The sequence below is a fragment of the Trichosurus vulpecula genome, chromosome 9 (assembly GCF_011100635.1).
Source record: "Trichosurus vulpecula isolate mTriVul1 chromosome 9, mTriVul1.pri, whole genome shotgun sequence".
NCBI lineage: Eukaryota > Metazoa > Chordata > Mammalia > Diprotodontia > Phalangeridae > Trichosurus > Trichosurus vulpecula.
The window spans coordinates 96,713,026-97,001,383 of record NC_050581.1 but is presented as its reverse complement, the minus strand read 5'-3'; the positions used below and the strand labels follow the sequence as shown (position 1 = coordinate 97,001,383).

The 288,358-nt window shown below is 38.9% G+C and overlaps 2 protein-coding genes and 1 pseudogene across 2 annotated transcripts; all 3 read left to right on the top strand.

Annotated features, from left to right (window-relative positions):
• Positions 1 to 100,784: 100,784 nt before the first annotated feature.
• On the top strand, positions 100,785 to 246,264 carry TTC39B (tetratricopeptide repeat domain 39B). The gene is made up of 19 exons (XM_036738064.1): positions 100,785 to 100,910; positions 151,694 to 151,728; positions 193,388 to 193,492; positions 196,538 to 196,669; positions 197,558 to 197,634; positions 201,762 to 201,829; positions 204,864 to 204,928; positions 207,151 to 207,256; positions 208,099 to 208,164; positions 209,146 to 209,254; positions 210,000 to 210,067; positions 210,160 to 210,219; positions 211,272 to 211,433; positions 211,982 to 212,073; positions 215,722 to 215,845; positions 222,952 to 223,063; positions 232,422 to 232,539; positions 239,190 to 239,306; positions 241,959 to 246,264. The coding sequence occupies exons 1-19, from the start codon at positions 100,869 to 100,871 to the stop codon at positions 242,053 to 242,055; spliced, it is 1,755 nt and encodes a 584-aa protein (XP_036593959.1). The 5' UTR covers positions 100,785 to 100,868; the 3' UTR covers positions 242,056 to 246,264.
• Positions 128,265 to 129,100, top strand: LOC118830942 (annotated as a pseudogene).
• Positions 246,265 to 263,735: 17,471 nt separating the features above from the next.
• LOC118831461 (myosin regulatory light polypeptide 9-like) lies at positions 263,736 to 264,263 on the top strand. Its single transcript, XM_036738820.1, has one exon. The coding sequence runs from the start codon at positions 263,745 to 263,747 to the stop codon at positions 264,261 to 264,263; it is 519 nt and encodes a 172-aa protein (XP_036594715.1). The 5' UTR covers positions 263,736 to 263,744.
• The last annotated feature ends 24,095 nt before the right edge of the window (positions 264,264 to 288,358 follow it).

Genomic DNA, 288,358 nt, shown 5'->3' with positions numbered 1-288,358 from the left:
CTAGGTGGCATAGGGGATAGACTGCCAGGCCTAGAGTCAGGAAGACTTTATTCACTGTATCACTAAGATGTTGGCAAACAAGTAGGGAGATTTTTGAAGGAGCAAAGATCAAATTTATACCTTCTTGGATGAAAATAACCTTTTGAGACAGCTAGATGGAATAGCGATGGAGTGCTGAACATGAAGTCAGAAAGACTTAAGTTCAAATCCTGCCTCACGGGGGGGCGGAGCCAAGATGGCAGCTGGAAAGCAGGGACCAGCTTGAGCTCCCTGCCAAGCCCCTCCAAAAACCTATAAAAAATGGTTCTGAAGCAATTCTAGAATGGCAGAACCCACAGAACAGCAGAGGGAAGCAGGGCTCCAGCCCAGGACAGCCTGGATGGTCTCTTGGTGAGGTCTATCCCACACGGAGCTCAGAGCTGGGAGCTGGGAACGGAGTGGAGCAGAGCCCAGCCTGAACGGTGTGGACCATCCAGACCAGAACCCGGGTGGAGGGGGCCCTAGCGCCCTGACTCAGTGAGCTGCGGCAGTTACGAGACTTCTCAACCCACAAACACCAAAGACTGCGGAGAAGGTTAGTGGGAAAAGCTGCGAGAGTGGAAGGAGTTTGCGGTTGGGCTTCCAGCCCCGGGGGCAGCTACAGCTGTTGTTACTTCCGGCTCCAGGCCCACCTGGTGGGAGGAATTAAGTGGCAGATCAGAGCAGGGGTGCACAGCCTGCTGAAGATCTAAGCCCAGTTCGGGTTGGGGGTTGGGGAAGGAGCAGTGCTGGTGTGGCAGAGCTGGCACCTCCCCCCCAAACATGGAACATAGAACTCGTTAGTCTACAAGCAGTCATACCCCACTGAAAAACTCAAGGGTCAAGTTAGTTGGTTGGGAATATGGCCAGGCAGCGAAAGCACACCCAGATTCAGTCTGAGACTTTGGATTCTTTCTTTGGTGACAAAGACCAAAACATACAGCCTAAAGAAGACAACAAAGTCATAGAGCCTACAACAAAAGCCTCCAAGAAAAACATGAACTGGTCCCAGGCCATGGAAGAGCTCAAAAAGGATTTGAAAAGCAAGTTAGAGAAGTAGAGGAAAAACTGGGAAGAGAAATGAGAAGGATGCAAGAAAACCATGAAAAACAAGTCAATGACTTGCTAAAGGAGACCCAAAAAAATACGGAAAAATACACTGAAGAAAACAACACCTTAAAAAATAGACTAACTCAAATGGCAAAAGAGCTCCAAAAAGCCAATGAGGAGAAGAATGCCTTGAAAGGCAGAATTAGCCAAATGGAAAAGGAGGTCCAAAAGACCACTGAAGAAAATACTACTTTAAAAATTAGATTGGAGCAAGTGGAAGCTAGTGACTTTATGAGAAATCAGGATATTATAAAACAGAACCAAAGGAATGAAAAAATGGAAGACAATGTAAAATATCTCCTTGGAAAAACCACTGACCTGGAAAATAGATCCAGGAGAGATAATTTAAAAATTATTGGACTACCTGAAAGCCATGACCATAAAAAGAGCCTAGATACCATCTTTCAAGAAATTATCAAGGAGAACTGCCCTGATATTCTAGAGCCACAGGGCAAAATAGAAATTGAAAGAATCCATCGATCGCCTCCTCAAATAGATCCCAAAAAGAAATCTCCTAGGAATATTGTCGCCAAATTCCAGAGCTCCCAGATCAAGGAGAAAATACTGCAAGCAGCCAGAAAGAAACAATTTGAGTATTGTGGAAACCCAATCAGAATAACCCAGGATCTGGCAGCTTCTACATTAAGAGATCGAAGGGCTTGGAATGCGATATTCCGGAGGTCAATGGAGCTAGCATTAAAACCTAGAATCACCTACCCAGCAAAACTGAGTATCATGCTCCAAGGCAAAATATGGATTTTCAATAAAATAGAGGACTTTCAAGCTTTCTCAGTGAAAAGACCAGAACTGAATAGAAAATTCGACTTTCAAACACAAGAATCAAGAGAAGCATGAAAAGGTAATCAAGAAACAGAAATTGCAAGGGACTTACTAAAGTTGAACTGTTTTGTTTACATTCCTACATGGAAAGATGATGTGTATGATTCATGAGACCTCAGTATTAGGGTAGCTGAAGGGAATATGCATATATATATATATATATATGTTTATGTATATATATAAGTGAATGTGTGTGTATGTATATATCTATGTGTATATATATGTGTGACACAGGGTGAGCTGAAGATGAAGGGAAGATATCTAAAAGAAATAAAATGAAATTAAGGGATGAGAGAGCAACATACTGAGAGAGGGAGATAGGGAGAGATAGAATGGGGTGGATTATCTCACATAAAGGTGGCAAGAGGAAGCAGTTCTGTGGGAGGAGGGGAAAGGGCAGGTGAGGGGGGAATGAGTGATCCTTGCGCTCATCAGATTTGGCCTGAGGAGGGAATACCATACATACTCAGTTGGGTATCTTACCCCACAGGAAAGAAGAGGGAGGAAGATAAAAAAAAAATTAAAGGCAGGGGGATGATGGAGGGGAGGGCAGATGGTGTTGGAGGTAATCAAAAACAAACACTTTGGAAAGGGGACAGGGTCAAGGGAGAAAATTCAATAAAGTGGGATGGGTTGGGAAGGAGCAAAATGTAGTTAGCCTTTCACAACATGAGTTGTGTGGAAGGGTTGTACATAATGATACACATGTGGCCTAGGTTGAATTGCTCGACTTCTTAGGGAGGGTGGGTGGGAAGGGAAGAGGGGAGAGAATTTGGAACTCAAAGTTTTAAAATCAGATGTTCAAAAACAAAAAAAAAAGTTTTTGCATGCAACTAAAAAATAAGATACACAGGCAATGGGGCGTAGAAATTTATCTTGCCCTATAAGAAAGGAAGGGAAAAGGGGATGAGAGGGGAGGAGGGTGATAGAGGGGAGGGCTGACTTGGGAACAGGGCAACCAGAATATATGCCATCTTGGAGTGGGGGGGAGGGTAGAAATGGGGAGAAAATTTGTAATTCAAACTATTGTGAAAATCAATGCTGAAAACTAAATATGTTAAATAAATAAATTTAAATTAAAAACAGAAAAAAAAATTAAAAAAAAAATCCTGCCTCACACACACTAGATATGTGACCCTGGGCAAGTCACTCGCAACTTCAGATTCCTCATCTGTAAAAAGGGGATAACAACACCACTTACCTCACAGGGTTGTTATGAGCCTCAAATAAGAAAACAAGGGAATTGTGCAAACTTGAAAATTCATATGAATGCTAGCTATTTAAATTATACCTTTTTTTGGGTAACTAGAATCAGAGTGTCAGAAGTAATGGTCAATAGTTTATTCCCCTCAAGAAAATCACTTACCTCTCAGGATTATTGTGAGTATCAAATGAAATAATTATTGTTAAGTGCTTAGCACAGTGCAGGCTTAGCACAGTAAGTGCTATAAAAATGTTAGCTACTACTATTACCGCTAATACTACTACCACTACCACCACTACTACTGCTACTACCACCACCACCACTACTACTACTATTATCACTACTGTAACTACTACTACCAGTACCACCACTACCACCACCACCACCACTACCACCACCACCTCCACCACTACCACTGCCAATACTACTACTACTAGTACTAAGAAAACCTGTTCTGAGAGGGAAGAAGAATGAAGGCAGGTCAGGCTGCTAAAGGCCTTTTCTTTAGAGATGCTAGAATAGAAGCACTTAGATATATTCTTTATTTATTTTGCATTTTCTTACCTACTTACGTATTGTTTCCCCCAAGACTGTAAGCTCTTTGAGGACCAGACCTGTTTTACTTTTGTCATTGGGTCCCTAGTGCCTAACACAGAGCCTGGCACATAGTAGGTGCTCAATGCTCAATAGTATCTGGTCTTCACTAGCTTCTTGTACAGAAGTTCTTAATCTAGGATACCCGGATAGATTTCAGGGGGCCGATGAACTTGGATGAATGAAGAAAAAAAATTAAACCTTTACTTTTAGTAACCTATAAGTAAACTTTAGCATTTCCTTCAGTTACAAATTTAAAAAAACAACACCACCATTGTTCTGAGAAGGCTTCAACAGAGGGCAAATGGGGTCTATGACACCAAAAAGTTAAGAACCCTTATTCTTATAGTGCCTGTCAGGAATAAGTAAGAGCAGCTCCATTGGGGCTGTGTATCAGAGATGAGCATCAGGGGTGACACTCATGTCCAGTGGGACAGGAATGAGTATTTCATCCAAACTAGCACTGGCTTTAGTGCTGCAGTACTCTGGTCAGACCTGCCTCGCTCCTGTGTGTACACTTGAAAGAGAGAACAAGAGAGGCTCTGAGAAGTCTGTGGCAGTTCTACTGTGGTGGTCTGTGGTTTTCCTTCCTGTCTTCCTTGGTGTTCTTGTGGGTGGCCTTAGTGGTTGTGCCTTCAGGGAAAGCAGTAAGTCTTAAGCTTATGTGTTGTGTCTGTGTTTACCCAGGTGTGTTGAGCTGTGAATGGTCAAGTGCTGTGCTGCTTGGGAGCCTAATAGTTCAAGAGGTGATCTGAGTGGTACAGACCCTGTATATTCCACCTTAGAAATGCATAGAACTGAGTTCAGTTCAGGGCAAGATTGTCTGGAAGTGGACCTCTTTTTTTTTTTAATTAAAATTTATTTGACTAGTACTGATGAGGGCATAGTCTCTGGGAATCCCCTTGAATCTGGAATACAGTCTCTGGGAGTCCCCTTGAACTCTCCTTGAATCTTCTAACTAGATCTGGCCTTCCCCTAAGGCCATAAGCCTTACATTATCATTAGGCCCAAATCTCTACCTAACCTTGCCCTTTATTGTACAGCTACTTCCCACCCTTGATACTATCAATATCCAGGCCTTCAGCTAATTCCCACCCTTTTTTTTAATGCTGGGTTTCTTTTTTTATTTAATATATTTAGTTTTCAGCATTGATTTTCACAAGAGTTTGAATTACAAATTTTCTCCCCATTTCTACCCTGCCCCCCACTCCAAGATGGCGTATATTCTGGTTGCCTGTTCCCCAGTCAGCCCTCCCTTCTGTCACCCCACTCCCCTTCCATCCCCTTTTCCCTTCCTTTCTTGTAGGGCAAGATAAATTTCTATGCCCCATTGCCTGTGTATCTTATTTTCTAGATGCATGCAAAAGCTTCTTTTTTTTTTTGTTTTGAACATCTGTTTTTAAAACTTTGAGTTCCAAATTCTCTCCCCTCTTCCCTTCCCACCCACCCTCCCTAAGAAGTCAAGCAATTCAACATAGGTCACATGTGTATCATTATGTATAACCCTTCCACAACACTCATGTTGTGAAAGACTAACTATATTTTGATCCTTCCTAACCTATCCCCCTTTATTGAATTTTCTCCCTTGACCCTGTCCCCTTTTGAAAGTGTTTGTTTTTGATTACCTCCACCCCCATCTGTCCTCTCTTCTATCATGCCCCCTTTTTTATCTTCTTCCTCCTTCTTTCCTGTGGGGTAAGATACCCAATAGAGTATGTATGATATTCCCTCCTCAGGTCAAATCTGATGAGAGCAAGATTCACTCATTCCCCGTCACCTGCCTTCTCTTCTCTTCCTACAGAACTGCTTTTTCTTGCCACTTTAATGTGAGATACTTTACCCCATTCTATCTCTCCCTATCTCCCTCTCTCAATATATTCCTCTCTCATCCCTTAATCTGATTTTATTTCTTTTAGATATCTTCCCTTCATCTTCAACTCATCCTGTGCCTGTTCTCTCTCTCTCTCTCTCTATATATATATACACATACATATATACATACATACACACTCACATATACATATATATGCATAAACATATATATATATATATATATATGCATATTCCCTTTAGCTACCCTAATATTGAGGTCTCACGAATCATACACATCATCTTTCCATGTAGGAATGTAAACAAAACAGTTCACCTTTAGTAAGTCCCTTGCAATTTCTTTTTCTTGTTCTTTTTCTTGATTACCTTTTCATGCTTCTCTTGATTCTTGTGTTTGAAAGTCAAATTTTCTATTCAGCTCTGGTCTTTTCACTGAGAAAGCTTGAAAGTCCTCTATTTTATTGAAAGTCCATATTTTGCCTTTGGGAGGTGGACCTCTTTAATGGGCTATGATAGTACTTCAGGATTTCTCTGCTTTAATACAAAGGTGCTAACAGATGTTCTCCCAGGTCTTCCTCCCTCCCTCTTCCTTGGCTGAGTACAGGTCAGGGGCTACTCCATGCTCCTAGCCCTTCTCAAACCCCAACTCACTAACCCAAACTTTGCCTTTCCTTTTTTCTGCTTATGGAATCCAGAATACATGTTTTATGTTTTCTTTTGAAATGCTTGAATGCTCCTCAATGCTTACTCTGTGTTCCAGTTAATTCCTCTTCTTCAAGGACTCCCTCCTCTGCATTTTTGTTCACAGCTTTACAACCTTCCTGATCCCCTTTCTAGTTCTAGGACCATAATCAAACCAATACTTCCATGGCTACTGAAAAGGGGATGATGATGATGTTGTTCCTCCTTCATTTTCAAAGAGGATTGAAAAGGGTGTGTCAGTCTGTTCCTTTACTGTTCCATTCACTTTCCAGTAACTAATCAAGCCAAAACACCCTTCTCTGGCCCCCACCGTGTTTTCTTCTGTAAGAATTTACAAACCTTGAGGACAGAGACTGTCTTTGCTTTTCTCTTTGTATACCTAGCACTTAGCAGAATGTTTGACAGACAGTAACGATTAAAGAATACTTATTCATTCATTGATCCATGGGTGTATGGGATGTTCAGGGAAGATTAGCACCTCTGCTGTGAGGGCTGCTGAGCCATTTTCAGGGCTGCTCAACTACCTTTGTTCCACCTGCCATCCAGCTCTCACTTGTGGCTCCAAGAATCTGTAGCATGTGCAGCAGCCACATCCCGGCAAAACATTTTCTGTATATAGGTGAAACCAGGTTGAGGGTAATCAATAGGACTCAGACCTGTTGGTGAGTTAGGAGGGTGTCTAACCCATGCATGTGAAGACATCCCCCAGGGAATGAGCGGATGAGAATGATTTGTTCCAATGGCTGTGAATTCACTTTTAACTAAAGCAGTGGCCCCAAAGTATGATGACTATCTAAAGACTTGACCTCAGTAGGTTAGAACGCTTCTCCCTGTGTGTTACTAATTTGGAGGGAAAGCTGAGCCAACACACCGTTGGTAACAGTGGAGCAGAAAAAAAGTGGGAAGCTTTCAGAGATTTGGTGTATAGCACCACATTTACTCATCTGGGCCAGACTACTTGCAAACCAATCAGGATTGGTTTGATGAAAATGACGGGGAAATTCAGAAGCCCCTAAGTGAAAAACAAGAACTCTATAGCACCTACCAGCAGGATAATTCATCCATCTCTAAGAAGGTAGCATTTATTTTCATCAAAAGTGAAGTGTAAGCAAAGCATAGAGAGATACCAAGATTCTTGATTCATAAGAAAGCAGATGAAATTCGGTTTTATGCTGGTAGTAACAATCCAAAGTGTTTTTATGGTACCTTGAAGGCTATTTATGGACCAAAGACCTTTAGTGCATCTCAACAATTCAGCATTAATGGAGCCATACTGATCAGTGATAAGTACATGATCCTGAGAAATGGGCTGAAAAATTCCATATTGTTACAAGGGCCCATGGAAGATTATGGTGAAATTTGGTTGCCCAGAGAAGGTCATCAGTATTGTATTTCATGATGGCATGCTTGCATGGGTTCTGGGTAATGGATAATGCTTTCGTGTTTTTCCAGTCACCAGGGAATGAAGCAGTGTGCTTACTCTCACGCTTTTTAGCATGGTATTTTCAGGAATGTTTTCAAATGCCTTCAACAAGGATGAAAACAGCATCAAGGTTAACTACCACACTGATGCCAAATTATTTAACTTGAAAAGGCTACAAGCCAAGACTAAAGTGGAGGGAAAGTTGGTGTGCAACTTTTTGTTTACAGATGATTGTGCACTCAGTGCTGTCTCTGAGGCTGAGAGACAATAAAGTATGGATCAGTTCTCCCCTCTTGTGCTAATTTAAACCAAGAAAACAGAGGTCCTCCTCCAGCCAGCACTGCACTATCCATATGTAGAACCATCAGTTACAGCAAATGGAGAAATTTTGAATGCTATGGATAAGTTCACTGTCTACATAGTTGACGAGGTTGAGGCACACATTTCCAGAGCTTGCTCGTGTTTGGGAAACTCCAAAATAATGTGTGGGAGAGAAGTGGTATTAGGTTGCCTACCAGACTGAAGGTCTACAGAGCAGTTGTGCTGACCTCATTGTTATACACCTGTGAAACCTGGAGAGTTTACCAGTGTCATGGTAGAAAATTTAATTGCTTCCATTTGAATTGTCTTGGAAAGATTCTGAAGACCACCTGGCAAGATAAAGTACGGAACACTGAGGTCTTTTCTCAAGCTGGACTGCTAAGCATTCCAACTCTGCCACAGAGAGTACAACTCTGATGGGCCAGCCATGCTGTTTGAATGCCAAACATACATTTTCCTGAAACACTATTTTATAGAGAACTCATACAAGATAGATGCTCATATGGTAGTCAGAAGAAGTGATACAAGGACACTTTTAAGGTCACTCTGAAGAACTTTGGTATTGATTGTGAGACACGAAAGTGTAACAACAATGTTGCTAGCAGCTGCTGTGGAGGTGAAAGACCAACAAGAGCACACAGAAGGGCTGCTAGCACAGGTCCTTTGATTGGTTTTTCTAAGGAAAGCAACTTTAAGGGGTTAACAATCTTACTTTAATTAAACATACATATACCATTCACTTCTTCAGGGGGAAAAGCCAACACCTTGAACTTCAAAGCAAATTGTGTTGGTAAGCAAAATGGGCTCTTAGCACTTAGTTGGCTTTTGTTTCCTTTGAGTAATTCAGTGTATTTCATTGAGCCTTGCTAGCTGCTAAGCCCCAGGCCCAAACCCTTATTAGGTGAAAAACCTATGTGGGTGTGGATTGGTAACTAAGGTGGGGCCCAAGGTGGGGCTAACTCAGGGGAGGGCCTAGTTTACACATGAGTTTGAGTGATAGGTTTGGGACATCAGAGGCTCTTAGACCACGTGGGTTTAAGTCGCCCCTTTGTGACCATTTTAGGTCACGTGGGTGAGTCGCATGTGTGACTCACCCCTCATGCTGAAAAAAGATATAAAACCAGGGGTTGGCCTTCTCTTCTTTGGAGCTCTTATCCACAGCAGTGGTGGCTCGAGTGACTCTGGGCCAGCCCACATTATGAGCTCCCGGGCTGAACCTAGATGTTGGTAACAATGAATCTGTGTTTGGTCTGTCTGTCGATGTTTGTAATTTGTTTAGGGCTCTCACTCTTGGTGGCATTTGGAGACTCCTGGGCAACTGTAGCTAAGAAGCCCTCCAGCTCGTAAACCTGGATGTTGGGACTTTGTTAAACTCTGGTAACTATGTATTGGGATTTGAATCAGACGAGGTCTGTCTGTTGACTTGTCTTTTCCCCTGAACTAAGTAAGTGATATTTGTATGCTGAATTAAAGTAAGCTTGTCAACCCCTTAAACGTTGCTTTCCTTACTAAAGCAGATCAAAAGAACCTGTGCTTTTGCAGTGTGCTGGTATAGTGTTCTTGTTGTTGGGCTTATGTTGATCTTTCACCCCCACAACAGCTGCTAGCCAGATTGTTGAAACACAAATACAAACAGAAATTTATATAAACAGCAAAATAACACAAATCAGCAGACATGCTTCTATCTGTCTGTCCAAGCAGCACATAAACAGTTACCAGGGAGAGAAGCACCAACATCTAGGTTCTCAAAGCCAGGGGGAGGGGGCTCTTTCAGCAGCTACCCCAAGTCTTCTCACCAACACTCTTTCAATGAGTGTGGCCCCAAAACAAAATGCCAACCTCAGATCTTAAATACACAACTCAGAGCCCTGGGGCACTTGATTACCTCAGTGCTGAGAAGCAGTCAAACAAAAAACAGCAAAAAGTCCCATTTTGCTTGCCATTACATTTGAAAGGCAAAACTCATCAAAGGTACTTGATTATCTCAGTGCTGAGAATCACTCCAAAACAAAAGATTAAAGGGTCCCCTTTTTACCTGCCCCATTCAAACAAAGGCAAGACTCACTAAAGGCACTTGATGGCCTTAGCATTCCAAAGGAGAATAGCAAAAAAGTCCCACCTTAGTTACCATAACAGCAAGATGCTGGCACAGGATCTTCCAGCAAGTTATGTTCTCATCAAAGAAGGTTCTGTACTCTATGAGCAAAGCAGAATTGTGGAAGCCTAAAAGAAATGTGACATGCAAAAGTTTAGAGACATCTCTGTCCCAAATGGTAATAGAGTATTTGTGCCTCACCTATGGTAGAGCCTTCTAAGCTCGTATTGGTCTGATCAGCCACAACTGGACACATTGTACAAAGGATAAACAACAACATTCATCCATTCATTCATTCTTCTCCCAATTTAGAACGCCTTCCTTACTGTTCTTGTCTATTGAAGTTCTATATCCCAGCTCATGTCCCATCTCCAGTACTAAGCCTTCCACTCTGGGCACTCTGGCCACTCTGGGACACACAGATCTTGCCTTCCTTTGAATTCTTCTTATACAGGGTGTCCCAAAAGACTTGGCGTAGTTTAAGCTATTAAAGTTTAAAACTAAGACTTTACATAAGAGACAATGTGGTATAATAAAAACTGTTGGATTTGGATTTAAGAGACCTGAGTTTGAATCCCTATTCTAATATTGACTAGTTCTATCACCATGGGCAAGCCACTTTTCCTATCTGTGATTCAATTTCCTTGCCTCTGAAATGGGTATAATACATCACTGAACTTTCAGGGTTAATATACTAAAAACACTTTCTAAACTTTAATGCCCTGTAGAAATGTCAGTTACAATTAATTATCATCTTGTTCAATTAATATCATCTTGTTCTTAACTTTTTTGATGAGACTGATAAAATGGTCCCAGGAAAAGTCATCATCCCGTTACTGTTTTTCTGCATTTTTAGTATTTTAAGGGCAGTTGAATAGGTAGATAAAATTACTGCACTGAGGACACAAAGACAACAATTAAGCAGCCTCTGTACCACATACGAAGACAAATAATTGTAAGATCATTTGAAGAGAAAGACAGTTCTAACAACTCAGGGGTTGGGGAAAGCCTCGTAGAAGAAGGCTCTTGAGCTGAACTTTCAAGAGAGATAAGTATTCTAAAATGCAGAGATAAGGATGAAGTAATTTTCAGGCACAGAGAGAAAACCTGAATAAATGTGTGGAGGCAAGAGACATGATGTTGAGTTCAGAGAACAGCTAGTGGTCTGATTTGGCTGGAATGTAATGTAAATTCAAATGCTTTTCCCACGCATAAGGTCATCTGACATCAAAACATACAGCACCATACGTTGTATATGAAATGTAATGTAAAAATGGGCTTTGGGCTTTACTGCTAAAGAGGGGATCTCATTTTTTATTATATTAATTGTACTCTGTATTTTATCTTTTAGCTTTAAGATGAACCAATATATCTCTCTAGGACAGTTGTCATGGCCTAGATGTATATAAAAAGTCTTTGAGGTTTACAGATGAATCAACTGAGTCTCCGAGGGACAAAGAAGGGGGGACCCACCTAATATTACCTGGTTTTTCATTGGCAGCTAGTTGGCACAGTAGATAGAATGTTGACTTGGAATCAGTAAGACAAGTTCAAACATTGCTTCATACCCTAATTAGCAGGGCTCTCAGTCTCTCAGTCTCAATTTCCACATCTGTAAAATAGGGATAATAACAACACCTACCTCCTAGGACTGTTGTGAGAATCAAAAGAAATTATATAGGTAAAGTGCTTTGCAAACCTCAAAGCACTTTTCTTTTTTGTTTTTTTTTGGCAGGGCAATTGGGGTTAAGTGACTTGCTCAAGATCACACAGCTAGTAAGTGTGTCAAGTGTCTGAGGCTGGATTTGAACTCAGGTCCTCCTGACTCCAGGGCTGGTGCTCTACTCACTGTGCCACCTAGCTGTCCCCTAAAAGCACTTTTAATAAAAGCTAGCTATTATTATTGTTGGTAGAGTTAATCCAGATGAAGTGTCAGACTACCATGAGAATTTGATGCTCTGTCTTTTATTCTCCCTGCACTCTGAAATTCCAAGTTTGGAAAGGTTGTTTTTGGAAGAATAGACAGGAACAAGGTGACTTTAGGGTATGTAGTTTTTGTTTGCTTTGGATCTTTTTTGGTAAAGAACCTTTAATTCATATTTAGTCAAAGATGCCAAGACAGGAGGAAGGTTATATTAACTGACTGATTATACTCACCATGGGGTGGGGCGGGTGGTGGTGATGGTGGTAGAATTTTGTCTACAAATTTCCCTGACAACGTCCGTCTTCCCCATCACAGACTGATCTCCTTCCACACAAGCCTGTTTATGAATGGACCAACCTCTTCTCATGATATAACAGTAATACAACTTTATTGCCAATGGCAAGAACTGACACAAAACTCTCTTCCCATATTCACCTGGTGATCTCATCAGCTCCTGTGGGTTTAATGATAATTTCTACGCAGATGATTTTCAGATCTATACAGCTAGCCTTAGTTTCTCTCCTGAATTCTATTCCCACACTGCCAATGACCTTTTAGACATCTCAAACTGGATGTTTGGTAGGCATCTCAAATTCAATATGTCCAAAGCAGAATTTTATCTTTTTCCCTTATATCCTTCCTTCTTCCAGACTTCCCTATTACTGTCCAGGGAACCACCATCTCCCCAGTCTTCCAGGCTCTCAAACTTGGTTTCATCCTAGATTCCTTACTTGTACTCGTTCTATATTGTAAAATCTTGTCATTTCTACCTCCATAATATCTCTTTATATGTCCCCTTCTTTCCACTCACATAGCTACCATACTACCATGTGCATAGAGTATGGCATTAGCCTTTCAGTCTCTTCTCCACTCAGATGCCAAGGTGATTTTCCTAAAGTGTAGGTCTGATCATGTTACTCCCCTATACAATAAACTCCAGGGGCTCTATATTACCTCCACCATAAAATATAAAGTCCTTTGTTTATCATTTAAAGCACTTCAAAACCTGTTCCTTCCTGCTTTTTTTGTCTTCTTACACTTTCTTCACCTCCTCACATTCTTGGAGCCAGCTATATTGGCTTACTTGCTGTTCCTAGAACATGGCACAACATCTCTTGATTCTGTGCCTTGATGCTCTTCCTCATACCTGGAATGCTCTCCCCCTCTCATCTCTACCTCTTAGCTTCACTGGCTTCCTTAAAGATTCAGATAAAATATTCTCTTCTGTAGGAACTCCTTCCCAGTTACTCATGATACTCAGGTTTTCCCTCCGAGGGTTTTTGTTGTTGTTGTTGTGTTTGTCCTCCATTGTCAAAGAGGACCATGACATCAGGCAAATGATGACATGACTTGCAGTTGACTTTGATGTGAGTGAGGGAGGGCTATGCAAGGCCAGCAACCTCACTTTCTCCTCTAGAGCCATCTGGGTCCAGTGGCCTGATATTCACCAGGATGACTGGAAATGGCCCAGGATACATTAGGAGACCATGGCCCTTCCAGGCTAAAGTCTTTTCAGGTTCTCACTTTGAGTGAAGTAACGCCCATTCAGTGAATAGGCCTCTCTAAGTTAATCAAGGAATGGCCCCTTTAATCAAAATATCAAAAAAAATCAAAGAGGGAGGGGAAGATTCTCAGAGTTCCTGCCCAAAAGAAACAGTTACTATTGAGCATTTACATTCAGTCTGTGCTAGGAGGGCAAGGACCTATTGTCCAAATTATGAGCTCCCTCTAAGGGTATTTTCTTTCTGTATATATGTTGTATGTACCTAGCTATTTATATGTTGTTTTTCCGTTAGAAGGTGAGTTCTTTGGAGCAGGAATAATGCTTTTGACTTTCTACCTGTGTTTACTGATTCATGAATTGGTGTTTTGAGCATAGTGTGCTGTTTAAAAAGTTGGGAAGATATAATTTCTGGCTAATTAGTCATTTTATTAATAATACTAGCATTTAATAAAAAAAGGTCAGTGGCACTCTCAAAGACCCTGGGGGCAGGGGCAGAACTCAAGGCTTATATTACCTTGGAAAAGTGCGTGTTCCAGAGGGTGGCAATCAACTCTGATCACTTAACAAGTCATGAGAGGGAATGAATATTACAATAAGGGGTTAGACCTATTCCAATGAACTTTGATCATGTAATTTATTTTTAAATTACCCCCAGCCTTGGGCAATCCAATCAAAGAATTCATCCCCACCCAAACCTGTGTAGAACACAAGGGCCTTCTCCACCTTAAGAGTAAATTCCTTGTATGGTTGCATGGGGTATGATTAATTGAAGAGAGTTAATTCAATCTCACCATCAGTAATGGCCTTCAACACATTAAACTTCGAAATGAGGATCATAGAAAAAGGGGGAACTCTGGATCTCTCCAAATCATTTGTTATTAATAATCATTTCTCTCAATAGTAAGTACTTAGCAAACACTTCTTGATTAACGGACTACAGGTATGCTGGTGTTATAGCTTCCTAATCTTCTTTCATACTTCACACCAGCAGGAGGAGAGCAATGAAAAATTGTTATTTAGTTTTGGTCTTTTGACATATCAAAATTGAGAGTTTTCCCAGCTCTTTCTAATCTATTATGGGAAGTGGGGAAAATGGAAGCTTGGGATGTGGGGATGCCATACAAGGTGACCCAGGGCATGCATTATAGTGGAATGACATTTTTGTGACACTTGGTATTCTAAGTGCCAAGCATAATGTGAATAATATTAATTTAATATACATTTTAATTGGGTTGCCAAATTCTTCTTCCTCTTCCTCCTCCTTCTTCCTCTCCTTTTTCCTTGTCCTCTTTTTCCTCCTCCTCCTTTTTTCTTCTTCTTCTTTCTTTTTCTTCTTCCTTACTATGGAACAAATGGTCCATTGTTTCTTTGCTGGGTACTGACAACATGGCATTGCATACTATATTGAGCTGTTGTCTTTTAGTCTTAAAAAAATGTTAGTTGTTGCTGGTTTGCCACCTTTGGCCTATTCGGTCACACAGTGTGGGCACTGTTAGTCCCGTTCACACAGAATCCTTCTGAACTCTGTTTTCTGATGAGCCCAAAACAGTTTGCTGCACTATTTCTTAGGGTCACAGGCAATCCAAAGTCTCTGCTCAAAAAGGCCATCTCTACTCTCTCCAGCTGAACCCCTGGCAGCTGCTTTAGCTACCCTCATTCTCAGCCATCCACCAGTTAAGTTGCATTGTTTGAAGCTGCATTTCAGGCAATCCTTGAAGGTATCTTCTGCCCTCTCTGATCACAATGGAGCCACTTGATCTCACTCTACAAAAGGAGCTTCTGTATTCTGCTGTTCACCCTTCTTTGCACATAGATGGCCCAGCGTGGTTGGGCTCTGACAAGCACCACTGGTAGCCTGGCTTCATTGCTGATCTTGCTCTGCCACTTGACTCATTCAAGTGGGCTTTTAATTGACTTTGCAGAAACTGCTTTGTGACATCTGTTATAGAATCTATGGAGCCATGCAGGAAGTTAACAGGCATGGACATTTAATCTGTCTGGAGATATGGGCCGTGTTGGTGCCACACTGAGAGTCTTGCAGGAACATAGGTTATAAAGTGGGAAGGTACACCTGTAAGGAGGAGGACAATGTCAAGAGTGGTAAAATCACTTGTCCAAGGTCTAACTGTTAATGAGTAACAAAATGAGGATTAGAACCTAAGTCCTCTGACTCTAAGATCAATGCTCTTTCTGCTACATTATGCTGTTAGTATCAAAAATATGTGAATCTATACAAAATCAGAATGTCCTTCATTATTCTGCTCCCTTTCCGCCTACCCCAAATCCCACCCCTTACCTCCATCCTACACTATTGTACCCATGGTGGCTGTCTACTTTGCTTAATCCTAATCCTAGCTCATGGAAAATGTATTTTCTCAGTATCATGTTATAAGTATCAGGGCTCTCCTGAGGACCTATCCCTCAGCTGCAACCATCAGTATCTGAAGAAGGTAGCAAGAAGAATATGCCCTGGAGAGAACTTTTGATCATGGATCTCATAGGGACCCTGTAGTCAGTACAAATCATCATTTCACAGATAAAGAAACTTAGGGCTGGGAAAGTGGGAGGGTGATAATGCAAAAGGATAGGGCTAAAAGTCAAAAGAAGGTTGTGTTATAGACAAAACGGCTGTCTGCCGATGGACCGCGGGCGGCTTGTGGTAGGTGTCAGATGTGGGATCAGAGGTGGAAACAGGAGTTTTCAGAGAGAGTTGGAAGTGGATTGGACTTAGAGATGTATCTAGGAACCTTAGTGATAACATAGGTTTTGTATAATTGAAATTGGGTTGTGAAGAGGCGAGAGGAGGGGAAATATTCCCATATCTAGATCATTCTCTACCAGAGCCTCCATCATTGTGATGGACTCCTTGAGAGCAAAAGCTAGCTTGCCTTTTTTTTTTTTTGGCATCCCTGTTGCTTAGTACGATGCCTGGTGAATTTATTGTTGTTGTTTTCAGTTGTGTCTGACTGTGTGACCCCATTTGGGTTTTCTTGGCCAAGATACTGGAGTGGTTTGCCATTTCCTTCTCCAGCTCATTTTACAGATGAGGAAACTAAGGCAAACAGGGCTAAGTGACTTGCCCAGGGTCACACTAGACTAGACCAGATTTGAACTCAAGAAGAGTCTTCCTGACTCAAGGCCTGATACTCTATTCACTGTGCCACTCAGCTGCCTGGAACACAGTAGATGCTTAATAAATGCTAGTTGACTGACTAGGCAGGTGACCCTGAGTTCTCAAAGCCTATGCCTGCAAAGCATTAGCTCTTGCAGATCCTATGATTCTGGAAAAGTTTTGAGAATGGAACAGGTAACAAGCTGTATGTGTCTGTTGTCTAAGAACTAGCGTAGCTACAGCTGCAGAGGTTCATCACCAGAAAGTTCTCCACAGAGGGTAAAATTTTTGGTTGCAGCAACTCATGAAGATTTTCTAATAATGTCTTAAGGAATTGTAATTTCCATTAGATAAAAGGGGCACTGGTAATCTAGTGGATGCTTGGAAAACTGAAGTAGGATCTTAGATTTAGAGCTGGAAGGGACCTTAGAAATCATCTAAGTCCAATGTCCTCATGTTATGAATGAAGAAACTGAGGCCCAGAGAGGGGAAATGATTTGGTCAAGGTCAACACAGGTAGTCACTGGCAGAGTGGAGCCTTCTGACTCCAAATTCCACATTTTGCCCACTCTACAACACTGCTCTGATATGACCTGGAAGGAGATAAAAATAGCTGGTCGTGTTTTTGTCTATTTTCCCCACAGGAGACAAACCTCAAGAAATACAATAGGTAAGAAGAGATGCTATTCACATCTGTATACAGCAGACTTCCAACAGGCTCCATCCTGAGCTGACTCACACTAAGTAAGAAAAAGTATGTGAAGAAGCTCTTTTTAAAAGGTCTGATTGAGTTTTGTTTATTGTTTTATTTCTTCAAAAGTATGACACTGGCAGAATTGAATTATGAATTATATGTATGGTAGAACTCATTCAAGTGAGGATCTCTATTAATATAGACTAAAAATAATTGGAATAAAATAAAGAATAATTACTGGATTGGTGGGAAAGAAAGGGACCTTAAAGACTTAGAATAAGTTGGCTAGTTCTGGATACTTTAGGAATCTATGCAGAATATTTCACAGGACCTCATGTTAAGGTCATGCTCACTGAATTCTCTTATGGTGTGTTCTTTGGTTAACAAATGGCGCAGCCAGAGATAATGCTATTCTGCCACACTTCAGTGGGCTAAGGACACAGAGGAACTGCTAGATAGTATCTCCCTCCAGTATTCCTTCTCTTATCCTTGCCCTTCTCATCATCTCAGCAGCATATGATAGAACTGTGTGCTCTTCTGAATTTCTGAGCCAAATGACCCAGGGTATAATCATAATTATTTGCATTTTCACGCATTATTTCACTTGATCCTCACAACATCCCTCTGTAGTAGGTGTGACAAATATTGCTGAATTCCTAGTAGGCACTTAATGGATACTTGTTGATTGATTGATCTGACCTGGGTGCCATGGTATAGTAGAAGTGCTGAATCTGGATTTGAGAGAGACTTGAATTCAAAACCAACTTCTCACACCTATGAGTTATGCGAACCTAGGCAAATCAGTTAACTTCTTTGAGCCTGTTTCCTAATGTCTAAAATGATAACGATAATTCCTAGGGTGTCTCTCTCCCAGGGCTGTTGTGAGGATCAAAAAAGAAAGTATATAAAATACTACTTAAGTGTCATTTATTGTTAGTATTATATTATCTGTGTGACCCAAGGAAAATCATCTGACTACCAAAGCTCAGTTTCCCTCAAGCCAAAAAATGATGATAATAATAATATTTTCATCATTTATTTCCATGTGAAGGAGGCTTTGGATGCTACAAACAGATGAGAAAACTGAGACATGGAGAAGTTAAATAACTTTCCAGAGGTTATTGGTGTTGGAACTTTAGAGCAAAGTTGCTCATCCAATTATCCTTCTTCTATATCATATTGCTGCTCTTGGCCCACTATTGTGTACATAGCCTTTAGCTACCCTGGCTTTACAAATGTGGAACCTGGGAAAGTTCCAAAGCCATGTAGGCTAAAGGCTGGTACCATCCCCAGAAGAGTATGCGTCAATCTGGAGTTACACCAGAAGATCTAAATCAGTCCTTGGATGGCCATTTAGATCTCTAAAAGCTAGGTTATCTCCTGCCTCTTTTCTACTATTGTGTTGCATCACTGTGAGGGCCTGATTAGTGTTAGTAATTAGAGATAATTAATAGAGCCAGAGGGAAAAAATACTCTGTGGGAGCCTAAGTCCAGAGAGTAGCCTGGAGGCTGTGTTGGATCAAACCAGAATTCACAGGTAACCAAATTCTGGGGGCTAGGAAGCATGTAGCTCTAACAGGTGGTCCAAAGCCCATTTGCATCAATGACATAAGACTCTTCTCATTGGTAGAGATTGATTATTCAATGCTCCATGCTTGCATGAGGGGTGGAATTGGTAAGAGTTAGAAGTGAGATCCTATTTTTGTTTTTGTTTGACATTTTAAAATTTCATTTCATTTTGATTTTTAAAATTAATGTTTTGTATTTATATCATAGTAATTTCCTGATCTGCTCACCCACTCCACCCTGTATCCTTCATTCCCAAGCAGACACTGAAATACTCAATTATTACAGAGCACTGGGCCTGGTTTTGGCCCTCTTGTTTGATTAAGAGCAAATAAACTTTGAATGGATCTCTGACTGACACTCAAATTATAATTATATTAATTAAAAGAAATCTCTGCTGTAAAATGTTGCTAGTACTTTCTTTTGTGTGCATGTGATCTTCCTTTTTTTAAGTAATATTTTATTTTTCCCAATTATGTATAAAAACAATTTTTAACTTCATTTAAAAAATTTTTGAGTTCCAAATTCTCTCCCTCCATCTCTCCCTCTCTTTACCCCTTCCTGACACCATAAGCAATTTGATATAGATTTGTAACAATCATGTAACAACATGTGCAGTCATGTTGTGAAAGAAGACAAAGACCAAGAAAACCAACCCCACCAAAAAAATAAAGAAAATGAAAATATTGTGCTTTGATCTGCATTCAGACTCCATCAGTTCTTTTTCTGTAGGGGGATAGCATTTTCATCATGAATTCTCTTGCATCATTGTATTGCTGAGAATAGCTAAGTCATTCACAGTTAATCACTGTACAATATTGCTTTTACTTTGTACAGTGTTCTTCTGGTTCTGCTCACTTCACTTTGCATCAGTTTATATGTCTTCCCAAGTTTTTCTGAAATCATCTTGCTCATCATTTCTTATAGCATAATAATATCCCACTATAATCATATACCACAACTTGTTCAACCATTCCCCAATTGATGAACATTCCCTCAATTTCCAATTCTTTGCCACCACAGAAAGAGCTGCTATAAATACCCTTGTACAAATAGGTCCTCCCCCCACTTTTTTTTAACCTCTTTGGGATACAGACCTAGTAGTGGTATTGCTAGATCAAAGTATATTCAGTTTTATAGCCCTTTAGGGATAGTTCCAAATTGCTCCCCAGAATGGTTGGATCAGCTCACAACTCCACTCACAGTGCATTAGTGTCCCACTTTTCTCACATCCCTTTCAACATTGATAATTTTCCTTTTCTGTCATATTAGCCAATCTGATAGGTGTGAGGTGGTACCTCAAAGTTCTTTCAACTTGCATTTCTCTAATCAATAGTGATTTAGAGGGGCAGCTAGGTGGCACAGTGAGTAGAGCACTGGCCCTGGAATCAGGAGGACCTGAGTTCAAATCCAGCATCAGACACTTGACACACTTACTAGCTGTGTGACCTTGGGCAAGTCACTTAACTCCAATTGCTGTGCCTTCCCCCCTGCAAAAAAAAATAAATTATTTAAAAAAATAGTGATTTAGAGCATTTTTTCATATTATCTATTGATAGCTTTGATTTCCTTGTCTAAAAACTGCCTATTCATATCCTTTGCTCATTTATCAATTGAGGAATGACTTCTATTCTTAAAAATTTGACTCAGTTCTCTATATATTTGAGAAATGAGGCCTTTATCAGAGATACTTGCTGTAAAAATTGTTTCCCAGCTTTCTGCTTTCCTTCTGATTTTGGTTGCATTGGTTTTGTTTATGCAAACTTTTTAGTTTAATATAATCAAAATCATCCATTTCATATTTTGTAATGCTTTGTTAGGTCATAAATTCTTCCCTTCCCTATAGATCCTACAGGTAAACTATTCCTTGCTCTCCTAATTTGTTTATGGTATCACCCTCTATGTCTATGGACCCATATTGACCTTATCTTGGTACACGGTGTAAGATGTTGGTCTATAACAATTTTCCCTCACTGGCCAGTTCCAGTTGGGCCACGCAGCTCCTTCCTTCCTCCCTCCCTTCTTCCTTTCCTTCCTTCCTTCCTTCCTTCTTTTCCCTTCCTTTCCTTTCTTTTCCTTTCCTTTCCTCCTTTCTCTTCTTCTGTCCACATAGGGTATCATATCCTTACCTGCAAGTGCTTTGCCCAACGCAATATAAATTTTGATCACTGAAACCTCAAAAGATATCTTGGGGTTTATAGGTTAGATATCTTTTTTAAGGATCATACCTTAAATCCAAATCACTCTGGCTGTCATTGATTGGCCAACAATAGGTCCCAGCCCAAGCTCCTGGGGTCATGGTTTGGACTCTGATTGCTCAGAGTGAATGTAAATAGCAGTTGTTTCTGTTTTGTTCAGAAACCCTAGGGGCTTCCCCACCCAGTTTGATGTACACGCGCTCGCGCGCACACACACACCCACACGCATGCACACACACACACATATACATACACACACACACACACACACACATATAATTTTATTTTTTAACTTGGTAGAAGAGGCCATTCTTAGCCTCATTTCTTACCTAGCCTTAATCACTGAATGGGCTTTGCCCCAGTCAGATTGAGACCTTAGCTTAAAAAGTGCATGGTCTCCCACCGCATTCAGGGCCATCTCCAGTCATCCTGATCTATAACTTGCCACTGGACCCAGACGGCTCCAGAGGAGAAAGTGAGGCTGGTGACTTTGCACAGCCATCCCTCACTTAAATCCAATTGTCTTGCAAGTCACAGCATCACCTTCCTGATGTCATGGTCCTCTTCAACTACAAAGAACAAATAATAATCTCCCATCCTGTTTTTTTAGTTTTCCCAGCAGCAGTTTTTGTCAAATAGTGAGTTCTTGTTGCCAAAACTTGAGTCTTTGGGTTTATCAAACAGTAGATTACTATGGTCATTTACTGCTGAATCTTACATATCTTAACTATTCCACTGATCCACCACTATTTCTTAGCCAGCATCAGATTGTTTTGATGATTGCAGCTTTATACTACAGTTTAAGGGGATCCTGTTTTTTGGCTTCTAGCTTCAGGATAGAAGTTACATGGTTCCAGATTCTCTTCAGGTCCTGGAAGGGATAGAAAGATTCTGGGAAGAAGCTGACATGCAGAGAAACTAGCAACTTCAATCATGTCCCTACCCCAGCTTACTACGTTAGAGACTTTGGGGAATTTTCCCTTGGGTGAGATCAAAGATTCTTTCTCAGTTGAGCTGAGTTATTTCTCTCCCAAAGGGAGAACTCATCCATTTTGTGTGTCAGTATATGTTTTCCTCTGTATACTTCCTCTCATTTCTGTTTGCTATCCGTTTGGCTGAATGGGTTTATTTGTTGTTTACCCTACGAGTTCATTATAGAACTGGCATTTGGTGAGAAGGGACTCAAGTCTTGGTTATATAGCTTGGGGCAATCCTTCTTCATTATGAGATAGTGATTAGGAACACAGCTTGAACCTAAAAATTATTTCCCCTAGACTAGTGCTTCTTAAACTGTGGGTTGGGACCCCATTTGGGGTCACGTAACTGAATGTGAGGGTCGCAAAAAATATGGCAATAGTAAAAGGTTTCTGAATGCATAACAACCAAAAAATCAAATGTGTAATGAATCCGAGGTGTGTCTGGCAGTGCTTGGCCATGTTGCACTGTGCAACTTCACTGTAGCCTTGGTTCTGAACATATAACATCCACACTTTGATCAACTCTGAAAAATGCTGAAGATGCTCTACGTCCCACAGTATCAAATATTTCACGAAGATTTAATTCTTTATGTAAAAATAAATAAACACATTTATCTCATTAGTGTGGCAATTTGCTTTCATCTTTATAAATGGTAAAATTATATTATATCAAAGAATTGTTAATAAATTTATGATTTATTATCAGTAAATGTTTGATTTGTATACCTATTTTATATACCTGTATACCTGGGGTCAAGTAAAAATTTCTTGGGAGAAAAGGGGTCACAAGTGGAAAAAGTTTAAGAAGCCCTGTCCTATACTAACAATATTTAAGGGAGTAGATAGATAAAATTCTAGCCAGCATCCCCTCTCTGTGAGAAGAGTAGAGTGGCTAGCCTCTGACCCCCAACTTCTGCTTTTCCTCCTGGCAGAGATTAAAATCTCCCTTGAAGAAGGTGAGGGGGCAGAAGCTCTAGACATACCTATTCTATACCTATTCCTGCCCCTTGCTTTTCTGTAAGCCACATATAACCTACATGTGAGACATATGTAACCTACATGGGCAAAACTGTAGGTTTGTGCGCATACACACACACACACAGACACACAGATAAACACATAAATACCCTATGAGGGAAAAAAGGCCAGGGAGAACACTAGGAGACCAGTAGGCACTGGCAGATAGTACTATCTTTTTCATAGCTACTTTGCCTGAAATGGGATTCTTTCATGTTGTAGAGTGGTGTCCCTCTGTCTTCCTTACTTTGTTATAGTAAGTTGCTGTAGACCGTGGACGTTGTGGTCCGGATTCAGCAGAGGGGAAAGATGTAGGATCCTAGTCCCACAACTATCCTAGCCTAGTATAGGCCCCCCCATTATCACCACCACCCCCATAGTGTTAGAATAGCTACATCACAGGTCTTCTGGTCTCCACTTTCTTCTCCCTCTTATACATCCTTTAAACCACAGCCAGAATAATCTTTTATGCACAAATCTGACCACATCACTCCTCTATTCAAAAATACTTAGTGGCTTCCCATTACCTCTCAAATAAAATCAAATTGCGTTTAAGGTCTCTCACAATCTGGCTTTTCTTTTCTAATTTTATGTCATATTACTACCCACTATGTAGCAAGCATATGCTTCAGCCAAACTAGGCTATGTTCTGCCCCCAAGCACGCTCAGTGCTTCCTTGCCTCTCTTGCCTTTGCTCATTTTGTTCCCTCAGTCTTGGACTGTTTAATTTCTACCCTTTTATAAAAGCCCATCTTGAATGCTTTCTCCTTCATGAAGCCTTTTCCGATTTCTTTCACCTTGCCTTAGTAATAATGACTTTTCTCCTAGAACCTCACCTACCACTTTGTTTCACAACTTCTCTAATGCATATATCATGCAATGTTGTGTAATATAGTATAATCTAGTAATATAGTTCTCTGGGTTTGTCCTGTCCTCACATACCAGATTTTATTCCACTCTCTTCCAGCCCCACTGCTGGAAGAGAGCATAGTATACTGTATAACCAATAGGTGCTTAACCAATGTTTGGATGAATGAATGAATTCTAGGCCTACTTCAGACCTAGGCAGTGTAGGCTATGGGACAAGCCAAACAAAACAATGTTTTGTTTCAGAATTTTCCAGAATGAATATTGCCCAACCATTTCTAAGTCCTTTGGGAGATGCCAAGGCAGAGTCACAACACACCAATGAACCTTTGCTCTCCTGGGAGAGCCAGAAGGACAGCTGGTCCCACAAGAGGCTCCAAATTAAACATCTGATGCTCTAACAGCATGAAACACCAATTAAAGCATACATAAGGGAATAGTTTTTGTTCAGTTCTTTGATGTAAAGCAAATCTCCAAAGCTCTCAGGAATAAAGCACAGAGGCTTGCAACTTCTAAATTATACTTACTTCCAACTGACCTGGGTCTGTGGCAGGCTACTTATAAGTAAAGAGACAAAGAATAGCTGAAAGTCTTGCCCTCCCAACATTGGAAGAGAAAATAGCTTCAGCTGTAGGAAAGAGAAAGAGAGAGAAAAAGAGAGAGAGAGAGAGAGAGAGAGAGAGAGAGAGAGTTACACCTCCCTACTTCCCAGGTTACCATGGAGATCCCCAGACATCCTGTGTATCTCCTCAGTTACTAGCTTCTTTCCTTAGTTTGCTAACCTAGGATTACATGCACGGCAGTTGTTTGGCTTATTTCCCATACTATGCCTATGTGTCTTTTACTAGGACGATCCCCGCCAACAAAGCACAGATCATGACACAGTGGAAAAAGCCCTGGCCTTGAAATCAGAAGGCCAAAATTTGAGTTCTTAGCCCCTGATTTGGGGCAAATTGCTTCAGTTTTCTCATCCATAAAGTGGAGATAATACTTGCATTACCTCCCTCACATGGATGAAGTCATAGCTTCAGCTCCCCCTTCCCCAAATTATCTACTTCAAAACCCAGAATTGCTATAAAGTTATGAGTCATCATTACTGTCTGCAGTTACAATGCTTCCATTCTTTCGCAGGTACCCCTTACTCCCCTTTAGGCATTCTCTATTCTAGGCAAACTAGTCTCCTAGCTGTTCCCTTTACACTGTATTCCAACTCCTCTCTTGATGTCTTTGCACAAACTGACCCCCATACCCAGAATGCTCTCCCTCCTCACTTCCTCTCAGAATCCTTGGCTTTCTTCGAAGCCCAACTCAGGTGCTGCCTCCTATAGAGACCTTTCCTGATTTCCCCCCTTCTCCTCCAGTAATTAGTGTTGTCTTCCCCTGGAAATTACTTTGTGTTAATAACGACAATATTGTAAAGACAAACAACCTAGGAACTTGGATCAACAAGATGACCAAACAGAATTCCAGAGAACTCATGATGAAAATATATTATTCATCTCCACATAGAAAGGTGATAGACTCAAAGTGCAGATTGAGGATGATGATGATGGACATGGCCCATTTGTAAATTTATGTAAATTTAATTAAAATTAAAGTTAACAAATTTAATAAAATGTAAATTTTAAAAATTGACCATATAGTTTGTAATGGGTTTTGTTTTTCTTGCTTTCTCAGTGAGGGTTGTGAAGATAAAGGAGGGAGGAAGGAGAGAATTTGGACCTGAAAATAAAATACAATTTAAAAAAAGAAAAATTTTAAAAACTACTTTGTATTTTCTTATCCGTGTTATTGTGGTGTCCCTCCAATATAAGGTAAACATTTTGAGGGTAGGGAGTGTTTTCCTTCCTTTTTTTTTTTTTTTTTTGGTGTTTCTATCCCCAGAGACCTTGCACAGAACCTTGCATATAAGTAGCCATTTTAATGTGTTCATTGAGTTTAATTGAAATTAATTACAAACTACTGCAATAATTAATTCTGTTATTTTAATTTAGTAATTGCTCTTGACACTCTATTTGAATTGGTTCTCTTAAATGAAGGGACTGAGAAAATAAGTCTTGTGCCTTACCTGGAACTACACTTATAAGTAAGAGTTACTCACCAGATTGGAGTCCTCAGGGTCTTAGAATCTTAGGGATTAGAGGTGGAAGGGACCTGAAAGGCCATTCAGGTTCTGTGAGTCTCATGAATCTGGGAGTTGGAAAGGACCTCACAGGCTATTTACTACAGTGCTTTGTTGGCCAATTAGCTTTAACCAGTTTGAGGGTAGCTAACAGCTCTCAACCCCATCAATGAGGGTGAGTTAAGGGGATGTGTACTCTAACCAAGTGTGTGAAGACTTTCCTTAGCGGAATGGGCAGATGAGAATAATTTGTTCACTAGCCATGAAGGTGGCTGAAGCAATCACTGTGGAGTGCTTAGAACTTGGTCAGGCATCGAAGACACTAAGGTCATCTACTGTATCCCGGGCCCTTGCCAGTCATCTTCACTTTCATCTTGCCACTGGACTTTGATGACTCTGGAAGAGAGGGAGGCTGATGACTTTGTGTAGTTCTGCCTCACTCAAATCCAATCAATGTTTGAGTCAAGAAATCACCCCAGGATGTGATTAATCATCTTTGAAAACAAAAGGTGAACAACAACAACAAGAAGTCTTAATTTGGGGTCTCCAAATTAAGAGAACACTAGGTTTGGAGTTAGAGGGCCTGTGTTTGAATTCTGGCTCTGTCATGTCTGTGATCTTGGACAAGTTATTTACTTGTAAAATGAGTACATTGGTCTATATGATTTCTAAAGTCCCCTTCCCCATCCCAGTTAATTCAATTCAATAGAAATTTTAAAACACATGTACCGTATGCCTTGTGTGTATATATATATAAAGACAAAAATACAACAGTCCTTGCCCTCAAGGAGATTTAACTCCTGTATTCCTGTGCATTTTCACTTAATAAATATCTACTTCCTCCCACATTTTCATATTCATCTCTTTATTTTAACTTGTATCTCTCATCTCCTGGTCCCTACACTTGAGCTTGTTGGCGTTTCTATGGCAAGGTCTACCTTAGGGCAACTAGGTGGTGCGCTGGAGTGAGCACAGGACATGGCACCAGGAAGACTCATCTTCCTGAGTTCAAATCTACACTCAGACGCTTACTAGCTGGGCAAGTTATTTTGTCTCAGTTTCCTCATTTGTAAAAATGAGCTGGAGGAGGAAATGGCAAACCACTTCAATATCTCTGCTAAGAAAACCCCAAATGGGGTCAGGAAGAGTCAGAGAAGACTGAACAATAGCAAACCTCATCTTGAACTTGACCTTGCTTCTTAGCCTAGCTATTTTTCCGTTTCTCTCCTTTTCGCTAATTTCTAAAATAAGCATTTCACAGCTGTTAACTCTACTTCATCACCATTTATTTGTTCACTTATCTTATGCTATCAAGCTTCTCACCAATATACTGCAACTGAATCGTTAAAGGTTACCAACAATCTCCAAGTCCTGGTTCCAATGACTTTTTTTTAGTCTACATTTTCCCTGACCTGTCCTCAGTATGGTCCACTGTGAACCACCTCCTCCTTTGTGAAGCTCTTTTCTTCTGTGGCCCTCAGGACACTAGAAATGCACATTGTGCAATTAGAAGACTTGAGTATGACCTTGGGCAAGTTACTTAACCTCTGTGGGACCCAGTTTCCTTATCCTTAAAATGGGGGTGGTGCACATAGATGATTTCTCTTCCAACTCTAAATCTATGCCAGTACTTCAATGTTTCTGACTGTTTCTCTGTCCTTTAACCTGACACTCTCTAGGCTCACACCTATCCACTCTTAAGGCTGAACTCAAGTGCTATTTATCCATGGAAGTCAATAATTCTCTAAGAGTTTCTACCAAACTATTTTCTTCCTCTTCTGAAATTCTTGTACCACTTACTTTCACACTAGACATATAGCTTTATTGTGGGTTATCTTGTATTATTATGTCTTAGTTTAGATTGTAAACGTTTAGAATAGAGGGACTATGCAATTTTTTCACCTCTATTCAAAGCACCTAGCACAGAGATTTTTCACATTTTTGGATGGGACTTGTAATTTCATTGCTGTAGGGAATTTAAGTTAAGGAAACTTTCTCACAAATGCAGATTGCCGATCAACAACTCTTCTGCTACTTACAGCGTTAAACCGTGGTCTGTTTAAGAAGTTAAATGATTCTGAGAGATTTGACAGGTTGAATGATTTGCCCAGGACCACAAATACCATGCACCTGCTCTATCTACTACAGGTTGTTGCCTTACATAAAAGGCTCTTAATAAAAGTTAATTGAATTTATTTTTTATGTGTTTGTCCTGTTTTACCAAGATGAGAAGCCCCATGGATCTAGGAGAGCAGAAATACATTTAAATACCACTGCTACAAAGAAAGGGGGCTGTTCTCTGGTATCAAAACTTTTCGGGCCTTGAAGAGTATCAGGACAGATGCTGTATTGCTGAAACCTTGCTCCCAACTCCAACCAAGTACAGACGTTGGTATGGTTATCTTGCATTTCCTTTTTCCCCTTAGGGTCTGTTAAGAAGGCCCTCCTCTAATATGAGATAGGAGCAGATTGAGTGGTTGAGCATTTGTTTCATAGTTACATGTGTTTCATGTTCTGAACACAGGCTTTGATAAAGCAAGATCAATAAGGGTCTAATATTAAATTCCTCTCTCTCTGCTTACTTCTGCCATCACCCTTAGAAACTTTTTTTAAAAAATTAGATCATGAGAGAAAATGATGAATGAAATTACTGTCCCTGATCAACCCAATCAATGCTTGAGTTCAAATTAAGAGGTGCAATAAGTAACCATAGGACAGACGATTATAGAATGCAGTAAGATTTAGTGGAAGGACACAAAGGAGAGGGTATCATTAAGTAGTCCCTTTTGCTAATGGATATGGTCACTACAAATATTGAATTGGCAGCCCCAATCAGCTGTGTGTGACCCCATCCAGATGATTGGGAATATAGTGGATTCACTAGGTAAACAATAAATAAATGCCCAGGAAGCAGTTGGTATACCCACTCTATATGCTGAATAACTCAGGGCTCTCTTACCCCAAAAGAAGATTGGATGGAAAAAATACAGGTCTCGTCAATCAATTAATCAATACACATTTATCAAGCACTTACAGTGTGTCAGGCACATAGTGTTCTAGGCAATCCCTTCTCTTAAGGAACATAACAACCTAATGAGGTACATAACTTGCAAATGAATATATACAAAGCAAGCTACACATGAGATAAATAGGAAATAATTAACCGAAGGAAGGCACCGGAATTAAGAGGAGCTGAGGAAGGCTTCTTATAGAAGGTAGGATTTTAGTTGGTACTTAAAGCCAGAGAAGTCAGTAGTTGGGATGGGAGAGGGAGAATGTTCTGGGCATGGAGGACAGCCAGAGAGAATGCCTAGAACTAAGAGATGGAGTGTCTCATTCATGGAATAACCAGGAGACCAGTGTCACTGAATTGAAGTGCATGTGTTGGGGAGTATGGTATAAGAAGACTAGAAAGGTAGGAGGGGACTAGGTTATGAAGAGTTTTTAAAATAGATCATTTCGTATTTGACTCTCAGGGCAATAGGAAGCCACTGGAGTTTATTGAATTGGCGGGTGACAGATCTGCATTTTAGGAAAATCACTTTGGTGGCTGAATGGCGGATGAATTGGAATGCAGAGACTTAAGGCAGGTAGACCTGCCAGCAAGCTAATCCAGGTGTGAGGTCGTGAGAGCCAGCACTAGAGTGGTGGCAGTGTCAGAGGGGGTGTATTGGAGAGATGTTGTAAACTCAACAGGCCTTGACAACAGCTTGGAAAGGAAGGGTGAGGGAGAGTGAGGAGTCCAGGATGACTTCTAGGTTGCAAGCTTGAGGGACTGGGAGGATGCTTTGCTTTCTACAGTAATAGGGAAGGTAGGATAAGGAAGGAGTTTAGAGGGAAAGATAATGAGTTCTGTTTTGGACATGTTGAGTTTAAGATGTCTATTGGACATCCAATCTGAGATGTCTGAAAGGCAGTTGGAGTTTTGAGGTTGGAAGTTAGCAGGGAGATTGGGGCAGGATAGTTAGATTTAAAAATTGTCAGAATAAAGATGGTAATTAAATCCTTGAGAGCTGATGTGAAGAGAAGACAAAAGAAGAGGGGCCACAACAGAATCCTGGGGGACACTTAAGGGATCTGGAGGAGGATCCTGCAAAGAAGACAGAGAAGAAATGGTCAGCAAGGTAGGAGAAGAATCAGGAGAGAGTGGTGTCCCAGAAACCTAGAGAGAAGAGAGTGTCAAGGAGGAGAGAGTAATCAACAGTGTCAAAGGCTTCTGAAAAGTCAAGATATCTGAAGAGGAGACAGGCAGCAAGGAAGAACTTACAATCGGAGGAACATAATTTATCTTATCTTTGGAACTGGCTGACTGAGTGAAGGGAAACTAATCCTTGGTAACCTAAGTTGGAAAGTGAAAAGTCAGAACATGGGTACAACCATCATAAAGATTAGCCATGGAGTTAACCCAATAACATAACATAACTGCTATCCTCCACAACCAAAATCCACCTACCTATCTGTCTTTCTTTCTATCTATCTGTCTGTCTGTCTGTCTATGTGTATATATACACACATAGTATAGACAATAGTATATTACTTATATATAGTATTTTACACATATCACTACATACATGGTATATCATATATACTATAATAACCACATAACATGGGATGTCATGGAATCCTACTTGACTCAGGATCTCATTGCTACCCTGTATTTACTGTGAGGTATTTAGAGTAATGATGAATGAGCAAACAAAGCTCAAGCTTCATCCAGTGCATCCTTTCCCAAAAGACCAGGCAGTCGTCATAAATCAAATTGCAAAGCATTTAATTAAGACAGAATAGCAAAGTAACAGCATCTTCTCAAGGCCCCCTCTTCCCTCCTCATGTATAAAGGGGTGCAATCTCCTGAAGACCCCTACATTAGTGGGAAAGGAAAGCTCTCTAGAAAATTCATACAGAAGACAGGGTATGTTGTGATTGGACCCCTTCTCATAGCTGTTCTCAGGCAGCTGGCTATGTCCCACCAATTTTCCTCTCTACTTCTAGTATATCCCTTGGTGTGGTCCTAGAGCTAGCTCCTCTTGCTGTTGCTGTTTCACTTTACCTCCAAGGCTTCTGGCCATTGCTTCTCAGCTGACTTGCTTCTACCACCATCTATTGAAGCTGTCATAGGTTATCCTCAGAGAGGAGCATATACTGTTAACATTCTTAGGAAAGACTGCCCTGTGGTAGACAACACATTTTCAGCTCTTTTGTCAGAAAGTCATATATGTATACATAGTTAAACAGGTCAGTCACTTTTTTTATTCATTTATTTATTTTTAAATTTATGGAATAAAATGAGCATTTCTATAACATAGTATAACAAAAAAAGATGATTGTGCATGAAGCTGCAAATCTATTATGTACAACTTGCTATTCCTTTTAAATATATAATAAAGTTATCATGTAAATTTTTTTCTTTTTCTTCTTTCCTCCCTTTTTTTCTTCCTTCCCTTCCCCCCTCCCTAGAGATGGCTACCACTAAACACAAATAAGGGTGTGTATGTGTGTGTGTGTGTGTGTGTGTGCATGTGTGTGTGTGTAAAATTATTCTATACATACTTCTATTTACCAGTTCTTTCTCTGGGTGCAGATAACATCTGTCTTCATATGTCCGTTACAGTTAATTTGGGAATTTATAATAGTCAAAATGACTTATTCACTCAAAGTCATTCTTAAAAATAATATTTCTGTTACTGTATACAATGTTCTCTTGGTTCTGCTCATCTCGCTCTTCATTATTGATAAATGGGCAAAGGATATGAACAGGCAGTTTTCCAATGAAGAAATCAAACAATTTATAGTCATATGAAGAAATGTTCTAAATCGTTATTAGTTAGAGAAATGTAAATTAAAACAAGCATGTCTTAAGAGCTTAGCATGTGCCAGGGCCTGCAATAAGCCTGTTCCCTAAGCTCTCATTTCTAGATGGGTCACAAACAGTAAATTCCTTTGACCTCTTCTCTATACTGACCATGTGTCCTCCATCTTGATCTACCACTCTGCTGAAACAATCATTTGTCTCTTTAACTCCCAAGTGCCCCCTGGTAGTTATCTCTGAGGTCATCCAAATTTCTTATGAAATTTCAGTAGCCTCAAACAGATGATTTGTAACACTGGCCAAGGAGGAGCACACCTCATAAACTAATCGCTTGTATTTTGGCATAACAACAACAACAAAAAAATCTCTCTAGTGCCTTGAGCTTTACAAAGTACTTTCCTCAAAACAATGGGGTGACTACAGAGTGTGTAAATATTTCAATTTCATTATATCAAAATTTATGTAAATATTACCCATTAATGTAAGTAAATTGAAACCTGTCCACACTTCACTCTATGCAACCCTTATCCGTGTTTGCCATAAATCTTCCTCAGGGAGGAAGCGTGCCATGCCAATAGACTTAAGACTTTCCCAGTCTTAGTAGGCAGGCAGTGTGGCTTTCTTCCAACCCATAAAGTCAACACCTTCCACCTAGTTTCTCCAAGGGTGTGGGTGAATGCTCCACCCCTTTCCCTTTGTCCTTTTAACTCCTTTCTTGTCCAGACTTTTCCCTTCGTAAGTAAGCAGCTATCCTCCCTTTTACATACTCCACCTCTGCTCTGGTAGCCAATATGGCCATGAAAATGATCATTATAGAGGCCCAAATAAGCTTCCAGAAACACTGCAAAGATAAGAATAGGAGGGAAGAGGGGAGCGGAGGCTCTGTTTCTGTAGCCACAACAAAAGTCCCCTTTATATACCACGTGTTATGTCTAGTTCACAGAAAATAAATGATATAAATTTGGTCCATATTTACACTTTAAGAAACAGATCTTGAAAGTAAGCCTCACTGGACTCATCTAATTCATCCCGTAGCTCTTTGGAAATGAGAGTGGAGAGGAAGAAAGCTAGCATTTAGGTTGGATCCAGGAAATTTGGGTACAAAATATAAACTTATACAATTAGAGAAAGCTATAGCATAAAATCAAGAACCAAATCTTAGCAAAAGTGAGTTTCTATTATTCATTAGACTAAATGGTGTCAAACTCTATAACTTTTCTTCATATAACTATGTTTTATTTATTTTATCATCTTCTTTTTAACCTTTCTGAACTCTACTTCCATATTTCCATTTTCTTTTCTAATGTGTGTTCAGCCCATGCTATACATAATACCCTAAAAAGGGTCTGAAAAGTTCATCCACATGAAGATGCCTCTCTAGCTCTTACATGGCATATTTTTTTCTAATATGTCCCAGGATAATGTTGTTTTTGTTCTAACATGGTCCAGGATCATTTTTTTTTTCCCAGCACTACATTTTTGACTCATATGCATTTTTTAAATGAAATATTTAATTGGTTGAATTCATGTTGGCTAAGGACCAAACCAAATAACTAATAATTAAAACAAGATTCACAGTGTCCCAGTCCTGATAGCTTGTCTAATATTAGTACTAAAATGGACCTTACAGATTGATTTCTGTACATTTTATGCAAGTCACAAAAATAATAAGGTTGTGACTTGACACTGGTCACAGAACTAGTAAGTGTCAGAGGTAGGATTTGAACCAGATCTTAAGTCCAGCATGTGTAACCACAAAGCCACCTTGCCTTTCCTCTAGCTTAGTTCTTGTGACTAAATTCCTTTCACCTCTACAGTGAGCGAGGAGTTGCAGTGGCTAGGCAGAGGATATTCATCATGGTCATAGTCATAGGTCTAGTGGTGGAGAGGGTATCAGAAGTCATCAATTTCAACATCCTTATTTTACCAATGAGGAAACTAAGGCCCAAGAAGGCTAAGTGACTTGTCCAAAGTCATTCCAGTGGTAAATATCAGTGGCAGGATTTGAACCCCAGGATCTTCCAACCCCAAGTGCAAGTATGTGGCAGAGGAAGCCATAGAGAGACCTACCTAGGAGAAGAAGGAGAAGTTGCTGGACTTCTGGGAAAGGGGCATCATGGTAATGGGACCCTGGTTGACAGGGTGTGGGTGTACCTTCTTACCTTTCCAGCTTTCCTGTTCTTTACTCTCCAATAAATACCATATAGCTTACTTGCTTTTCCTTGACACTTGATGGCAGCCCCTATTCCTGGAATGCTCCCTCTCCTCCACTCATCTCCTGGCTTCCCTGGCTTCCTTTGAGACTCAGCTCAGATCCCACTTGCAGGAAGACTTTTCCAGTATACTTTGCTGCTAGTGCCTTCCTTCTGGGATGTTGTTCCAGCTATGTATACCTAGGTATTGAGATGTTGTCTTCTCTCTTACGCTGTGAGCTCCTTAAATGTAGGGACAGTTATCTTTGCTGTCTTTGGTATCTCCAGTGCTTAGCACTTTAACAGATAACTCCCTCTGTCATCCCTGCCCCATCACTTATTCTTAATCTCTCCCTCTCTACTGGCTCCTTTCCTACTGTCTACAAATAGGCCTGTGTCTCCCTCAATCTTGAAAAAACCCTCACTTGATCTCTGTGTCATCTTATGTCTCTCCTGTCCCTTGAGCTTAAACTCAAAAAAAGATCACCTACAATAGGTACCTCCACTTTCTCTCCCTCTTTTTTATTTTGAGGCAATTGGGGTTAAGTGACTTGCCAGGGTCACACAGCTAATAAGCGTCTGAGGCCAGATTTGACTCGAGGTCCTCCTAACTCCAGGGCTGGTGTTCTATCCACTGTGCCACCTAGCTTCCCCCTACCAGACTGTCATAGCCTACTGTGACTTTTTCTTAGATTCCCCAATCAAGACTCAGTTTGGTGCATTTTCTAGAGTAGACCTTTATGGAGAAGTTATCTTGACTCAGCTTCTCCATATATATATATTTTTAAAGCCCATTTTTACTGATATCTTTTGTTTTTACATTACCTACATTTTCCACTATCCAGCCATCATGCCCTCCTCCAGATAACAGGAGATCATTTAAATGAGGGGCAGAAAGAAAGCCTTTCCCTTCCTTGATATTATGTTGGCAGAGGCTAGCACTTCGTAGTTGGAGCGGGGACTCAGCTGGACTTATAGCAAGGTTATTGATTTGTCTTTGCCTCTCTCATGAGTTTCCTTACTTTAGTGTCAACATTATGAACATACAAAGGTTTGGAGAGATTGTAGCAGTGGCAGCTGGCATCTCCTTCCCTGGCACATGAGCATGGTAGGGGTGGAGAGTGCCTAGACAGTGGTGGGAAGAGGTGGTTCTGAGGAAACTTCATGAAACTTTTAAATTTTGAAGTAAGTAAGGGTCCATTGACCATTAGAGCTGCCAGGAAGCTTAAGGATTATCTAGTCTGATCCCCAAATTTTACTGGGAAGGAAACTGAAGCCTGAAGAGGTTGATTGACTTGCCCAAGATCATACACCTAGCAAGTGATGGAGTCAACTAAAAAATATACATCTTCAAAATCCAAATCCAGCACTCCTTCTACAACATAGCTATTAAAGTAATTAGAGAAGAAAAGGTGTGTGTGTGTGTGGGGGGGTGGAATCACTCAATTTTGCTATTATTTTGATCTTCGTTGAGGTATTAGATGATGAAGTTGGCCTAGTTTGCATGAGGAAGTTGCAATGATTTTAACAGTTATGAGTTTCATTTATTTATTTTTTCCCCAATTCTTAAACATTTTTATTTAAAGTTTTGAGTTCCAAATTCTATCCCTTCCTCCTTCCCCTCCCACACAGATGTTAAGCAATCAGATATAGGTTATACATGTGCAATTATGTAAAACATTTCCGTATTAGTCATTTTGTACAAGAAGACTCAAATAGAAGAAAAAAAGTGAAAGAAAGTGAAAAATAGCATGCTTCAGTCTGTCTCAGTTCTTTCTGGGAAGGCAGACAGTATGTTTTATCACTAGTCCTTTGGGGTTATCTTGGATCATTGTATTGCTGAGAAGAATTCACAATTCTTTATCCAACAATATTGCTGGTACTGTATACAACATTCTCTTGGTTCTGTTCACTTCACTATGCATCAGTTCTTGTAAGTCTTTCCAAGTTTTTCTGAAATCATTGTGAATTTCATTTATTCCTCCTATCCTCATTCCATTTGCCTTTGGCAATCAAGAATTGTATAACTATTGCAGACCCACACAACTTGGCAGTAGGTAGGGGCCAAAATTAAAATAGACTTAAGTTTTTGGGGGCCACAGATAGATTTTTAGTGGCTCACTTTCCGAGTAAGGGCATAATTAATGATTAAACTATTTCTCAAAAACATTTTTTTTAATGAGTACATAATCCAGAAACTGCCATCAGCAAACACTTCTTTATGAAGTCATCTTCAGTAAAAGACTTCCCAGCAGCAGCAATTTCTTTAGAAATTTGAAAACTAACTTCAGTAGCCACCTCATTTTCTGAGTTTACTTTCTTGAAAAACTGTTGCTCCCCACTGAGATTTTTCAATAATTTGGATGCTTTAATTTGTTTTTCATTGGTGTCCAATTTGCTTAAGTCAGAATTCAAAATGGCAGTGAATATTGCATTCCTTCGGAATGACTATTACTTCTTGGAAAACAAGGCACAATATTTTCTCTCGAGTAAGTAAACAAGCATCTATTTGTCCACTCCAGATTAAACACTCTGTGTTCTGATTTGGTCTTCCATTTCTTTTTATCACCCATTTTATAGTCACCCCCCAAAACTTTAATGTTAGAAACCAAACCTCCACAGCAACTGCTCACAAAGAAATACTGAATCAAGTATCTGACCTTGGAGAAAGCTCCAGACACTCATGTAACTTGGAGGGCAGCCACACAGCGAGGGAGGGGAAGAAGCCCTCATGTGGTTGCTGCTCATAGTGGGCATCAGCTGTATTGGCTCCTGGCTGCACTCGCATTGTCCCTGTTCAATGCTGGTAACCACCAAAAACATAGCAATAGGATTCTTGCTCCTCTCAGACTAGAGATAGACTGAAGATGGTTGGTTGCTGCGGGTCACATGACAAATAGGAGAGAGTGTGCAGTGGCAACCCACCTGCCAAATTACGTGACAGGCACAATAGTTTATATATATATATATATATATATATATATATATATATATATATACACACACATAATAACAATAGTTATATATATATATATATAAATAGCAGGTTAAGCAGGGCATAGACAAAGCACTCGTTACATCCTCACCCTCTTTTACATCCTCTACATTTTTCAAGGGCTGCCTGAAATCCTTTGTCAGACCACAAATGGCCGGCTATACGTAGTGCAGGCCTGAATTGTCGTGTTGTTCAGTTGCTGTTTCAAGGGAAACAGTCTCACACTGCTCTGTGGTGGTGGGTGGCCTCACTGTAGGCTACTGGCACAGCTCATGGTCACCAGCCTCAGAGCGCTGTTTTGGCCAGAATCAGCCTCTCTCTCTAACTTAAACATGATCCTTTAAAGGATATTCAAAATATTTTTAGCCTATAGAAGGATTGATTTATGGGCTGGGAAACACTAGTGGGCAGCTTCTTAAAGGAACTGACTATGAGAATATTCTTCAGTTCCATGGGGGACAGAGTGGGGAAGTGCTGAATCTAGAATTAGAGGATCTGGGTTCAAATTCTTCTTGCTTCCTGTGTGACCTTGGGCCAATCCCTTAACTTCCCTGAACTTCAGTGTCTTTATCAGTAAATTGAGGGAGTTGGACTAGATCAGAGGTCCTGATTCTTCTTTGTGTAATGGACCGCTTTGGCGATCTAATGAAGCCTATGGACCTACTCTCAGAATAACATTTTTAAGTGCATAAACTAAAATACACAGAACTTCAAAGGAAATAAATTACATTGAAACAAAGGTATTAAAAATTGGGGAAAAAAGTTCATAGACCCCAGGTTAAGAACCCCTAGACTAGACAATCTCTAGCTTAAAGTCCTATGAACACTTAAAATGTCTAATGTACACAGTGCATTGTATTTAGCAGCAAGGATACGTAGACTTAACATGATATAAACCTTGATTTTAAAGAGTTTAAAATTTATAGGGGGGACAGATGTGTACACAAGTACCTATGATACATGATTAGTTGAGTACAAAAGAGAGACACAGGCAAAGGACTATGAGAAATTTGGGGAGAAGAAAATTGTTGGGGGTGGGCAGCAAGGATTGGCCAAAAAGAATTCATCTTGTAGTGACCAAGTTCCTGGTGATGAGCCTTTTTGAGCTTAACTTGACTGGACAGACTCAGAATTACACACCAGAGTGCACAGTCTGCAGCTTGGTCAGGACCTTCCACAACTTGTGTTCCACTGGTATAGAGTATTCAAAGGCTTCCAGGGGCAGTGGGGAATGTCCACTCTTCAGTGAGGCATCAGAGGGCATTTACCTTGAAGTGTACAGAAGCAACCTTTAAAAGAAGGATAGACCAAAAAAAAGAAAGGTAGACAGAAAATGACAGTCAAAGGTCAAAAGCCAAAGTCACCTTGGTTAATGGTCCTAACCAATTAAGAGCTCACTCTAGGATGCACAGAAGATTCTCCATTTCACTTGCAATCCAGAAATGATTGATAAATCACTTAAATATATTCATGAGATGGTTTCACAAAAATATACTTTGCTCTAGGCCAGGGGTGAGGAACCTGTGGCCTCAAGGCCACATATGGCCTTCTAAGGTCCTTGGTTATAGCCTTTTGACTGAATCCAAGTTTTACAGAACAAATCCTTTTATTAAGGGAATTTGTTCTGTGAAGTTTGGATTCAGTCAGAGGGCCACACCTGAGGGCCTAGAGGGCTACATGTGGCCTTGAGGCCACAGTTTCTCCACCCCTGCAGGCTGTCACCTGTTGGTTTAACTTTTGGGCTATTATATAAGAGGCATCTTTTCAGGTTCAAGGTATAGTGGAAAGAACCAGAATATTTGGGTCCGAATCTCCAAATTTTATGAGTTAACTGGTGCTCAGAGAGATTTGCATGAGATTATATACAATTTTGCCACTTACTACTCAGGTTTCCTCACCTGTAACATGTGGATGATAGTACTGGTACTACTGACGCCACAAAGGTGTTTGTGAGGATCAGATGGAACAATGTTTCAAAGTGCTTTTTAGTATGTAAAGTTATATGTAATTATGTAACTATTACTTTTATATTGGTAGATTCCACTTAATCTGTTCCTATTACTCTTTTCTTAATTTTCCAATTGTGACAAACGATAATGGTTTATGTTCACATCTTCTGAGAAGTATGATTCCAAAGGATACAAAATGCAAAACAACCCTAAATTTCTTTGCCCAAGGAGCTTATGACTTAATATTTTTATTACCTGCACTAATACATGGGAATTCCTTATATAATTATTTTTTTCTCTTGACTTTGGGGCAAGTTTCAACCACCCAGGTTTAGCGTACCCGAAAGGTATTCTTCCCTTCCATGTCTGCCACTAAAATTAGAGGGAGAGAAGGTAAAAGAAGTCCAATAAATGTGGCCCAAGTCAAGGCTATCCCAGGAAGCAATTCAGAAAAGTCATGTTCCCTTGGTTGTGTGTTTACTGAAGAGGAAAGATCAGCTGGAAACTGCTTGTGCTCAGTGTGGCTGCTGCTCAAAACCGAGGGAGGAAGGTAAATTAACTTGAAAGCCTTGTTAATGCTTGTCCACCCTCAATCTGCTATAAATTCCTAACGATACAAAGAACAGTGTGAACTCCTGGCTTGCTGTGTAGGAAGCTCCCAACAGGTTCTTGGAGTCCAGGCAGAGATAATAAACCCTCCTACCAGAGTTAACAAATGAACTGGCAAAACTTGTCCAGTGTGAAACCCATCTGATCTTTGTGCAATTTAACCATCGGCTAACTAGGGGAGGGATTCTGGGATCTGGAATGTGAAAGTCATTATCATTTGAATATTATTTGGAGGACATCTTGATAGAATGAAGAGCCACTGGCCTTGGAGTCAGGATGGACTCACATTTGAATCCTGCCTAGGATACTTTTTGGTTGTGTTGTTGGGGATGGGATCTGGACCCCTAAAAGCCCCTGAATTTTCCCATATATTTCAGCAGCCCAGATCTCTGGTGTTCACTGGAGGCATCCAGCCCATCCCAGTCAATAATCCTTTTAACTGACCTTTCACTGTGGCTCTCTGGCCACTTAACATCTGGGCTACCACAGGCTACTCGCCACTCCTTAAGCCCATCCAGATCTTCCCACAGTCTTTCTGTATGAAAATATCAATCTTACCCACATTAAATCACACAGGTTCTTAGAATCTGGCCCATTTATAGTGGCATCACAAATACCTCAGATTTCTAACTGGTGTTATAATAAAACCTCGCTACTCTGACTGAAAGAAGGCTTGAGGAGCTGAATTCTTTCAAGGCAGACCTGCCCTGGGCCCTAGCATTTCTGGGTTCCCAGAACAAACCGCACCAGCGTGACCATGAATGAATCACTTAACCCCACTAACCTCACTAACCTTTCCACCCCTGCAAAATGAGCGCAATGACCTCCACACTATCTATCTCACAGGGTATTCATGAGGATTAATGATAGAATGGCAGTAAAATCATATGCAAACCTTAAATCTTCCTCTATTATTATTTTTATTGAGATACAATTACATTTTATTTTTATGATGGGTCTAATGACTCTCTTGCTGGCATATCATTTCTTTTAAAAAAGAGTAAAACAAGGAGGAAACGCCTACAATGATATATTATGAATCATAAAGACTCTCAGTTTTGCAGTCCTTGACAAAGCATTTTCCTTACAATAATTCTGGAAGGTGAACAGGCTTCAAGAGACAGGAAAAACACGCTTTCTGATAGGAAAATTGTGATCGCAGCTCTAGAGCTAGATGGGATCTCAGAGGCCACAAAGTCTGTTCATATACCCTCATTTTACAGATAGGGAAACTGAGTCCAGAAAGACTAGATGAAAGTCATATATGTAGTAAGCACCAGAGGTAAGATTTAAACCCAAGTCCTCTGAGGCTATAAAGATTGCGTACATATTTTAGTCATCATAAGAGTCAACTGCTAAAAAGTTGTTCAGATTTGTCATCAAAGAGAACAAGAACTACATTGACTCTTACCCTGGATTTTATTGCAGCAATCTAATTATGTTGGCCATGAACCTGTCCATCTGATTACTAGGTACTGAATGACTTGCAAATAGCTAGTCTGGCCTGCTATAAAGAACTGGTTAGGATGACTGGGACAACAATATGGGATGCTGTATAATTTGTCCCTTTTAACTGGAAAAAAAAATTTCCCCTATTTTTGCCCTAAAAAGAGCCGGTTTTTATCTCAGGTTTAAAGAGATAACCTTATCAATTCTAGGTCCCTAGATTAAAAAAAAAATGCTTGCTTTCCCTGTAATCAGTCAGTAACATCAAAATGACAAAATTTTACTGGAAATTTTTACAAAGAAATCATTCTGAGTATATTGCTTACTGTCTGCTTCATTTGCTTTTCATTTGCTTTGATTTTGGCTAGACGCCTGCTGCATTGGAAGGAGTAGATGGGAGATAATCTTGAGGTTGAAATTTTCATTCATTCATTCAAAAATGTTTAATGAGCACCTTCTGTTTACAAGAATAAGTATTCAATTTCAAATTTAGAAATTGAAGTTAGCTTGCATACTTACTAGGTGTGTTACCCTAGGGAATCTAAATGAGGAATCTTAATATACAGATTTTCTAGTATTATACCTGCCATGTCTTTGTACTTGCGACATGAATTAAATGTGCAAGACTTTTGGGAAACAAATGAAGCAATAAGACAGTCAACAAACAAATATTAAGTGCTTACTATGTTCTGTGAAGTAAATTAAATACTGGAGATATGAAGAAAGTGGAAAATCTGTCCCTGCCCTCAAGCTTCAATCATGTGCTAACCAATGATGGTTTGCAAGTCTCCATGGGAATCTCTTATCTTAAGAAACCTCAGTTGTGTTCTTTTGCCTCTCCTATAAAAATATAGACTCTAGTCAGGCATTCAAAGCCTGTCACAATCTGGCTCCAGGCTATTCCTTTCAAGATTGATCGCGCTTTATTTTCCTTCATACGCTCTGAATTCTAGCCAAAACAACCTATTTTCTGTTCCCCAATGATCCTGGTGCATGTTTAACAACTGACTCTCCCCCCGGAAAAATATACATGACATACTTGCAAGTTTAATTTGCATTATTAACATTTCTCAATCACTTTCTTAGGTCTAGGCCATCAACAAAACAATAAAGCAGGCCCTGGTTTTTAGTATTGGCTGATTTCATAGGCATAAATGTTCATACTGAACATTTAGTGATCGGCTCTCTTGAGTTGGCACTAGCCAGCTCTAGCACACTACTGCCCATATATGATATTCTACCTCTTGACTTTTCAGTTCTCCTACCAGGCCTGGAACGCACCCTCTCCTTGACACTTCTTTTCAGAAATTCGAGTTTCCTTCAAAGCTCGGCTTAAAAGCCACCAGTTCCAGTAGGCTTTTCCTGGCCTCCCCCTCTCCTCTCAATTGTCAGTGCCCAAATTACTTTGTCTTAACTCTAGATTTTGTATATACTCATCTATGTTCAGACTGTTCTCCCCTGGGAGAATATAAGCTCCCTGAAGGCAAGTAAAATTTCACTTTTGTCTCCATATCCTCAACACCTCCTATACTGCTTGACACGTAGAACACACCGAAGAAACACTGTTGAATGAATTGAATTGAATTTTAAGTGAGAAGTGACATAAAAGACATCATCAAGCAAAATGCTTGACCAGAGAAGGAGTGGAGGACGGTAGACTGCCTGGGTGCCGTACTCATTATCTGTGAAATATTAGAAGAACCAGGCAAAGATATTAGATATTAGAAGAACCAGCATGAGGCGTGGAAGCCCTCGGATGCATCTGGGGAAAAACATGGATAAGTGCTTGAAAAGACACACGCTGACTGTGATCTAGACCGGTGAAGGGAGTACCCACACGAGGAAGTCAAAGAGGAGGAGGAGGAGGATCGTTAACTTTTAGTTAGCACTTTAAAGTTTGCAAAGTGATTAGCACAGATTAGCTCATTTAATCCTCACAACAATCCTGGGAGGTAAGTTTTATCATTATTTTATAGATCATCATTTTATAGGTGAGGAAACAGAAGAAAAGGCTGAGTGACTCCCTTAAAGTTACACGAGTAGTGTCAGAGGTGGTGTTCAGATGTGGGTTTTCCTGACTCCAACCTTGCACTCTACCTATCACCTTACCCAGTACGCTCTAAGGCAGGGTTCAGCAAACCTCTCTCACCCTCAGTGTCAACAGAAGGGATTTAGGCGCCTTTGGCAGGCCTAAAGGACAGGCCAGGGAGAAAGAAGAAATAGATAGAAAAGCACAGAAAAAATGAATGAGAAAGCAGGAGAAATGGAAAGAGAGGGGAAGTGTTATTATAGGAAATGTTAGGGGACATTCAGGGGCTTGAGCATCATAGGTTGCCTCACTCAATTGTAGTATTTAATACAAATATTTATAGATAGAGCAGAAAGAGAGCAGGACTTAGGGTGAGGAGTACGGTGATTAGAATGCTGGGCCTGGAGTCAGGAAGACCTGAGTTCAAATTTAGCCTCTGATACTAGGTATGTGATCCTGGGTAAGTCATTTAACCTTCATTTGCCTCAGTTTCCTCATCTGTAAAATTGGTATAACATATACCTCCCAGGGTGGTTGTGAAAGTCAAATGAGATAAAATGCAAAGTGCTTAGTCCAGTGCTTGGCACATAGTAGGCACTATATACATTTTAGCTATTATTATTATTATTATTAATTATCCAGGGTCTACTATTCATTAGCTGGATAACCCCAAGTAAATTTACCTTTCTCCCCAAGAAGCTTTTTTCCATCCCTCTAACCGTTAGTTCTTCCTGCTCTGAGATCATCTCTACGTGCATCATTTTTTTTTTGTACATTTGGTTGTTGGCATGTTGTCTCCTTGAGAATGGGGACTATTTTTTGCCTTTCTTTCTTTCTTTCTTTCTTCCCCCCAGCACTTAAGACACTGCCTGACAGTAGATGCTTAATAAATGCTCGTTAACTTGACTTTTGAGACTTACTCGCCTTTTCTGTAAAGTGGGAATGATGATACACTGCCTCTCTTACGGAATAAGCATTGCTATGTGAATGAAAGACGCCAGAGAGTTGTTATTTCTCTGGGGAGGAGGGAGTGCTTTTCTTATAAACTAGCTACTCATCCATTCCATGTGAGTTCTCAGGGCCCTGAGTAGTTTCTTTCTCAGGCTGATAAAAAGGAAAGCAGGGTTAGAAATGCATGGTAGTAGCCTATACCTATCTCTGTCATGTGTGAGCTCCATGACCTCTATGCCTCTGATTCCCAGTACTTTCTGACATCGATGTTCTCCTTATCAAGATCTTCCTGGGTATTTGTTTTTCAGCTACAGACAGAGATGCTGGGCTGCTCTTCAGCCCCAGGCAGGGGAGAGATGCTGTTACCATGGTAATGAGGGCAGTGACTGTAAACAGAACAAGTGTTGGCTCTCTCTTGCCTCCACCTCCTCAGCTGGGTACAGACCTTATTTAGAAGGGAAGCCAAGTGGAGTGGGGGTGGGGAGAAATGATACTGAGGAGTCATGAAAGGGCAAAAAGGAGTTGCTATTTATTGTCTTACCTTTTCTGAGACATTTCTGTCCTGAATAGCTTTAAAAACAACTGTTCTATCATCAAGTTTGAGAGTAGAGACTACCTGGGAAAATCTCTGGAGCATTTGTTCTTTTGTTATCATTATGGTGACCACATATTAAGAGATTTTTCTTTTCATGTCAGGGGTGAAAACAACTTAGGGGTACAGAGTGGAGTTGGTGATGAGTGACACTAACTCAGAGGACATGTTGGAGAGAGAACAATCTTGTCTTTCTCTTCACTGCACTGGGAGGATGATGACCTTTCAGATGAAGGACCTTGAGGGTAAAGGGAGAAGATAGTGGTTGCCATGGGGAAGCAGGCTCTTCTAAAGAGCTCCCCTTTGGATATCAGTGTCCTGGGCCAGAGCCCTGTTCACCCCACTGTAGTTATATTCTGCATGTATATCTTTTTTTGTTTTGATTTCATGAATCCTGTTTTACTGGAACTAAGACATAGGACATTTCTCAGAGAGAGAGATTATACCAAGGTTGATGAGGGCACAATCTCTGGGAACCCCCTTGAACCTGGAATACAGTCTCTGGGAGCCCCCTTGAACTCTCCTTGAGTCTTCCAACTGGATCTGGACTTCCCCTAAGGCCATGGGCTTTGCGTTATCATTGGGCCCAAGTCTCTGCCTAGCCTAGCCCTCTATTGTCCAGCTGTTCCCACACTTAATCCTGAACAAAATATCTATACCCTAGCTCTGTTACCCTAGCCCTCGGTTGTCTGTATGCCTCCATGTAGCTTTCAGCTATTTCCCACCCTGGAGTCTGACCTCATCTCAGTCCCATCAGTCCTCCTTAGACACCTCCTCAGACTCCTCCTCAAGTCCCTCCCTAAACCCCTCCTCTAGTCATCCCAGACCACCCCTCAATCCCTCCCACAACCTTTGAGTATATAATCTCCATCTTGCCTCCATGAAGGCACTCAGATTCAATCTAATTCAGTAGGTTGAATCTGGCCCGCTTGTGGAAACAGGTGTCACAAAGGGTGGGATTTACTGGGGCAGACCAATATGGCTAACCCTTAATAAACTTTGTCTTTTCCCTTGGCTGAGAAGGCTTGAGTTGAATTCTTTCGGCCGGACCCGGTGTGTCGGTACTTTGGGGTGTCGAGCACCTCTCAACCCCAAACCTCTTCAAGGTGAAGCTAGAGAAATTTATCCCAGGGATGCTAGAAGATATTCTAGGAGAAATGCAGTTTGAATCACTTGACTTAACACTGGAGCTCTAAGGATTGATAATCATATCTTAAAAATAATTGTAGCCACAATCTAGCTGGCAGCTACTGTGGCTGTGTAAAACCAACAACAATCAGAACACAGAAGGCCGCTAACACAGGTTCTTTTGATCTGTTTTACTAAGAAAAGCAACGTTAAGGGGTTAACAATCTCACTTTAATCAAACATACAAATATCATGCACTTAGTTCAGAGGGAAAAGGCAGCACTCTGAACTTCAGAGCAAATACAAACATTGCGAACATCAATAGGCAGACCTTGTCTCATTCAAATTACAATTTATAGTTACTAGAGAATTGCCAACATCTATCTGGGTTACCAAGCCCCAGAGTCTCTCAACACTCCTTCCATGAGTGTGCCCCAAAAGTCAAATGCCAACCTTGGATCTTATATACCTGTCTCAGGGCCCTGTGGCACTTGATTGCCTCAGTGCTGAGAAGCACTCAAACAAACACAGGGAAAAATCCTATTTTGGTGGTCACTGCATTTGAAAGGCAAGACTCATCAAAGGTACTTAAGGGAAGAACAGCAAAAAGATGCTGTCCTGATTACCATTACAATAATCTAGTCCAATCTATTCATATTATAGATAAAGAAACTGAGGCCAAGAGAAACATATGACTTGCTTAAGGCCAAAGGATGAGTTAGTTGCATAGCTAGGATTTGAATCCACATATGCTGACTCCTAAGCTTCTCTTTGCTCTACCCCTTGGCTTCTCCTATCCATCTCTGGGAGTGTCTATTTTAGGCAGCTACGTAGGGCAATGGAAGTCAGGATAAGCCTGAGTTCAAATTTGACCTCAGATACTTTGTGAGAAACTGGGTAAGTCATTTAACCTCTGTTTGTCTCAGTCTCTCCATCTAAAAAAAGAGGATTATAATAGCTTCTACCTCCAGGGTTGCTGTGAAAACAAAATGAGATAATATTTGTAAAGTGCATAGCACAGTGCCTGGCACACAGTAGGTGCTATATAAATGCTAGCTGCTATTATTACCACTAGGAGAGGATTCATTTTTTTTTTCCTAAAAAAGTTAGAACATTATTTCTTCTAGCCTATTCAAGCCCTATTCAATCTTCAAAGCTCACTTTGAGTTGTCCCTTCTAAGTGAAGTTCCCTGTGACTTTTTTGGCTTAGCCAGACTCCGATACCAAGAGGGACTTCAGATTTAGTCTCCTCTCTAGCCCAGATTCGTTCCTATCCAATATCCCCCTCTCCCAGGAGTTCCCAGATAGTCCCAATTCTCTCTTCACTACCTAGATAAGAAACTATTGTTTGGAGGGAATGTGGGTGTATGTGTTTGGGTGTGTGAGACAGTTCACCAAGGGCCCCCTGGAAATTTTATGGTAACCAGGTGGCGAGCCAGTAGGAGCTAGGATGGAAATGGAAAAACTGGTTAGGGTCCTGTCCTTTGTCAAGCCTCTGTATCAGAGTCCCTTGACTTTTAATCACCAAGGTCCCAGGATCTTTGACAGACCTATCCTGGAGAATAGAGAAGGACCCAGAAAGAGTCATTGATCAGTTATAGGAATAAGGAAGGTAGTAGTGTTTCTGCGCTCCATCCTAGTTAAATCTTATCTGGAGTGCTGTGTCCAGCTCCAGGCACTGTATTTTAGAAAGGATATGAATATGCTAGAGAAGGGCAACCAGTATGGTAAAGGCCATCACCTTCATGTCAGTTGAAAGAATTGGGTTGGTTCAGGTTCAGTTTGGAGGAGTTTCAGGAAGGCATGTGATAACTGTCCTTCAAGTATTTGGAAGACTGATAATGGGAGAGAATGGATTTGTTTGGTTTGACCCCTGTTAGGGTGGACCTGACACTAGTACCTTATTAGTTCAATTTTAATTTTGGGGCAAAATGAGACATTTAAAAGTCATTGAACAGCAAAAGAAGGTTTACGTTGCCCTAATTAGGACATGCTACAAAGATCCAGTGGTTCTTAGGTTCTATTGGATAGAGCTCCACTAGAGTCCATGGGAAAGGCTCCGGGTCAGCAGGGCAGGGTATGGTGACTCAAGAATCTTCAGACATCCACCAGGGGCCCCTCACTCCCTGTGGATGGGACTTTTTATGATCTTAAGAGACCAGCTAGCTACATCAAGGGAGGCAGGGGCCAATCAATTTCCAGGGACTCTTTTGTTTCCTTCCAGGGAAAAGTAATCACTGTTTTTGGGAAAGGGTGTGTGTGGTGTGTGTGTGCCTCACCTGACAGAACCAAGAGCAACAGGAGGAAAATAATTATAGCTTCCCCAGAGTGGAATGGCCTCCTTCTAGAGATGTTGGATTTCCCCTCATTGGAGACCTTTAAGCAGAAGCTGGATGATTCTTTTTTGGGTATCTGTTGGAATGGATGGCTGCTGAGGTCTCTTCTAACTCTGAAATTCTGTGATTCTATTGAAGAATGAATCCCCTCTACAATTTACCCAGTTACCAGGCAGTATGTCTAGTGACACCGTACCTACCTAGGTAGGACATTCTGGTTTTTGCACAAGTGTGAGTATCAGGAATTTCTTAAATTCACAGGAGGACAGCTAGGTGGTTCAGTGGTTAGAACACTGGGCCTGGAATCAGAAAGACCCATCCTCATGAGTTCGAATCCTGCCTTAGACACTTGTGAGCTGTGTGACCCTGGGCAAGTCCCTTAACCCTGTTCCTCAACTATAAAATGAACTGGAGAAGGAAATGGCAAACCACTCCAGTATCTTTGCCAAGAAAACCCCAAATGGGGTTGTGTGGGGGATGAAAGACCCTTACCAATTGAAAGTTAATTTGTAATAAGGAGACATCTCAGGGTAGGAACAGAAATAAATTTTATTCCATTCTCGAGAATAGGGTGTCCTCCGCTAGCACAGAGCAGAACCAGCAAAGGAGACAAAATACAAGTGGCAAAGCACCAATAATTATACCTAATACAAGAGAATTCCTGCCCACCTCTGACCCTTCTCACCATTGGCTGGGAGGCGGGCTTACAATCTGAGCACAAAAGCTAGACAAAGAACTGGGAAATTGAGGCACAGAAACTCCAATTCCTATTCCCTTAGTTAATGATTACAACTGAGGTGACATCTATAAATCTAAAGAAGGAGAATAGGCTAATGGGAGGGGGAGACCCTCTCCATTCTTCTACAATACTTTTACAGTAAAGGAAAGCAGGTCACAGTGACCCTATTCTTACTGAGCAAATCTTTAAATCAGAACCATAAGAAAGAACAAAATTTTCAGGGTAAACTTTCCCAGAGGCTGAGCCATCAGACTCTCACGGCCTCAGAATTTTCCCACTCCCCTATTTATTTCTTGATTTTTAAACATTTCTTAGTATAGATACAGATATATATTTATGCATATCTTCCCTGTGAAGTCTTCACATTTTATTTACCTTGCGCAGGGTCATGAAGAGTAGGACGCACTTGAAACGATTTTACAACAACAAATATTAACAGGAGATCTGCCCCCAACAATTTCTGCCCAATAGTGGACAGTTTTGTGCTCTGGGGCCAAGCAAAACATATCTAATTTTGCTTTCATACGATGACTAACATGTGCTTCCTAAGAACTCTCCTCTCAGACTTCTGGCACCAAGATGATGTCTGAAGCCATCCCAAATTCCCTTCCAAGTAACTAGAAAACTGCCTCAGGATGGATCTACGAGCAGGGAAACAGTTTACCAGCGCAACAGGAAAGGTCTATCTCACTGGGGTGGGAGGGAGAGAGATCCAAGAGCAGCAGCAGCCAGCCTCACAGCACGGGGTCTGCAGCAAGGGTCCAAGTCTGGAGCAATCCACCAGTGAGGCCCTGCCCTCCTGCAAGCCTGCACCCCGGTGGGCAAAGGAGCATGCAGCACAGCAAGGCCCCACCTCAGCGACCCCACCCCCAGCACAAGCCACCCCATTGCTAACCAGTAGTGAAGCCTAGCTCTGGGACTGGCCACCAGCAAGACCCTGCCCTGGGGCCTGCCAACCCGAGAGACCCTGTTTCCATGGCAACCCAGCATTAGGGCAGACCAGCAACAAGATTATTCCTCCAGGGCTTGCTAGCAGAGAGGCCCTGTTTCCATAGCAACCCAGCAACAGGGTTCCACCTCTGAGGCAGAGGCCAGCTACCAGAAAGACTCTGTTACCATATCAACCCAGCAGAAAGGCCTTCAGCCTGGGGCAGACCAGCAGCTAAACCCCACACCCAGGGGAGGTGAACAGGGAGGCCCCACCTCCTAGTACAAACCAGTGAAAGCAAGCAGATAAATAAGCCCTGAAGCTGGGTTAAAGCCATCAGTGAGACCCTGAGACCCAGTATGAAAGGCTTGGGACAGTGAAGGACCAATGCCCAACTCTCACATAAAAATAACAAGTCATAAAAAGGCAGAAAAAATGAGCAAAAAACAAACCAAAAAAAAAGAAGAGAGAGAGAGAACTTGACTATAGAAAGTTACTATGGTGACAGGGAAGATCAAGGCATAAACTTAGAAGGGGACAATAGTGTCAAAAAGGCTACATGTGGAACCTCAAAGAAAAATATAATTTAGTCTCAGGCCCAAGAAGAATTCCTGGAAGAGCTAGGATTTTAAAAAACAAATTAAAGAAGTAGAAAACAAATTGGGAAAAGACAAGAGAAATACAAGAAAATCATGAAAAAAAGAGCCAATAGCATGGGAAAAGATACAAAAATTTACTGAGGAAAAAACTCTAAAAAATAGAATTGACCAAATGGAAAAGGAAATACAAAAGCTCACTGAAGAAAATATTTCCTTAAAAATTAAACTTGAGCAAGTGGAAGCTAATGACTCTATGAGACATCAAGATATGATAAAACAAAACAAAAAAAGTTTTAAAAAATGAAGAAAATGTGAAATTTCTCATTGGAAAAACAATTGACCTAGAAAATAGGTCCAGGACAGATAATATAAGAATTATTGGACTACCTAAAAGCCATGGTTAAAAAAAAAATCCTGGACAGCATCTTTCAAGAAATTATCAAAGAAAACTGCCCTGATATATTAGAACCAGAGGGCAAAATAGAAATTGAAAGAATCCACCAATTACCACCTAAAAGAGATCCCCAAGTGAAAATTCCCAGGAACATCATAGCCAAATTCTAGAGCCCACAGATCAAGGAGAAAGCACTGCAAGAAGCAGCCAAAAAGAAACAATTCAAATACTGTAGAGCCAGAGTCAGGATTATACGGGATTTGGCAGCTTCCAAATTAAATAACCGGAGGGCTTGGAATATGATATACTGGAAGGCAAAGGAGTTTGGATTACAACCAAGAATCATTTACCCAGCAAAACTGAATATAATCTTTCAGGGAAAAAAAAAATAAACATTTAACAAAATAGAGGACTTTCTAGTATTCCTAATTAGAAGACCAGAGTTGAATAAAAAATTTGACCTCCAAATTGTTGTTGTTGTGTTTGTCCTTCATTTTCGAAGAGGACCATGACATCAGGGAAATGATGATTTGCAGTTGACCTGGATTTGAGGGAGGAAAGGCTGTGCAAGGTCACCAGCCCCACTTTCTCCTCCAGAGTCATCTGGGTCCAGGGGCCAGGTATTCATCAGGACCATTGGAGATGGCTCAGGATGCAATGGGAGACCCTGGCCTTTTTAGGCTAAGGTCTTTTCGGGTTCTCACTTTGAGTGAGGTGAGGCCCATTCAGTGAATAGGCCTCTTTAAGAAGTGAGTCAAGGGATAGCCCCTTGAATTAAAAAAAAAAAATCAAACTGGGAGGGGAAGACCCTTAGGGTTGCTGGCCAAAAGAGAAACAGCTGCTATTTACCTCCAAATAGAAGACTCAAGGGAAGCATAAAAAGGTTAAAAAGAAACAGAAGGAGAAAATATAGGAAATTCAGTAAGGCTAAAATTGTTTATATTTCTATATGACAAGATAATATCTGTAATTCTTTAGAACTTTGTTACTATAAGAGCAATTAGAAGAAATATATATATAGACAGACAGAGGGTGTGAAGAGAAGGTGACTTTGATGGGATAATACCCCAAAAAACAAAATAAAGGGGTGAGAAAGAAAACTGCACTGGAAGAAGAAGGAGGGGGGAGATTGAAGGAGGTAAGTTATCCCACATAAAAGAGGCATGAAAAAACTATTATACTGGAGGGGAAGATGAGGGTTGGGTGTAGCGGGCAAAGTGTAAGCCTTACTCTCATCAAAATTGGCTCAAAGATGGAATAACACATACACTCAGTTGGATACAGAAATCTATCTTACCCTATAAGGAAGTAAAAAGGGACAGGGATAATAGAAGGGGGAAAGGGACTCATAAAAGGGAGGATAGATTTGGGAAGGTGGAGATGAGAAATAAAACACTTGTGAGGAGGGAAAGGATGGGGAAGGGGTAAGAGACAGGGGGATAAACAAGGGAAAAATAGCATGGAGGGAAATACACAATTATCATAACTATAAGTGTGAAAAATAAAATGGAAGTGGGTAGCAGAATGAATTAAAAACCAGAATCCTATGACATGTTGTTTACAAGAAACACATGTGAAGTAGAGAGATACACACAGGATAAAGATAAAGGGCTGGAGCAGAAAGTTGGAGTAGTAATCATGATCTCAGACAAAGCAAAAGCAAAAGTAGATCTGATTAAAAGAGATAAGAAAGAAAACTATATCTTCCTGAAGGATACCATAGATAATAAAGTTGTATCAGCACTAAATATATATGCACCAAATGGTATAGCATCTAAATTTTTGAAGAAGTTGAATGAGTTATAGGAGGAAGTAGATAATAAAACTATACTAGTGGGGAAACCTCAACTTTCCCCTTTCAGAACTAGATAAATCTAACCAAAAAATAAACAAGAAAGAAGTTAAGAAGGCAAATAAACTTCTGGAAAAGTTAGATATGATAGCTCTCTGGAGAAAATTAAATGAGAATAGAAAGGAATATATTTTTTTCTCAGCAGTTCATAGTAGCTATGCAAAAATTGACCATATATTAGGATATAAAAATCTCACAACCAAATGCAGAAAAGCAGAAATAGTAAATGCATCCTTTTCAGATCATAATGCAATAAAAATTATATTCAAAAATGGAAAAAGGAGTGAGAGATTAAAAATTAACTGGAAGTTAAATAATTGAATCCTAAAAGACAAGTGGGTCAAAGAACAAATTATACAAACAATTGATAATTTCATTAAAGAAAATGACAACAATGAGACAACATACCAAAATTTATGGGATTTCAGCCAAAGCAGCACTTAGAGGAAAATTTATGTCTTTAATTGCTTACATCAATAAAATAGAGAAAAAGCAAACCAATATATTGGACATGCAACTAAAAAAGAACAAATTAAAAATCCCCAATTAGGCAACACTTTCACTTTCATTCTTTTTCTTTTGTTTCTTTTTGTATAAAATGACTAATACAGAAATATTTTGCATAATTGCACATGTGTAACCTATATGTGATTGCTTGCTGTCTTAGGGGGAGGGAGGGAAGGAGAAAGGGAAGGAAAGAATTTGGAACTCAAAACTTAAAATATTAAAAAAAATAAAATAAAATGAGGATAATTAAAAAAAAAAAGAATTCTCCTCTCCTGCTTCTGGGGTGTTCCTAATTCAATTATCTTTGTTCATACCTTTCTCCATGAATAGAATGTCTTTCTCTTTCTCCTCCAGGTCTTCATGTTAACATTTTACTCATTTTTCAAGACCTCAAAATGCCACCAACCTCATGAAGCCTTTCCTTATTCTCCTGCCATAAATGAGCTCTTTCTTCTACCCCTGGTCTTAAGCAACACTTCAGTGGTTGTATGATCCACAGATTTGGGTACCACCTTCAAATGGGCAGATTACAACCTATTCATCTCCTATCATTCTGTGCTACTCTTTTCCAAGCTTTTTCATAGGTCCTTCATGGTGGACTCTCTGTGCTGGCTTCCTTCCTCTGCATCAAGAATTCTTGACCTTTTTTGTGTCATGGACTTCTTTGGGAGACTCTTAAAAGATTAAGGACCTATAATGTTTTTAAATGCAAAAAATCTCTGTAAGATTACAAAAGAAAATCAATTATGTTGAAATATAGTTATCAAAATATATTTTTAAAAACAAGTCCCTAGGCCCTAGGTTAAAACCCTTGGTCTAGGCCTTTAACATTGCTAGTGTGACTTGTGGGTTGTCTGACTCTGTCTCACTCTGACTATGTGACTGGCTCACCTCCTTTTTTGGTCATTTATTTCTTTGATGATCTATTACATTACTAACTATGCTAAATTCATCATTGGCAATATGCCTATTTATGTCCACCTTCCCTATGTTTACTTGGTTTACTTGAAATACTCTAGGTTTTCCAGTTTTCATATTCTTTAGTACCATTTCTGGGCAGCTAGATGAAGTAGAGCACTGGCCCTGGATTCAAGATGATCTGAGTTCAGATCTGGCCTCAGACACTTACTAATTGTGTCACCCTGGGAAAGTCATTTAACCCTAGCGACTTAACCAAGTCACTTAATGCCTCAGTTCCTCATCTGTAAAATAAGCTGGAGAAGGAAATGGCTAACCATTCTGGTATCTTTGCCAAGAAAACCCCAAATGGGGTCACAGAGAGTTGGACATAACTGAAACATCTCAACAAAAGTACTATTTTCTACCTCATGCAGCACACTGGGGATTGGGATTCTAGTGTGCATGACCCTACTGCCATTGGTGGAGAAAAGAGCATGTTAGTAATCTTGACAGATCTTTTTCCATTTCTCATCTGTTGACTGTTCTAGTTTCATCTTTGAATACTCTTAGAATAATCTGGCTTAATTGGTTCTTCCTCAAGCATTTTGTAAATTTCATTTTTCCCTTTTATGGTTTCTTGGTGTTTTATGAGGCAATACTACTTATAATCATTCACCATCCTCTGTAAAATTTTGTAGATGGCTGGTTTCTTCTCTCTTTTGACCTATTCATTATAGTAATTATTTTATTATTATATGTCATTTTTATAGACCTGATTCTTAACAAAGTGCACTGCACAGAGTAGGTGTTTAATAAGCGCTTCCCCTTCCTTCCTTCCTTTCATCCTACCTTTCATCCTTCCTTCCTTCCTTCTTTCTTTCCTTTCTTCCTAAGAAACTCTCATAGAAACTCCACCAGTGACAATCAGCAACTGCTCTACAACCTCCATAGTCATACATAGTTGCATAGAGGGGTTATGGGGCTTGCAGGATCACACAGCCAGTAAATGTCAAAGGAAGAATTTGAACTCAGATTTTCTTGACTCTGTGGCCTGTTTTGTATCCACTAGAAATGCCACATTGCCTTTCCAAAACTTTTGTGTTCTTCAAGCAAATTTTTTTTTATTGAAGAAATATTAATCACATATAAGTGTGTGGCCTCTGTAGAGCCTTTGGCCTTTGCTGTTTCTTGATTCTGAGCCATAATTTCCGGGGTTTGTTTGGGGTTTTTTTGGCTGTTTTACCTTACATTCACCTTTTCATTGAAGTCACCAAGTACATGTTGATTTAATGATATTAGCAGGATATTTGTAGAATTTCTTTACCTCCTCATCCTCTCCCTCCTCTACTCAAAAGACTCCAGTGGCTCCATATTATCTTGAGGATAAAAATGTCTATTTGCCATTTAAAGCCTTTTACAGTTTGTCTCCAGTTTACCTTGCCAGGCTTATTACAGTTTATTCTTCTTTACTCATTCTGTGGTCCTCACATTTGGCACTCCATCTTCCAACTCCATGCCCCTGCTCCTATACCCAGAATGCCATTCTACCCGACCTGTTCTCCTAAGAATTCCTAGGTCCCTTCGAATTTCAGTTCAAGCACCATTTGCTATATGAAGCCTTTCCCGCACTTCCCAGTTGCTAGTCCCCATTCCACCAAATTTACCTTGTATTTACTTTCTAAATATGTTGCATTTACTTATGTGTATAAGTGTAAGTGTCTTGATGGTAGGCATTGTTTCATTTTAATCTTTTTGTTCCCACCACCTAGCACATTGCCCAGCACATAGTAGGCATTTAATAAATGTTTATTGGTTGATTGATGGATAGTGGCGTGTAAACTTCATGATGGTCTTTTTTGCCACCATCACTGCAGAAGAGGAAGGAGGCTGCACAGGATGAAAGTTATTTTGTATTTTTCTGTTTCATGAGTTGGCATCATCAAATAATTCATCATGTAAAGTGGTTGTCTACTGGTGATGAGCCTCTCCATATTTAACCAATCGACCAGAATTTATTGGGCATTTATTGTGTGCTATGTGTTGGAGATACAAAGACAAAAATACAACAGCTCTTGCCCTCAGTGATCTTACATTGTAAGGGGAGAAACAACATATGCATATATAAATACACACAAAATTGTTATACAAGATAAACACAAGGTCATTTTTGGAGGGAAGTACTAGCCACTGAGGTGATCAGGAAAGGCCTCATGCAGAAAGCAAGCTAGGGATTCTGAGAGGCAGAGGTGAGAATGAGTGAATTCCAGGCATGGGGAATAGCCTCTGAAAAGTCACTGAGGTGGGACATAGAGAGTCATGTATCCGGAACAGCTAGAAAGCTAGTTTGGCTGAGCTGAAGAGTTCATGAGGACTACTGTAAAATAAGATGGTAGGTTGTAGCCACTTTATGCAAGGATTTAAATGTTGAGCAGAGAAGTTTATATTTGATTTTAGAAGCAATATGGCACCACTGGAATTTATTGACATGTCCATTGACATGTGCTTTAGGAATATCTTTTTGGAAGCTATATGGAGGATGATTTAGAGAAAGGAGAAACTGGAGAGACAGAGATCCTCAATAAGAAAGTTATTGTGGTCATCTGGGTGAGAGATCATGCATGAGGGACTGTACTCGGGTATTGATTGTGTGTGTGAAGAGAAGCTGATTAGTGCTCAAGAAATGTTAGAAGGATAGAATCAACATTTCAAAATATCTGGGGGCAGCAGAAATGGCTCAGACAGTTCTGTAATAATGATTATGATGATGATAGTAATAGCTAGCATTTATGTAGTACTTTAAGGACTGCAAAACAGTCCACAAATATTATTTCATTTTATCTTCGCAATGACCCTGTGGGCAATAACAGCTATAATTAAATCCATTTTACAGATGAGGATACCAAGACAGACAGAGGTTAACTGACTTGCCTAGGGTCACACAGCTATCCGAGGCCAGATTGGAACCTAGGTCTTCCTGACTCCAAATCCAACCCTCTATCCACCTAGCTGCCTAGCACAAAGATGATGGTTTCAACAAACTGTCTTCAAGGAAGCTAAGCTGGGCTTCAGAGAGAAAATATAATCTGTTCCTGGAACTGGACTCAACGGTCCATCATGGTGTTACCTGTCAGTGACTGTGCTCCTCCGGCACTCCAGGCCACCTTCATATTTTATTGAGAAGTGGACAGATACAGAGCGATTATCTAACTGTTTAATTCGACAATCACTGACTAAGGAACCAGTGGGAAAAGTGATGCCAATGATTCTAAATGCAACAGGAAGTGATCTCCACCCTTTAATAATAATTTAGCCTGAAGAAATTCCTAGGCAAGGTTCCAGAGATTTGATTAGGGTAATTCTCTGTCATTATCAAGACTGAAGATAGATGTTGCCTTAGTCAGACAGATATAGAACCTAATGATGGAATAGGTGGAGTGACTTATTATTAATTTGGTTTATGCAGAATGTGCAACTAAAGTATTAGAATTGTACAGAGAGAGGAGGTGCAAATGAGGGCAGGGTTTCTGTTTGACATCACAAAGGAAAATCACATGCTCAGTATCGATTGCTCACCCTCACAAATCTCACAGAATTCAGACTTGACCGGGCCTTCAGAAGCCATCTATTCTAACCCAGAGCTGAGTGAGAATCCCACCTATCATGCTGCTATCAACTGGTCATTCTACTTTCACTTAAAAATCGATAGCGATGTACTGAGACAGACTATTCCATTTTTGGATTGCTGTAATTGTTTGTCGAGTAAAGTCAACAAGGTTTTATTAAGTGCTCACTATTTGCCAGGTATTATAATAAGCACCAGTCTCTGTGCACAAGGAGCTTACATTCAAATGGAAGAAATGACTCATAAAGAGCTAAGAACACACAAAATATATACTGTGTAAATTGGAGGAAATCTCAGAGGGAAAACACTTTTACAGAGAGGAACTGGGAAAGGATCCTGGCACAAGTTGAAGCTTGAAGGAATGGTGGTCCTGGAGGTCTTGTCCCTATCATGGGAATGATGAATTTTGATAAATATGTTGATATATTGAGAAGAAATGTTCCAGTGTTGTAGAAATTCCCATTACAGAAATGGAGATGGAATATTCCAGCACAACCTTGCAACATGCTGCATGTCCAAGATAAGGGGATAAATAGGCTTTAGAAGCCTGGATATTCACTTGATTTGAACCTCATTGAAAACACAGCTGATAATGAAAATTAGGCTTAGAAAAGAAGGACTGGTCATTAAAGGCACGCAATATCCAATGTGATAAAAGTGTGTTTTCTGGAAGAAAAGTTGAAGAATATGTATCAAAATCTAAGATTTTTTTGATGTCAATGCCAAACTGTGTAAAACAAGTGACTGTAGCAAAAAGAGGAAATGTATTGCACATTAAAAGTTTTTAAAAGATGGAAAAATTATGAGGTCTGTTGTTTAGGTATAAAGACTATGATTTTATAAGACCCATGATTTTATTGTTACAGGGAAACACCTGAATAAGAAAACTCCCACTACTAGTCCAGGTGGGCACCTTCTCTTCAATTTGTAGTCTTGGAGAATCTCCTGGAGTACTAAGAGGTTAAGTGACTTACCCAAAGTCACACAGCCAATATGTATATGAGATGAGTTCATTGTATGAGTCAATACATTTATTTTACTTTGTCTCTTTTAATTTGTATGCCACTTTTCATATTAACAAATAAGTAAATACAAAAGAAAAAAATTAAAACATAGAAGAAAATGAAAAGAAATGTAAACAAATGTAAAGAGAAATGTCATATTTTCTGTGACCGTCTTGATCGCCTATTTCCCTATCACATGATGACACAAGGGCACTTCTTAACTAATTTTTCTCTAGGATTCACTTTATGAACTCTCATCATTGACTTTTACTTTTTGTCATTACCAAGTTTTCTACCACTCAGGTGTAGACAGGTTTCTACATATCAATCAGGAAACCACCAGCCTCGTTGTTATCCTTTATTATCTTTAAATATCCTTGGAGAAATTTCAATGGAATCCACCACTTGTCTTCCTTCAATGGTTCCCCATAGTAGAGGCAACATTTCAGGCAAACATTACCTGTGCCATTCATGGCACCATCTACCCTCTCTTCTCCCAGCCCTGCAGTGCTCTAATCACTTAACTACATATAGATAAGACTAGTGGAACTCCCCAGAGGTCCACTCTCCTCAGGAAATATACAAACACTGGACTTATCTCTGGAGGTACCATCTATTCTCACTGGCTGAAACCTTAGAGTTAGCAAGTCATACAGAATAATTAAAAGCCACTAGAAACTCTGCCACAGTATGAGCTACATTAGCACACCAGACCCTAGACTACACCCAGCCTCCATGATTATAGAGTATAACCATGTTTACTTAGATCATATTTCCCAAGAACTCTGGTTGCCAGTCTTGCATCACCAAGAATGTTAGATTGATAGTACTCATAATTTGTTTGTTGTGTTTATTTACCATAAAAACCTCCCAATACCTCATCATGCCATAAAAAGTGGCCCTGAGTTCCCAAAGGCTGTGAAAGTCAGATATAAACTCTGGCAATTTCTCCTATGTTGGAGTGCTTTTAAGTAGACTTTATATTAGATTTCTGAGGGCTAGCACAAAAGATGGAGCAGCTCAATGTCAGAGGGTTGACTACCAAGTGATGACTTTTATTTTGGTCACTTAACTCTCAAAGAACCATGTACTAAATTATTAAGCAGTTATAGCCTGCAGTTATAGTCTCGGTTGGTGGAGGTAGTACCTGTACCAGTGAAATCATAGATCATGGAACACAGGATTCAGAGCTACCAAGGGACGCAAGAGATCATGTAGTCCTATTTTTAGATGAAGAAACTAAGGCCCAAACAGGCTAGTGGCAGATTATTGAAGGTCACATAAAAGTCAGCAAAAACAAGATATGAACCCAGGTTTTTTTTATTTGTTTGTAACACTAACTGCAATACATTTTTCCACTACACTATGTAAGATCAGTTGAGGAAATGGTGGATTTTCAAGAATGAAATTCTGAAAACACAAAAGGAGACAATTTCAATGAAGAGGAAAACTGAGATTTGTTTGAAGGGATTGATGTGTATTGCATGAAAATAGAGGTAGAAAAAGAAATGTATGGAAGATAGAAGTGAGTGGCATAATCCTATAAAAATATTGGTAGTGTTAGAGCCTGGCATGAGCTAACGCTGTCTAGAGAAACTAAGTACAACAAAAAATTGTGTTTTTTTTTTTAAGATATATTGGGAGAAAAAAAGAGCATTACATAAAGAACAGTACCTTTCCTTGGGTGGATGGGATGATGATTTGTACAGCAGAGCTGCTCAAGTCTTATTTTGATTCTATTGTCTCTGTCAAGGAGAATGACCTTTGCACTAGAAATGACAGAATAAAAATGGCCAACAGGAAGCATGTACTCAAGATAAGTGAGAACACCTAGCCGCCCTTGATGAATTAAAGTTACTCAGTTTGGAAGAACTGCATTCTGGAGACTTTAAAGAATGGGCATCTGTGATTGCTGAGACATTGCCAGACATTTGGTAACTCATGGAAAATAGGAAAATGGACGGTGTGATTCGAGAAAGGCAAATTTCCTGATTATTTTTAATGGGCAATAACAGATTCTTCAAACATGAGTGTGACTTCAATTCTTGGCAGAATTCTAGAATGTATTAAGGAAGCAATGAACATCCAGAAAGGGAATTTAAAAAGAGTCAGTATGACCTCATCAAAAACAGATCATGCCAGAGTAACCTCATTTCCTTTTTTGACAGGGTTACTGAAATGATACCTCATAAGAATGTTGTAGATATAGTTTACCTAGATTTTAGCAAAGCATTTGATTAAGTCTCCATGAAATAATTGTGGAGAAGATGAAGAAATATGGATTAGATAACTGGATAGTTAGATGAATTTGGATCTGGTTGGATGGTTGGACCAATTAAGGATTGAATATAAACTTGGCAGGAGGTCTTAGGGGGAATGTCCCAAGGATCTGTGTTTGGTTTCAAACTGTTTACTATTTACCAGTAATGTGGTTAAAGGGATAAATACCATCCTTATCGAATTTACAGTTGACAAAAGGATGGGAGTGATAGTTAACAAAATATATGATGGCCTCTGAAAAAGATTCAGATAGGCTAGGGCGTTAGGCCAAATCTAATAAGATAGAAGTTGCTAGAATTATTATAAAGTTGGGCTCAAGACACTAAATTCATAAGTATAAGATGGGAGAGGTGTGATTAGACTTTGGCTTATCTTCACAAGACCTAGGAGCTTGGGTAGACTGAAAGCTCAGTGGGAGTTAACAGCTTGATGTGAAAGCCAAAAAAGCTAAAGACAATCTTGGGACTTTTTTTGGGGGAGGGGGAAAGACAGGGCAATTGGGGTTAAGTGACTTGCCCAAGGTCCCCCGGCTAGTAAGTACGTCAAGTATCTGAGGCTGGATTTGAACTCAGCTCCTCCTGACTCCAGGGCTGGTGCTCTACTCACTATGCCACCTAGCTGCCCCAACTTTGGGACTTTTTAAGAAAAGCCTAGCTTCCAAGAACAGAGAGATGACAGTTCCACTGTTTTCTGACCTCGTTTGATCACATCTGGAGCACTCAGTCTCGGCATCACATTTTAGAAAGGGCATTAATAAGCTGATGATCATCTGGAGGAAGAACAACTAAAAATGTATAAGGCCTCAGTTCCATGCCATATGAGGATTAGTTGATGGAAAAGAAGGTGACTACTTGCCTTAGAGGGAGGTAGGTGGTACAGTAGATAGAGATCTAGGCTTGGAGTCAGGATAGACCTGAGTTCAAATCTAGACTCACATAATTCTTAGCTACCTGATCTTGTACAAGACACTTACCCTCTGTCTCAGTTTCCTCATCAATAAAATAAAAATAATTAATAATAAAAGCATCAACCTCCCAGAGTTTTTGTGAGGATCAAATGATATATCTGTAAAACTCTTTGTACCGTGCCTAGCACACAGCAAGCGCTTTAATAAATGCTTGTCACCTTCCCCTTCCCTTGAAGTTGAAATCAAAACAATTTATAGTCACATAAAAATGCTCTCAAATCATTATTGATTAGAGAAATGTAGATTTAAAACAACTTTGAGATATCATTTTACACCTGCCAGATTGGCTAAAACGATGGAAGGGGAAAGTGACAAATGTTGAAGATCTTGTGGAAAAGTTGGGACACTCATTCATTGTTTGCGGAATTGTAAAATGATCCAACCATTTTGGAAAGCAATCAGCAATTATACCCAAAGAATTATTAAACTACCTATGCCCTTTGACTCAGCCATACCACTACTCAATCTGTTTCCAAAGATGATTAGGGAAAAAGGAAAAGAACACATATGTTCTAAAAATGTTTATAGCAGTTCTTTTTGTGGTGGAGAAGAGAGGGCTCAGGGGACAAGTATTTGGAAGGCAATCACACGGAGGATGTGTTAAGCTTATTTTACTTGGCCCCAGAGAACAGAACCAGGGAGTAATATTTAGGCTTGATGTAAGGGAAAACTTTAATAATTAGAACAATCCCAAAGTTGTGGTTTCCCCTAACTGGAAGTCTTCAAGCAAAGAATGGATGACCTATTTATACATATTTGTGTCTAATGGTAGCTATCTCTAGGGCAGGGGGAGGGAGGGAGGAAGGAAGGAAGGAAGAAAAAAAAAAGGAAAAAACCTTACTGATAACTTTATTATATATTTAAAAGGAATAGCAAGATGTACATAATAGATTTGCAGGTTCATGTGCAATCATCTTTTTTTGAAAAAAATTCATACTATGTTATAGAAATGTTTGTTTTATTCCATAAATTAAAAATTAAATAAATAAAAATTAAAAAAAAAAGAATGGATGATCACTTGTTGAGTATGTTGTAGTAGAGATTTCTTGGAAAATATAGGTATAACCACATGACTACTGAGGTGCTCACCAACTCCAACATTTTGTGGTTTTGTGAATAAAGAGATTCTCCTAGGCAGGTATGGTGGCCCATGCTTTCAATCCCAGGTCCTAAGGGGAGCCACGGTTGGTTGGACCTCTTGAACTTGGGAATTCTGAGTTCCAGTGAGCTAAGCCAATCAGGTGTCTGCACTAAGTCCTATACCAACATGGTGAGCTCCCAGGAGTGGGCAGCCACCAGGCTACCTAAGGAGGGGTAAACTAGTCCAGGCTGGAAATACAGCAGGTTGAAGCTCCCATGAAGATGCCTAGTGGCATCAGGTTTGTACGTGTCTCCTATGCTTCCAGCCTGGGCAAAAGAGGGAGATCCAATCTTTTAAAGAAAAGAAAAAGAGGTCCCCCACATTCTGTTTGTTCTGCCTTTATTCTATGTCTTTTCTAAATATTGTCTCTCCATCCGCAGCCAAAGCACACATGAAAGGAATAGTTATAGGTAGTTTTTCCTTTTTCCTTACTATAACTTGATTATGAGCTCTTGAAGTCAGGGACTTCTTTCTACATCCCATAATACCTTGCATGGTGATTCCCACATAGTAGGTCTTCAATCAGAACTTGGTTACTGATGGATTATTGCTCTTTCTCAATTGACAACAAATTTGTTTTTCCGCTTCAGGGGAAATATCCCACCTCTCAGTTGTTTGAAGTAAGCAGCTCTTTGGCCATTGGAGATGTCTAAAATTGTGTCGGCTGCCAAACTCCCACTCCTACTTAGAAATAATTGGATTCTTTCCCCCAAAGGGGTTTACTCAAAGCAATATTTGTTTCACAACCATTCCAAGTACCGCCCACCAACCAGGATGGAAATCTTGCAACAACAAATGGTATGTGTGACATTTTCTCTCTATTTCTTAATTTAGAGATTGTCAGTATACAGAGCACTAATAAAAGACAAAGTTCTTAATTCTGAAGCTCACAAAAAAAGGTAAAAATCAGAGGTGGAACAAGCTAATGATTTTATACATAATATTTTGGATTGACATTTCCTTGTTTCTTAGGACCTGAGAATGATCCAGGGCAGTCAATGTAAGTGAGAGCTGTGGGCATCAGATTGACTATGCACCTTTGGGGGAAAACGGTCTTTCTTGATTTGTATCACAGGTATACTAGGTTTTCTCTTGGTTCTCTTTCTACATGTCTTGACCAATCCTCTGTCTTCTTTGCTAGTTCATCATCCATATCACACAGGCAAGAGTAAGCATTCTTCAAAAACTGGTCCTGATCCTTCTTTCTTTTTCTTCTCTTTCTCATTGTTCTCATCAGCTCAAATGGGTTCAGTTATCATTTCTATGCAGGTGACTCAGTGATCCAGCCTCTGCCTTTCCCAGAGTTTCGGTCCTGAATCACCCACTGCCTATTGTACAATTCAAAGTAGATACTCCAGACACTTCTTGAAGTCAAGGGATCCTTTATCTTTTCCCCCTCAGTCTCTCCCCTCTATTGATTTCCCTTTGTCTGTCAAGGACATCATTATTCTTCCCATCACCTAGATTTGTAACCTGATGTTACCATTAACTTCTCACAGTCTCTTATCTTACATATTCAATCAGTTGCCAAATCTTGCTGTTTCTACTTGCATGACTTCTCTTACATCTGATTCATTCTCTCTAGTCACCCAGCCACCACTTTAATCTAGACCCTTATCTCCTCTCACCTGGGCTGCTTTGATGTCTTCCTAACTGGCCTTCCTGCTGTAAATCTCTCCCCATTCCAAGCTATCTTCTACATGGCCCCTAAGTGATTTTTTTTAAGAGCAAGTGTGACCATGTCCCTTCCCTTTTCAATAGACTCTAGTGGTTGCCTATTGCATCCGGGCTTTAGCTGTTAAAGCTTTTCATAACCTTAACCTAACCCATCTTTTCAGCTCCTTGAAATTAGGGATTGTTTCATTCTTTGACCAGAATAGTATCTGGCACATAGAAGGTACTTGAGAAATGCTTGTCAATTTATTGATTGAATGTAACTTTATTTAGTCCTCTAATTTATTTTAATTAATTTAATTCTTTTTAATTTATATTAAAATTATTTAATTATTTACTAAATAATGATTTCTTATCCTACTAATACCTAATACTAATACCTAATACTAACCATTTCCATATATTTGTTTCTATTTGGTAGATTCTGTTTTATTGATGTTTTTCTTTACTTTTTTTTGTAATACTTTCCTTAGTGGTTCTCAAAGGCTATATCCTGGTCCACTGAGTTGTAGGCAGGGGTGTTCTGGTAAATGTTTAACAACTGGATCCCTGGAAACAATGTACATAGGACCCACTTTTAAGTTCAATCTAAGTTAACATTTTATCCATGACTTTCTTAAGTCTAAATAATCAAACAATAACTAAAAAACCCTCATTTGTAACATTTACCAATTTCTGAGGTATAAATGTTCATACTGAAAGTTCAACAAGTGACTCTTGAGAGTCAGTTAAGAGTTGACTTTAGCACACTTGTTAGTCATGCCTCCTTTCAGCCCTCTGAACTCAAATTCTGTAAAATGGGATGATATAACCTTATCTCCTATATCACTGAGTCATTGTAAATGAAGCATTTTGCAAGAGTTCTGAAGTACAATACTAGGAAAAGAATTGTCATCATTTTAAAATGGATCTCCAGATTTAGGACCCCAGGAGTTTGAAGCATCTATTTTTAGTTTTACTCTGGGAATGATTGTTTAGGTATGTAAACAGGAAATTATGCTTCACTGCTGGGTAAGTATCCTGTTAGTACCCACTGATTAGTTTTTAAAAAGGAAATGAAGAAAAATATACTTTATGTGTTGTATTTATTTTTACTGGTTTAAACAGAAAATCAAATTGTTTACAATCAAAGATGTGAATACTTTTAAAAATGTTTTATTCATTTTAAATTTAAATACAAAACAAGAAAAAAAAAGAACATTTCCACGTACACAGCAGAACATAAAGAGAAGATTCAATATAAAACAAGAGATGATATGAATACTTAATGAGATGTTACCCATGAGCAGGATAGTGAGCCTCTCCTACAAAGGAGCTCCGGCTCTGGGCTCAGGCTGAATAGGTCAACTCTTGAGGGAGCTTGACCCTAAAGAGGAGATTCAGCTTCTTTTTCTTGTTCTCTCTGGTTCATTGTGCACCCATCCCAAAGTACTAGGAGGAAAAATTCTTAATTAAATTAATTAAAAATTAAGTTTAGCTCATCTCCAAAAGAGATGTTTGAAGTCTTTCTAGAAAAATTACCCAACATACAAAGTAGTGGACATCAGGTATAAGGCAGCTTTTACTTCCTCCTGCACAAAAGTATTTAAGCAGAAAAGCTTCATTCAAACACGAAACAGTAAATCCATCATTCCTTTTATAGTTCTCTAAGAGGGAAGTATGACAGTTGGGAGACCAGTGGGACTAATGAATAGAGTTCATTTTCCTGTCATTCTGCACTGTCTGAGCAGCAGCTCAAGGTCCAGAACTGGTAGACAGTGAGGGCATGAATTATCTTCCTGCTGGTAGTCATTGTATTCACAGAGAAGCACTGTGGTTACAGGACTTATCTGCCACTGCCAGTAAGTACACAGGAACTTGGACCTCTCAGCAATAACCGTGTGGTTATTGCCAGGGCCAGAAATGTCCACCACTCAGAGTTGCTCTTTGGTCACCAGAGCTTAGGGAAGAGAAACAGAGTAAAAGAGGAAGTCAGTAATAGAGGAATAGCCCAGGGCTTATCCAAGGAAGCACATGTACTTGTAGCTGCCAATAGCTCTCCAGAAGGAAGAGAAATTCTCTCCCCTCCATCAGGAAGTCGAAGTAACAGCAGGCATTGGTTGTTTTCCAAAAGAGAGAATATCTTGAAAGAGATCAAAAGCTATCTTTCCTCTCTTCTTATGGCCCACAGAGTAGGCAACTCTTCCTGGATTCATTGTTAAACCTCTATGGCACAATCACCAGTGGCAGATGCCAAAGGACCAACCAAGAGCCTCTAGTATGCTTGTTCTTTAACAAGGGCTCAGCTGATATGCGTCATGCCCCATGGAAGACAAAGCATTCATGGCTCAACTCCATGGAAATCACTCCAGTCCAGCTACCCACTACAAAGAAAAATGGGCTGATTGTTTCTACATCAAAGTTCTATTCAAAGGCTAACAGACAACAGACACCTCACATTTCCTGTTCAACTAAGATAAGTCTATTGTTTTCATATGTTAGTTCATCAGTGGGCATACCAGTCCATCAGTCTACAAAGGCAGGTCATTGAAAAAGCTAACAGTACTTACAGCTTCTTCTGCTGTTGTTGGTTGTGCCATTTTTACAAATGTCCAAACTTTAATAGTGATAGTTTGCTATATTTCAGTTGTAGCAGTCCTTCCAAGTGAAGTTCTGTGAGTTCTTATTTCTCCATAGTCAAATGGGTTGTGGTTGCATCGTCTGAGTGGCCTGACCTTCTCTCTTCCCTCCCATCCCCTACTAAGGTTTACTCCTTGGCAAGGGGGTGGCTAGGTGATGCAGTTGGTCCTAGAGTCAGGAAGACTCATCTTCCTGAGTTCAAATCTGGCCTCATGCATTTATTAGCTCTGTGACCCTGGGCAAGTCACTTAACCCTGTTTGCTGTAGTTTCTTCAACTTTAAAATGAATTGGAGAAGAAAATGGCAAACCACTCCAGTATGTTTGCCAAGAAAACTCCACATGGGGTCACGATGGAACCACAACAACAATGAGCTCTGACACTTTCTAATTGTTTATCTTTAGTCATCCGTTTCTTCTTCTGCAAAATGGGGATAATGACAGTACTTCCTCTGATACTGGGCATGTGAAGGAAACTAAAAACTCTATGGAGAGATGAGCTGCAACTACAGTATTTATACCTTACACTGATAAAGGATTTAGAGCTGGAGAGATCTTAGAGATGATCTAGTTCAGGGGTGGGGAACATGTGGCCTCGAGGCCACATGTGGCCCTCTAGGCCACCTAGAGGGTCACATATGGCAAGAGGGTCACATGTGGCTTCGAGGCCACGGGTTCACCACCCCTGGACTAGTCCAACCTCTTATTTTTACAGATGAGGAAACTAAGGCAAAGAGAAGTTAAGGTCACACTTTCTATTACCTTAAACAACTCCCTAAGGTTGTGAGTTGCAGAGAAGGTGCCAGTCTTCACTGGCAGAGGAAGTTGCTCAACATGAGAAGCAAAGAGTGTTGCGCCATGAGGAACAAGAAGCAAGGCTTTACTCAGTACTTCAGTAGATCTATAATCTCATCAGTGGGCATACATAGGGAATCATCCATGCCTTCTCATTCTGCCCAATTCTTGTCCCTGTCTTCCAAATGGAGGTGCAGGTACTGGAGATCTTTCTCTGGTTTTCTTAATATTTCACAGATACCAGTGTGTCTGCTAGCCCTCATTCTCCCACACACCCCCTCAATTATTTTTATTTTTTGTTATTATGAAACTGACAAACACCAATAAACATTAACATAGACATGCATATATACATACATATGTACTGATATGTATATGTAAAGAATAGAAAAGGAGAATTTTATATGAAACCAAGGATCACTAAAAAAAATCAGTAAGCAATAAAACACACAATAAATTCAACATATTAGTTTCAAAGCTGTCTTGCTTGTCTGGGTCTCCCTTGAACTCCCTTCTCTTCTCTTTGGTGAATTTTTTATGAAATGCTTCAATGACCCTCTTTTTCTTTTTGGCATCGGTATCACGAACCCTGCACTTCCTCTGTCTCCTCTCCTAATATTTTTTCTAAACTCTACCATGTAACAAACAAGCCTTGCTAAGTAAAACAAACCCACATATTTGCCAAGTCCACAAATGTATGTCTCATTCTGAACTTCAAGCTTGTTGTCTCTGTCAGGAAATGGGAAGCATGTTTTGTTAGTGCATTGATCAGAGTTCTTAATTCTTTCAAAATTGTTTTTATTTAGACTGTTTTAATAATTGTTCCAATTCCCCCCATTCTTGTTGGCCTACTTCGTTTGCCAAATCATACCTGTCTTTGATGATATCTATTATCGTCTGCTAGATGGATTGGCTCGGTGGGTAGAGCATTGGGTCTGGAGTCAGGATAGACTTGACTTCAGATTCAATCTTAGATACTTACTAGCTATGTGACCCTGGGCAAATCACTTAACTTCTGTTTGCCTTAATCCATGGGAGAAAGAAATGGTGAACCACTCCAAGTATTGTTGCCAAGAAAACCTCATGGACAGCATGGTCCACAGGGTCACAGAGTCGGATACTATTGAACAATAACATCATTATTATCGACGTCATCATTAGAGGCAGGTGGTAGCGCAGTGAATAGAGTACCTAACCCAGAGTCAAGAATTCCTGAGTTCAAAATCTGCCTCAGACACTTCTTAGCTGGGCAAGTCATTTAACCTCTCTCGGTCTCAGTTTCCTCTTCTGTAAAGTGGGGATAATAACAGCAATTCCTTCCAGGGTTGTTGTGAGATTAATATGAGATAATATTTCTTACATGTTTTGCAAACCTTAAGGAGCTATATCAATGCTAACTTGCATCATCATGTTACTGTCAGCCTGAATTTTAATGAAAACAGTCAATACAATAACAATGGAGGTCTTTAATGGGGCAAGTGAGTTGCAGCTCAGGGTGCCATACAACAGGTTCAAGGCGGGGGTGGGGGGTGGGGGTGGGGGGGGCTGGGAATAGCATTTATATAGGGTACCAAGGTAGAGGGAACTGCCCAGCTGCAGGTGGGAGGGGTTAGGTGGAGGGAATGGCCAGATTGCAGAGGGGAGGGGTTAGGCATCTCTCAGTTTCACAAGGTAAGTTGTTTTACACAACAAGCAAAAATCCACAAAGAAAGTTTGGAAATCTTGGGAGGGTAGAGTTTGGGAAATCTACAAAATAATCCAAAGGCTGGAACTGCCTATGCCTGGTCAGCCCCAGGCAATTCACTGGCCTGGGGATAGAGACCACGGCAGCTTCAGTCAGCTCTTTGTCAACTGAGTTTGTCACTAGCATATCTACACCCACCTCTGTCCTTTGCATCATTGATGATTTTGGATTTTCTGACATGCTCCATGATTCACAGCTATTCATACTAAGGAATTTCTAAAAATAGTCACTCCATAATAAATGTTAAAGTTTATCATGAAAAGTTCACTGCCTTTTTCAACTTCTCTTTTTTCAGAGTGCCTACTTCTCTTTCCCTATAAGTTTTGCTCTTATGTAATTCAACTCATTGGGGCTTTTATTAGTTTTACATCAAATTGATAGTTTGGGGGAATACTGACATTTTTTTGCTATTCAGTATTCTCGATAATTTCCCACAAGTTGCTCAGATCTTTCCTTATTTCTATCAACAGAATTTTGTTGTTTTCTTTGTAAATTTGTTTTTTTGCATTGCCTGGATAGGTTAATAACCAAGAAATGTTTTTGTCATGATCATAAATGGAATCCCATTTCAGAGTATTTATATTGATATGTAAGAATCTGAATGATTTTTATGGGTTTATCTGCTATACTGAGATTTAACTTTTTTAATTTTTCCTTTGGTTATTAGGTATGTAATTGTCATTTACAAATAGTAATTTTTAACCTTTTAATTTCCAATGTTTATTTCTTCAATATCTTTTTTCATGTCATTGTTTTAAGAGGAAGTGTCTTTTGAGACTTCAGAGACATTGATAGAGACACTGAAATATAAAGGAAAACCTTTCAGATGAAAAATAAACATTCCAAGTCTTGGAAAGGGTCTGAGGCTTGAATAGCTCATTCCATATGAATAGGTTAAAAAAAAGGCAGTGAACTCTGGGTTCCATGGACCCCTAAGGTCTTGTACATGAATTTGAGGGAGTGAATTCTAGGCTTGCTTACTAATTCCATTGTAGGCAAGACCATGTGTTCCTAGTCATGTTTATTTTTGCTAAGATCTAGGCCTGTTTCTCAGCTCCTCCCTTTTGGGGGTTTGGAGCCAATGTCATACATTTTGGATTCCAAATTCTATGCCATCTCTGAAGTTCAGTGTTCCCTTTTGAATGAATGGATGAAAAAAGCATTTATTAAGTGCTTGCTATATGCAAAGCACTGGGCTGAATTCTGGAGATAGAAATAGAAAAGTATGACAATCTCCACTCTCTCCTTTGCATGAGATGAATCAGTTTTGGATTAACTTAGGGCTTCCCCTATTAACAAAAAGTCACTTCTTCATTCTACTTGCATGACTCTTTGGAGATGACTTTCTGTCAGCAGTGGTCAGTAAGGAGTAGGGCAGGTTATTAGGTACCACCACTCCCATTTGAAATAGAAGGTAACTCTGTGTCAGTTAAGAATTATCATATGTCAGGAATAGATAAGTCAGAAACTCCTAACATGAAGCAGGCTTGCTCATTCCATTTTTAGATAGTTCTAATTATTAGTAAGTTTTTCTTTGTATCAAACTAGAATCTACCTCTCTACTCCTTCCACCTAGTTCCTCCTTCTGGGCACAGGGAGAATAAATCTAATGGCTCTTCTATAAGATGGCCCTTCAAATACTATATGACTGCTTTCATGTATCCCTTAAGTCTTCTCTCCAGGTTAAATATCAGTTCCTTTAATTGGTCTTCATATAGCATAATCTCAAGACCTTTTCCACATTGTCAATATTGTTCCTAAAACATGGCACCCACAACTCAACATAATACTTGGGCACAAAAAATACCTGTTGAATTAAATTAAAAAAGGAACATGAACATGAAAAATGAAACAAAAATTAATATTATAAGTGGCTGTATATGTGTCTATAAATGTCTGTTATTTACTGTTAAATCTACATCATAGGACTGGACCAAAAACAGTATACCAAAGTTACATATTAAATTAGTATCAATAGCCTTCTTCATTTTTTAACCTTCTATGGATTTGTTGCTGTTGTTTGCCACCTTTAACTACTTAGCTATAGTCAATGTCTATATTGTTATTTTGGTTTTACTTTTTTGACTTTGTTCCCCTCTCTGCATCTTCTCATATTTCTTTGAATTCTACAAACTCATAATTTCTTACTTCAATGAACACATTACCTTATCAGCGTTGGTACTCCCTCCAATGTTGCAGAATACAACCAATCCATACTTTCTCATCATGTGCCTTTTATTCATGACTTCCCATAAATCATCCATGGCCTGGGTGTACAAGCTATTCATCTTCATCTTGCTACATGATGCACCGACCTACTTTTCTAATCATATGTCATTTTAATTCCGGTTATGTAACTTCATAATACACTTCATCTCTAATAAGTTTCAACCTGATTTCATCTACTGTGAGTCAACGAATGAAAAAGCATTTATTTCAGAGTACTTATAGTATGTCAAGCACTTTGCTAAATCCTAGGGGATACAAATACAAAAGCAAAGTCAGTCCTTGCACCCAAAGCAAAATACACCGCACGTAGTGTTTAACAAATGCTTGTGGAGTGATCATGGTTTTCTGTGTTGTCTTGTCCTCCTCCTAGACTATAAACTCCAGAACCATAACCAGGTATTTTTGGCCCATCGACACGATACAGGTTCTCAGCTTAGAAGTGGACACTGAGATACTAGTAACAAGGTAACTGCTGGAGAGATCACTGCATTCAGGGATCATGATGGCCTTCTTCAAGTGTTTCAAATGCTGTCATGTGGAAGAGAGATTAAATTCTTTTTTTGTTTGCACTCAGAGAGAAGGACCAGAAACAATGGGCTTCTTCACATTTTAATGGAGGCGGCAAAACATATAGGATCATGGTGGTCAGAGAAGAGTATTTCAGTCAGGAAAGTTTCAGAGACACTTTAATTCTTGATTAGAGGCCAGGAAGAGAAAGAGCCATGAAGCTGGCTATACTGTTCTCTTAGACAAATGGGTACTGGACTAGAATTACATATGTCTTCCCTCCTCAAAATTGTCAGTCTGAGGAAATGATTTTTTCCTTGGTTTTAAGCCTCTTTCTCAGGTTTTCTTGACTCCAAGTGTAAGGTTCCTAACTACCGTGACACTTTAGCTTCTTCTCTTCTCTCCTATAAAAGGTTTACAAGATTTTTTTTTATCACATAAAGTATTTAAATAGCAGCTAGATGGCCAAGAAGATAGAGCCCTAAACCTTGAGTCAGGAAGACTTGAGTCCAAATTTGGTCTCAGACATTTACTATCTGCATGACCCTGGACAAGTCATTTAAAGGCTCTCTGCATCAGTTTCTTCATCTGTAAAATGGGGATAACAGCGACACCTTCCAGGGTTGTTGTGAGGATCAAAGCTAAAAATATTTGTAAAGTGCCTTGCAAACTTTAAGGTATTATATACATGCTAGCTACTATTATTATGATAAAAAGCAAGGCCAGAGAAAATCTATGATTTAATCTATGATTGAAAATTTTTTTGATCTCATAAAGAAGAGCAACTCTTTGAAAGATGATGAATGAAAGCCATTTTATTAGAAGGTAGAACTTTGAAGGTTTGTTGATGATCCATCGATCTCATCCCTGTAGGCATTACCTTCATTGGTACAGATAAAAATCATTCATTTCTTCTCTTCCTATGTAATTCTTGTCCCTATCTGCAGCTCTTCCTTAGAGGATCCGCTCAGGGTGTGGGAGGGCTTCTTCTGTTTCGTTTTGTTCTTTAATATTGCTTGATGCCCTTGGGTCATCTATCTGTTATTTCTCCCAGGACTAACCTATGTCTTTTCCATTTTTACATGCCATTGGTTATGGCTTTGGCACTGCTTCTTGCAAAGAGGTTATCACTAATAATAAGCCATATCTTAGTCATACCTACCTTATGTCTTCCCACAACCTGTACGTTGTGATTCTTCTCATATCCTAATGTTTCTTGGCTCATAACTGTATAGCACTCCTAGGGGAATGTTTTGTGGCAAGGGGCAGCTTGGGATCATTGAAAGTGCTACACATTTTTATTTTCAATTTATTTGTTGATTATGAAATATTGATTTTAAAAATCAACTTTTTTATTATAATCGCTGATCAGAATGTGATAACACATACACAGACAACCCAAGGAATAGTGATTTTATATATGTGCAAACTTTTACAACCTGCTTATCGTACTCATAACATATTCTTAGAAAGTTACCTGAGTTCCCAGTGGATGTTTTCAAAAGAAATCTAAGCTATCAGCAATCATATGAAAAAATGTTCTAAGTCACTGATAATTAAAGGAATGCAAATTAAAACAACTAGGAGATTGTACCTTATATTCACTGAATTGGCAAGGATGACAAAAGAAGAAAAAGGCAAATGTTGGAGAGACTGTGGGAAAACAGATGGACTAATACATCATTGGTGGAGCTGTGAATTGGTTCAACCATTCTGGGAAGAAATTTGGAACCATACCCCAAAAGCTATCAATCTGTGCATACCCTTAGACCCAACTATATCACTACAAAGCCTATACCAGAAAGAGATCAAAGAAAGAAGAAAAGCTCATATATCTATATCTATCTATCTATCTATCTATCTATCTATCTATATATATATATATATATATACACACAGACATACATATATACACACATATATATTTAGAGCAGCTCTTTTTGTGACAGTCACAAATTGGAAACTAAAGAAGTATCTTCCCACTGAGGAATGTCTAAACAACTTATCGTATCTAAATATAATATAATATTATTGTGCCATAAGAAATGATGAAACAGGCAATTTCAGAGGAAACTGGAGAGATCTTTATGAACTAGTGGTGAGTGAAGTGAGCAGACCCAGAATAATCCATATAATGGTATCATTACAGAGAAAAACAACTTGGAAAAACTTTAGAACACTGGTCAACTCAGTGGTAAACTTTGAATCCAAAAAAATGAAGATGAAACACCCACTTCCTGACAGATAGATGATAGACTTAAAAAATAGAATGAAGCATTCATAGTTAAACATGGCCAATGTAGGAATTTGTTTTGCTGGGTCACTAGTTCTGAGGGTTTTGTTTTATATCTTTTTTGATCGTTATATTGTGGAGGAGATAGTAAGAGGGAAGAATAATACAAGAAAAATTTTTTAAAAGAAATATGTAAAAACACTACACAAATTTAAGATGGTATAATGAAATCAAATGAGATCATATATGTAAAATGGTTTTTAAAAAGCAAGAGGAATGAATGAGTAAACAACAAAATACATGCATAAATAGAGAATTGGAGTGACTGAAAATGTGTTCTGATATTTTATGCATACAAATTCATGCATTTAAATGCAAATAATTGTCAAACAAGCTTAACTGGTCGTACTAATGTTTAATATTTAGAAAAATATCATTTAGGAAAAAAAAGTTACCTGAGGCTCAAAAGTGACTTGCCCATGGTCAGAAGCTACTAAATATCAAAAGTGGCAACTGAACCAGAGTCTTCCTTACTCCAACAACAATATTAATTTGGACGTAGGACCATTTAGGACTATTTGCTGATTTTCTTTTACATTGGACCTGTGGTTTCATCATTTTAGAGAGCTTTCAGGGAGGAACTTCCTCCAACAAAACAGGCTGGCATCTTCTCTGCAATTTCTCATATTAGAGAGTTCTCAGACGTGATGAGAGATTACATGACTTGCTGGGGGATTGGGGGATACAACCAGTATCAGACATGGGACTTTAACCCTATCCTTCCTGACTTCTAGGCTATCTTCTCTATCTGTTACACCAAACTACTTCTCAGCAGTAAAGCAGGCTGGTTTTTTTAGTGGACAAATTCACAAAAAATTTTTTTTCACAAGATAAAATAATTTAGAATGTGTAATATGACAGGAAATAGGATGTCAGTTCAAAGCTGATGCAGATGAAGATCAAAGAAAAGCCATGTGTTTGCTAAATAATAGCTCTGGCACCAGGAATCCATTAAAAAAAGTGGAACACATCTGACAGAGAGCTTCAAGCCTCTGTCTCCATGACAACGAGAGTTCCGGCTGAATGTCCATGTTGACAGAAAACAGTGTTTGAAAGGCAAAGTTCTATTTAGGACACACTCTAATTACAGGGATGAAAGGCAGATCCATTAATAGTATCTCTTAAAAGTCATATTAGATTTGATTAAGCCTGGAGATTTTCACATTAATAAACCCTGGCTTTGGGTTGCTTAGATTTTCTTGAAAGCTAAGGTAATAGACACCCAGCCTGTTTATTCAAAAGGAAAACAAAATGACATGGGTTCCACTCTTCATGGAGAGAGCCAAGGATGGGAAGTCACAAGTCCTGACTTTGCTCTTTATTAGCTGCATGATCTTGGAGGAGTTGCCTCTCTGGACCTCCATGTCCTCCTTTGTAACATGAGCAGATGGGACAAAATAATCTGCGTTCCCTTTTAGTTCTTTTTTTTTTTCATTTAATATTTTAGTTTTCGACATTGATTTCCACAAGATTTTGAGTTACAATTTTTTTTCCCATTTCTACCCTCCCCCCCATTCCAAGACGGCATATATTCTGATTGCTTCGTTCCCCAGTCAGCCCTCCCCTCTTTCACCTCACTCCCCCCCCATCCCCTTTCCCCTTACTTTATTGTAGGGCAGGATAGATTTCTATGCCCCATTCCCTATACATCTTGTTTCCCAGCTGCATGCAAAAAACATCTTTTTAAAAATTTTTTTAAGCATCTGTTTTTAAAACTTTGAGTCCCAAATTCTCTCCCCTCTTCCCTTCCCACCCACCCTCCCTAGGAAGGCAAGCAATTCAACAGAAATCACATGTGTATCATTATGTAAAATGATTCCACAATGCTCATGTTGTGAAAGGCTAACTATATTTCCTTCCATCCTATCCTGTCCCCCTTTATTCAATTTTCTCCCTTGACCCTGTCCTTTTTCAAAGGTGTTTGCTTTTGACTACCTCCACCCCCATCTGCCCTCCCTTCTATCATCCCCCCTTTTTTATCCCCTTCCCCTTACTTTCCTGGGGAGTAAGATACCCAATTGAGTGTGTATGTTATTCCCTCCTCAAGTTGAATCCAATGACAGTAAGATTCACTCATTCCCCCTCACCTGCCTCCTCTTCCCTTCCAACAGAACTCTTTTTTCTTGCCACTTTTATGTGAGATAATTTACTCCATTTTATCTCTCCCTTTCTCCCTCTCTCAATATATTCCTCTCTCACACCTTAAATTTATTTCATTTTTTTTAGATATCATCCTTTCATATTCTATACTCCCTTCAACTCCCCTAATACTGAGAAAGGTCTCATGAATTACACACATCATCTTTCCATATAAGAATGTAAACATAACAGTTCAACTTTAGTAAGTCCCTTATGAATTCTCTTTCTTGTTTGCCTTTTCATGCTTCTCTTGATTCTTGTATTTGAAAGTCAAATTTTCTATTTAGTTCTGGTCTTTTCATTGAGAAAGCTTGAAAGTTCTCTATTTTATTGAAATCCATATCTTGCCTTGGAGCATAATACTCAGTTTTGCTGGGTAGGTGATTCTTGGTTTTAATCCTAGCTCCATTGACCTCCAGAATATCATATTCCATGCCCTTTGATCCCTTAATGTAGAAGCTGCTATATCTTGTATTATCCTGATTGTGTTTCCACAATACTCAAATTGTTTCTTTCTGGCTGCTTGCAGTATTTTCTCCTTGACTTCAGAACTCTGGAATTTGGCGACGATATTCCTAGGAGTTTTTTTTTTTTTTGAGATCTTTTTCAAGAGCTGATCAGTGGATTCTTTCAATTTCTATTTTACCCTCTGGCTCTAGAAAATCAGGACAGTTCTCCTTGATAATTTCTTGAAAGATGATGTCTAGGCTCTCTTTTTGGTCATGGCTTTCAGGTAGTCCAATAATTTTTAAGTTATCTCTCCTGGATCTATTGTCCAGGTCAGTGGTTTTTCTACTGAGATATTTCCCATTGTCTTCCATTTTTTCATTCCTTTGGTTCTCTTTTATAATATCTTGATTTCTCATAAAGTCACTAGCTTCCACTTGCTCCAATCTAATTTTTAAGGTAGTATTTTCTTCAGAGGTCTTTTGGACATCCTTTTCAATTTAGCTAATTCTGCCTTTCAAGGCATTCTTCTCCTCATTGGCTTTTTAGAGCTCTTTTGCCATTTGAGTTAGTCTATTTTTTAAGGTGTTATTTTCTTCAGTATTTTTTGGGTCTCCTTTAGCAAGTCATTGACTTGTTTTTCATGGTTTTCTTGCATCACTCTCATTTCTCTTCCCAATTTTTCCTCTACTTCTCTTACTTGCCTTTCTAAATCCTTTTTGAGCTCTTCCATGGCCTGAGACCAATTCATATTTTTCTTGGAGGCTTTTGATGTAGGCTCTTTGACTTTGTTGACTTCTTCTGGCTGTGTGTTTTGATCTTCTTTGTCACCAGAAAAAGAATCTAGAGTTTGAGTTTGAGTCTGCATTTGAGTCTGAGACCATTTTCACTGCCTGTTCATGTTCCCAGACAATTACTTGACCCTTGAGCTTTTTGTCAGGACATGACTGCTTGTAGAGTGGAGGGTACTTTGTCCCAAGCTTTAGGGTCCAAGGACTGCTGTTTTCAGAGCCACTTCTACTCCACGGTCACCTCAGGCTCTGTTCCAGCAGTGCTCCTCTTCCCCCAAGAACTGCCAACCAGGACCTCAATACAGATCCAAGCAAGGCACAGCAAGAGAATCTGCCTCTGTGCCCACAAAGTGCTCCTTGCACTCCTTGGGAGGCAGCTGACACTGGAGTTCTGGAAGTAGCCTCAGGAGCTTCGTGCTGCTGCTAGCACCACCACTGCACCACCTCCTCCACTCCCAGAGCTGGTGGCCAGACCACTCTGAACTAAATCCCGCAGTTTCCCCCTAACCAGCTCTTTGGCATTTGTGGGTTGAGAAGTCTGGTAACTGCCACAGCTCACTGTTTCATGTCCCCAAGGCCTGTTCTGGCTGGCTGATTCTGGGTCTGGTCTGTCCCGGCCTGGCCCATGCTGGGCTGCCCTCTGCTCTCAGCACTGTGCGATAGACCTTTCCCAGCGACCATCTAGGCTCTTCTGGGCTGGAGATCTGTTTCCCTCTGCTATTTCGTGGGTTCTGCGGCTCTAAAATTTGTTCAGAGCCATTTTTACAGGTGTTTGGAGGGATTTGGGGGAGAGCTTAAGCAAGTCCCTGCTTTCTAGCTGACAGCTTGGCTCCGCCCCCCTTCTCCTTTTAGTTCTAATGCTCCAGCAATCATTATGTTTGAAAGGAAAGACTGTTAGGCTCCTGTACCCAGCAGGGAAAATTTATATTAATGATCCTGGAGGAAGAGATCAGAATGGGGGTGAGGGTGGGGCATGGAGAGGGTGTGGTTCATGCTATGACTCCAATTTATGAACTGAACATTGAACCAGGCTCAAGATACAGAAGTCACCGGCATAAAGAAATATAGAAATTCGAGCAGCCCAGCGGCTTGTGCAAAGCCCTGGGGGAGGGCAGCGCAGTAGATCACATAGCACTGTGCAGGAAAACAGCTGAGTGAATGAGACAATGAGTACTTCTCACTTGCCCGTTCTGCCCTGGTTCGCCAGGGTGGTCTGCTCCTCATGCCTTTGCCTTCTTTATTCAACCATGTCTGCTCAACCATGAGAAAACTGAGAAGACCTTTGTGAACTGACGCAGAGTGAAGTGAGCAGAACCTGAATAATGCCTATAATGGTAACATCACAGAGGAAAAACAACTTTGAAAAACTTTCAAAGGCTGATCAATACAACAGAAAACCAGTGATCCAAAAGAATGAAGATGAAACATGCTACTCACCTCCTGACAGAGAAGTGACAGAATTAAAATACAGATGGAAACATGCATATTTGAGTAGGTGGGCAAATTCAAGGGGAAAGAAAAAAATGTAGATAGTGTTTTAGAATAGTTAGGTTGTCAGTAACTCCTTTGTTCTCAGCTGTATAGTATTGTGATTCCAATTCCTTTCTACTGGGAACAGAACAGCGTTGGAGTGGGTGCTCACCAATGTGAAACAATTGGAATAATAGGAGGAGGGAAGAGACCAGTGATTTCATTGGTGGAGTTCCTCTATCAACACAAGTCATGATATTCTCTGCAATTTTATAGTCTTAGTGAATTGTCAGGAAGAAAGTATTCATAGATTAAGTGACTTGCCCAGGGTCACAAAACCAGTATGTGTCAGAGGAGGGATTTGAACCCAGGTTTTCTGGGCTAGCTTTCTAGTCCCTATGCAAAGCTGCCTCATGGGAATTAGGCTGCAAAAAAAAAAAAATTCTCCCCTCTGGTCTTTCCCAGTGTTGCTACAACTTTCCCAGGATACTTGAAATTCTACTGATTAATACCTTTGGGTTAACACACTGAAGAACACTTTTACAATGCAAACACACAGTAATGTTGACATTTTAATACAGTAGCACGAATTCATTTATCCTTTAGTTTCCTGTAAGAGAGTATTTTTTGGTGGAATGGGATTTAGAACAGAAATATTTTGAAGGGAGAAAAAGATGTAGTGGCAAGTCAGTTAGTCAAGAAGCATTTATTAAGCCCTTAGTATGTGCCAGGCACTGTGCAAAACTGTGCAAAACTGCAATACTAAGAAAATCAAAAACACAGTCCTTGCCTTTGAGGAGCTCACAATCTAATGAATGCTATTTGCCTAGGTGTATGACCTTGGGTAAATCACTTAACCACTTGAGATATCATTTCCTTCATCTTTCAAATAGGAAGGTTGAAATAGCTGATAATTAATTTATCCTACAATTATAAAGTCAGTGATCAGGGTGTGGGCTGCTTCAAGGAAGCACTGGGTAGGTAGGAGGGCTTTCTAGGGACTAAGAACTAGCTGTTAGGACCTGTGAGAGGGGAAGTATCCCAGCTTCCTAGGGCTTTATTAGAAGTTCCATATGGTAAGTCAATCAACAAGCATTTGTTAATGTGTTTACTCTGTGTCAGGCACTATGCTCAACGCTGAGTATATAAAGACAGGCAAAAACAGTCCCTGCTCTAAAGTAGCTCATATTCTAATGGAAGAGGCAACATGCAAAAAACTACATACATACAAGATATTTACAGGACAAATTGGAGGTCATCTCAGAAGGAAAGCACTAGCTTTGAGGGGGACTGGGGAAAGGAGATTTGAGTTGAGATGTGAAGGAATCCAAGAAAGCTGGAAGGCAGAGATGAGGAGTGAGAGCACTCTGGGGATGAGGAAGAGTCAGTGAAAATGCATTGAATTTGGAGGAGTTGGATTTGTTTGCTTGTTTGTTTTTTGAGGAAGAGCAAGGAGGGCAGAGGAATAAGGTGTAAAAACACTGGAAATAAAGGAAAGGTCCAAGTTATGAAGAGCTTTAAAAGACAAACAGAGGATTCGATATTTCATCTTGGAGGTACCAAGGAACAGCTGGAGTTTTTAAAATAGGAGTGACAAGATTAGATCTGACCCTTAGGAAGATCTCTTTGATAGCCCAATGGAGGATGAATTGGAACGAAGACTTCAGGCAAGGAGACCAAGCAGTGGATTTGCAATAGTCCTGGTAATCCCAGAGTGGTGGCGGTATCAGAGGAAAGAGGGAGGCATAGAGGAGAGATGTTGCAAAAGTACAGACAACAAGAACAGAAAACAAAACAAAACAAAACAAAAATCGACAACAGATCAGATATGTGGAGTGACTATAAGTGAAGAGTCCAGGATGACACCTACACTGTGAGCCTGAGTGACTGGAAGGGCATTGGTGCCCTTGGGAGTAATAGGAAAGTTTGCAAGGGGTTTTTAGGGGAAAGATAATGGGTTCAGTTTTGGATATACTGAGTTTAAGGATCTTCTCCATTGGTCTGGATGGAACACTCTTGAATAGAGCATACACTCCTAGCATGACAATCCAAGCAAATCTAACATCTTTCCTCTTAACATAATGTTGCATCACCACAAAGCTATGAATCCTTAAATCTGTAGCTCAAAAAATTTAAATCCTAAAAACTGAGTCCAAAGGGAAATATAAAGAAAAAGATTTGCCCCCCCTAGATCCACGATAAGACATAGGACATAAAAAAGTAAAGTAAAGCTGGGTCTCAAAAACTGAGAATGAAAAAAAAAGTGTTTATTTTCCAGTGTGGATGTAGAAAACAACAGTGACCTTGAATTCTAATGATTTACATTTTATTAATTTTTTTCAACTTTGCTGCATTTCAGCTGGTTCTTTTAGTTCAAATTTGCCTTTAGGGTGTCATAGAAATGATGCCTAGGTGCCACAGGGGATAGAGAACTGGACCTAGAGTCAGGAAGACCCAAGTTCAAATTCTACAAATGCTTGATAGATGCTAGCATTTTTGGTTCAAGTTATCCCTCCAAAAAAAAGCACACATCTTAGGAAAATATGAAAGACCAAGTTTAGTACCATGTGCCAACTTTTAAGGCAAATCCTAATAAAACCGCGAGGATGATATATGCAAATATACATATCATTGAATATTAACATTGATTATTAACAAGCCTATGAAATGAGTTCATAGAAGGGGCATATGCAATAGGATCTAACCAATTTGCTGACTGGGCATATAATTCAGATCCTGTCAATTGTGTTATGGGGACAAGGAGATGGGACATTCTTATCTCTCCTCCTTTGCCATCTTCTTCCTAGTCCTGGTTCTTATGAATGTTTTGGAGGATCCATGTCTCCCTCCCCATGAGCCCAAGTGCTCAATTATCTTTCTCTTTTGGGTAAAACAAGGAGATGCTTTTCTGGGTTCTGTGGAACAAGGGACAACTCTTCACCCAGAATTAGGAGAGAGGTTAGCTTCACTTCTGCTCATCTTGAGGGCTTGTAAGCACATGCCTACTACCCCTACTGAATAATCTGACACTGGCAGCTGGGAAGAAAAGGAAAGGGAGCTCCATGAATACCCTGGGGCACCTGTGTGAGATTGGATGGTAAAAAAAAAAAAAAAAAAGAGAACAGCTAATAAAAGAGAAAAGTGAAGAAAGTAAGCATAGGAAATGTTTGTTTTCCAGTCTCAATCATTCAATCATATTCTCTTGTCTTTGAAGTCTTCCTGCCCTAATGGTCTACTTTAGTTCGCTTTGTACCTGCCCGGAACAGATACCAATAGAGACATGGTCCTGATTCTCTGGACTTCCTCTATTATGCCAGGAAGCTTCCACTTGGAAGTTCATTTCACACTTGGACTTCACATATTGGAAGTATCTTCTGCCCCTTCAGCCTCTCCCTCTGATTGGCTGGTTCCTTCAAGAACCTCCATTTTCAGGACACTCATGCCGGTCATGTCTTCCTTCCTGACCAGGCTGCGCTCCCGACTATTTACCATATCCTTTCTGTAGGTACCTTCATCATCTTTTGTTGTCCCTTTTAAATTTTTTTTTAATGTATTGTCTTACCTCATTGGAATGTAAGTTCCTTGAGAGTAGGGGCTGTTTTTCTGCTTTAATTTGTATTCCTAGTGTGCAACACAGTGCCTGGTACAAAGCAAGTGCTTAATAAATGCTTGTGGACTGCCTATCCCTCATAGCTTCCCAAAGTGGGCTTCTACCACCCCCTGGAGGGCACTAGAATGATGGGGGGTACAGTAGTGACCTCGACTGCAATTGGGGAGCATCAAATAAAAATAAGGGGGCAGTGGAAGCATAAGGAAAGAAGAGAAGATAAGAAAAATTTGAAAAACCCTTTGTACATGTTCTATCTGTTGTGTAACAGAGTTAAAGTCATAGTGATTACATTATTTTCCAAATAAACACACAAAATGCAAATTATAACCAATCAGTGGTCAAGTCAGGTCTTAACAAGCAAGTGTTAGCTGGCTGCACACTGTCGGGAAGTCCAGCATGCATCAGCAGAAATATGTGCGTGTAATGACTCACTTACAATACAGATACTATATGGCTTTATGATGCAATATTGTGTCATCAAAATTTCAATGGAATAGAAAGAAGAAATTTAAGATGCATCATTTAAAAAATGCATATTTTTTTTAAATGACACACATCAAAAAAACCTAAAAACATCAAAGGTTAAAGAAAGAAAGGGGGGTGCTGAGTAAATTTTTTTTAAAGGGAGAGTTAGGCCAAATAAGTTTGGGAACCTCTGGACTAGATAGATAGACAGGTAGATAGATAGATTGATAGATAGATAGATGAATGGATGGATAGACAGATAAACTAAGTGCTTGTATATATATATATATATATGTATCCTAGGCACTGTGCTAAGCACTGGGATTAAAAATACAAGCCAGCGAGACCGACTGTGCTATCAAAGAGCCTACATTCCAATGTCACCTCTAGGACAACTGGAAAGTTGATGTGGAGTTTTCAACCAATGACACGGCCGGACCATTCAGAAAAGTAGGCCTGGGCCCTAGCAAGATAAGGCAAATGATAAAGATTTTCTCAGTCATTGCATTTCCCCCCTCAACATTTCTTAGCATAAGCCACAAAAGAAGTTATTAATGCTCTCTCTGTGAGTTCCTGCTGCCAATTCTGTGAAAAGCTATATTAGAAATAATGAGATTATAGTCAAGTCCCATATACCAATTTATACACTCTCTCTGAAGATCAGGTCAGGTACCTCTTCATTAAGAGAGTTCCATTTGATGAAGTCTAGCCTATGGTGTCTCTTTAAGGAAGTCTTTAAAGTGTCTTCTTTAAGGAAGCAAAGGTGAAGATAAGGCATATCTGACACTAGAACAGATTTCTCCAGCCGGAAAAGTATTGTCTCTGCTGTATAGAGTTCAAAGATTAATTGGCAATTCTCTAGACTCTGCTTTCTGCTGTGCTAGCTTGGTTTTTGCTGCTGTAATTGAGTATCGTGTCCCTGTCTATAATTTAGCTTTTTTTTTAGAAGATGAAATGAGAAATCCCAAGAAATGTGAGTTTGGGCTAATTGGAGGTTAAACTCATTTTAGTTCTAGGCACACAAGCTGAAAGCCAAAATCTTGCCAAAGAAAACAGCACAGAAATAGAATTAAAAGAAAACAAAAATCTTTGTGTTGCATTCTAGAGTGTTACAGCAATTTATCATGGTTTATAGCCCATTAGAAACTATGAGAAGGCACAGGTCCTGAGGAAAGTTATCCTTTCTTTACACTGGGAAGTTCTCTGTTAGTTTGAGGTCTCATTAGTCGAAAATATTAATGCTCCAATGGGAATGTTATTCTCTTTCTATTAAGTCTGTGAAAGAGAGTTGCATGGAGAGGCATGGCAGTGTGACATTTGCTAAGAGTTCTGGTCTTGGAGTCAGAAGTTTGAATCTTAGTTCTGACACTGGCAGTGAGATTCTAGGCAGGCCACTTAATGACTAAGTATTAATCTGTAGAATAGGGGAAATCATACTTGTATTACCAGCTCACATGGTTCTTAGAATCATAGGATTTAGAGCTAGAATATAACTTACAGGTCAGTCTATTTGCATTTATTAAGCATTTACTATGTGTCAAACACATAGCTAAAAGCTGAGAATACAAATTCCCCCCCTCAAAAAAACCCAGACACACAACCCCCCCCCCAACCCTGTCCCTGTCCTTGAAGAGTTCACAATGTAATGGGAGAGACAACATGCAGACAAATATACAGACAAGCTATATACAAGATAAATTGAGTATAATCTCCAAGAGAAGGACAAATTGGGTATAATATCCAAGAGAAGGATAAATAGGGTATAATCTTTGAGAGAAGGCATTAAAATTAACAAGGACAAGGAAAGGCTTCCTGCAGAAGGTGGGACTTCTTCCCTACCCATATGGTGGGGAACTTGGTAGATAGCCTCTTATCCCAACTTCTGATATAGTGGTCAGAAAACTGGTCTGAATAAAACCAAAAATTAACACTAAGCTACTGGACCAATATCTTAGCATTACTTAATTATTACTATCCTTAATTTGGTCCAAATATACCTTTCTAGTTTTGTCTTTCGTTCTTTCCCAATACAGACTTTGCCCACTGAACCAACAAGCCTATTTACTATTCCCGGAAGATGTCTTGTGCTTTACCATTCCCAGGATTTTGCTCATATGGTTTTCCCCACCTGACATGTCTATCCTGGTCTTCTTTTCATACACAAAAATTCCACTCTTCCTTGATGGCTCAGATCAATCTTTTCTCCTGCATGAAGTCTTTTAATACCACTTCAACCCGTAGTAATTTATACCTTCTCTGAACCCATAGCATTTATTTGCTATATTATTTACTTAGAAATTAATCATCTACTGTTGTAAAATACACAGGCCAAATCACTTCATCTCTCTGTGTCTCATTTTGTTCATGTGTAAAATGATGGTATTGGACATGATGGTCTCTTCAGCTGGCTCCTTATTACTCAAAATCTGAATAATATAATGATCTTATGTTGTTGTGTTATTATCTCCTTGTTATTTGGCTTTTTAATGTATTCATTCCTAGAAATTATGAGAATCTTGTACTTATGTTCTAGGAAGTGTTTCAATTATGTATCCATAAAACAATTTTTAAAATAACTTTAAAATTGTTCATGGTCACTGTGTACACTTGGAAATTAGATGGGGGCTTATTCTCCTTGTACAACTTTGCATTATAACTGAAATGATTTTTTGAAAGTAAAAAAATATTGATACCTTTTGTTTTTTTAATATCACTTTCTGTTTTCTAAATGTATTCCTCCTCCACTCCTCTAGGCAAGCCATCCCTTGTAACAAAGAGTAAAAGAAAAAAAAGCAGTTCATCAAATTAACTAACACATTGAATGTGACGGCCTATACGATGTTCTGTACCTGTGGTTCCCCATCTCTTTTTTCTACTTGAGGACCAAATTTGGCCATTTTGATTAGATGCTGTTCCTATTTAGCATTTTTGTGTTTTTTTTCCGTTTATACTGTTGAAATCTGTGCATATTGTTTTCCTGGTTCTGCTTACTTCATTCTACATTAGTTTATAGAAGTCTTTCCCATCGATATTCTGAGTTCTTTATGTTCATTGTTTCTTGTGATTTAATAATATTTTATTACATTTCATGTATCATAATTTGTTTAGTCATTCCCCAAGACATGAGCATCTACTTTCATTTCCAGTTCTTTACTACTACAAAAAGGTGCTGCTATGAATATTTTGAGGTGTATGGAAACTTTTTTCTGTTTTTCATTTCCTTGGAATATAATCTTATGGTGAGTCAAAGGGAAATGAAAATTTTAGTCACATTATTAGCATAATTCCAAACTTTTTCAAATGTTTGGATTAATTTAGAACTCTACCAACAGTGCACTGGTGTATCCATCTGTCTATAGACCCTCCAATATTAACTATCACCATATGGTATCTCTACCAATTTGCTGAGTGTGAGGTGAAACCTGAGTTGTTTTGATTTGTATTTCTCTTATTCTTATTAATTTCATGCAATCTTTGCACTTCTTTTGAGACTGTTTATATCCTTGGGGAAATAGCTCCTGATGTTACATATTTGTTTTCCTTACCTCTATGTTCTTTATATCAGGCCTTTATTAGAGACATTGGATGCTAAAGGCTTTTGAAGCCTCTGTAATATCTAGATCTGAAATCTTACCTGCTCCATGAAAACTTCTCAGGGTAAACTTATATTCGTTGAATTCCTCTTTCTTTGAAGTCTTTCAGTTTCTTTATAATCGATAATCTTGTATTATTTCCTGTGTCCATCTTATCTACCCAGCTGCCGGGCGCCAGTTGCCTCAGGGTCCCTCGTTGGGGCATCTCTGTGGTGTGGAAATGACCAGAGGAGATGGCTGAATGCCGCGGAGAGTGAAAAGAAAAACACAAAACACGGGCTGGGTCAGAGAGTAAAGAACAGCTCCATTTATTTAACTGAGGGACAGGGCTTATATACCTTTCAGGCAAGCAGAATCAACAAATCCACGTGCGAGGCATTTGCATAATGCATGACTGTCTCCTGCTTTTGTTCCCCTTTTGCCATAAAACAATATTGTGTTAATAGCCCATAGGTGGTATTTAGCACGTGTGTGTCGTCAGGGTTTTGGAGAGAGCATGTGTGTACCGAGGAGGCTTGCATGTGCATGCCGAGGTGGGGGATGGAGAGCCCACTTGCCGAGGTATCAGCCCAAGGGCAAGAACAGGCCTCTGGCCTGTATTTTATCCCAGAATGGACTTTCTCAGAGCTGGCCCTATACACCCAACAACACTATAAGTTTTTTGATTGGTGAAGCTATTTTTTAATACTTTTGTATACCCCACAGCTACTATCATAGTATTGAGTAGTCTCAGTAGACTTGTAGTTGGGCTGAACATAGTGAAGTTAAGGGTCTCAATTCTTGGCATGACTTTCAATCTAGCTAGGCTACAAATTATACCTTTTCTAGTTTACCCTTTGCATAACAATCTCTTGGTTGGAAGAACAAAATTCTCAGATGGTAAGTTATAAGGCATTCAGCCAAAGTCATACTTGCTAGAGTCTTGGCAGTGTGCTTGCGATCTAATAATATCCTTTCATTTCAAGTCAAAGTAACCATTTTGTCCACATGGTCATTAGTTTCTGAAAAGCAGGCAGTAACTGTCCCAATTTGGCATCATATGTTCTCATGGAAAGCAGCGAGTGGGTTGGAGATGGGATTTTTTTCTGCTGGAGGGCAGTATCAGTTGAATGTTGGCCAGGGCATTTGAAAAAATTCATCTGATTGCAGAGCAAACAACTAAGTGCAGCAAAAAATGGCGGAACCTCTTTGTTCCAGTGTACTTTGTGCCTTTCCATTTCTGCCATGGGTCTGTTCAGTCATCCTATCTTTTAAAAGTTCCCATGTGCCTCATAGAGTCATCTGGGAGGTACCCCCTCCCAATAAGGGCATTCTTTGCCCCAAAGTTTTCTAGGGGTTGTAGTTCAGAAATTGTTGTCTTCAATTGTTTTTTCAGTTGAGTCTGACTCTTCAAGACCCCTTTTGGGACCTTCTTGGCAAAGATACTGGAGTCATTTACCATTTCATTCTCCAGCTCATTTTATAGATGAGGAAACAGAGGCTAATAGAGTTAAGTGTCTTGCCCAGGATCATACAGTGATTTGAGGTAGGATTTGAACTCAGGAAAATGAGTCTTCCTGACTCCAAGCCAGGCACTCTATCTGCTTCACCAACTAGCTGCCCCTAGTTCATGGATAGAATACTTACTAAGACATGGGTCTGCCCCAAAGCTTTTTAGGAGAATAACAGCTCCTTACACTCCATCCAGGAAGCCTTCAATTTGTTCTAGAGAAGGTACTCAATCTTTACTCATGTTGGGTCCTAGCACCATATTCTTGTAGCTGACATTGTGTGTAGAAAAAAGTTGCCTAACGGTTTTTCTCAAAACACTGGAAAAACTCCTGTCCCTTTAACGTAGGCCAGCAGTTTCAGAACTTTTCTCCCTGTGAATCCTTTTGGAACGTGATAAAATTTCATTGCTCGCCTTTAAGCTACTTTTCAGCTCTAAAGTCTATGATCCTAAATTTCATTGTAGAAGAGGCAGCCTGATATAGTGAAAAGAGTATAGGATTTTGAACTGGAATGGACTTTAGAGATTATTTAGCCAGACTCCTTCATTTTATAGATAGGGAAACAGAGGCTCAGAGAAAGTGAAGGACTTGCCCTAGATCACACAGATAAATAGTAAGTAGATGTGGGATTCAGACCCAGATCTTCTTCCCTAAATAGAGGGCATCAGTTTCACGTTCTTTCCGCTACTGCATGGTAAATAGGCAGAAGGACTGTGTACTTATTGTGAGCAGAGGCAAGGCATTATAAAAGCTCATTGTGTCTTAGTTTCCTCATATATAAAAAGCTAAGATAATAATCTCTTCCCATCAGTCAATCAACATTTTAAAAGCACCTACAGTGTCAGACATTGTCCTAGGTGGCAGTGATACAAAAAGAGGCAGAGGACAGTCCCTATGGGGCATACAGTATACAAACAAGCAGATACAAAGCAAACCACATACAGGATAAACAGGAAATAATTAACAGAAGGAAGGCTCTAGAATTCAGAGAAACTGGAGAAGGCTTCACAGGTTTGCTGTGAGGATCGAATGAGACAATGTGTGCAGGCGTTCTGGAAACTCTAAAGCACTTTACAAATATGAAGTGTCATTATCATTATCAGTCATAGCCTACATTTCATTATCTTTGCAACATCTTTAGTTCCTAAAATAAATAAAGTAAAATAAAAATAAAGAGCAAAAGATTCCTCTTCTAAGTCCCATTTCTTACAGAGAAAATAAATAGATCTCTAGCGGAGGGAATGATACTGCCTTACAGAATTCTCCCTGGAATGCTGGCTCTATTTAGATAAGCACCTTGTGCAAGCTCATTTACACTCTTCCCAAAATGTTTCCAATACATGGTCACTAAAAGAAAATCTCTCCCAGGCCTTACAGTTCTTAATTGTCACGCCCTCCTCATTCAGCAGTCTCCAGCGGCCCCCTATCCCCTCCAGGAAAAGGTTTGCAGGTAAATGTCTAATAACTGGGGAGGTGGAGGCTGGGGGTGGTTTTGGAGGGTGTAGGGGGTGGGGGGAGGGAGAGAAGAGGAGTAATGCAGAGAGAGAAAATATTTTAAAGTTTAATCTGCATTTTTAACATTTTCTCCATCACTTTCTTAGTTGTATATAATCAACAAAACAATAAACCAAGCCCTGATTTTAGCATTTGAGATTTTTGAGATGTAAATGCTCACTTTGAGAGCTGGTTGTAGCTAGCTAGCCCCAGCACACTATTACTTCTAGAATCGAATATAAAATCCTCTGTTTGTCCTTCAAAGCGCTTTATAACTTGATTCCCTTCTACGTTTTCCAGACTTCTTATACCTTCCTCTCTTCCAAATATTCTTTGTTCTAGTGACATTGCTGCTCCTCACACATAACAACCTACTTGTCCGGTATGCTTGGAATTCTCTTCTCATTTATGTCTCCTGGCTTCTCTGGCGTTCTTCAGATCTCAGCGATCTTCTTCAAGAAGCCTTCTCTGATTACTCCTTTATCCTATACGTCTGTGTGTGTATGTGTATATATAGATACACACATATATGTATATGTGTGTATGTATGTATATATTTTTTATTTGTACATATTTGTTTTCATGTTGTCTCTCCCACTAGATTGTGAGGTCCTTTGATCAGGAATTGTCTTTTGCCTTTCTTTGTATCCCTAGTGCCTAACACAGTGTCTGGCACATAGTAGGTCCTTAATAAATATCTCCTGATTGACTCGACTAATTGTTGAAACAGTCAGTGTGCTGTAGCGTAAAGTGCCTTATACTGGAATGGGAACACTTAACTTACAATCCTGTCTCTCTCACTTGATAATTGTGTGGCTTTTGGCAAATCCATTTACTTCTATGGGAGCTGGTTTCCTCAGCTGTAAAATGAGAAGACTGAATTAGAGGCTCTCTAACTTCTCTTTTTTTCTGTAAATCCCCATGACCTACATAGTCCCAGGCTGTTTCTTCTGGTCCTAGGGAAGTCAAAGAATTATTAAAATCCTCACAGTGAGAAATACTATTACTGATCACAAGATATTCTTACATTCCCACAAGTTAGATACAATCTTTTTAGGTACTGGATATATAAGATATTAAAGCCATCACACTGCACTCTAAAGTGGAAGAATTTATCTATGTTCTGGATTACTAAAGCTTTCTGACTATGAAATCGAAGAAAAGAGTTAAGCCAAAGGAAAGCTCCAAAACACGTTTTAAATATTAAAAGGAAACATTTCAGTTTACATTTTTGTGTGCCTTATTATTTCTTTAAAACAATGCCAATATATGAATTTATGCAGCTAATTAAAAAATAACTTTGTTTCACTAGGGTTGAGAAAGGATTAATTGGGTAATTACCAGTAACACAGTATATTTGGGGGTCAGGTGGGCCCGTAGGGCTCAGTACTAGAAAGAATATTAGTCCAAGCCCTTCATGTAATAGATGAGGGAAAAGGAGCTCCGAGAGGTGATCTTGCTTTCTCAAGGTGACTTTGAAGCAGAGACCCGAATAAAACCTAATTGTCCTAATTCCTAATGGAGTGTTCTTCCCATTCCTTTCAGCCTCTATTGGGAGCTTGCTCCTTTAATCATCCCCCTCTTTTCAGGTTTCTTTTAGTCATTAGGAACCAAACAAAATAAAACAAAACAAAACAAATTCACTTGACCCAACCATTCCCTCAAGCATTGTTCTATATTTTTTCTCCCTTTCCCTGGAAAAACACTGGTTGCCTACACTGGCAATCTACACTGACTGCTTCAAATGCCTCAACTCACTTCATAACCTCTGAAATTTGCCTTTTGGTCTCATCACTCAATTGAAACTGCTCTCTCCAAGTTTACTAATGACCTATTAACTACTAAATCTTGTGGACTTTTCTGTTTTCATTCTATTTGACCTCTCTACGATGTCAAACTCTTTTGAAGACCCTCTCTTCCTATATACTCATCCTTGAGTTTTTAAGACTGCTTTCTGCTCATTTTCTCTTTCTACCTGTCTAACTACTTCTCACTCTTCTTTTCTGAAGTAAAATCCTGACTCCTAACTGTGGTTGTCCCTCAAAGCTCTGTTCTGGGTCCTCATCCTTTATCTCTCTATACCCTCTCCTTTGGTGGGCACTCATTGGTTAAATTATCATCTGTGCATAGATGATTCCCAGATCGATGTATCTGTCTGCTGAACTCCAGATTTCTTGGACTGAATTTCCTTTCCCTGTGTCCACACTTTGATGAAGTAGTTCATCTCAACACTATCTTCTACACTTGAGTCACTTGCTTCCTTATCTGATTTCCCTGATCATGTCTTAGCAAGTCCCAACTATGGATAACTGATACCATCTATTTCCTTTGCAATTATTCATATGTGGCTAAGCAGAGCTCTAGAAAAGCAATGAAGCCATGCTGATTGGGTCCACTACAAATTTATGTTATGTAATCTTAAGTGGACTCTCACCGCAGCAAGGAAATCCTTTGACCTAAGTGATTCACTATCCTCGTCACCACAGTGGCCTTTCCAAACCTTTACATCCCTTCTTAAACCTCCAATGGCACCCTCTACCCCTACCCTCTTAGGTAAGAACCTTGCTTCGTCTTTCATTGAAAAAACTGAGGCCATTCACCAAGATGATCCTTTTCTCCCTCCTCCTCATCCCATATCACCTTTGTCTTCTTCCACTATCACCTCTCTCACCCCTGTCTCATATGAAGAGGTGGCTCTCTTCTTTGAAAAGGCAAATTCCTTTACATGTACCCCTGATCCCATTCTAGCCTGTCTTCTGCCGTCTCAGTCATTCCTACTCTCTAACTAATCTTCAAGCTTTCCCTGTCTATCAATTGCTTCCCTGCTGCCTATAAACACTCTCAGGTCTCTTCTATTCTTAGAAAACACTCACTAGTTCTGACCATCTCTGCTAGCTGTTGTTATGTTTTTCCTCCCTTTTGTTGCTAAAGCCATCTACAATTGGTGCCACCATTTCCTTTTCTCTCGTTTTCTAAGTTCTTAACTCATTGTAGTCTGACTTTCAACCTCATCATTATATGAAACCGCCTTCTCCAGAGTTACCATTGACCTCTTAATTGCCAAGTCTAATGGCCTTTTTCTCAGTGGTCACCCTTCTTGACCTCTTTGCAGCCTTTGACACTCAGTCATTACCCTCTGCTTGAAACTCTCTTATCTCCATTTTCTGTGGAACTGCTCTCTTTTGGTTCTCCAACTAACTGTGTGACTGCTCCTCAGTCTTCTGGATCTTCTTCTAGGTCATGCCCACTACCAGTGGGTGTCCCATAAGGGTCTGTCCTAGACCCTCTTCTCTTTTTCCTGCATACTATCTCATCAGCTCCCATTAATTCTATTGTTTCTCTTCAGTCTCTCTCCAGTTGTTACCTCTCTCCTGTATCATATAACCTCTCTCTTCGGTATCATATTACCAATTAACTATCAGACATCTTAAACCAGACAGTCCCATAGATATTTTCAACACAATATGTGCAAAGCAGAACTTCTTATCTTTTCTCCCAAACCTTCCCTTTTCCCAAACTTCCCTGTTACTGTGGAAGGTACCAGTATCCTCCTAATCACTGAGGCTTAAAGCCTATGTGACCTCCTTGACTCCTCACTTGAATTTATTCTACATATCCAATCTGTTGCCAAATCTTATTGTTTCTACATTCACAAGATTTCTTATTTTGGTCCCCTTTGTTCCCCTGACGTTGCTACCACCTTGTAGGCCCTCATCATAACCTCATGCCTAGGCCATTTCAAGAGCTTTCTGATTATCCCAGCCTCAAGTCTCTTTCTACTTGAGTCTCTCCTCCAATCTGTTGCCAAAGTGATCTTTCTAAATTTCAGATATGATCATGCCATCTCACTCTAGCCCCCACTCAATAACATCCAATGGCTCCCTATTAGTTCCAGGGTCAGATACAAAATCCTCTATTTGGCTTTTAAAGACCTTTGCAACCTGGTTCCTTCCTCCTTTCCTATTCTTTTACTCTCTTTTCCTCACCTTATCCCATGATACAGTAACCTTGGCCTTCTTTTTCTCGTTGTACTAGACCAGGCCTGCACAACACACAGCCTTGGGCCACTTGCGGTTGCCAAAGGATTTTCGGTGGCCCATGAAAATTGTAGGGTTGCCAATGCGCAAGCTCTCCTGTTTTCCACATGACCCTCAGCAACCAACCCTCATCAATCTGTCTCTAGTCTAACCTATCTGCTGCCCAAAGAAGTTTAGCCCATTTTAATTTTGGCCCCTACCTACTGTCAAGTTGTGCAGGTCTGTACTAGACATTTTGACTGTATGCTTTCTCACTGGCTGCTCCTCTTCCCACCATGCTGGAAATGCTCTCTCTTTGTCTCCCAGATTTCAGCGGCTTCCTTCACTCACTCTGCTCAAACTCTACCTTCTGAAGAGGTTTCTTTCTCCTGCTCTTTCCACTCTCCACCACTGCTAATGCCTTCTGAGATTTCCTCCAGTTTATCCTGTATGCATCTTGTATGTACAGACGTACAACATTATAGTTGCTTCCACGTGGTTTCTCCTATTTTAGAATGTGAGCCGTCTGAGGACAGGAACTATTTTTGCCTTCCTTGTATGTCCAGTGTTTTGTACAATGCCTCACATATAGTAACAGCCTAATAAATGCTTCTTCTTGTTGCAATTGAGATTATGATATTAAATATTAAGGTAGCTTGGCCTAGTGAGCAGAAAACCAGTCTCAGAGTCAGGAAGTCTTGGATTCAAGTCTAGCCTTTGATATGTAATGGCCATGTGATCCTAGACAAATTACTTAACTTCTCACTTCCACTGAGGAACTTCTAAAATTTTTTAAGCTGCAGAGCTGTTGCCAATCTGCCTTGGTAGAAGTTTCCTTACTGGGAGCTCTCTACATTAACCCTGTGGATTAGACAAAAAAAAAAAAAGTAAAATTCAAATGTTTTATTCACATTGTACTATCATTGACACTGGAGAAAACATTTTAATATACTTCAACCTCGTCAAACTGAGCATTACCTCCATTAATGCAGATCTGAACCCATCTATATCTCTCATCTTATGCTATTTATGTCTATCTCTTTTTGTAAATTTTCCAGAGATGGTACTCAACCTGCTTGAAGCCTTCCCCTGAAATTTTTAATGTTCTATGTTTTAATATTCCAGTTTAGGATTCAAGACATCTTCCTAGACTAGCCCTTTTAGTCAGCAATAATTTTTATCCTTTTCAGATCATAATATTCCACACTCTGTATCTATGTGACACCATTGGGAAAATACTGGGTGTCCCAGAAGTTAGCAGTTAGCTTTAAGCCATCGTAGCTGGAAAACGTGAAGATTTTCATTACACCCTTTCTATTTGTTAAGTCAGGCACTAGCTCCTAGAGACAAAGAACAGCTTGTGGTCTTTGAAAGTGCTGTATGATTTTCCAAATGGGAGTGAACCAGATCTTCTCCTTGGATCTGGTTCCATTTTCCATCAGCAGTGTCTGGTAGACTAACACAATGTGTTGTATGTTGAACTGTTTGTCCTAATCTGGGCAATATGGGTTCTGCTTCCACTGGTTTCATGATAGCATCATAGAGACCATCTAATCCAAAACCTTCATTTTACAGATGAGAAAACCGATAGTATCTTTATTGTCCTTGTATTTATTTCACCAAACTATTTTGGTGAAATGAAAATATTTTGAAGGTAACGTTTCAAACCATTTCGTGGAGCAGTTTCCACAATTATCCCCTTTTCATCCCCTATATAGTTCCCGTATTCGTTATTGTATTAATCAATCAATGAAGATTTATTAAGCACATTCTACATGCCAGATAATATTCTAGACACTGAAGACATAAGGGCAAAAATATGAAACAATTCCCGCTTTCAAGGAGCATGCATTCTATCAGCAAAGCCGTCATGTACCTATGGGAACACACGGCAGGATGAATATATGTCAAATAAATACGAGAAAGTTTGGGGGTGGGTGGGGCACCAGTAGTTGGAGGGTTCAGTAAAGGCCTCCTGTAAGAAGGTGGCGCTTGGAGCTGTGTCCACAGCTAAGCAGAACAGTGGAGAAAGCTCTGGTTCTGGAGTCAGGAAGACCTGAGTTCAAATCCAGCCTTATTCCTAGCTGTGGGATCCTTTGCAAGTCATGTTGACTCAAGTGTCAAATGGGGATAATAACAGCACCTACCTCTCAGGGTTATTGTGAGGATTAAATGAGATAATATTTGTAAAGCTCTTAGCACGGTGATGGGGACAAAGTAGGTACTTAATAAGTGCTTGTGCCCTTTCCTTCTTGAAGCAAATGAAGGATTTTATGAGGTGGAGGTGAGGAAGGGGAGAGCCTTCCAGGCATGTAAATCCTAAGTGCTCATTAGCACATCCATCAATCAATAAACATTTTATTAAGTGCCAGTGCTTGATAAATGTTTATTGATTGATTGGAATGACTAATGGAAAAGCATGGGGAAAGGGGATGTAGTACTTACTGTATGTGTGAGGAGGAGAGGGAAGGCTGGGTTGGCTGGACCATCGAGCGCAGAGAAGGGGTAGTAATGTTGGAGGCTGGGTAGGTTGGGGCCGAGTTGGGAAGGGCTTTAAAAGCCAAACAAAAGAATTTATATTTTATCTTATTGGCAATAGGATAAATCCAGTGGTAACAGAGGACTCCTGTCTGAGTAGGATGGTGATATGTTCTATGCTTTAGGAAGATGACTTCGGAGTATGGAAAATGGAATGGGGAGAGACTTGAGGCAGGTATGCCAATTAGGAGGCAATTCCAACAGTTCAGGGGACAGGTGATGATGACTTAAATTAAGATGATGGCTGTGTGAATAGAGAAGAGAGGATGGATTGGAAAATCCTGCAGAAATAGAAAGAATAAAATTTGGCAGCTGATTTGATATGAGGGATGAGGGAGAGTTAGTAAATAAGCATTTATTAAGTGACTACTATGTGACAGGCACTACACTCAGCCCTGGGTATTCACAGAAAGGCAAAGACAGTGCTACTCTCATGGAGCTCATAGTCTAATGGGAGAAGACAACATATGTACAAACAAGGCATATATACAATAAATTAGGGATAATTTCAGAGAGAAGTGATTAATATTAAGCAGGATCAGGAAAGTCTTCTAGAAGTGGGGATTTTAGCTGGGGAATATTTAACCCCAGGCATAGGGGTTGAATAAAACACTGAGGTTATGAACTTTAGAGATTAGAGGGATGGTGGTGCTCTGGACAAAAATAAGTAAGTTTTATAGAATGGAGAGTTTTGGATGAAAGATAATGAATTCTCTTTTGGACATGCTTGGTTGGAGATCTGGATCTAGAATATCCAGTTTGAAATGTCTAATAAGGAGTTGGTGATGCAAGGCTGGAACTCAGGAGAGATGAGGGCTGGATATCACTCTCTGTGTCATCTTTATTGATGCATACAAATGTCACCCAATTCCATTTTCTTTTCTAAAGTACAGATTTAAGATCGTATGTTTTAAAGCTGGAAGGAATTTTAGGGTTTAGACTATATATAAAACCTTTCATTTATAGGTGAAGAAGTTGAGGCAAAGTATCTTTCATGTGGTACTTTGCACAGGTAATGATTAGAAAAACAAGAATTAAAACCCAGAGCCTTTGACTCAAAATCCAATATATACTGTCTCTGTTATGCCATTTTGTAAGTAAAACAGCAACAACAAAAGATCACTGAAACCATCCTGATTGTAACCCTCGCTAGGTTCAGGAATAAACACTAAAGATCAAATTCTCTTAGTCATATGGGATTATATGAATATAATCACAAATGACTTTTGGTAGGGGCACCCTCAAAATAATTCCGTTACAGTAAATACATAATTCTTATGGTAATTACTCTTGTGAAATGGAAACCCAAGTAATCTCACTTAACAATTAGAGTGTGATATAACAGCCTCCTGGCAAGGAAATACTGTATGCAACAGAAATCCATTATAAAGATGAATTTATTCTTTTATGGGGTAAGGACTGATTTACATTTGTGATTCATGAACCTGCAAAATCACATCCATACAGAAAAAGGAAATTGACATTTACCAGGTCAAATTATATTAGGTGGTTGAGTTCACTACAAATGTGGTTGATTCATAATTGGTTATAATTGGCTTTCTTAAATAATTTTTAGAGTAGTGATTTCCTTATTTCATGTTTCAGATTGAGATTAAGTTTATTTATGGAATTTATGAATGTAGATTGGTCAACATTTCTGGTTACCAAAGGGGTGTGTGTTTGTGTGTGTTGTAGGTGCCTCTGTGAACTCCCAGAGGAGTAACAGGTAGAGGGGTGACTATGTTACCCAGGACCAGAGTTATTATGTGGACAGAGATGAATATTTGGGCAAGTAAATTGGTATAATCTTGGAAAAGGTAGGGTCATGTGTGGGTCAGGAAGGATGTGAAGGAAAAAGGATTAGGGGTGGAGAGAATTGGAAGGAATGAACATGAGAGGGCTGTGTGTTCATGGGCATAGAGTTGCTTTGCTGGGAAGAGAGAGTGGTAAGACACTTGGGATGGATGACTTTAATGTCCCAGCCTTTGCCTTCTCCCCTGGACCTTGAACTTGAGTTAGAAAAGAGACTGGAAATGGGAGGGAGGCCCTAGGCCTGAAGTCACCTTTGAGTCTGAGGACTCTTTTACTGAGTGAGAATAAGAGGTGCTCACTTCTAGATGACTTGCCAACATCAGAAAAGCTCTTATGGGACTCTTAGTAACATAGCAAAGAACATTATGGCTCCACAGAATGTAGTAGTAGAGACTAATCTACAGCTTAAAAAATAACAATCTTACATACAAAAAAAATTCACTTTGGATTTGATTCTTTATGTCAAGAATCCATGTTTGGGAGTTAGGCATCTTTTTGATTAGGAATAGATTAAAAAATAAGACTGCATCTTTATTAGAAGATATCACAAAAACCAAGTTGTTTTTGTACCCTTTCAGAATTTAAGGTGGTGAAAATTACAAACAAGAGAGAAAGACATAGTTATGGATAAGTGAAAGGTGCCATCTTTGAGGAAAGTTGTGCACTGAAGAATTCAAGTTGGAAATGAAACCTTATAAATGAGAGTCATTATGCATGACTAAATCTTGCCTCATTCTCTGATGCATAAAAAAGTTATGCTTTAGTGTGTGTGAGTCCTTTTTTTCTGAATAATTTCCAAGCAATAACTCTCTTCCTTCTCTTTCAAATAAGGGAGTGTTTGGTTTAAAAAATAGAATTTCAAGGAAAATTGTGACTCCTAAATGTGCATCACGCATGTAATATAAATAGGAAGGTTGAAAATAAGGATGTTTGCTCATTAACTTGGATTTCATTTCTCCATTTGGCTCTCTTCAGTTTCCAAATCTCATCTCGAGATTTGGAGCTGAAAGAAACCAAGATCACAGAATCATAGCCGTAGAACTGGAAATGACCCTAGAGATCACTCAGTTTGACCACCTCATTTTAAGGCTGAGGAAACAGATTCAGAAAAGTTAAGTGACTTGCGCAAGGTAACACAACTTGTAAACTAAACACGGGTTCTCTGCTTCCCAACCTAGCACTTTCAACCCCGACTTTTCATAGACGAAGAAACTGAGGTCCTTCGGGTAAAATGACTCACTCACTCGTGGTTATACAGTGATTAAGTGGCAGAATGGAAACCATCTTTCTTGGATTCTATTTCAGTAGTCCTTCCACTACACTACGCTGCCTTCAAACGTGCCCTGGACCTATGACCTCGGTGTGTTAGCACAGTTATCCAACTAGCCCTGGACTCTCATTATCCCTCATTAAACAGCCCAGTTTTTTTTTTTTCATCCGGAAAGATCAAGCAACCAGGGACGGAGCAATTCTCCACACCCTTCTCAGCCCCTGAGCGCGTAAGGGGCAGAGGGGGAATGGCTACAGAGAAAGGGAAGTTGGGGTGTGGCGTAACTGGGAATCCAAGAAAACACTAAGGAGGTAAGTGACCCCGAGTTTTAGCAGTCGCTCAGAACTCTGCGGCGGGTGGGGAAACCAACTACGGTTTAAGCCGCGAAGGTGAGGACCCGGAGAGAGCTGGGAGGAGGGGGCGGGGCTTGAGGCGGAGGCGGGGCCGGAATCGGCAAACTGGTTTGCTGCGCAGGAAGGGGAGGGGGGCGGGGTCTGAGAAGGGTCCGACTGAATGAGCCCAAGAGGGAAATGGATGGAGTGAAGGGGCGGAGCCTACGGCTGGAGGGCTGGAAGGCCGCTCCCCCGCGGCCCTCTCCCCCGCGGCCCCCGCCCCCTCTGCCCCCGCCCCCAGGACGCTGCGAGCAGCCGAGCCGCTGCGCGGGCCGGACGAGGGAGCTGGGACGCTGCGCTCGCGGCCGCCGGCCACATCCCGTACTTGAGGGACTGGGGCTCCGGGGAGGCTCGGGGGCGGCAGCAGCAGCGCTGGGAGGAGGATCAGCGGGAACATGGCGCTCGTAGGCAACGGAGCGGAGCACGAAGCGGACGAGGTACGGGGCCGGCTGGGGGTACGCGGCGGGGCGGGAAGACCCGGGACACGACCGACGCGGTCCCCCAGCCGCGCTCCCTGACGAGCCTCGGCGGCTGGGGCCGAGCTTGCCGGGCCGGAAAGGTGCAGAGGGACGCGGCAGCGCTGGGCCGGGGGTGCTGGGACCCCGGGGCGCCCCACGGAGGCCGGGGCCACGAGCGGGGGACCCAGCCCCGGGTTTGCCGAGGCCCCGGGCGAGAAGGGCTCCCTCTCGGAGGTGACCGGGCAGGTGGTCTGGGGTCGGGGTGCGGGCACCGGCGGGGCCGAGCGGCAAGTTGGGGGAGAGCCAGGGGAGAAACTTAACTGCGAAGACAGACCGGAGGAGGAAGAGGAGGAGGAGAGGAAGAGGGGGAAAAGGAGAGGAGGGGAAAAGAGGAGGAGAGAAGAAGAAGAGGAAGAAGAGAAGGGGAAGGGGGGAGAGGAAAAGGAGGAGAGGGGAGAAGAAGAGAAAGAAAAGAGGAGAGGACAAGAACAGGGGAGAAGAGGCGAAGGAGGAGAGAGGAAGGGGTCCGGGGCTGAATGGGTCGGCGAGCCCGGACCGTTTCGGGGCTCTGCCTGCCCCCGGCCCTTGGGCACGTCTGGCAAGGTGGGGGGGGTGGGGCTTGTTTTTCCGTGTTAGGAGATGAGAAAGGGAAGCACTTGGGGGAGAAAAATCCCCAGGGAGGAGAGTCCTATCTTACCCCCGCCCCAAGCTGGGGGTTTCTGGGGTCACTCACCGCCCTGCCCAGCTTGCCCTTGGCCTTGACCTGGGAAGGACGGTGACAGTGAGTCCGCAGCCGCTCTGGGTTGCGGGAGGAGGAGGAGGAGGGAGGAAGGGTAGGAGGGCAGGAGGAGGCTGGTGGAGGTTGGCGGCTGGAGAGCCGGCCGGTCCCACCTAAGCCTGATGCGTGTGAGGAAAAAGAGGTTTATGGGGCTGTCAGACTCACTTCCTCTTTCGTGCTTCAGTCTGAGCACCTTCACGGCCAGCTCTCCAGACCTGTTGAGTTTATTTTGACAGTTGAAGGAGAAGGCGCAATGGGTAATAAAAGTTGTGATAGACTAAGAAAACCATTTGGATGAGATAGCTAAACTGGAAGAAGCAGGTTTAATAATCATCACGGCTTGAGGTTTTACAATGCTTGAAAGGTTGGGAAACCCTTTCGGGGGCATCATTTAATTTGAGTTTCGGAACCCTGGGAGGTAGGCAGTACGAGTATTATTTCTGTTTTACAGATGAGGACACCAGAGACTCAGAATTTAAGCAGTTTTCTCTGAGCTGCTTAACTACAAAGTGACAAGAGATGGGGGTTTAAAAGGGGAGCTTCCTGACTGCGTGTGCAACATTTTATTCACTGGGACATTTTAAACCCCATTTAGCTTTGAATCTCATACTTAGGCTTATTAGGGTCTAACTGTTGAACATTCAAAGAATTAGATGGGTAGGGGGAGAAATCTCCACTATCTCCTTTCTGTTCCCCCAAATAAAAATGCCTCCCACAATAGTAAGGGCTTAATAAATGCTTGTTGATTGATTGAGTAATAATAATAACCGGCATTTATATAGCTCATTAAGGTTTGATACTCAGTCCTTCCACCTTTGTTGTTCAGTCAGTATCTGACTGTTTGACTCCATTTGGAGTTTTTCCTGGCAAAGATACTGGAGTGGTTTGTCATTTCCTTCTCCAACTCATTTTACAGATGAGGAAACAGGCAAACAGGGTTAAGTGACTTATTGAGGGTCACACAGCTAGTGTCTAAGGCTAGATTTTCAACTCAGGTCTTCCTGACTTTTTCACCTCCTAGTTGTGCTTTCCTTGCACCTGGTAAGCATTTAATAAATGTTTGTTGACTAACTCCTCGTAGCAGTCCTGTAAGGTAGGTGCTGTTATTATCCTCATTTTGATGTGTTGGAGTTTCTATCCTGAACCTACCCTTGGAGAGTGCTTTTAATTACATTGCCCGGTTATCTAGGAATGCCAAAATTGTAATCATATAGCCTTGTGATTAATTGAAGCTCTTTATTGCTTGTGAAACTTGTAAACCACACATAAAATCAAAAGATGAAACAGATTATTTAAATGGATTCTTTATTGCCATTCAAGTCTGTATTTAGGAATTACAGCCTTCTTATTGTTCGTAGCTTTTGGGCATCTTTTTGGTATGACCTTGGGCTAGCAAGTTCCCTCTATGCCCTGCTAATTTTTCTCTGCAATTAGGGTGCTAAATACTTAACTTCCTCCCTGGGCTACTGTGAGAAATGACATACTGTGTTGGATAGATAGATCCTTGGAAGAAAGATACCTTGGGGAAATAGGGAAGAATATATCTTTTATAAATGAACATGTGTGATCCTAATAACTTGATTTGTTTTAACCTCCTCTTTTAGTATCTGAAGAATAGCATTCTTTTTCTCTTTTACTCTGGCCTACTTTCCCATTTCATATTTCCACCTTTTTTGCTTCCTAGGTTGCTTTCTTCTAGTGTTTTCTTAAGATATCTACATTATCATTTTCATCATCTTCATTCTTTCCATCAGAAAAACATATTGAATACCTAATCACTCCTGGCACTATGTTAGGACAAAGAGAATTACAGAAATTATCCTTGGTCTTTGGAAGTTAGAATCTATGAAAGACTGAACTGATTTATAGGACGTGCAGACAGAAGAGTAAAACAAAATATTGCAGAATAGTGAAAATATTTGAAGAATATTCAGTTCAAGAGCAAATGTGTAGGGAGTAAGGACCACTTAAGTGCGCAATTGGGATGGACAGGGTGACTGACTGCTGGAATCCTAAATCCAGAGAGAGAAGAAAGTGAGTTTCCTTAATTCTTACTCATTTAAAGTAATGGGAGTAAGTTTGAGAAGAGGTGTATAAGCAAAATATGCAAAGGCCAGAAATTTCATTTTAGTCAAGTTGACATTCCTTTTTTGTCAGTTATTTTCGCCAGCATGGAGCTAAAGTAACTTACCTGAGCTTGACTACTTTTTCTTTTCATTTCCTACTACTTTTGGAAGTGCTTCCTTGCCTTTTCACATAACAGTGACTAGACTAGCAGGATGACCTAAAAAGAAGAGAAGGGTCTGGGTGATCCACAGACTGAGTTGTCAGTCCTTGACTGGTACAAAATGATTTCAGAAAATCAGGTCTTCTGTGCTTTTAGATTAGTGTTTCTAAAACTTTAAAAAATCTATAACTTATTTGTGAACATTTCCTCCTTAAGTTCAGCTATCCAGTTTACCCAGTCATCCATTTATACATATCAGGGGTTCTTAACATTTTCTGTGTCAGGGTTACCTTTGGCAGTCTGGTAAAACCCTCTTCTGAATAGTGTTTTCAAATAATTGAAGAAAATACTAAACTTCAGTGAGGTTAGTTAAAAGATATAACTTTTTTCCCCTTTCTTGTGTATGTACTCCCCAAAATCTAACCATGTATTCTTTGGAGGTCTGTGAATACCCAGTTAAGATAACTGGTTATCTATTTCACATCTCCCACTGTTTCCTCAACTCTTGCCTCACCCCAGACATTTCCTTCTCTGTAATTTTTATCAATTGCCTACTTAGTCTCTCTTCAGTGTGAGGAAACCTATGTGGCTATGACGTACTAACTTCAAGATGAGCTAAGGCACAAGATCTGTGTTGAGGAAATAGTGCTCTTGGTGAATTTCTAAATTGGGGAACATAAAGGGTAGGTTTAAAAGTAGAGAAAAAGAAAGCATCTCCTTGAGTACAATATGACTTCTTCACTGGATTGAATTCAATGAATATTTAAAGAAGTTCTTCATTAAGTGCTGTAGAAGCAAAAGAAATAATTTCTGTCTTCAAGTTAACTCCTAATTTAGTTGGGGAGAAAAAGATAGGTACATGAAACATCTAGGGAATGGCTCTAAGGCCATAGAATGTAGACCTGTACCTGGAATAGACTGGAGAAAGGCCCCTTTGCAAAAGGGCAGAAATGCTCTTGCCTGTGTTCCTGTTGACAAGTTAATAGTGTATGTGAGTGTCAAGGAAAAATTATCATGCTACTGTAAACTTTTGGAAAGGTTTTCAAACATTTTTTTCTGATCACATTGTCTTTTTTTTTTTTGGAGGGGGGAAGGCAGGGCAGTTGGGGTTAAGTGACTTTCCCAAGGTCACACAGCTAGTAAGTGTGTCAAGTGTCTGAGGTCAAATTTGAACTCAGGTCCTCCTGACTCCAGGGCTGGTGCTCTACTCACTGTGCCACCTAGCTGCCCCAACATTGCCTTTTTTAATTGGGAAGTTATTAAGGGAGATGATTTTGGAATTTTCTAATGTGGTACCTGGCTTGATGCAGTGTAGTGTATTAAAATTGTCAATACTGGAATACTTAAACTGACATTAATATTTTTCTTTTAGGTGCTTGGAGTGGAAGTGGGGAATCAGGAAGGTAAAGGGTGAAGAAAGAAGGCTTGTGTGATTCAAGCCAGGCTTTGTTTTAGACAGTTTAATGTTGACAAATCTAATCCTGGTTTGGATAAGGCTTTTTTTTCTACTTAGCTTAATTAAGTTTAGATAAGATTGAATAGAACAGGTTAAAAATACTATAAAATTAGCCCCCATAACTGAATTTTCCTGTTGAGAGGGGAGGTATGTAAACTAATATTTGTAAATTTATAAGTTACTAATAGAAAAACACATTAGTTTACCAGCAGCATCAACTCAAGCCCAGGTTAACAAACTTGCCTTTCCTGCAATGTTTTATGCTGTTGAAATCCTTCCAATCCTTAAAGGCCCTGCTCAAATGTCACCTCTTAGGGAGTATGGTGTGGTAGAAATTTTTATTGCTCTAGGGTCGTAGGATCATATATTTAGAGCAGAAAGAGACACCTTAGAGATCATCTAGTTGAATAATCTCAGCTTACTTTTTAGGAAACTAAGGCCCATAGATGTTGAGTGACAAGATCACTGGAAAATTAAATAGTGGAGGTAGAATTTGAGTCCTATCAGACTCCAGAGTCAGTGGTCTGTCCTCTGAGTCCTCTGAGACTTGGGTTTGAATCTTCAGTGTCTTATTTATTACTTGGGAAAGTCATTTAATCCTTCTAAGTCTCAGTTCCCTTATCTGTAAGATGAGGGAATTGGATTAGATACCCTCTGAGGTCTCTCCCAGTTCCAATTATGGGACACACACATATATGTATGTCTGTCATTCCTTCCTTCCTTCCTGTCATATTATAAAGTGCTCTTAGATCCTAAAGATGAGAGCTCCCTCTCTTCAAAATACATGTTATATAACATTTTGTTTATACGTTTCTTACATTAACCAGTCTTCCTTTGTTTTTATATTTTTGTATATTTATCTTCCCAACCAAAAGGTAAGAGGTTTTTTGTTTTTTTTTTGAGGGGAGGGCTCATATCTTAGTTCTCTTTTTTTATCTTCCATAGAGCTGAGCAAGACATTCTTGCCTTGGGTTAGGGCAGGCACAACACAAGGGAAAGTGCAAAGAGAGACTTGGCTCTTTTTATGAATTAATATATCTTAGATGTCAGCATATTACATTCTCTGTATTGTGTAGGCATGTACTTATTACTTGTTGATTCTGGGTAGATCATCTACTCACTTTGAGCCTCAGTTTCCTCATCTCTAAAGCAAGAATAATGCTTATAACTATATGCCTTAAATGACTATTTTAAGGATGGTTCTTTGTAAACCTTAAAATGCTACATGAATGTGAGTAGTTTTTGATGATGCTACTGATGATGATGATGTTATTTGGAGAGATTCAGGTAGCATGCTTTACGATGAAGGCTGTTAGTGTACACAGGGGTCCTGACTTTTAAATATTACCTGGGATCTGTATAATGCCTGGCCTTGGCTCTGTTAGCACATTACCTTATGTGTAGTGAGTGCACAATACATATGTGTTGAACAAAGGGATCTGGTGCTAAGAATTCTTTTGGGCTTTTGGTTTTCTGTGACATTCCCTGCTAATCAGTTACTTCATCATTCTTAGTGAGAGTGGTCATCTCAGGAAGAGAGTCTTTTGTAATTTCTGGGCATTTATTGTAGGGATGTTGAATTCCTTAGGACACAGGCTTTTATCTTTTTACCATGTTCCTCTTACTATATTAAATAAATACCACTATTCTTTCATTGTGTGTTAGAACTCCAACCTCCTGGATCTTCCTGCACTTGCTTGCACAAATTAGAACTACCCCCCCCCCCCCCCGCCCCCAACAAAACAGAACAAAGCAAAACCCAAAGCCAACAACTCACCAAACAAATCCCCAATTCTACCTGTTTGTGTAGGGGAAATTGTGCAGGGTGGGAACTCACCTTCATCTGGAATCACTTAGTATATTACTATGCAAAATCAACTTAAAATTTTTCCAGGTTTTGAAAATTCTCTTTTAAAACATCATTGCTACTCATTGGTGAAACAGAATTCTAGAAAATGGAAGGTTTTGTAAACCAGCGTCTTTGTATTTTAAAACATATTTAAAGGGGCAGCTAGATGGTGCAGTGGATAGAGCATTAGCCCTGGAGTCAGGAGGACCTGAGTTCAAATTTGGCCTTAGACACTTGACACTTAATAGCTGTGTGACCCTGGGCAAGTCACTTAACCCCAATCACCTAGCCAAAACAAAACAAATTTAAATAAATGTGCCTCTGTAATTAGAATGTGCTTTATTGATTGGTCTTTGTTTGATGTCTGATTATGTCAGTTCCCTACTCAAAACCTTCCTTTACTGGCTCCCTATTGCCTGCTGAATCAAGTCCAAACTTCGTAGCTTAGCATTCAAGGCCTGGCTTCAGCCAGCCTTTCTGAACTTGTCTCCTGTGACTCTTCTTCATGTGCCGTATATATGCATCAGCCAAACAGGTCTAGAAAAACTAATTTTTTTTTTATTTGTTTACAGAGCTTCTTTCTATCTTTCGTTCTCCCCCATTCCTTTGCTGGCCAGTCTGTTCCAATTGAAATCTTATAGCCTTTAAGAACCAGCTCAAATGTGAAATAGCAAGGAGATCAGTGTCACTGATTTGAAAAGTATGTAGTGGTGTTTAATTGCTATCATATGGTTTGCCTTATTAAGGGGTGGGGGAGGTATGGAGAGGATTTGGAACTCAAAATTAAAAAAAAAAAAGGTTAAAGCATTTTTTACATGTAACTGGGAAATATTTAATAAAATAACTAAAAGATATATTTTTAAAAAAGTATGTGGTGGGCAGTAAAGTATAAGAAAGGTCAGGGGCAGGGCAATGAAGGACATTGAACACCAAATAGGATTTTGTATTTGATCCTGGAGGTGATAGAGAGCCACTGGAATTTATTGAGTATGGAGTGACATGGTCAGACCTGTGCATTAGGAGAATCACTTTGGTGACCGAATGGACAGTGGATTGGAGTGGAGAGAGGCTTGTGGCAGGGAGAACGACCAGCTGGCTGTTGCAGTAGTCTAAGTGATGAGGGTGCTCCAGGGTGGTAGCCGTATAAGAGGGGAAAAGGGGTCATTTTCAAGAGATGTTGCTAAGATGAAAGTTGAGAGGTCTTAGCAAGAGATTGAATATGGGGGGTGGGGGGGATGAGAGATAGTGAGGGGGAGGAGTCAAGGGTGACACTAGGTTGTAAGCCTGAGAGATTAGAAGGATGGTAGTATCCTCAATAGTACTAAGGGAACGTAGGAGGAGGGTGGAGGGTTTTGGGGAAAGATGAGTTCAATTTTGCACATGTTGAATTTAAGATGTCTACTGGACATCCAGTTAAAAATGTCTGAAGGGCAGTTAGAGATGAGAAACTGGAGGTCAGCAGAGATGTTGGGGCAGGAAGGGTAGATTTGAAAATCGTTAGCATAAAGATAATTAAATCCATGGGAACCGATAAGAGTGAAGAGAGTATAGTACAGTGGGAGAAGAGAAGAGGGCCTAGGACGGCGTCTCATGGGATATCCATAAGTAGTAGGCATGACCTTGATAAAGATCCAGCAAAGGAGACTGAGAAGGATTGGTCAGATAGGTTGGTGAATCAAGAAAGAGTGGTGTTCAAAAACCTAGAGAGAAGAGAGTGTTGGCAATGTCAAAAGCTGCAGAGAGGTCAAGAAGAATGAAGATTGAGAAAAGACCATTCCTCAACTGTCCTGATTAAGTAGGAGTTTGTGGTACCATTGTCTAAACTAGTAGGTGTTTCATGTACCAGTGAACCAAGAGCTTGGGCATCAAAGTGAGCAGACAAATTTCTCCTTTCTAATTCTTAGACAGTTTTATTTTATTATTGTTGATTTTTTCCTAATAAAAGTTGTCATGAGGGTTTCATTTTGTCTTCTTACAGTCACATCTTGATGAACTGTATTATTATGGGGGAAAGCAATCCAAAACATTGGATTATCAAAATATCTTTGATTTTTGGCATTGGAATCAATATCTTACATTTGAATATAGGTGGGTCTAATAACAAGATGAGCAGTCAGGGAGTTGTCTAGTTTTTCCTTCTGCCTTCTTGTTCAGGATGCTTGCCTGTTTCCCATATTTTGATGGGAGATAACCTGATGTCTCATACCGATGTGCCGGACAAGTAGAAGATAGATGAGCTGCTGGAGGTCGTATTTGTTACGTTGATCCTCACCCTCTTCCCTCATTCCTCTCTGTCTGAATTAGGGAAGGTTATTTATTATTTGGCTTAAAAGAGTGATCAGTTCTATGTATTATAGGGAAGTAAATATTTTAAAAAGATAGAAATTGATACAATTTTCTAACCTAGTCTGCTTTTTTACATTTGAACTTAAAAATAGTAGAGGAGAATTGGTTCATGCTTCAGATAAAGTTTGGACTAGGTGACTTCCATACTTTCCAATTCAGATTCTGTGCCTAACTTTCTATGTGCAAGCTACAGGAAGGTAGAGTTCAGCTAAATAAAAAGAGTTTTCTAATGATTAGAGCTGTCTAAAAATGGAATACGCTTGCCTCAAGGAGGTAGCGAATTATCTATCATTGAAGGAATTCAAGGAAAAACTTCATGGTTGTCTGTAATGTTGTAAAGAGCTTTCCTGCTTCAGGAGGGGATGTAGAATTCAGTTCAATTTGGCTAGCATTTTTTGAGTGCCTACTGTGTGCCAAGTATTGAGGAAACAGAGTAAAAATTTTGTTCCTGTCAGTGATTTCTGAGGGCCGTTCCATTTCTGAGATGTCTTTGGTTTCTGAGCCTGGTGCTTAAAGCTCTTTCAAAATATGACTCTATTCTGCCCTTCTGGTCTTACTTCACACTCCTTACCTTCCTTACCCTATGTGCCAAGCAGAATGGACAAAGTTCTTGGATCTTCCTTGACAAGTTAGCATGGTGTCTTGTGCATAATAGGCTCTTAATAGCAACTTTTTGGAGGAAAACCTTGATATATAATCGAATGAGTTACTCAGAGAACTGGTTTATCAGTAGGCCTATCTTGGAAGATCCTTTAGGTGCACTGTGGACTGGGCCTTGTTGTTTGTCCTTCCTTCTTGAGGAGTTCCAATGACATCAGGAAGGTGATGTCATGACTTGTGAGTGAATTGGATTTAAGCGAGGCAGGGTTGTGAAGAGTCATCAGCCTCACTATCTCCTCCAGAGCCATCTGGGTCCAGTGGCAAGACACAGATCAGGATGACTGGAGATGGTCCAGGATGTAGTGGGGGACCTTGGCCTTTTCTAGCTAAGGTCTGTCCCAGGTCTCAGTTTATCTGAGGCACTTCCCAGTCAGTGATTAAGGCTAGTTAAAAAATGAGGTAAAAAATAGTCTCTTTTACCTAGTCAAAAAAAAAAATCAATCTGGGAGGGGAAGATCCTCAGGGTTTCTGGCCAAAATAGAAAAAATTGCTGTTTATAGTCATTCTGAGCCATCAAATCCAAACAATGACCAAGTGAGACTTGGGCTGGGGTCTGGGACCTGTTGTTGGCCAATTAGTGAGAGCCAGAGTGATTTGGATTTAAGTCATGGTCCTTAAAAAAGATAGCTAGCCTGTAAACTCCAAGATATCTAGTGAGGTTTTAGCAAGCAAAATTTATATTCCTTTGGGTAGAGCATCCACAGGTAAGGTTATGGTTTCCTTTGTGGACAGAGGGAAAGGAGAGAGAGGAAGGAGAGGGCTGGGCCTAGAACTGAATAAGAGAAAGAGAACAGTATGGATTACTTTTGGGAAATCTTTTAATTTAACTACAAGATTCTCCCTCAAACAAAGACCTGCCTTTTTAATACCCAATAGTCTTCTGGTAGATAAGAGACAATCTTCATAGTGGATAAAATTCTGGGGTTGTATTTGGGAAGACTTTGGTTAGACATCCCACTTCAGATGCTTACTACTTATGTGATTTTGGAAAAACTATTTAACCTTTGTGTACCTCAGGCAGTTCCTTTTGATCTACTCTCAAACTCAGATTCAGTCTAAGAAAAACGACAGAATTAAGTTGTATGCCTGTTTTATTTCTCTCAAGCTGGCAGCATGCATGTGGAGCTGTAGTCGGAGCTGAGCTTGCTTTGGGGTTAGGCTGCATAGATCGTCAAGATAGAAAGAAACTGCAAAGCTGGGTGGAAATGCCCATGTTGTGGCCCAATCAGGTATTGCTACTGTAGGTTTGATTTTTTTCACAGTGTCGGGGCCCCGTCAGGCATTGGGTTAAGTTTCTCTTTGCCAGGGAAAGGCCATTTCACGGAGATCGTGAAATGCTGACGTGGAACAAGGAAGAGGGTCAGGCTGAAAAGTCCCCAGGGTCCTGGAACTAGGATGCTTGTGTTAGTTCTATCCATTAGAGCTTATATGAACTGGCTTAAGTCAGTTCTGTGGTCGCTGGCACAGCAGAGGGATTTCCCGGTTTAACAAGCAAACACTGCAAAGGATCTTTGGTATGTCAGGCTTAAAGGATGCTTTGTCTGCCTCCTGATTGGCTAATTCTGATTCCCAGGTCAGTCTGGCCTCCTTTGGGTAGTAAGGGAACTCAAACAAATCAAAGTGGTTAGTAAAGTCATTAACCATTCCATTTCCATGCTACCAAGGCATAAACTATTCTTATTTGTCTTGGTGGAGGGAGGTCCAATTTTGGGAGTTTTTCTTGAGAGTTCATAGATCCACACAGATTTGTGAATTTTTCCAATGATGCTAGGTAGCTGTGAATCAAATTTTTGAGCCATCAGAGTCTTACTAGAAGTCATCAGAATCTTACTAGGAGTCTACCAAGGAATCAAAATTGGAGGAAATGGATAGACAAATGCAGGGTATAAATAAACTGCAACATATTACCATTGACAAAGTGCACTCTAAAATTGGTGTAAAAGATAACAATGATATATCTATCTATATCTGTATCTGTCTATCTGAGACTAGACAAGGAAGTGGTCTGTGTAGCCAGGGATAGGGGTAAATAGCTCATATGTTGAATTGGTATCCTTGTTATGTTTTTATTTAAACACGCCTTAGAAGTCTCCCTGCTCATTGCATGAACCACCCTCTGTGATGGATTTATGGGAGGACATTAACAGGATGGGAGGCTCTTTCACAGATAACACTCAGGAGGCACTGGAGTTTCTGGACTCCAGCCTCTAGCAGGTTCACTCTTGATCTGGTCAGACAAGAAGGACAGGAAGACAGCTTCAGAAGGGTTAATACTCTTACTTTAGTCTAGTCTTCTCGGAAGGGTTGCTGATAATGGGAGCACCAGCTCTTACAGCATTCCCTAATCACCCTTCTCACAGGGGCAGGTGAGAAGGGGTGGCAACTACCCCTATGTCTCAGTGGGATCAGTTGAGACAGGCACAGCTTGTGCACTCCTGTAAATCCCCTCAAGCCTTGATGGGGGCTGGTCAAGGCACACACAGATTCCCCTATGGGTTCCCTGTGGATTCCCCTACTCACTGACTAGTGTCTAGGGCAACAGACGAAGAAGGCATCTTGCCAACATTAAGCTCGCAGGTTAACTTTAGCACTATCATCATTGTGTGCAAGTGTAATGAATATCACATCACCCCATATCTCATGGCACAACCTCAGTAGGACTACCTATCACTGTGATTCTAGGAATTACTATCTAGGATCCTTGGGGCTATTCTGGGAGTTATTATCTAGTACCTGGAAACTAGACATTGCCGTGGCCGTGGATCCTGAGAAACTGAACTCTAAAAAGGATAACAAAATCCTCCTTACATACAGAGGCATTGTGATTTTCACTGTTGTAGAAAGTACCCACCTCACTGAGATTATAGATCCATTTAAATTTTGAAGTATATAAAAGGTTTAAATCACCAAGTTTTTATTTGGGGAGTTTGGTGAAGAGAGTAAAGCAAAATACTGTCTTATTCCTGGAGTTTGGATTTGACCGTAATTTTTGTAGGAATCCACAAAGAAAAAAATCATACACTTAAGCCGAGTAGCTGTGTTTTGTATTTGCCCTAAGTTGATAATTGTTTGAGAACTTTAAAAAATACCTTGCTACTTTACTGAGTCAGTTACTGAATGAAAAAGATGGACTAATTAGTTGCATGGAAGAGGTCTGGTATGAACTAGTGGGAAGCAGTGAAGTAAGACACAATAACTAATTTTGTTTTTTGAATTCCTGTCTGTGCTTAGGTGTCTGCACAGGCTGTGTATAGGGGTTCTTAATCCTTCTCGTGTCATGGACTCCTTTGGTACACTGGTGAAGTCTTTGGACCCCTTAGAATAATACATTAAACAAAATTCAGAGGACTACAAGGGAAACTGAATGTATTGCAACATGGTTACCAGAATATTAAAAAAAACCCTATTTCGTGGACCCCAGGTTATGAATCCCTGTTGTATATGGCCTTGAAGCAGGGCTTCACACCTTTTTCTGTCAATGTACCCTTTGGCTTTTAGTGAATCTTCCTCTATACCCTATTATATTTGAAAGTAAATAAAATCTAGAGGGACATAAGCACACAAGAATTAAAATAGGATTCGGATAGAGACTGGACCTGTGATTATTATGGGAAACTCCCTGGTAAGGAAACTCCTAGTGCTGCTTGGCACTTTCTTTGATATGTATGGTCTTCTAGAGGTAACTTAACTGTGGGGTTAAGTGATTTTCTAATATGTTTTAGAGGTAAGACTTGAACTTGAATACTTGATTTTGAGGCTAAGTTTCATTTTCCATAAGGAAAGCTATTTAGTACAAAATATTATTATTTACCAAGTCTTCCCTATGCCCGCACACAAATAGCTTGACAAGCTTCTCCTACTTTCTAGTTTTATCCCAGATTGGGAACCCCTGATCTATAGTGATGATCTTAGCTATGTCTATATATATCTCAATAGTAATAGTATTATGGAATAGAGTAGGTTCTTTCCCTTCTTCCCAGTCTCCCACCCCCAAGTGATTAATGTTGAGTGTTTTGGGGAAACTTATTTTCAGAGCTTAGTCTTTAACAATATGAACCGGCTTGTTGAGATGGGATCAGTTTTCTCTTCAAACATTGGCAAGGATTGGGTTTCTCAGCATGCATAGTCTTTAACAACTCTTGTTACAGACCCTCTTCTGGTTTTTTTTTTTCTTAGCACAGGATATTATAAGAGATTATGTGCAGCCTGGGTGGTGGGTATTTGGAAACGTGATGCTTTTTCACATGAAATAGAAGCTAGAGAAAAGACTATTTGTTTTGGAGTAAAGAATATTTCCTTATGTAAAGTTATAAAAAATTTTTCTAAGTGTGCTTGCATCTCTTTTCATACTTTATCCTCACAATAGTCTTGTTATTATTTTCCTTATTTACTAATGAAGAAACTGAGCTTTAGGCACATTGTGATTGCCCAGAACTAACCGATGGCTGAGTCAGCAATTGTAACCCAGGGTTCCTGCCTCCTAAGTTCATTATTTTTCCACTAGACTAGATCAGTGTTTCCTAACTTTTGTACCTGTTGAGGGCTGTGTAATTTATCGTAACAGGTCCTCAAATCCACATAGGCACCAGACAGTGCCATTTTGATCTGTACTTCACTAAAATATGTGACATGCATAATGGTTTGTGTATTGATGATTTTATATTTTTGGTGCTTCATTTATGCCTAATAGGAAAAAAAATTAATCTTCACACAAAACACCTAACTGACCTTTTGGCTACATGATCATTCTGGATTCCCAGACCTGTTTGATAAAGGTGTAAAATGCTGGATTCCACTTCCCACAGAAGATGTTTGCGAAGGAGAATTTTCTGCACTTGTTGCATTGAAACTGGATGCCAAAACAAACTGTGTGTAGGACCAGATTGATTTAAAGTTGAAACTTGGAAGTCTAATTGAAGTGATGAAAGTTTCAACCTTAAATCAATCTATAGCTCAAGAAGCATATGTTCTACTGGGGAGTCGGATACAATACAAATGCAGATAAGTATATTCACCAAATTATACAAAGCACTAACAAATGGGAGAATCAGGAAATCATGTATTTTTCATCTTTAAAATAAGGAAATTGGATTAGATGGCTTCTAAGGTCCCTTCCAGATATAAATTTGCATTGCTTTTCTGTCTCAATATGTAGCCAGGCACCATTAGGTTGGTGATCTTCTACATCCTGCCCCTTACCTGTTACTGGTTTATCCTGGATTCTTTGCTCTGGGAGCTCCTGTCTCCTCAATAGGGGAGCTAGGCTTCCAGTGCTTCGGTTCCTTCCAGCCCCTTAAGATTCCTGAGGAACAGTTCTGTTTTTTGGCTTTAGTCTAATGGGGCACTTCTAATGGGAGGACAAAGTGGAAGGTGCTCCAAGTACAAGCATGAATCAGGTATAGAAAGTCAGTTTTATCTTCACACAGAAAAGAGAATGCTAAGTAATAAACAATCCTAGAAAGACAACAGTCAGCTGAGTGGTTAACATATAAGTCTTGTTGTGACATTTGTAGCCAGACTGCTTATAAGCTTTTTTACATTTCTCTAACACTGAGTACAACTTACTCAAAGAGTGGGTGCCTCTGTCTTTTTCTCTCTCTGTGAATGACTCATTCCTTCTTGACCAGTCTGCCTCTTAACACTGTTTCTGCCACAACTGTACCAGTAGCTAATGATGCTGATGCTTGGGGAAGATGTTAGCTCTCTTTCAAAATCTTACAAGGAGTCCTTGCACCAAAGGAAAGAAGACAAAAAACAAGAAGTAGACCCATCCTAAATAACCTAAAAGGTCATGAATGAATGACTTTTGGCTTGTTATAGGGAAAGCTTTCCCTCCCACCAGCCCTCTGGAGTTCAAGGCCAGAATGATGGAGAGATCTGAGCAGAAGAAAGTGGCCCTCTGGTATCTCTATGGAATCCTGCCTTAGCAGGACCATACCCTGTCTCCTGTGCCACTTAGCTGCATTATCATTATTGGCATCCAGTCCAGTCCCCTCCTTTTATAGATGAGACTGAGACATTTAAGTGATTTGCCTGAAGTCACTTAATACAGTTATCCCTTCCACATCACAGGAGTTAGGGCTATAGTGCCCGGCAGTCTGGAAAACCTGCATAAAATTTTTTGGGCTTCCCTTCCTACAAGAGAAGTCTGAATTTTTTCTTTTTTTTATGGGGTGGTTATAGTACCTTATTGTAAAATTTGGGTTGATATTATACATTTCTGAGTTTCTAAACTTTTTCTGTGTCATCTCTGCTGGCCTTTGCATGTTGTCTGCAGTTTCTGCAAAACTCCCCCCAAATTCCCATTTAATTTCTTATACCAACCCGAAATATGTTGAAACTGTAATAGGGAAAGTCGTGATGTGGTAGCATAGCTCTGATTCAAACCCAGGTTCTTAGATTCCAAATGCTGTGCCCACTGTACTGTGCTGCCTTGATCCTGTGATTCTGTGTAGGTGATATGTTTTAAAGCTGTCCTTTAAAGGGAAAATAGGGTTGCCAAGAGGGGAGAGTGCCTTTCAGACATTGGGAGCAGCCTATGCAAATATATGAAGGTGGGAGATAGAAGGTTGTAGGGAATGGAGATTAGGCTAGTTTAACTGGAATGGAGAGTTGAGTGAAGAGGAATAATATGAAATAAGATAGGAAAGGTATGTGGAAGCCCTATTTTAGAAGACTTTTAGATGCCAGGCTGAGGCCTTTGTATTTTAAGAGATAATACTAAGCCACTAAAAAAAATTTTTTTTTGAATAGGGAAAACTTTTGTAAAATATGGTTCTGAATGTTTTTCTTTGAAGTTTACCTCCAGATCTTAAAAAAAGTGAAGCAGTTAACAGTGAGACAGGCCTGCCTTGTCTTTCTGCTGAAGCAGTAAAGTAAGTCAAGATGTTTAATATCCTATGTTGTCTGAGCTCATTCATAAGCTGTCCTTGAAATCAGTGTAGAATGGAATGTATGTTGTGTGTAGATAGGTGTTTGTGTGGATGAAAGATGACAAAAGAGGAAGATGGCAAACGTTGGAGGGGCTGTGGGGAAAGCAGGTACAGTAGTGCATTGTTGGTGCATCTGTGAATCAGTATAGCTATTCTGGAAAGCAATTTGAAAATTAACCATTCTCTGTATACCCAGCTATGCCACTGCCAAACTTGAAAGAGATCGAAGAAAGAGGAAAAATATTTGTATGTACAGAAATTTTGATAGTAGCTCTTTTTAATGGTAGCCACCAATTGGGAAACTAAGGGAGTATCTTCCTATTTAGAAATGGCTAAACAAATGGTGGCATATGAATTTAATGGAAGTGTTATTATGCTATAAGAAATGATGAAATGGGTAATTTCAGAGGAAACTGAGAAGACCTTTATGAACTGATGCAGAGTAAATTGAGCAGAACTTGAACAGTGTATATGCAATGGTAACATTACAGAGAAAAAAACTTCAAAAAAAATTTTAGAGCACTGATCAACACGTAAACCATGAGTCCAAATGAAGATGAAACCTACTACTCACTTCCTGATAGAGGTGATGGAATTAAAATAGAGAAAGAGGCATATTTTCAGGCATGGCAAATACGTGAATTGATTTTGCTGAACTGTGTAAATGTCTATTGAGAAATTTGTTTTTTATTTTTTTGAATAATAGTTTATTTTTCCCCAATTACATGTAAAAAACAATTTTTAACATTTTAAAAAGTTTTGAGTTCCAAATTTTCACCCTCCCTCTCTCACTTCCCTGGGACAGTAAGTAATTTTATAAACATCATAATATGCAGTCATGCAAAACATATTACCATATTAGTCATGTTGTGAAAGAAGACACAGACACAAAGAAAACCACAAAAAAAGTGAAAAATAGCATGCTTTGATCAGCATTCAGACTCCATCAGTTCTTTCTCTGGAGGTGAATAGCATTTTTCATCTTGGAAAATTCATCTTTGGAATTGTCTTGCATCATTGTATTATTGAGAGTAGCTAAGTCATTTAAGTTGATCATCCTGCAAGTATTGCTGTTACTGTATACAATGTTCGTGTAAGTCTTTCCAGGTTTTTCTGAAATTATCCTGCTTATTATTTCCTATTGCACAATAGTATTCCATTATAATTGGTATATTAAGAAATTTAAAAAGATGTACATTGGTGGTGGGACAGATGATTTTAAAAAAAACACTTGTTACCTGAAAAATAAAAAAAGATACATAATGATCACAGCAATATAAATAAAGTCAATGTGGAGAGTGAGAAAATGATTGTTAATAATCAATGATTTGGGAGGATCCAGAGTTCCCCTCTTTTAATAAAGTCCTGACTTTAAAAATTCAGTCTTTTTTTTGAAGGACATTGCTGATAATGATTTTGGACTAACTTTCTTGTTCAGACCCCATGGATAGCTATTGTGTTCTAATCTGGTTTGGGTGGGGCATAAATTCTTTGAATTTATTTTAATTTAACTATTTATTATTAGTTATTTAATTTAAGAATTAAATGACATAAAGTTCAGATCCAGCCCCATTGTAATATTTATTCTCTCATTGATTGTTAGCCAATCAGGGTTGATTGCCACCCCAGAACACTCCTCTTCCAAAAGAATATATAAAGCCTGAGCTCTATGCCATGGTGGTCTTTGGTCTAAGAGAAAGACAGCCAGATGACCATCCTTTTCTTAAAATGCTGGCATTATTTAATAAAGTGATTAAATTACCCAGAAATTATGTCTCCTGAGCCTTTTTAATCACCAAAAGAGGCTATAAAACTTGTAAGGAGTTTTGTTTGAGTATTTGTTAGGAAGTATTTGTGATATTAAGACAATATTTTAATAAATTTTAAAAAATAAAATGAAGGTGTACCACACATTTAAAAAAAAAGTTAAAGTTTAGTGACTTTTGAAGTATAATTTTAAATTGTTTTACAGAATAGCTGGGGCAGTTTACAGTTCCAATTATTCAGGAGTTTTATAACACCATGTTAGAAAAATCTGTGCATGTGTGATGTTGAGGTTAAAAGTTAATATTAATACTAATAGTGACATCTGGTGGTTCCTTCATAATTCTGGTAATATTAAACTCAATTTTTACCTAGAAGTTGTTGTAGGAAATTCCAGTAAAGAATTGTGTGAATTAGTAATTTCTAAGCATTTAAAATACTTGTATCACTCAGATTCTGAAAAGCAGATGGCATATCTAAAACTTATATTTCCTGACTATGTTTTTGTTTTTATCCTTACCTGTAGTGAGCAGTTCCCTTTATCAGTGTTCATTTTGTATTTTTAATTTCCTTAGAATTGCATCTGTAAGAAATCTGAATTAATATAGTACTAAATGTTAAAAAAAGGTTTGGGCATGAAAAATAGGGAAAAACAAGCATGTTAGGAAAATGGATTTTGTATTTTTGTCTCCCAAAGATAAATATAGAAAATCTTGATGTTTCTGCTTAAAGATAGTACTTGTGGGAAGTTCAAATGATGACTCTTAACTGGTCTTTTTGATTCTATCATTTATATATTAAATATTTACTGAGTATCTTATTCAGTATGTACATAGTACTGTGTAATATAGTTCATTCTCCTTCTAGCTCTCAGAAAAGATAAGATGAGTGATTGAAAGTTGGTAGTTAATGTTTCTGGGATGTTGGGAGTAGAGGAAAATAACGATTGTTTTGCAAGTAGGAGAAATATTCCCAGGATGAATTCTTGTCTGTAGCAGACCCAGGACTAGGGCTTACCATGATTAAGGATCTCACCTAGTGCTCTGCCTCTCCTTTATTTTTAAGATCCAGGTATATACTAGTGATTTTATTAAAGTACGGAAGTCTACCAGGAAACTCTCTTTTATTGGTTCAGAGCTGCAACTGTTGTGCAGTTTCACCGTATAATTGCCTGAAGTTGGTTCTTTATCCACTAGGTATAATGGCAAGCAAAGTGGGACTTTTTGTTTTGCTCTTTTTCCTTTTGGAGTTCTAGTTCTCAGCACTAAGGTAATCAAGTGCCTTTGATTGAGACTTGCCTTTGTTTGAATCCAGAGTCTTTGATTAATCAAGAGTCTTTGATGACCTGTTTAAGTCACAAGAAAGCCTAAGTCACATAAGTTCCAGTCACATAGTTGTGACGCCCTCTGTGGGCTGACCCTGAAGAGGTGTATATATGCTCTGAGGTTAGCATTTTGCTTTGGGGGCTTACTCATTGGAAGAGTGTTTGTGGGATTTGGCTAGACAAGACTCTGGGTCCCTGTTAAGGAGGCTACCCCCCCACCCTCCTCTTGCCCCCAGCTTTGAAAACCTAGATGTTGGTGCTTCTCTCTCTCTCTCTCTCTCTCTCTCTCTCTCTCTAGTAACTGTGTATGTATTACTATGGACAGATGGTTAGAAGCCCTGTCTGCTGATTTGTGTTATTTGCTCTGTTTATATAATTAATGCTTGTAATTTCTCTTTGTGTTTTCTCTGAAGTTCAGTGCTGACTTTTCCCCCTGAACTAAGTGAATGATATATGTATGTTTAATTAAAGTGAGATTGTAAACCCATTAAAGTTGCTTTCCTTAGAAAGAAAAGCAGATCGAAGAACCTGTGCTACCAGCCCTCCTGTGTGCTGGTGTTATTGGTCTTACACCCCACGGGAGCTGCAGGCAGCATTGTTGTTACACTAGGCCACATTGATGTTTCTGTTTTAAGGTGATACATAAGAAAAGAGAGGAGAGAATAAGACAATTGTGAGACCAGAGAGACTAGCTGACAGCTTGGGAAATATGAAGAAAATAATGATTTCATATAATAGGCACACATATGCCAATAGAGAAGGCCTCATTTTCCTGTAATGCCATGGGTGTAAGGAGGCAGAATTTTCTGAGAGAAAACAATACTGAGTTTGGAGTCAGAAAGACCATGGTTCTCATCCTGCTTCTTTCTTACTCACTTCCTTGAGTGACTTTGGACAAGTCACCCAACTTCCCTAGCCCTCAGTTTCATGATCTGTAAAATGAGGGCCTGTACTCGATAGCTAGCCTTAGATTCTTTATGACATGCATCTATGACACATGCATGCACACAAATACACAGATACACTAGTGAGCTCTATATGTTGTCTGTTCAGTTGACTGCAATCTGGACAATGGATAGTTTTCATAACTTTTTTTTTCCCATGTGTTTAGTTAGGTCATCTGAATGACTATGGATCTCATTTAGAGGCTTTGCATTGTTGTGGGGCATGATGTGATCAGCACAATGTTATTTACAAACAAGCATGTCAGAAGTCCCTTCCCATCTAATAGGGAATCACATGAAAGCCTGTTCCCATCTTCGCATCTAATATTATCATTCAGGATAGTCTTGATATTGTGGAGGTGGTTCTCAAGAAACATTTATACAAATGAAACAGCCTCTATATTCCGCCCCCCCTTCCCCAATTTACCCTCCACACAATTGCTAAAGTGATATTCCTAAATCTAAGGTCTGACTGTTGTTTCAGTGGCTCCCTATCACTTTGAGCATTTAAAGACCTTTATAATTGGTTCTTATTTGTATTTTCTTGTTGAGTTAACCTTACTCCTGGAAACCCTTTTCCTTAGCCAAACTAGCTTACTTGTTCCCCACAGATAACTTCACATTTCTTATCTTTGTCCTCTTGAATAGGCCTTCTAGCACATCTGGAATGCTTTCCTTTACCTGTTTGAATATATAATTTAGCCTTTCTAGAATAAACTCATTAAATACCTGTGTCATTGAGGTCTTTACCAAACTTCCCAGTTGTTAGTGCTCTTCCCAGTTTGTATTCACTTTTTATGTATTTTGTGTTTACTTAAATGTGTTGTATTGTTCTCCTTGCATTCCTATCCTTATTCCCTAGGAATGATATTGCTTAGTTGGGTCTCTTGCCAAACTTTCTCTAAACTGTGTTTTTCCTCTATTGCTATTTTATAAAGCAGTAGTGATAGTAATCTTTTGTCATTCTTCAAAGAGTTTTATGTATCTATTTATATTTTAAGCTGGTTTTGACCTTGGTTACCATAGCTTTCCACTTGGTAGGTAAGTAAAATACTTGCAAATTATGACTAATCTGCCTTTTTTGACAAATTCGTCTTTCTGTTTTGGTAATTGACTTATAAAATTTTTATAAACAGTGATGTTATTTCTTCTTCCCATTTCCCATTTTTGACCTCAGTAATGAACAATACATCAGATTGGAGTTTTAATTTCAAGCCATATATTTTTCTTCTAGTTTTGGATTCATTGGATCTTTGTTCTAATAAGTCCGTGGTCTTGACTGTACAGAGAAATATGAAATAATTCATTAAAAGGAATATTTGTTAGAGTACAATTAATTTTTCAAAAAATACTTTTTGGCGATCTTTTAGTTTAGGGCCTTCTGATCTTTCTCTTAAAGAAAACTTTTGTGATATATAAATGTGGGACTTCTGTATGGTCTAGAAACTCTTTGGCCCCTCTGCTGTCTTACTCCTATACTGTATTTTCCTTAATGCTTTTCACCATCTTTACCTGTTCAACTTTGGCTTTGAAGTCACTGAAGTCAATATATATGTTCATTTAATTTGGAGGTTCTTGTAAAGTTGTTTATGAAAATTTTCAATTTCATATTATGCAACAGATAGTTATGCATAAATTGTGATTATTTTTGTGGTGTCTTGGTAGAAGTACTTACTATGAACAATGTAATATGAGTTAACCCAGTGCTATATGAAATGTTTATTGTTGCCAGTTTTTCCAGTTTGTTTGACTCTTTCAAGAGAGCCTTTGAGCCATTCCTTTAGCTACAAGATTTATTTATAGCTAGAATATCAAGATTACAATGATTCTATTCCCCACTAGTATGTGTGCTTTTTGGTCATTGGACAAGGATGTCCCATTAGGATTTTTTTTTTTGACTATTAAGAACCAAAGTGATTTTTATTCCATAAATTAACCCATTTATTGTTGGACTACGGCCTACAGATATTTGATAGGAAGATTTTACTGATCTTTCATTTCCTTCAGTCTTCTGATGCCAGATTTGACTGTGACTGCAGAGGTAATATTGTAGGTCCATATACCACCAGCTACTGTTTTCATATAGGATCCACAATGACAGATACCCACAGCCCATCTCTTCATTTTGGTCTTGCCACAGAAGGAGCAGGTATACTTGGCATGCTGGCTAATTTCAGTTTTCTTCACCATTTTTCTGAGGGATGCATTCATAAAATGTGTTCCATATTTACCAACAATTCCAACCTTCTTGGTATGTTTACCATGTTGCCAGTTGCAGGACTGGCACTTGGAGAGGCCCCATTAGGATTTTCAGTAAGTAAGTTTATAGATGTTCTAAAAAACATTGTGTGATTATTAGTGCTCCTTGCTTCTGCCTCTCTACCATTATCCCTGCAGAGATGAAAGAAGATTGAACAGAACTGAGAATCATTCTGCATTTTTCTTTGTTTCATGGTCCACCTACTTATCATGAGCTTCTCCATACTTAGCTAGTTTGTTTTTTGGACAACAGGCATGTTCTGTGTCTGGGATCATGCTAGAAGCCTTTTCAGACTATTAGAACTTGTAAGAGTTTGTGCTTTGCCAGCATCCCTTCAAAAACTTAGGGTCTCCTCTTAGCTGTATTGAGGCATCAGTAGGACTTTGTGAAGGACACACAGATTATAATCATAAAGATAATGTATTAGTGTATCCAGAGCCGATAGGCTCTACGTAAATGAAAATAGACATGCATTAGAACTTACGATCTAGGACTGAAATTCAGATGATGCTGAAGTTACTGTGACCTCTTAAATGCCAGTATAAAGGTTGTTTCTTCCTTCTCATCTTCCTGGACTTATCCAAAATATTTGGTTCTGTGAATCACCACTTACTGCTCCACATCTTACCTCAGTTTGGTTTCTAGGACATGATCACTGCCTGATTTTTGTCCTATCTCTTTTGCTGCTTCAAAAGTGACTGAGGTTTATCATCACTCTATTTCCTATAAAAATTCTACAGAAAACTTGTCCCATGTTTCTGCCATATCAATATGGGAATCTATTAATGTAGCAATTATTTGCTATAATCTGTTAACATTAGGGAGATTTTGTTACCTCTTGCCTACTCATAGAAAATGTAAAACTAGGGCAGAGAGTAAATGCTTTCCACCCTAGGATTAGCGTGCAGCCGTATTTATTAGCACCTCTCTTCTAGGACTGTAAGCTGGAAGGGATCCTAAAAGTAATCAAGTTCACTTCTGCCTACTTTCCTCCATTTTACAGATGAAGAAACTGAGTCCTGTAGAAATTGTGACTTGCCCAAAGTTATATAGTTAGTAACAGAACCCTGGCCCTCTGACTCCAAACCCCATGTTTTTGTTTTTTCTTTCATTATACAGTGCTGCATATTTTTCATTTGTTCTTAATCAACAAAAATTTATTAATTGCCTACTTGTGCCAGGCTAAGCTTGTTTTTTGTTGACCTTCTAAGATTTGGGATTTTGCTTTTATATCTGAACCTACGGTACCTCTCTGTCCCTACTTCCTAGACCGGGGTAAGGAAGCTGCAGCCTTGAGGCCACACATGGCCCTCTTGGTCCTCAAGTGTGTCCCTTTGACTAAATTCAAGCTTAACAGAACAAATCCTCTTAATGAAAGGATTTGTTCTATAAAACTTAGACTCGGTCAAAAGGCCTCACCCAAGGACCTAGAAGGCCACATGTGGCCTTGAGGATGCAGGTTCCTCACCTGTGTCACTCTGTTTTCTGGCTAGGATATCATTTCCACTCTATGTTAACCAAATTACCTGACTTCAAGTCATTCCCAGCTTAATCTGACAGCTTTCTCCTACATAAGCGTCCTGTCCTCTCTTGAGTTGGCTATTGCTGTTCATACACATCTCATTGTGATAACTTCCATGGATGATAAAAATACCTTGGGGCTTAGTCTTTGGTCTTATTGTTTCTAAATATACACGAGAACACCAAGCATGGATTCAATTACCATTAATACTGTAGAAAAGAAACAGCAAATTTATCAGTTATAGTTCTGCTTTTACTTGTCAGTGCTAATCTTTGGTGAATTTATGTTGCTTTTATTAGACACAGCTGGTGTTTTGGAAAGAGCACTGAACATGGAGTTAGAAAATAGTTGGTTCAAATCCTGACTCCCGACATCAGTTATGTGACACTGGGTAAGTTACATTACCTCTGTGAGGTTCAGTATCCTCATTTATATAATGAGGATAATACTTGCCCAAGTGCCTTTCAGGGTTGCTGTGGGGAAAGTACTTTATATACGTGAATAGTTAGTAGTTCTTATTGCCAGTTAATAAGAGTTTTTATCTGTTTTTGGTTTTTATCTGTCTAGGATAAACTAGGGAACCAACCTAGTAAGGCCTGTCTCCTCCTGCCATGTCCCTAAGTATGGAATCTATCTCTGATTAACAAATTATCTTTTGTAGTAGCTCTAGAATTGGTACCATAATTTGTTAACTGATTTTTCCTGTTATTTGTTAGCTATTTGTGACATTCAAAGATGTTATCCTCTACATCAACTTCTCTTCCTTAATTAAGTTCTGTATGGCATAATTAATGCCAAAACCATTTTAGATTCTCTATCCGCAGTTCTTCCTTAACACTGTGAAAAGAGAGTTTTCTGTCTATTTTTATTTTGTGAATGTAGCTTATATGGCCTTGTTCCAGTCTATTGGACAGAGCTAACCATTCCTCTGGTGTGTTAAGAATGAAAATTTAGAATAATTTTCACCTGTGGTGTGCTTTAACTCCAGTAATCTAATCCACTGCCAAGTTCTGCCTTCTTTATTTGTTTCTTCCTTTTTATCTTTTAGTGCTAGAAGTAGTTTGATGAGGAGATTGCAGGAAGAGCTGTTTTTGGTCCTGGAGTAAGGTTGTGACTGTAGTGATGAAGTTGAAGGGAAAGAGCCAGAAGATTTGAACGGAAAAGCAGCAGGATTTGGCAGTAGACAAAAGGATGTTGTTTTGCAGCATTAGGAAAGAAAAGCTTGCTCTTTAAACCAAGAATGATTGTGCTGAATTGTGACTCCTTGGTATTCATGGAAAGTTGTTATGTCCTGTGGTGAACACAGGTGTTGATTATGGGTTCAGTCACCTAGGATAATAGATCCTGTCTAGATCTAGAAGAGCTCTCAGAGGTGATCCACTCCAACACTTTCTTTTTATAGATGAGAAAACTGAGACTCAGGAGGTTAGCTCAAGCTAACACTGGGGAGTAAGTATCAAATGCTGGATTTGAACTAAGGTTCAAATTTACAGCTTTTTCCACTGGGCTGCACTGAATTAATTGGTGGCAAATCACTTTAACCTGATGGAACAAAATGATACCTAAAATTTTCCAGGATTTTAAAGAGTGTGTGTGTGTGTGTGTGTGTGTAAATAATAAATAAATAAAGTATATAAAGTATATATTCAATAAACAAAACAAATTTCTTATTAATTCAGGGGATGAGTAGTTTACATTTTTTGGTCTAGTTCTAAAATGCATATATGATTTTTTTTTAACCCTCGGAAACAATAACTTACAAAATTTATGTGAAGGTATACATTTTCCCCAAATTCATCTTGGAAAATTACAACTTTTCTTGGAATATTTCTTATGCTTTTTTTGCAGTTATTTACATATGGACCTCCTAAAACCCTAGCTTCTGTTACATGGAATAGTTTAATTTGGCTGCAAATATTAAAACTTAATGTTTCTGACATTGACTAAATCAAGTAATTACAGATTTCTGAAGCAAGCAGATTACATCCAGAGCAGGAGAGAGACTCTGAAGTCCTTGCTTCAGTGAGGCTGGGTGTGTCCTTGCACACCAGGGAGGAGAATGGATGAGTTTGTTCTGTTTCTGGTTTTGTTTTTTTTTTTTTAGCCTAGCTGATTTCATCTGATATTCCTAGGATGAAACAGCAGCAAATGCTTGGTGTCTTTTTATTCTATAAATTTGGTAAGCTTGTAAAATGAGGTGTGGCATTCCTAAATTTATGACTCATTGTGAGGTTGGTAAAGGATATGTCTTGAAAATGTAGTACCTGTAATATTAAAATGCATAATATTTAAAGGCACAGTTTACCTAGTAAATTGCTATTATAAGCCAGAAAAACTAGCAAGTTACTACAAATGAATCATGAGTGAACTCATTGTTTTCCTGGGTAATTTTAGAATATACTATAGTTTACATGGAGTTTTCTTGTTAGGAAATAACAAAGCCCCAGTAGTCATATTAACTGATTATTGCAGTGACCTATTTCCAGTTATTTGTTCCCTCTCTGCTCTATGAGAGGCCGTGGTGTAGTGGATAGAGAGCTTTCCTGGAAGCCAGGATGATCTGGCTTCAAGACCTGTTTGTGATATATCTATGGGATGTTGTGCAGAGTCACTTAAAACCTCAGTGTTGTGAGAATTCTAAGACAATAAATTGCAGAGGAGGTGTTGATATGCCTTGGCAGAGGGAATTTTCTCTTATGGAAATTTCTTTTATCAAGGAAACCTAAGAATTATCCAGATTTGACAGCTGTGCCTTTTTAAAAAAGCACTTTATCATTTATTGATGTGTTTTGTAAATTTTGCATAAGGTATTAGGTTATTGTATTTTGTATACTTATCACATAAATACCTTTAACCAAAGAAAACAAAGCCTTAGAGATCAGACCATTGTAATTAGCTTAGTACAAAGAGATGACTTCTAATTCTTCAGAACCATCAAAAAAATTTGTTTATAACATAAGTAGAAATTGTGTGTGTCCAGTTTGTATGTCTAAAAGGGAAGAAAAATTTAAAAATAATTACTTCTTGCAGAAGGAGAGTTTGGAGGCTTTGAAATAAAGCTCATCTGTTTTGAATTAGCAAAAAAAAAATCATTTTTATGACTGCTAGCAATTTTCTTTTGCCTTAAGATTGTACTAGATCCTTTTCCTCGGTGTGATTCTGTCCTGAGTGGAGCCCCTCTGGAGCCAGAGCCATTCTGTCCGTCTGCCTCTCCACACTAATTTGCTTTTCTCCGTATCACTGCTCTGCTTTCCTCAGTATTGCTGCTGAAATGCAGGACTCAACGGAAATGGATATGAGCCCCCTCCAGCCCCAGAATTTCCGCTTTGGTTGTGAACCAAAGGCTGACAAAGATTATAATTTTAAGGTAGATAATGATAAAAATGAGCACCAGTTGTCATTGAGGACTGTGAGTTTAGGGGCTGGTGCAAAGGATGAATTGCATATTGTTGAAGTGGAGGCTCTGAACTATGAAGGCAATCCAATTAAAGTAACACTGGCATCTTTGAAAATGTCTGTGTAGCCTACAATTTCTCTAAGTGGCTTTGAGATTGCACCACCAGTAGTTTTGTGGTTGAAATGTGATTTGGGGCCTGTACATGTGAGCGGCCAGCACCTAGTAGCACTGGAGGAAGATGCAGAATCAGATGATGAAGAGGAAGGTGATATGAAACTCTTAAATATGTCCGGCAAACGATCTGCTCCTGGAATTGGTAGCAAGGTTCCACAGAAAAAGGTAGAACTATCTGAAGACGAAGATGACGACTTTGAAGCTGAGGAAAGTGAAGAAAAGACCCCTCCAGTGAAGAAATCTGTTCGTGATGCTGCAGCAAAAAATGCACAAAAATCAAACCAGAATGGAAAAGATTCAAAGCCGTCCACACCAAAATCAAAAGGTCAGGAATCCCAAAGGACCCACTTCTGTAGAGGATATTAAAGCAAAAATGTAGGCAAGCATTGAAAAGGGTGGTTCCCTTCCAAAAGTGGAAGGCAAATTCATCAGCTGTGTAAAGAGTTGCTTTTGGATGTCTGATCAGGAGGCTATTCGAGATCTCTGGCTGTGGAGGAAATCTCTTTAAGAAAATAAGTTTGAACAGTTTGTTAAAATTTTCCATTTTATTTCTGTAACAGTTTATATCTGGCTGTCCTTTTTATAATACAGAGTGAGAACTTTCCCTACCGTGTCTGATAAATGTCATCCTGATTACTTTGCCAAGAATGTGTGTCCAAAACGCCTGTTTAGTTTTCAAAGATGGAACTCCACCCTTTGTTTCATTTAAGTATGTATGGAATGTTATGATAGGGCATAGTAGTAGTGGTGGTCAGACAAATGGAAATGGTGGGGAGACAAAGTATGCATGTGAAATAAATTCAGTATTTTAATAAAAAAAAAGAATGTACTAGATCTTTGTTGATATTTTAATAATTGAATGGAAACATTTTGTAACAAGAATTATGCTTTAAAATTCACTTTTGGATATTAAAGTTTTATTTAAATTTAGTAAAATTAATATTAAGAAAGTGCATTTCCAATTTCCTACCAGTTTAATATTGATTTGAAACATGAAAGGATGTACATATGGATTCTGTCAAAACAAGATGATGATCAGAGATGTAAGATCAGAGATTTTCAGGCTCCAAGGGACTTTTGGGATCTAGTCCAGTCACCATAATTTATAGAGACCTGAAGTAGTTAAATAACTTGCCTAAGGTCCACCAGGGAACTTGAACCCAGGCCTTACTGATTAGAAAGTCAGCTTGCTTATGCTCCAATACTCTACTTTTTCTTTTTTTTTTTTGCTGAAATTAGAATCATGTTATTTTTTAAAAATAATTTTTATTGATATATTTTGTTTTTACATTACCTAAATTTCCCTCTTTATTCCTCCCCCTCTCAGAGAGCCATAATATGGAATCATATATTCTTAAAATTAGAAGAGACCTTAGGGTCACCTTGGCCAACTCCTCCTCAATGTCAATTTTTTTTCATTCAGCACCAATAAATAGTCATCTGCTTGAATACCTTTAGTTGTAGAGAGCTCGCAAAATAGCCCTCATCATTTCTGGATAGATTTGTTTGTTAGAAAGTCCTTGTATATTTTGAGGTTGAATGTGCCTCTTTGTAGCTTTCAAACCTTGGTTTTAAAGAAGTTTGTCTTCTTAAGGGAAGGAGATATTCTGCTAGAGGAGGGGTTCTTAGCTTAGGGTCCCTGGACCATGAACTTGGATGAGAAAAAAAATACATCTTCATTTTCACTACTCTGTAGCTGAAATTTAGTATTTCTTTCAATTATTTAAAAACCTAACTCTGAGTAGATATCCATAGACTTTACCAAATTGCCAAAGGTGTCCATGACACAAAAAGAGGTTAAGGACACTTGATATAAATGGACAGATGCCTGGATAAACTAGATAGCTGAACTTTGTAGGGGAGAAGATATTTCTCAAAATATTGTCTTAACAACCCACCTAGCAGCTTTGATGGGGGCATAAGATCCCTCCCCTGCTGCCGGGACCCAGGGGGCTGCCGGGAAAGCACAGGTTCTTTTTATCTGCTTAAACAAGGAAAGCACAGTGAGGGGGTTGACCAGCTTACTTTAATCCAGCATTCAGTTAGCATACAGACAACAGTCATTTAGTTCGGGGGGGAAAACGCCAGCATTCAGTTAGCATTCAGTTAGTTCAGGGGAGCATACAGACAAGCATCAAGAGACAGACCAAATACAGATTCATTGACTTACTTCAGGGTTAAAAACCAGCACCCTGAGGTTCAAAACATTCATTTAGTTTGGGGGAAAAACAAACCAGCACCGCGAACCTCAAAACCAAAATACAAACAAATTACAAATATCAACAGACAGACCCAACACAATTCATAGTTACCAACATCTGGGCTCGGCCCGAGAGCAAGGGCTGGCCCAGAGTCACACTTGCTTGCTGCTGCTTCCCACACCAACCGGAAGAGGAAAGAGAGAGCTTCAAGCTGTCCTCTCCCCTCTTATAGAGTTTTTGACATCATCAAGCACCGCCTGAATCCTGTATATCCTATCAGGATATACAGTAATAACTAGAAATGCTAGCAATAGGAATAAAAGAAGAAAAAGAAATTGAAGGAATCAGAATGGGCAAAGAATTAAAACTTTCTCTTTTTGCAGGTGATATGATGATATACTTGGGAAAATCTTAAAAGATTCAACTAAAAAGTTAGTGGACACAATTTTAACAAAGTAGCAGGTTATAAAATAAACCCACATAAATCATCACCATTTCTTTATTTCACTAACACATCTATATATCACCTTTCAAGAAGAGATAGTAAGAGATACTCAATTTAAAATAGCTGCAAGCAACCACAGGCACTCTTTTTTGCCCTTGAACTGTGACCAGGGTCCCAGCTCCCCTGTGGCTGCAAGTTGTTGTGTGCTAGTGCTCCTTCTTACCCTGAAACTGCCACCCAGGTGTGTGACCTAGATCCATGTTATGTTACATTTCCCAGAGTCCTGCCCCTGGCGCCAACAAAAGGATCCCTTTAATTTTCTTCTCACCAGTTATCTGACCCTTTCTTACTGTCTGTGGGCTGAGAGGTCCAGAAATGGCCACTGCCACCACTGATTCAGTTGCCCCTGATGGTTTGCTGGTGTGTAGCCTGTGATGGCCTGTACTCCACTCTCACTCCATTTCTGTATATCTTTCCTCCTGACCTTCTAAGTTGTCTTGGGATGAAAAATTGTTTCACCTTGTCCTTTTGTGAGTTCTGCTGTTGCACATTTCATTTTGAGGCATTATTTAAAGTTGTTTGGAGGGGTTTTAGAAAGGGCTCAAGTGAGTCCCTGCCTTTTCTCTACCATCTTGGCTATGCCCCCGTATCAAATATATAAAGAACTTTGTCAGATTTTTAAGGATATGAGTCATTCTCCAAGTGATAAATGGTCAAAGGATATGAACAGGCTGTTTTTCGATGAAGAAATCAAAACTATGTATTGTCATAGGAAAAAATACTCTAAGAGAAACGCAAATCAAAACAACTTTGAGATATCTTACATCTATCAGATTGTTTAAAATGATAGAAGGGGAAAACGACTAATGTTGGAGGGGATGTGGAAAAATTGGGACACCAATTTACTGTTAGATTTGTGAACTCATCCAACTATTTGGAGAACAGTCTGGAATTAGGCCCAATGAGGTATAAAACTGTATATACCCTTTGACTTAGCAATTAGGTCTGTTTCCCAAGGTGATTAGGGAAAAAGGAAAAGAATTTATGTGTTTATGAAATATTTATAGCAGCTCTCTTTGTGGTGGCAGAAAACTGGAAATTGATGGTTATACTTGCCAGTTGAGGACTAGCTAAACAAATTGTGGCATATGATTGTGATGGAGTACTTTTGTGCTATAAGAAATGATGAGTTGGTTGATTTTAGAAAAACATTGAAAGACTCATGAAATAATGAAGACTAAAATGAGCAGAACCAAGAGAAGCTGTACATAGTTACAGCGATAATGTTCTAAGAACAACTTTGAATCACTAAATCACTTTGAGTATTATAAATACTCAAATCAACAACAAAGAGTCTATGAAGGAAGATGCTATCCACATCTAGAGAAAGAACTGATAAATAGAAGGATGTATTGTATTGTTTTACACACAGACACACACACCCACATGCTAGCCTTCTCCAGGGTAGGGTGGAGAGGGAGAGAGGGGGAGAAAAGTACACCAGTGAGAATAAAAGAAAACTTAGAAGGAAGCACAAAAAAGCATGGTAGCTTTATAAATGATGTGTAGTATTTATTACATAGCTTATTAAAAAAAGTAAACTGTGAAATGGAAATTCATGATTTTATATTGAATCTTTTTTTACGTTGTACTGTGTACATGGAAATATTCTTTTTTTTCTTTTTGTAATTTAGTTCAAAATGAAATAAAAAATAAAAGGAAAAGAGACTCCCTGAGTACCTGGAAGCTCTGATTTGAGTGACAGGTGCTAGAATGGTGAAGAAATAGGTTAAATTGAAGAACTGAGGAGGAGAGAGACCTGAGAAGGGAATGGAAAAGTCTGCTCTGAGGGAAACCACAGTAGGAGACTCAGATGATAAGAAAGCTTCAGTTCCTAGTTGTTGATTGGTGCCCTTTATTTTCATCTACAATAGGAGAAAGGTGAAACCATCCTAGGTACTTGTTGCCCTCTTGTGTACTACTCCAGCAAGAGAGAAAAAAGTAGAAAGAGGCAGTAGAGGATTTGGAGCCGATTTACTGATGGATTGATTTAACGATGTCTGATTGGACAGACGAAGAATCCTGATTAATGAAGAGGTGGCTGGGCTTGTCTGCTTGTTGAACTTTGCCATTCTCTGGTTTAAGGGAATAACTAACCTATGCAATAGCATAACACTTCCTCAGTGCCCTTCTAGTGGGGATTAGGAGTTAAAAGAGTTTGTCAGGTCTTCACTTGTTAGAGTCCAAAAGAATTTGCCCAGCAAGGATGTGAGGATTAGAAAGAGATTAGTTCGAAGAGGAACAGCTTTGTGGTATTGGTGTTTGCAGAATGGACCAATGATATCAAGGCCTGTGAGTTAGCCCAAGCAGCTGGGTTTTCTTTAGCATGTACGTCCCTTCCAGGTATTTGTGAGTATGTGCCCACTCTCTTCACAGTTACTTAGTGCATTGGTAGGAGAATGTGAACTAGGTTTATGTGTGGACTATGATGTATTGATTATTCCTGAATTTGCTTTATATCGAGTACCTGTGGTGCATTTATTATTATTGCTTTTCCTTTATTGTTATGTAAATGGTTACATTTCGGATCTAATGGTGTCATCATGGTGAGTAGCTGGTTACACACAACTGGAAGTACACCATTGCTCAAGTGCTCAAGATGTGTAGTGTTGAATGTAGGAGTATATTCTTTAATACCAGGGCTCCCCTGGGATTCTGAGTGAGTTTAAATTGTAACCACAGAGTGGTAGTTCTCTAGGAATCTAGACCTGCCAGTGTGAGGACAGCTCCCCACTGCATAGCAAATTAGGCTCCAATTGAATGCTAGGTTTAGAGTAAGAAACAAAATAAATCCTGCCTCAGATACTTGGTAGCTAACTGTATGATCCTGGGCAAACCCCTTAACCTTGGTGCCCTCCAGGGTTCCCCTTCCAGCTCTAATCTGTGATTCTGTGATCCTGAGTTTACTGATTAGGTGGGTTGGCTTGAGTCTTCTATCGCAACATTTTCAGGTGTATCAGTAAGGCAATAATAACAGTGTAGATGATAATTGTCAAAATGTCTATGTAGTTCTGTATTGCAAAGTATATGAGACTCCCCACATAGAAGGTAGAAGAAGCAAACCATTTATTCAGAGACAGGAGAACCATATCCCACAAGCCATTTATCCAATCTGTCAGAGCAGTAAAGCATTCAATACACAATATCACAATTGAGCCTCACTACCCCAAAACCTCTCTGACTCCCTGTTAGGTCTTCCCCAAAACAAACCCACAGTACAGCTAAGTCACCCTGTTCAATTCTGACAATCACGACGGCGGCCATTAGCAGTCATAACTGTGCGCTCTCTCTCTCTCTCAGTGTTTCCTGTGACATAACTTCTTTTTCCTGTTAGGAAGCTCCTCCCACCCCATGTAACTTAGGCTTCCTGTGACATAAGCAGGTCACATGACCTATTAAGGGGTGAGAAAGATCTTCAAATTTAAAATGCTACTACATCAGGGTAGAATTGTTTTTGGTTGTGCTGTAAGATGCTGCCATTTTCCATTGTTTGACACCTGAAAAATGGGAGTTTCACTTGCTTATGACTTGTGTATATCTCCTCAGAATGGCCTTTGTCATGCTTCTCTTTTCTGATGTCCAGTCACTTGTACTTGCCCAGACACCACCTTTTTTGTCTTATACTTCCTAGAGATGAGGGTTTGATTTATGGGTATTGTAAGTCTCTATTGTGTAAATCGCAGATGAGTGTTTACTATTTTATGAGAAAGAGAGTAAGCATTAGGAAAATTTAGGAATAATTCCTTTGAAAATGATTGCTCAAGTATAGGATGGCTGAAATGTTACTTTTAGAAAAATTCTTTTCTCCAAATAACTGTAAGCAACAAACCACAAAATATTGCCTATATAATGTATATTCTGCTCTTTGTGTAAAATGAAGTGTGGTGTAATAATTAACATCATAGACATTCTACAACTGCAGACTGGTATATGCTGTGTTTATTTTAACATTCAGAGAACATTCCAGGTAGAAGGTTGATATCAGTTTAAGTCACAAGTGGAGGAAGCCAAGATGGCGGCTGGAAAGCAGGGACTTGCGAGAGCTCCCCCGCCCCAGGTCTTCCAAACACCTATAAAAATGGCTCTGAACAAATTCTAGAACTGCAGAACCCACAAAATAGCAGAGGGAAGCAGGGCTCCAACCCAGCCTGGATGGTCACTGGGAAGGGGCTATTGCACGGAGCTGGGAGCAGAGCTGCACTCGGACCAACTAGACCGGGAGCCGGGAGGAACAGGCCCTAGCACCCTGAATCAGTGAGCTGTGGCAGTTACCAGACTTCTCAACCCACAAACACCAAAGACAACAGAGAAGGTTAGTGGGAATAACTGCAGGGGACAGAGTGAAAGCAGTTCCTGGTTTGGCCACTGCCCCAGGGGCAGCGGACAAGGTGCAGCTACAGAACTACTGCTGCAGCTGCTTCCGGCCTCAGGCCCATCTGGTGGGAGGAATTAAGTGGCAGATCTGAGCAGGAGTGCAGAGCCAGCTTAGATCTGAGTCCAGTCTGGGTTGGCAGTTATTGGGGGAGGAGTAGCGTTGGTGTGGCAGGGCTTGCTGTGTAGAAAAACTCTGAAAACAACAGTGCAGCCCCTCAAGCTTGGGACAAAGTACTCTATACTCTACAAGCAGTCATATCCTGATGAAAAACTCAAGGGTCAAGTAAGTTGGCTGGGAACATGGCCAGGCAGCGAAAACGGACTCAGATTCAGACTCAGACTTTGGAATCTTTCTTTGGTGACAAAGAAGACCAAAACATACAGCCAGAAGAAGTCAACAAAGTCAAAGAGCCTACATCAAAAGCCTCCAAGAAAAACATGAACTGGTCTCAGGCCATGGAAGAGCTCAAAAAGGATTTGGAAAAGCAAGTTAGAAAAGTAGAGGAAAAATTGGGAAGAGAAATGAAACTGATGTGAGAAAACCGTGAAAAACAAGTCAATGACTTCCTAAAGGAGATCCAAAAAAATACTGAAGAAAATAACACCTTAAAAAGTAGACTAACTCAAATGGCAAAAGAGCTCCAAAAAGCCAATGAAGAGAAGAATGCCTTGAAAGGCAGAATTAGACAAATGGAAAAGGAGGTCCAAAAGACCACTGAAGAAAATACTACCTTAAAAATTAGATTGGAGCAAGTGGAAGCTTAGTGACTTTATGAGAAATCAAGATATTATAAAACAGATATTATAAAACACATTGGAAGACAATGTCAAATATCTCATTGGAAAAACCACTGACCTGGAAAATAGCTCCAGGAGAGACAATTTTAAAATTATTGGACTACCTGAAAGCCATGATCAAAAAAAGAGCGTAGATATCATCTTCCAAGAAAGTATCAAGGAAAACTGCCCTGATATTCCAGAGCCAGAGGGTAAAATAAAAATTGAAAGAATCCACCTATCGCCTCCTCAAAAAGATCCCAAAAAGAAAACTCCTAGGAATGTTGTCGCCAAATTCCAGAGCTCCCAGATCAAGGAGAAAATATTGTAAGCAGCCAGAAAGAAACAATTTGAGTACTGTGGAAACACAATCAGGATAATACAAGATCTAACAGCTACTACATTAAGGGATCAAAGGGCTTGGAATATGATATTCTGGAGGTCAGTGGAGGTAGGATTAAAACCAAGAATCACCTACTTAGCAAAACTGAGCATATGCTCCAAGGCAAAATATGGATTTTCAATAAAATAGAGGACTTTCAGGCTTTCTCAGTGAAAAGACCAGAGCTGAATAGAAAATTTGACTTTCAACCACAAGAATCAAGAGAAGCATGACAAGGTAAACAAGAAAGAGAAATCATAAGGGACTTACTAAAGTTGAACTGTTTTGTTTACATTCCTACATGGAAAGATGATGTGTATAATTCATGAGACCTCAGTATTAGGGTAGCTGAAGGGAATATACATATGGAGAGACAGAGGGCACAAGGTGAGTTGAATATGAAGGGATGATATCTAAAAAAATGAAATCAAATTAAGGGATGAGAGAGGAATGTATTGAGAGAGGGACAAAGGGAGAGATAGAATGGGGTAAATTATCTCACATGAAAGTGGCAAGAGAAAGCAGTTCTGTAGGAAGGGAAGAGGGGGCAGGTGAGGGGGAATGAGTGAATCTTGCTCTCATAGGATTTGACCTGAGGAGGGAATAACATACACACTCAATTGGGTACCTTACCCCACAGGAAAGAAGGAGGAAGGAGATAAAAAAGGGGGGACAATAGAAGCAAGGGCAGATGGGGGAGGAGGTAATCAAAAGCAAACACTTTTGAAAAGGGACAGGATCAAGGGAGAAAATTGAATAAAGGGAGATAGGATAGGAAGGAGCAAAATACAGTTAGTCTTTCACAACATGAGTATTGTGGAAGGGTTTTACATAATGATATTTATATGGCCTATATTGAATTGCTTGCCTTCTTAGGGAGGGTGGGTGGGGAGGGAAGAGGGGAGAGAATTTGGAACTCAAAGTTTTAAAAAACAGATGTTCAAAAAAAAAAAGTTTTTGCATGCAACTAGGAAATAAGATATACAGGCAATGGGGCATAGAAATCTATCTTGCCCTACAAGAAAGTAAGGGAAAAGGGTTTGGGGGGGAGTAGGGTGACAGAAGGGAGGGCTGACTGGGGAACAGGGCAACCAGAATATATGCCATCTTGGAGTGGGCAGGAGGGTAGAAATGGGGAGAAAATTTGTAATTCAAACTCTTGTGAAAATCAGTGCTGAAAACTAAAAACACAAAATAAATAAACAATCTAAAAAAAGTCACAAGTGGAAACTGTTGTTAGGATATGGTGGGTGGAATATGGAAGGTAAAGAACTATTTGTTGAAAAGGGACAAAGAGAACTATAAAAGTGGCAGGACTCTTAAAGTATGACCTGGCAAGGACTTCCCTGGCTGAGTTTAAAGGCTGTAGAACTCTGTAGCTGTCTTATCAGCCCTACTTAGATCAGCCTTCCAGATTCCTCTTCATACTAATCTGCAATTAGCTTTGGGGGAAAAGATATTCATCAGCTTCTGCTCCAATTTGATAGGTATGGTATTTTATTGCAATATAAATAATGCACAGTATCTATGTGCCTTCAGCTCTAAATTCTGATTCTAAGAAGTCACATTGAGAAGTTATTTTCCTTCTATAGTAATATTTTGGAACAGTATTTTTTTTCACTCCTTATAAAAAAGATGAAAGTATTGTATCTGGCAGCTCTGATATCTGTCCTTTGTAGTTTTTTGGGAACAGATTAGTTAAGGTGAAAAGGAGGTGAAGGTTTAGATAATAGGTTGTTGGAACTGTATTTATCTTGTAAAAACATATTTAGTATATACATTGTTTTGTGTGTGTGTGTGTATGTAATATATATATAATATAAAATATATACATCTTGTTCTTTCCAAAAGAATGCCAGTTTCTTGAGGACAGAGACTATTTACTTATATTTCCAGCATCACAGTTAATGATATTTCTCAATAGTCCATAGATTAAGTTTGTATACCACAATCATCTTTGTCAGTTATAGTTCACAGTTGTGGCAGCTAAGAGTGGGACTCAGACAGAGTCAAGGCATAGGCCTAAGTGCCACTTCTGAAAAAGACTGGTTCTTATGACTCAAACAAGTCACTTAATACATCAGTGCCTTAAATAATTTTTTAAGATTGTAAGTTGCAGAACAATTGCCTGCATTGTAGAGGGAGTTTCGGTACTGATGAAACCCATAAGTCCTGACCAAAAAAGAGAAAAATGTATTTGTTGAATTAAATCTTGAAAGGCAAACCTCTTGCTTGTTGTGAATTTTTTATTTCTTGGAAATGTGAGGATTAATTTCTGCTCCCCCTTTTACTCTTTGCCTCTTAGAGTCCCTAGCATTCTTTAGGACTCAGCTCAAATGTCACTTTCCGTATTAGCTATTAGTATGTATCAGCTATGAGAGCCTCTTCTTTTACTGTTAACATCCATTGACTTTGTGTGTATATCTTGTATGTACTTCTTTGTTTACATGATGTCTCTCTGCAAGAGGCTTAGGGGATCTGAGAACCAGCCTTGGAACCAGGTAGTTCTGGGTCCAAGTTTCACTCTGACACTACTGGCTTTGTGACCCTGAGCAAGTGACTTGCCTAACCTGTCTATGCCCTAGGCAGCTCTCTCAGACTAGATTGCAGAGAAGGTACTGACCTCCAGTATTCTCTGGATTCCACAGAATGGAAAATGAAACACAAGTCCAGCAAGAATGCAAGTTTTTGAGTGCAGGGATTATTTTTCTTTTCTTTGTGTCTAGGGCTTAGCATAGTTGCTGGCACATAGTGGATGTTCAGTAAATGCTTGTTGACTGATAGGAGCCCAGTTACTTTCTGTCAGTCTAAGTTGTTCAGCAAGTATTTTAAATGAGATAACCTTTGGTATCAGAACTCTTTGAGTGTGTGAAAAATTTATTATAGGTTACTTGAAGAGAATAATTGTTATTGTTTGATTTCTGAGTCAGTTCTCCCCTTTCCTCTTTTTTTTTTTTTTAAAGCATTTAGGGAATATAGGTTCCCAGGTGTAAAAAGGTTCTTTTACTTAATTTGTATAAAGATAAAAAAGCTAACACTGTCAGGAAACATATAACTGAGTGTTCTGTTCCAGTGCCATGGAAGGTGGCTGGCTGTAATACATTCTGAGCAAGATTTCTGAATGGCAGGTTCTTTCTGAACGTAGGAACCATGCTGTGAAAGGTATTTGAGCTAGTTATCGACAACAGTATGTACTTGTTACTTCATTCTCTGAGACCAGCAAAAATAAGAATTGATGAGACAGAAGAACAAAGTGTGGAATGGCAATGACTTGGTATGGAAATACTGCTTCTTCATAGGTTTGTAAGGTAGAGAGAGAGACAGGAAGGACCTCAACATTCTTCTAGCCCAAACCCTTCATCATTCATCGCAGGGGGAATCTGAGGCTCAGTAACTGAGGATGAGACAGGTCACACACAGGCCATTTTAAACTTGTATGATGGTGGAATTTATGAGGGAGGTCCAGAGAGATATGAAGATATTGAGGGAGCAATGAACCCCAGGGATGTAAGAATCCCAAACCAAAGCTCCCAGGTCGCCTGGAATGAATTTGCTGACCCAAGCCTTCTTTAAATCAAGGAGGCAAGGATTTATTACGCTTTATGTAAATAACTTAGGAAACCTGCAACCACACAGGGCTACAGGGAAAGTTTAAGTACAAGATTTAGGGATGAAACCTGTCAATTAGGTGTTTTGGGGTGGGATTAGGGAGTGGTTAAGGCGTGATTAAGGGCTGGTCAGTTCTTAAAGGAACATGCACTTTTTGTGTCTACCGCGCAGGTATCTTACCCGGAGTTCATTGGGAAATAGCCCGGGGTGGGGGACTAGGAGGAGGTGTGGTTTTTGCTGGTCACTAAGTCACCAAAAGTTCATGGCTGACTGGGAATATCCAGGTGGACTCCATCATGTGTCTTGTTAGACAAGATTAATGTAAGGGAGTATAACATTTGATTATGTCTAGGATATATGTTAGACTCAGCATATCATCCAGAATCAATCTATAATTGGGCATAGCTTCTTATTGAGGAAGAAGCAGAGATAACTTTGGGGCATGCTGCCCTTTAGCTAGAGAGAGAGACTGCTAGGGCCAATGCTTTGAAGCTAGGGAGAGATGTGATTTTAGAACTGGAGTTCAGGCACAGGCACCCAAGCAGAGGCTAAGGGGAAGTGTAGCACCCCATCAAAGATCCTCGGGCATCATGGAGGTGGTAACCCCAGAACGAGGTACTGAAAGAAGGGAAGGCTTTCTTCAGGAGCTGTGATGTGGTGTGGGAGTGAGCTTGTTTTGGGCATGGCTGGAGGGGTGGCTTGCACAAAAGAGATGGTAAGAAAAGATGAATTTGCGGAATTGTGGGGAAGGATCAGGCAGAAAGTAGAAGAAGCCTGGGTCACACAAAGCCATGGGAAGAGAGGGTATCAGAAAAGAGGGCATTTGTTGTTTGGTAGCATCAGTTAGCAAATGCTGTGGAGAGATCAAAAAGGTTGAGGTCTGAGAAAGTTGGGGAATAACAAAGATAGGGAACAAGTGGAAATAGGAAGTGTAGATTCTTCTTAGAAGGCTGGCATTAACAAGGAGGTAGGAGAGATAAGATGGTAACATAGGAGAGTAATGGGAAGAGGGAGGGGGAAGGTGGGAAGAGGGTGTCAATAAGCATTTATATAGTGCCTTCTGTGTGCTAGGTACTATGTACTAGGTGCTACGCTTTTTATAAATACTGCCTCATTTATAGCAGATAGAGTAGGACTCAGAGTCTTTAAAAATATAAATATTATTTCATTTGTTTTGATCCTCACAAAAACACTGTGAAGTAGGTGCTGTTATTATTCTCATTTTATAGTTGAGGAAATTGGGGCTGAGGAAGTTTAAGTGCCTTGCCCAGGATCACATAACTAGTAATTATCTGAGGCTGGATTTGAACTCAGGACATCTTGACTCAAGGCCCACTGTTCTATCAGCTGTATCACCAGCTGCCTTGGGTCACAAGAAGGCTTTCATATTTGATGAAAGGCAGCTAGATGGCACAGTGGATAGAGTGATGGGCCTGAAGTCAGGAAGACTCATCGTCCTGAGTTCAAATGTGTCCTCAGACATTTGCTGGCTGTGTGACCCTGGGAAATCACTCAACCTTTTTGCTTCGGTTCCTCATTGGTAAAATGAGCTGGAGAAGTAAATGGCAAACCAGTGCAGGATCTTTGTCAAGAAAACCCCAAATGGGGTCATGAAGAGTTGGATATAACTGAAACAACTGAACAACAACAACAATACAGATGATTGTGACGCTCAAAATCTTTTCAACCAATTTATATTTATGTAACATTTTAGGGCACATACATGCAAAACACACAAATTTCTTAACTACATACCCTTTCTTCTAGGTTATGGGTTCTTAATCTGGGGCTCATGGACAGATTTCAAGAGGCCAATGAACTTGGATAAGAAAAAAATGACATCTTTATTGCAATGTAATTGGTCTCCTTTGTAATCCTATATATTTTATTTTATTTTTTGAAAAACATTATTATGAAAAGGTGTCCCTTAGTTTCGCCAGGCTTCCAAAGGGATCCGTGACATAAAAAATGTTAAGAACTCCTAAAGGATAAAATATAAACTCCTCGTTTTAGCATAAAAAAACCTCCACCACTTGACTTCTACTTAACTTTCCACACTTATTCAAAGTTAGCACCACGCCCCCCCCAACCCCCACCGCGCCCTCATCCCTGCCTGGTACTTGGCAATCCGATCAAGCTGGTTTTCTCTCTGATCCACATGAAGAATGCTCCACACAGAGGGTGTTATATTTTAGTCCCTCTTCTTCCTGCCTCTGAGTCTGAGGTTCTCTCTTCCCTTAAGATGCAGCTCAGGTACCATCATCTGCATGAATCCTCTCCTGGTCCCCTTGACTACTGGTGGCCTTCTTCTCAAACTACCTTATATTTGAATGATATATTTATTCACTTTATCTTTATACCTTATATGTTTGTATACGTAATTGCTGATTCCCTCATTAGAATGTAGGCTCCTTGCAACTAGGGATTGTTTCATTCTTTGTGCTTTTATTCATGGGCTGTAGGATAGGGCCTGGTACATCATAGGCACTTAGTTGATTGATGGGCACTGGACCTCTGATTTCCTTGGTGAAAGGAACTGTCAGATGAGACATTTTACTAGGACAAGCAGACACCTTCTTTACCACTTATGGTTTGAGAGGTGGCTTGAGCACCGTGAGACTAAGTGACTCAGCTAGTACATGTCAGAGACCAGGATTGAAGCCAGGATTGCAGAATGTATCTCTGTAGTATGCTAGGCTACTTCTCAGAAATTTGTGCTGCTTTTAATTCTGGAGAAATGATAGAATGTCCTCCATCTTCCTGATTAAAAAGTAGATAAATTTAGTTGTGTATAGTTCAAGTGTGGCCAAATGCAAAAGTGATCAATAGACTCTATGACCTTTCAACATTCTTTACAGCCTTAGGGTTCTTTGATTCTGTTATTCTAAATCCACAGCTTTATTGTTGAAGAGGCAGCGGAATGTTTAGTGAAGGCTGGAGTGGAAGGCTGAGGGACATCGGATCAGGGATAGCTTATTCAAGTAAAAAGGTCCGTTAGCACGTCTTCTAGTTGATTGATCTCATAAAATGGACAACTATAAAGACCCATGTGGCAGCTTATCACAAAACTTTGTGGAGTTAGCTATTGAGGAGAATAATACGCTAGAGGTAAGTTGTAGAGGATAAGGCTGCCTTAATAATGTCTGAGAAAGTTGGGGAATAACAAATGTAGAGGATAATGACTTCCTGAGGGAAGTGCTCTCATTTGGGATTTGTGGCTCATATTTGACATTTGCATCATACCTTTCTTTCCCTCTTTCTTTCTTCCTTCCTTCCTTCCTTTCTTTCTTTCTTTTTTCCTTCCTTCCTTCCTTCCTTCTTTCCTTCCTTCCTTTCTCTCTCTCTTTCTTTCTTTCTCTCTCTCTCTCTCTCTCTCTCTCTCTCTCTCTCTCTTTCTTTCTTTCTTTCTTTCTTTCCCCCCCCCCCTCTCTCTCTCTCTCTCTCTCCCCTCCTCTTTTGCGCCATATACCATGAACTTGGAAAAAATTTAAGACAAATGAACATGAATTTTTGGTTATCACTTGGATTCTTTTATATAGAATAAAACTAGATAAGGAATTATTGCTGTGAATACCATATATTTCCATTGTTTTTGTCATCTTACCTCTCCCACTGTACTCTTATCCTCGAAAACATGGCCAGAGTGATGTAAATATATGCATGTGGTTCATCTCCACCCCGCCTTTAGATTTAGAGTAGTCTTTCTTTCTTCCTTTTTTTTCTTTCCTTTTGGAGGGGTGAGGTCCAGGCAATTGGGGTTAAGTGACTTGCCCAAGGTCACACAGCTAGTATGTGTCAAGTGTCTGAGGCTGGATTTGAACTCAGGTCCTCCCGACTCCAGGGCTGGTGCTCTACTCACTGTGCCACCTAGCTGCCCCAGATTTAGAGTAGTCTTTAAGATCCTCAACCATGTCTACTAAATAACAAATGGCTAATCCAGAATTATACAGCAACCAGTGATAGCTGATTATAATCTAGATCATTTGTGAACTTCTATCCTTCCTCTATACCTCAAAATCTTTTAGTACCCTCTCTTTTTCTCCTTTCTATTTGTTTTTGAGGAAGAGGCAGTCTGCCTTCTTACTGAAGCTAACCTATGCTTGGAATGTCATCCCCTGCCTTGAGAATGAGCAAAGCCCATTATAAATGTGTAGTCAAGCAAAACAAATTTCCCACATTGGCCATGTCCTATATGTATATGTATATGTATATGTATATATGTATGTGTGTGTATGTATATATATTATATATATGTATGTATGTCTCATTTTGCACTCTGAATTCTTTCCTTTTTTGTTTGGATGTTAGTAGCATGTTTTATCATTAATCCTTTAGAATTCTGGTTGTTTATTATGCTGATCCTTAATTCTTTCAACACTGCTTGTACTATAATATTGATGTATAAATTTTTTCTTTGCTCTTTTCACTTCACTCTATATCAGTTCATATAAATCTTTAAAGGTTTTTCTGAAATCATCCCCTTCATCATTTCCTATAGCACAGTAGGATTCCATCACCTTCATATACTGTCTTGTTCATCCATTCCCCTATTGATGAGCTCCCTCAGATTTCCATTCTTTGCCACCTCAAAAAGAGCTATGGATATTTCTGTACATTTGCAGTTTGTTTTGCTTAGGAATAATCCCTCCCTTAATCTGTTTAGGACATCCTCTTGCCTTGGTACACAACCTCTTCTAGAGCTCTAGAGTTCTACTGGGGTGTTCGATACCTTTTGCTGCCTCCCTACCTCCCTTTTGCTGACTTAAGCTGGAAAAATGACTTGGACTTTTTCTTAGATTTTCCCTGTTAGGATTTGATCTAGTTCATTTTCTAGATCTGTTTGGAGGATTTTTTCTTTCTTTCTTTTTTTTTTTTTTTTTTGGTGGGAGAGAGCTCATGGTACTGCTTCCTACTGCTCTGCCATCTCGGCTTCTGTCTAATTCACCTTTGATCATTCCTATTTACTAGCTCTTTTGCTTGAGTGTGTAGATAAACTCAGGTCTTTCTCACTGTCCCCAGATACTTTCCCTTGACATTGCTGCCCTTTCAAATTATCTATCATCTACTCTTTCTTTCTGTTTTCTGCTAAACCTCTGCATGGAGTGTTCTATATTTGCTTACTACCTGCTTATTCCTTAACCTTTTGCAGTTTGACTTTCACCCTCACCACTTCCCAAAAGAAACAATTCTGTCTAAGACAAAAGAAGTGAGCTGGGATTTGAACCCTTGTTGTTTGTTCTTTATTCTGGAAGAGGACCATTACATCAGGGAGGTGATGCTGTGACATGTAAATCAGTTGGATTTAAGTGAAGGAAGGCTGTGCAAAATCACCAGCCTCACTTTCTCCTCTGGACCTGTCTGTGTCCAGTGGCAAGATATAGATGGTCCTCATTCCACTACCACACCATTTTCTCTTAACAATTTCATTTTATTTGTTTGGCTTCACTCTCACTCTATGCAGATGATTAACAACTCTATCTCTAATCCTAGCTTCTGTCATCCATCTTTATATTTTAATACCTTGATACCTTCTTCATGGTAAATAGTTAATGTTTTGTGGATTTTAATAGAATCTCCTATCGTTTTTACTATCTTGTAGTAATTATGACATTTAATGAAGTAGAAGAAGCAGTTATCTCCTGTAGCCTGCGCCACCCCCCCCCCCCCCCATTCTTATCCAAAATTATCCAAAAGACTTGTAGTCCTTTAACTCCTCTTAAGAAATTGGGATAAAGAACAGATAGTAAGAGAGGAGGATCGGAGGTTGCTTGACAGGGAATAAATTATGAAGGCTTACTGTGTGGTAGCGAGGGGAACAACACTGAACACAGGAATCTGGCTGTGCTTCTAACTTACCATGTGACCTTGGGCAGTCATTGAGTCTCAGGCCTTTGCCATCTGTTTCACCTGTAAAATGAAGAGTTTGGACTGGGTGATCGTAGTTCCTTTTTAGCACTTAGATTAAGTAATTCTTTCTCCTGTTCCCATTTTAACCAGGGACTAAAACTTCCTACAAATATTTGAGTGCCTATTCTGTGAAAGGTGCTGTGCTACTAATAGCCTTTTTAAAAGTTTCACTTATTGCCCTGGCAGAAACAAAATACTGTATACGTTGCTTAAAACTTCTCTAGGGAGGATAGTCCCTACTTTAGACTAGCTAAGAAGAAAGAAAAAGAAGAAAATTATATGAAGAACATTTTTTCTTTATTTTTCTCAAACTATTGAAGTAAAAGGAAAAATAGGTTAGTAAATACAGTAATCTTTTCTTTAAGTGAAAGTATTATCTCTTTCCTTCAGAAAAGTCCTTTGAAGATTCTTTATTGGGTGAAGGTGATGCTGAGTTCTGTAAAAATAAATCAAACCTGCATTGGCAGGTTTGGCCAAGCTGGAAAGGTTTCAGGTGTGCTCATGGGAGTAGGATTGAATTGCTGTCTGAAGACCAACCTAGTTAAGAAGAGAGAAAATCCACTGCCAGTAGTTTGGTTACTAAGTGATGACTTCTATGGCCATGGCCACTCATTAGTGAAACAAAATAAAAACCTAGTCTTTATTGCTGTGTATTCCCCTTCTGACACTTATGAACTGTTGTTGGAATTGTGAACTGATCCAACCATTTTGGAGAGCAATTTGGAACTATGCTCAAAGGGCAATAAAACTGTGTATACCCTTTGATCCAGTAGTACCACTGCTGGGTCTGTATCCCAAAGAGATCAAAAAAAGAGAAAAGGACCTATTTGTCCAAAAATATTTTATAGCGGCTCTTTTTGTGATAGGTAAGAATTGGAAATGGATGCCCCTCAGTTGGGGAATGGCTGAACAAGTTGTGGTATATGATTGTAATGAAATATTATTGTGCCGTAAGAAAAGACAAGCAGGAATATTTTCAGAAAAACCTGGAAGGATGTCCATGAACTGATACAAAGTGAAGTGAGCAGAACCAGGAGACCATTGTATACAGTAACAGCAGTGTTCTGTGATGAATTACTGTGAATAACTTGGCTATTTGCAGCAGTACAGTTATCCAAGACAATCCCAAAGGACTGTCCCAATCCCAAAGGATTTAGGATGAAAAATGCTATCTGCCTCCAGAGAAAGAACTCTCATGTTGTCTGAATCCAGACTGAAGCATATTTTTTCTCGCTCTTTGTCTTCCTTCCTTCCTTCCTTCCTTCCTTCCTTCCTTCCTTCCTTCCTTCCTTCCTTCGTTCCTTCCTTCCTTCCTTCCTTCCTTCCTTCCTTCCTTCCTTCCTTCCTTCCTTCCTTCCTTCCTTCCTTCCTTCCTTCCTTCCTTCCTTCCTTCTCCTCTTGCACAAAATGACTAATATGGAAATATATTGCACATGTATGTATAAATACATTGCACATGTATAACCCATATAAGATTACTTGCTCTCTCAGGGAGGGGGAAGGGAGGGATAGAATTTGGAACTCAAAACTTAAAAACAGAATGTTAAAAATTGTTTTTACATGTAGTTGGGGAAAAATAAAATGTTACTATTAAAAAAAGAAAATGGTCAGAGAAACAGTTGTCTGTCAGCTTAACTATTGGCATTGAACATGTGAAATTTTTGTCCAGTGATCAATTGATATATTATTGGATGAATAGAACTATACCAATCTCCTAATAAATAAAAAAGAAAATAAAAGGAAGTCTCAACTAAATGGAAAAATGACTCAGGCTACTCCTGGAGATGCAAACAAAATTGTTTGCTAGTGCAGGGGTGATGGCCTGAGAGAACTGAAGGGTCAAGGGATTGAAGGTCATAGTGTGGATGAACCACAGGATTTGGAAAAGGAAGACTGAGGGAGAATTGGAAAGCCAATAGATTATGGTCAGATAAGGGGATTTTGTAATTCTTGAATATGGAGGTGGTGCCTTTCTAGATAAAGGCAAGCTTTTTGTGTGTATTTTTGTGTGTAGCTGAGGTGGGGTGGAGCAACAGGTCATGGGGAACAATTAGGTTGAAGAAGTGAGTGGTTAAGGTGTTTGAGGGAGAGTCAGTATGAATGTTGAAGCCCTCAAATATGAGGGTAGAAATTAGAGAAGAGAGAAAATTTGTACCAGGTGCCGAATTGACAGATACTGAACCCCTTGAGAAAGGAATGAGAATGACTTGGAGGTCTATAGCCAACAGCTTACTAGGATATTGATTGGGAATGTATGAATTGCATGAGCCTCAAAGGAGGAGAGGTTACTGAGTGATGGAAGTAAGGGGAGAACCTAGAAGTGGCAATGGGTACTAAGAGGTATTCCAACTCCCCTGCTTCAATTAGTAAGCTGAGAGGAATGAATGAGAAAGGGTGCACAGGGAGGCTTGTGTCATCAGTGGAGAGTCAAGTTTCAGTAAAACTAGAAGATGGAAGGAGTGGGAAAGGAAAAGATTTAGGATGAAGGCAAATTTGTTCCTGTGGAATGGGCATTCCCGAGGACATAGTAGAAGGAGTGAGTGGCATTTGATTGGAACTTTGGGGTAGAAAGGTTGAGGGGGATGGAAATATGAAATTGGGTGCTGGTGGATGGGGAATGGGGTTTGAGTAGTGACCTACAGGGGTTCAGAATCACTGGGGTGTATAGAGTATAACCAGGTATGAGAGTGTTCATTGAGTAAAAGGTGCCATTCCTCTTCCTAAAGTGGACTGGAGACAAGGTAGATGGGCAGATGGGAGACCCCATTTTACTATTTCTTTTCACTCCAAAGGCTGGAGATTAGGTAGGAAACTGCAGCAGGTGATGGAAGTCCTACTCCCTACTGATTTTCTTCTTCCCTCGAGGGACAGGTGCTGCAGGAGGTGGAAAGCCTGAAGTCAAAGGGAAGGTTGCTTCTCTTTGCACTAGAGGTTCTCTACATCCTGGTTGGGAGATCAGCCTGGCAGCAGGAGGTGGAATTTGCCTTTTGGCACAAATGGAAATCGCTCCAGTAGCCTCTGGGAGGCCGGTCAGAGGAAGGTCTTTTTTTTTTTTTTTTTGGAGGGGGGAAGGCAAGGCTATTGGGGTTAAATGACTTGCCCATGGTCACACAGCTAGTAAGTGTGTCAAGCATCTGAGGCCAGGTCCTCCTGACTCCAGGGCTAGTGTTCTACTCAGTGTGCCACCTAGCTGCCCCCAGAGGAAGGTCTCAGAGGAAGGTCTTTTCTCTTGAGGTTGTAGATCAGTCTGGTGCAGCAGGAAGGTATGTATCAGTCTGACTTACTGCAATAACATATTGGTACTGATAATTGGGAAGTGGAATAAAGCAAAGATTGACCTTGATCACAAATTTCTGCGAAGTTAAAATGGTATAAAGCAAACTACAAGGCGAGCGGCAGGAAAGCCTAGAATGTGTGACTGACAAAGGAGTTAGTGGACTTGTACCACAGAGTCAGTTGTGCTATACTGTTCATCCATATTGAGCCTATAGTCAGGTAGAGCCTCTAAGTCTTTCCCAAGTATTGCAGTTATACACTGAGTACTGTTCTATTAGGCCAAGAGAATGCTGCAGATACATTTCATCTGGATTTTAGGAAAAGATTTGATAAAGTCTCTCATGCTACTTTTGTGGAAAATATGGAGAGCTGTGTGCTAGGGGATACTACAATTATGTGGATTAAAAAATGGCTGGATGTCTAAATTTGAAGAGAAGTTATTAATGATTCAAATGTCATCTTGGAAGGTCTGTGGTAGAATGCCCTAGGTATTTGTGCTTGGCCATATGCTGTTTAACATTTTTATCAGTGACTTGGATAAAGACATGGGTTGTGTGCTTATCAGGAATATTATTTTCTTATTCAGAAATTCATGGGTCATCTTTGATTTTTTACATTGTACTTTTTTTTTCTTTCTTAAAACTGCTGTGTGATATTTAAAAATTTAATGCAAATGAGCATGAATTTTATGATACCTCTTGAGAAATCACTTGTACGTCTTGGGGGATAATAAAATCAGACTAAGAATCATTTCCCTAAATACCACATGAATTTGACCAACGAGCAAGTATTATTTATCAAGGACCAATTGTGTGTTAGACATCACACTAAATACAGGTGATGCTAAGTACAGTAATGTACCAGGGAGATGGAAAATCATTTGTCATTTCTGCTTACATTTTTTTTATGTCTTATGTCTCAAAACTAACACACCAGAAGATATGATTATGATTCAAAAAGATCTTGTCAGGCTAGAACATTGATTTGAGTTGAATAAGATGAAAAATGGCATATACTAAAAATCTTAGTGAAGATCAAAACTTTAAAACTGTATGAAGACTTTGGGGACACCTGTAAACATATACAATGTATGAAAAATACATATGAAATCTTATACTTTTGAAGGTGATTTTTCAAACCCAAGTACAAGATAGGGAGTTATGGCTAGATAACAGTTTTGTCTGGAAAAAGTTCTAGAAATTTTAGTGAGTCTCAAACTCAGTATGAGTTAACAGTATGTATTATAATGGCAACCAATAAAGCCAATGTGGTCTTGGGCCACATTAAGCACTAAAATAAAGGTGCTATTCACTTAGACCACATTTGAAGCATGATGTTCCATTCTGGGCACATCATTTTAGTCAAGACATTGATAACATCCATTGGAGGTCACCTACGGAGGTGACCTTGAACTCCCTAAACCAATGCAAGTTGATAGCTTCTCAGCAACTTAGAGTTTTAGAGAGTTGCCTAGAGTACTGACGTGCCCACTAAAAGTAAAGATTTACTCAGGGTCTCAAACAGCCAATGTGTGTCAAAAATGGGACTAGAGACCTGGCCTCAAGGCTGTCTGTCTGTCTGTCTATCCATCTATCTTCTATACTATATTACTTTTGTTATTGTGAACATATTTTAAAGATCTAAAGAAAATTCATATTAAAAAACTTGATATTTTGCTATTTGTTGGTGTTTCCCTTTGTGTATTCCGAATTTTAGTCTTGTGAGTTTTCTGTCCTTCCTGGGTTGACTTCTTTTACCTATCTTCTGAATGCTTTGAAATTTGCTTTCTGAATATCTAAAGTGCATGTCACACCATAAAGAAATGAGAAGAGAAACCTGCTCATTCACAATTATGGCTAGGCAGAATGATTTTATATTTAAATACATGCATGTGATGTTAGTGGTTTTTAGTATTTGGCCAGTAAGGTCCCAGGAAAAAGTCATTGAGTAGTGATGATATTGAGTAATCAATAATACGATTTGTATTAAAACAGTTTAATTACTGAGTTTTGCTCAATAATTGTTTTTTTCCCCTCACCGTTAAATACCAGTGTCTTCTAATTATGGCAAACCCACTGTATTTGTTTTCTTTTTCCAGGAAACCTTCGAAGATGCCTTTGAAAACCTTCCATTGTAAGTACATCATATTTCTTAAAAAATGAATTTTATGATTCTTTAAATAAGAAATACGTTTATTTCCACCTTTGCTCATGGTAATTGTTGCTATGGTAGTATAGGTAGGATTGGGAAGGAATAGTCACCTAATCCACAGTTTTAAGACCTACCTCTTTACAGACTAGTGGTAATTAAACAAAGAATTGTTTTGAAAGATATCATTCTTATTGTGTCAGCAGTGTGAGAGATGCCTTTTACATTTTTTGTATAAGAAATCTTGGGTATATATCTTTCTTAAGAAAGAAAGGACAGTCTTGCTTGGCTAGAATCCTTTTATTCTATATTTGGACATGTTCAATTTTGTCTACAGGGAAAGAGAAAAACCCTTTAATAGCACTGTCCTTTCTTTTTGTCTCTCTTTTTAATGTTTTCCCATTTCCTTTAGCCTCAAGTATGTCAAGTACAACTTTCCATGTTTCTCCCCAAATTTTCTGTGTCCGAATCTTGATTTTGTCTTATAAATAGATAGCTTGTGTAAAAATCTCTTCTTGGTGACCTTTCTCTCCTAAGTATGTGGAATCATCTTTGGTTTATTTTCATTTTGAGTTCTCATCAGGTGACCTGGGATCATGTCCCTGCTTTCTGTGCCATCTTGTGACTTTGAACAAGTGGCCTTAAGCCTTTCTGGGCTTTAGGTTCTTTATTTGCATGAAATAGAGGGGTAGGGCTGAATCAAGAGTTCTTATCCTGGGGTCCATGAATCCTAAGGGGCTTTTGTATAAGCTCCGGGGGGGGGGGTCTGTGAACTTGGGACAAGAAAAAAAAATTACATATTCATTTTTACCACCTCTAACTAAAACTTAGCATTTCTTCAATTAGAAATATAGGCAACTAATGTGATTCTGTGAAGGGCTCCATAGGCTTCCCTAGACTGCCAAAGGGGGTATATGACATAAAAAAATTAAGAACTCTGAGGCCGGATGTCAAAAGTCTCTTCCATCCCTAAATCCCACACTAAGTCCATACACCTGTGGGTGTATATAGGCCTGGAGCACATTTCCAGCGATGGCTTGAGTGCAAGGTGATATATAAAACACCACCTGTCCTAGGCAGCTCTGGAAGCACAGGTATCCAGATAGCACAAATGATTGTCCTGATAGGATTAAGTGGATTACAAAAGTATAGGTTTACTTAGCTAATAAGGCTACAGGTGCTGAATACAGAAAAGGATATATGTTGATAGTTCTAGTTCAGTTGAATGCCAGTTCTTCCTTCAGTCTACCTTTCCGCCACATAGGAAACATTTACAATGGTGGCCATTGGGCCATATAAGGCTGGCATGCTGTGGGAGAACTGTCAACTATGAGGAGATGCAAAGCCCCCTGTGCTGGTGGTTTCTTATGTCAGGGGCACTGCTAGATACTATGTCACCAAACCAACGCTTTAAGTTACATATGAAACAAAGAAACCTTTATGCTCTTGATGACTTAAGTGGATGATAGAAGGGTGCTGTCCATCAGCATCACTTTATTCCTGGTCCCTTGTAGTTCTATCTACTCTATAGCTTAGGGACTTCCCAATTTTGTCCTCACCAAAGCCTAGAAACTTTTCCCCTTCAACTTTTGACCATTCCTTCATATCTGTCCATAGCCTATCACACCACAAAGGACATAAATTATTAAAAGAAAAGGTCGACTGCTCATGTAGCAAAAATGATGGGAAAACAGATGGAGACCCTGGAATTTGTTTGAAATATTAAAAAGGTCAAAGAAAGGTTTTTATTGTATTTAATAGATTCTTTATGAAGAATTTATGGAAAGCCAGACATGAACTGTACTAAACATATGTGGTATAGACTAGTAAAGTGAATACCTAAATTAGCGAGATCATGGATCCATTAAAGTATTCTTTACTTTTGCTAAAATTCAGTCTCTTTTCATGATTTATACTCTCCTTATTTTGATTTCTGAAATGTAAGCAAAAACCCCCCCAAAACAAAAAAAAAAACCCTGAACAGTTAAAATAAATGTTACAGTTCACATATTTTTTTTACAACCACGGTTCTCGCTCACATACTATGCTCTTAATTTGAACAGAATTCTATTAGTGCTAGTAATTTTTTTTCAGGTTATAGCAGATTAGGTATGGCAAATTAAAGGGTTGAGGACTACTAGAGGCAGATGCTCTGACAAGCAGAAAGAACAAGTAAAGAGATCATAGATCTAGAGCTGTATGGCACCTCAGAGGTCATCCAATCCAAACCCTTCATTTGATAGATAAATAAACTGAGGCCTAGGGAAGTTAAGTGACTTGCCTAATGTAATAAGTGGCAGAGATGAGATTTAGATTCAAATCTTTCGCCTCTCAAGCCAACCTTCTTTCCACCTTCTCATTTTATATCATCTATAGTGATAGAGTAAATAGAGCTAAAAGTTAGGCTCCTATTTGACAGATCTTTTACCTAATATGTTTATTCTGAATCTTCATTTTTTTCTTTTGAAGAATCAGATTGTTTTGGTCTTTAGCACCCCATCTGGGTTGATACCTCTGAATAACCAGCTAATTTTAGCCTTAGCCCATTCTAGATTTGAGCTAAACAAACCCACTGGCTTTTGGTTAGAATGCTTGTGAATAGGTTCTGATTTTTAGGGTAGAGTTTGGGAGGGAGTATAAGATATATCTTCGAATGAATTGTCTCATACCTAGCCTAGATTCCCAGTGCCTACAGTTTGGTAGTCTGTGGTAAAGGTGGCTGATAAAAATGGGAAGATATATGAATGTCAGTGGTAGAGTATTCCTGGTAGAGTGGTATTCTTGGGAAGTTTTGGAAAAAAGGAAGATTATGAGCCTCCTAAGACCTGGGTGCCTTAATGAGAAAGGGGAAAGAACTATAAAAATAGCCTTAAAAAAATCACAGCAGTTTGGTAAATTCAGTATAGGGACAAACAACCTTCCATACCTCAATAACCCTTGAAGTCATCATAATGTTGTAGTCTATTTTGATAATTGATGTTTTTTCCTGATGCTCTTGAATCAACAAGGAAAAGACAATTACCTTCAGTATGCTGTGCTGCAGAAGAGAGGAAAGCATGCCACATTTTAGAAGAATTTACATCCAAAAAGGTCTTTAAAAATATTAATACTTGAAAGGCATAAATTTCATTTAGCTGGAAAATATGCTGCATATCCCATTTCCTATTGATTTCAGATAGATAAGGCATTACTGTATGTCTTCTGTATCTTTGAACCTCTTCAAAAGTAAAAACGTTGTACCTCAAGTAACTTTCCTTTCCTGTTATTGGAAAAGAATTATCTCCTTTGATTCCATGTACTTCTCCTCTATTGATTTATGAATTAAAATTTCAGCTTGAATGGATCATGTGACTTGCCTGTGGTCCCACAGCTTGGCATAGTGGCACTGTCAGGATTTGAACCTCTGTCTTTGGATGCCAGATCTGTTGCACTTTCTATAATTCTGTGCCTTTCTCCCTTTTTCTTTCTTTCACCAAAGGTGAAAAAGACTGATTTTTATTCAGTTGCTTCTAGCTAATTTCCTTATTCTCCCATTTTAATTGAACACAGTGTTATATGATTTAAAATTGCTCATATTCTGAATGTCATTAATATCTCAGTTTTTTCATCTATAGAATGGGGACACAATTTCCAAGTCTGCCTACAAAGTCTAATAAAGTCTAGGTTGTTGTGTGGTCCAAACAAGATAATTTACATGTGAAAGTGCTTTGAAAACTGTACTCCTGCTCATATAGAACTGTGATCTCATTGACTTGGGAGTTTTCTCCAACAATGCAGATTGCAGTCCATCCATGTCAACTTACCACATGTCTGCCTCTGCACACACACAGGCACACAGACATACACACGTGCGCATGTATACACATTCACATCTGCCTGTCCTGCCTATCCATAAGTTATATTCTGATGCATCATAGTGGCTGTGAAGTTACCATTGATTCTCAAAGGCCACAGCAATGGAGCATGGTCTTTGACAAATTCTACCATGCCGGAAGGACTTCATATACAGTCCCAGCAATAGTCTTTTTGTGTTTTCCAAGGATCCTTTTAGCTAAGTGCAAAGAAGCTCATCACCAGTAACAGTAGGCTGGCCATTTGTTGGTGAATTCTTTGGATGAAATGTAATGCATCTCGTTATGTGGCACATATTTTTGAAATTACATGATTGTTAAATAGGGAATTAATTTTATGTTGTAACTTGTATGGCTGGTTTTAAGTAAATCTTCACTTAAGTTAATATAGACTGTTTCCTGAAGTAGACATTTCAAGGGATAGAGCAGTTGATATTTTGGGCAATGCATGTGTATTGTGTGTGTGCGTGTGTGTGTGTGTATGTGTGTGTGTGTGTGTGGTTTTGGGAGGTAGGGAGAGAAAGACTGGATGTCAGTTTGAATTACTCTATTTTCTGGGTTCTGGGGACAGCTTTAATTGTACATGATACTTCTTTTTATCCCCTTTCAGATTTGGGTACTACAGAGTATGCTTTAGGCTAAGAATCGTGAAAGCTGAGCTGAGTTTGGGAAACTTGAATTAAAGATGAGGTTTGAAAGTTTAGGCACTCCCTAAATAAGCCTAGGTAATTTCATTTTATACACACTTTTAGTTCGTATTCCCTGGTGTGTTATTTCTGAATTTATATGTATTCTGTATTCCTTATGAATAAACCCAAGAAAACATCTTTTTGTAGTCCAGCATGTGTGAAAAAGGAGTGAATGACAGAATTGACATCCACTTATGGTGACAGTAGCAGAAGACAAAAAGATAAATAGAGATTAGATGTGGTAGGTCTTTGTACTGAGGGGGTTAAAGTGGTCTGGGAGCAAAGAAGGTCAGGATCCTTGATTCCTTGACTTGGGGTTTTGAGATCAGAGAAGTTAAGAGACAACTGTAAGGGGACTACTCTGAGGCCATGGGCAAAGAAGCTTCTGGACTGGTTTCAAGAAGTTGGAATCCACTATAGTTTAGTTCAGCACTTCTTAAACTATGGGTCGCTGAAGGGGTTGAGAGTAGAAAAAGTTTAAGAAGGCCTAGTTTGTTTGATCAAGGAAGCAGCATATTGGTAAGAGCCCTAGACTTGAAGTCAGGATCTGCGTTTGAATTCTTTCTGTTCTGCTTACCTGTCACTTGTGTGTCACTTCATCTCATCTTTAAAATGAGCTGGTTGGACCAGATGGTCTCTAAAGAGTCCCTTCTAGTTCTAAATCATTATAGGATCTTAGGTTGACCCAATACTAGATATATACCTGCTTTCTCTAGTCTCAAGCTGTAAGCCAGTGGTGTCAAACTCAAATAGAAATGGGGCCACTAATCTGCATATTGACTTAGTTTTAAAATGCCAATGTTTTTAAAGCTTTATTGTATTTTTATTTATTTTGTTAAATATTTCCCAATTACATTTTAATCTGTTAAATATTTCCCAATTATATTTGGTCCTCATTGGAGTGTTTTTGGCTGCATGCTTGACACCTCTGCTCTAAACCATTTCTCATGACTCATCTTCATGGGCTGTGGTTATGGTAAGTAGAATCAGCTGTCTGCTACTAAGGTCATATGATGGCTCACAAGCAGGAAATACATCAGTAGGGCTGTGGGGGAAGAAGGAATGGGTCTTGATTGTTATTCTTTGCAATGAGTTGTCTAGGACCAGAAGCTTAGATGTAGGAAAGTGGTAAGAATCAGTGGATATTGAGAATTCAAAGACAGCAAGCCTTATATCAAGAGAGCAGTCCTAGAGAACAGGATTATTACCTGTGATTCTAAGTCAGATGCTGTTTGTTCTCTGTTCTAGTTTTATGTTTCATGCTCTGTGAGCCCAGTAAAAATTGACAGGTACATACCAAGTAGTAGCTAGGGAGAAAGAAAATCCTATAGGTTTTGGTAGAGCTTGTCCTAGAGCAGGAATGAAAGGCACTAGACTTGTCTCGGACTTTTTACCATCAAAAGGGTTTAAATTAAATAAAGATTTAATATGTGATGAAAATTCAACCTAAGTTATTTTTCCTTAACCCTACTGGATCTCTCATTCTTATATGATAAATGGGATTTGATATATAACTTTTGGCTAATCTTTCTGAAATACAGCTCTTCTTTATATCTAAAGATAAAAATCCCAAGTAGAAATGCTCTCAGTATTCTGTCTACCATAATTATAAAATAGTGAAGTTTTATTTTATATTTAAAATAAAATTGTAATATGTGTAACTCTAATATGACATGGTGTAATCCATATGTGAAGTTAACCCAGTGCCTCTGGTCAAAAACTATTTGAAGTACCAACTGCCATTGTAGTTGTTTTGAAACACCAATTTTAAGGCCTCAATGGATGTGAGAGGAAGTAGAAACCTAACTGAGAATACGAATTTCAAAAATTGAATGTAGTTGCATAAAAGCAGGCCTTTTAATACTTTGTCAATAAAGACAATTTTGCTGCAAAAAGTTAACTAAGAGAATAGATAGTGAAAGTTCTATTTTGATCCTCTATTAAAAATTGATAATCTTTTTATTAAAGTTCAAATTTATATTAATTCCTGGGGGCACTTCAGCCTCCTGGGAAAAATGTCGTTGCAATGTAGGTTGTGGAGGGGTAGTCGGGGACCTACAAAGATAGAGGAGTTATAGTCTTTAGGTTTTTAAGCACCATGCAAAACTTTACAGTCTAATAGGAAGAAAAAAGACTTGTATACAGATACATGTAAAAATATAATACTGGTTAGAATGTAGCAAGCATGTAAGAAAGGTATAAAGTAATAGGAGAGCAGAAAAGGGAGAAATCACTTTCAGATGGGCAGGATCTGGGAATGCCTTTATGGGGGAGGTAGCATTTGAATTGGTTATTGGAGGATAGGTATGCTCTAGTTTAATGGCGGTCAAACATTAAAAAATTATTAAGTGTTTAATATGTGCCAGATACTCTGATAGGTGTTGGGAGTACAAATTAGTCAATCAAAAAACATTTATTGAGGACTGACAATGTGCCAGGCAGCTGTGCTAATTGCTGAGGGTAAAAGTACAATGAAATTATCTCTTTCTCACAGTTTATATTCTAATGACAAAGCCAATAACTATGACATATATAAATATATAGAATAAATATATGGTTGCTAAATATAAGGTAGTTGAGGGGGTCAGGAGAGGCTTCTTTTAGAAGCTGGTGCTGAAGCAGTGTCTTGAAGGAAGAAGACAAGGTGAAGAAGTCCATTCCAGGTGTGAGGGATGGCTAGTGAAAGTGATTCAGACTTTGTCCTTAAGAAGCTTATAGTCTAAACATAGATATGGACAAGTCATAACTTCTGAATCTGTTTCATCATCTGTAAAATGTGAGTATTAATACTGTATTATATACCTCACACTGTTGTGGTGAAAGTACTTTGTAAAGTACTTATTATAGCTCTAGAAATGTGAGCTATTATTATTGCTTCTGCTTTTATCATTATCTCATTCTTATGAGATCTCATCCCTTTTTGATGATGTTCAGATGTTCTGGGACAAGTCATTACCCTTCTATTATTTTTATATTTAATGTTCTATGGACTTTTATAATAAGTTGCTAAAATGACTGATTTTAGTAGTTGAATAAAACTCTTAGAATATAAGTTCATCTTTTGTAGGTATACTGAAAGACTGTCAAATTTTAGTTGGTACAACTCCAAAAGTGGAAAGGATGGCATGCACTTCATCTTGTTCCTACATAATTTTGATTTCCTCTTTCTGGGTCCCCATATGCTGACAACTTTTTTTTTTTTTGACAGGGCAATTAGGGTTAAGTCACTTGCCCAAGGTCACACAGCTAGTACATGTGTCAAGTGTCGGAGGCCGGCTTTGAATTCAGGTCCTCCTGGCTCCAGGGGCGGTGCTGTACTCACTGTGCCACCTAGCTGCCTCATGCTGACAACTTTTTGTTCCATATAGCTTGGAGAGTGAATATTTGGCATGGTGGCACCTCCTTAAGTTTTCGTGGATCAATGCTATACGTAGGTAATTGGGGGCAACAGTTTGGTCTGTGATAATGATATAATTCTAATACAGTTTGTTGGTTGAGTTCTCCAGGATATTTTGAGCTCTTTGTTTTATGGGGATTTACTGTCAGTCCATGAAAGATGGTTTAATTTTGATATTTATTTCTAGCCACCAGGTTATATCTTTGCTATTTTAGTAAGTGCTAAAAATTTTACAGCCTGCAGTTGTGTTTTACACAATTTTTGCCTTTTCTTTACATAATCTACATTAATCACTAAGTTGGACTCCTTACATATAAACCATTCGGTAAAATCTGGTGGCAGTGACCTCATCTTGAATTGACATCATATCTTCTCCCTCCTTTTCCATGAACAAATCCACATGACAGGCTCTTGATTAGTTCCAATTTATCTCGTATATATCTTATCATACATGGTGTTTGCTTGTTGTTTCCCCCAAAGTTGTTTGCATATTCTCCTTGAGAGCAAGTCTTTTATAGCCCCAAAGCTTATTAGAATAAAGCTTGGCAGGTGCTTAAAAAAATTCTTGTACTGACTAATTCAGCCATTGTTTGATGTTTTGTCAACATTGTTGGCTGCATTCTCATAGATGTTGCCCAGTAAGGGCCTTTGGGTTCCACTTTGGGATTTTAGCTACTTCATGTGCTCCATCTGGAGTCAAAATACTTTAGGTTATATTTGATAAATGCAGCAGCATGTGGTCAGTCTTTACTATTACCTGGTGAAGTTATGTGTGCTGGTTCCAAAAGTCTTTCTGTAGGTTTTTGACTTGTTTGTGATATTCTCTGAGAATGTCTATGAATCCTGTAACTTGCTTCTGACAAGGAAGTCTTCATCTTTTTATTGCTTTCTTAAGGTAATAAGTACTCATATTGTTAATACTGTATGGCTTTTTGTTAAGCTATTTTCCAAATCTGTTATTGTTGATTTTGTTGTTCAGAAAATGTACATTGAGGTTGGTATTATATAGATATTAATTACTTTAAGTGTGTTCCTATTTAGCTTTGATTTCAGGATCCTGGTTAATTTTTTTTTAACATTCAGTAGTGGTTTTCTCCTTAATAGTTTTGTCCTTGAAGTAATATCACCTTTGTCATCGGTTCAGTTTAAAGTCTGCATTCAAACTTGAAGCCTTCAGTCTCTGGCCTTCATTGATATGTGTTAAACATTTTATACTTGCTGAGTTCAAATAATGATATTTTTATATCAGTGGAGAAGGAATCCAGCAGTTGAAAGAACTGTTGCTTTTGTTGTTGTTGTTATTGTGTTATTGTTATTGTTAACAATAGACTTCTGAATTTTCTCCCTAAAATTGCATCATTTTATAGTTTCCCTGGCTTTGTGTACAAATACCACCTCCTCAGTTAGAGCCTTCCCATATTGCTGCAAAGATTTCTTTCCTAGCTAACTTTTTTCTAACTCCATTGATTTTGTTTGTGCAGAAACTTTAAATTTTATGTAATCAGTATTGCTCTTTTTATCTAATCCTGTGATTCTTCTTGTTTGGTCATGGACTTTTCACATAGTAAAGACTTCTTCCTTGCTTCTCAAATTTGTTTATGATATTACCTGTTATGTCCTATGACATATATGTTTGGAGCTCATTTTGGTTCATGTTGTGAGATGTTGATCTAAATATAACTTCTGCCAGATCGCTTTACGGCTTTCCCAGGAGTTTTTGTCAAATATTTGGTCTTTACCAACAGTAGTTGGGAGTTTGTGGGTTTGACTAGCACTATACTGTTACTGTGGCAGTTGTGTAAAGGATGTTATTGAGAGGGGAGAGACTTGAGGCAGTTCTTCAAATACTAAAGTAATAGTTCACATTTATTTAGTGCTTTCTAGTTTACTAAAGTACTTTCTCCGTAATAACCCAATGAGAGAGGGAATGCAAGTATTATTAAACCCATTTTATAGAGGAGGAAACTGTGATTCCCTGAAGTGAGTTAGCTATGGACACCTAGCAAAGAATTGTTGGAACCTTACTTTAAATCCAGGCCTCCTTACTCAAATTCACTTCTCTTAGCCATGAAAGGTAGAATTGAGGGCCTGATCTAGGGTAATGATGGTGAGAGTAGAAAATACTTTATTGAGAGAATCAAAAGGTCAAGGCAACTCATTTGGATGTGAAAGCTAGGGAAAAATCAAAGATCACTTGGAGGATCTAAATCTGGAATTAAGGAGATTGGTGTTATCATCTGCAGAATTAAGAAAGTTAGGAGGAAGTATGTAGTTCTTTGTGGAGAGGAAGAAAAGATGAGTTAAAATTTGAAAATACTGAATTTAAAGTGCTTCTGGGACATTCAGGTGTAGGACATGAATGGAAATCCTATAAATGTGTAAGATTTTGTTCCTGAAGTGTCTGGGACTAAGGATGTTTGCTTCTTTCCATTTGTGTCATTTTCCTGACATTTTGTGAGTCATAAATTTTTCCTTAATTCTAGAGGTTGTATCAGCAGAAATTTTCCAGGTGATTTCAAACTATAAGAGTGAATTTTAAAAGCTTTTACCCTAGATTTATGATGTTTCCCCCCTTTTTGTGGGGAAAAAAAAAAGGAAAAGCTACATAAGACAAAGGTGTTTTTAGCAGCCTTATTTTTTATTGTGGCTTCACCTCCCCTTCCATCCTTTTCCACTAGGGAAGAAAACAACTGGGGATTGGCTCACCCAATTAAATTTATCAAATTTTCAAAATAAAATATGAAATGATATGAAACAAAGTATAAATAAATCAATATATACTGATTCCAACTATAGTGAAGGGAATATAAATATATAGAGATGAATAGAACAAAAGAAAGTTAAAGGGGACACAAAAAATAATTTAAAAAAGATTTACCCACATTTTATACAGTTACGTTCATCTATTCAGTCATAAAGTTTAAAAAATAAGTTTTATTTAAAGTTAAGTTTAATGTAAAAAATTAAGTATGATAATATTATAAGAAGTGGTTAGCAGTGAAGTCCTGAGTTTCAATTTTATTTCCACTGCTTCCATTTTAACCTTGTTTTGCGCTTCAGGATTAGTTAGATGCATGGTGTTTGGGTCTAGAGTGAGGATTTTGCCAGATTTTTGCACCTGGTATTGGTATCTGAATTTTGGAAGTGATAATCAAGTCATAAAACTCATTGAAAAGCTCAGAGTAAACAGGATAAAGAAAAGCAATCTATTTTCAAAATACAAAAAGACTATCCCTGGAGGATGGTCTGTTCTTTACCCTGGAGGGTGCTTGCTACTTACAGTTGGTTAGTTCTGAGTTGAATGTCTAAGTGGGTATTTTCTCCTGCCTCCTTCCTGCATATTTGTAAGGAGGGAAAATCCAAACCTCATTATTTGCCCTTATTATAATTCAAATGAGTAGTATGAGTCAAACTTCCCATAGATTGCTGTTAAGGCCCCACATTTTTTAGCCTTGTAGTTTTTGAGTCCCTTTAGTTTTATCTGACTCTCCTGATCCGATTTGGGGTTTTCTTGGTGAAGATACTAGAGTGATTTGCCATTTCCTTCTCCAGCTCATTTTACCAATGTGGAACTGAATCAAACCAGGTTAAGTGACTTGCCTAGAGTCACACAGCCGTTAAGTGTCCGAGCCTGGATTTGAACTCCTGTCCTCTTGACTCTACCTATTGTACCACCTAGCTACCTTATATTTTAACTTTTGTAATTTGTTTTGTTTCCCACTGTTCCCTACCCCCACCCTTGGGGAGTATATACATAGATCTATTCAAAGATCTTTGTTGTAGTTAATTAAATACATGCAAGAATATACTAGCTAATATATTTAAGATGCTTCATATACCTTAAAGCACTCTGTAAGTGCCATTACTGGTATTAAAGTCTACAAAAGTTAAGTGACCTACCTAAAGTCATATAAATAGTAAATGGCAGAGCTTGGATTTGGACCTAGGTCCTAATCTTCTATACTACCTCTATAGTTTGTACTCTAGAGTAAAATTTTATTTTTAAACCAGTTTTGAAAGAGTAATAGATATCTCAACACATATTTTAGACTGGTTTTGATGTTTGTAAAACTAAAGTTTCTTAAGATCCTAAGATAGTGTGGCTTAGATTAGCAGAACCTTAGAATTCTTCTAGTCCACTATTTACATTTTAAAGGTTCAGGAACTGAGACCCAGAGGGGTTAATTGTTTAAGGTCACATTATCTAGGGAAGGATTTGAGTGTAGGAGGTGCTCTAGGCCTAATAGGGAATCAAAGATTTTGCTTGTGTGCTTTCTTTTCTTTCATCACTTTCTGCTATCCTGCTGTCTTCAGGTCAGTAAAATCTACATACTAATATACTTAAATGGAGTGTGGGATTGTAGGGAAGAACAATGGCTTTCTGATCGGAAGACCTCAAGTTCACTACTAAATATCTGTGTGGTCTTTGGTGGATTTACTTATACGAAAAATGAGGGTGTTAAACTGGGTGATCTCTAAAGGAACCTTCTGGCTCCACGCCCTTTGGTTAATGGCTAGTCCAGGTCCTGAGTCCTTTCTATTGGCGCTGGCTCAAGTGTTCTCTCACTACATTGTTTTTGTAATGTGACCCACCACCCACTAGTCATGTTTCTAAAAGCCTCTCCAGTCAGTTAACATGTATTTTTGGTGGCATTTGCTCACTTAGACTTTAAACAAAGATAAATAAATCATGTATAAATTATAATATAAACCATCATATCTGCCTAGATATTTACCTCTCTTGCTTTCTAATTTTACAAAAAATTGATTCATAACTCCGTTTCCCCCCTTAATAGTTTTTCTACAGTCCTCTCCCTTCTTTTATGATAATTTCCAGTTAATTGCTTGAAAATGCTTAATTGAACTTTAGTTTTAAAATGCAAGGCATTCATATTTTTCCCTTCTGTATTTCCCTCTTAGTAGTTAAGCAGTGATGGATTAGAATTAGGCTGCAGTACAGATTGGAAAAAATCTCCCAGCATCCTCTTCCTGCTGAGGCATCAGCTATACAGCAGGAACGGTAGCTTCCACTACAGCTGACATTTCTTTAAATTTTGCTATGGAGCGTCCTGCGATGCTGCAAGCTGCTTCTGCCTTATAAACTCTTCATTTTTATTTTGATATTTTGCTTGATAATCATTCAGCCTCATGGACATCAGTGGACAAAGCAGAAACTGAATTTTCTTTGTCTTTTTGCTGGCTTGAAAACATCTGCGAGGTCAGAGGGGAAGAAAGACTTATCTTCATAGTGGGACTGTATTCATTCCTTTAAAGTTATTGCTACTGCAAATCTGTAAGTATATTTTAGCATCATTTTAGCAGCTTTTGAAGTCATTATTATAATGTCTTCTTTGTGGCAGACTCTTTAAAAATAATTTAATGTCCTTTTGCATCAGTGGTTTTAGGTTTGCATTTTAATTTAGAACATACATCTAGATCCTTTTCCTTGTTCACTTATCTTTATTTTTTACTAAGGGCAAGCCTTGAGCTCTGATCTAACAGAATTTCTTGCCACTTGCTATCTGTGACTTAATCCTTGAGGATGCTGAGGCTAGGTTTCAGCTACTGCAAGGTATGCATTTAGGGATGCTGAGACTTTGGCCATAGAACAATAGCAGCATAAGGATGGCTCACATCACATTTCCTGTGACTAGCTCAGGTATTTTGTCATTTATATTGTTAGATTTTTGTGTCTGTGTAATTAAAACCTTCATGAAAGAAAAAGTAAGCAAAAGTAGTGTGCTCTTTTAAAAGAACATTATTAGTGATAGAGCTTAATTTCAGAAAATGCAGTGTTAGTTGCTGTTCTCCTCTGTGATTGCAGTGAATTGGAGTTTAAAAAAAAGTGGTCTTTACATTATTATTTATTTCTAATTGTGTCTCTGCATCAGTGCCAGCTTTCTATGGCGCATTCTTACAGTCATAAACATTTGGCCTGATTCATTGTGTCCTTCTTGCTGACTCTGTATATACCCATTTTTTTTTTACTTCAGAGAAATTTGAGGAAAAATAGATATGCATTACATTTAAGTTACTATTTAATCCTTAACATTTTATAGGAAATTGAGACATCATTTAGTACAAAGATTTGAAGTCTGAGGACCTAGGTTCTATTCTTGCCTCTCATTTACTACTGTATGACCTTGGGAAAGTCAGTTCCTTTCTCTGTGTCTCTGTTTCTTCATATGTAGCTTGTGAGATTTGGGCTAAATGATCTTTTAAGGACCACCTTCTAGCCCTGAGCCCTGTGATTTGATATTGGAACTCCTCCCCCCCTCCCCCACTCCAGTTATTTGTCTTTGTTAAATTGTCTTTGCCCTGGCTTCTCTTTTTGTGGCATATGAAGAAAACCAGCTGTATGTTTTGATGGCTGATCCTAGTCCTAGTCTTTTATCTTTTAAAAAAAAAAGACAGTTAAAACTGTTTACAAAAGTTGTCCTGTTGAAATTTTAGTGGTCAAAATACTTAAAAATACCACCTGGTAGCATTGTCAATGCCAAATGCATTTGACTTGCACTGACATATTTTGCTAGTTTTTTTGTGCCAGTATTTTGTTTGGTTTCCTTAAATGTAAATTTTTTTTGGGGGGTGGTTCTCTTACCTCCCAGAGTTAAAGCAGCTGCTGCTTTTATTTTTAAAACAATTTTGTCATACCTTAAATGCTGCCACTTTGAATTTAGCATTGAAGAATTCAGGAATAGAGAGGACAGGAACAGAGAGACAGACCCTGACCTATAATCACCCAAATTACTGATACAAATGATTGCCACCCACCGAGCTTTATGTATAGCCTTCCTACTCTTAATCTATGTTTCCCCTTCCTCCACATGTCCTTTGCAAAAATCAGAAACTTTGACAGAATGTGTGGGCTCAGAAGCAGAGGAATAGGAGCCTGCTCTTCAGCACCGTGCAGATTAGGGGAGCTGACCCTGGTGGCAGAGTCCTAGGCAGGGAGATTACTCCTTTAGATTTTCCTGAGGACTATTTGAATTTTTTCCCCTTTCCTCCCCCTTTTTTGGTTATAGTGGTAAAACTCAGCTCATTAGATATTCCTTGGGTTAACAAGTATTCTCTTTTACAAATTCAAATGGCCTAGGAGGTTTAAGGAGCTAAAATGAATTAGTCCTAGGAGATTATTTTGTCTAACACTTAGTGATTGACTGTACTTAAGTAAGTGGGGGTTAAAAGTGGTTAATTTTGAAATATGTGGAACACCTTAAGAGGGAAATAGGGTGTTCCTGAGTAGGATGTTAGAGTGTGATGAACAAAAAGGTTCTGGGTTTCAGGAAGGGGCCAAGAAGCACATGCCAAAGAGAAACTTAACTTTTCTCAAAATTTTGCTAGGGCCACTCAACCCAGGAAATGGGGAACAAGCCTCCTTTTTCCCCCTTCTCTTCTTTTCTTGTTACCATCACCCAGACCTCAGACTGGTGTTATATAGTTCAGCTATATTTTAAGTTAAATTGACATTTACAGACTCTCCTTGAAAATTGCCTTTTAAAACATTGCTTTTATGGGAAAATTTGTTCTGATGTTCCAAAAAACCAATTTGCATTGGAAGATAAGCTTCTTGAAGGCAGCAGTTGATTTTTGCCCTTTTTTTGTATCCTTCATTGTTTAGCACAGTGCTTGGCACTTGGTAAATGGTTAAACATTAAGTATCTGCAGGAAGCCTTTCCCAATCCCTCTTAATTCTAGTGCCTTCCCTATATTGATTATTTCCTAATGATCCTGTGTATAGCTTGTTTGTACATAGTTGTTTACATGTTTTCTCCCTCAATAGATGGTGAATTCCTCCAGGGCAGGAGGAGTCTTGCTTTTTTTTGTATCCCCACTGCCCAGGCACAATGCCTGGCACATGTTATTTGCTTAATAAATACTTATTCACTGACTGAGTGACTGAAAAGCTTTAACACAACCCATAATTAAGTGGATTGCTGTAGTTTTCATATAATATACTATTTTTGCATTGTATCTCTCATTTGCTCTGTGAAAGGTGGTATGGTATCTGTAAAGAATTTGTACTTTGACATAAATTATTGAATCTTGATCTACTGTATTTAATTTTCCTGAATGAAGTAGAGATGTGAAGTTTACTAAAACTTTTATGCAGAACTAGATGAAGTTATTTGTGAATCCTTGACAAAGATCAAAAATTGAACCTTCAGTGTTATTGCCCCCAGGAGTCTCTTAGCTGTCACTGTAACACTTTGCTACTCGACTTTTCTCTTCCTCCTTTTGCCCCTCCCCCCCCAAAAGAATACTGTTGTACTATGGAAAGATATTTTCTGGTTTTCAAAAATTATTTTTGTATTTATCAAAAAATATTCCTCTTTCATTGTGTTGTAGTAGAATATGGGATTTGAGTTCAAATCCTTCTCTACCACTTGGGAAATTTCTTTAAAAAGAAGGAGTTGGACTAGATGAACTCTACATTCCAGCTCTAAATTTCTGATCCCTTTTTCCTAACTTATTGTTAACAATAGCTTCGGTGCTGCTTATTTTGCCTACCCTTTATCTTGCACCAGCTTTTGCATATTCTTATGTATTTACATCTCAGAAAATTCCTGTGAGGATGATGCCAAAAACAGAGGAATCACTTGTAGATGAAACCTTTAGCTTAGTGCTTAGCCCGCTCCTTCACTGTCAGGTCTGTCCAAGTAGAGCAGTTTTGGAGAGGAGGATGTAGAAGGTCAGCGAGCAAGTGGAAGCAGCTGAGAGAAATTGCCAGAGAACACTGAGGTTGAGTGTGGGCAGTGGTAGCTTTTTGTCTTTGTTGGGGAATGACACCACATGATCTTATTCTCAGTAACTAAATCATGTGTATGGGTGTGCTATTTCTGCTGATTTTTATATACATTTGTCAGAGAGGTAATAGGCTGTATTCTGACATTTAAGGCATGTCTGCCAGAGACACTCTAATTTAAAATTATTCTAATATCTAAGTACTTGTAGCTTAGAGATTTCTAAACTGTGATAGTTCCCCTGTACCTATACCTCTGATATAGTTCTACCTGAAGACAATTTGAGTAACATTTATAGGAATCTTGAACAAGGAAGAAATCATAAATGTTAAAATATAGTTTTGGGTTAACAATCCAAAACAGTAGTTACTACTCAGTTCCTCCCTGGACAGTTTACTTCAAGGATTGAAAAAGGTCTCTTCCCTACAGATCAGTATCTGCATCATCCTTCTTGAATGTAGAAAGAAGGGTGAGTATTGTTGCCATCACTTTCAGGGATGGGAAAAGAGGAAACTATCCTCTGAAAGTCCATCTAGCTCAACAGTGGACGTGGTGGTGATGGAGTGGTGAGCATAATGATACGAACAAGACAAGAAGTAATCTTTCTTCAAAGTTTACCCTTTGTCCATTTCCCAAAGAAAGACCCTTTGTTCTCAATCTGTTAAACACATTTCTAAAAAGGCCACGGTATGGATAGGGAGGTGTCTGTAAAGGGCCTCTAGACCAGAGAAAATATTTCTTAATATTTGCCTTTTACTAAAAAGGAGGTTTTTATTATATTTTCACACATTGAAGGTTTTTCTGGAATAAACTTTTATAATTGCTAATATGAATGCTTTATATCTCTAAGGGTATTTTAAAGTTTTAGGGAATTACCATCTTACTCCAAATAATTATATAGCACTTAAAAGGTTTATTTAAAAAGTGTTTTTCTTACAAAAGCTCCTTGTGTATATAGCCCCTCCCTCCATTCAAGAGATGAGGAAACTGGGGCCCAGAGAAGTGAAATGATTTGCCCATTCAGCTCCATTCCCTTCTCTGAGCTTCATCCTCACATCCCCAACTAAGTATTTACTGGGCATTTCCAAGTGGATGTCTCAGAAACATCTCAAACTTGACTCATCTAAAATAAAACTTCTTATTTTTATCCCCCAAACCCACTTCTCTTCCAAGCTGATCTCTTTCCATAGAAGGTACTACAAGTCTACCAGTCTCCCTGTTTACTCTCCTTGACTCCTCTCTCCTTCAGTTCATATTGAATCGGTTGTCAAATCTTGCTACTTCTGCCTCTACAACATTTCCCATTCATTCCCCTTCTTTCTTAACACAGAGCTACCACCTTAGTTCATCACCGCCCCCCCTCCCCATCACCCCTCACCTGGATTATTTATTTCAAGAGCCTCCTGACTGCTCCCCCTGCAAGCCTTTCTCTGCTCCCATCTATCCTCCACACAACTTCCAGAGTGATTTTACTGAAACACACATCTGACCATGTCAGTTCCCTACTCAGTGAACTCCAGTGGTTCTCTATGGCTTCTGGGATGGAATAGATGGAAACTCCTCTGTTTAGCCCTTAAAGCCCTTTAAAACCTTCTCTGTGCAGGATTTCTTCTCCTGCCTTTTATGATTTAGACAAACTGACCTTCTCTTTGCTCCTCAGAGGCCACTGTGCACCTTTGCATCAGCCTTCCCCAAGGCTGATGATCTCTAATTGCTAGTGCTTCTCTTCCTTAACTGTCATACTCAGATGAATTCAGGATCTCATTTATTTGGAAGTTCCCACCAATGATGCAAGTTGCAATCCATTCATGCCTGTCCATCCTATATGACTCTTGTCCAAGCTTCCCCCAAAACTGGCAATGAGATTTCCACCGATCCTTCTGGAAGCTTTCTTCTCTTTCCCCAAAATTGCAAAGGGAACAGTGTAGCACTTTGGCTGTCTTCCTATAATTTCCTTTGTTCTTGCAGTTTGATTTCTATCTTTTCTTCTTATTGTACAGTTCCTTGATGTTGTCCTTTATTTTTGTTGTTCTTCAGAGTTCACCATTGATTATGTGTTGCAACCTCCTCACACGTAACATAAGTTGCCAATGGTTAAAAAACAAACAAAACCAAAACACTATTACCAGATGGCTAGTCACTTAATATTGTGCTTTTCTACAGTTAGCTTGGTGGGTCTCAAAAACCAGGCTTTTACTTGTTATCAGGGCCATGCTTTTGAGACCTTTCTAGTATGGGTAGAACCTGCCTTTACCATGCTGGTTTAGCTTTCAAGAACACAGGAGAATTCTATGAGAAATTAGAGTAGGACTTTGTGGAGGACCTTCCTGTTTGCCCTGCATAATTACTTTGTGTATGTTTATACGTTTTTTACATTTGTTCTGTATATATTCAGCCATGTTTCCATGTAAACTCTTTGAAGTAAGTGTGGTTTCATTCTTCATATTGGTATCTCCATTGTCTGGTACATAGTAGGCACTTAATAAGTGCTCGTTGAGCCAGGTGTGGTGGCACACACCTGTATTCCCTGCTATTGCTGAATCTGAGGTTAGTGTGGATTGCTTAAAATTGGGAATTCTGAGCGCAGTAGGGCTAAAGTGGATTGGATGTATCTGCACTAAATCTAGCTCCGATATTGTAAGACTCTTTGAACAACGTGCTTTTAGGCTTGCTGCCTAAGGAATGATGAGCCAGGCTAGTTTAAAAACAGGACAGGTTGAAGTTTCTGTTCCAGTCAACAGTGGCATAGGGAGACAAAGTCTTAAAAAAAATGCTTGTTGACTAGTTGATCTCCCAGATATTAAACAGTAGAACTGGGATTTGAATACAGGTACTCTGATTCCAGATTCTGTGTCTCCCACTGTGCTATACTGTCTCCTCTTTTTTTGCAGTCATATGTATAGTAGGTGCTAGAGCCAGAAATTAACCTTTGACCTCTTGTTCCAAGTCTTTCTACTATGTCACACTGCCTCTGAAAAATGTAATTGCTCCTTCTAATTTTTGTGTCCTGGTAGGCAGTATCTATCTAATCAAGGGATGGATATCAGAGTTGTCTGCCGTCATCTACCTTTCTACTATGGACAGGAGATTTGGGTTTCAGAGGTTGTATCCAGTTTCTAAATGTGATTAACTCGTTATACATACACAGATCAGGCTTGGTATCTGATGGCAGAGCAACATTTCTAATGGTTTACAAGATAGTTACTTCTGAGACCTTATGGTGATTTATTAACATTTTTACCTCAACTTGGTTGGCTATTGAAAAGGGAGGGAGTAAATTAATTCTCTCTTCCAGGAAAGATCTGCAAATTCTTTTCAACTTGTTATGTTGTCATTAATAAAATACACTCATTTATCAGTATTACCAGCTTTGGTGGTGTGGGGCGAGGGGGATGGGGAGAGAGGGAATAAGCATTTATAGAGGACCTACTCTGTGTCCAGGCACTGTGCTGAGTGCTTTACGAATATTATATCATTGGATCGTTACAACAACCATGAAAGGTTGAGGCTGTTAATCTCCTCATTTTACAGTTAAGGAAACTGAGGCTGAGAGAAGTTAACTGACTTGCCCAAAATCACATGGTGAGTGTCAGAGGCTGTGTTTCCTATCTCCAGCCCAGTGTTCTATCTACTAATTGCTAGAAGGTTTTTAATTTTCTCAATAATCAGATACTATGTTACAGGAGGCTTTTAAAAAATAAATAAATTTCAATGTTATTATCTTGCTTGTTTTCGAGAATTCTTTATTGAAGTTTTTCAAGTGGAGGTTACATATATGAGGTAAAGAGATGCTTGGTCTTATAAGAAACCTTCAACATTGATTTTGTAAAATCTTCAGAAATTCTCATTGTTACTTTTTGGTTTGTAATTTCTTTTGTCTTAAAGCTTACCCAGTTTTTTTTTTTAACCATAGTTTTGAAGTTTGGCAGTCACATATCTTAGAAACTTTAAATTTGTAATTCATGCTGTTTTGTGAAGATTTTCTAATTGTGCAGTTTTTGTTCTTTTCTACTCCGGGAAATTGTTCTTGGAAAAAATTTTGTGGGAGTTCTTTTTAGTTGTATTTCACAGCTTAGTTGGAATCCCCCATCCCTATGACAGTGACATTTGCATCTATCACTTCTCCCTCAAATCTTCCAAAATGCCACTCAAACAGGGGTCCAGGATATCCCACCTTTGTTATTGTTGACCTCCATCTTAATATCACTAGCATATATTGGCACAGTTAGGCCCCTGTCCAGTCTAAGCTGCAGGGGAGCAGTCTCCTCTGGTGTCCTGTCCATGTTCTCACAGTTCTTCCATATTGTGTGCTTCTGGGTCATTTTGATTAGACTGTAGCCCTTGAACATTTGTGTGTGCTTTGGAGGGATAATCTCACTTTTCCCTACTCACAGCTCCCACACTAGTTCAAGACCTTCTCCCCTGTCTTCTGGTCTATGAGAATACCTTCCTATATTTGGTCTCTTCTCCAATCCATCTTTCACAGAGCTGCCAGAGTGATAGTCCTAAAGCATAGATTTGACCCTGTTGCTCCCCTACTCAATCAACTCCTGTGACTCTTTTGTTAGGTCTAGGATCAAATACAACTCCTTTTGGCATTTTAACTCCGTTACAACCTTGTTCTAAATTGCATTTCTAGGCTTAAATTACTTCTTTCTATACCCTCTTGCATTCTGTTTCCAGTATCTCTTGCCTTTGAACAAGCATCTCCCATGACTGTAGTGTATTTCCTCATCGCTTGTGTTTCTTAGAATCCTTGGTTTTCTTCAAAACTCAAATCAGGTGCCATATTTTCTGAGTTGTTCTTCCCACCCCACCCAGTTACCTCATCCTCATAAATGAGGGAATGTGCCTTAGCATTATTTTATTCCCTCTCTAGAACATAGCATAGAATGGGTGCTCAGAAAAGCTCCTTCTGTTCCTGCTACATCAAAAAAAATTACAAGAGAATCTTGTAAAACAAAAAGATTTTTAAGCTGTAGTTGGATATCCTGTTTCTAGCAATATGTAACAACATGTAACAAAATTCCTTTACAAAGAAATGTGGGAGGGGGGTTGTCTTTTAGGATACAGCTATGAAGCTTGGAGAAACCTGAGAAATCATATAGTTTATTCCCTTCATTCTACAGTTGCAGGAACGGAGACCCGAGAGGTTATTACTTAGCTACTGGAAAGAGAGGCAGGCCTAGAACTTGGGTCCACGGACTTTCAGATTCCCCGTTCATGTTTGTTTGTTTGTTTTGTTCTGTTTCTTTTTTTTGGAGCGGGAAAGGCAGGGCAGTTGGGGGTAAGTGACTTGCCTACAGCCACACAGCTAGTATGTCAAGTGTCTGAAGTCAGATTTGAACTCAGGTCCTCCTGACTCCAGGGCCAGTGCTCTACTCACTGTGCCACCTAGCTGCCCCTCCCTATTCTTTTCTAACTCGTTTCGATCTTTCAAATGAAGTCAGTCATGCCTGATGATAACTATTAGCAATTATCTCAAAAAGTTTTGTTTTTCTCACTTGTTTGCATTGACCAACCTTCTCTGCTGTTAACTGTATATCTTGTATATCTTACCACTTCCTTGATAGATTATTAAACTTTGAAGTTTCAATTCAAAAAATCAAATTAGGAAACTAGTTGTATGAAGGTGATAGTGAGATTATGTAAGTGATATTTGAAATATGATTTAATGCAGTTGTTCCAAAGTATAGGGAATACATATTAAGTAATGGAACTTTAAGGATCTATGATTTTGTTGATGTGGTTTTTATATCTGTCACTTAGAAGTACTTATTGAATTGATGTAGGTGAAAAAATTGATCACTTGGTAGCCAGTCTTCTGGTGACAACTCTGAAATTAGCCGAGCAAGTCCTTGGATAATAGCCACACTGGCTAGCATTGCTCTGTACTTGAAAAGCCTTCTACTGCCTTTTCAGAGGCTGCTTTCTGTTGGCACAGCCTTTGAGAGCCTTGGGTCACTGTTTACTGTGAAGCACTCTAGTAGGATTTTAGTGTTGTTGTTGCTGAGTTGTTTAAGTTGTGTTGACTCTTTGTGACTCCATTTAGAGTTTTCTTGGCAGAGATGCTGAAGTGCTTTGCCACTCCCTTCTCCAGCTCATTTTTACGGATGAGGAACTGAGGCAAACAGGGTCAAGTGACTTGCCCAAGGTCACATAGCTAGTAAGTGTCTGAGGTCAGATTTGAACTCAGGAAGATGAATCTTCCTGATTCCAAGCCTGGTACTCTATCTTTGCCACTTTAGCTACCAAGATTTTAGTAGAGAGAATTATTTTGATTGATTGGAACTGGGCTTTCACTCATATTTGGGACATTTTGCATATTGCTACTTTTGTATGACTCTGGATTGATGGAGAAAATGCTGACCTGCCTGTGGATCAGAATGAGGGGCAGAATCGGTGCTAGACTGTGAGGAGAGAGAGATGCATGGTTCAACACATTCTTTAGAAGAGACGCTTGTGCTGAGAGAAGCTGCAGACATATAGGAGAAATGAATTCCTTGACATGTTTCTGATTTCTAGCTTACCTCCGTACTGACATTGTAAATGTATCTGTTCAGTGAGATAAGGCACTCACTCATTCTTTCTCTTGGTTTAAACTGAGATGTCATTTTACCTCCAGTGAAGAGCACATTTATTCCTGTGGTATTTTCTGGGTGTTATTTTAATCTTTAGAACTTTTTCTGGTTTCCGTTTGCAATTTTTCTTGGATAAATATGTTTACTGTTTGTGATGATGATCTTTTGTGTAACCAGCATTGGGTGAGAAGGAATTAAATTAAGTGTAACCTAAGAACTAGTAACCAGGGCAGGTAAAGAGGAGCATATGAAAGAAAGAGATCCAGAATTAAGGGAAGACTGTTCGCTATAGAAGAGTATTACCAGAGGGCACAGCAGAATGGATATGGTTGGAGTGGGACATAGGTGTGTAATATTGAGGAGGGTGGGGTGAGAGAAAAGGTGGCAGTTGATGGACATGATTTGCATCTATCTGGCTAGTGTCTGATTAGCAAAGAAGTAAGGAGAGAAACAAATGTTAGAAAACTGTTAGTGATAGTAACAAGTGGCAGATGAAAAATAAAGCTAGTTGTCTCTAACTAGTGTCATTGTTGGGCCTTCATTACTCTGCATCTTCTTGTACCAAGTGACACCCCTCCCTACTCCAGGCACTCTGAGTCAGTTCTGGACTGTTTGCTAATGTTCCTCCTCCAGAAAGCCTGGGCAGGGCAATGGGTATATAGTGCTGGTGCATCTAGGCCCTAAGGGAGCTGGGCCCAGCCTAAACAAATATTTGTATAGTGCTGTAAAATGTTTACAAATTAGAGAATACGAATATATTATTTTTATTTTACAGATGAATGTTTGTTGCAATTCTGATCTCCAAATACCCAGAACTTCTGTCTAGTGTTCAGTTAAGCAGATCATCTGCTTCAGTACCTAACCTTTTGTTTCTTGGACTCTTGGCTTGGTTTTCTGATCCTTGTCTTTGCTTATTTTTCTGAACTTGACATCTTGCCTGTCTAGATATTCAGTACCCTGCCTCCTTCTTCATGAATTCAGTACTGGATCTCTGGCTCCTGGCCAGATACTCTCCTGGCTAGTGCAACTCAATGTCTTGCCTATTCTTACTAACCTCTAAGTAATTTAAATATGAATTCAGATTCAAAACCAAGAAAAGTGGTCAGTTCTGTGATAGGGGCAAAACCTTTCAAATAGAGTTCATTTAGGCTTCTTAGATACTATTCTGGCCACTCACATGCTGATATGTAGATGAAACTACATCAAGGAATCTACTGCTTACTTGTTGTAAGGCAATATCTCAAATGACTTTTATACAAATAAGATGTAGAAAATCATGAACCATATGCTAAAAAGTCATATTAAAACCACTTAAGAATATATAACAATTTCAGTAACCAGAAAATTTAAGAAAAATTATTTTCATAGTATAAGACGTATAACCTAAGCTTATCAATTCGCCTAACGTGGAGACCTCACATCTCCCACCCCATGGTTAAATGTAGCCTCCTTCTTTGATCAATTACTTGTGTCTTTGAAGTTGCCTCTTCTCTTTCTGCAACTCTTTTCAGCCACCCTTATCCTGCTACATCCAGATAGTGAAGGTTTCAGTTCACCCACAGATTGGCATCATGAACTGAACTAGTGAGGGGGAAGGACTTCCACCTCTAATTCTTCTTCTCCCTCCCTCCACAGTGGGCTAGAGATGTTTCTGTTCTGGGTTTCTTTTTCCTCCTCAGTTTCAGGTGCCAGAGGAGATCCCCATGGGACCCAGGAGTTTGATCTGTGACCACGTTGGAGCCAAGTTTGTAGTTGGGACAGTACAGCTAGTCAAACTGGCATAAAAGCACTTATATAATAACACTATTAAGGTTTGCAAAGCTTTTATCTCTTTTGAAAGATAGACTGAAAAAAGATAGTTAGATTTGATAATTAAGTGGTCATTGATCATTTTAGAGAGCTCAGTTTCAGTTTAGTGACTTGGTCTAAGAAAGGGAGTGGTTACATAGGATGATAGATTGAGGAGATGGGATTAAATGCCGGGGTAGAAGGCCCTTGTCAGTGACTCGGGGAAAGGAAGAAAGACTGGAGGAAGGATATTAAAAGGTTTTGATACTGTGTGGGTCAACAGACTCGGCTTTCTCAAGGTAGAAACAAAACAGAAGCTTTATTGGAGCAAGTCTCGCGAGAATTGGGTATCTCCCCCTACCAGGGTGGAGAAGGTAGTGAAGAGAGGCAAGGGGGAGAAGGCAAGCAAGGGGATATATATCCTTGTACAAACAATTCTAAGAAATCCCACCCCAGAGGCTGGACCTCTGTCCCCATTTGCTGGGACAGGTGGCCTCACAATCTAACCAAGAATAAGTTTTACCCAATACCAGCACAGAAACTACCGAATTACCTTATAAGGAAACTTTAATGTTAGGATGGCGGTTTGTGAGTAGGCTAGGGGAGGGGGAGAGGGGAATACCACCTGATTTCCCTGAAATCATATGATTTACAGGAAAACGAAACTTAGGCCTAGTGAGGTCCACATCCTAACTAAATTTGTACTATTTGAGTATCACCCTGCCTGAGTTATTCATAGGGAAGCTTTCACAATCTTGTATTCCATTCACAGCTGAGGTGACATCTACAAATCTAAAGAAGAAGGAGGAGAAAGACATTCCTAAAGGCGAAATAATCAGATTCCCACAGACTCAAATGTATCCCATTTCCCTTTTCTCTAAATATTGATTCTCAAACATTAATAATATATATATACACATATACCCTGTGAAGTCTTCACACTTTATTCTCTCACTACCTCACACAGTACCAAGAGAAGGGAAGAAAAAGACTCATGGCAAATGGCCTTAGTTTTCTCAATAAATAAGAAGCAAGTTTCTTAACTGAGAGAGGGCAAAGAGGGAGAGTATAGAGACCTGGAAAAGTTCTGGGGAAGAATAAAAGAGAAAATCAATTAAAATTGCAGAAGAGGATTACCATGCTGCGGTAAAGGCCCAGTTAAGGCTGCACAGCACTGTTTATAATGAACCATTTAATACAGGTGTATGACTTTCTCCAACTGCATTCAGCAGCTCATAAGTAGCCATAGAGGAAGAAGATGGTGAGAGTAATCCAGGGCTGAGGTTTGGCAAGGGATAAATGGAAATAAGATAAGGGGTGGAGTGTGGAGAAGAGATTTCAGTGTAGACAACTGTGCAGAGTTGCATTGCCTAGCTATAAGGTCAGGATATAGTGTCATCAGGAGGATCCAGGTCTGAGCATTCATTCAACATATGTTTATTGGATATAGAGTGTGTATAAATCATTATGGTAGGCTTGGGGGAGTGGCAAATGTAAAGGTTGGAGGCCTACCCTTTAGGTTTTTGTATCAGAGGGATAATAGATGTATACAAATGAATGTTATGTAAGGCAAAATGTAGTAAATTCAAGAGGAGAGATACAGAGTGCGCGCCCTGTGAGGTAAGACATACATCAGGTTAGGGTCACATAAAGCTTTGTGGAGGAGGCAGAAGTCGTATCTAAATCTTAAAAGTTGAGAGATTTTACCTAATAAGTAGGAGAAGGTCTAGAAATGTTTGAGTTTAGGGCATTAAAAGTGAATTAGTTCATATATGATAGCAACCATAGAAAAAGACCAGGATTATTCCAGAAGGGGGATGTCAATAAGCAATCACAACTTCCTGAAACTTATGTGAAAACTAGGTTTATTATAAGAGGAATGAACATGCATGTAGAACCCAAAGAGTTCACAATCCTTACAGAAGGTTACATATTCATGATAGTACAGCAAAGGAAAGATGAGAAAACAGAAGTCTCTATCCAAAGGGGCGTGGCACAGGAGACAGAAAGGTGTAGTAAAGGTGGGAAAAGGACAAAACCCCTCCCAAAGAGAAGGACCATTGGGGTGATGGCAAAATCAGCATTTTTCCCCCTTGGGCGCTGCTCCAGGGTTGGGGAACCTGGCCCCTGAGGCCACATGTGACCTTGGGTGTGGCCTTTTGACTGAGACCTTTATTAAGAGGATTTGTTCTATGAAGTTTGGATTCAGTCAAAGGGCCACACTTGAGGGCCTAGAGGGCCACATGTGGCCTTGAGGCTGCGAGTTCCCCACCTCTGTAAGCTAGACCATGAAGCTATGATGGTCTGCTTATTTGCAAGGGTCCCAGCCGCACAAGCAGTTTCTCAGCCTAGTGCAGACTGACTGGTGCATGTCTTGACTCTCAAGGACACACAGGAAGTCCAGATTGGGATGCAAATGACAAATTATGTCAGTTTGGAGAGGGGCGGAGGGGGTGAGGGGTGGGGCCTTCATCTCTGATGCATTCAGGGCCTCCTACATACTTTGGATCCACTGTTTCTGGAATATATGGCAACTCAAAAAGACAAGTTCAGGAGACCCATTGACATTTCTTAACATTCCCCTCTGTTGGGCAAAGGTGACCCCTGGGTGCACTGATCACAGAGAGCACACTCAGGAAAACATTACTGTGGATACTACCCAGGACAGCTCCAATTACAAAATGAATGTCCAAAATCAGGGACTAATCTTAAGGGGAAAATCAGCATCAGGATAACTGAAAGAACTTAGTATACAGATACAGAAAATAAAAGCCAAAGGGGTACAGAGAAGGATTTCAACATTAACAAACATTGTCTCCCTGCACTTTGGTAACCCTTCCAAATGTCCAGTCAATCAGCACATTCTGTCTTTGATCCCAAACATCCCTTGCAGTTGTCCTGTCTAGCGCATCTTTGCTTGGGGCAATCTAGAAAATATCATGTTTTCAAGGGCTCCACTTCATTGCATTTTCCGTTCTGCTTCCAAGTTACTTGTAGAGGCTCCTCAGATGTTCCTGCTAGAATTTCTTACAAAACACTTTTCAATACAAGTGGGCACAGACTCAAAATTTACTTTCCCAGTAACTAGTTCATATTGTGAAAACCAGCTCAAACCTTACAGTTTTGACTTTATTAATGATAGAGCTATAAGGGGGACATCAAATTGGGAGCCCATAGTTCACCTGAAACTTCACAGAATTTAGGTTGCAAATATCCCATGCTGTTTCAGTTTTCATCTGAACTCTGTACCTGACACAAACAGTGTTAATGAGATGCTAAAGAGCTACTGTTAAATTAATATGTGTAAGAAATTCAAATACAAACCAAACATTTTAACTACCAGAGAAGGAACTCCCCAAACTTCTCATATTACAAATATATTCATATGATTTTGTTGCTTCCTCAAAATCTTTACTCAGTTTTTTTCTTTACAATTTTTACCAATCACTATTAATTATTTTAGAACTCCAAATTTAAATATCACTTAATTTAAATTAATTCTGATTCAATTCAGTTATTCAATTCCTTAGGCCTCCCTCCAGCAGAAAGATAAGGATTTTAATCCTCACATAAAAACATAGGTTATAAAATACTTTTGTAAGAAGATGACCTATGATACACATATAGATTTACATAAAACTTACCAAGTTAATTTCAGTTATAGCAAAAAACTTGAGATGACACTTAAGTAATCAGTTTCAAAACAGTGCATATCAATTAAGTTGTTTCCACATTAATGACATACTGACTGCACAAGAATGAGTATAAAAAGATTGAGTTTATTGTAGCTTGAATCCCTGGGTTTCTGCTTTCTTGGGGGTGTTACCTTTCACCTGGGACCTTTTTACAAGCACACCCTCCTGGCCTGCAATATACTGAATTGGATGTGTGGTGATTGATATAGTATTTGCTGTTAAACTGCTGGGCAGGGTTTAATATTGCCGGTGGGGGTGTGATACCAATAAAATTTGAGTCTTACTCTTAGAGAGCAGGGGAGAGAATAAAGATAAGCTGATTAGGTGGAAGATGAAACTGATACACCTTGCAGTTAAGAGTAAATTTAAGAGTTAAGATTGAATTGTATAGGAAAGGGATGGCCAGTGACCTACAGCTATCTTACCATCAATAAAGCTTTTGAGTTTTAAGTGACCTAAGTGCATTTACTGAAGCATTCAATGAAAAGGAATGGTCCACACAAAGACTGTTTCCTAATGTGTAATTTGTTCAAGGACAAATGTTAGAAATGTACCCTTTGATTTCTGGTCATGAGGGCAGCTCATCGGCAAATGTATAGAGCTCTGAAACTGGAGTCAGGAAAACCTGAGTTCATATTGTACCTCAGACACTATCTGTGTGACTCTGGGCAAGAAATTTAACCTCAGCCTCAGTTTCCTCATCCTTAAAGTGAGTATAATAACAGTAAGTATCAGATGAGTTAACATATGTAAAGAACTTTGCAGATCTTAGAGCACAACACAAATGGAGCATCATCTTCATTGTCACTACTAACAAGCCTTGAACCCTTTTTTTCTTTTTTAAAAAAATATTTAAAAATCCACCCCCCTCCAGTTACATGTCAAGAAAATTTTTAGCATTCATTTTTTACAAGATTTTGAGTTCCAAATTTTTCTCACTTTCTCCCTCCCCTTCTCTCTTCTGATAATGGTAGACAGTTTGACATAGTTTATATGTGTGCTATCATGTAAAAGTATTTCTACATTAGTCACTATTATGAAAGAAGAAACAGATCAAAAGGGGGAAAAACCCATGAGAAAGAATAAAGTGAGTGAAAAAAAATATGCTTCAATCCGCATTTACAATCCATCAGTTCTTTATCTGGATATAGATAGCATTTTCCTATATCAGTCCTTTGTACTTGTCTTGGATCATTGTGTTGCTGAGAAGAGCTCAGTCATTCATTACTGATCATTGCACAGTGTGGCTGATACTGCATATGGTATTTTCCTGGTTCTGCTTGTCTCACTTTGCATCAGTTGGTACAAGTCTTTCCAAGTTTTTCTGAAATCTGCCTCTTCATCATTTTTTATTGCACAGTAGTATTCCATTACATTCATATACCAGAGTTTGTTCAACTATTCCCCAATTGATGGTCATCCCCTCAGTTTCCAATATTTTGCCATCATGGAAAGCTTCTGCCCTTTCTAAAGGAGAATTTTCAACAATTTCTCTTTTATGCACAATTCTATATATGAATGCACTTGGTTTCCAGAGGCTGTGGGGTATAGTGTGAAGACATGGGCATCAAAGATCTTTTTTTGTTGTCTGTGGTTGACTTTGTGTTATGGTAGGTAGTCTTTTCTACCTCTTTGGGCCTCAGTATTTTCCTTCCTTCCTTTCTTGGCCAGGGTTACACAGATAATAAGGCTGGATTTGAACTCAAGTCCTCTTGACTCCACCTTGCTGCCATCTGTAAAATGAGAAGATTAGACTTGGGTTATCCTCAAGGTCCTTTCTGGTTCTAACAGCCTATAATTCTTTTCTTCTCATGACTTGCAGTCAGTCTTCAAATATTTGTTCAAACTGGATTCATTGAATTTTTTCTGTGTCAATGCATCCCATATCCTCTTATTCTCCACCCATTCTTACACAACTCTTTGAAAAACTTTTCTATATTCACTGCCTTTACTTCCTGTTCTTTTACTTTTCAACCCTTTGCAGTATGGCTTTTGATCTAATCATTCAACTGAAACTTCTCTTTCCAAAGTTAGCAATTATCTCTTAATTGCCAAATCTTTTCTCAGTCCTAGTCCTTCTTAACCTATCTCTTGCTTTTGACACTGCAGACCACTTTCTTCTGGATATTTTATACTTTCCAAGTTTTAATGACATCACTCTTTCTGGCTCACCTTCCACCTAAACGTTTATTCTGCATCCTTTGTTGGCTTATCATTCATATCTTGCCTCTATCTGGGAGCTCCTCAAAGTTCTTCCTTATGTCCTTTGTTCTATAGGTTCTTTCTCTCTTGGAAAAATCATAAGCTCCCTAGGGATTTAAACTTCATGTCTACTCTGGAAAAAAAACTTTATTTTATTATTTGGATAGCTTATTAATCATGATAGTTTAAATCTAACTTTATGTTGCAAGAGATTGTTTGAACCTAGATTGTTACCCTGTCCTCAGTGATTTTCCAGGAATGCCAGAGATAGCTGCAAGGAATTTTAGGTTCCCCCAGGTCCTGGAGCCACCCCAAAATGTTTTGGCTCCTCCCAAACTTGTGTTTTGGTTTCCCCTTGTGTTTTGGCTTTGCCCAAATTTTATCGAATGTTTATATTTACTGATAATCCATTTAAATCTACTTTGCTTTCAAGCTGCCCTCTCTTGTGATTTGTCTTAATTCCGGATATAATGTAACCCCCTGCGTGTTTCTCCCCACCCTCCAAACCTCCCATACCCTTTCTGGCTTACTGTCTTGTACCTAACAACCAATTTCTTTCTAAAACTGTTTCAGATTTTGAAATTTTGTTCTCATGAATGACATTATGCAGATGACTTCCAGATCTGTATCCCAGACAGCTCTCAGCCCCACTAACTTTAGCTCTGTATCTATTGGATATTTCAAACTGGATGTTTTGGAGAATTCAAACTTAAAATATCCCAAACTGAACTCATTATCTTTTTCCCTAAACCAGAGGTTCCCAAACTTATTTGGCCTACCACCCCCTTTTCTTTTTTTACCTTAAATGGAAATATAATTTTTCTATAAAATTAACAAAAACGAGCTGGGCTGCATATTACTTCTTTTCCTGAATGGACCTGGGCAGCAGCCTTCTGTGCTTCATCTGCAGCCTCGGGAGAGGCTGGTGGATACCCTCAGATGATACATTCAGCCAGTTCTTTCACTCTCATTCTACAGTGGCTGCTTCCGAAAACTCACACCTCTGCTTTTTTGGGCTTTTCACCGTCTTCCTCTTGATTGAATAGATCTGTTTTAATCTGAACTCCAGAAAGGGGCTCCATTGCTTGAATCCTAGATCCTTTCATCCCTATGAGGGCCCCCACAAGCCTTGACCATGAACTGTAGAGGATCTTTTTCTCTTGGGGCTTGGGTCTCTGTCTCCAAGGGTTACAGTCTCAAACAAGCTGGCTGTTTTTGGTGTCCTTAGGACACAGGTGAAGCCAGCTGAGAATGGAGGAAAGACTGGACTTCCTGCCCCCTTAAAAAAAATTAATTAGCGCCTCCCTGGAAATCTTTAACCCTTTAAAGTTTTTTTTAAATTCGCGTCATTTCAAAAAAAAAATTTAAAACATGATGCATCTTAAATTTAATAATTTATTGTAAATTTATGGTTTTTTTCCCTGCATTGAAATTTTGATGACACAGTAGTGCATCATGTAACTGTATAGTATCATATTGCAAACAAGTCATTACACACACATACTACTGCCGATGCATGCTGGACTTCCTGACAATGCCCAACATACTCCCCTGCCCACGCTTGCTTGTTAAGACCTGTCTTTGGACTTGACCACTGATCGGGTGTAACTTGCCTTTTTTGTGTTTATTTGGAAAATAATGTAATCACTATGACTTTAACTCTTATACAACAGATGAAACATATATGAATCATTTTTCAAAATTTTCTTCTTTCCTTGTGCTCCCACTGCCCCCTTATTTTTATTCTATGCCCCTCAATTGCACCTGAGGCTATTATCGCTTTCCCCTTCCTTCCCCCCAGTAATTCTGGTACCATCCAAGGGGCGGTATCACCCACTTTGGGAATTTCTGCAATTCCTCCTTTCTTCCAAACTTCACTATTAGTCTCCTGTGTTTGCAACTTTGGGATTATCCTGGGTTCTCTTTGTAATTGCATGCGTTTATAATCCTGGAGCCAGGAATAGGGTCAGGATTGGGAAGGGAATGAAGGCTGACCTTGACCTCTCTAGAAAATGGAGGCTCCAGGAGCAACTCACCAGTGGGAGAGGAGGGAAAGCCTTACAGTGTGATGTCCTGATTTGAGGAGGACCTAAGTGCTGAAGGAAGTTCCAGGGTAAAACCACCTGATATGGAAATCCTGAAGCCAGGAACAGGACCAGGAGAAGGGTGTTTCATAAACTGATGCCACTCTGTTTTTAGCTTTATGTCATCCCATTCTCCTTCATTCATTCTGCATTCCAGCTGGAGCATATACTCTGTTTCTGGAACACTCCATGTGCTTTTCTCTTTCTGTATCATGTTCAAGCTGTTCCTGTACCTGCAGGGTTTCTCTCCCATTATTGCCTGAGTTCTTGTCTACCTTTAACACTAAAAGGGGTTGGGGAAGGGGCAGTGAACAAGCATAACCCCAGGAGAGTTTTGTTGTTCTTCAGTCATTCAATTGTGTCCATTTTTTCATGACCCCATTTTGGCAAAGATACTAGAGTGGTTTGCCATGTCCTTCTCCATCTCATTTTACAGATGAGGAAACTGAGGCAAACAGGATTAAGTGACTTGTTCATAGTCACACAGCTAGTAAGTGTTTGAGTCTAGGTTTGAACTCTTGAGGATGTCTTCCTCACTCCAGGCCTGGCACTCTTATCTACTGTGTCACCTAGTGGTGTTGTTACTATTCCCATTTTGAAGTCAAGGAAATTGAAGCAAATAGAGGTTAAGAAAACTTGCTAGGGGCCACACAGCTGATAAGTGTTTGAGTCTGGATTTCTGACTCCAGGCCCAGTGCTCTATCCACTGAACTACCTTCAAAAAGACAGGAATTTAAGAATACCTTGAAGGACTTAATTTGTATCAATTGATGCAGTGCATTTTTTTTTAAATTTATAAGAGAAAGAAAATAAAGCTAAAATGAAAATTTTTATTTCAAAGTAATATAACAAAATTTTTATGTCATTTGATACATCTGGTCATTTTAGTATTAAAACTCAACTCATGGGGGTGGAGCCAAGATGGCAGCTGGAAAGCAGGGACTTGCTTAAGCTCCCCTGCCCCAGGTCCCTCCAAACACCTATAAAAACTGTCTCTGAACAAATTCTAGAGCTGCAGAACCAACGAAATAGCAAAGGGAAGAAGGGCTCCAGCCCAGGACAGCCAGAATGGTCACTGGGAAGGGGCTATCGCATGGAGCTGGGAGCTGAGTGGAGCAGAGCCCAGCATGGGCCACATCAGGACCAACCAGACCAGGAGCTGGGCAGAACAGGCCCTAGCACCCTGAATCAGTGAGCTGTGGCAGTTACCAGCCTTGTCAACCCAAAAACGCCAAAGACAACAGAGAAGGTTAGTGGGAAAAGCTGCAGGGGACAGAGTGAAAGGAGTTAGTGGTTGGCCACCCCCCGGGGGAGACAGAGGTGGTGCAGCTCTGAGGCTTCTTCCAGAGCTACAGCTGCAGTTGCTTCCAGCCCCAGCCCCAGAGGTGGATTACAGTGGGAGTGCAAAGCCTGCTTTGCCCTGCCTGGGTCTGGGCCGCAATCCTGGCTGGTGGTTCTTGGGAGAGAAGGAGCACTAGTGTGGCAGAGCTTGCTGTGCTGCTCCTCAAGCTTGGGACAAAGTACTCTCTACTCTACAAGCAGTTATACCCTGACAAAAAGCTCAAGGGTCAAGTAGTTGGCTGGGAATATGAACAGGCAGCAAAAATGGTCTCAGATTCAGACTCAGACTTTGGAATCTTTTTTTGGTGACAAAGAAGACCAAAACATACAGCCAGAAGTCAACAAAGTCAAAGAGCCTACATCAAAAGCCTCCAAGAAAAATATGAATTGGTCTCAGGCAATGGAAGAGCTCAAAAAGGATTTGGAAAAGCAAGTAAGAGAAGTAGAGAAAAAATTGGGAAGAGAAATGAGAGTGATGTGAGAAAACCATGAGAAACAAGTCAATGACTTGCTAAAGGAGACCCAAAAAAGTGCTGAAGGAAATAACACCTTAAAAAATAGACTAACGCAAATGGCAAAAGAGCTCCAAAAAGCCAATGAGGAGAAGAATGCCTTGAAAGGCAGAATTAGTCAAATGGGAAAGGAGGTCCAAAAGACCGCTGAAGAAAATACTACCTTAAAAATTAGGCTGGAGCAAGTGGAAGCTAGTGACTTGATGAGAAACCAAGATAATATAAAACAGAACCAAAGGAATGAAAAAATGGAAGACAATGTGAAATATCTCATTGGAAAGACCACTGACCTGGAAAATAGAACCAGGAGAGATCATTTAAAAATTATTGGACTACCTGAAAGCCATGATCAAAAAAAGAGCATAGATATCATCTTCCAAGAAATTATCAAGGAAAACTGTCCTGATATTCTAGAGCCAGAGGGTAAAATAGAAACTGAAAGAATCCACTGATCGCCTTCTCAGAAAGATCCCAAAAAGAAAACTCCTAGGAATATTGTCGCCAAATTCCAGAGCTCCCAGATCAAGGAGAAAATACTGCAAGCAGCCAGAAAGAAACAATTTGAGTATCGTGGAAACATAATCAGGATAACACAAGATCTAGCAGCTTCTACATTAAGAGATCCAAGGGCTTGGAATATGATATTCCAGAGGTCAGTGGAGGTAGGATTAAAACCAAGAATCGCCTACCCAGCAAAAGTGAGTATCATGCTCCAAGGCAAAATATAATATGGACTTTCAATAAAATAGAGGACTTCCAAGCTTTCTCAGTGAAAAGACCAGAGCTGAATAGAAAATTTGACTTTCAAACACAAGAATCAAGAGAAACATGAAAAGGTAAACAAGAAAGAAATCATAAGGGACTTACTAAAGTTGAACTGTTTTGTTTATATTCCTATATGGAAAGATGATGTTTGCAATTCATGAGACCTCAGTATTAGGGTAGCTGAAGGGAATATACGTACAAATATACATATACACACACGCACACACATATATACAGACACAGAGGATGCAGGGTGAGTTGAATATGAAAGGATGATATCTAAAAAAAATAAAATCAAATTAAGGGATGAGAGAGGAATATATTGAGAGAGGGAGAAAGGGAGAGATAGAATGGGGTAAATTATCTCACATAAAAGTGGCAAGAAAAAGCAATTCATTGGAAGGGAAGAGGGGGCAGGTGAGGGAAAATGAGTGAGTCTTGCTCTCATTGGATTTGACTTGAGGAGGGAATGACATACACATTCAATTGGGTATCTTACCCCACAGGAAAGAAGGAGGAAGGAGATTAAAAAAGGGGGGAAGATAGAAGGGAGGGCAGATGGGGGAGGAGGTAATCAAAAGCAAACACTTTTCAAAAGGGGCAGGGTCAAGGGAGAAAATTGAATAAAGGGGGACTGGATAGGAGAGAGGAAAATATAGTTAGTCTTTCACAACATGAGTATTGTGGAAGGGTTTTGCATAATGACACACAGGTGACCTATGTTGAATTGCTTGCCTTCTTAGGGAGGGTGGGTGGGGAGGGAAGAGGGGAGAAAATTTGGAAGTTTTAAAAGCAGGTGTTCAAAAAAAAAGTTCTTTTTACATGTAACTGGGAAATAAGATATGCAGGCAATGGGGCATAGAAATCTTATCTTGCCCTACGAGAAAGTAAGGGCAAAGGGGTCGACGGGGAGTGAGGTGACAGAAAGGAGGGCTGACTAGGGAACGAGGCAATCAGAATATATGCTGCCTTGGAGTGGAGGGAGGGTAGAAATGGGGAGAAATTTTGCAATTCAAAATCTTGTGGAAATCAATGCTGAAAACTAAAAATATTAAATAAATAAATAAAAAAGAAATGGACAAGCAGGATGCTGTCAGAAAAACCTGGAAAGACTTAAATGAACCGATGCAAAGCGAAGTGAGCAGAACCAGGAGAATGTTGTAAAGTGTTGTAAAGAGCAATATTGTACAGTGATCAACTGTGAATGACTTAGCTATTTTCAGCAATACAGTGATCTGAGACAATTCTGAAGCACTTATGATGAAAAATGCTATCCATCTCCAGAGAAAAAACTGATGGAGTCTGAATGCAGATTGAAGGATACTTTTTCTTTATTTTTCTTCGTGGTTTTTTTTTTTTGGGTCTGTGTTTCCTTTCACAACATGACTAACATGAAAATATGTTTTGCATGACTGCACATGTATAATCTATATCAAATTACTTGTCTTCTCAATGGGGGTGAAGGGAGACAATTTGGAACTCAAAATTTTAAAAAAAACAAATGTTAAAATTTGTTTTTAAATGTAATTGAGAGAAAATAAAATATTAAATCACTAAAAGTAGGTATTTATAAATAGTAATAAATTCAAATGAGAATAACAGTGGTAAGTTAATCTGTCAAACTATATCAATAAATATTTATTGAGTGCCAAAAAAAATTAAACTCATGTACTTTCTCTTCCATGAATGCTTTTTGATTTTTTCCCCTTTCAGATTCCATGTGGTACTTAACTGCACCTCTTTAATGTGCCTGTCCTAGAACCTAAAACTCAACTTTCTAATCTGTAAAGTCTGGATTATAATTAAGCTATCCTAGGATTGTGATGAGAAAGTGCTTTGTAAACTTGAAAAATCTATGTTAAATGAATTGTTCTTATGGTAGCACCCCATCTGGGTTCACCCAATTCCTTCTATTCTAGTAGGATGATTTCCTTCAGGAGGGTCATGACTATTCCTTTCAGGGCCCTAGGAATGACCCTAAGGGGCTAGGATTTTTACTAATGTTATTCACCAACCAATACCAATTATGTTTTAATTAATTAATTAAATTTAAATTTAAAAAAATAATTTAATTAAGATAATTATCTTTAATAAATACCATTTAAAATGGTATTTATTGAGAAGATCAAGCTACAACAGAAGTTACTAAAAAAAATACTCTTCCACCTTAACTCTCTTCCCACCCCCAATCCCAATATTATGTCTCTTACAGAGAATGGGCCCAAACTTAAAGTAGTGTCTGTAAAATAATTCTGTCATTAGTCTTCTGGAATTGAAGTTGGTCATTGTATTGATCCAGATACATCCTGCTTGTGTAAAATGGAGCTTCAGCAATTTTTTTTTCTAGTAGAATGAAGTTTCTTCATCTTTTTTATCTTTAAAAAGTAATTTGGCTCAAGAAAGCCAGCATGTTTCACAGTAATATTGACGGCTCTGCCTCCATGTCTTCACACAATTTTGCCAAGTCCTCCTTTTAATAGATTTTTAAAAATTGACTTTTTTTGGTTAACAACTTGAAAAGATATGCAAAATTCCTTACTCAATTTCCCCATATATAGGACTGCATGCTCAAGTATCAAGTGGTATACATATTGAAGAAGTGTCCACTTTTTTTTGGCTATGGATTATAGACCTACATTTTGTCGTGACATCAACTGGTCTGTGAGAGGTATTGCCATAAATAGGTTCGATATTAACAAATCTTCTCTAACATTATCAACAACATTTACTTTTACGTATGCATGTATACATGTGTGTGTGTGTGTGTGTGTGTGTGTATAGTCATCAAATGCACATATGTCACTTTATTTGTAATATAAAGGAAGATTTTGGTTTGTTAATCAATGCAAGGTTTTCAGACAGATGGACAGTTTTCTTTTCCACTATATTTGATATCTCTAAGTGGAGTTATTTGAAACTGCTTTGGATATCATTTTCCAAGTATTATTTTGACCAAGTCAATAGTTGCAGGTAAGCATCTGTGTTTCTCCTTTGAAATGAAGCTTTTTACATTTAGCAATTCTTTAAACAGCTTTCTGTGATGCAAGCAATTCTTTTGATATCACAGATATGGAATTAAAAAAAGCCAGCTTTTGCATATTAAAAGCATCCAATTTTATTAGAAAATAATCTTGCCTTGCTAACATATTCAACATAATACACATTTGAGATATTTGAGGTTTCATGATAACTGCAGCTAAAACGCATTTGTATAAAGCAACCTGTGGGTGGTGATGGTGGTGGTAGGTGATCGTTGTTGTTATTGGTGTCTCCATTAATTATAATACTTGTGAATCCCAAGATAGATACAGTGAATTGCATCATACATACATACGTACATACATACGTATAGATAGTTACATTTGAATTTCAAGCTATTTCCATCCCTCTTTCTCAGTCCCTGCACTGGAGAAGGCCAACATTTGATGCAGGTACGTATGTGAAACAATACAATACATAGTTCCATATATCAGTCTTTCTTTGGAGATAGATAGCATCTTCCTTCATAGGTCCTTTGTAGTTAATTTGAATATTCATATAACGGAGAAAAGCTTAGTCGTTCATATTTACTCTTCAAACGATATTGCTGTCACTGTATGCTGTGTTCATTTTACTCTTTGTTCTTTCATGGGAGTCTTTGCATGTTTTCCTAAAATCAACTTGTTCGTCATTTTTTACAGTACAGTAATATTCCATCACAATCATATACAACTTATTCAGCCATTCCCCAATTTCCAGTTCCTCGCCACCACAAAGCTACTATGAATATTTTGGAACATAGAGGTTCTTTTCCCCTGATCACCTTGGAAAACAGACCAGATTGCTCTCGAAAATGGTTTCATCGGTTCACAGTTCCACTAACAGTGTATCAGTGTTTCAATTTTTTCATATCCCCTCTGACATTTGTCATTTTTGCCTTCTGTCATTTTAGCCAATCTGATTAGTGTGACATGGTATCTCAAGGCTACTTTAATTTTCATTTCTCTAATCAGTAATGATTTACAGTATTTTCCGTATGATTATATATAGCTTTGATTTCTTCCTTCAAAAACTTCTGTTTGTATCCTTTCACCATTTCTTAATTGGGGAGTGGCTCATATTCTTATATTCTCCATATATTTTAGATACCAGGTCTTTATTCAAGAAACTGTGTATAAAAATGTTCCCCGTAATTTTCTGCTTTTCTTTTAATCTTGACTATGTTGGTTTTATTTGCATAAAACTTTTAAGTTTAATATAATAAAAATTGTCCATTTATATCTCACAATATTTTCTCTCTTCTTTGTTTCTCCTATCCAAAAGCATGTTAGGTGATATGTTTCATGTTTTTGTAATTTACTTATGATATCTCCCTTTATATCTAGGTTATGTATCCATTTTGACATTCTCTTGAAAAATGGTGTAAGATTCTGGTCTGTAACTACTTTCTGCTACACTGCTTTCCACTTCTCCCAGTAATTTTTTAAATCAAGTAATATGTTTTTATCCCCAAAGCTTAGTCTTTACATTTATCAACACAAGGTTACTCTAATAAATTACTACTGTCTATTGTGTAGCTGCTCTATTCTACTGATCCACCATCCACAATTCCTTAGGTCAGTACCAGATAATTTTGATAATTACCACTTTCTGATACAATTTAAGACCTGGCACTGCTAGACCTCCTTCCTTAACATTTTTACTTTCCTTTTAGTTAGTTCCCTTGATATTCTTGACCTTTTGTTCCTCCAAATGAATTTTGTTATTATTTTTCCTAACTCAATAAAATAATTTTTTTGGTAATATAATTGGGATGGCACTGAATAATTTGATTAATTTAGGTAGAATTTGTCATTTTTATTATGTTGGCTTGGCCCACCCACGAAGTGAATTATATCTTAATTTGGGCTTTTAGCTTTGTTTTTCTGTATTTCTACTATTTGAACTCTCTTATCTTTGCTTGTACTAATTTGAGCTGCTCAGTCAGATTTTCTCTTCCAATTGTATGTTATGAAGGGATATTATTTAATATTATTTCATCTATAAAATTAAATATGCATATAAGACAAATTAAACTTAATTACTAAAAAGCATTTATCTGTTTACTATTTTCATTTTTTCAGGTATTAAAAGGTTGAAAAATTTTAATAAACCAGCATATGGTATTGGACTTGCCAAAATCAGTAACATTGAGAAATATAATAGATGTTATGATACTTTGAATGTACACACAAGGATTGCTAACTTTGAATTTATACAATTCATGTTTAAATGGAGCAAGAAGCACAATGATGCAGTCTATGTCATGAGCCTAAAGCTACCAATGGGTTGGTCCTTTCATTTGTACAGACTCCATTAAATAATCACTGAGCAGCATTAATTGCCTCTTGGAGAGGAGTTGCTATGTTGAGTATGCTTTTGTTAACTTGAATATGAACTTTATTTTAACTGTGAAAGAAAGGGCTTATTTATATCAAAGTTATATTTGAAAAATAGCCAGTAATTTTGCTCATTGTATCATGCCACACAAGAGAGGATATCTCCCTTCTTCACCCTCTCCCATTGTGGCATACCCCACAACTTTGAAAACTCCAGACAAGATGACTAGTAAGGTTCTTTCCAATTCTAAATCCTATGAATTGTGGAGATGGTTAAGCACTATTATCATTTTACTAGCTTTTCAGATAGTTTGGTGTAATTTGTAAGCTTCTGGCTTAGAGGTTCTATCTAAAATGATTTCTAGTGTTGATTATTAAACTTGTAGCATATTCTCAATAGCAGCTTTGTTTGTCAGATTAACCACTTTGCCCATCTGTTTATTGAAATATTTATCTATTTTAAAGCACTATGCAAAACGAAAATTCTGCAGGTGGTTTCTTCTTTTTAAAACCAACTTCGTGTCAGATGTAATTGATGAAAGGGACTAATTTGTGCAGATTTTGTGTTCAAAAGTGTAAGTAAAAGCCATGAACTAATGCAAATAGTAAATGCATATGTTATGTATCTTGATTTTTAGGGCAAATAAGATGGATCTTCAGTGTTCGCTAGAAGAGTGTACAATGGCATTAAACTTATTTCTAAATAATCGATTCTCAGAAGCCTTGGAATTACTTCGTCCATGGTAAGTTTAAAACTTAGTTCCTTTCGATTACAGGTAATACAGATTGTTGTCATACAGAGTTTTCTGAACATTCTGCCTTTTAATCTGTTTATGTTGCTACATAAAAGTTTGTTTGTTTGCTTTCCTGATGGAATAGTGTGCTTCTTATTCCTTGAATCGATAGCTGAATTGTTTTTCGTACATGGTTCTTGATTTACTTTATTTGTGAAATGAATAACTATCTCTTGATATAAAAAAATGATTCCCTATACATATTGGACAGTGCAATTGCATTGTTGGAATAGAGGAATAATTATAACAGGGCATAGTGTTCCTATAATGACACTTTTCTGTTTTTATTTTATTCTATCTGAATGGCTTGCAGAATATATTTTGGGAAGAATATATTTTTTGTTCTTCTCCTCCACTTCAATTCCCAGCGTTCCTTATTTTGCAATATTCTGAGGGGTCTCCATTGTCATAGTTTCACTTATTCTTAAAAGCAAACTTATTTCAGTTCATTTTAATTTTTCAAAATGTTTCCTGTTTGACTTAAAACTGCCCCTCTTTCTCTTAGCCATTTCTAAAATGTCATTAAAATACTCCAGTACGCCATAATGATATTACTGCACTATAGGACTACTCCAATTTTAGGAATGGAGGTAGGTGGGTGAGGGTGGTATTGCTGCTAAGTTAGATAATGATTTACTATTATAACTACAAAAACAATGAGAATGTTTTCTAACTGAAAAAAAAGTATTTTCACTTGGAAAAACAATAATAAAAACAACAACTTTCTGCTAAATTTGTGAGTCACAAATTTGAGGTTTTGGAGCCACTGTTAATGTTCTGTAAAGCCTTACCAAAAGCTGTTCTTTTGGCCCTGGCAGTGCCTTTAAACAACGTGTGCTTTATGCACATAGAACAAAGAGGCAGATTGGCTGTTTCCATTCAGGAAAGGAGTGATGTGTTTGGGGTTTGTTTTCCATAGAAGCTTGATTTGGGCATTAATATTTAAATGGAAGATAAAATGAAAAGTGTTTCTAAAACTTGCTCATAGCTAAGAAATAACAATCATAGAATCATAGGATTCGTGTGGAGCTTGAAGGCGCTTAAGAGGATGAAGTCAAGTGACTTGCTGTAGGTCAGATAGCTTTTAAGAGGCTAGGTCTCATTGAGAGTAGGTAAAAGGCTCTTTCTGCCTTTGAGCAGCTGCCCCATTTCTACACCTTCCATTCCCGTCTAAGCAGCTGCCTTTCTGCATCCTCTCAGCTCCTGACCAAGGCCACCTTGTTTTTCTGCTGAGCCGCCATACTAATGCCTGTTTGCTTTCCCAGCCCTGGGGTAAGCAGTTTTGCTGATTTGATGCCAGACCCCTCACTTCAAGAGCATTGTGATTCCCAATCTCTTAGTCCTGGCCTTTTTCTTACCAAGATAAATAAATTGCTGACTTGTCACGTCCACATTATTTAAAAGACTTTGAAGATTACTCAGATCTCCTCTGTATATATTCTGGATTATGGCTGACTCTCCTTCACTACCATAACTTTTCCCCCTTCTGTCTTTATGATAGATACACTTGTGGTTTGGTGTTGCCCTGGATCCTCACTGTCTGATCATAAAATCTGTGGGCCTTTTTTTGGGGGGTGGGGGGTGTGGTAATCTCCTGAACTAGGGTAAAGGAGGACAGGAGTGTTCATATGACAGCTATGGAAGCCAATGAGTGAGCACTTACCCATTGCAAATTTGAACTCTAGAGCCCTTCCCACCTGGAATCAACTGCTTTTTTTTTTACACAAATATGCTAATTCTCTTATGTAGCCAGGGAAGATTATTATTTTCCTGCTGTAGCAGGAAAATTTTAAAATTATGAACTTGACATATATCAACAAAATAAACATTTATCTATAAAGAACAGAAAAAGATAATTGTGGGTATATATATACACATATATCCCATCAACAAGCCAACAAATAAATAAATAAATGTCTCATCCTTTACTTAAACTCCATCAACTCTCTTAAGAATTGGGAAGCATGCTTCATCATTCTTCTGAATTCATAATTCATCATTATGTTGATTAGAGTTATTAAGTCTTTTAAAATTGTTTTTCTTTGTAATATTGTCATTTTGAAATTGCTCTTCTGGTTCTGCTTACTTCAAATCAGTTCATATAATCCTTCTTGGGTTTCTCTGAATTCATTCCTTTTGTCTTTTTTTTTTTAACTTTATAACATTCCATTACATTCCTATGCATTTTTTAAATTTAATTACTTTTCTGAACAAAAAAAATCTGTTTTTTCTCTATCTCCTCTCTTTGGGGCAACGCCCCCACCCCACAAAGCTTTGTAACAAGTACATTACATTTATATACCACAATTTGTTCAGTCTCTTCCCAATTGGTGAGCACCTATTTTGTTTCCAGTTCTTATCTATGAAAAGAAATGCTACTATAAATATTTTTATTTACATGGGTCCTTCTTCTTTGTCTCTCATTTTCTTGGGTATGAGGGAAGCAAAAAGGAGAGGGAGCAAGAAGTGAGAGAGAGAGAGAGAGAGCGCGTGTGTGTGCGTGTGTGTGTGTGTGTGTGTGTGTGTGTGTGTGGAGCCATCATATTTTTAACATAAGGGAACTTTTTGCTGAATTGTTTTTCAAGAATTGAATCCAGTGAACTGTTTGTTTGATCTTTGGTTGATGAAAAGGTAAAGATGTAGGGAAAAATTCATTGCTTGCCACCTTTTAAAAAATATGTTCATAATGAATGTGCACCCTTGTGGTGAAAGAAAGATCAGGTTGTGCCAAGCGAAGCAGAGATTTAAGACAGTTATTATAAATCTGAATGTAAAAGTCCTCAAAATAGTTTTTAGGTGGCTGAGTTTCTAGAATACAGTGTACCTAGTCCTCAGTACTCAGCAAATCAGTGATCCAGATGATGGATTAAATACTATTGTGGTTGTGAGAAGTAATAGATACAGCTTTATAATTTTATATGTAGTCCCAGTGTGATGTCTTTAAAAAGTTCCAGAGTCTAATTTAAATGCTCTGTTTTTTTATGTCTTTTTCAGGTCGAAAGAGAGTATGTATCATGCTCTGGGCTATAGCACTATTTTAGTAATGCAGGCAGCAATGACCTTTGAACACCAGGACATCCAAAATGGCATTTCCACAATGAAGGAAGCTTTACAAACCTGTCAAAAGTAGGCCTGAGTAATTTAACTATGGGAGAAGAGTGAATACCAACCTTAAATTTTGTGTGATGAAATTGATGATAACTGCAAAATCAGAGAGCTGTATTCTTCACCGTAGTGGGTTACTTTAGTTAGGAAAAGAAAGATAGATCTCAGCTCCTATGCTCCTATTATCAGTGTCAAAGTTTGTAAAAAATGACAAAACAGTATTTCCAGGTGGGCTAAAGGGCAGATAGATTTGGTTAAATGGTATTTTGATCCACAGTTCTGACAACTTACTGGGTTGAGCAAACAAGTCTCTCTCCATTTTTGTTGTTTTAGTGTTCAGGAGGTGCAGTTAAGCCTGACCAATAATGTGGTGTTCTTGTTTTATGTTTTACATGATCATTTGTAGCATTCTCCATCTTAGAATTTATTTTGAACATCTTTGAACCTTTTTAATAGCTGAAGATAATATGGATTTAAAAATCATACTTCTGTCTTTGATGTACAAATACAGAAGAAATATCTCAGGAGGGGTTCTTCTTTTAGTATCAAAATTCATAAGGAATAGTCTGATCTCAGTGTTACAAGCATTCCTTCCCTCCCACTGTTGTCCCCTCCAGATTCAGAGGACTTTCAAGCATCAGACTTTTTCTAAGCTTTTGAGGCTTTTGAGATTTTTTCTGTTGCTTGTTCATGTATATTTACCACAAAAATAGTGTTCTTGGCCTGTGGGATTAAGAAAAACAACCAGAAATATTTCGGGTCCTAGCTCGATCATTCCTTAATATAGTTTCTAGAGGTTATATCTAGGGGTTGTATCTGAGATGAGTACTAAATGGAAATGAAATGAATTCAGCTTAATTTCTTATTTTGTATGCTTTTATTCTTCCTTTTTTTACTTGTTCGATGTAGATTCAGAAAAAGAAACACAATGGTAGAATCTCTGTCAAATCTTGTTTCCAAATCATCAGTGGATCAGCTGAGTGAAGGTGAGTCAGAGGATCATAAGATATAAAACTAGAAGGTGCCTGAGAGGCCATCAGTATCCACCTTTATGTGATTTATCCAGGCTCACTTAGCTCGTAGGTAAAGCAGGATTGGGACTCAGGTCTTCTTGACTTTTAAGCTGAACACATCATACACTTTACTAGGCTGCCTCCTGGGCACCTTGAGGTCTCTTGACAGTGTTGGTCAAATTGGGCATTAGGTATGATAATTGGAATGTGGACATTCAAGAATCCATATATTTTTACATAGCATTGATAAGGCTGATGACGGGCAAGAGACCCCACAGTTCTCAGCTTATGGTGCCCTAGCTTGTGGTGCTATCATGGTGCAAGATGTTTCAAGCATATAAATAGATGAATTTTTCTAGCATTTTGCTCAGAGAATAATGGCTTATAGGTGGCAACAGTGGTAGTCTGGGGTGGGGGGGGAAGCTGTTAAAGTGACCCAATCAGAGAATAAATCATGCCATCTGAAAGGAGCTCTCAGAGACTCATCCAGATCCCTCATTTTATAGGTAAAGAAACAAGCCAGGGAGATTAAGTGATTTGTCCAAAGTCACACAGGTAATAAGCATCAGTGGTGGGAGTTGAGCCCGTTTCCTTTGGTCAGAGCAAGTATTCTTCTTACTCTCCTATCCGGTCTTCTGTAGCTCTTCAAAAGGAAAATACCATGCTTATTATACGAATCAAGGACTTATCTTTAAGGGACAAAATGCTAACCCCTCTATCTGGAGAATCCTGCTGTCTCTGATAGGGTACAACGAGGACCAGCAGCCATGACACTTCAGTGAGAATAGCTCCATCATTCCCAGTGGTCAGGTTCACACAGGACAATTTTAAAGCAGAATCTCAGAAGGAAATTTAGAAACCACCTGGTCAAATGGGAACCCAGGACAGAAATACCCTACATAATATAAAGACTCATTCAGTCTTTATTTGAAAGATTGCCATGATGAGAGCTCAGTGTTTCCCCAGGCAGCCCGTATCATCTTTGTACAACTCAGGCTGTTGGGAATTTTTTCTCACTTTTCCCTTCAAGCTTAAGTCCTTCTCTTTGCAGATTTCTCCCATTCTTAATTCTTCTTTATGGTGCCAAGTAGAACAAATCTGATACCTCTTCTACCTCGCAACCCTTCACATACTTGAAGAAAATTATTATATGTCTCTACCCTACTCTCAAATTTTCCTTTCTATAGGCTAAATATACTCTATTTCTTCAAGTAATTTGCTTAGGGCATGTTTTCCAGCCATCTTAGCTGCCGTTATTATATACTAGGAAATTGGGTGTTAGGACCAAGACAAATATAAAATTCTCTCTTTTCTATTGTTGTCTTTATTCCATCTTGCTCTCCCCCTTTTTGTTAGCAATTTGTCCTCTAGAAGTATTCTTCCTGTGGTGTAGAATGACTCAAATTCTTTTACTTTAGTGATATATTGAGAAATCATAGGTAATTTGGGAGATAGTAGTAGAAAGGAAGAAAGGAATAAGCATTTATTAAGCACCTGTTGTGTACCACACACTGTGCTAAGTACTTTACAAATATGATCTTATTTGAGTCACACAACAACCCTGAGTGGTAGGTGCTGTCTTTATCCCCACTTTACATTTGAGGAAACTGAGGCAAGAGGTTGAGTGATTTGTTCAGGGTCATGCAGTAAGGAGATTGTGGGCACGAGTACATAGATGAAGGCAGTTTGTATATCTTGTGTTATCCTTGGGAGATATTATTTTAGCAAACAAAAACAAATGGGCCAATAAGTACCCATTTACCAAGTACTGTTTTTTAATGAAAATTTTAATTTTTGTCACCCACTCAGTGAACACTGAAATTCAGGTTAGTTTAGGATTTGTTGTGATGTAAAGAGCCCTAGTCTTGGAGTAAGGCATCCTGGATTTGATTTTTAGGTCCAGCATTTACTATGTCACTTTGGTCAAGTCACTAACCTCTTTGCATCAGTTTTCTTATGTATAAAGTGAGGATATTTTAATATCCAGAATTGTGAGGAAAGCACTTTAAAACCACTTATGCTGTGGTTTTAAGTGCTACATAACTATGAATTATTTATGGATCGTTTGTTTACAAGAGATAGTCTGTTGTGTGGTGGGTAGAATGCTGGACCTATTGGACAGAAGACTTCTCAGTGTTTGAGTCCCTATTCTGACCCTTCCCATCTGTGTGATCTTGGACAACTCATTTATGTAACCCTGCCTCTGGAATCGAGTCTAGCACATGGCAGCTGCCATTTCTAGAATGTCTTAAGCACTCTCTTGAGAACAACCCTTTGAAATTGCTAGTGTAAGTGCAGATCCCTCCAATGCCTGCCTGACTTTTGCTTTCAGAAGTGAAAGTTCTGGAAAAGTAATAGGGTTTATCCTCCTGTTCATCCTAATAAAGCAGTGCAAACAGTAGATGAACTGAAGACTTTAGTCTGGGCTCTTTTTATGAATCGTTACACTTTATTTCCAGTGTATGTGTTTGGCTGCCACTACAACCCAAACAGACTTTCTTTTTCCAATAGAGTGAGTCAAAACATTGAAGCATTTGTATGTGATTTATTTTTCTGCTTGGTAATTTTCATTTACATTCTTGAATGGCTGGTGGTTTGCAGCAGAGCATGCATTTAATTAAAGTTTCCATGGGCTTAACATGTCATACACCCACTCATCATTTCTACATTTGATAAAAGTTTCCACCTAGTCCTTTAGCTGGCTGGTATATTGCCCTGAACTGGTTTTTAAGTAGGTGTTAAAATTAGACATTTAATATAAAGAATTCTTATATTTTGATTCTGATGGCCATGATTTCTGATTATTTTTAGTTAAGGCATTTAAAAATTTTTTTCTCCTTGTATTAGCTTAAATAGTGGCACTATAGTACTTAAATGAAGAAAGGAGGTGAAAGATTTTCGTTTTGCAAAGATTCAATCAACAAAAAATGTGTTAATTGTTTTTTATGAGCCCAGGACTGTTTTAATTGGGGAGTAGTTGGACAAAGAAGAAATCCATGTGGGCTGGAATAATCGAGAAAGGAGGGAGGACTTGAGCTGAGCCTTTAGGAATGATCAAGCTTTGAGAATAGGTAATGAAGAGTGGGGTAGGGTGGCAAAAGGAGGCAGGGGGAGGGGAGGAAGGGCAGAGAGAGACAGAGACAGAGGATTGAGGTGTTAGAGTGAACAAAAAGGATCATAAACATAGAAGCAGGAGTGAGCAAGTTGTTTGTACTGTTAGAATAAGCAAATGAGCAGAGCAATTGGTGTTAGAGAGTAGTGTGAGCCAGAAGGGCGGGTGAGTACTGGATTATAAGCACCTGCCTTGAAAGCTGGGCAAGAAGAAACTTTCGAGTATATTAAAATTTTCTTCCTTTCAATTTTCACATTTAAGATGCAAATGAAAATACTGGTAGACTGCAATGAACTCCTGTAGGGAGACTCTGGTGGTTCTTCTTTCAAAAGCCCCCAGGATTGTAACTGAGTCAGTTCTGTCTCTGAATACCCTCTCCCCTAGGGCAGAATAAAAAATAAACACAAGAAACTAGAGAAATAGAAATATATTCAGGGACAATGACTGCTGCTGAATTTTACCTCCCAGCATTTCTTCTTTCTTCTTTGTCACTTCTTTTTTATTTTTTACTGGGAAGGGAGCGATCTTCCTTACAAACCATTTGTAAGTCTTCTCAGTTCAGCCCGTTAGTCAGTTAAAAGGCTTTTTGTTACCATGCTGAGAATATGTGAGAGTGTTTTTTATAGGAGGCTGGGGAGGGGGTGCCTGTTCTGGAAAGCAGGTTCACTGATCCTCCAAGTGGGTTTATAGGAGACAGAGCCAATTGTTCATTCTCTAAGGTCTTGGACCTTATTGGCCAGTCTCCTCATTGTAGATAGATGAGGAAGCTGAACTTTAGAGAGATTGAATGACTTGCCCATGGCCCCATAGTTTCCAAGAGCCACAAGTGATGTTTAAACTCCAGTCTTCCCAGGCAGTGCTGCTTCTCAAGATTTTAGAGACTTACTTGGGATCATGTGTTGCTGTAGATCTCATTTGAGCATCTTAAGACAAAATGCATGTGATGTTTCACTGATTTTCTTTAATATATTTTGTTTGTTACTAATAGAGGAAATGCACGCAGAAATCTGTTATGCGGAATGTCTACTACAGAAAGCAGCACTGACATTTTTACAGGTAATAAATATTGTGGGATTTAGTGTTCATTTGTTGCTTTTCATATTAAGAGCAAAATGCATCTTGAAATATCTAAATAGCTGTTTGAATGAACATTTGGTAGGGCCATTTGATAATTTTAACAGGTGATGTGAAGAAAAGTATTGCTAGAACCAGTGGTATTCTCATTTTTGTTGGGTTACCACCTCTCCTACCCTCTTCTGCCCCCCAAATACCCAGAGGTAGCTTTCTTATTCGAATTCGTTGTCTTTAGTCTGATTTTAAACTCCATCTGGTGTTAATCACTACCTTTTAAATGAAAACTCTTATGCCTACCCCAATTTTTAGGCTCTTTCATGCGTGGAAATAGTGGAGTAGTTGCTCTGGCACATTATTAAACTCTTTTGTTTCATTATTTTCTGTACTCGTAAGAGGCTAGAAGTGCTCTGGTTAAGTCTTCCTTATTTTAAAAGTTATTTTGCTCCTTTGTCTGGTGGAGAACAACTGTGATAATTAGAAGTGAACAGCCCTTATTTTTAGAAGTTCTTTAGGGTCCCTTTTAAGTGGAATGGGAATTAGTCATTGTTAATTTAAGCCCAGAGTGCTGGCCAGAAACCCTTTTTAGATTGACTAATTAGCAAGTTACCTACATCATGGAGACTTTTAAATATTTTTTCTCAGCTTATTTCAAGTGAAGATTAGAAATAAGTAATTGTTTAGACCTAGCACCATTTGAATCTACCCCCACCTAAATTCCTTTAAATTTCTTTTGCATGTATTTGCATAATAAGCTGGTAGTTCTAATTTTTGTACTTCTCATAATGTTTATTTTCATGTTTATGTATTTTCTTTTCTTCATACTTGTTTTATTCCTGTTTTGAGAGGATGTGATTTAATTATAGAGAACTCCCTGTAAAGAAACTCCTTCTAGGAGTAGGACTTGAACTGAGGTCTTTCTGACTCTCAGGTGGGCTCACTGTCCACTATGACTAGGTGCTTCTCCTTTGGGGAGAGGATTTGAATTAAATTATACAGCACACTGTGGTGCCCTTGATCAAGAAAAAGAATCTGTACTCCAGGGCATTGTTACTTCTGCTCTAGGAGCAGCTGCAGCAGCAGTTACCAGGTCCATCACTGCCTTCCTGCTCTCTTAAAAACCAAATCTTTGAGACATTGGAGAATTGTGGCAGGTACGATGAGGTGAGAAAGATGAGAAGAGATATAGGAAGGAGGGTGGAAGTAAATTGGATAGATAACAAATCCTCCTGATAAAAACAAAAGAATCTTAGCCCAGGAGCCTTGAGTATCGGTTATACTATTTCAGATCCACCCTTAAAATGTTCATTTTTTTCTAACTTACTAGTTGCATTTCCATGTTTAGTGAAGATATTCTTGAACTTGACTCAGTGGTCTAAATGACTAGATCTGTGGCTTCTTGGGGGAAATCTCTAAGCCTTGGTAGTAGTTTGAGGTTGTTGAAAATAACTCGGGGTTATTGACTGAACAATGTTGACATGGCATTTACCATGGAATCCTTAAAGTTGTTCTTAATGTATTATTTTCAAAATTGGAGGTTCAAGACTTGCATAACTAGGTCTTGGTACCTATTTGGGGACTTTTAAGCTAAATTGTAAAATGAAATGTGGGTATTACTTGAAGGAAGTTCTCATACAGTTTAGAAAATTCTTTCCTGGCCAAAATATTTGGTTAGTTGAAACTCTCAGATTTTTAACTGAGCAGTAATACTTTTGCTTATGATTATTGTGCAGAAAGTGGTAGACTCTGAGTCTATTGGTACCGTAGTTTGAAATGTTACTCATTTAAATGAAGATGGTAGAATTAAATTGGATGCTTTTAACTTTAGAGGGACACTTAGGTATACAAGAAATTAAATGCTGGAGTCTTCGCAACTTTATTATGAAATAAAATTACTGGGTTTTAGAGAATTGTAATGAAAAGATATAGGATTAAGAGTCAGAACACTTGAATTTTAGTTACATTGGGTCCTTATTTTTTTATGGTAGTGACATGCTGCTGGTAAATGTTTAACAACTGGCTCTACAAGAAAAAATGTATGCATGACACACTTTTAAAGTTTAATGTGCATTATTAACATTTTCTCCATTGCTTCCAAAAATCAAGACAATCAAGAAGATAATAAATCAAGCTCTGATTTGTAGCTTTCTGAAATTCTGTAAATTCAGTGTGATTATGGCTCTCAGAGATAGTATGAGTCTGCTCCAGCCCATCTTTGTTTATGGATGGGGCATCCTAGATGATCTCTAAGGTCCCTTTCAACTTCGACATTTTTATTCCACCAGTGTGAAACACTGTTGAAAAAAATCTCCTATGGCACCATCTACTGGTGATGAACTTCCTTCAAGGAGTTATCTGTTGCAATTTACTTAAAGGACTCTAATAGGATCATAGGAATTTGCATCTAAAAGGGACCTTAGTGAAACTTCTAACTCAGCACTCTATTTTTATAGAGATGAGGCCTAGGAATATTTAAGTGAATTGCCCAAAGAGGACCATGCAGAGCTCACACTAGAGCTTAGGACTGGAAAGGATATTAAACAGAAGTCATTTGCTAATAAAAGTCTCCTTGAAGGAGAAACATGTACAGTTAAAAAGTAAGTGCTGTTTTGTTGGTGAGAAAGGGAAAAGGTTGACCTTTTAGCATGTCCTTTAAACCTATTAGAATGCTATTTGAATGCAAAGATAGACATTTTACATTTTTAAATTCATGCTCCGCCTACAAAGATTCATAATCCGTGACTCATAGGGATCACTGTTTTAGTAATTTAAAAGTGACTGATTTGTGAGTAATTAATGCTGAAATGCACCGGTAAAAATTCATTCCTTCCCTTTCCTCTCCAGCTTAGGGAAAAACAGTGAAAAAACTATTTCCTAAAGTACATGAAAAAGATGCTTTCTTGAAAACTTTGTCTCCAAAGTTTAAAATTTGTTGCGCTAGGCACAGCAGTTGGGACAGTGAAAGGATTTTTTTTTTGTGTGTGTGTAATGACCTAATTATTCATTAAATGGTTTTCAGGATGAAAACATGATCAACTTCATCAAAGGTGGACTCAAAATTAGAACAAGTTACCAAATATATAAGTAAGTTAATAATTCAAATATTTTGACTAAACTGGTGTGATTCAGGCCTTTAAAAAAAAAGTCCCCACAGCCTTCATAATCTGAGTATAGTCAGATTTTTATTTTTAAAAATTAATTTTTCTTCCATAAAAGCCTCAGGATATTTAGGTGGTGTTGGGTTTTTGACAGCTAGGCTAATGGACAAAAAGCATTGCTTGTTTTTGTGAAACTGGAAAGGCTTTGAGTGTTGGCCCAGCAGCTAACTGAATGTTTGCTGTCTATCTGATGACTAGACTTGGCAAGGTCATGAAGGCTTATCATCAGGTGGGCTTTAGGGTGATGATCTTTTGATCATGCAACTTTTGCTGATCGTCTAACAAGTCGTAGAGAGGTTATATCTATATTAGTGGAAGGAATACTCACATTGAAATCATGGATCCTTGGAAAGTAACGAAGTAGTAATGCATGTTGCCTGATGTTTGGTGATTCAAGATTGATAACCTAACTGCTTGATGGCTGCTGAGCTCATGTGTCAGCACTGTGCAGAAGAACATTATATCAATGGAAGTATTGTTATAAGGAGGTCTAAATATGAGGTGATTTATGTTGGTAACTGGCAGCGTTATTGTTGATGAATAACTGCTATTACTTATTCAGTCCCAAAACAGGGTTAAGAACTTTATGAAATCAAGTTTGGGCTGAAGCATACAGTGTTGGTAGTCACAGTTGCCCATGTACCCACACAATATGGTAGCCCTACTTGTGAGACTTGTATATTAATTACCTGAAATTGCCCTGGTAGTAATAACTGTATTCTGTCAGTCTCCAGGTTGGTCACTACTGCCCTGGATCTTAAGCTAAATTTCTTGGAGGTCAGTGCTAATGAAGCCATGGTCTTAGACTCATTATCTACATGGACTAGTTGTCTTTGCTTCATTTTGTAGCTATAGATTACACTTCTAATCTTGATTGGTTGTCTAGACAGTGATGGTCCACAAGGAGGACCAGGCAAAAGTGTCACCAGACTAGAGGAGAAGCACAGTACTGTGATAATTGAAAATGCATTTCTTCCTGATGGTTTGTTAGTTTCAATTTGTGGGTCATCCAGCAACTCAAAAATCAGTAATTACATCCTCTTAGATCTTCTTAGAGATTGTTCATGATATTTCAATTCAACAGACATTTTGTGTGCAAGGCACAGTATTGGGTACTGGATATACAAAAAATGTCTTTGTATGAATGACATAGTCTCTCTCTTCAAAGCACTTACATTTTCCTGGGGGTTGGAGAGAGGAAGACAATATATACATGAGAAAATGGTAAAGTAATTGCAAGAGAGAGAGACTAATAATTGGTAGGATGGAAGGGGGAAGGATAAGAAAAAGCCTCATGCGGCAGGTGACACCTGAACCTTTAAAGGAAGCTAGTGATTTTTAAAGGTAGAATCCGTGTCTCTCCCCTCCCTCATCCTTTAAATGTCAGATGCTAAGGGCCTTGCAAAATCTTACTTTTAAGGTTTTTTTTTTTGAGGTTTGAAAGGGGAAAATAAGAAAATATTTGAAAATGGAAAGGAAAAGTTAGGGAAATATACCTTGTGGAAAAGAGCAAATTGAAAGCATAGACAAAAGATAATTGTAGAAATAACCACTTTTCTTCCATTTACAATCTCTCTCAACCAAATCAAACCAAAATAACTTGATTGAGTCACTCTAGGGCCAAAATGATCAGAGCACTTATATACTGAAATTCAGAACTTACTGATGGTGGCTTTCTGGGCCACTTCTGAGGGGAATATGATTTCAGGCCACTGCAGTAGTTTTGTCAAACTGTATATCTGAAGAAATCAAAAACCTTTCTCTTTCTGCCTTACATAAAGCTTCCTCTTAGTGATAGTGGTGCCTCCTAGGTGAATGATACATAGAACTCTCAAAATTAACACTATGCCCACCCATTTACAGCTGAAATGTCAGATTTGATAAAGGGTGCTGCTAGGGTTATGTCTTGAGCTGATGGTATAAAGGCGTCTGCTGTTTTAAAAAGTAGAAGCTCCCCCTCTTTGGTGATTATAGTTTAGCAGTAGTTGGAGTAGTTTCAGAATAGCTTCAGCAGTTTGAAAATTCCCTTAATATTTTGGAGGGTATACTTTGTTATGTCATACACAAATGCAAAATTTGATTTTAAATTAGGTTTGTTTTAAAGTATCACACAAATGGAATTTATTTTATTTCTTTTCTTGAATCCAGGGAATGTTATTCTGTTCTACAAATGACTCAGGGCAACAAAAAACAGAAGGAAACCTATTATCAATTTGAAGGAGGAGTGAAGCTTGGAATAGGAGCATTTAACTTGGTAGGATATATTTATATCTATACCAGAACCTTACTGTACAAAATGATGCTTATTATCACATTCATGCCACCCTTTCTCTTTGATTCCACCTGGGCTGTTGTGCACAGATAGAGCCAAGTGAGCCCACAAGGTTGTTCTGAAAGCTTTGCATCATCAGGCATTTCACAGGCTTTCGGTGCATTGGTTGTTGTCATTGCAAGGTTCAAAACCAAAAAAGCCTATTGGATGTGAAAGTTGAGGGTAGAATTTTGGGAAGCACAAGACTGGGAATCAGAGCTCTTTCTTAATGTAAAATGGTTGTTGCTTTGCTAATGAGTGATTGAGAGAGTTAAGGAGGGTGTGAAGAATTTAGGAGAGGTAATTGTGACTAAATATCTGAATAGAGAGGGGGTCCCAAAAGCCTTAGTGCAGTTTATAGCTATTAAAGTATTAAAACTGCATGAAGACTTTTGGGACACCCTGTCTATAACTTTGGATAGCTCTGAAACTGTTAAAGAAGAATACACAGAACCATTTAGTATTTGGTAGGTCTTTGCATCGACCCAGGAAAGCCAGTTTTAACCATGTTGGAAGTGGGCTTAGAATGAGAGGGCAGGGAATTAATATTCAGGCTAGTTGGAGAATATCTCTTGGGAAAGTTTATGATCTTGTATGTTTTTTTGAGGTTCTTGGTAGTACATGAAAGAATTACTTATGTAATTGATTGCCTGTGCCTTTTCTCTTGGTGACATTCATTAATCTTCACTTAATTTTAATTTTTCATGTTAATGAAAAGGCTTTGAAACCTGTTTGCCATTTCACAGTTGTCTAACACTTCTTTGTCCACTTTGTTTTTCTTTCAGATGTTATCTCTTTTACCAGCAAGAGTTCTCCGACTACTAGAATTTATTGGGTTTTCTGGCAACAGGGTATAAATTTAACTTTTAAGTATTTTCAAAGGGAAGATAAATCCTTTCTTTATAAGGTTCATCATCTTGGCAATTTGTTTTAAGATCAGTCAAAGGGATGTTAGTTATTGATCGTATTTTCAGTAATTACACATGGTTGTCAATATGACATCTAGCATAGTGCCTAGTACGTAGTAAGTGATTGAAAAATATTTTTGATTGATTAAATACATGAACTAATCTTTTACCCTTTTAAAGAAAACCTATGTAAAAATAATATTACTATGGCAACATGCTGATTTCAGACTATTCTAGGTGGTAAATAATTTCAAAAATGCTTCTAAGTTTCAAACAATATATGACATGCATGGCAACAGTACTTAATATACCTTCGTTCTTGTATGTTGTGTAGCAACACTAAATGAGAGATCCCCTTCCCCCCTGAATTATAGGGTGTAATTGGTTTATACATCATACCTCTTATCCAAATGTTAAAAACAGTCGCCTCATTACAAAGTATATATTCAAGAAAGTAAGCACAGAGAAACTTAGTTAAATAAGTCTTAATTTCTTCATCACTTTATTTGTATTGTTTGTCATCTGTGGGGGAGGGGGGGACACCCCTACCAAAATTCTCAGGGCATTTTGTAACTTTAGTATCCATATTGTTTATGTCTTCCTGGGAAACAATATTCTTCTGCAATGAATATTGGCTTTCTCCCGTGAAACTGCTAAATCAATTAGTATAAAATACTTGTTCCACTCCCTTTATGCTTTCAAAAACAAAACATAGAATATTTTCTTTGTGTCAGAGAATGACAAAAAATACATCATCGTCATATTAAACAGTCATGGAAGCTATAAACAATATTGATGCAAACTATAAAAGTGGTAGAAAAGAAGGGATTGATATTTTTAAAATTTTTGAATAGAAATAACTTGTAATTTATAATGATGGTCCTCTCTTTAGAGAGCAGATAATTAGATTTTTGTTCTCTGCAGGAACTAGGCCTCATACAGTTGCGAGAAGGTGCCTCTGGATCCAGTTTGCGGTCTACACTGTGCAGTTTGATTTTACTCTTATTTCATACTTATGTCTCACTAGTCCTTGGTAAGGATTAAATTGCATTTTGACTTTACCAAAAGTCAGTTATTTTTTCGTGAATAGAGAAAATCATTGAGAAAAGTCAGTAAAGAGAAATAGCCGATAAATATATCTTGTTAGATCTATGTTTGTACTAAAACTTAGAAAACATCAAGAGAGCAAGCAGTTAAGTTTGAATCAGATATGCATGTAGCCACATGCAGTCTGAAAATAGGGACTGTTTCATTTTTGTGTCCCCAGTGCCTATCATAGTACCTGGCACAGAGTAGATGCTTAATATATACTGATTGATTGATTAGATTGGTTTGCTCTTATTTGTAGTAATAAATGCCATGCCTTTCTTGTAAGCGATTCTGCTAAAGTGTTTGTTTGCTTCTAATCACTTGATTTCTAGTTGTGGTTTTTTTTTTTTAAACTAGAGCTACGAGCGTGAGGTTGAAGGTGTGATGGTCATGATTGCCATTAAAACAAAAAGGAATCAGATTTAGAATTTAAGAACAGCTTCCTACTTTACTTTCAGTCATTCTACCTTGAGAAAATCTTGAGCTAGAAGTCCAATGATATTTCTTATTTCCCAAATAGAAACCAATATGACATAATAATAAAGGTTTTCTCCTTTCACATGAAATTACCAGTTCATTAGGCGTACATCTTTGTAGTAATAAAGTTTGAGGGGTAGGTTGTAAGTACACACTGTGTTCTTTGGAGACTGAGGGTTGTTTTTAATGTGTGTTGTGTGTTGAATTTCTAGGCACAGGAGAAGCCAATATCGAGGAAGCTGAGACTCTCCTTGAACCCTATCTCGAGAAGTTTCCAAATGTATGCCCAGTACTTTTAGTGTACTTTCCAGTCACAATTAGTTAACCAGCCCTGGGATTATTGAACAGTGATTTTTTTTTCTTTCTCTCCAGGGCTCTCTAATTTTGTTTTATTCTGCAAGAATAGAACTACTCAAAGGGAATTTTGAAAAGGTAATTAATTTTATATTGTATTTCATTACTTTTGTAGTTAGTTTTTCTTTGACATTTTTTTTTGCCACTGTGTGTGTGTGTGTGTGTGTGTGTGTGTGTGTGTGAGTGAGAGAGAGAGAGAGAGTGAGAGAGGGAGAGAAAGTGTGTGTGTGTGTGTGTGTGTGTGTGTGTGTTAGGAACACTTTTGATGATCACCTCAGGATAAGAAGCATAGGAGTACATGTACACAGGTATAGACATAGATTTCACAAAAGAGACAGGAGGCAAACAGGAGAAGGGAGAAGGGGGAACAAGAGGGAGGGTAGATTAAGGAGGAATTAGGCCTAAGCAAAATGAAGTCTTGACTAAAGATGTACAAAAACATTTATGACTCTTTTTGTGGTGACAAAGAATTGGAAACTGAGAGAGTGCCCATTAATTGGTGAATGACTGAAAAAGTCATGCTGTGTGATTGTGATGGACTCTATCCTGCCGTAAGAAATAATGAAAGAGTTGGTTTCAGAGAAACCTGGAAAGACATATATGATTTGGTTCAGAGTGAACTGAGCTCTACTAAGCAAACAATTTATGCAGTAACAGTAATATTATAAAGACAAACAACTTTGAAAGACTTAGGGACTCTGATCAGTGTAGTGACCATCTGCAATTCCAGAGAGCTCATATAAAACCTGCTACCCAACTCCTGATAGAGAGGTGAAAGACTCAGTGCAGAGTCAGACATAGTATAAGGTTTTTTTCAGACATGGCCAATGAGGAAATTTATTTTGCTTGACTATATCTGTTTGTATCAGGGATTTTGTTTTTCTCCCTTTCTCAATTGTGGGTGGAGGGTGACAGAAGGCAGATTTTTGCTGATTGAAAAGATAAAGTTTAATTTAAAAAATAGTACTTAGCTATATTGTTTCACTTAAAGAAAGGAAGCTGTTGTATTATTGAATGATTAAATGAGTGGTAGTTTTGTTCTTTTTGCACAAAATGTATGACTTTTCCCATTTATTATTTATATTCTTGTCTGATATCTACATGATCAGATTTATAACATTTAATTGTAGGCACAGGTGATATTCCAAAACTGTATTAAATCTCAGGAAGAATGGAAACAGATTCATCACCTCTGTTACTGGGAGCTGATGTGGTGTTATACATTCCAGCAAGAATGGCTTAAGGCATATCATTATGCAGATCTGCTTTGCAAAGAAAGTAGATGGTCCAAGGTAAGGAGAATGAGTGCACTCAGCTCTCAGGAGAATCACAGTGTGTCCTTTTGTTTGGTTGAACATAATTCAGTTGAGTAGTGTGTAAAATCGTAGCTCCACCACATGGAGTTGATACAATTGCAGATAATTATTGAGAACCAGGCATGGAATGGTAGAAAGAGTGCTTACTGGCCATGGAGTCAAAATACCTGGGAATTCTTCCTAGCTCTACCTCCTGCATTTTCTCATCATTACAGAAAGAGTTGATTGTCTTTAAAAGAAACTTTATGAATGGTTGGGAGCATTCGTGTCATGATAACTCATTAATCTCTATGTTTTTCACTGAAGTGAACTGTTATTTGTATTTTAGAAAAATTATTGGTTTAGCAGAGTCTGTTGAAACTGGTCATATTTCTCATTTGGTGCTATTTTAAAATTTCCTGATAGTCTTATTATTTCCATGTAGCTTCTGGAAAATTTTCACATCATTCTTGAAATGCAATGTTGTAGAAATGCTAGGAATTTAGGGTTGCATTAAAATTGGCTTCTTTTTCTTTTCTTTAAAGGCAATATATGTGTTTCAGAAAGCTGCAATTTTGAGTATGCTCCCAGATGAAGAGGTGAAGCCCACTGGAGAGAATATTGTGTCTCTGTTTAGGTAAAGAGGATATTATCATTTCAACAGGAGGCCACTTGTAAGGGCAGGCCCTATCTGTCATTACCAGTGATTTTTCTCCTCTTTCTAGGACAGTCCTTCATTTGGAGCAGGAACCCCTAACCTCTTTGGTTCAGTAAACAACATCTTACTCTAAACCTTTAGCCTTGACCGAAGAAAAACCAAAGAAATCCAAAGAATCAAAATGTTTGTGTTCTGAATCCCAATAGGGCTGTTGGATTCTCTCCTGCCTTTAGCCTTGTTTTCCTTCTTTTTTTACTTTCTGTGGTTGTAGAGAGCGTTACATAGGTAGTTCCAGTTAGGCTGGTTTCACTTTGTATCACCTCATGTACATCTTTTTGTGTTTCCTTGTATGCTTTATGGTCATCATTTTAATTTTGTTGTTGAATCATTACAGTCATATCTGACTATTCGTCACCCCGTTTGGGGTTTTTTTTTTTTTTTGGCAAAGATACTGGAATGGTTTGCCATTTCCTTCTCCCACTCACTTTTTAGTTAAGGAAGCTGAGGCAAACAGAATTAAATGATTTGCCTAGGGTCACATGGCTAATAAGTTATAGCACCATAACATTCCATTCCATTATTCAGCTATTTTTGCTATTACAAAGGAAGTACATCTTCATATTTTTGTGCATGCGGGTCCTTTTTTATTCTCTTTTGATTTGGTTTTTGCTGTAGAATCCTAGCAATGGAATTTCTAGGTCTGGTCCTTTCAGTTTTGTGATTCTTATTTGTGGTTCCTCTAATAGCACATCATGAGATTATAGATTTAGAACTAGAAGGGTCTTGACAAGTCATGTAGTCCAAACCCTTTATTTTGTAGATGAGCAGGTGAATATCTTGCTCAAATTTGTATAGGCAGTAAATTACAGAGCCAGAACTTAAACCGTGATGGTCTGCTTCAAATCCACATTCTTTCCTTGTACTAATTCTGGGGCCTGTTTGCCTGCAGGCCTGCCAGCGTTAGCATTGATTATCATCATTATTATTTTTGTCGTACTCATGTATATGCTGATATCCTAAAGTTGTCTTGAGTTGCATTTCTCAGATTATGGGTGAATTTGAACACTTTTTCATGTGATTACTAACAGATTGTTTCCTAGATGATTGTATTTTTACTCAAGTATTTTGGGGATTTTTGTTTCATCAGTGTGGGTCTTCCTTCTGCTTATACAGATCACATTCTTACTAGGTATTTTAGGTGGTCCGTGAGAATTAATGTGTTGGAAAAATCATCATCCTCCATCTAATCTGGTGATTAACCTCTTCCAGCTTAGCCTAGGCTGGTCTTCATATAGCACACACATGGAATCCAATCTTGGGTCCTTTCTCAAATTCTTTCCAACTTGTAGGAACTGCTGGAGCTTGCTTATATAGCTTATTGTACACACAGCTGCCAGTGACTCAGAATCAGATCAATAAAATGAAATTGATTCTTATATTGGGCTTTAAGTTGCTCCAGGTAAAGCATTAAAAAAAGTTTTTGTGATTATTTTTTAAGACCATGGAATACTCTCTCTACACTGTCTTCCTTTAGTGCCCTATCGTAACACTGAGCTTAACTCTGCATTTTCTTTTCTTTATTTATTTAAAAAAATTTTCAATAACTTTTCATCCACTTATCTAGTATCTATTTTTTCTGACTCCCATCTTCCCTCCATTCTACTGGAGGGGAGAGAAAGAAATATAAAACCCTCGTAACATTGGTTATCATCATTTGTTCTTGAAGAGGATCAAAATGACATCATTATGTTGGGATCAAGGTATAGTGTCCAACTGTGGCTGGTCAAACCAATGTGAGCTCAGAAGGCTCTACCATAGGTCAGGCACAAATAATACACATGAACATTTGGGGTGGAGATGTCTCTAAATTTGCACATCTCATATTTCTTTGAGTGACTACAATTCTGTTTTGCTCATAGAGCATGGTGCCTTCCTTAATGTGGGCATGCCATGTTGGGCGGTCCTTTGCCCGTGTCTCTCATGTTATGAAATCAATTCCAAGTTCTTCAGAGAGACCTTAAGAGTATCCTTGTATCACTTCTTCTACCCTCCATGTGAGCGCTTGCCTTGTGTTAGTACTCCATAAAAATCTTTTGTACCATGTAAGTACAGCGTAGTCAAACAAAAAAATCCCACATTGGCCACATATGAAAATGTGTGTCTCATTGTGCATATTAATCTGTCACTTCTCTGTTATGAGATGAACAGAATTCTTTATCTTTGTTCCTTCCTAATCACGGTAAATCATTGTATTGTTAAGAGTTCTTAAAGGCAGTCTTTCAAAATTGTTCATGTTTATAATATTGATGTTATATAATACTAATCATTTTCCTGGTTCTGCTCTCTAAAGACTTTATCAGTTCGTGCGGGTCTTCTTAGGGTTCTCTGAAATTCTCTTTCTTAATTTCTTAAAGCACTGTAGTATTCCATTGTATTCATATACCCTAATTTGTTCAGCCCTTCAATTGATAGACATTCCTCTCCCCCTATCATTCTCCCCTCCCCCTTAGTTTTTAGGTCTTTGCTACTACAAGACAGTCGTTATAAACATTTTTGTGATATAGGACGTTCTTTCTTTGGTCTCCTTGGGGTATAGGTCTAGTAGTGCTATCTCTGGGTCAGAGAGCATGCATGTAACATTTTGAGCATAGTTCCAAATTGCTCTCTGGAATGACTGGACAAATTCCCTCCACCAACAATGCATCATCATGCCTGCTTCACTTCATCCCCTCCACTCTGGGTCTGTGTTTTCCAAGGCTTTGCCATTATAGTTAAGGTCTGTCCAGGCTCATCACCAGGATGACTTCAGGGTGATGAATCTTGTAGCCAGAGCAGCTCTCAGCCAGATACTAAGCTAGAGAGAAATTGCAACAGTGGAAGGAGTACCTACCCTAGGGAGTATTGAAGCCAAACAAGCAGCCACCCCATTCTTCCTCTGTGTCACGCCCTCTGCTGAGCCTTGGCAGGGTATGGAGGACAGCAGAAAGCAGCCCCTGTCTTCAAGGAATGTACTTTCTTATGGGGAAGCCAGCAAGTAAATCATGAGATAAGTGAAAAGCACATGCTGAGGAGGTGAAGGTAATGTGAAAGAGAAATTGAAAAGTAAAAAAGAATCTCCCAAGACCATCCTTTCTGTCTTCATTTGAGTGATCCTGTTTATTCCATGGCATCTTTTATAGAATGAGAAAATGATTTGTCACTTTGAGAGGCTGAATATGCACATTCTGCCTTTCCAGAGGCCCTCATTTCCTTAAGATTGATTGATGTGGACGAAATAGATAATGATAGATAATAAATGACTTGTGCTTAAATTAGTTTTGAGCTGCTTTATTCTACAAATCTTTATCAGCTTTGCTGGAGAATACAGAAGATCTGGTAGCATGCTAATTCCCTCTCTTCTCATGACACATATGTAGTCAAATAAAGAAAATTTGGAATCATTTTTTGAACCTTGTAGAAATTACTACTTTTTATGAACTCATCAGCAGATTGCTACCTGTAAAACTGCTTTTAATATTAGAGACCTTAACACATTAAGTAAACTGATAGCACATAGATGTGCAGATATCTGTTTTTTTAACTTGTCTTTTCTTCTTTGTTTTGTTTGTGGGCTGGGATTTATTACAGGCAAGTGGAAGGCTTGAAGCAGAGAATTGCTGGGAAATCTATCCCAATGGAGAAATTTGCAGTGAGGAAGTCCCGGCGTTATTCTAGTACGGCCTTTCCTGTAAAGCTGATCTTACCTGCTCTGGTAAGCCCTCTCTATTTCTTTTCATGTGTTTGAAGACTAGAATAAATTGGTATCTTAGTGGTAGCAAAAACCACTTTCCATCTAATTTTTGCCTAGCAATTCTATTCAATTTCATACATTTATAAATGATTCCTGTAACTTGAACATTTACATTCAGGTTTTTTTTTTTCTCTTAAGAAAAAATGCAGGGATTTTCTTAATGGAAGTTACTCCTCAAAAGAAATTTCTCATCACAAAATTATCACTTGTAGCTTTACAGCTTTAGTTTTTGTGAGGAGTTAAATTGCACACACCAAAAAAAAAATGGAGAAATGCCAGCCATTAGCAGTAGTACTGAGTTTAGGCCCTGTGGTTTTATTTTTATCCTGGGAATTGTAATGGGAAATCTTTTCTCCCTGAGCTTAGTTTTAAGCCTCTAGATTATCTCTTGTAAATTTAAATGTATACAGTTTATCTGGCTGGTAGAATTTTCTAAGAAAGTTGTATCTGATCTGTACTTTTTTCCTTTTTTATTTAGTCTGTCCTTTGTGTATTACTTTGGCAGCTATTTGAGGTGTATAAATTAAATCACATAGAATTGAGTACCCCTCTTAATTTTTAACATCTGTAAAGATGATCATGAGTTACAATATAGGTGTGAATTAAGGTTCACAAAGGACTTCCTCACAGCAGGCCTCTGGACTATACTCAGGTGTCAGTATCATTGCTTTACAGATAAGGATATTGATGATATTAAATGACTTAGCATTATACAGGAAGTAGCTGAATGGAAGATTCAGCCTCAGGTTCTCTAATTTCAGAAGATCAGTAACAAAGATGAATAGTTTTTCTTTTTTTTATATTTTATTATTTATTTTATATTATTAGTTTTTAGCATTGATTTCCACAAGATTTTGAATTACAAATTTTCTCTCCATTTCTGCCCTCCCCCCCACTCCAAGATGGCATGTACTCTGATTGCCCGCTTCCCCAGTCAGCCCTCCCTTCTGTCACCCCACTCCCGCCCCCGCCATCCTCTTTTCCCTTACTGTCTTGTAGGGCAAGATAGATTTCTATGCCCCACTGCCTGTATATCTTATTTCCCAGTTGCATGCAAAAACTACTTTTTTTTTTGAACATCTGCTTTTAAAACTTTGAGTTGCAAATTCTCTCCCCTCTTCCCTCCCCACCCCCACCCTCCCTAAAAAGGCAAGCAATTCAACATAGGCCACATGTGTATCATTATGCAAAACCCTTCCACAATACACATGTTGTGAAAAACTAACTATATTTTGCTCCTTCCTATCCTATCCCCCTCTATTCAATTTTCTCCCTTGACCCTGCCCCTTTTGAAAAGTGTTTGCTTTTGATTACCTCCTCCCCCATCTGCCCTTGCTTCTATCGTCCCCCCTTTTTTATCTCCTTCCTCCTTCTTTCTTGTGGGGTAAGATACCCAATTGAGTGTGTATGTCATTCCCTCCTCAGGTCAAATCCTATGAGAGCAAGATTCACTCATTCCCCCTCACCTGCCCCTTCTTCCCTTCCAACAGAACTGCTTTTTTTTTTGCCACTTTTATGTGAGATAATTTACCCCATTCTATCTCTCCCTTTCTCCTTCTCTCAATATATTCCTCTCTCATCCCTTAATTTGATTTTATTTTTTAGATATCATTCCTTCATATTCAACTCACCCTGTGCCCTCTGTCTATATATATATGTATATATGTATATTCCCTTCAAGTACCCTAATACTGAGAAAGGTCTCATGAATTACACACATCATCTTTCCATATAGGAATGTAAACAAAACAGTTCAACTTTAGTAAGTCCCTTATGATTTCTCTTTCTTGTTTACCTTGTCATGCTTCTCTTGATTCTTGTGTTTGAAAGTCAAATTTCCTATTCAGCCCTGGTCTTTTCAGAGAAGTCTTGAAAGTCCTCTATTTTATTGAAAGTCTATATTTTGCCTTGGAACATTATACTCAGTTTTGCTGGGTAGGTGATTTTTGGTTTTAATCCGAGCTCCATTGACCTCCAGAATATCATATTCCAAGCCCTTTGATCCTTTAATGTAGAAGCTGCTAGACTTGTGTTATCCTGATTGTGTTTCCACAATACTCATATTGTTTCTTTCTAGATGCTTGCAGTATTTTCTCCTTGATCTGGGAGCTCTGGAATTTGGTGACAATATTCCTAGGAGTTTTCTTTTTGGGATCTTTTTGAGGAGGTGATTGTGGATTCTTTCAGTTTCTATTTTACCCTCTGGGTCTGGAATATCAGGGCAGTTTTCCTTGATAATTTCTTGGAAGATGATATCTAGGCTCTTTTTTTGATCATGGCTTTCAAGTAATCCAATAATTTTTAAATGATCTCTCCTGGATCTATTTTCCAGGTCAGTGGTCTTTCCAATGAGATATTTCACATTGTCTTCCATTTTTTCATTCCTTTGGTTCTGTTTTATAATATCTTGATTTTTCATAAAGTCACTAGCTTCCACTTGCTCCAATCTAATTTTTAAGGTAGTATTTTCTTCAGTGGTCTTTTGGACCTCCTTTTCCATTTGCCTAATTCTGCCTTTCAAGGCATTCTTCTCCTTACTGGCTTTTTGGAGCTCTTTTGCCATTTGAGTTAGTCTATTTTTTTTTTAAATGAAAAAATTTATTGTAAGGATCACTTTATGATCTTGGTCTTTCCTTCTTGCCTTTTTACAAGGCCAGAAGAGAAACATTGGCTACTTTTACAACTTTGAAGCGGACTCCAGGAATATCACCGACAGCATGGCCCTTTCAGCCAAAGCCAGCCACTAACACTTCATTTTCCTCAATAAAGTTCAAGCTGGCATCATTTGGAACAAAGGCTGTGATTTTCTTGCCGTTCTTGATCAGCTGGATTCTCACACACTTCCTGATGGCAGAATTGGGCTGCTTAGCCTCCACACCCACTTTCTCCAGGACGATGCCTTTGGCGTGCGAAGCGCCCCCGAAGGGGTTGGCCTTGAGCGCCATGCCCAGGTGGGCCTCTTGTATTGCTTGTCGTGCTACTTCTGGTCCCGATGGTGGCTGCGCAGCTTCCGAGCCGTGCGGAGCCTGTGGCACTTGCCCATCTTGCCGGTACCCGCGCCGCTCCAGTAGCCAGCAAGAATCGACTTAGTCTATTTTTTAAGGTGTTATTTTCTTCAGTATTTTTTTGGGTCTCTTTTAGCAAGTCATTGACTTGTTTTTCATGGTTTTATCACGTCACTCTCATTCCTTTTCCCAGTTTTCCTCTACTTCTCTTTCTTGCTTTTCCAAATCCTTTTTGAGCTCTCCATGGCCTGAGATCAGTTCATATTTTTCTTGGAGTCTTTTGATGTAGGCTCTTTGACTTTGTTGACTTCTTCTGGCAGTATGTTTTGGTCTTCTTTGTCTCCAAAGAAATATTCCAAAGTCTGAGTCTGAATCTGAGACCGTTTTTGCTGCCTGTTCATGTTCCCAGCCAACTACTTGACCTTTGAGCTTTTTGTCAGGGTATGACTGCTTGTAGAGTAGAGAGTACTTTGTCCAAAGCTTGAGGGGCTGTGCTGCTGTGGGTGGGCCAACCTTGAACTCCTTTCACTCTGTCCCAGCAGCTTTTCCCACTAACCTTCTCTGTTGTCTTTGGCATTTGTGGGTTGACAAGTCTGGTAACTGCCACAGCTCACTGATTCAGGGCGCTGTGCCTGTTCTGCCCCGGCTCCTGGTCTGGTTGGTCTTAGCGTGGCCCATGCTGGGCTCTGCTTTGCTCCACTCCCAGCTCCATGCGATAGGCCCTTCCCGGTGACCATCCAGGCTGGGATGGAGCCCTGCTTCCCTGTGCTATTTTGTGGGCTCTGCAGTTCTAGAATTTGTTCAGAGCCATTTTTATAGGTGTTTGGAGGGACCTGGGAGGGGAGCTTAAGCAAGTCCCTGCTTTCCAGCTGCCATCTTGGCTCTGTCCCCCTTAATGACACATTCTTACTTCTTCCTTAACATCAGCATTGAAAATATGAATGGTTAGATTTTTGGCATGGCCTTCACAGGAACGGCATAATATTGTAGTACTTCATCATCCAACATTTGGCTTTCCTGGTCCCAGGAGTACAGGCTGCCTGAGATTTTCAGCTAAGTCATTTCCACTTAATCAACTAACACAAATTAGTCATTGCATGGTGTCGTTGAAAGGTAGAGTGCTGTTCTTGGAGTTAGGAAGACCAGGCTCCAGTCCCAACTCTTAACATCTCCTTGTAACCTTGGGTTAACCAATTGATCTCTTGGGATCTCAGTTTCATTATCTATATGATACTAATTCCAGTGATCTGTGATTTCATTTGTGTAGGTTCTCTTTCCACTGACAGATTGAAGCACTTGTATGACTTAGTCGATGGGCTTAGAGAGTTGCTATAATGAAAAAAATTCATTACCCTACAACCACCTTGATGCTGGCCCTCAGATGACAGACACATTGTTTATCACTGGGTCCCAACTTTAACTGTATCCAGCTTGACTGGACCTGCTAGAGCTTGTGCTCCATTAGCACTTGAGGACTGGGTGAGGATTTGAGACCCAGGTACTTCCTAGGTTTTACTGCCTTCATTCACTATTGTGGAAGAAGGGTGAGATTTGCACTACCCCATTAACAGGGCTGTTGAGAGAAACATCCTTTATTCTCCTTAAAATAATGAAGAAATGGTCTTTTGGTGGGGGAGGGCCATTAGGGTCTACTCACCTCTGCAATATTTTAGTATCAAACTATAATTCTTGAAATAATTAGTATTTTTAATTGTACAAAGTTCAGCAGCACACACATGAATTTCTGATGATGTTCCTCTGTTCCAGTAGATGGATTTTTTTTTTTTGATTATCAGGGGTGTGTTTGTGTGTGGGTGTGTGATGAGAATTACTTGTTCCTATTGTACTCTGAAGGGGTATTAAAAAGGTTAGCTGGAATGGCACATGCAGTCCTCTCTAGATATTTTAAAAAATGGTACTATTAAAAAAGACAGTAGTACGATAGAATTTCAGGATGGTTCTTAGTGGTGTATACTTCTGTCAGGAGTTTGAATATAAAGTAGTTTCACTGTTCAAATAATTTCTTTCCTTTCTTTCCTTAGAGGTAATCCAGTCCTCTAAAACCCTTATTTTATAAATGAGGAAACTAAGGTCCAATAAAGGTTAGTGGATTTGTTCAGGCAGATAAGTAGCAGGGCCAGGATTCAAACCCAGGTCTTTACATTGTAATACAGTACCTTCCCAACATCGTAAGAAGAGAAGTATGGAGTGATGGCTACAGCTCTGCATTTGAAATCAGCATCTTTCCTACTTAAATGCAGAGGAGTTGTATACCCAGGCCTAAATCTGAAATTTAAAATTAACCATAATGCTCAGAGTTTTGTACCTGGAATCTTAGAATCTGTGTTCAAATCCTGGCTTTGCCTAGATGACTTGGGAAAGTCACATGGCCTCTGGGTCTCAGGTTTTCATTGTAGAATGGGGGCGGGGTGGGAGTTGTTAAACTAGATGACCTCAGAAGTATCAGCAAGCTTGAATTGTGATCCAGTCCTGAAGCTAAATTACTTTTGTTCAATTTTGTTCCATTTATGCTCTCCTTCCTTTTTTAGTTCATCTTAGTGGCCATTCCCCTTGCCAAACCTGGGGGCAGGAATAGGGAGCACCCCTGTCTTCTACTAGATCTCTTCTGCTCTTTCTTTAGCTGTTGTAACCCCTGTGGCTGCTCACAGGTGCCAGATTTTTTTCCCTCTTGATCTTGCATAACTGAATTAGAGGTATGAACTCATCTAAAAAGTTTGACTTTTGACATTTAAAAAATCACTTGCTTGTTGCTTTCATATTCTTTATATACATAGCTTGATCACAAATTATGACTAGAAAGTAGCTACAGAAAAACCTCAGCTATTCATGGTACTTGAGGGCTAAGTCAGAAGATGCAGAATTGAAACATGAAGGGACTTCAGAAGTCATCTGGTTTAGTCCCCTTCATTTTACAATGAAAACATGAGACCCCCAGGCAACATGTACAGAAATCTGGGCCTTTTGCTTGATTTGAAATTCATATTTAGCCCTGTGGTGTAGGACCCCTTTGCAATTTATAGTCTGAGACTTGCCTATGGGCAATGAAAAGTTAATTGATTTGTGCAGAATATGCTGTTTACCTGTGTGTTAATTACCAACCGGTACATTTATTTCAGTGTTTTTTTGTGTACAGTCTTTCCAAAATGTGTTCCTATAGCAGTAAGGAACTAGTGGATGCTTGTTGATTGGTTGAGTGATATAAATGAATCTGCCTAGATGCAGTACCCCAAACATCCTACTGCAGGTTTGGAGAGGAAATAGTGTAGGAGATTGGAATGAAGGCATCCTGACTCTACGCTATTCCCTGGAAGAAGTTGGTCTTTATTCAGTTTCTGACAAAAGCTGTTTATTTGTAACTTTCCCTGTTTTATAAAATTATAGTGCACCAGCCATAGCATACGAAGTACTACTTGCTGTATTAGATATGCATAATTATTGTCTCTGAAATAATTTTTTGAGTTGAATTTAGTTTAATTTTCAGTGCTGTAAGTGAAGATGATTTTTTTCCTGCTGTTTTCCTCAAAAGCCTCTTTTCCAATTTATTGCGTCTCAATTTTAAATCTTTTCAGAGAATATGTTACATTTTTTTCTTTAGTTTTTTTTCCTGCCTAACATTTATGTCCTTCAAGTATTCTCAGATAAAAAAAGGAAATGTTTCCAGGAATAAGCTCATTTGTTCTTTGTCAGAAAAAATTTTCATCTCTTGGCCTATTAAATGTAACCTGCAGTGAGAGAGCATTAGTTTACATTTTCAGGAGCTGTCATTTAGCCATATGGTCTTTAAATAAACTAGTTTTCTACATATTGGATTACATTACTGGGCTGCAACATGTTTTAATGATATAAAAGAACATGAGCCCAATAAAATATTCCTAATGTTCATTTCAGTGAATTTCTTGGAAACATTTTATATAAACAACAGGCATACATTTTTAAAATGTGTTAAAAATCATCAACACAAATCCAGATTATACGGAATCATTTATTATATAAGATTAGTTAAATATCATTTTTGCTCCTTTGCCTTCTTCCCCCCTCTAGGAAATGATGTACATCTGGAACGGTTTTACAGTAGTGGGCAAAAGACCTGACCTCACAGAAAATCTCTTGATCACCATCGAAAAAGCAGAAACAACTTTACAAAATGAAACAAGTAAGTATGAAAGGTAAGAACATGAAAGCTGTATCTCTTTCTTTCTATCTTTCCCACTTGTCCTTCTAGCTCATTTCCCAATGATTTTAATTCATAAATGTCATAGATAAACATTGGGAGAGAAGAGAGGAAATTGAAGTGAAGTTCTCCGTAAGATTCTGCGTCATATGAATTACATGGAGCAATTGTTGGCTGTGTTAGAGCACCACCAGGCAAATTTGCTTTAACCTAGATTCTGATTGTCTGTGATTTCCATGAAATCTTGTTGGGGCCTGTTAGAGAATCTTGGATTTCTGAAATGCAAAGGGGAAATGTTTGTTTCCAAATTGAGATCTTATCAAAATTTAAATGTTTCCCCACTTTGGGAGGAAAGTTACCTATTCTAAACTAATTCCATGTCTTAAGGAGTTGCCTTTGATAAATTCCATGGGTTATTTCCTTCACATTCTAACAGCCTCCAAATCATTTTGATGCTACCAAAGTAAAGGAGTTACCATAAATACTAAGGCTGCTCTAACAGCATCACTACTTAGGTAGGTGGCTAGATATCACTTGGAAATAAGATTTTATTGAAATGGTCTCTATCAACGATAGTAAAAATCACAAAATTCGAGAAATTGTTGGGAAAAAAAAATCATGATTTATAGATTAGAGCTGAATTGCAATCTGTCAAGTGAGACTTCTTAGATGGTAAAGAACAAAGACCCTTGAGGATCTCTGAGGTGACACTTTGATTTGGTCCAAATTTCATTTTATAATTTCCTCGAATGGAAAAAGTTACCAACTAAGTAGAAATAGGTTCTATTTTGATAGACAGTAATAAATGTAGCTTTTTGTCTGATGGATAAGAATTCAGTTCAGATGCTTTTCTCAATCTTAAACTGCATGAACCAAATCAAAATGGAAAGCTAGTGTGTTTTCTCACTCTTATCTCTCCTTTGATACTAAGTATGTAACTAGGAGCCATGGCCCATCTGATTTTGTTGTGCTTCTGGAAGGACTGACATCACTGAAAAAGCCCATGGGGTAGACTAGGCATTGCTAACATGAAGAAACTATGGGGAAATGTGTTCTCATGGGAGACCATGCCTCTTCTAGGCAGGACAGTGGATGGACAACATCTGCTCTATTTGTAGAGCTTTTCCTTGAATGTTACAGTCACAAAACAGTCACTGCTCTGCTATCTATGCCTTCACTGATCCCCTAACTTTGTACTTCTAGGTCTTAGCGTTGTATTGTGCCCCATTCTTCTTATAATTCTGTACTTTCCCCAATTTATTCTTTGTCTTCTCAACCCACTTGTAAGACTGTAAATTGATTAGCCAGATTCTGTTTGGGGGAAGAGCAATTTATGAGACTACTTGAGTGTCAGTGTTCCAATTTCTCACTTTATGTGCACAAGTAATAAAGGTGTCTTGGTTAAACCAAGAAAATGTAGAGTGCTAAATTAATTCTTCAACATGAGGCACATTTAAAAAAATTCTAATCAGTCAGTAAGCTTTTACCAAACACCTACTATGTGCCAGGTACTGTGCTTTAGCACTTGGGTACAAAGAAAGGCAAAAGACAGTTTCTGCTCAATGATGGGGGAAACAACAGGCAAATACACCCCCCCCCCCACACACACACACTATAAATAAGAGATAATCTCAGGGAAGAGAAGCATTAAGATTAAGGATAACTGGGAAAGGCTTCTTGTAGAATGTGGGACTTCAGCTGAGACTTAAAGGAAGCCAGAGAAGCCAAGAGGGGAGGATGAGGAAGGAGAGCATTCCAGGTTTGGGGGTCAGGCAGTGGAAATGCCTGGAATTGAATTGGAATGGCTTGTTTGAGGTACAGGAAAGAGGTCACTGTCACTGGATCACAGAATAGTGGGGATGAGTAAAGTGTAAGAACACCAGAAAGGTGAGGAGGAGGTGGGGTCAGATTGTGAAAGAATTTTTATCACTCCTAAAATTACTGCTACCTGTTTATAGATTACATTTTCCCTCTATTAATGGTAAAATAATTCTGGATGAATCATTTACCTTGGTTAATGTATACTGTAAATAAATTTAAGATTATGGGATAGACTGGTGAAGTTAATGTTGATGCTTAGCAAAATGATAGAGTGGAATATTAGATCATAACACTTAGAAAAGAAAAAAAGCAGTGATGATGAGAATCAGTATAGATTCACTGAGAACAATAAATCAAAATATTTCCTTTTTTTATAGCATCATATGCTTGGTAGATCAGAGGACCTTCATAGAGATGTATATTATTTAATTTCGGCAAGGTATTTGGTGGTAGCTTTCATGGTATCCTTGTGAATAAGATGAACAAATGCAGACTACATTCACTTTGGTAGATTTGAAGCTAATTGAATAACAATGCTGGAAAAAATGCTGATTAATGTATTGTTAATCTGTAGTAAAATTTCTAATTATTCTAAATTTTCTAGTGATGTGGTTCCAAAGCTCTCTGCTAGTCAGCATTTAAAAAAAAATCAGCAACTTGGACAAAGAAGGCATGATTATCAATTTTATAGATGTAGAGGATAGCTAGTATATTGGATGAAAGAATCAAGTTCAGAAGGCTATTAATTGGCTAGAATGCTGGGTTGAAACAAACAGGAGGAAATTTAGCAGGGATAAATATAAGGTCCTGCATTTAGTTTCAAAATATGAATTGTATCCTAATAAATAGGATAGGGGAAAGACTTGAATAGAAATTAATGATAAAAAGATATGCAGGTTTTTTAGTTCATTGCAAAATGAGCCACAGTGTGATACAACAGCTAATAAAAATCTAGTGCAAACTTAGGTTTCATTAAAAGACATTAAGAGAGGAGGACCTTGTCCCACCATATTCTGCACTATAGCTTGGTACCAGTTAGTGAGAACAATAGTGAATCTTATGAATCATTTAACTAAGCACTGCATGTTTCCTTTGGGCTGAAACTATTCACCATATTTACACAATTATAACTTCCAGTAGTGTGAATTTGAATACATGAGACCATTCACAGGATTCAGTATTCACACTAATTAGGACCTAGTCAGAACCAATCTGGAATACTATGGTTAGTTCTGGGAACCACAGTTTTAGAGTTAGTCTTGTTAAACTAGAGAGTATGAATATAAAGGTAACCAGAAGGTTGAGTTATCTGGGAATCATGTTAAATGAAAAATGTTTGATGGATTTGGACATTTTAAACCTGAAAAAGAAAAGACGAAGGTTTGACATAATAGCACTCTTTTAATTATTTGAAAGTATATAATGGGAAAGTGGGATTATAGTTAATTCGGTGTCACCCCCAGAAGGCAGAGGTAAAATTGAAAGGAAGACAGATAATGGTTCATCTTAAGAACCATTTCTAGTATTTGGAGCTGTTCAACAATAGATCAGACTGTCTTACAAATTAGAGAGCTCATTATCACTGAAGTTATTCAAGTGGAGTCTAAACCATTTGTTAAAGAAATTGCAGAAGGGATTCCTTTACTGGGTGGAAAAGTGTATGAGATCAGGGGTTGTTAACCTTTTTTGCATCGTGGACCTCTTTGGCAGTCTGTTGAAGCCTATGGATGTGATGTGTTTAAATATATAGGATAAAAAACATATTATTACAACAGAAACCAATTATATTAAAATAAAGATGTATTTTTCCCATCCAAGTTCATGTACACAGACCTTTTATGGGTCCATGGACCCCATATTAAGAAACCTTGTACTAGATGTAATCTAAAGTCCTCATCTCCTCTAAGATTATATGATTCTGTAGATTCCAAATGGACCACTGAAATTTGGAATCACAGGGGAAAAATGGCCACTGGTGAGCTTTTAACCCCATCCAGCCATCTCATGGCTAGGGTCATTAGGTACAGGGAAGACTGGGTAAGAGATAATGGATGGCTCTGTTGTTTTACTGAAAAAATTCAAAATAGCTCTACTGACAAATAGATCATTAATGTCACCTTATATATGAAGGACAATGAATTTACAAAAGAATAACTATACAACTAAAAGAGGTTCCTTTTTTTCTTTTTTCCTCACCCCCTTTTCGCAGAAAAGTTATAAAACTTCAGTACTATAGCTGGGCTGGAGCTTAGGTAGAATAGCCAAAAAATTGAATTGTTCATCTGCAGGGATTGAGCAATGGACATAAAAACAATCCCTTTGAATTCTGGGCTACAGGGAAGCACGAAGAAGAGCATGCAACAAGATGGGAGCACACAAAGAGGAGGGAAAGATTTTCACGGTTTGGAAAAGAGTCACAAGAAAGTATGTATAAGAGCATATTAGACTCTATGAAGATGACACATTTCTTCTTCTGTGTTGTCTTCAGCTTTACAACCCTGTAACCATATTAATCTGACAAACCTGCCATGTTGATGCAAAACTGCCAAATTAAAAGAGATTCCCCTTGACGTTAATGCAAAATGAATCCAAATGCATGACATTTCAAAGAACAAATAAATGACCATAACGACTTAAAATTAAGATTTTTAAAAACTGGCTTTACAAAGTCCGTGCAACCTCTTGAATAAATTAACTTTTTATTCATCTAAGTTGATTAGATTTATTAATGTGTGAATATGCAGTTTTACAGAGCAGAAACAAATCACATAGAAAAGGCATTTGTTCCTGTCCTTGGGCATTACAAGCTAATTAAAATATTCAGATAGACCCACAATGGTCCAATATATATGTGCAGGTATCACTGCTACTAATACTTCCGCTAACAACTATTTACATTTATATAGTTGTTTAAGGTTTATAAAATGCTCTATTCACAACAACCCCACTAGGTACTGGTATTATCCTCCTTTTATAGACAGAGCTGAGGCTAGAGACATTAAATAAAACTCACGACCTTTATCTTCAGGCCTCGTTCCCACCTCCTTCCACCCTTCAGTGTTGAACGCAGTGTGGCCCACACTGACATCCTGCCACTTACAGCAGCTAACATTTCTGTCCTGTAGTACTTTAAGGATTTTACACGCGTAGTATTATCTGATCCTCACCACAGCTTTATGAGGTAGATGCTATCATTTTTGTCACTGAAATTGAGGGAGAGAGAGGCTAAGTGACAGAATTAGAGATTGGATTCATGTTCAAGTCTTCTTGACCCCACCCCAACACTTCGTCTACTGTGCCACCTAGCTACCTCTGAGGTACTTAGTCATACTTAGTGTTTGCTGGATGAAAGAATGTCCATGGGGAGGTGAAGAAATTATTTTTCACTGAGTGAAAAGTATCTTTTATCATAATTTTTTTCCCCATAAAACGTCACTTAATTTTTCTGGAAACACAGCAACAACTAATGTAGGTTTTTTTTCTTTCTTCTTATGAGTCCAATAGAACAGATTTCTAATTGTGAATTTTCCGTATTATGAATTTTCTATTCAAGGCCTAGGAGCATTCCTACTTTCTTTCAGTGAACCTGCTGCCCAGCTAACCTGAGAGCAGTTTGAACTTTGGGCAGCAGGGACTCCTGTCAGAGAAGATCATGACCCTTACCAAATCAAACAAGTTTTCTCTGTACATGCTAGTGTGCCTAGCATGTGATGTGAAAAATAGTTAACTACAGGCAAGAATACATAGTATAAGTAATTTCTTCGAGTAGGAGAATAATTACATACACAATTCAGAATGCCTCCCTCTGTTTCCCTTGTTCTCATACATTGACATTATGGGATGATAGATGTAGCAGGTGTAGGGTTTCATATCAAGGGTACAAATGTGGTTAGAAACAGAAAGAGGCTACTGCAGTGGAGAGGCAAAGCATTGGGTGAAAGCACTGGCCTTTGGCTAAAGGTCACTTTCCAGATGCTGTATTATTATTCCTGATATTTATAGTAGGGCTTTAAGGTTTACAAAATGCTTTCTTGAAAACAATCCTGGAGAGATGCAAGTATTGATAATTATTATCGCCATTTGGGAGGAATAAGCTGACGCTCAGATTTCATGTCTTGCTCATAGTTATCCAGTCAGTAAAGGGCATGATTCTGACTTGAACCTAGATTTCCTGACTCCAAATTGTTCTTTTCACTGTTCCTCACTGATAAGGATGATAGTGGCTTCTTGTTCAGTCTTTATATGTAGGAAGATTTTTTTCCTCCAATTAATCAAGAGGCAGCATTGACCTTTTAGCCATACTGCTGACCTTAGAGGGGGAAATCAGTTATTGTAAAATGGAAATAGAATTGTGAACCTGGCTAGTTCAGCCTCACCATTGCCTGCTTTTGGTGGGTGACTTGTTTATTGTGTCTCTGACCTTTAAAGGAAATAAGAAAGACAACCCAAGTCAGACATGATGGTGGAAGCATTTGGTGTTCTCCCTTGCCAGTGTTCTGCCTGGAAGATGTGAAGACTGATTTTCCAGGTCTTTCATAAAAATTGGAATTTTAGCCAGCTTGGAGTCAGTAGCCTATAGTCATTTCCAATGGAGGTCCATTTTTAAATTTTTTCATTAAATGTTACATGGTCTTGGAAACTGTCAGTTAACTTATAGTTTGTTGAACTTGATTGGCTTAGTGGAAAAATATGTAATAAACATTGTATATAGGGTGTAGCTATGATTTTGTTAGTATAGGGAACTCCCAGTGTGGAAACTCCATCCACTGATGTATCTTGACAACTTTCCTGTAACTCGTTGTCTTTGCCAGTTGTTTGGGGCACTGAAGGGTTAAGTGATTTGCCCATAGTCACACATTTAGTATGCATCAGAGGTGAGCCTGGAACCCAAGTTTTCCTGACACTAAAGCTCGCTCAATTTGGTACATTGCTACATGTCATAAGGATTACCTGAGTTACAGAAAAGGAAGTCTTCTGTTTTGCTTTGTTGCTTTTCATATTTTTTCACTTGCTACCCTTATTTTATGTTTTTAAAAATGAATTTTATATACAAATTAAAATCCCATATTGTGATTCTGTGATTTACTGGTAGAGACCTAATAACTTCTTGTAAAGTGTTGTTTAGGAACCGCTCGGTGGTGCAATGGGTAAGTCACTTAACCCTGTTTGCCTCAGTTTCCTCATTTGTAAAATGAGCTGGAGAAGGAAATGGCACACCATTCCAAATATCTTTGCCAAGAAAATCCCAAATGGGGTCACAAAGAGTCAGACATGACTGCAAATGACTGGACAACAACAAAAAATGTCCTTTAGTTTAATGTAATACAAATGTCAGCTGGTCTCATGGGATGAAAATGTATGACTCAGCATTATTCTTTAACTAACTCCCAAAATATGACTTGACTACCAAACCTGGTTTGTTAGCAGTTTGTTCCTCAACATCAGAAGTAAATGTTTTCTAATCTCAGAGGTTATTTGGTAGAGTGGAAAAAAAAAATTGGATTTGGAATCAGATGACCTGGGTTTAAAACTTGACTGCTAATGTGACCTGAACAAATCACTTCCTTCCCTCTGGACTTGGGTTTCTCATATGTAAAATCTCTAAGGGTCTTTCTTTCTAGCTCTGAGTCCCATGATCTCATGATTTATATTTTGAATTAAATAACTCTCATGCTTCTCACAAAACTGTGCAACCTGAAAAAAGACATTATTTTAGTAAGGATTTTGGAGAAATAGGGTAACTTTGAGCTATCTGTTTTATTTCTGCTCTTATCTTACAAATGGGAGGAAGGCCCATGTTTCCTGATGACACACTTAGAGTGGCTCTGCTACTCATTCACTCATTGAAATCCATCCTGTAGTGTTCATACTCACTTTGATAGCACCATTGACAAAATGTTACCACAACTCTTGACGGCATGAAATGATGCAGAGGCAATATAATTGAGGGGACAGAACATTGGATTTGAGGTTGAAGGACTTCAAAAAGAATTCTGGCTATGTTGATTATTTTGTATGACTAACCTTGAACACAATTCATTTCCACTTTCTGGGCCTAAGTTTCTTATCTGTAGAATGTGCGAGTTAAACTAGATGATTTCTAGGATCTCTTCCAGCTCTTAATCTCAGGATACTAAAATTTGTTGTAGGTGAAGATTCCTTAATCATGACAATAATAGACATTTATATATTGCCTTTATACTTTACTTTTTGCAACTTCTTTAGAGATGGATTCCCCATTATGGGACTGAGAGGCCACCGGAGTGACAGGGACTATTGTTGCAAATTCCTTCCTTCCTTCTTTCCTCCCTCCTTTCCTTCCTTCCTTCCTTCCTTTCTTCTTTCCTCCCTCCCTTCCTTCTTTCCTCCCTTCTTTCCTCCCTTCTTTCATCCCTTCCTTTCTTCCTCCCTCCCTCTCTTCCTTCCTTCCTTCCTGCCTCCCTCCCTCCCTTCCTCCCTCTCTTAGATATGACTAGAAATTCTTACCCAGTCTTTGACTTTGCACTTTAACCTTGTTCTGAGATTGGAATGACCCTCTCTCCTGTCTCGAGCGCCACCCCCCTTGGTCTATAGTCTCATTTAATCTGAATTTTTAGCTACTAAAAAGTTCAGTTGTACAGATTTGCAACCCTCAGGCCTCTCTTCCACCCCTCACATGAAAAAACATTTTTGAAATGGTTAATAAAATTAAACACAGCAAAGAGATAATATCTGAGGCTATCTTATTTGGATGGACATCACAAATGGTTCTCTGACTTGAATAGTAAAATCGGTTTTCACTTTGTATGGTATGAGTATAATGTAAAGATAAATCTTTAAAGGAGAAAGAAAAGTCCTTCTTAATATTTTTACTCGGGTAGTCAGGAGTTTGATCAGATCCTAAAATGCCTTTCATCTGCCTTAGCACTGTTTTGTCTAATTTTATTTGGTAGTTCTTTTTCAAAAAGAATGGAACCTAGGAGAATTGATAATGAGTTGTAAACATGATGATCTGAAGAGGGTATTTTACTTCCTGAATTTTTAATGGGTATGAAGCCATCTGTCTCTCCATATGTGTGTGTTACCCTCTCCTCCCGTTGCAGCCAACACTGTTATGAGGCACAACAACAAGCTAAGACAACCCCCTTGTTATTGCTTTGCTTCTGATAGACTTCCTGGAGCCTTCTCTTGGGTCTCTAGGCTTTTTTAGCCTTTCAATTCTCCAGTACTGCATTTGGGCCCTTGAAATTTGGCCTGCAGCTGTCTCAAATCCCTTTTAAAGTAGGTGAATTTAAATTCTTGATAAACAAAAATAACATCCTTTAAGAACAAACATTTGTTTTTAAAATATGATTGATATTCTCCAGGATTATCACAAGCACTATCTTGAGAGAAAGAGCATAAGTTTTCATAATTTGAAATGACAAATATTTCCTATAATTTTAAGCAGGCCCTTTGTTGGAAATTTCATAAATGACAGCTCTAGCTTTTGATTTTAAATTTAATTTTAAAATACTTTTCTTTCCATTTCTGTTTTAAGAGTGCAGTGATTACTTCACGGATGACCAGTGTTTGGTGCAGTTACTGAAAGGTCTCTGTCTGAAGCACTTAGGACGACTCTTACAAGCTGAACTGTGTTTCAATCAGGTTATTCAAAGGTAAAAATAAAAAGCCACATAAGGACATCCTGTTGTTTGTTTTTTTGAGTGCTGCTCTGAGAGATAGATGCAGAGTACTCGGACCTCTTGTTGTTACTACCTTTTTGCTTTTGGATAATACAATGTGGGGGCCTGTTGTGTTTGTTTAGTTTTCCTGAAAACTTTTATGTTGGTGGGATTCAAGCTTGAATTTTCCTTAATGTCTTGAATTTACCTGAAAAGATACATGAATTTTTTGGTGTAGGTCTTCCTCCACTGATGCCAGTTGCAACCCAATCCTTACATGCTTTAATAGACAGTTTCATAAATTGCTATGCCCTTATTCCCCCTCAAAAAAAAAAAGAAAAAGAAAAGAAAAAAACTTCCCAAGAGCTGTTCAGCACTCAAGGGATGTGTATTTCCAAACTTAGCTAGAGTTGGATAATGAACACTTAAGTGAAGGTGCCTTGCTTTGGATATTTAAGGTTTACATTTAAACAATTAATTTCTGACCTACTTAGCTAATATATTTCCAGACTAGGTAAGAATTCTAGGTGACAGGTTTCAATAGTGTCTGCTCATTTTTCTATAGAACGTTTCCCTCTTCTTTGAAACAGGAAAACTCTTTTCACTAGTATGAATGAGCATGTTGGTGACTCTGTTCCTGGATATGGCCTATTTCTGTGCCTAGGTCTCCTCACCAAGGACCACTTTATTGCCATTACCATTTTTATTGATAGTCAAGAGTCCAAAGATTGTATTCCTTTTCACTGCAACTATCCTGACAATAGCACACTGTCTCCCTATAATGAGAAGAAGAAAGAGTTAATGGAGAAATGGGAGTAAATCCTCCCTGGCTGAGGAACTGCAGTATGTAGATGTGGACCGTGGCTGAGAGAAACATGATTCTGTATTTATTACTGTCCATTGAGGTTATTTTAACCCTGGCTAAAGGGTAAGCCAGACATTTCTATTTTCAAATCCTGGAGTCAGTGATATTTGTTTAACTGAGCTCAGAATTGCTTTTAGAAGTGACTTGGATGAGATGTGTCACATGGTCATCGACTTTCAGATGCTTAAGGAGTGTTCATATTAAATTCATTTTGGGTGGGATTGGGGAAGTATGATGGAAAAGTGCATTGTGAGGAATAATAGGCAAATATTGCTCTTTATTTTTTGTCTGGAATTTAACCAACATTTACTTCATATCTACTAGATGAAGGTGGCGCAGTGTTTAGAGTACCATGCTTGGTATCAGGAAGGCTCATCTTCACTATTTCAAATCTGGCCTCAGACACTTACTAGCTGTGTGACCCTGGGCAAGTCACGTCACCCTATTTACCTCAATTTCCTCATCTGTAAAATAAGCTGCAGAAGGAAGTGGCAAACCACTGAGGTATCTTTGCCAAGAAATCTCAAATTGGGTCATGAAGAGTCAGGTACAACTGAAAATGACTCAGTCCCACCACTGCCGCCACCACCACCAGACAAATGTCACCTATGCTCAGTACTGGGGATACAAAGACAAGAATGAAAGCAGTTCTTGCTCTCCGGGGCTCTTTCATACAGAGAGATGTAACATTTATGTAGATAAGTAAAAACAAGATAATATGAGAAGGGAGCAAGCACTCCTACCTATTTTGGAGGTTGAGAATCACGGGAGGACTCATACAGGAGGTGGTAATTGAACTGTGCCTTGGAGGAAGTTAAGGATTTGAAGAGGCTGAAGTGAAGGAGGGACTGTGTTCCACATATGGAGAATGGCCTTTGCAAAGGCATAGAAATGGGAGATGAAATTCCAAGGTCAGGGAACAGCTTGTGAGCTAGTTTGGCAGGAAATAGAATATATGGAGGTAGTAATGTGCAGTGTGTCAGGGTCAGACTGTTGATGGCTTTACATGCTAAGTGGAAGAGTTTAAATTTTATTCCAGAGGCATCAGGAAGCTGCTGATGAATTTTGAGCAGGAAAGTGTCATAGAGCAGAGTCTTACAAATATTATTTTGGTATTTGTGTGAAGGATGCATTAGAGAGGGGAGAGACCGGAATTGAGGAACTCATTTAGGGGGTTTTGCAGTTGTCTAGATGAGGTACCGAATTTTGCAGTAGTCTAAGTTAGTGAGGAGAATCTGGGCTACAATAAATACCAGTGTCAGTGGAAAGAAAAGGATGGATGCAAGAGAGATTATAACAAGTGATAGAAAAATGAAATTTGCCAGCTGACTATAAATACAGAGTTCCACTTTGGGCTTGTTGATTTTGAAATGCTAATAGAACATCCATCCAATGAATGCTATCCCTTAAGACATTGGCAGTGGGAGAGTGTAATTTATAGTAATGATATTGGAGAGGGAGCCATTAGGTAAAGAGAGATTGACAATAACTATGAGAGAGGGAATGATTGAAGGGGCAAACTTCAAGAGATAAGGGGGTGGGGCAAGGGAGGAAATGGATTAAAGTAGGAGAGATTGGTCTTGGCAGGGAAAAGGAAGAGAGAATGAGAAATGATTTTGAGAAGTTTTAGATGCAGAATAGAAAAGAAGAGGGAGCTCATGGCAAAGCTCTCTGCTAAGAGGGAAGAATTGGAATAATCTTGGGGAGCTTTGAGTGAAGAGAAGGTTTGGAATAGTTAATGTGAGTCATGTGATAATCAGAGAAGAAAATGTAAAAATAATGCTATGCAGCTTTGAGGGTCTAGCTAAGAGGATATGGCATAAATCTGTAGCCAGTGCATTGGCCCAGTTATGTAACTTATTTGACTAAAGCCATGAATAGCAGTAGGACAAGGGAGCAAGAATGTGGCTGAACTGGTTAACTGTGGGGCCAAAGCAAAAAGTGAGTCCAGAAGAACAATAATGTATTGGGAAGAATAGAGAGGTTGTGATGAAGAGGATGAGTAGGTTTAGGAAAGATTGTGGGAAAGAGACAGGTGACTAGGAGGATGTGATCAGAGAAGAGAACTTCAGAATTTCAGGATCATGGAGGTCATATAATTATTGTCAACAAAGGTGAGATCTGAGGTATGGACTGAGGTATGTGACTAGGGGAGAGTGAAGGTACAGGTCATCGAACTGATGAGGTTGAGGAATTGGGTTGCCTGGGTATTTGTGGGGGACATCAGCAAGTATCTTGAAGTCCTTGAGTGTAAGGTTAGGGGTTGGAATAGAGAGGAAAACTGTGAGCCAGGTACTGAACTCAAGAAAGATGGGAAAATGACTTGGGGCTGTTCATTTTTGACCTTATATCCCCAGCACTTAAGAAGTTATCTGGCACATTGACATTTCATAAATGTTTACTGAACTGAACTTGTAGCTAACAACCATCAGATTCTAGGTAGGGAGATAGAGTGGGAGACGATGAACTGCAGAGGAGGAGAGGTTACTGAGTGATGGCAGTAGGAGGTTCTCTGTTCTTTTCCTTTTGTACTGTCTGAGTGCATTTGAGGAGCTGCATCCAGTACTAGACAAGGTGTTTACCAGGTTTGAGAGCACACAATGGGGGAGGAGAGAGCAGAGCACGATGGGAACTAGAGAGGGATAGAGGTGACATCTATGAGAATGAGACAGCAAGGAGAAGTTATAGAAGGTTTTTTTTGGAGGGGTGAAGGCAAGGCAATTGTGGTTAAGCGACTTGCCCAAGGTCACACAGCTAGTACATGTGTCATGGGCCTGAGGCTGGATTTGAACTCAGATCCTCCTGACTTCAGGGCCGGTGCTCTACTCACTGTGCCACCTAGCTGCCCCAGGGTTTTGTTTTTTTTTTTTTTTTTCACCTCAGTATATAGTGATTCACAGAAAGATTAGAGGGAAGCAGAGAGCAGAAGTTTGCTAACCATAGGCTGGGATAAATACCTATTTCCTGGTGTTCCCACACTCAGTTTCTGGGGTGGACAAAGGTGGCTTCAGTCAGTTCTTTCCCAAACTAGGGCAGAAGGGGTTGAGCCAGTAAGAACAAGAGCTTCAGCAATATGGGTGGATGAATACTTGGTTTCTTTCTTTCATGCTGAGATGCTGGGGGATGGATGCTTCAACAATCCGGCTAGCAGCTGCTGTGGTGTGTGTGTGTGTGTGTGTGTGTAAAACCAACAACAACCAGCTCACAGAATGCTGCAAGCCCAGGTTCTTTTGATCTGCTTTACTAAGGAAGCGACTTTAAAGGGGTTAACAATCTCAATTTAATCCAGCATACAAATATCATTCACTTGGTTCAAGAGAAGAAGCCAGAACCCTGAGCTTCAGAGCAAATACAAACAAATTACAAACATCAACAGACCAAATACAATTCATAGTTACCAGGAAAACCATCAACATCTGAGTTCAGCCCGAAGGCCCTTACAGCAGCTGCCCAGAGTCCCTTGCCTCCAGGAGTGAGACCCTTAAGCAAATAGCTCTGTTCTCCCTTTTTATACAGTTTCAGACATCATCAACTATCATCTGAACTTAGGCTCCTATGATTGGCTGTGGTGTTAGCACCTCCCTTCATTGGCTTCACCTGGAGCCCCACCTTAGTCACCAATTCACACCCATATAGGCTTAGCACCTAATAGATAAGGGTTTGGGTCTGGGGCTTAACACCTCGTAAGACTCCATCAAAGACACCAAATTAATCAAAGGAAACAAAGGCCAAACTCTTCAAGGATCCCCAATACAATGGAACATATCCAAAAGATGCCTACATCTACAATATGTAATTGGCTCCTGGTCGAGTCTGGTGTAAGGGCATCTTCTGGTCTTGGATGAGATCCTGCTGACAAGAGGCTCTGGTGTCTGGGCCCTCCATGATTCCTGAGGCCTAAGGTAGCATTATTGCTTTTCTCACATATTTTGGTGTGATTGGAAAACTAAGTGCACCCTCTGTTGTGTCAGTAGATTCCAGGGTGGGGAGGCCAAATTTACTCCCTTAGGGGACTCTGGGCTGGATAACCAACAGTCAGGATCCAGGTAGGAGTAGGTGCTGGAACAGGAATCTTTGTACCAGTGATCGCTCTTGATGGTAATCCTCCTCATTTTCTTGCCACTATCTTATGTTTTGCTGCCATTTCTCATAATGTGGACCATGTGCTACGCTTTGTATTTGAAAATTAATTCCCTGCCCATCAGTTGGGGAATGACTGAACAAGTTATGGTATATGAATGGGATGGAATACTGTTGAGCTGTAAGAAAGGATGAGGACGATGGTTTCAGAAAAACCTGGGAAGACTTGTATGAACTGATGTAAGTGAAGTAAGCAGGACCAGGAGGACAATTTATTCAGGAACAGCAATAGAAGAACTTAGGAACTCTGATTGCAACTTAGAGCCTTAATCAGATGCCTGGGGCACTGACAGGTTACCTGTTCTGCCTAGGGTCACACAGCCAATTTGTCAGTGGTAGGTCTGATTCCAGAGCCAACTCTATCCACTATACCACACCGTGTCTCACTTTTGTACCTACCGGTGTAAATGAACAAGGCAGTTGCTCTAACTGATGGTTGTAGCCTAGAGCTCTCTGGGGTGTCCCAAAAGTCGTAGTGCAGTTTCAAGCTATTAAATCTTAAAATTGCACCAAGACTTTTGGGACCCCCATGTCAACTGACTCCCAGGAGGAGTGAACCTGGCTGTGTGTGCCAGAGAGCCATATCTTCATGAGTTAATGAGGAGAGGCAGCAGGTGGAATGGAAAGGATTCCAGCACCTTACTAGCTTTCTGGCTGTGCACAAATCACAACTGCTCTGAGCTCTGTTCCCTCCCATGAAAAATAATCTAGTCGGTACTCTGCAAGGTGGTGAGGAAAGTGCTTTAAAAACCCTCAAAAGCTTTAGAAATAGGAATTTTATTTTAATATATGACGTGTGGTTTAAAACAAATCCAAACCCTAGCACAATCCTAGAATTACTGTTGACTCTCATTCTGCTTCCTCCTTAAAAAAGAAATTTCAAACAGGAAATTTTTCTTGGAAATGGAAAAAATTATAAAGTAGCTCAAGAGAAATGTAAAAGTGGGATTTTGTGGGGGTTTTTTTGGTTACTTAATGGCAAATTAGATCATCATTTATTGTGGATAAAGTCACACTGAATTTTTAGGGAAAAAAGCTTCAATATTAAAATACAAGATGTGATTTCAGATGTGTTCTTTGGGTGGCAGTAGTGCTTTTTCTATTAGAGAATATGAAGCACTTGTTAAAATTGTTTCTGAAGTGGCAAAAAAACCTTTAGTTTTTTTTTTTAATTTAATATGTATGTGTAGATTGTTTGAAAGAATGAAAATGTAAAAAAAAAAATAAAGCTCTGAGAGAGGTGCTTAAAATGAGATCTGGCATCTGTATAAAGATAAGATGCATAAGAAGTGTGAGCCTACATCAGGTATCGGAATAAGATGCTATAATGGGGATTTTAGGATCAAAATGTTTTAGGGAAAGATTGAAATGTATACTCCCTTTTTGATTGCAATCATGAGGCTACATCTGATATATCAGTGACAATGTTTTGCCTAAAATAAAAACACAATAAAAATTTTTTCATGTGAGAAGTTTTTTTCTTTTATGTGTGGCATGACATGTCAACTTAAAAATGGTTATATTTGCTCAGAAAATAGGCGCTTGTTTTTTGATCTGTTTTAATGAAGAATGCATAAAATATTGTTGTATGTGTACCCTCTTCCACTGTCAAAGCTAATTGTTTTATTTTTATTTCTAGTGAGAAACAACTAAAATTTGACCACTACCTTGTACCATTTACTCTGTATGAACTGGGACTTTTGTACCAACTGCAAGGAGACACAGAGAAGGCCTTACGGATAATAGAAACTGCAAAGTAAGTTGTGCCAGTAGCTTTTCACATTGCTAGTTGGAGAGTCAATGGACAGGTGCTTGTTTAAAGCATTCCCAGATTACTTTGGTTTAAAGTGATCTCTCTTTCTCTAAAAATTTCTCTGGGTACTCAGGTCTCTTTTTGTCTCATCACATTCTACCTTAAGTTTTAGTTATTTGCATCTATGCTATATCCTCCTCTCTCCCCAAACATTATCCAGCGTTTTGTGATCCTTGAATATGAGGAACTATATTGTTTTTCAAGCATGTTCTCTATCTTATGTGTAATGAATATTTGTAGAATTGAATGGAGCTCTACTTCCTATCAAGCACAAGTGCTTGAAGAGAACAAAATCCCAGACACATACCAGGATGGACTTGGTGATTGCTGCTGCAGTTGGGCTTTAATCTATGCTTCTGCTTTCTCTGGATCTCCCTGTCTGTATTAACTCTTATGTAAACCCTGGCCTTGGGCACACTGAGGAAAATGGTGGAGTAAATTAGGTGCCCACACCAACATTCCCTCTTTCTGTATCTCCGCCCACCCCCAACTACCCTTTGTCACCATCCTACTTGTACAGTTTTTTTAAAAATTTATTTGTGGCACAGCTTTACTAAATTAATCATATGGTATCATCCCATTGTTCAAGGGTATTAGAATTTTTAAATCCCGATCCTGGCATCTGCCATATTTGCTATTATTCCAGTTTCCTGAATTTACAGATTTGATAAGCATGCCAGTTATGTCTTTATCCCGGGCATTGATAAAAATGTTAAAACAAACATAAATGAAGGCAAAGTTTTGGTGGACTACCATTGAAGGCATATCACCAGACAGTAGTCATCAGTCCAAATTAATTAACACTTTTTACATTCATTTAGCCAGCTTTGAATGTACCTGTTATACTAACATTCAGCCTAGATAGATGTATGGCTTAAATTCAGATGATATGACAGTTACTGTAGTCTCATATATTGTCAGGTGCTTTAACTCTAGCATTCACCTGATCTGCTAGTCAAATTATCAGGGATTACAGCTTGTCTGTAATTTAATAAATATGTCTTAGAAAGGTACCTGAGATGTAGAAATGTTACATGACTTGGCCATGGTCACAATGCTAGTGTCAGAAGTGGGATTTGAACCAACTTTAACTACAAATCCAGCCCTCTGTCCTTTCCCCAACACTGTCTAAAGGAAATGTCACAAGTTGATCTTATTGAACTTATGTTGATGCCTGATTAAGATTGCTCTACTTTTTCTGAGCACTCACAATTAATTTTTTTTGAACAATGCATTCTAGAATTTTGGTAGGAATAAATTTTCAGGCCACTAGTCCATAGTTTGGAAAATCTATCTGTCCTTTTTAAAAAATTAGGAAATTTGGCCATTTCAGATCCAAACTTTATAATTCCTTAAAAATCACTGATGATATGATATTTAAAAATATCTACAAATCATTTTAGTGCACTAGATTTGATTCATTTAGACTAAGATATTTGAAGTCATTTAAATGAATGAGTCTCTTACTGTTGTAGAATCATTGAATCAGAATTTCTGATGTGAAAGAAGCCTTTGAGGTCATATAGCTAAAATTTGCCTTTTTTATAGATGAGAAAACTGAAACCCAATTAAATTCAGCAGACATTTGTCAAGCACCTGCTACTCACCAAGCACTTATATACTTGGCACTGGGTATGAGTGCAAAGACAAAAAGGAAACAATCTTTTGAGTGACTTAAATTCTCTTGGGTGACGGTAACCCAGAAAGATTAAGTGATGTTCTCCTGGTTACTCAGCTAGTTAATGACAGCCTGGACCAAAGTCTGGCACTCTGGAATTCAGGTGCAGAGTTTCCTTACATATGTATGCCCCAGTGATCCCTCCAAAAGAGCACCATACCTCTTCTTTCCTTCAGTTTCTTCTTAATAATTTTGTGTAACTTTTCCCAATTTGGAGATTATTTTCCCTCAGTTCAGCCACACAGCACACATTCATCAAGTGGGTACTGTATTCAGGGCACTGTGCTGCCTTGCCACTTAAACAGAAGTGAAGTATCAGCTGTCTTTCCATTTTCTCTTTGTTATTTCTTAACTTTAGATCGTCCTCCTCAAGTAGGGGGCCTGGATAATACTTGCCAAAGCTCCTCCCGTGCTGAGTCCTGGGTAGGGGAGGAGTGGGAAATACCAATGAGAGGTCCAGGGGGGAGTGCTGGATGGATTACCAATGGGGGTAACAGGGAAGCTTTCTTGGAGGAGTCAGCTTTGGAGGCAGGACTGAAAAGGAGAGATTCAGTAAGCAAGAAAACAGAAGGAGAACACTCCAGGGACACAACTAAGAGGGTTCAGGGAGTCTCCCAATTTCCCTGGAGAGTGTGTTGAGGAGGGTGAAAGCTTTTAAATGACAGAGAAGAGAGTTAGAGCTTTCCCCGGGCTGGGGAGGGGGGGCGGGCGGGCAGGGAGGGTACCCATGAAGATTTTTTGAGACTGGAATTACCTCAGTAAACATGATATATCTGGCTTATAGGAAGGATGCATTGGTGATACTGTTCATGAAATGTGTTTGGTAGAGAAAAGATAACCCAAGTTCCAAAAGAAGGCTCCCCTGAGTGTGAGGGGCTCTGATTTCCTGTTGACAGTTTGTTCTTATTGCTTTTTAGAACCAACTACAAAGATTACTCCATGGAGTCCAGACTGCACTTTAGGATCCATGCAGTGCTCAGCAGTTTGAAAGGCTTTCCTGCTTCTACTCCCTGATGGAAGCCACATGGGTGGAAGAGTTTTCTAAACTGGCTGGAGCTCCTACTCTAGAGAAGTCCTTGTATTAAAGTAGAGAAGTGATCATGTACATGAGAGAGGGAAAAAGCAAATTGATTTTATTATCAATGTTTTTTTTCATCTGTCTCTGTTTTGATGTTGTCCTCTTGTTTCCATGTTTTCCTATGGAATTTTACCATAGCTTTGTTCAGAAAGTCTTTATTTTGTCTCATAAGAAGCAGCTTACTGTTAGACTTGAATGGAGGTGTGAGGGTTTTATTTTAAGACTTGCGGGTGCAATAGAGCCTACTTCAGATGATTTTTTTTCTATGTGCAGATTGATGTTGTTGAGGTAGCAGGATGAAATCTTACGATCCTGGATCACAGCTAGGGGATTCAGGGGAGATGATATTTCTGTACTGTGCTATTTTACACCCTTTGAGCTCCAGAGCTGAGCCTCCTATCAGCCAGTTAGTCTCCATGAGCATTTCATAATCTGATATTTTACTTTAATACAAAAATAAAAATCACTGTCATCCAGAAATATGAAATTGCTTATAGATATACCCTTCTGAAGATTACGGTACAAAACTAGCAAAGGACAGGAACGGGTGTTGCAATGATTTTATAGGCTTAAAGGCATTTCCTCACTTGAACTGAAACCAAAGTGTTGCCTTTTCCTTCCATCTGATAAGAGGAAGCGACCTTTTTTTTTTTTTTTTTGAAAGAGAGATGTTGGCCTCTCCACAAATGTACTGAAATCGTTTGTCTTTCCCAGAACTTGTGGGTCTCTCTAGTGAGAAAAGGAAGACCATGGAGTTCCTGGGCATTCAGTAGTGGGAAAGGAAGGCCTGAAAGTATAAGTCTGATTGTTTTTTTTTCCTCCTCAGGAAGCAAAGCACAATTAATGTTGCTTGTATAGTATAGTATAGTACTATCCTTAAAAGTTCATTATGTTTTGATGATCAATGTCTGATTTTATGATCTCTCATTGCTCTTAATTTTTTTTAAAGTTCTGTTTGTACACATTAGTAATATGTTCAGTTCGTTATTTGAAAATTACAGTCTTGGTGTGCTTAAATTAACATTCATTTTTCAAAAATAGCTGATGTCAAAATACATAAGACATGAAATTTCAAATATTTGAAAATCACTTCTTTAAAGCACATTATATCTCACAATTGCCACTTTTTTTTTTTTTTTGAGGGGAGGGATATTTCTGGCTTAGGACCAAATACCAGCTGCTAATGGCTACAGCAGGGAAGTTCAGGTAGTTCATGTATGTAGCAGGGTTCTTTTATTTATATTGTGAAGTATTATTTGTTATTTTAATTAAAAGACTATGCCCTTTTTGGGGATGGTATTGGCATGTGATTATTGGCTGGTCCAAGTGGTCCTTTTGTGAATTGCAAGATGTGAAAATCTAAACATATATTGACTCATGGAACTAATCAATTTAAAAAAATATATTGTGCTTTGTACACAGTTAAGTGCTTGATATTTGCTTTTTTGTTCATTCAAAAAATATCTCCTTAGCATCTCCAATAGACAATAATACTTGTAGGGAACAGAAATTAATTCTCCTGTTCCTAGTTCCTGAACTCATGTTCAGCAGGTATGTGATATTAAATGGCAACACTTAAAAGCACTATGATGATAAATTTTCATTAGTCTACTAAAATGATGAGTATATTTGCTATCCCTAATTATAGAAGAAAGGAATTCAGAAAAAGGATTTTTAAAATTCAGCTGTTGCAATTAGCTTGGAAAAATTTGGTAAATCCAAAATTTTACATGTTTGTACTACTTTTCCTGGATGGTATCATTTAAAACAAAACTTTTTTATGGCCTTACTTGGAATTGTTTTGGTTGTATCATTTTTAACTGAGCACCCCTGTTCATTATTTACAGGCAGTATTCAGAACTCCGTAGTCAATAAAAATTCTCTCTTAAAAAAGGCGAACAGCCTTTTAAAAGCCAATGGTAGATTCTCTGCTGTTGTTTTTAGAAACTATTTTATTTCTAAATTGCCAACTACATTTTAAAAAACTCTGATAACTCCAAATAATTGATATTCATATTTACCTTCAACTTTTAATTTATGTCCTAAAATGCTAAGCAATATGGATAAATTTGCCAGAACTAATTTTATAAGCCTTAATATGATTTATTCATTCAGTCTTCAAATAATAGTTAAGCACCAACTTTTTATGAGGCACCCTTTTAGACACCAGTTTCTTCTGAGTGTAGCAGTCTATACTGGTTGCTTCTCCTTGCTCACACAACCACTTATTCCCCAAATCTAGCAGTCCAGCTTCCACTTCTGTTACTTGACTGAAACTATTATCTTAGTGGTCAACAATGAATTTCATGACTATCAAATTCAATGGCCTTTTCTCCATCTTCATTTCCCTTGACTACCTCTCTTTAAAACTTTTTCCTTTCTCCTCTTCCATGACATAGTACTCTTGTAGTTCTCTTCTTACCTCTCTGACCATTCTTTCTCTTTCACAGACTCTTCCTTTTCATACTTCCTAGATAGAGGAATTCCCTAGGCCTACCCTTGGTCCTTTTTTCTCTCTGTAGATTCTCTCCTTTGGGGTCTTCTTTCACTTCTGTCACTAGCTATCACCATAATCACAATTGTATGCATGACTTTCAATTTTATACATTCAGACTTGATCTGTAACTATCTCTGCCATACCCCGCCGGTAGCACCTCAAATTTATGTCCCAGACTTACTTTTCCATCTTGCTTAAATCTGTACTTCCCAATGTCTCCATATCTGTTCATTGTACCACCATCCCCCCGTAACTGAAACTTAAAATTTAGGTATTACTTTGACCCTTCCCTCTTCCAAGCACCTGTCCCCCATATTGAATCATTTCTCAAATCCTCTTGGCTGGTGAAATAATTCACATCTGTCCCTTACCCTTCGTTCCCTTCGACTTCACCCTAGTACAGCCTGTCATCTGTATCTTGCCTAGATCGTTGCTATGATATTCTTATTCATCTCCTTGTCTCCAGTTTCTCTTCAGTCCAATCAATCCTACACACCAGTCCCAGAGTAGTCTTTCTAATGTACAGTGCTGATCATGTTGTCACTCTCCTACTCAGAAGCCATCATTGGGTTCTTGCTGTCTCTTGAATAAAGTTCAGACTCCTTATCCTGATATTCAAGAACCTCCTCAAGTCTGCAACCTACCTTTTCAGCCTTATCTCATAAACAATGTTTTTCATTGTTGCCCAGACTCATCCTAGTCTTTGCCTTTGACTCCCTCCCAGGGATGTTAGGAGGAAAGCATTTTGTATACACCTTAAAGTACCATGTGAATGTAAGTGTGTGTGTGTTTTTACCATCTGCTATGCCTTTCCCTTCCCCCAAATCCCTGTTCTCTGCCTGTTGAAAGTCTACGCATCCTTAAAACCCAGATCAAATTCCACTTCACAGAAAGAAGTGGAGGTTCCACTTATCCTCCTTCATATCTTTCATTGCCCTTTGTTGGTATTTCATCACTTGTAGTTTATTCGTTTGTGTGTAAGCCTTATCTTCCTGATTAAACTGTGAGCTCCTTGAGGGCAGGGACTCATGCTTTAACCGATCTTTGTATCGGTGGTTTGAACGTAGTAGGAGCATAATAAGTGAATTGAATTGAATATCAACCCCCTCTTTTATTTACAGGGTAGCTTGCTAAATCATCTATAAATCATACTGTGTTGGAAATGAAAGCCATGTTGGTCAAGATTTGCAATTATACAGTATGTTTTATCAGTATGTTTAAGAGCTTGTAGGGTTCCTAATATACATTCCTTTTTTGATGGCGAGTGATAACAGTCACTAAATATAGATACCAAGAAGTTGTGTTCTTTTAAATCTTTTGACAAGGAAACTGTCCATTAATACTTGACAAGTAATGAAAAAATATCTGTATCAACTCTCACATTCCTAATCTTGTATGTTTTTTAATGGGTTTAACAATCTCTAGTTGGTTGTGATGATGGGAACTATGGTTTCAGGGGGGAACGTATTCCATGGAAATTATCTTCTGACAGTTGTGTTACGGCTCATACAGATAGTCACAATTGTTCATTTTTGAAGTACTGTGTACTTATTCCTTTTCTAGTTAATTTTTTGATGTCTGTATTATATGTATAAGAGTTAATGATTTTATTCATTGATATAAAAAGTTTCTTCCTGACAAAATTCAAGGTTGTCTTGGAATTATGCTCATTAATTTATCCTTGAGTTTACCTTCCTCTCTATGCTGTTTATTCCAGGTGAAAGTCTAGTAAGGTTACAATATATTCTCTTGGTACCTGATAATAATCAATACTTCATGAACCATAAACCCTGGAGGAGCTCTTAAGACATCTAGTTAATACCCCTGGTTTTGGACAGAATTTTATATGATCTTTCTTAGAGTATTGGTTACTCCTTTAACATTTCTTCAGAAGAAGGCTCTTGACTCTCTTTGGTATGGTCAAATAGTTCTTTATTGTCTGATCCAAATGTAATCAGGAACAGTTTGACCTCTGCTTGTGTTTTCTTCTCAGATAAAGCAGAATAGCCAGTCACTGTTAGCTTTAACAATAACTTCATGTGCTCGGAATATCTTTTTTATATCTTACTTCATCTTCATTCTCCAGTCTAAATAAAACTTGTTCATTTAGCTTTTTTTAAAAAAGGGACTAGAATTAATCCCCCTGCCTATTAGTAATTTTTTTTTTAGCCCTTCTCTAGAAATTGTTTAGAATTTATATCATACCTTTAGCTATGGCATCTCAGATTGATTCGACTAGTGCTAAATACTGAAGGGGGTATTAATTCATGATTCTGTGAATCTGTATTTCAGTCTCCATGTCAGTATTTTTAAAGTATAACAGTAGAGGACTCCATCTCACCACTGCTCCAGTAGACCAGTGGTGTCACACTCAAGTAGAAATGGGCCCACTGCACCATGATAAGGATCCCTGGAGACCTCAAATTGGTTTGAAAAACACATGACCATTTCTATGTTCTGTCGTATTTTCATTCTACTATTTCCCTGTTACACTTTAATCTGGTTCCAGCTGCGGCAGCTCAGTGTTTGACACCTCTCCTGTGTGGAGTGCTAGATGAGATCACTAGATATTTCCCAGTTTTTTGCACCAAGTCCATGACTGTATTTCTTTGTTTATTTTTCCTCTCTTAAGTGAAGTGTCCTGTACTCATGTGTTTTTCATTTGTTATTGCTCTCTTACTCCCAGTTTATAAATGACTGACCAATTGTAAATTCATTCTTGGGAAGTTTATTTTTATCCTCATTTTTCTGTGGGTTAGGGGAAGTTTCTTTTTCTTTATGGCATATTTTTGACCATTTGGGAATAGGAAATCAGAAAGTAGACCAACCAAACTGGAATTTCACTATAATATAACCTGTCACATGGAAAGCAACATAACTCCACTGAAGTTCAGTTACCAGAATTGCTAAATGGATGCCATCATAATCTAATTGTGTCTATTCACTATAATCTCATTTGTTCCATGGACTCCTGGGCCAGTGTTATATACGGTGTCTTCAGCGTTTAAATGATTTCGAAATAGTTATTTGGCAGTAACTGACCTCACAATTATGACCTATGCTATAATTATTAGCCCGAACTACTCACTAATATTAATGAGCTAAGATCATAAGCTTTTGGCATTTTCTAGGTCAACCTCTCCCTTTTGCAGAGGAAGAGACTGAGCCCTACAAAAGGAAAGGGAATTGACCGAAGTGACTGGTAGTAAGTAGCAGTCGAATTTAAACGTGGGTCCTGTCACTCCCTAGATGCTGTCATCTACAGTTTCATTACGTACTTGATTTGGCTCACTTGTGAAATGGAGTTGACAGCACTAAGTGATTCAGTGGATGGCCTGAGAAGTGTCAAGTCATTTCACCTCTGGGATTCTTTTTTATTCATCTTTCAAAGAAGGTTAGGCAAAATAATCTCTAACATTTAAAAAAGGGGAAGAAGTTTTACTTTGTTAATTTTGGACTCTTCAGCATTTGAGTGCTAGTCTTTCAGTTTCAGTTAATCTACTCTGAGAATATTTTTATACTATAGTCAAACTTGAGAATAGTTTGGTAGGCTGTTTACTTAAAATATGAATTTCATGCCTTTTGCTGTTCTTCATTATCAATTTTTGTTCTTGTGTATGGTAGCTAAATGTTATGCATAAATATGATTTAAAATCCAGCTTTGGACAAATCTTTGACATATCAGCATGCAAAAAGTAAACAGACCAATATCTAATTAAAAAGTTAAGTTTCACCCCAGATTTTTATTTTTCCAAATTTCATTATTGTGTCTGTTTAGACTAGGATATGCATATTATACCATTCTCCTCCATCTCTGCTCCTACCACCAATCAAAAAAGTGGGGGAGGGGAATGAAATACCTTTCAGTACTTCTGCCTTTCATTATTGTGGTTAGACTTTGTCTATTTTTTTTTAGGATTAAGATTTATTATTACCTACCCTAGAGAGTTATGAGAAAAGTCCTTCATAAACTACTGGGTTCTGTGTGAGCATTTATTCTTTGTTTTAAATTACTGGGTGAAAGATTGAGAGAGGATGATTTGTAAGAATTTGGAGTATGGAAAATTAATTTTTCTGTTTACCATTGCTTAATTCAGAGAGACATAGGATAAGACTAGTTGTCTGTCTATCTCCGGAAGTTTAGAAATTTCATTTAGACCATCCATGGAGGGTTTGGACATTTTGCTGAAAACAGGGGCCTAGACCAGATAATCTCTTTAATTCTCTTCCAGGGCTATTATTTTTGTGTTTTGTACCAGTAGTAAACAACTACTGAACACAGAGTCACTGCTGATTTGGTGGGTAGAAGATGTGCTTGGTGTTGTTCAGCGCTTCTTAAACTGTGGGCTGTGACCCCATGGCAACAGTAAAAAGTTTCTGAACTGGCAAGGACCAAAAATTAATTCAAAATTAAACTCGTAATGAATCCAGGGTGTTTCTGGCAGTGCTGTGCAACTTCACTGCAGCCTTGGTTCTGAACACAAAGCATGCACACTTTTGTGCTGTGCGTTCCTTCAGGCTGTGTAGCGCCAACAAACACTGCTGAAATTCAAAAAGGGTTTGTGAGGGGAAAAAGTTTAAGAAGCCCTGGTGTAGATTGACTGTACAGACCTATCCTCAGAGTAAGGCAAACAACCTTTCTCCTCTGAGGAATTCCAGTAGGCCTTTTCATTGTGTTTACAATCTGCAAATTCACTTATATTTTACAGAATAATACTCAACAGCCTTGTATACCAGGAAAATCAAAACAGCAGGCTCATTGTATTTAGATCTTAAAGAATGCTTATAAATTGTGCGCTTTAGTAGAAGTCAAGGTATTTTAATGCCAAGCTTTATTAAGTAAATTTTTCTCAATAATACATAGTTTGCCTTTTCCAAAATAGTTATTAGACGTACCTCACTTGAAATACAAGAGCTTGAAGAATCCTGATGTCTTCTCAAGAGCTATTAGTTCACTTCTCCTCAGTAGTTATTTGTAAATTTTCTTAGATTAATGGCATATTATTTTTGAAAAGGAAGTATTCTAGACACGGAAGAATTAAAACCTTAGAATAGTTGGAAAATTAGGTATAAAGTTAGATAATTCAACACACTTAAAGTTAAGTTGTCCTTTGAAATGCAGGTAATTCTGTTCAAACTGAACATAATGAGATAATCTACATTGGAAGTAATGCAGAGAGTATAGCTATAACTTAAAAAAAAATCTTTAATGGAGCCAAATGTCCAGGTGGCAATGTTTGGTTCAATAGATTTAGAAAAATGTATGTTATAATACCGTTTTTTCTTAATGATTTATCCTCCATGGCTGCAGATACTTTTTACTTATCAGTGTGTTTCTTTTTTAAGAAACTAGCTTACATGAAAAGAGATTATAGCATATGAATAGTTTTTAATATTGTACAACTCTAAAAATTTAGAGGCTCTGGGGAGCTGTTCAGTCCTTTGTACAAATAAGATTTGCCGAAAGAAAGCTCATGTGTATGTTTGACTGATGTGTGCTATCCAGAAAAATCAGTTAATTTCTAACAATGTGCTGTTTTCTTTCAGTGTTTTAGGTGATATTTTTATATCTAGATTTATTTTTTGTACCATTTTCCCCCTTTCATTGACAGATGGTATCCCAGCACCTTAATGAATACCAAATGACTCACTTGTATGCCAGTGTTTTGAATCTTCATTTGCTAATGCTCATAGAGCACTTTGAAACTTCTAGATGTAAATTGGTAGAGCCCACGTAGAGGCAAAACATAAAACTTATAAGTGAAAAGTATTATTTTGTTAACTGCAATTCATTTTTTAGGGTAAAATTATTTTCTTGAGTTATTTTTGTAGTATCTTTACCTGGGAAACCGACTTGCTTTTTTAAAGCACGTTTTTGATATTTCGTGAAATGATTATTTGTTCTTGTTCTTGATTTTTTTTTAAACCAATGTTCTAACTTGAGAGATTTTTGAGAGTTCTGTCAAGCCATGTATTTTTATCTTTTTCTGTTGCATTCGCTGAATGAATATACTAAAATATAAATCTAGATTGAGGAACAACAGGAGCCATGTGACACCGCGTGGAGTTTATATAACAGGCTGCTGTGTTAGCTGATGAATCATTAAAGTCACATGGATGCACTTTATAATGAAATGTTATGTTAGACAAATGTCAATATCTTATCCCTCCTACTCTCCTCCTCTTCTCTCTCCTGTTTCTCTGAACCCCAAAGATTACACTTTTGCTGAGCAAAATAAATTAAGAAATTGAAGATGTTTCGAGTTCTTTGGAAGACAAATATGAGTATAGATGAGTAGCATCCTTTATTGATGAAATAGGAGAGGAATCCAGTAACCAAAAAAAACCTTACAGATATGAAAATTTTATATGATCCTTAGTCCATAAGAGAAAAGAAAAAACATGAACCTCAGATATTTTTAATAAAGTTAATATATTTCCAATGACTATTCTATACTATTTAAGCTTATATTCTTCTCAGAGTATTTTGTGTTTCATGTTCTCTGTCATTTGTAAGCGGACACTTATATGGGCTCAGACCTCTAAGATGAAGACAACAGTTTCCTGTGTTTTGATTTTTAACATTGAGATATAAAACCATATCATACAAAGCTGTATTTTTAAAGCATCTAATAAACCATCTCATCTCCAAAGACACAAACTTGCTTTTTATTTTTTATTTCTGTTTTTGTATTATGGGTTGAAATTTCTATGAGCCTATTCTGGTTTTTAGATTTTTTTCATTTCTGGTCCCACAGGTCAGTTAGTTGCATTGTGACATTTCATCAGGTACACCAGAGTCAGAGGGAATAGTAATTAGTGGGATCCATTGGGAAGAACGCTGGATTTGGAGTGAACTGATCTAGGTTTAAATCTCAGTTCTGCTACCTACTACTTGTGTGACCTTAGGCAAGTCACTGAATCATTGATTTAGAGCTATAAGGCCCCTCACAGGTCATTGAATCCAACACCCTATTCTTTTTGGGAGGGAATGAGATTTTATGGCCTCTAGGGTGCCTTACAGTTCTGCAGCTAAGTTCCTTTGATTTAAGTTCCTGTATAACTGATATAGAAAGAACTTACCATCTGATTGATTCTGTTTGTTCTGCTTATCTGCCCAAGGAGCAAGCCGGATCACCTAGGGCAGTGGTTCTCAAGCCTTTTGGTCTTGGGACCCCTTTACACTCTTAAAAATTATTGAAGGGCCCCCCAAAAGTTTTTGTTTATATGGATTATATCTATTCATATTTGCCATATTAGAGGTGAAAACATTTAATATTATTTTGAAAGTAGTTTTGACCCCATGAACTCCCTGAAAGGATCCCCTGTGATCTTCAGTTCACACTTTGAGAACAATGGGTCCAGGGCAACATGACCCTATCAACAGTTTTGCATTTTTGTGCTTTACATGCGGCATGATGAGAATTTTAAGTTCTATTTCTGGGTGGGATTTTTAACTTATTTTAACCTTCATTTCTCAGACATAAAACTCTACCTGTTCAGTAGGCTCTTTTCTGAAGAGGAATGGTTTTTTGGGGTGGGGAAAGGATGTATGTCCTAATAGGTTCTTTTTTCTTTTTAATACTTATGTCTTAGGAAACAGTTTCGTTTTTGACTCATTTTGCCTATGTGGGCACATTTCTTAGCTTTCCTCTATTTTGCTTTAAAAGCCCTTTGTAATCTATCTCCTTCTTACCATTCCAGGCTTCTTACCCTTTACTGCCCTCCCCATATACCATAATCCATTGGCGCTGGCCTCTTTGCTATTCCTTGCGCAACACACTCCATCTCCCAATTCCAGGCATTTTTGCTGGCTGTCCTCCACGCTTGGAACTCTATCCTCATCTCCGCCTCCTGGTTTCCCTAGCTTCAAAGTCCTGGCTTCTGCAAGAAGCTTTTCCCAGTCTTCCTCAGTCTTAAGGTCTTCCCTCCAAGATCTCCAATTTTACCTATTTATCAAAACCCCATTAGGCTGTGGACTGCTTGAAGGCAAGAAGGACTGTTTGCTTTTTCCCCTTTACTTGCATTCCCAGCTCTTAGCACAGTGGCTGGGACATAGAAGGCCCTCCATAAATACTTCTTGACTCGCTCATTTACTCAGAGGATTTTATAGCTATCAGAAGCCTCGGATAACCTGTAGTACAGTCTCCTCATTCTCAAGAGGAAACCTGAGCTCCCAAGGTGAAGTAGATTTGTGCAGCATCACCTCTTTGATGAGGAGCAGAGCTGAGATTTGGACCCAGAACGACTGACTCTAATTCCACCCTTTTTTCCCCAGTATACTGCAGTATTTCCAATCTGTTTGCGTTTCACATCTGCATAACAGAGCTGGAGAAGGTCTCCTTCCATGTGTGGCACCAGCAAGGTTGTGCACCAGGTAATCTGGAAGAGCTCTGGACAGGAGGAATTTCTTGTAAAAGCCCCTGAGAATGGCAACCAAGATTTGAAGTGAAGCAGAAAGCTGGGAAAATTTTTTTACAGCAGGTTATATCTGACAAAGGTCTCATTTTTTTTAAAGGCCTCATTTCTTACGTATATAGAGAACTGAGTCAAATTTGTAAGAATACAAGTCATTCCCCAATTGATAAATGGTCAAAGGCTATATACAGGCAGTTTTCAGAGGAAGAAGTCGAAACTATTCTAGAGACATGAAAAAATGCTTAAATCACTGTTGATTATAGAAATGCAAATTATAACAATTCTTAAGGTACCACCTCAAACCTATCAGATTGGTTAATATGACAGAAAAGGAAAATGATAAATGTTGGAGGGGAATTAGGAAAATTGGGACACTAATACACTGTTAGTGGAGTTGTGAACTGATCCAATCATTCTGGAGAGTAATTTGGAACTATGTCCATAAGGGTATAAAACTGTACATACTCTTTGACCCAGCAATACCATTACTAGGTCTCTATTCCAAAGAGATAGGGAAAAAAAAGGGTGTGTGTGTGGGGGGAGGACATATTTGTACAAAGGTATTTATATCAGCTTTTTTCATGATGGCAAAGAATTGGAAATTGATGGGATACCTATCAGTTGGAGAGTGGCTGAACAAATTGTGTATATGGTTGTAATGGAATATAATTATGTTTTAAAAAAATGATGAGAAGGATGAGTTCAGAAAAATCTGGAAAGACATCAACTGATTCAGAGTGAAATGAGCAGAGCTAAAAGAACATTGTACAGAGTAACAGCAACTGTGAACGACTTCGCTTTTAGCAATATAATGATCCAAGACCATCCCAAAGGACACATGATGAAAAATGCCGTCTGTCTCCAGAGAAAGAACTGATGGGGTCTGAATGCAGACTGAAGAATGCTATTTTTCACTTTATTTTTTTTTGTTTGAGTTTTCTTCCACAAAATGACCAATATGGAAATATGTTTTACCTGATTACCCATGGATAACCTACATCAGATTGTTTGCCATCTCAGGGCAGAGGAATGGGAAGGAGGAGGGAGGAAGAGAATTTGGAACTCAAAACTTCAAAATAAGGAATGTTGAAATTTGTTTTTACGTGTAATTGGGGAGAAAATACAATACTATTTTTAAAAAGTTCCTAAGAATAAACCTGGGAGTCCAGATACATGTTTACAGGTTATGTCTTCAGTGAGAGGGGCCAGGTAATTGAAAGTGAATTGCAGAGTGCCCTAAGGGAAAGGATGGGAGTTCAGGGAATGATTGGAGTAAGTGAAGTGGAATATAGACAGAGAAACAAAATGTGAAACAGTCCTTGCCTTTGAGGAATTTATAGTTAAGCAAGGTGTTCTGGGTATGAAGCTAGGTGGGGAGGTGTATAGAGTGCCAGGCCTGGAATCAGGAAGACTCCTCTTCCTGAGCTCAAATCTGGCCTCAGACACTTAGTAGTTGTATGACCCTGGGCGAATCACTTAATGCTGTTTGCTTTAGTTTCCTCATCTATAAAATGAACTGAAGAAGGAAATGGCAAACCTCTTCAGTATCTCTGCCAAGAAAACCCCAAATGGGGTAGCAAAGAGTCAGACAATACTGAAAAATGACAACAACGTAAACGGTGTTTTGCGCTGGGCCCGAATCAGGCCAGTCCCTGGTAGTTTAGGTTTGATACTGGAATAAAATGAGACACTTGGACTTAGGTAATGAGAAAATGATGTCAACAGTCTATGAGCCTTTTGTTCATTAAACTAACCAAGTCTCAAGGAATGTCTCAATGCCTCTTAAGGAAAAACTAGCCTAACCTACATAGGGTTGGGAGGGGTTGGGGTATTTCTTATATCACACAAGGAGTAGATGTAAGATAATTGGCAAGGCTGGGTTTGAGGGAGACACTAAGAGCTAGGGGAATCATGAATGGTTTCATGTAGAGGGGAGCGCTTGAACTGAGCCTTGAAGGAAACAAGGGATTCTAAGAGGTAGATTGGAGGACAGCCAGTCAGAGGCAAAGAGAAGGGAGATGGGAAATAGAATGTCATATGATGAGCATCAAGAAGGTCCATTGTACTGGACCGGAAAGGGGAGTTTAAAGAGGTTGGGGCTAGGTGGTGAAGAGCTTTAAATGCTAAACAGAAGATTATGTGTTGATAATACTTAGAAGTAAGAAGAGGGCAGCTAGGTTGTGTAGGGGGCAAAGTTCTGGGCCTGGATTAGGAAAACTCATCTTCCTGAGTTCAAAGCTGGTTTTAGATCATATCTTCTGAGCCTGGACAAGTTAGCCTCAGTTTCCTCATCTGTGAAATATCTGGAGAAGGAAATGACAAACCACTTTAGCATCTTTGCCAGGAAAGCCCCAAATGGGGTCATGAAGAGTTGGACAGGACTGAAATGACTGAACAACAAAAAGATAGGAAGGATTCACAGAAGTGGGAATATGTATCTGGCCAGACATTTGTTTTGGGAAAACTAGCTACCCAGAGGATAGACAAGACTGGGGAGAGAGATGTGGGGTATTTAGGAAGCTGTTGCAGTAGTCTAGGTGAGAGGTGATGAGGGCCTAAACTAGGGTCCTGACTTTATGGGAAGGACAGGTGCAAGAGACGTGTAGGTAAAAATGGAAAGATTTGGCAACTTACTTAATATATGGATTTACGGAGTGAGGTGTCAAGGCTGATACCAAAGTTGCAAACTTTGAGGGCTCGAAGGATGATGGCACCCCCTTCAGAAATGGGGAAGTCCAGAAATAGTAGATTTTGGGGAAAAGATGATAAATTATATTCTGAATATGTTGAGTTTGAGATGCCTATGGGGGCATAGTTAAAAGTGTCCAATAGGCAGTTGGTGATACGGCATTGGAGCTCAAGAGAGAGACCAGGGTGGAAATTCAGATTTTAGAGTCAACTGCACAGAGACATTAATGAAACCCAGGGTGGGTGGGTGGGGAAGAAGAGAGTCCAGATCAAAACCTTCAAAGTACTCTCCCTATTTGGGGGGCACATTATGGCTACTAATCCAGAAAAAGGAACTGATGAAGTTTGGTCATATTCAGGTGGGAAAAGAAGCAAAACCCAGAGAGGAAAGAACATGCTGAAGAGGGTCCTCAGTGGTGTTGAATTTGGCAGAGAAGTTGAAACGGATGACGCCTGAGAAAAGACATCAGATTTGGCTGCTGAGAATCATTATAACTTTGGAAAGAACATTTGTAGTGGATGGATGAGACTGGAAACAAGATTACAAAGGACTAAGAAACCGATGTGAAGAGAAACGAAGTATCCAGTTATAATCCATATTGGTCCAGTTATATGAAGAACGCTTGGGGTTGACTCCTCTTGTCCATAAAGCAGGGATCTCTTCTTATAGTAATCAGGAAACAGTTTCCATTGTAGGATTCCTACATGACTCAGTTGTCTAGAACTCGATAAAATCAGCTGTGAAGCAAATTCAGATTTAGGGGACATGAAAGCCTTAGCCTCCAGGTTACTCCAGTTTTCACCTTTATTCCTGCCCAATGTTCTGCTAATTAAGTGAGTAGAGTCATATGCAGAATAATTTAGGAGTTCTAACTTTGGATTCACTTTAGTACCTTTACCATTGAGCCACATTTTATTCCTAGAAATGGATACTTTACGTAGTACTTGCAACGAACTTGAAAGTAATGTTGTTAAAGTTTAATAATGACTCCCATTTACATCCTTTTAAGTTTTGCAAAGAGCTTTTTTATTTACTATTTTATTTTCCCCTAGTTACATGTAAAAACAATTTTTAACATTCATTTTTAAAACTCTGAGCTCCCAATTCTCTCCCTTCCTCCTGTCCCACCCCTCCCCTTGAGAAGGCAAGCAACTCGATATAGGTTATACATGTGTAGTCATGCAAAACATTTCCATAGTAGTCATGTAAAAGAAAATATAGACCAAAACAATCAAACCAACCTCAAGAAAAATAAAGCAAAAAAGTATGCCTCAATCCATATTCAGACACCATCAGTTCTTTCTCTGAGGATAGATAGATAGCATTTTTCATCATAAGTCCTCCAGAGCTGTTTTGGATCATTGTATGGCTGACAATAACTAAGTCAGTCACAGCTGATCATAGTATAATATTGCTGTTACTTTGTACACAGTGCACTTCACTTTGCATCAGCTCATGCCAGTCTCTCCAGGCTTTTCAAGAGCATCCTGCTCATCATTTCCCATAACATAATAGTATTCCATCACAGTCACATACCACAACTTATCCAGCCACTCCCCAGTCGATGGACATCCCCTCAAGTTCCAATTCTTTGCCACCATAAGAGAGCTATTATAAATATTTTTGTACATACAGGTCCTTTTACTTTTTTTTAATCTCTTTTGGGATACAGACCTAGTAGTGGTATTGCTAGGTCAAAGGATATACATGGTTTAATAGCCCTTTGGGCATAGTTCCGAATTGTGCTACAGAATACTTGAATCAGTTCACAACTCTACCAACAGTGCATTAATGCCCCATTTTTCCCACATCCCCTCCCCATTTGTCATTTTCCTTTTTTGTCCTATTTGCTAGTCTAATAGGTATGAGGTAGTACCTCAGAATTGTTTTAACTTGCATTTCTCCAGTCAATAGTGAGAGCATTTTTTCTTATGGCTAGTGATAGCTTTAATTACTTCACCTGAAAACTTTATATCTTTTGATCATTTATCAACTGGGAAATTGCTCTTATTTGTAAACAGCTTGACTCAGTTCTCTGTATGTTTGAGAAATGAGGCCTTTATCAGAGAAACTTGCTTAACATTTTTTTCCCACAGTTACTATTGCTAACTGTATTTCCCTCTTTCAAAGAGTTTTATATACATTGCCTCATTTGAGTCTTACAAACAACACTGTGAGGGAGGTGCTATAATCCCCATTTTGGAGATGAGGAAACTGAGGCTCAAATAGATTGTGACTTACCCAAGATGAGTGTCTGAGACTGAAATCAAACCTAAGTCTTTCTGACTGCAGGTCCAGTACTCCCATTATCCACATGAGTTATGTCCTCTTTCCTACCAAGGATTAGTTGAGCCTGTTCGGGCTCAGATGGAATGAAAAAAAGTTTACATAACTGCACTAAATATAAACTTGAGAATCAGGAGTTCAGATAAAACAATTAAGACCTTTGTAATCTGACTTTTCACAGGCTTCCAGAGATCTAAAAGAAGCTTATCATCATTTGGAATTTACAAAAGGAAAAAAAAAGGCTGAGCATAAAACCTCAAATTTTAATTAAGAAAATTTGACAATGTCAAACAAGAAGCAGCTGTGTGTGGGCAGATTTATGTGCATTTTTAGCCCCACTTTAAAAGCCTCAGATTGTCTCTGGAACAGAATGGAGCAAATTGTCACAAATTTTGTTTTCCAAGAAACCAGTTATGTCAACATTACGCCATGCCACTGCTCCAGCAAGCATGCCAAAAATAACACGAAAAGGAATTAGTTCAAAAATCTATTTTCATTTAACTCAGTAATTATTGCATTTGCAATCATCTCCAAGGATTGTTTCTAGCAAAATAATCTACAGAAGAGAAGAAATTTCCCAGATAAAATGAGTACTATGCAGTCCATAAACTTTGCACTAAAGTATTTTAGACACAGAAACTTTTCTGCTTTTGTTGCCCTAAAACAATGAATATTAACAGATTTTAAAATTGATAATTATTTTGAAAAAGGATATTAAAGTAATTGGAAATTTTTTTATTTATCTTACTAACAAATAGGAAGAGTGTCCTTCCTGCCCATCCCCAAACTTTAAGGGGTTAATTAAGGGGCTAAGTATTGTTCTTGAGAAGTGGATGAAGACATCAAGGATGTACATAACAGGAAAAGGGGGTGACCTGGTCATCTAGCAGACTAAGATGGACACTTAAGTGGGACAATGATAGGTTTCACAAAATGCTACCTGAACCAGCAGAATACCTCTAGTGTGTTAGGTGGATGCTCTATGGGGAACATAGGAAAGCTATGATCAAGAACTGCATAGGATGAGAAGGTATGGATGAGCTACAATATGTACTGGTGGAGAGACTGCCTTCACAGAAGAATGAGATCATGCATCCTTGAGGTAAAAACATTGATTCATCACAGTAAAGTTTCTAGAAGTTCACTGTAAAGGTCTGTCCAGAGATTACATTTTGGCTTCTCTCCATTGACTTCCCCTTTCCCTAAAAAAAAAATAAATAAAACCCCTAAAACCAAACCAGATGCTCAGATCTCAGCTGGGGGTGGGGGATCCAGATAGCATGCAGTGAGTTTGGTAATAAAAAGGTAAATGGATACTCATCACGAGAAGGTAGGTGAATTGATCCAACCTTATCCTTATTTTGTTCATAAAACAGTTTCTCTGGAAAGATACATTGTCATTTGGAAATCTGATGATCATAGTGTTAACATTCCTTTCTGTAAAGTAGTATTGATAAATCTTAATTCCTTTTTGTTCCCACCACCCAGAGAGAATTAGGTCATAAACATATAAAGAACATTTTTCATATAGATACTGTGAAATTTAATAGTATTACTTATTACTCTAAAAAGGAAAGGAGGAAGTGTATTCTGAAATGCCTGTGTCAGTAACATTTCTTATCCTTAAATTCCTAAATATCTAAGTAATATTCATGCATTTTTTTTCTAATTTAGTGTCACTGCTGTGATCCCTGTGGGGACAAGTTTTGAGGCACGAGAGGTGCTTTGCAGACATTTTACTATTTAATTCTTGGCATGAGGTAAATACTCCAGATTATTGTCCCCAAAGTCAGAGAGGTTAAGTGATTTACCCATGATCACACAGTGTCAGAGGTAGCGGCATTTGAATCCGTGTCTCCCTGGATTCCCAGCCCACTGCACTTTTCATTATACCACACTGCTCTCTAGAGTAAAGACACTCATGCACTTCAGAATTTTTTTATATTCTAGGATGTTGTATCCTAGACATTTTATAACTTGAATAGGACAGAAGGCTAATTTTCATGACTATTCTCATTACTTATGCAATTTTCTATCCACAAATAGTTCAGACTTTAAATTAGGAAGTGTCCCGAGTAAGGGAAGTTCATTTTTTTTTAACGCAAGATTGAACAGCACTGAAAGATCTGTAAGAAGGCAGAAGAAAAACTTAAATTACTTTTACTAATGGCCAAGGCACATGAAATTTAGGACATTTAATATGTTTGAAGGGTAGCTAGGTGGTGCCATGAATATAGAGTGTCAGGCTTGGAGTCAGGAATGCTCATGTTCCTGAGTTCAAATCTGGCCTCAGACAAGTCCTAGCTATATGACCCTGCGCACTTAACCTTGTTTGCTTCAATTTCCTCATCTGTGAAATGAGCTGGAGAAGGACATGGCAAACCACTCCAGTATCTTTGCTGAGAAAACGCCAAATGGAGTTATGGACATGACAGAAAACAACTGACTGAAAAGATGTTTTGAATTTAAACTAGCTAGATGAATCATATCTGTAGTTCTGGATATTAGCCACACAACAGCTGGGATACTTGCCCTTTGTATGATTAAACTTGTAATTTGTTCAAAATTTCCTTTATTCCATGTCTAAGATATTCAGTCAATTGTAAAAAACAAAAAATACCCCAACAACATTCAAGCCTCCTCCTGTCTTCTTTTCTCTGATTCTTCTGTCTTCTGTTTAGAATGTGTCCCACTTCCTTATTTAAACACTCAAATTGGATCTGTGATCTCACTGATGTGGGTTTGCAGAAAGCAGTCCATCTTTGCCTGTCCTGCAATCTATCCTGTGTCATTCTCATCTGTGTCCTACTATAAATTCATCACAGAGGTCCATCCAACTTTCTGGGGGTTTCTCTTGCTGCTTCTTCCAGTTTCAATAGACTAGTGGAGCTGTCCATTAATTATACTTCACTCTTCCTGTCTAACCAGACTCTCTTCTTCTCTGATCATATATTTTTTGGATATCCTTTACTCTTTTCTACTTCTTAATTCCTTGTTTTTATGGATCACAGCCTGCTTATGTTCTCCAATGCCTTCTGTGTGATCTTTATTTTCAGTTCTTTGGGGACTGTTGTGTTCAATGGCTAGCAGCCATACAACCTTACCAATAGAATATTGGCATTAAAAAAGGACGTTGTTGCAAGGACAAGTTTGGGGTCATTAAAAGAGTTTACAGTACCCCCAAAGCAATCCAACCCATTGTCATCCTATTCAATTTTGGGCTTAGTTCATTGATCATTTGCAGTGGCTGTTCAAGATTTGTGCTAGTGGGCAAACTCTATGTTTTCCATTCAATTGCATACTATGGTCTGGATTATAGGTATCTTTAAGTGGATAGTTACCCAATCTCTTGGACTGGGAATGGGGCATGAATTTCATTCAGGAGACTGCAATGTTCCAGTGGTTGTCAGCACAATGTATTATGCAAATAGTAATATTTGGATGAACTCTCAATCTATAAAGAATCCCTCTTCTATTTAGACTTTATTCTAGATCTCCTCCATGACAATGGAGGTGAGTGTATCTCATTTGATCTTAACGATCAGAGGATTATGAACAAAATTTATCTCTGTACTTACATCATTCAAGGAACCTTAAATAATTTTTCATATGGGAGAAATTTTGTTGTACAAGAGCCTTTAAGGTGGCAAGTAGGTGGTACAGTAGATAGGGTGTTATCTTGGATTTAGGTGGGCTCAAGCTTGAATCCTAGCTCAGCTATGTACTAGCTATGTAACTCTAGGCCAGTCACCTCTCAGCCTCAGTTTCCTCACCTGTAAAATGAAGATAATTCTAGCACCTCCCTCACAAGGTTGTTGTGAGGATCAAATGAAATAACAAGTGTAAATGCTTTGCAAACCTTAAAGAACTATAGAAATGTTAGCTATTATTGTCATTAGTGAATTAAATACTTTAAAAATAGTCAATAAATATGTACAATGGGATGTCATATTTACTGCACTGTTAGTCACTTGCGTGATGGTGAAACTACCATGAGATATCACATGTGAAACTTACCTGTTCCTTTCTGATACTCTTGGGGGTGTCCCTAATGCATACAGAGACTATTTTTATTAATGTTTTATAAAGATGGGAAAGTAGGCATGTGGGATGGTAGTTGTTCATGCTCTCTGCATTGCCTTTTTGGACAGGAAGTAAAAAGGTCTGAAATTTTGTCTACATCTTTGATTTTTGATCTTTTTAGCTTATTAGATGGGCAAGATATCTACTGGAAGATGTTAGTTTTTCTAGAAGAACTTCTCTAGAACTTTTTCATCAGGCAGAGCTGATGTAATTCATTAACTGGCTGTGGCCTTAATAAAATGTACTATGTACCTTTTAAACCCAATATAGGAAACCAGCTGATTCTTGATTTTACATTTTGAAATTCCAAATATTCATTGAACAGCCTTATAATTCAGGAGCTAATGGGACATAGACCATCTCTAACATTTCCTAGCACAGGTATATAGAAGGCTGTATAGTGTAGTGGAAAGGGCATTACATTGTGAATTATTAGGCTTGAATTATAATCCTGACAATGTCCCTTAACAGTTTTGTGATTTGAGCAACTCCCTTTTACTCTAATTTCCTCATCTGAAAAATAATGCAAAGAATCTCTAAGGTTCCTTGTATATTGAAATCCTGTGGTTTGAACTAGGAAAAGATAGTTGTCTGTCACAGATGAATTTCCTAGAAGAGGATCCTTCTCTAATAAGGCCTTGCTCCAGTGCTTCTTTATGGCATGGAGGTGACCATTCTGGCAGCAGATTTCTCAAAGGTTTTACCAAGCTGGACCCGGCCATGGATGAACACATATTTATTGTCTAAGGGCCAGCACAGCTAAATTCAGAGAGGCTCATCACCAGGTTGACCATAGGGTCACTCACTGAGCTAGGATGTCAGACTAAATATTGTAGGACAAATTTATGGGAAGGAAAGAAAAAAGTATTTATTAAGTACCTACTTTGTGCCGGGCACTGTGCTGACCACTTACAAATATTATCTCATTTGATTTTCACAATGATCCTTGGAGGTGGGCGCTATTATTATCCCCATTATTTTTACAGTCGAGGAAACTGAGGCAGAGACGAGTTAAGTGACTTTCCCAGGGTCACACGGTAAGTGCAGGAGGCTGAATCAAATCTTCCTGACTCCAGTCCCAGCACTCTATCCACTGTTCTGTGAAGTTGCCTTAAGCCTTGTGATTTCATTAGTAGTTAAGTAGAAGGAATTACCTGAGGCACATGGTACTTGCCCACTTGCCCACTGGTAGATCCACTTCCTGACTCCTGATCCAGCATTCTAAACTACTGTGTAAAGCTAGCTGTCTCTAAGGGCAACGTTAAATAAGAAATAAATGTTAAGTATAAACTTGGGTTCAAAAAAATCAGCTTTACAAATAACCAACTGGGGGAGACACGGTCAGACCACAGTTTATTTAAAAAAAAAAAAGATCTGGAGGTTTTAGTGGATGTCCTGCAGGCTTGATGTGTGTCAACAGTGTGATACATGACAGCCAAGGAGGCTAATACGCTCTCAGACTGCATTAAGAAAGACACTGGCCGGAAGTGCCGGGCTCCGTGGCTGATTGCTGGGCTGTAGTGAGCGGGGTATATTGTAGCGTAGAGTAGCTGCCGCCTCCTCCCTCATCTCCAACCGTGTTTGGGGCGCGTCGTCGTTGGTCGCCACCGTTGTTCTCGGGTTCTCAGCCGTCGCAGGACTTAATAGTCAACATGTTGAGCAAAAGGGCAAAGATAAGGAGCACCATGAAGCGCCCTCAGCGCGCAACTTCAAATGTATTTGCTATGTTTGATCAATCACAGATTCAGGAATTCGAAGAAGCCTTCAATATGATTGATCAAAACAGAGATGGTTTCATTGACAAGGGAGATTTACATGATATGCTAGCTTCCTTAGGAAAGAATCCAACTGATGAGTACCTAGATGCCATGATGAATGAAGCTCCAGGTCCTATAAATTCTACTATGTTCCTCACAATGTTGGGGGAAAAGTTAAATGGAACAGATCCAGAAGATGTCATCAGAAATGCTTTTGCTTGCTTCGATGAAGAAGCTACAGGCACCATTCAGGAAGATTACTTGAGAGAATTGCTGACCACAATGGGAGACTGGTTCACAGATGAAGAAGTAGATGAGCTGTATAGAGAAGCACCTATTGACAAAAAAGGAAATTTCAATTATATAGAGTTCACACGTATTCTTAAACATGGAACAAAAGACAAAGATGACTAAAAGGAAATGTCATTTTCATGCCAACAGTTATTTTCACTTTGTTTATTTCTGAGACTTTCTGATATTGTTTGCATGCACTCAGCTTTACAGTTTTTGCCTCTCATGTATTTATTCCAAGCCATTTGGCGTACACTTGCACCTTCGTAATCATACTGGAAAAAAGGGCTTATCACTTTTTAAAATAGAATTGGAGAAATTATCATTAACTTGTGAAAGCCTAAAGGAAAAAAAAATCTCAAATTTCTGTTTTAGCTGGATTTTTTACACTTTTTGTAATAAATACTTTTAAAATAAAGGTTGTAAACAACGTATTTCCACAAAATACAGGTATTAGGCGTATTTAAGTAATTTCTGGAAATAAAAAAATCTAGCGTTTTAAAATCTCAAAAAAGAAAAAAAAGAAAGACACGGGGTCCAGGAACAAGAAGGAAGGTGACCCTGCTACACTCTGCCCTAGTCAGACCAGATCTGGAGCATTTTGCACCACGTTTTAGGGAACCCATTGATAAGTTACAGAGCTTCCAGAGGCTGGCAACCAGGATGATGAAGGACCTGAAGAATAGAAGGATGTGTTGATGGAGCTGCTGGTGATGTTTTATGGAAGGCAGGCTCTTATTCTGTTATTCTGCTTGGCTCCAGAGGAAAGACCTAGCACAAGTGGGTGGAGGTTATAAAGGGGTCAAATCATGTTACAGGTAAGAAAAAACTTGCTTAATAATTAGAATTCTCTGAAAGTGAAAATGCCTATTTTGAGGAGAGATGATTCCACCTTCACGCTGGAGGTGTTAAAGCAAAGGCTTAATGTTAGTGTTAGATATGTTGTTAGATGGGGTTCGTTTTCTGGTATCGGTTGGCCTAGATGGACACTAAGGTCCTTTCCAATTCTTTGATACCGGACTAACTGTATTTTCCCCCTGGTCATATATATCTTTGATGGTGTTTTCTAAGTCATTGTCGTGTAGCTCACGTATTTTCCCATTACCCTCTGGTTCACCTATGATTTGTTTTTATCCTTAATCATGCTCTTTTTTTAAATAAAACTTTATTGATACCTTTGCTTTATGTCACTGACATTTCTCAGTGTAACCCTCCCCAATCACCTCTCAGAGAGCCAGCCTTTATAAGAAATAAAATAAAGAATTTTCTAAAAAGAGAGAATTAAAAAAACAGCTTAACAAAACTAACCAACACATTAAAAAAGCCTGAAGGTTCTACATCCATAGTCCCCAAAATCTGCAAAGAAGGTAAGGAGGTGCATATCTCTTCTTTGCAGTCAAGCTTGGACATTAGAATTTCACAATATTCACTGTCAATTGTTTTGTTGTGCTTTTCATTTACATTGTTGTAGTCCTTGTGTACATTGTCTTCCTGGTTCTGCTTACTTCACTTTGCATCAAGTCAACAAATTCTTTTTATGAGTGTGGCACTGTAATCAATATGAGTTGTGTAAATCTTCTGATAATTATTAATATTCATTATTGCTTACAGAACAGTGACATTCCATTACATTAATGTGTCACAACTTGTTTAGTCTCTCCTCAATCAATGGGCATCTACTTTATTTCTAGTTCTTTTCTAGAACTGCTTTAAATATTATAGTATGCATGGTGTCTTTTTTTAAAAAATCACATACCACCTGTAATTTTGATTATTCTGAATTCAGTGGATTACAATTCCCCACGGGACATTGATCAAAACACACACAACACAACAAAACAAAACTGGGAATCAACAACCCAGTTTCTCTCTGAAATAGCTGATATCAAATCTCATACAGATACATCCTAGAAAGGTCCCTTATGGCAGGATGAACCTGATCTCACTGTATTGGGAAGGAAAATTTATTTATAAAATGTAGTAAAGAAATCTGGGGTTAAGGAGTCAATGGCTCAGAAGAATATGGTCTCATAGAGAAGAAACTGGATTTGGAGACAGAAGACCTACGTTTGAATCCCAGCCCTGTTACTTGACCATGGGTGAGCCATTTCAGTTCTAGGGGCCAAGTCTTTATGACATCCTTTACATGTGTCTCTCCTCTTCATTCACAGTCACCACCTCACACTTGGATTTCTGAAATAGCCTTGCGATTGATGTCCCTTCCTCAATTCTCTCTCACCATTCTAAACCATCCTCAGCTATTGAAAGGATTTTCCTAAAGCATAGATCTGACCATGTCACCCCCTGTCTCAATAAACTACAATGGCTCCCTATTACCTCCAGGATGAAATATAAAATCCTCTGTTTTTCATTAAAAGCCCATCTTAACCTTGCCCCTTCCTATCTTTCCTGGTCTTTTTACTACCTACATGGTCCAGCAACATTGGCCTTCTCACACACAATGCTCAGTTGCCAGACTCCATGCCTTTTTATTGGCTATTCCCCATACCTGAAATGTCCTCCCTCCTCATCTCTACCTGCTGATTTCTCTGGCTTACTTCAAGACTGAGCCTGAGTTCTACCTCCTGCAGGAGGCCTTCTCTACTTCTGGTGCCTACTGTCTGAGATTTCCTTCTAGTTCACCATATGTATCTTGTATGTACAGTTTTTTTTCATATTGTCTTTCCCATTAGAATGAGAACTTCTTGAATACAGGGACTGGTTTTCACATTTATTTGTGTCCCTGGCATTTAATGCAATGCCTGGCACATAGTAAATTCTTAATAAATGCTTGTTGACTGACTGACCTCTATGTATGACATGCTTTCCTTTTATTACTTGTGATCCATCCGGTCCCCTCTCTCACCTTTGGTGTGAAAGAAAATAGTGAGACAGACTGATAGATGGAGAAAGAGGTACATAGTAACAAGGGGCCATCATGGTTTTTAAGCAGAATGGAGAAAGAATTAGACTCCAAACCTGGCAAGTGGTTATATTTCTATAGTAGTCCAATGAACATTTCCTTATGCTCATGTCCATTGAACATAGTCCAAAGTTTCATGCATTTCTAGTTTGCATATCCATGAAATTTCCTTTTATTTATTTAAATAAAGATTCTTCTTTAAGAAGTCAGAACTTCTTGAATCTATCATAGAAGGAGCCATGCCAAAATGGCCCTACTGTTTTGGTAGTTCATCCACCCTTCTCTTGTCTCAGTGTAAGATTATCCCTTTGATGCCTGACATATACCTATGCCTTTGAAGTTCCCAGAGCACTTATGTATATTTTCCCATTTGGCCTCATGAACCCTTTGAAGTAAGTGATACAGATATTACTATAACCATTCTAAGAATGAGGAAAATGAGACTCAAGAAAATTTTGATATGTCTATTGTCACAGAACTCTTTGATAATCTGATCACAGAGATGGAAGGGATCTTATGGGTCATTTAGTCCAACTCCCTCATTTCTTACAGTTGAGGAAACTGAGGCCCAGAGAGATCAGATGACTCAGAGGGAGCAGGTAAAAGATCTAAGATCCAAATCCAGGTCCTCTCACTCCAAGTTGAGGGGTTTTTCTATACAAGAAGATGCTTACTAACTAGTGTCAGAGGTGGGATTTGAACCCTGGTATCTCCTGACTTCAAGTCCAGCACTTTCTTCATTGTACCCCACTGTCTCTTGATGTGTTTGAGAAATAATCTGTTGTGTAAGGGAGGGGCAGCATAGCTTGTTCCAAACCCCAAACTCTCCTAGTCCAAGGCTGTTAACAGATTTCTTACTCCAGATGGCTTCTAGAGCCCAGCCAGCTACTAACTGTCTCCTTATTGCTGCTTTGTGTTGGCTTCTCCTTGAATGCTGCTAACATTCCTAGACTCCCCAGCCTCTCTGTGCCTGGCCCCATGTCCTTTTGTATCTTAGAACGCGTCATTGCCAGAGGAGCCATGGCGAGGACATGGAGACAAAGCTGAAGCTTGTTACAGTTTAGCATCTTCCTTTGGTACTCTGGCAGGACTAGTTACAGAATGAGATGGATAGGTCACAGCAAGACTGAGTGAGCTGGCATTTGGCATGGGATCCTGGGCTTCTGGACAATAATGTGGAACAGACACTGAAGTTGTTATTACTTGTGATGGTTGTTATTTAGGCATTTCATGAGAGCTGTGAAAATGGGAGCTTCCATTTGTTGTAGAGGGAATTCATGAACCAGGAAGAAAGTTGGACTAAATGATAACTCAGGTCCCTTCCAACTCTGAGATTGTATGATTCATATAAGGATAGTGTTACACATGGCCCTGGCCTTTGAAGAAATTAAAATCACAAAAAGACATGGAGGGCAGACATCAGTTAAAAAGAAAACAAAAAACCCAATACTCTACCACCTTGTTAAAAAATATTCCAACAAAAAAGCCAGATATCTAAATGACACAAATATAACAAATAGTGAAAGGATATTAACATGCTTAAAAAATTAGACACCATCAGCAACAATATGAAAACTCTCCAACTCATTAATAATAGAAATAAAAATTTAAGGAAGTCTGAGGTTTCATTTCATGTGCCCATCAAACTGGCAAAATGTTGGAAAGTGGAAACAGTCCTACAGGGGCTATAGAAAGGCAGGCAAACAATACAGTATTGGTAGAGCTTTGAACTAATAGTTCAACTATTCTGAAAAACAGTTTGCAAGAAAAGATACTAAACTATTTATAGCCTTTGACCCAGTGATTCCATTACTGGTCAAGAGTCCCAAGGAAGTCAAAGACAGAAAGCAAGGTCTCATATGTGCCAAAATATAGCAGCACTTATTGTGAAGTACTATATCTCCTTGCTAGCAAAGAGATATAGTAGGATGGTGGCAAAAAACTTGGGTCAAAGTGGTGGCCATCAACTTGGAAATAATAATATATTATTGTGTGATATGAGATTACTATGTGTGCAACTAAAAGAACTACAACATGACGTATTTTAAGCAAACTGTTGACACCAAAAAAGAGAAATGGATGGAGGAATGGACATTATCACTGAAAATAACCATTCCCTAAAGAAGCTTAATAGGTCATTTGCCATAATGAGGAAAATAAAGTAGCCTAGAAACCATCTCAGACAATTTTTTTCTTCTTGTCTAGTATAGAGATGGCAGCCAAGGGCAAAACCAGTTTAAAATATAAACTGGATTGTAAAATTTAATAGAGGATGGTGGAAGATTCTGAGTATTATGTCTACCAAAAGAAGAATTACTGGAGGTAAAAACAAGTTTAAGGAAAAGCTGGGGAGAAAGCCAACTTAACAAAGTCATTCCAAAGACATTTAAAGATGAAACTGGGTGAAAGATAATACTCAGATGGAAAATGGAAAAGATCTGTAAAGATTATTATAATAAACTCATTTCACTGTCAAGGACAATGGAACTAAGCCATTTAAATATTAATATCACAGTCTCAGAAGGGCTTCTATAAGAAGTAGAAATGGTGCTGAAGAAAACAAGTCAGAAAAAAATCTAGATTAGACCAAATGTACAAAAAAGATGGCAGAGCTGGAGGTAATAAATATTTTTTTGAGGGCAATTGAAGAACCAGTTCTCACAGTCTTTGAAAGAGAGAAAGAAACCATAAAAACCTTGGACTTCATAAAAAAGGCAACCTAGACAATATCAACTGACCTATATACCTATTTTCCCACCTCTAAAATATTTTATGAGAATCATCTACATATGCACTATGAATATACTTGATGCAGATAGGAGAAATAAATGTTCAGGCTTTTGCAAATGATACTCCATTTCTCTCTCTCTCTCTCTCTCTCTCTCTCTGTGTTTGTTTTTTGGCAGGGCAATTGGGGTTAAGTGACTTGCCCAAGGTCACACAGCTAGTATATGTGTCAAGTGTCTGAGTTGGAATTTGAACTCAGGTCCTCCTGACTCCAGGGTCTCTACTCACTGCGCCACCTAGCTGCCCCTGCAAATGATACTCTATAATAAACCACATCATTACATTTACCCACAGTGTAGAGGACAAGAAAATCCCACTCTGCTTATTATTTGCAAACTATTAGAAAAGCATTTGAATTGGAAGAACGAAATGATGCTCCAATGATGTGACAGTGAAGAGTCTATGATAGCTCAGAGACTGCAAACGTTGGATACAAGCAAGGGAGAGTAGTGCCGTTAATAGAAATGGAAGGCTGGAGAAGGGGTCAGGTTAGAGAAGAAAAACATGAAGTTCAACTTGGAATGTGTTGAGTTTAGAATGCCAAATTACTCTGACCTTTTTCCCATGGTCTAGCACTTGTACGTTCCCAAACCTTCTCTTCTGCTCCATGGGTCTGACTAACGTGTAGATCCTAGCTATCTCTATTTCGGCTATATCTATGACAGAGCTATTGGTACAACCATTTCACTTTTGCTTAAATTCTATCTATACTCCTGTACTCTCCTTCCTCATAAGGAACTGCAGTAGGCCTTGGAACCCACCAGATGTCACTCTTGTAGACATAGTGAAATTTGCTGAATTACATCTGATTCTGATAGTAGTGTTTTTAAAAAAAATCTTCATTTTTATTTATGAACTGCACAATCATCAACAAGTACAAACATATCCATATACAAAGAACAACAAATAGGATTGTATTTATGGGCAAGGGTGGGAGCTCTTGGGCTAGCCCAGGGAGAAGCTCCAGGTTAGAGTCTAGGTGCTCCAGTCCTGAGCTAATGGGAAACAAAACTCTGCTGTTAAACTTAGAAGAATGTGGCCCCCTCCTCACTGCAAGGCCTGCACAGAGGACCCCGCCTCCCCGCCCCCCCCCCCCCCCCGCAAAATGAGAGGGGAAGAGATGGCGTTCAAGCCCGACTTTTTATTTGATATGTTCATATCAAATAAACTTTCTTCTTGCAGAATTGCCAAAAAATGAGAAAGAAATTCTAGACATTTCTTGTATAGTTCCTTTAACTATAACATTTAGCAAGATAGTTACGATAGCTATACACATGTATGTATAGGTTTGTGTACATATCAGAACCCCTGCTTTAGAGGGAGGTAGTTCAATTTTTTTAATCTTTATTTCACAGAAGAATTTGAGGCCCAGAAATGATCTGACTTGCCCAAGGTCACATAGCTATTCAGTGTCAGAACCAAGACCTAACCCAGATCTTCCCAAGAACAGTGCTCTTTCAGCTACATCACACTCATATTACATACAACTCCCAATTGATTTATGACTCTTCCAAATAGGAACTCTGAAAGATAGAATACTAGGCTTATGGGATGGCTTTGGTTTGGGCGTGTTTGCATGGAGGGGGTGATTACAGAGGGTCTGGAGGAAGGAATGAAATAGAGCTTTTGGCACTATTGAAGCCAGACGCAAAGGAAAATTAAATAAGTTCTTTGGATGAAAAGAAATTAAAACATGCCCTACAAGACATATCAGGTAATAAAGCACCAGGACCAGATGGATACACAGCTGAATTTTACAGAACATTCAGTCATAAATTACTTCCAATTTTAGAAGAGGTTTATAAACATGCTCAGGAAGCAAAGAAGCTTCTCTTTATTTTAACTTCACTAGGCAGGAGAAACAATAAAGAAATGTCTACTTCATATAGATTTTTTTTCTTTAACCCCAATCACAGTGGCATCCAATTATGAGACTGGAGAACCTCTGAGGCCAGCCTTTACTTAGATCAAACAGATCTGGTTGAAGGAAACCATTCCCAGGGCAGGATTAGTTAATATTACCAGACACAGAGCCACACCAGCAGGCTTTAAGTATGAATAAGGCCTTTATCTCATGAAATGGAGGATCCTGAGAGATAATAAAGACGCCCTTTATCGTGAAGAAAGAGAAAAGGAAGGTCTGGGAAATAATTTAAAAACTGGACAGAATCCAACTAGAAACAAGGGTATTTAATCGCTGTTCCCTTAACCCGGAGAGGTAGACAGGGATCAAGACTATAATCCTTAGAAGGCAACCAAAGAATGACATTTGGCATCTTCAGCAAACTATTTGTTCTCTCTCTTTTAAAAAAATTTTTTTTTAAATTTTTGGTTTTGTTACATCTTTCTCATGGTTCATTTCATTGGTTATAATTCTTTTTTACAACTTGGTTATTGGGAGAATAATGTGAAGGTATATGTAGAACCTATATCAGATTACATGCTGTCTTGGGAGGGAGAGGAGGGGAGGTGGGGGAGAAAATTTGGAACTCAAAAACTTGTGGAACTGAGTGTTGTAAACTAAAAAGAAAATTAATTAATAAAAAAAGATGTACAAAGCACTTTAAATACAGGATCTCATTTTTGCTGCACAACAGCCCTTAGAGGAACGAGGGGCAAGGCTTATTTATTTTACAAATGAAGCAACTACTCTGTGTTCCATTCTTGTTCTGCTCTCTCCCGTATTCCTGCATTTCCCCATACTGCCCCCTATGCCTGGAATGGTGGCCCCTTGCATGTCCATCCTTCTGAGTGCCTTTCTTCTTCTATTCCATTCGAATTTATTAAGCATCTTCCATAGGCAAGGCACTGTGCTAGGTGTTGTGGATACAAAACAAAATAGCCTGTGCCTGGATACAAAACAAAACATATAAGTAAATATGAAATAAGTACAGAGTGCTTATAGCTAGCGTTTATATAGCGTTTTAAGGTTTACAAGGCACTTTAAAAATATTATCACATTTTATACTCACAATAACCCTTGGAAGTAGGTGTTATTATCTAAATACAGAGTGGTTTGGGAGAAGGGTAAAAGAGAACACTAATATCCTAGGGCAGAAGTTCTTAAAATGGGATCCCTGAACTTTTTTTTCTTATATTTCGATAAACATCTCAGTCCTCTTTAATCTTACCAACATTGATTAAGTTCCTATTATGTGTCAGGCACTGTGTAAAGCTCTGGGGGTGCAAGAAAGGCGAAAAACAGAATTTCTTCTCCCAGAATATTAGTACTTGGCTACAGAGGACATTTCTTTGGGGAAAAATATGGAAATCTTGGATTGGAGGAAAAAAAGAGACAAACCCAAGGCGAGCCAAGTGTAGACAGGGACTAAATATGGCATCTGGGGAGTTCTGAGCTGCCTAAAAAATGGAGCTCTAGCAGTTTGGCATTGTGGGACATTGTCTGCATTGCTGGTTACATTTGTTGAAGGAGATGGAAGTCGAATAATTTGGTAGAGACAGCAAGGGTCCTAAACAATAGATTTTTAGCAGGAACATGGGAACAGTTTGCCTTCTGGGTAGGATGCAGGCAAGGTTATGAGGAGGTGAGGCAGCAGAGTGACAGAGAATTCTGGAATCCTCCAGTAGCATAGAGAGGTTATGTAGTTTTAGCCAAGAGAGTGGCATGGCAGCTGGAAGGTGGCATGAAAGGGCAACCAAGAGCTATAAATAACAAGGCTCATAAGTAGTAAAGTATGGCATAATTTTCTATAGATTGCAACCTCAATAAGGGGGAGCTTAACTCTAGGAACTTTGTTGTAGAAGAGGGAAAGTAGAAATGTACTTATTTGGGTAAGGCTTGCTAAGAATGTATCTAATATATTTTTCCATTGCCATTTTAATCAAATGCTTAAAAAAACATCAATTCTGTGCTAATGTTTGCCTAGGTTCCTGTAAGCACATTAATAACTGAGTATCTAGACCCGAATTAACTTTAGAGGTAGCAATTTCACATTCAGGTTGGGGCTTAAGCTAAAAATACTTGTTGCCAAAATCTCTCTGATGTTGACTTCATGACACATGAAGATTGATTGAAAGAACTGGGAATATTTAGCTTGGAAAAGAGAAGACAGGGTGTAAATGATTGTCATCTTTAATTATTAAAGGGCTCTTATGTAGAAGAGGGTAATTAGACATGTACTTGTTGGCCCAAGAAAAGCAGAAGTAAGTAAATGGGCAGAAGTAATAGAATCTAGGCTTAACATAAGGAAAGACTACCTAACAATTAGAGCTGTCCAATGTGGAATTGGATGCCATGGAAAGTAATGGCTAACCATCACCACAGGTAATTCAAGCAGAGGTTAGGTGACCACTTGTCTGGTAGGTTGTAGGGGAATTTCATTCAAACGAGTTGAACTAGATGGCCACCCTCCAAATTCTCCCATGATTTTAGATTTATCTCAACTCCCACCTCCTCTTTAAAACCTTCTAGATAACAATTATAAAATTTAGATCTTTAGCTCTTCATTTTACAGATGAGGTCCTGTAATCTTTTAAGGAAAGTTTTCTACTAGAGACAGATTTTGAACTGAGTCCATCCTGGAACAGAGATTACATTATGACACCAGACTGCCTAAAGATGGGGCAAACATGCCCTAGTCAGAAACAGAACAGGTCAAAGCTTCTATGCCAGTTGGTAGTGGAGTCAAGACAGAGTGGCTCATGCATTGCTAGCTGGGTGAAACAGGGAGACCCAGTTTTAAAAATTAAAATTAAATATTTCTTTGTTATATGGGATGGCTTTCTGGGAGGGAGGATAGGAAGGAATGCTGGGAGTGATTTAGGCAATGCAAAAACTAAATATATCATTAAAAATTTATTTAAAAATAAAGAAAACAATCAAGAGTTGTGTGTATACAGTGCCCGGCACATAGTAGGCCTCATATAAAAGCTTATACTTTTCCCTTCTTTTCCCCAATACTCTTGAGTGCTGTCTAACCATATTAAAATGATACCAGGAAATAGTTAATGAAATAAATAAAAATACAAAAAGAGTGGTATGTATAATATAAATCCTATGTTACATCTCATTAACTCTCAATTATTCATGTCAATGGAGGACAGAGAAAGAGAGGTGAGGACTGGTACAAACAATCCACTCAACTTCTTTCAGGTCCCTGTCACGTGGCCTGTTGTAAGAAAGTTTCTTTTTAAAAAAGAGATTGACTATCTTCCAAATTAGTTTACTTACCCCAACATCTCCAACAACTTCATCAGCATTTAAGAATAAATGTTGCCAGGATTCCAGACTTCACAATTTTTTACTAAACCATGAGAAAGAACATAACTTTGAGACATGAAACAAAAGTACTTTCCATGGTTCTTGTTATCTATTAAGGCCTGACTCTGCATCTTGAGTCACTTGGGTGACCTTAGAAAAATCATTTCCCCCTATTTGGCCTCAGTTTCCTCAACCCAATGAGGAGTTGAATCACATGATCTATAAGGACCCTAAATCCTATGATCTTATGAAACGTGCCCAAGTCATGCAGGTAGGAAGTATCAGGACCCAAACTCAGGACCTGTGACTCCAAATCCGTTCCTCTCTCCATGACGCATACATTGCCTTATCTAGTCCATGCCGATCTTCTCCTGCTCTGCCATCTCACAGCATCAAAAGCAGTGTGGCATCACTGGATAAAGCAACGGCTTTGACGTTGGAAAACCTGGGTTCAAATCATCCTCAGACACATACTGGTTGTGTGACCTTGGGTAAGCAGTGCCAGAGGCAATTTGAAGTTGCATAGAAAACATTTTCTTACTGGGATATCCCTACCGTGATCAAATCACAGGTCCAGGTGCAGACAAACAGACAAAAATAACCAACAAACCAAACAACCACAAAAACTATCCTTTCACCTCAGTCTCTGTTTTACGAATGTTGAGCCTTGAGTCCTAAACAATGCTGTCTATCAGCATGCCCTATTCCCCTTCTCTGGCTTTTCCCTACTGGCTCTGAGTGTGGCTGTGCTTCCTTCTAATCCTCGTTAGATGGCAGCCTTCACAAACGATCCCACCACCATCGGCCTGTTTTGAACGTCAGTAATTCAGCGTCTATAATGGGAGCCGCAGATGCAGCAGGGCGAACCACCTCAGCTGATCTTGTTTACTAATCAGAAACATTTGCTTCCTTGGAGTCACAAAAAAATTTCCCACTATTATTCTTGTTTTCTGCCTCTGGAAAAATCTGGCTATTTTCCTTTTATTCCCCTCTAAATTCTTATTTTTTTTTAAATTCTGTTTTTGAAATCATTCCCTTTGCTGTCACTGAAGTCTTTCCCTTCTCCAAGGCCCATGTGATGTAAAGGCCAGAATGCATCAAAAGAGAGACTTGTAGATTAATAGGATGTCAGAACTGGAAGGTCCCTTAGAAATAATTTAGTCCTATATGCCTTTGTTGTGCAGATAAGGAAAATGAGGTTGAAAGAAATAGAGACTTGATTAAAAATGGGAATAATAGATCATAAAATAATTTACAAACTGCTACCTATGTTACCTATATGATTTCATTTGATCCTTACAACACCCTAGGAGGTAAATCTAAGTTATTTTTTTCATTTTGCAAATGAAAGGAGATTGAGAGGAAGAGGGAGACTTGCTTTGGGTCAGGCATACAATTGGGAAGTGTCTAAGGTGAGATTTGAATCTGCTTTAGTCACTAAATTATGCTATAGCAGAACCCAAACCTAACATATCAAAAGGCATGAGGAATACTTTGATTTTGGTGAAATTTAATTTTTTTTCTTTGATTAGGAAGAAGTCGTGAATTCTGAGATTTTGACAGCCTTTGCTCCCATTGGGGAATGAATATGTGAAAATGTTGACTATGCTGGAGTTGATCTTATTGAATCCGGTTGAGAGATAATCTTTTTTTGGGGGAGAGGGGGCTAAATATTGGCCACTTAAATTTATCTAGTCAGAGCTATAACTAGGATAAGGCTATTAGCACTTTGTCAACCAGGTCCCCCAAATTTAGAGGGCAGTGAGAGCACTTGGGATGTCTTATATAATGGAGAAGCAACCAAACTGAGCACTGAATTGGTCAGAATAATTCCTGCCATGGCTGCACCTGAGGTATGCTCCTTCATGTCCTCCTGCTCAGCTCTGCTTCCCCCTCCCATCAGGGGCTTTCAAGTGTCCCCCATCTCTCTTAGTAATGCATTTGTCTCAGGCTCAAATATTGCTAGTCTCAGCTGTGTCTAGTATGCAAGGGCCCTTTTAGAGTCTTATTTAAATGACTCACAATTATTTGTTTCACTGATGCTTAAAAGAAACCCCAAACAACTCACATTTTGCTGCCAGAATTTCCTTATTCATGACTTTCTCCTAATCGATGAGGAAATACATATAACTTTTATATGCCAAAGGGCATCCATTAGCAGAGTGCCTGGCACATAGTAGATACTTAATAAATGCTGATTGGTTTGACTTGACCACTTCCCCACCTCACCACCTCTATACCCAACACACAAGAGAACTCTCCCTTTTATTTAAGTATGATTAAGTAATACAAAGGAATAGAGCCATATCTGAAAGCATATATGTCATTTCTTGGTCTGAAAGCATATATGTCATTTCTTGGTATGCCCTTTCTACATTCTTCCAAACCTCCCTTGTTATAAAGAAAAACACTCAAGCAGAATAGTGCAACTTAATTTTTAAAAGAGAAGAATGATTTATAATGCTGACCTGAAATATTATTTATGCCTTTACTCCCTTCCCCTCCTCTCTTCTCTCTTTTTGCATAAATAATGGAGAGTTGACTGTTTTATTTTCCAGTATAGGGATTGTTTTTTTAGCCTCTTGTCCCTTTGGTTTGGGGTAGATTCCAAATATTTCACTTGTAGAAACAGCTTTTTGACTTCTTGTTCTTTCAGTCACTGATGCCCCTGTCCCCTGCCCCCAATCAGTGTTGACTGGGGCCTTTGGGGTACAGTTCACAATCTATCTCCTTCCACAAATAACAACCCTGGCCGATGGGTCGGCTTGACACAAAAATCCCTGGGGTTTGTAGCACTCCTAGTTTGGGAAGAGAGGAAACTAACAAAAGATCAGAACCTCAGAAGTGGTGGTAGTGGAGGGAGATTTTCCAGCTACCTTGACAGAGGGAGTTTGGGGAGTCATGAGGAGAAAAGGGAGAGGTAAAGGTGATCCCGTGCCTCGACTGTGGCAGCAGGTGGTGTCTGTCACAGATGCAGTTCCTCTCTTTAGACCATGAGAGATGGTATCTAAATGGATCAACCAGAAGTTGTGTACAACTGTGTTATTATTGTAGGTGTTGACTCTGGTAGAAAGGGCTGAAGCAAGTTAGCCATGGCTAGGCCCTAACCTGCCTTAGCATGACTTATGCTTAATTTTTTAAAAAGATGATCCTGCCAGAGAATGTATTTGTAGGATTTAGTATTATTTCTCATACGCACCTGTGGCTGAACCTGTCCTTATGTTGCCCTTTGTTTACAGCATGAGGACGCAATCAGAGCCACATAGGAGAGAGGGATCTTTATTAGCATGGGGCTCAAACCAGCCCATACATGGTTAGACAGTTCCGTTCTCCACCTGGGGGCATAAGCACAAGACATAGCCAGCCTTCTAAGTGCATGATCTATGAATATGGGTCTTATTTTGTAAATCTGCCTCATAGGTTACACACGTATAATCTTGAATGATCTATTATAGTGCCCTTAACCTACTCTCACTTTTATGGGCATGACAAGTGTGACTACAAGGTAATCAGACTGATTTTTCAATTAATTTCAACAAGCATTTATTTTCTCCCTACTAGGTGCAAGACAGAAGCAATTAGTTGACTCAGTGGATAGAACACTGGGCCTGAAGTCAGTAAGACCTGAGTTTAAATCTGGCCTCAGACACTCACTAGCTGAATGACCCTGGGCAAGTCACTTAACCTCTGTTTGCCTCAACCTACAGGAAAAGGAAATGGCAAACCACTTCAGTATCTTTGCCAAGAAAACCCCATGGACTTTCTTGGTATGCTATGGTCCATGGGGTCACTGAAGAGTTGGACACGGTTGAATGACCTAACAATTACAATAGGGGCTTGGCCCTGGGGGGAGGAGGGTTACAAAGACAAAAAGGAAATATTCCCTGGCCTTAAGGAGCTCATGTTCTACAGAGGGAAGGGAATACAGCATCTACACAGGTAAGTAAATATAAAGAAAAAGCCAGGTCATTTTAGGGGATAGGGAGTAACCAACCACCGGAGGATCAGGAAAGGTTACTGGAGGTGGCACCCACCCTGAGCCTTGAAGGGAAGCTAGGTGTTCTAAGAAGGGATGATGAAGAAGGAGAGGGTTCTTTCCACAGGGAGACAGAATAAGCAAAGGCATGAGAGTAGAAAATGTAATATTATATGTAATAAGTGCTAAGTAGACATTTTAAAGAAACAAGTCAGAATTCAGAGCAGAGATTTGGAGCATTTTCTCTGTCAGAGCTTGCAGAAGACATTCTGACCATCAATGCAGTTGGGTCAGAAGAGAGGTGTTACCACTCTAACATCTGTAGACCCATAAGAGGGAGACCCCAGTGATAGGAGCTTGGGGTGTGGTCTGGGGCTGGTTTTGCTGTATACAGCATGGGCCAGAAGAGGACCTTGAAGCTAGGTATGAGAACCAGGGAAGAAATGCACCATCACCCTCCAAAGAGACTTACTCCCTCAGATAAAAAATTGTTGCCTTGGAGCAATCCCCCATTTGCCCAATGCCAGTCGCAGCTTTGCAAAAACTCATCTATCTAAAAGACCACTATCCCTTTCAAAGGAATTTCTTTGGAAGACTGGATACTGGAGGGCAGACTTTCCTCATTAAATGCTCACTATTTCAATGATAGTGTCTTTGCTCAAAATCACCTCTTCTTTTGGAATTTATTTCAGAGGCAAATTCTTTTGAATATCCTCAGTGTGGGCAAATCTTCCTTGTTTGAGGACAGATTTAATTTTGGAAGCAGTGAAAAGTCATTTGGAATAGAACCTGGTTCATAAAGCATGTGATGAAGCTGAGATAACACCCCTTTTAGTCAATCCCTAGGAACGGTCAGAGTCTAACTTCTTGTGAATTGATTTTGAAGGAAATTTTCCTCTTCCTCCTCTAATCTGTTAATTAATCTGCCAGATTAGTCTTCTTAATGCAAAGCATTAAGCATATCACTCCTCTATTTGAAATCCTTCAGTGGCTTCCTGTTGCCTACCAAATAAAATCCACATTCTCATTCTGGCCTTCAGAGACCTCCACTTCCTTGGTTGTCCACCTCTCAGATCTAGAAAGGCAAAGTAAATCCCCCCAAATAATAATAATAATAACAATATATTAGCAATAATAATATTTTGAAAAGCATTTTACATACATTGTTTCAGTCGATCTTTATAACAACCTTTGAGGGAAGTGTGATTATTAGCTCCATTCTTTGTGGCATTGCTGCTATTCTGTACAGAGCCAGGATTTAACATATCAAAAAGCATGAGAAATACGTTGAACATCTTGTTTTGTGGGTTAAACTTACATGTTTTTCTTCACTTATAAGAAAGATATCACAAATTCTATAATTCCGGCAGCATTCGCTCATAGTACACTGCCTGGCACAAATTAGGCACTTAATAAATGTTTATTGATTGATTGATGTTGGGAAATGATAAATTTGTTATGATCAAGTATATTGTATCCAGCTTGGGAGATAACTTTTTAAAAATATTGGCCATAGTCGAAGTTGTAACTAGGGAGGAAAAATTAAGGCTTTATCTCTTGGGTACCAAAATTTAGAGAGTGCTAATATCTCACACTAGTCATATCATCTGGAGTTGGAAGAAACCTTAGTAATTGTCTTATCCAACCTTCTCATTTTATAGATGAAAAACTTTCCAGAGAAAGGAAAGTGATTTGCTTAAGATTACATAGTTAATTAGTGATTTAACTAATAATATAATCCTGATAGAGGCAGGATTTGAACCCAGGACCTCTGACTAGAAACCTTTATGTCCCAGTCAGTCAGATCTGTTGCTCTTCCCATACTTTATTCATACTATTGCTATTCTCATATTTTATTCTTTTGTACCTTTGCCCTCGCTATTCCTTATTAAATATTCACCAAGTGCCTATCCTATGCAAGACACTGGGCTTGGTACCAAAGGGACTATGCCTGTCATACCTTCCCCCCAAATTTCTACCTGTTGAAATCCTACCCATCTTTCAAGTTCCAAACAGAAATACTATCTCCTTATATAATCATCCTTAGCTCTTGCTCCTACCCGGGGTCCTTCCCTTTTATTATCTCCCACAACATCTCATGCACTCTTTTTTATTTAAATTTATTTTTATGAATTTACTTTCCAATGTATCCCTCACTGCTCCCAAACCCAGAAAGCCATGCCCTATCACAAAACTAAAAAAGAGAAGGGAAAAAGGCAATTCAGCACAACTAACTATCGCATTGATAAGGTTTGAGATTGTATTCAGTGATCTATATCCATAGCCCCATACCTCTTGAAAGATAAGTGGGGTTGGTGTAGGTGGGAAGTACCTTCTCGATTTCTCTTCTTTGGGGTCAAAATTTTGTCATTAGAGCTTCACAGCATTCAAATTTGATTATTTTGTAGATTTTTTTTCCATTTACATTGTGGAACTCTGTATGTGCTGGTCCTGGTTCTGTTTACTTCACTTTGCATTAGTTCATATAAGCATTTTCCCCATCTTTCTCTCTGTTTGTCATAGCCATTGTTTTCTTGCAGTGCAATGATGTTTCCTTATAGTTGTATACCACAACTTGTTTAGCCATTCCCCAAACATCCGCTTTGTTTTCAGTTATTTGCTACTCCAAAATGTGCTGCTATAAATATTTGGGTGTATTTGGGGACTTTATTTTTACAATTGACCTCCTTGGAACCTATGCCTGGGTCAAAGGTTATGAATATTTTAGTCACTTTCATAACATTTTGCCTTTTTTGCATAACATTTCATAACAAATTGCTTTCTAGAATGGTTGGACCAACACATGGCTCTGCCAATGGTGCATAATTGTTCCTGCCCAGCATTCACCAGCATTGCCTATTCTTATCTTTTGTCATCTTTGCAAATTTGCCCAGTGTGAGAGGAAAACCTCAAGTTGTTTTGGTTTATATTTCTCTTATTATTCATGGTTTGAAGTATTCTTTTATATGATTGTTAAGTTTGTAATTCTTACTTTGAGAACTGTTTGTATTTCTTGATCAGTTATCTATTGAGGAATGGCTTTTGGTCTAATCTAGTTCTATATATATTGGATATCAGATCCTTATTAGAGATATGTGATGTAAAGTCTTTTCCCCAGTCCACTGTTTCTCCTCTTCTCTTACTTGCATTAATTTTGTTTGCACAAACACTTCTCAATTTCATGGCATTGAACCCATCTATTTTATCTTTTGTGATCACCACGGTCCCTTGTTTGGTTAAGAATTTACCCCCTAGACATAACTGGGAAAGGTACCTGATCTGGGTCTCTTCTAATGTCTTATGATATGACCTCTTTTTGAGTTCGCGAACTTTCATTCTACTTTGTATTTTGTTGATTTATATAGAGCTCTTATCTTCTCTTGTATTGATTTATACACTCCTACAATGATTCAAGTTCCTTGAATATAGCAACTTTTGTATTTCCTTCTGTATGGTGTAGTGGAAAGAACACTCACTGGGGGCAGCTAGGTGGTACAGTGAATAGAGCACTGGCCCTGGAGTCAGGAGGACCTGAGTTCAAATTCGGCCTCAGACACTTGACACACTTACTAGCTGTGTGACCTCGGGCCAGTCACTTAACCACAATTGCTCTGCCTTCCCTGCCTCCAAAAAAAAAAAAAAAAACAACTCACTGGACTTAAGTCCAAAGATGTGAGGTGGAGTCTTAAGTCTGCCATCTTACAGCTCCACAACCTTGAGCTCCAACTCTCTGCTTTTCTGTATCTTTGTAAAATGGAATCAATTCCTCGCTACCTACCTCAGACGGTGGTTATGAAGATTAGATGCTATAAGGAACATAAAGTGCTTTATAAATCATAAAAGCACAATAGACATTTCAGCCATCATTTATCTCCATAGACCTGGAGTCCTTAAATGAATTTTGGAATTTCCCAAAGGCAATTAAGATGATTCTCCTGCTCCTTTTCTTTTTGTTTCTGTTCAAATCTGGGCCCAAAGATGTCAGGAGGACATGAGAGAGCAGCCCTACACTTTGGGTAGATTCTCTGAGGCAATATTATGGGAGGACCCAGACTGGAACAGAACTATTAAACATGGCTACATGCTACCATCAACACCTCTGAGTACTATGGGAACCAGATGGGAAATATTTAACAAAATAAACAAAAATACAATAAAACATAGATGATATTACATTTTAAAGCCAAGTCAATATGTATCCTGCAGGGTTTTCTTATGCATGGATTAGTGGCCTGTGCTTCTATTCGGGTTGGTCACTACAGGACTAGAATCATATGGAGCTGGTATGGATGGATTGTGATCTGAGTCCTTGGAGAGAATACTCGTGATTGATAAGACCCCAGATCTATTGCAATATTGAAGTGGTTGAATGTCCATCTCCCTACTTTACAAAGATTGCTGTGGAGAAAATGCTTTGTGGACTTTGAAACACTATAAAAGTGTGAGTTTATGGAATTTCTTACATGTTGATAGCAGCCAGTTTCATTCATTTAACCAACAGTGACCAAGAGCTCTCAAGGCACTGTGTTAGATGCTGGGTGAAAGGCCTTAAGAGTCAGAAAATTCTAGGTTCAAATGCTAGTTTCATAATCATGGGCAAGTCATAATCTCTGAGTGACCCAGGAAACTCTCTAAGACTGCTAGTTATGGGCAGAATTACCGATCTGTTTAGGTTTGAATCCTGGCTCTCATACTTCCTAGCTGTGGGACTCTGGGTATCTTAACCTTTCTCTGTCTTGATTGTTACATCTCTAAAATGGGGATAACAATGTCTGATATCTGCCTATAGGAAAATATACTGGAAAACCTTAAAGTACTATAGGAATATGAGTCAGCATTAACTGTTCATATGTGCCTATCTCATCACCCCAACTATACTGTAAGCTCCTGGAGGGCAGAGCATGCCTTCTACTTTTTTCAAATTTCCCACAATCCTTCCCTCTAAGGTGTAAGTAAGTCAATTGATTGAGGTCAGTGTGGCGTTATCTTCCAATCACAAAGATTCACAAAGTCCTTTATAACTGAAGATCCTAAATTTAGAGTTGGAAGGAATCTTAGAGACCATCTAGTCCAGTTCCCTGGTTTCACAGAAGAGGTTTAGTGATTTGCCTGTTATCATACAGCCAGTAGTAACTGGCAGAGGTCAGTCGGTCAGTCAACAAGTATTTGTTAAATGCCTTCTATGTTCCAGGCATTGTGCTGCGTGCCAGGGATATGAAGAAAGGCAGAAGGCAGCCCCTGCTCCCAAGGATGTCACGTGGTCTCATGAGGGAGACAACATGCAAACCACTATGTACAAATGAGATATAGTCTCAAGTAGAATTGGAACCCAGGTCTTCCTGACTTGGATGTTCTGAACTCAGCTGTTGAGTTTTTTTGGAGGGGGGGGGGACAGGAGGAGGGTGGCAGAAAGGAAGGGATTCACCAAGAGAGTTTATTGTTTTAATAAATCTAAAAACCTGGGGGAAGCAAAGCTCTGCTTTCTCAGGGCCCGGACCCAAAGCATAAAAAAGCCTCACCCGGCAACCATGTGGCACGCAGCATTAATTCAATTTACAAACTCTAATATGGAACATACTTGAAAAGATTCCCAATGAATCCACACTGAAAATATCTATACACTTTGGGGGGTGGGGTGGGGTGTGGATTTTGGCCTGGGTATTTCATTTCCAGAACAGGTGGTGAAGCTAAAAATGTTTGGTACACTTGACATACTTGGAGTATAATAGTACAAGATTTCAGAGGCTCTGATCAACGGCTCTAAGTTACAGTGAACTGGGACTTGCTTTTGGGTGTCGGCTCTTTGTTTCCTTCCCTAGGAAAACATAAGTGTTTACAGCGTCCCTTCTACAAAGAGAGATAGGGCTGTGGCAGTACTGTTTGGTCATTCCTTTGTCACCAAGTGTGTGAAGTGAGCTATCATTTTTGCCTGCCAAGTTAAAATGGATTCTCAACAAACTCTCTAAGTGCCCCAGGGAAAGAGAAAGCTTTGGCAAACAAACACAAAGCTTGAAACATCACATTTTATTGGTGCTTTCGGGGTTTTGTTTTGGTTTTTACAGCACAGTTATATATACCTCTCGCCCTGGAATTGAACCCTCCTTTGTAAGAAAGAAAAACAAATTAATAAATATAATCAATGCAGTGACCACACCTGGTAAGGTATGTACCATGCTCTCTCCCTCCCCATAGTCTCTTTCTTCTCTGCTGGGAAGAGAGAGGTATGTTTCATTATCTGTTCTCTATTACTATTATGGGTTTCTTAATTACTCAGGCTGCCTTTCCTTTTCATGACCTTTTCATTTATACTCTTCATTGTTTTTCTGATTCTGCTTGCTTCATTCTGCATCAGCTCTTATAGATCTTCCTAGATTTTCCTAAAGTTCTCTTATTTTTTGTTTGTTACTCCACAGTAACGTTCTATGACATTTATATATCATAGTTTGCCATTCCTGGTTGACCATGTTGCTTCCAGTTCTCAATTTCTCTTTCTCTCTCTCTGTCCCTCCCTCCCTTCCTCCTCCCCCTCATCTCTCTCTCTCTCTCTCTCTCTCTCTCTTCCTCTCTCTCCCTCTCTCTCTCTCTCTCTCTCTCTGTCTCTCTGTCTCTCTCTCCGCCCCGCTCTCTTTCTCTCTCTCTCCCTCTCTCGCTCCCTCTCTCTCTCTCTCTCTCTCTTTGTTACACACATGCACACACACATACACACAGACACGTTTTGTTACAAATATTTTGATATATTGAACTTTTCTTTCTGTTTTCAATCTCCTTGGTGTATCTGCCCAGAAGTCAGGCTACTGGGAAGCCTTAGCTTTTAAATCCATGTATTTAAATAGAAAAGGCCTGAAAACAGACAGGATAGACACAAGGAGGAATGTGTATATCAATGTATTTTTCAGTTGTGTCCAACTCTTCATGACCCCATTTGGGGTTTTCTTGGCAAAGATACTGGAGTGGTTTACCATTTCCTTCTCCAACTCATTTTATAGATGAGGAAACTGAGGCAAACAGGGTTAAGTGACTTGTTCAAGGTCACAGAGCTAGTAAGTGTCTAAAGCCAGATTTGAACTCAGAAAGATGAGTCTTCCTGACTCCAGGCCTGGCACTCTATCCACTGTGCAACCTAGCTGCCCTTATAAATATACTACACTCATGTTTATAATTTAAGTATGTGCATACGTGGAGTTGATGTGCTTGACAGTTGTACACAGTGATTTTTTTCATAAAAGTTTTTGATTATTTAGCCTTTTGTACAACACACAAAATCAATGTGGACAGCATTTTCCAGGCCAAAGTGCTGAATTTTGGAGTCTAAACACCTGGTTTCAGATCCTGGCTTTTCTTCTTAACAACTTATAGGACCTTAGGTAACTCAATTTCCCTGGGCTTTATTTTCCTCTTTTCTAAAATAAGGGACTTGGCTTGAGTAGCCTCTAACTAACTCTCCATCATTAAAGTCTGAATGACTCTAAAGTTACTAACACCTTTAAGTCTATGATCCTAAATTGACTATAAGACATTGAATAGAAGGAGAAAGGGAGTAGGGGCCAGGGAATGCTGATTATCGTTTGGGGCCATCTGATGGTCAATTGCCTTCCAGACTTCAGGGCCCTAATGGAAGTCGTGTTAATTTAGGATGACAGGAGTGACTTTGGCTGAAAAGTGGGTGGCTAGATATGGGAAAGAACAGGGCTCTGTGCTGAAGTACCAGTCTGGAAGAGATGTCCTGGCTTCAGCTGGGAAGCATCATGGAGAAAGTCTTATCACAGAGAGGTTGTTGTTGCCTAAGCCCCAAGGCAAACCTAAATTCCATTCCTCCCCAAGCTCAGTTGTCAAGAAAGATTATTCACGTCCCTCCCTCTGACAGAGTCAGAGTTTGTGGAATGCGCCATCCAGATGTTTTTGTTGTATCTTCACTCAGTCCCATGAAACCCACTGATCCCAGCCAGGCTGGAGGCTACTAACAGATAAGGAAAAGTCATGTAAATGTGATCTTCTTCTGGTGATTGGCGCTAGTCTTCTGCTTTGTTTGCTTTTATTTTCCTTCGAGATTTCCACTTGGTTTCCTTGTGTTTTGTTCGGGTGTTTTGTTTTATAATCTAAATTGGGTGAACTAATGATGAAACTATGAAAAGGCAGAGGGAGGAGGAGGGTAAGGAAGAAGAGGAGAAGGGAAAAAAGAAGAGAATGGAGGAGAGTACAGTAGAAAGAGCAAGAGCTCTGGTCTCAGAGGACCTGGATTCAAATTATGCCTCTTTCCCTTACTGTCTTTGTCACTTAACCTCCTTAGAACTCAGTTTCTTCATCTAAAAAGTTGTCTCCCTGCCTCACTCCAGTCCATTCTCCACTCAGTTATGAAAGTGGTCTTCCTAAAGTAAATGCCACTCCCCTACACTTCAGAGGCTCCCTATCACTACCAGGATCAAATATAAAATCCTTGGTCTGGCTTTCAAAGCCCTTGATAACCTGCCCCCTTCCTACCTTTCCAGTGTTCTAACTCCGTTCCACTTTTTTGCTATCCAGGACTGATACTCCGTGTTCCCAATCCAGCATTTTTTCACTGGCTATCCCTGATGCCTAGAACTATCCCCCACCTCACCTAAACTTCCAGCCTTCCTTCACATATCAGCCAAAGTCCCACCTTCTGTCAGAAACCATTGCTGGCCCTTCTTAACGCTAGTGCCTTTTCTCTGCAATCATCTCACTTTATTCTGCTTCTAGCTTGTTTGCCTGTAGCTGTTTGCATGCTGTCTCCCTTATTAGCCTGTGAGCTCCTCAAGGACAGGAACCATCCCTGCCTTTCTTTGTGTGCACAGTGCCCAGCACAATGCCTGGCACACAGTAGACACCTAATGTTTATTGACTGACTGACTTCCGGCTCTAAATCTATAATCCTATGACAACTGCACCTGTCATCCCAGGTTGTTAAAACGAGTCACTATTTGTGAAGCACTTCACAAATCCAAAAGTCCTGTATAAATGCTTGTTATATTATTATTATCATCCTATAATAAGGAGAGTTGCTTCAAGGTTTATGAAAGTCTTTCTTCAAACCAACCATACGAAGCAAATAGCGCAGGTCCCTATTTTACAAATGTGGAAACTGAGGCTCAGAGGGGAGAAATAAATTGTCCACAATAAAAAATATCGAGGCAGTATTAGAGCCGAGACTGGATCCTGGATCAGAATCACAAAACTGCAGAGTTGGGAGGAACATCAGATAGTATTCCATCCCTAGCTCGTATGAGTAAGAATCCCCTCTATAATGAAGCTGAAATTCAGCCTTTGCTTAAAGACCTTCGGGAAAGAAAACG

Coding starts and splice junctions, on each gene's coding strand:
- LOC118831461 (XM_036738820.1), top strand. CDS start 263,745: ATGTTGAGCAAAAGGGCAAAGATAAGGAGCACCATGAAGCGCCCTCAG.
- TTC39B (XM_036738064.1), top strand. CDS start 100,869: ATGGCGCTCGTAGGCAACGGAGCGGAGCACGAAGCGGACGAG. Junction 151,729..193,387: donor GCCTTTGAAAACCTTCCATT/GTAAGTACATCA, acceptor CTTGATTTTTAG/GGCAAATAAGATGGATCTTC. Junction 197,635..201,761: donor AGTGGATCAGCTGAGTGAAG/GTGAGTCAGAGG, acceptor TGTTACTAATAG/AGGAAATGCACGCAGAAATC.